The sequence below is a fragment of the Camelus dromedarius genome, chromosome 18, assembly GCF_036321535.1.
Source record: "Camelus dromedarius isolate mCamDro1 chromosome 18, mCamDro1.pat, whole genome shotgun sequence".
NCBI classification, from domain to species: domain Eukaryota; kingdom Metazoa; phylum Chordata; class Mammalia; order Artiodactyla; family Camelidae; genus Camelus; species Camelus dromedarius.
The window spans coordinates 3,288,987-3,576,332 of NC_087453.1; the positions used below are offsets into that span (position 1 = coordinate 3,288,987).

The 287,346-nt window shown below is 47.8% G+C and overlaps 5 protein-coding genes across 13 annotated transcripts; 2 read left to right on the forward strand and 3 right to left on the reverse strand.

Annotated features, from left to right (window-relative positions):
* Positions 1 to 14,410: 14,410 nt before the first annotated feature.
* EDN3 (endothelin 3) lies at positions 14,411 to 36,291 on the reverse strand. 2 transcript variants are annotated; one of them, XM_031433545.2, is made up of 6 exons: positions 35,921 to 36,291; positions 35,003 to 35,291; positions 18,169 to 18,342; positions 17,888 to 17,971; positions 16,977 to 17,057; positions 14,411 to 15,128 (listed from the first exon to the last, which is right to left on the reverse strand). In XM_031433545.2, exons 1-6 carry the CDS (start codon positions 35,970 to 35,972, stop codon positions 15,092 to 15,094), a joined length of 717 nt encoding a protein of 238 aa, XP_031289405.2. In that variant the 5' UTR covers positions 35,973 to 36,291; the 3' UTR covers positions 14,411 to 15,091. The 2 variants fall into 2 exon arrangements, with proteins under 2 accessions (XP_031289405.2, XP_010986142.3); XM_010987840.3 differs by lacking the exon at positions 17,888 to 17,971 and having other exon boundaries at positions 35,921 to 36,289.
* A 140-nt stretch (positions 36,292 to 36,431) lies between these two features.
* On the reverse strand, positions 36,432 to 156,737 carry ZNF831 (zinc finger protein 831). 8 transcript variants are annotated; one of them, XM_064496957.1, is made up of 7 exons: positions 156,121 to 156,732; positions 137,163 to 140,807; positions 136,268 to 136,407; positions 123,905 to 124,047; positions 59,256 to 59,307; positions 36,934 to 36,947; positions 36,729 to 36,846 (listed from the first exon to the last, which is right to left on the reverse strand). In XM_064496957.1, exons 2-7 carry the CDS (start codon positions 140,769 to 140,771, stop codon positions 36,791 to 36,793), a joined length of 4,014 nt encoding a protein of 1,337 aa, XP_064353027.1. In that variant the 5' UTR covers positions 140,772 to 140,807; positions 156,121 to 156,732; the 3' UTR covers positions 36,729 to 36,790. The 8 variants fall into 8 exon arrangements, 6 of the variants coding, with proteins under 6 accessions (XP_064353026.1, XP_064353027.1, XP_064353024.1 ...); XR_010384999.1 differs by lacking the exons at positions 36,729 to 36,846; positions 36,934 to 36,947; positions 59,256 to 59,307 and adding exons at positions 73,008 to 74,152; positions 77,628 to 78,907; positions 79,643 to 79,803 and having other exon boundaries at positions 156,121 to 156,728; XM_064496956.1 differs by lacking the exon at positions 136,268 to 136,407 and having other exon boundaries at positions 36,432 to 36,846; positions 156,121 to 156,737.
* A 104,388-nt stretch (positions 156,738 to 261,125) lies between these two features.
* On the forward strand, positions 261,126 to 270,662 carry PRELID3B (PRELI domain containing 3B). The gene is made up of 6 exons (XM_031433549.2): positions 261,126 to 261,282; positions 265,078 to 265,246; positions 266,460 to 266,549; positions 266,997 to 267,067; positions 267,188 to 267,290; positions 268,627 to 270,662. Exons 1-6 carry the CDS (start codon positions 261,251 to 261,253, stop codon positions 268,744 to 268,746), a joined length of 585 nt encoding a protein of 194 aa, XP_031289409.1. The 5' UTR covers positions 261,126 to 261,250; the 3' UTR covers positions 268,747 to 270,662.
* A 600-nt stretch (positions 270,663 to 271,262) lies between these two features.
* ATP5F1E (ATP synthase F1 subunit epsilon) lies at positions 271,263 to 274,844 on the forward strand. Its single transcript, XM_031433551.2, has 3 exons — positions 271,263 to 271,409; positions 273,112 to 273,242; positions 274,699 to 274,844. Exons 1-2 carry the CDS (start codon positions 271,378 to 271,380, stop codon positions 273,233 to 273,235), a joined length of 156 nt encoding a protein of 51 aa, XP_031289411.1. The 5' UTR covers positions 271,263 to 271,377; the 3' UTR covers positions 273,236 to 273,242; positions 274,699 to 274,844.
* A 2,128-nt stretch (positions 274,845 to 276,972) lies between these two features.
* On the reverse strand, positions 276,973 to 283,785 carry TUBB1 (tubulin beta 1 class VI). The gene is made up of 4 exons (XM_010987837.3): positions 283,550 to 283,785; positions 280,416 to 280,524; positions 279,805 to 279,915; positions 276,973 to 279,666 (listed from the first exon to the last, which is right to left on the reverse strand). The coding sequence occupies exons 1-4, from the start codon at positions 283,604 to 283,606 to the stop codon at positions 278,588 to 278,590; spliced, it is 1,356 nt and encodes a 451-aa protein (XP_010986139.1). The 5' UTR covers positions 283,607 to 283,785; the 3' UTR covers positions 276,973 to 278,587.
* Between the last annotated feature and the right edge of the window lie 3,561 nt (positions 283,786 to 287,346).

Genomic DNA, 287,346 nt, shown 5'->3' on the forward strand with positions numbered 1-287,346 from the left:
CTCCACTCACTCAGAGGCAGGGGGCCAGGCTTCCAGTCCAGAGCACTCAGGCTCCCCAGATGCTGATCTGTAAAGACGATGCTTGGACGTCAGCCTGCCCCTCGGACCCCAGCTTTTGACCTCAGGGGGTTGCTGCTGCCTCATTGCTTCTGCCCCCACCCACACAGGCAGAACCCCTCAGAGCTCCCCCTCCACGGCCATCCTGAACGTGCCGATAAGGGGCTGCTCACACCCTCCAGAAGGACGCTGGCCCTCCCTTCCCCCAGACTTCCAGAACAAAGCCCAGCGCGGAAAGGCTCCCGGATGTGGCGCTGAAAGCGCCCAGGACCACGCTGCGGCCTCTGTGGGTCCCCAGGCACTCTCGCCTTCCCGGCCTCCTCCTTCCCTAACACGTATGGAAAAGCAGGCTTTACAGCTGCACAGGTGCGGGCATGCACGCCAGCCAGGCTGTATCTGGTATTCGACATCCAGGATTATTAGAGCACTCATGTTCCTTCCGGCTGTGAAGGACGCGTCCACACTGCCGGAAGGCCCTGGGAGCGCTGTGGGCCCGGCACCGTTCTTACTGCGTCCAGTGGGGAACCTGGCCCGGAACTGCTGGCCTTGTGGCAGAAAACGAGAAAGGGGCCTGGCCTGAACCCTGTGCTCCCAGCTCCGGGGGCCCACGGCCACACTGACTCCATGGTCAGTGGCTCAAGTCCACACGGCAACGAGGAGGGAACCCCGCGGACCCCTCCTGCCTGTCTCTGTCCTTCAGGAAAACTTGGCCCAAACTCTTTCACGCAAGTCAACATTGTGGGGAACCCACAACCCATCAGAGTAACCCAAATATCAGGCTGTAAATTCCAGCCTGGGCTTGGCCAGACCACCAGTCACCATGCAACACCTCCCCCCCAACATTCCAGGATCCAGCTAACACACCAAACACACGTGGCTGCCTTCACAACAGGGGGCCTGGCGCCATGTTGGAATTGAAACCGCACCAGTCTTCTCCCAAGGCACGGCAGCCAGTCCAAAGCCTAAGCATTTCCGAAGCCCTTCCACCACCCCCCATGCTGTCAGGAGCACCCCACTTTAGGCAAAGCTGGTATTCCTGAGGGGCTACGGGTGAAAGGAATTCTGTATGCATCTTGTACGTGCTTCCTAAGATACCAACCCCAAACGCTGACTTCAAGTTTCTCTGAGCCTTGGGCTCTTGGTCAGGGAATCGGGAGTTGATGATCTGTGAGCAAGCTCTGATCAGCAGAGAAGCCAACACATCTGCACAAGGAATCCCTCCAGGCATGGACGGTCACCTCCAAAACATCCGTTTCTGGTTGGACCACAGCCCCATGAGGAGACAACGCCTTTGTTGTTTATTTTTCTTTTTCCGTCAAAACCTTCTTTGACAGCTATCATCCACCATCTCGCTTCTTGCAAGAAAATTTAGGGAACGATTCCAGATTATTAGTATTATTTAAGCAACGGGGTTTCCCACCCCTGAGGCATTTTGCTGTTTTAAGTAACGATACAATGAATCCCTTTGTAATCAAAGTTCAGAGTACGCACACTTATTTTCAATCCTTCAATCATTTTGACAAACTGTTTACAGACCGATCATTCCAGTTTACACTTCTGCAGGGAGGCAGTGAGCACAGTAATTCCTCTGCACTGCCAGCAGGTTTGGTAACTGCCAAAGTTCGTGTTCTGCTCAGAAACAGCTGTTTTGTTTTGTTTTGTTTTGTTTTCCAATTACGGAATAAAGGGCTGAACCACGCCAGAGACAGATGTCTGTGGAATATGAGGAACTAAATCCCCCCGATCCAAGGTTACCAGATGAAACAGAGGACACGCAACTCAATTTCAATTTCAGATAAACAACGAGGAATTCTGCAGCGTGGTGCGACCCAATGATTGCCTCGGATGTGCTTCCGCTAAAATTTTATTGATGCTCCTCTGACGTGCCAATTCAACTGGGCTTCCGTATTTTATTTTGCTAAGTTTGGCAACCCTATCTCAATCCCCCTTTGTGTTTTGTCTGCGCTTTTTCTTCACACACTGGGGCAAACCTTTCTTTCTCTGTCACTTACAGGCACTTACTGGATGCTACACGGCCCTCAGCACTCTCTCTGCGTTGACTCATTCTTTTTCAGAATAACCCTACAGGTCTGTACTATTATGAGTAGTAATCCTTTGCTTACAACAATTAAACAATTATTTTAAAAGTTTCTGTGAGTCTGGAATTCAGGAGGGTCTACCTGGGTGGTTCCGGCCTACAGTCTTCCCTGAGGCTGCAGTCAAGATGTGAGCCTAGACTGCAGGTCCCTGAAGGCTTGCACGGGGCTGTAGGCTCTACCTTGAAGGTGATCCCCTTGCAAAGCTGGTGCATGGCTACTGACTGTTAGCAGGAGGCCCATCAGGGGCACTACTATCAGCCCCCATTTTACAGGTGGGAAAATCAAGGCTCAAAGAGGTGAAGGAACCAGCCAGGGCACAAGTGGCAGAACCGGGACTGGAACTCAGGCCGCCTGACTCCAGACCTGAGCCCCTAACTCCGTCTCAGCCTCTCTGTGGGCGAAGCAGCACCCACGCGCGCTGCACAGGAGACAGGCGTGAAGAGCTCCTTGAAGGGCTGCAGGCGCGACAGAAACCGAGAGGACGGGCCTGGAAAAGAGTCACCGGTCATCACCCGGCTAACTGATGACACAGTAACAGATGTCCTGCAAAGGCATGGCGCTTGGTCCTGGAAGTAGGTTAGGCATGCCCCATGCAGTCAGGATTATGCTCTTAATTTGCTTTTTCATAGATAATTTGAAGTGAACATCCAGTCCATGCCCTGTCAGAACAATTACAAGCTTGAAATTTATGGAGCCCCCGTTACCAAGCGTGGACCACACAACTCTGAGGATGCTGAAGATGTGACATCAGAGGATGATTTAATTGAGGCATGGGTGAAAATGCAGCACAAATTCTGCTATTTGAGGTCCTTTTGGTAATTAACCCCAAGCCTCTGGGAGCCTTCAGGCTGAATGCCCGTCTCCCTAATCCTTTCAACAAACAGCCCCTTTCTGGCTTCTTCCACATTCCTGAGAGATGACTGGGCCTGCCTGATGAGGTTGGGAAAACGTGGTACTGGGGCAGGTGGGTATCACTGGCAGTTGGCTCCAATTCCAGGACCACAGCTGCCACCCAGCTGCAGGGACCCAAATCCCAAAGCTTTCGGAGGATTTTCTCATCATCTGGGCTCAGGAATTCCCATGCCCAGAAGCTTCCTCATGAGCCAAAGTGGCCCTAGAGTGTCCCATTTCAGATGTCACCAGGGCCTGCAGAGGAATCATTCCCAGCCAGTTCCTGTTCCTGAGAACATGCTAATCCTCTCTCATCAATGCCCCCCACCTCCTGCAGCAACCAAGCTGCATGTCTTCCAGCCCCACCCCTCACCCATGCCTGCTTCCAAAGAGCTTGGCACCTCTCCAGTAACATTATGTTACCCTGTGCTGCCATCGTGGTTTAGCTATTCTAACAGAGGAAAGCAGCATTTCAAAGTTCTGAGAAAAAGCCCCCTTCCCACCCTTCCATACTTTCGGGTTATTCACCTGTTGGCTACATCACAACCCAGGCATTTGACACGCGACAGGATCAGGGGGCCTTTTTTTGCTCCTCAAGAAATCCCCAAAGCCCAGCCAACTCCCTCGCCTTCTTTTCCTCACAAGTTCTCCATTGCTCTGCTCTTGGAAAAACAGGTCTCCCATCTATCCATTCAGCGGACTCCCCTGAGCACAGACCTGATGCCAGGCTCGGGACAGCCAGTGAGAAGAGGGATGACAGTCACTTGCACTGAGGACGTTCGAGGTGCCCAGCAGCAAAGATTATCTCAGAGTCCACGTGACAACCCTGTGAGGAAGCTGACATTGCCACCTCTAATCCTCAGAGCAGCTGGGGCTCAAAGGCTAACTCGTTTGCTCCAAGTCAGACAACTAGTTAACAGCAGAGTTACAGAGCCCAGAGCCCAAGCAATGGTGGCTTCTGATAAGACACCGGGACCAGCATGAACGCGTGGACACCACCCAGCTTAATGCTGGAAGAGAGCATCTCAGCAAACGTGCATTTTGACACAAACAAACTGATTTACAAAACACTCACAGACACAGAAAACAAACTTATGGTTACCGGGGGGAAAGGGGGTGGAGAGGGATAAATTGAGAGTTCGGGATTTGCAGATACAAACTGCTATATATAAAATAAACAGCAAGGTCCTACTGTAGAGCACAGGGAACTACATTCAATATTTTGTACTAACCTATAATGAAAAAGAATATGAAAAGAACATATACGTATGCATAGCTGAATTACTATGCTGTGCACTAGGAACTAACACATTGTAAACTGACTATATTTCAATTTAAAAAGTGTACGTTTTACATCTTTGTCACTTGACACAGGTCGGGGCACCATGGCTCGCACTGTCTTGGGCAGACAGCACTGCAGGTATTATTTCTTGCTAGGAATATCCACTTCCTTGAAGTGTGAAACACAGATGATGGACTGACTGTTCAGCTGTGATAATACCCAACTGCAACTCCTGTTCTCTGCCCCTTTCAACCTCCACGCCCTTCGCAGTGTGATTCTGTGGCCCCACAGCAGAGAGCGTCCATTTCCGTGCCCGAGTCTGGTGGGCCTTGTGCCCTATGCCAGCAGCAGAGTGTGGAGGCGCCAAGGCCCAGCGACCCTGTACCTGCTCGCTCTCCCGCACTCCTGCCTCCAGCACGAGAGCCAGCCCAGACTAGCCTGCGGGAAGACGTGTGACCGCACGGAGCAGGGCTGGGCCAGCTGAGCTCAGGTCACACGAGACCAGCCCGTCCCCAGCCAAGCCACCAGCTGATGCTATGTGTATAAACAAGCCCACAAAAGAAGCCGAGCCCAGGCAGCAGAACTGCTCACGTGACCGACAGACTTGTGAGGGAAATAATAAATGGTTATTTATTTTAAGCTACCAAATTTTGAGACGACCTGCTAAAAAGTAATGGCTAGCTGGACTGTTAACAGAAGCTAATCAAACTTCAAGCATTTTGCTTGAAGTCTCAAGACTGATCATTTGAATTTAGCCAAAACTCAGACCCATAAGAACCAAAACTCCTACTGGCAAAAGCAAAACAAACAACAACAAGAAAATAACCCCAAGGGCAGCCTGGAGCCATTTTTCACCCCTCTAGGCACATCCTTGTAGAAACAAGGCTTTGCTTTAAGAACTTCCCAAGGGCCTGCATTTCAGGACTGAAAAAAAATGAAACTTATTGGCTCCAAAACAGAAACAAAACCTTGCAAAACAAAACTGATAAATGCTTCATTAAATGCATTCAAAACATAACATGATGTCAACCAGTCAACAGCAAAACTCCTCTGCCCATGTGTAGCCATGAGTTAAGTCAAATTTCACACACCTGTGCCAAATGAAGAATTTCTCCTTAATTAAAATCCAACATGTTAAAAATTGTGAGAAAGTTCATATAGTTATCTCTTCTACTTTTGCCGAGCCTAATTCCACCTATGTGTCCAAAGAAAAACATAAATGGTTCAGAAACTTTACAACCCACTTCAAAACTGTCTCGCGTGGATGTGTGGACTTCCGCGTGTTCGACGTGTTGTGGCCCGAGACTTCTAAAAATGACAGTGACCAGGGCCTGCAAACGCCTGCAAACAGCTCTGGGAAAGCATTCTCACTTTTTCAGACGGAAAAAGTGAGCCCTTGAGAGGCTAACTGCTCCGAAGGGGACAATCAGCCCTGGTCTGAATCAAGAAATGGATGAACATTGTCTCCGGTCGAAACAGTGAAAGATGCCGTCAGTCAGCGGGTACCTGTTGTAAGTCTCAGAGAGGGCGCCAGCTTCTCCTCGCTCCCGAGCTGATCACAATCCGTCTGTCTGCTCGCTCTGCAGCTGGACGGCAGACCTGGAGGCAGCGACCCGGCAGTTCTCCTTGTGCTTAAGCTCACTCCACGCACGGGCGCAACCAAGCGTAAGTGCTGGTCTGAGTGCTGCGGTCACGGTGGTGAGCACCAGAGCCGTCAACTCTGCCCTCGTGCAGGAGGCTAATTAATGGAAGGGACAAGGGATGAGCAAAATGACAAAAACGCATGCTCAGGACAAAGCATTCATGAAGTAGCAAAGAGGTCCCCAGCTCATCCTTCACCTGTCCCTCTGGCTTCCTGTCCTGCCTGCTGAGAAGGAAGCCCCCCTAGACCGGCTCCTGAGGCCCCCTGTGAGGGAGGACCGGGGGAAGGGGCTGAGGACAGGAGGCCCTCACCGAGGCTCCTGGGGCGGCTCGTGGCAGGCAAGAGGAGGTGTGAGTGGCTGCAGGTGTGTGGTGTTGCGTGCCCATTCACTCGCCAGTCTGGAAGAAGCAAATATGTTCTGTTTTTAACAGCTCCCACTGCCCTTCCCAATGTTACCAAAATTCCAAAAAGGACCCAGTCACCCCAGGAGCACTATGGGGCAGGAGAGGCCCTCAGCAACCTTCCATGGCTCCCACTCCCTTCTGCACCAGTCCTCATTCCACTTGCTCTTTTCCCTAACGTTCCAGCTCAGAAGACTTCTTTACCCCACCAGCACTTTCCCTCCAGCCCATCACACCCGCCCCACCTCTGCCCCCAGCTCCTAAATAATCTGAGTCCTTCCTACCTCCTTATCAGCCACGTCACCTTAGGGAAAGTGCTTCACCGTGGGGAGCCTCGAGTAGATTAACTACCCAGAGGGGGATGATAATACATTCCTCAACTATGAAAACATCTATGAAGTCTGTGCCCTTGAACACACCAATCTCACGTCTAGGAATCTAACCCGCAGACAGACGTGCAGATGTATGAAATGACCACTGTGGGCTTATTCACTGCAGCATTACTTGTCAGAACAAGATGCTGAGAGCAACCCAACTGTCCATCAAAGGGGAATCAGTAAACCATGGTATACTCACCTCCTAGATTTAAGGAGCAAAAAAAGCAAAGTGCAAAACCTCTGTGGGTTTACGGTATAATAAGAAACAAGCATTTGGTCTTTGTGCCAAGTGTCTCGCACCGAGCGAGCTCCTAGTATCTTTGGAGTTTCCTGTCTTTTATACACAAATGAGATGACTCAGGGGTGGGAGTCTAGGTATCTCCAGGATGGAGGCTGATGGCAGAAAAACAAAGCCATGATTAAATGGCTTCAACTTTCAGCCATACCCTATGACCCCCAGGAAAGGCAGAGGGACTGGAGACTGAATTCACCACCAGTGGTCAGTGATTCAATGATGCCTACATAATGAAACCTCAATTAAAAACCACCAACGGGGTTCGAGAGTGTTTGGGTTGGTGAACACACTGATGTGCTGGGAAGATGGTGGGCCTGGAGACAGCATGGAAGCCCTGAGCCAGCCCGACACCCCCACCCCTAATAACCCGTTCTGCACATCTCTTCCATGTGGTTGCTCCCGAGTCGTATTCACAGAGCACTTCCCTGAGTCCTGTGAGCCCTTCTAGTGAGTTACCAAACCTGATGGGGAGGCCTGGGTGGCGAGAACACCCAAACTGGTAGGCAGCTGGGCAGAAATGTGCATCACCTGGGGGCCCCACTTGTGCTGGCATCTGAAGTGGGAGTCTCGTGGGACTGAGCCCCTCACTTGGAGGATCTGATGCCTACTCCAGGCACACAGGTGTCAAAATCGGATTGAACTGACACCCGACTGGTGCCACAGAATTGGAAAACATGACACCTACTTAGTGTCAGAAAAGAAACCATACATTTGGTGTAAAAAGTGCTTTCAGAAAAAAAAAAAATCAGTGTTGTATGCTTTTTTTAATTGAAGTACAGTCACTTTACAATGTTGTGTCAATTTCTGGCATACAGCATAACAGTTCACTCATATATATATACATACATATATTCGTTTTCATATTCTTTTTCATTATAGGTGACTATAAGATATTGAATATAGTTCCCTGTGCTCTACAGTATAAACTAGTTTCTCTTTTTTATATATGTACACTAAATTTTGGAGAGAGAGAAGCAAGTCCGTGTGTTCGTATTTGCCCATGTTCTTACAATGGAACAGTGGAAGGAAAGACCAGACGGTAACAAAAATGACTACCTGGAACAGGGTGGGCAGGGACAGGGATGGGCACCAGACATCCCGATATATATTTTTTTTGTAGTTTTAATTTTTTAATCACATAAGAGTATCATTTGTCAAATGTTTTGATTTACAAAAGCTTCATAAAATTATCATGATCCTTAATTCCTGTTTCTTGCCATTAACTAACTACATACGAGCACCAGTGAGCTCAGCACAGACAGGTGTGGACTGAGCCCCAGCCATGTGACCGTGGGCCAGGGGCCTCTCTGTGTCTCTGTTTTCTTGATAACCTGTAAGATGAGGACAATGAGAGTACCCATATCATGGAATGACATTGAAGATTTTTAAAGGTGGCACATACTTGGAATAAATGGTAAAATTTAGTGTGTGTTTTAAACTCCGCATAGTAGCTTACACGAGGAGAACCCCTAGAAACATCTATGGATTGACTGACAGGAATAAAGCTTTATGCAAAAACTTGCTTCCTAGAAAACTTAAAGTCATTTCCTAAAGACAGGTCTGGATTTTCTAGGTTAAACTCAGACTCAAAGTAAGAAAGAAAGAAAAAAAAATAGAATATGCTGGCAAGGGCAAAATGGAGAAAATACGTACTTTAAACGAAATGCAATTAATAAGCACTCCAGAGAGAAAGAATGGCAGAGAAGCAGTATTGAGAGGAGAGCTAAAAGTCTTCCAGAAACTTTTAAAATAGGAGTTGGAAGATGAGGATCCTCAGACTGGAAAGTTATACCAAGTTCTAATTGCTAGAAACTGGAGGGGAAAAAAGCCCCCACCTAGACACTTGCTACTGAAGCCGCAGATTGTATCAGAACAGAGAGAAAAACCTGAAGCGCCCAAGAGCAGACCAACTGCCCGGGCAGGATGGGCAGTCGGTCTCAGAGACTTTCCACCAGCAGTAACTGACCTCAGGAGAGAATGAAACAGCATCTTCAATCCACAGAGGGAATACAGCCATCAACCTAAAATTGTATCCCCAGCCAAACTACCATTCAGAAATTCCAAAATAAAGACATCTCAGACAACAAAGACACAGTAAACCCACTACTCATGGAGCTCTCTGCAGCAGGGGTTGGCAAGCTGTAACCTACCAGCTGGACCTCGCCCACTGACTTGTTTTGGCAAATGAAGTTTTATGGGAATGCAGCCAAGACCGCTGACAGACATGTCATCTATGGTTGTTTTCCACAGCAACAGCAGAGCAGCTGAACAGGCACCGAGTGGCCCAGAGAGCCAAAACTATTTACTTTCTGTTCCTTTACAAGGAAATTCTGCTTCTCCCTGCTCTATAGGGCTACTTAACACGTATATGGGTATTTACTCATCCAACATGTTTGAGAAGCATCACCGCGTGTGTTAGACCAGACACAGTGCGATGACGCAGGTTCCTGGCCTAAGCAGACGGAGGCTTAGTGCGGGCTGTGCTAGATGGCCACCCCTCTTTTCCGGGAGGTAGTGTCTGGGAGATCAGGAGGTGTAGCCCGGGGCTATGTCTGAAAGCAGCAAAGCAAAAACCTCTCTGACATAGACAACTCCACCCGCTTTAAACTGCGTCTGGTTCAGACACGGAGCTGGCCTGCTGAGATGGTCCAAGGGTCACAGAGCTGCTGTTGGTTCCTTGCGTCGTGGGTGTGGTCATGAATTCCTCATCCCTCTCACTTTCCGTCCGCTTCTGCTCTCTTCCACCTTGCCCTGATGCTAACACAGCCCCCGCTCCCTGGCCTTCCTGCAGCTTAGGGTCTTGCCTTGTCCTTCTCCAAGCCTCTGCCCTTTACTTGGGGTGCTCTTTCTCCATTGCCTGGCTTGGCTTATTCTTACTCATCTCCTCCAAGACTCATCCCCTCCAAGAAGTCTTCCCCACCCCCAGACTGTGACAGTACCCCCCTTCATCCTGTTACATATTGCATTATAAGCATCGATAAGTGCCTTCTATTGTGGGTAGCAGCCTAGGTGCTTGTCTCATCTCTGGGTCCAGATGGGTTTTATCTCCACCTCCATCCCCTTTCTGCGGTTCATATACATCCAACACCATGACAGCCAAAGAGGACACCTGCTATGCGAGTCACTGTGGAAGAAGAGGTAGAAACACTTTGATGTGAACACCCCTCCTGAGATGAACAGAACAGAAACTCTAGGGAAAGACTGATGTTCCTACAGTTGGTGCAACGCACCACCCACCAACCCCTCCTCTGCAGATGGTGTTGGAGGTTGAGCCAATACTGGACGCCAGACTTGACCCTGGGGTTTCTTGCCAAGCGTGTAGATAAACAGGAATTGATGTAAAATAACTTCATGATGGAGGTCTGTTCAGACAAAGACGGGAGAGGAGAAAGGGGGAAGGGAGGTGAGGAAAGGGAAGAGGAAGAGGGGGAGGCAGCAAGCTCGTGTTCGATAGTCAGCCTCCCTGGTCCCGCGGGACTCTTTCCCTCTGTCATGAATTCTTGATCCCTCTGCCTCTTCCGTTTCTCACCCACCTCTTGTCAATTACTCAGTGCATCGTTCTGGGATGTTGGAAGGATTAATGAGACATGCCTGGCAGAAGGGCGGTTGCATTCATTCATCCTGGCCCCCGACAGTTACTAATTCTTACAATTTCCCTGCACTAAATAGCACTCAGATCTCAACAATTCTGAGCATTCCTGCCAGCGAAGAGAAAAGCAATCACATATTCAGTGACAGAAGGACCCAAGTGGATTTATAATGGTCTGAATAACAGGTAACTTGATTTGCTTAAGCTTTGAGATACTTAAGAATTCATATAAAAGGATTTGGGGATTTAGAGAATACATGTCTTCGGGGGGGGGGATAATTGACTAACCTGACAATTTCGATAAATCAAATTCTATTACTTTGAGGAACATTCAAAGATGTGCTTCCGTGAAAAACTTTTAGTAAAAATAGCAGCTACTGACTAGTTCAGGGCAAACTTTGAAGGCTTGAAGACTCTCTTTGCTTTGTGTGAGTTTAAGATTAAAAAAAGTTTTCCAGATACACCGTCTCTTTCCACTTCGCCTCCTGTTAAAGCTATGAGGTCGCCAGGGCCCATAAGATCACACCTAGTTTATCAATAAGGAAACAGACTCAGTTTAAGGCTGGTCCCCATCAAAGATTTGGTGGCAAAGCCAGGTCTCCAGACTCAACTGTCCCTTCTGTTGGACTTCACGGGCATGCCACCCCGGGCAGGTGACCGGGTCCCATGCTCGGAAGGGCCCCAGCTTAGTTCACCGCTCTACTGTTGCCATCTTGAAAAGTCTCCGTACTGTCGAACCAGTGTCACCAAACCAGATTCATTTTGCCCAACACACAACCTAAAACCCAGAGACGCCAAGGTTGACAGCAAAGAAAGGGTTTACTCACAAGGCAGCCACAGCAGGTAGACAGGAGAGCAAGTCTTGCACACGCTGCCTTGAAGGCAAAGAGCTCGAGGCATTACGGGATAAAGAAGAACGAGGCAGGGTGGTCTGAGGAGTGCGGAGCGAGGGGGCGTGGGGGGCGCGGGGGGCGCGGGGGCTGTCGGGAGCGTGGGGAGCGTAGGGGGCGTGGGGAGTGCGTGGGGCGTCGGGAGCGTGGGGAGCGTGGGGAGCGTGGGGGGCGTGGGGAGCGTGGGGGCGTGGGGGGCGTGGGGAGCGGGCGGGGCGTCGGGAGCGTGGGGAGCGTGGGGAAAGGTTATTGGAAAAAGGTGTAGTAACCGTTTGCGCAGGTGTAACCAAGCCACAGGCCTCCGCACGTTTAAAAATGGGCGGTGCTTGGGGTCTGAGGGTGGAGTTTTCGGCCCTCTGAGGTCCCAAGGTCATGGCGCGCACACTCGCACATATCCACTTGGAGGATTGGTGGTCCTATCGGCCTTACCTGGCTCAGCTGGAACGCCACACTGCTGACTCCAAGTTCCTGGACCACACGTCTGGCAAACATCTTACTGTTTAGGCTACGGGCCCTCAAAGGACAAGCAAGTTTTCTGTAGCAACGCTGACAACCTTGATTAGTGGAGGCAGGTTACAGGTGTAATGGACTAACCATTACCCATGGTTTCCCCAGGAGTCCTGCATTTGTTTTTTTATTTTTTACTTTTTAATGGGGTGGGGCGTAACTAGTTTTGTTTGTTTGTTTATTCATTTTAATTGATTGATTTTAATGGCGGTACTGGGGATTGAACGCAGGACCTCGTGCATGCTACCACTGACCTATAGGCACATGCTCTACCACTGTGTTTGTGTTTTGCACTGGGTCCTGCAAATCCTGCAGTGGGTCCCACTCACAGCTTCTGGACTCCCCTTCTGTTCCTCCACCCAGATCCCAGAAACACCGGCCACGTGGGGACTCACTCTCCCAGCTCGTGGACCTCCTTGGGCCTCCGCCGCCTCCTCTCTGGATCTGCAACAGCTAAAAGGGCTGAGAGCTCAGCCCCCTGAGTGCCTCCCATGAACACAGGCAGCTCGTCCTGGGCTGCTTCCCATCCTGCAGAATAAATTAGCACCCAGCTCTATCAGTTCATCAGAGTCAAGACTTTCTAAAACAAGTTTAATTAAACCAAGAGGCGCTTGGGTTTTCTCAGATTCGATGTGATCAAATCTACCCAGAATACTGGCTTTCTCTTGGCTCTTCAGCAGGGTCTCCAAGTCTTTTTTTTTCCTAAGCATATTTTAAAATCATTTTAAATTTTATTTTTTATTGAAATGTAGTTGATTTACAATGTTGGTTTCAGGTATACAGCAAAGCGATTCAGTTATACATACATATTCTTTTCAGATTCTTTTCCATTATATGTTATTACAAGAAATTGAATATAGTTCCCTGTGCTATACAGTAGGTCCTTGTTATTTATCTATTTTATTTATAGTAATGTGTATCTGTTAATCCCAAATTCCTAATTTATCCCTTTCTAATTCTTGACACAAAAGAGAGGGAGGGAGGGAAGGAGGGAAGAAAATGAAAACCACTCACCCCTGCCTGGCACTCCCACAGTCCCCCTATCCCCAGATGTCTTGTAAGTCTTGAAGGCTTAGAAATATTGCAATTGATAGAAAACATCAAACAAAACATAGTCCCTTCTGGCTACAAAATCTCAAGAACTGTGAGCATCAAACCAAAATAAAATGCCCATTGGAAAGGCTGCCAAGTTTGGTTGCTGGCCATGACAGTCCTATTCCTGGAATCCTGCCCCAGCACGTCCAGGGCCAGAAAAGAAAGCTGTTTGTCTCTATGACGGTGACCAGGATAGTGCCTGGGGAAGGAGCCAATGCTCTCCCGAAATTTCTCTCTTCCCATCCACCTTGAATGTTTTATCTTCCTTGGATTGTCCCCAAATCCCTCTCCTTAATATTCAAGCAGCCCCCTCCCTCATCTTGCTCCATAATTGACTTGAGATGAATCTACTTCCCAGGCTATAAATCCCTTCTGTCCTCTCCAGGGGTCCATGAAAAGTTGACTTGTAACCAGGCATGTAACACCAGTGAGAAAAAAACACAAATCAGACCAAACTTTCAGATTTTTTTTTATTATGCATCTGACAGTATTTTCTGAGTGTCAGCAATGAATGAATTTCTCTCGGAGACACCATCTTGGCACCAAGCCAAATAGTGCCTATGTGTTTAAAAAAATGTAATTCAGGCTCCAAGGAGTATGAGTGGGGTTTCAGAACACAATTAACCGTCCCTCCACGTACAGTGGCTTTGCTTTGCGCACATCCACTGAGAGGAGTTGGAGAAGAGTTGCTCAATAAGTAATTGCTTCTCTAAACCATACGCAGTCCTGCTGGCAAATCAGTCCCTTCCATTTCCTTGTGTTGGAGATTCACTCTGATACCTGTAATAACTTAGGAAATCTTCATGGAGAATTTAGCACTGGGTCAAGGCCAACACCCCAGCATTCACCACCCACCATGACCTGGGCACATGCTCAAATGTGGGTTCTTGTCTCTCTGCCATCCACCGGGGGAGGCGGGCGGCCCGCCCCATCCCCAAACTCATGGATGACTAAACGGCGCATCTTCTTCAGACGCTCGGTAACCTCAGCGCAGCTGTCAGCGCGCAGCTGAAAGAGATTGCGAACTCTCAGGTATTAATAATTCCCAGGCGTTGCCAATTATATAGATAAATAGAAATTTACATAATTTACAAAGCGTTTGTGTGTGTGGCTTATTTTGAAGCCATTCCCCAAGGATCCACATTTCTTCATGAAAACATTCACCCTAGAAGCTGTAAGGCAGGGCCGTCTTTCCAGTGGCATCCAGGGAATGTCTACTGCTCAGTGGTGTGACTGTCTGCAAAGAGCAGACAAGGCTCTCTGCTGCACGTCCTGGGGTCCAAAACCCGCAGATATTCATTTTCTCCTTTTTTTTTTTTTTATCACAAGCATCATGGTTTCTTCTTTCTCTCTTTTTTTGGAGATACATTCTTTTGGTGGGTACCCAAGCACAGCTGAAAATTTCTGCCTAAATCCTGTAAGCCTCAAACTCATCAACTCCTATAAAGCGCGACTAATTTGCATCTAGAACTGACACCCCGTGCCTGCCCAGGTGAGGGTACAGACGCTGGGGAGCCCGTAATGTGCGCTGCATCTGTTACAAGATGGACGTGTTTACATTCAAAAAGAGTTAGCTTGGAGTCCACTTATTCTGCAAAAGCAGCAGCTTTCCCACGTGCCATGCCTCTCCAAAAACAATTTCCTGCATGAAACTGGAGCCCTGGGCGTCAGGCCCCAGGGCTCAGCTGGGATCATTTTACCCATTAGGGAAACTGGGGGCCTTTGGATCGGGGCATTCTTTCGGGGAAGGGCTGTATTGTTAAGTGCAGACCCCTCAAGCGGGTCTTCTCCCACAGGCAAAACTCATTCCTTGTCCTCCAAGAGGTGGAAATGTGAACCTCGGACAAGCCAGAACCGAGGCCTTCCTGCGGCAGGCCCGTCCTCCCAAGGGGCTCCTGAAAGCATTCAGAGCAGTGGGCAGAGCGCAGGGAGGCCCACTGCCCGGCACGCACGTGATGGTGATGGTCTAAAGCCTGCTCGCTCTGTCTGTCCTTGACTTCAACCTATCTTGGAGAAAAGGGGGCAAAAGAAAAAAAGGATGTATGTTACAAAAGGAGGGCTCTTTCCTGGCTGAGAAAGGAGACGTCTCCCCACCCCATCTCTAGCCTGACTCCGTTTCCAGCCAAACTTCCTCGCCTTGCCAGGGCTTCTTGGCAATTTCAAAGGCTGCCATCCACCCGGGAAGGTGTGACTCCATCTTCTCGCACATGCGGCCACGGGGAACCCTCCCGCAGCCAGGTCACCCCGTTGATGGCACAGGACCGCAGCAGCTTCCACTCTGAGAATGCCAGTCTGGCCATCCCTAACTCTGAGTCTTGTAAGAAAGTAAGGCCCGTGGCTTATAAGGAAAGACTTTTTTTTTTTTTTTTTTTTTTTAATAAGTATAGCTTCTTTCCGGAGTTTTACATGAATTGTAAAGACCGGGAAGAATCACCTTTCTAGGTCCCAGGGGGACACCTGTGCCATCACTCATCTTCTCAACGACATAGACAGAATGATGGTAACACCAGCAGAAGCAGCTTGGTGCTTTTTCTGTGCAGGCCTCTCCTGCCTTCCTGGAAGACGCCCAGCGGTTCCTACACGGCCTCTGCACTTACCTTCCCCTGTCGGACATCCTCCTCCCTTCCTCACCCCCTGGCTCACCCCTCCTCACTCCCTCTAGGTCTCCAGTGCCAGTGTCGCTCAGCCAGTGAGACCACCCCTGTTCCAAACAGCAACCACCCCCAACACTTCCAACCCCCATCCTGCTTCCTGCTCTCCTTCATATGCCCTGCCTGTGGTTTCTGTATTTCTTTGCTGTCTGCTCCCCCACTCTTTAAATTCCAGGGAGGAAGGAGCATATAGCTCACTGGTAGAGTGCATACCTAGCATGCATGAGGTCCTGGGTTCAATCCCCAGTACCTCCATTGGAGAGAATTAATAAATAAACTTAATTACCCCTCAAAAAAAGTGAAATAAATTCCAGGAAGGCCGACCTTTGCCTTATTTCCTGTCGTGTCCCCAGCAGCTGGGATGGTGCCCTGCACATCACAGGGGCTCAGCAAATCATTGTCAAGTGAGTGCATAAGTGAATAAATAAATGACGTGATGGATGGATGGTTTTAATCACATCCCTCTCTGAGAGGGATCTGGGTTTGGGATGAGGAAGAAAGAGGAAGAAGGACGAGGAGGCAAAGCGGGGACAGCTGGAGCCTGACTCGCTCCCCGGGTCTCTCTCTGCCCCTTGACCCTCCTCCTCCCTCTGCGTTCTCATTATGGGTGCTGACAGATCCCTCTCTGGACCACTTGGTGCGATCTGCCACCAATTGGGAAAGCCTCCAGTCTACCAAGCAGGGTTTAATCTTCCCTCGATCAGTATCTGTAGGAACCCAAGCCCCCTCCAGGCCATTATTACGAACATAAATTACCGTCCCATCGCAGATGTGTGGGACAGTCATTAATAATTATTTCTGATTGATAAAGTGACAAATAAACCCAGTTTGGCTGCAGGAAACCACCAGGATCATAGGGAAAAAGACAAGCAGGTTTAAAAAAAATTAATAGAATGAATTGGAGGACTCGGAGGGTTTGGACTCCAAGAAACAGTGGTCACTTTGTCCAAGCCTGGGGAAATCCAAGGCTGGATGTCACCACTCAAAAGCTCAAGGGATGCGGGGGTCAGCTCCTAAGACGCAGAGCGGGCTGGCCACTGTTTCAGCCGGCTCAGGTCCTAGGGGCGATCTCTCCAAAGCACTAAAGCTGGTGGATACACCCGACACGAGGTGGGGTTCCTGCTGGCCGCCGGCACAGACCAGATGCGACCCCCACGTCTCTGTGCCCCCAAGGCGCAGCGGCTCAGAAAGCAGCTTCACCTCCTCGGACGCAGGTCTCGGGCCACACTGCTGGCCTGCTCTCCTGCTTTCTTGTCAGGTTTCCCCGCTGTCCTTGAATTCCTGCAGGGAGAGAGCTGGTTTTAAAAAATCAACCCGTATTTCCACGTGGCTGGTTTTTCAGCATCAAATTATGCCTCCCTCCTTCCCACCAACGTGAGCACTTTCCCCCAGGACTGCGTTTCAGGCAGTTTCTGAAGGCTGAGCGCACGGTGGGTGGATTCCTCCCCGAGTACAGACCCCACTAGCACTTGTCAGTTATTCATTGGATGTTAAGGAGCCAAGAAGAAAAATGCGGTTGGCACTGAGGTTTCCAGACAGCAAATCCTGGGTCCCTGGCTACCATGGCACCTGCTGCATTGAGACCCGCCCACCCCCCAAGTTTGTGCTTTTTTTACTTGCATGGAAAGAACCTGGAGGTCCCATCCCACCCACCATGGCTCTGGGAAGGGGCTTTACAGACCAGTTCTGCCTGGAGCGGTTGATGAATCTGGGCCCAAAGAAAAAGAGGAGCCAGAAGCACTAATAGGAATCCCGGTTGAGTAAAAACCAACTTAAACGGCTGCCATGCAGCAGGTCTAGGGTCTGCTTATTTATTCGACTCCACACTGACTCACAAGTTTCTCTCCAGCAGCTCGCATGGACTCCAGGGTCTCAAACTCAGAAGCCTAGTGGGGATGGCCACAAAGTAAGGTGACGAGTCACCCAGGTGGACAGCTGCGGCATGTCTCACCCTAGCACGAGCGGCCCTCACTTGGTTTCGGCCTATCCGGCCTAGACGGAATGCGGGCTGCTAAGATCAGATGGTCCCATTTGCTATTTTTGAAAAAGCTAAAAATACGCCTTGGGCCAGGATGGGGTAATCCTTCAATTCTGAAGTGCTGGCAACTTACTCAGATTTTGGCAAATTGCTGTGCAGTTCAGAAGAGATCCGTCTGGAGACCAGACACGGCCGTGGCCACGTTGTGGGTGATGTTCTGGAAGGCAGCGAGGGGACGGGATATCGCACCCCCCACCCTCCGGGAGCCGAGGGACCACATCTCCCCGCGCAGCCCCCGCCCTTCCTCCCCGCCCGCAGGACCACAGCCAGCAGGACGGAAAGTGCCGTCCTGCACCCACAGGGCCCAGGATAACTGCTCTCTGGAAACGCACGAAGCTGGAATGCGCGTCGTACCCGCGGGCAGCCGGGCTCCGGGCGCAGAAGCGCGCGCAGGCCTGGTCCTCGCTCTCCGCGCAGGCGCAGCGCAGCGTCCACGTGGAGGGCCGCGGGCTCCGCAGAGCGGGTCCCGCCGACCGCCTGGCCCGGAAGCTCCCTCTGTAGTTGGACAGTCCATAGGGCACAGTCCGTCTGCAAAGGACAGAGCAACGTCAGGGCCAAGTCTGGACGAGTGGCCGCCGCCTCCCTGCTCATGGGGCACCCGCAGGCGTGGAACTGGAGAGGGGGTGGGATATCGTGGACATGGGGATGAGTGGGGGTGCAGCCAAGTCTCAGGGACTGGTGACTCCCCCCCCCCCCCCCAGGAAGTGCGCTGGGGCCTCGGGATGGAAAGATGGAGAGGCCCTGGGGGAGTCCCAGCACCCTCCCCAAGGCCAGCCCTCTTGGGGAAGGAGCCGGCAGACACCGGGTGTGTGCACGCGTGCATCTTTAGTCTTCTCAAGCCTCAACCACAAGCAAGCACGCTTCCATCCTGGGTCCCTCCAGGGTAGCTCTGGTTCTTCCTGCATGGAACCCCTGACTTGAAAATTTCAGTTGACCCAAATGCTGCTCCCAGTTTCCGTCCTTGAGCCAGAAGTGCCTGGGCCTGGCCACTGATACCAGTTAGACACCTTCCTAACCCGGCCGCCTGAGTCTGGCCCTGGCTCCTGCCCCACCTGCCACCAAATTCCTTCTCTGTGCACATCAGATTGCAGTCTGCGCTAATGAGAATACGACAAATCCAGTTATGGCCATTAGAGACGCATCCTGCCCCCACCCCACCACACACACACAGCTTCCTCCAAGACAAACGCCAGAGGAACCCTCCCTGCCCTGGGAGATACAGCCGAGCGCAGAACTGGCCTTGGGAAAAGTCTTCTTATGCAGGAAAAAAAAAGTCTGGCACTGTTTACCCACTTCATTTATTTGGAGCTGGGATGCGGGTGGGTCATGGTGTCATTTGGAAAACAAGTACAATAAAAGTATACATCTGTTTCTTATGCTCCTGTGTGTCCAAACCGTCACCCTCCAGAGATGGGAGAACACTGCCAGCAATTCAGTGGGAAAAAGTTGAAAGCAGATGCTAAATTCATCAGCACTGTTGAATAGGATTCGGGGGACAAATTGCTAATAACTAGAGGAAACATATGTGGCCAAAAGTTACTTTTCCAATAAGTCTTGGTTTTCCTGCCAGTCCCCAAGATTAACCACCTCGGTATCTGTGAGCCCCATGGAGTATCACCAATTACCCACCTCAAAGGGGGTTCTGACATCTCTGCGTTTTCAAAATAACATCAAATTGAATTTAATTTGAAACACATGCCATCGAACATTTTTGGGGTGGTGAGGGCCAAGTGGGGGGTGCCCTATTGTGATCTGATGCTTGGCGTAAACCTCCTCCCTGCTGGGCTGGAGACTGGAGACTGAGGAACATAACCACCCCTGCCCTCCTTCTCTTTTCCCTTCTCCCCACTCCCTCCCTCCCAAGTTAGTTAAGACACAGCCTTGTGGTGGGTTCCCTGGATCCGGGTGGGCCCAGTGCTCAGCAGTCTGTGCTCACAGAATAGAGAAAGTAGGGTCCGGTTCCGTTCTGAGCTGAAACTTCGCTAACACCCTCTCTTTTCTCAGGAGTGGAAAATGGGGTGGGGGGTGTTTAGCAAAACAACACACATTGTTGTAAGGCAAGGTTTGGCTAAAGGTATAGGTTTCCAGCAACAGGATCACATTAAATCTCTAGGTGTCGACATTAAACCCAGTCCCTCGTTTCTTGGGGAAAATTACACACAAGGAATAACAACCAAGGCTCCCATTTTTCCATCAACAGCAAGACCCGCAATTTTGAAACTGCTGTCAGCTGATTATGCATTTGTGTGCACAGAGCCACTCCTCAGCTTCAGCAAAAACACCCTAAAGTGTTTTAAGTGAGGAAACAAGGTGACAGGGTATTTGTTAACAGAAATGCTAAGCCATTCTGGCAGCCTAGTGGGAGGAGCTAGCATGCAAATAAGCCCTTGCAACTTTCCAAGGATGTTCATAGGAGGGCCACAGCCAGAACCCCCTCCCCAAGTGCTGTGCCCCAGGCCCTAGATGTTAAGGTGTGCACTCTGCTGGCGGACCTGGGAGTGGGTGGGGGATGACAAAATGCTGTGAGCCAGAGGGCTTAAGAGGTGGTCCAGACCACTGGGGCCTGCCCCCTAGCAAGTTCCAGTTCCAATGGAGGCCCATCTCCCACAGGTTGAAATTTTAAAGGTTTTAAATCAATCTGATAAGCTCTTAAATAAGAGAGTTTTGTCCTCCTACTGGAACAAATATGGCTTCAAAACACCTTGGAAGTTGGGGCTTGAACTTAGGATTGTGGGGCTCCTTGGAGATCAGTGCTGGAACATAGCAGCACCTTCTCTTCCGCTTGGCTCCATCCCACATGCACCCCAAGCTCCATCTCACACCCACCCCCAACCATCCTGCAAGCAGCTGCCCCTTGGCCACCCCGCAGGCCTCGGGAGATGTGCTGGAGCCCTGTGCTCCTGGAAGGGGGCTCAGGGGTGTTTGGGTAGAAGATTCCAGTATCCTAAATAGCCAGAACACAGTCTAGAAGAAGGGGTATGTGGCTTTCAGTCCCATAGACTCCTCGAAATAGGGTGGGAGGCATGTCAGAGGAGGGACAGAGGCAGCCCCTACCCTACAGGACCCAGGGCAGGGGTCTCTCTTATGCCAGGTCTAGAGTAGATACCAGCCCCTCAAGAGTAGAAGGAAGGTCTCCTTTCGTGTGTGCCACAGTCCCAGTACAAGGCTGAGCAAATGAAGATTGTTAATTGAGCAACTGGCTGTTAACTGTGAGTTAAACTCGTCCAGCAAGACTGGATTCTTTCCACCCTGAAAGGTTCAATAACCACAAAATTCATTAAAAAGAATCTCCAGTATTTGCCAAGCATCCACTGCATATGGGCATACCTCGTTTAACTGAGCTTCACAGATATTGTAGTTTCTGCAAATGATGGTTTTTGGCAACCCTGTATTGTCAGACGATGGTTAGCATTTCTAGCAATAAAGGTATGCATAGTTTTTTAGACATAATGCTATCGCATACTTACTATAGTGTATTACACTATTAATACACATTATTATACTATTAATAGTGTAATACACTATAATGTATTAACTATAGTGTAAACATAAGTTTTATATGTACTGGGAAACCAAAAAATTCATACAATTTGCTTGATTGCAATCTTCACATTGTTGAGGCGTTCTGCAACCAAATCCGCAGTATTTTCGAGGTCTGCCTGTATTATTCTAAGTGCGATGGGGATGCAGAAAGGCCTTGGGGAGCTCACATGCTACTGGTGTATGAAAACAGTACAGGCGAAGGAAGCACTACGAGCTGCTATGTACAGGTGTGTGCGAGGCATGCTGCGCACAGCGAAAGGCAACCCGGCGACCCCATTATGACGTCGTAAAGCACTTGCATGAAGGTCACTCCAGCCACTCCACAGTGTCCTGATCTGCAAAAGGGTTGTTGGCGGGACCGAGTGACACACTGCACTGCATGAAAAATGCTTAGCAAAGAGCTAGCAGCAAATTAATGTTGCCACTGTGGTTGCCCTTTCGGTCTGGGAATTCTAGGGAATTCTATCAGGCCGAAAAACCCCATCCACCAGGCCTGCATTTGAGATGTGTGACTAAATGACTAAAGATGGGTAAGAAGGACCCAGAGCACCATGGGGCAGCAGTGCCATTCTTTGCCAGGCTTCCTCTTGGCTGGTCCGTCATTCTACACTGATGTCCAATAAGCACTCAAGTTCCAGTCACCTTGGAGCTCTTTGTCATTTCTTGAGTGTTTCTTGAATGGTGAGTTGGAAGGACCTAATGATGGAACCATGGAAACAAAGTTAAATTGGCTAAGAAATTTGACCAGCATATCGCCTGACCTGTGGTTCAGCCGACGGTCCTACAGCTTAGAGAATGCAATTCTCTGTAACAGTAGGAAGCTCTTCCGCCTGTTACTGGCCCGGTGATAACACAGAGCTTAAACAAGGGAGAAGCAGGTGAGAGCAGTCCAAATGCTCTTATACAAAACAAAACACCCCAAAACGTTCAAATATGCACCGTCTAGCATTGTGCATCTTTGTATATAATACACCGTCCGCAATGTATGTGCCCATTCATCATTTGATCAGTGATGGTAATGCCAGAGACACGTTTATCACACTGTTCCTTATTTACCACTGTCACATATAAATATTATTAAATATTAAATATCCAAATCCCCCATATTCTTTCTTCATCTGCAGCATTACACTGGAAGCACTTTATCGCCCCTACAAGAAGTTTTTAAACAAGGAAAGGTTACTTTTTTTTAATATTCTGTTTTAAAGTTCAGTGTTGCCTTCTCATAAATGAATCAATGATCTCTGTCTTTCTGATCAGGAAACTGGCTTCAATCTCTGAAGTTAAAGGAGGCACCCAGATATTCACAAAGGCCAGCCAGAAACAGCAGAAGGGCTTCACCGGCCAAATCCTAAATTCTCAGGAAAGTTTATCAAATTGTCCTTGAAAACCCAGTTTTCATTTTCTTCCCACTGAAGGGCACTCAACAAACATTTGCTGGATAGTTTTCAATGTACAGGCCCGTGAACAAGACAGACAAGTGGTCCCATATACACACAGTTTTCATCTAGTACAGAAGTCAGCAAATTGGCATTCTGTGGGCTTCATCCAATCGAAAGGCAGGTTTTTTTTTTTAATCTGAAAATTTCACGTGCACATCCCAATTTCCAGCTTCTCCTGAATAAGAAACTGGAAGTTACACTGAGTCCAACCCCACACCGCAGCCGAGTAGCGCCGTCTAGGGCTGGAAGGCCGTCAGGGCCAGCCCAGCCCTCTGGGGCCCCGGGCCCTGCCACCCTCACCTGGGCTTTGCTTGCTGGTGTTGCCTGTCTGGCCCTCGTGGGCAGCTCACTTTATAACCCCTGGTCTAGTGGCTTGTCCCATGAAGCAGAGCCAGACAGGTCGCGTGACATGGCGACACAATGAGCACCTGATACAGTTTTCACAAATACAGTCCTTGTGGCTTTCAGCTCCAAAAGCCCAAGTTCCAGCCGAGCGTCTCCCCGCCAAACAGAACATTTCCATGTCACAGTCAGAACTTCACATTGATGCTCTACCGTCTCTGGTTCACATCTTTCCTTCTCAAATGGGAAAGCAAAGACGGTATCGCCTTCGGGCCCAGGGGACACACGGTTCAGAAGGCACGGGTCTGCTGGCCGGTCTGCTGGCCGGGCCTGCAGCCAAAAGGAAGAGGAACAACTGTTCCCCGGGGCAGACAGGCGGGGGCAGCCCCCAGCTGCCAGGAACCAGCCATCATTGGCTACTGCCCCTCAGCGCGCCCCAGAGAAACCGCTTCAAGACTCCAATATGCTTTCTGACTAGGGCTCGATTTCAGATTTTATCAAATTCCCTCCTTAGCAGGCACCACTCCCTTGCTCTCTCAAGCTTCGAAATAGCTTCCCGGGCGGGTGAGGGGCGGTGAGGCTGGGGTGGGCAGTGCGGATTGCCTGTATTTACTGTCTTTGTGACCTTAACCAGGTAGAGCGGCCAGCTAAGAACTCTGTTCTAGAAGCAAGACAGGATGAAGTAACTATACGAAGAGGCTGAATATTTAAAGGCCTGTAAAAGCATCCATCCACTTCAATGAACATCAGGTGGGCCCCCTGCCCCAGCTCTGCACAAAGACACGGGGCGGGGGGGGGGGGGGGGCGGGACACCAGCTCTGAGACAGGGGTACCGCCCTCAAAGGACTTAAAAGCCCGGAATTCTCTAGAGCCTAGGACCAAGGCGGGCGGTTTTTGTTTCCTGGAATCCAATCCCGCATCTTTCCCTTGGGGAATTATCCCTCCCTCTGTGAGGTCTTGGGGAGACTGTCAATCACCGTGCTCCGCCTTCTCCCTCTCAGGACTCATCAGGTGGCCCAGGCTGGCCCGTTAAACCCTCTCCCTCCCGAGACACCTGAGTAAAGAAACAGGAGGTCAGAAAATGCCCCTGGAGCCGCTCTTTGCCAGGTGGCCCTGTCCTGTCCGAGTATCTCTCCTGTCTGAGCCTGGCACCGCTTCTCCTCCCATCCAGTCTGCGGGCTGCCCTGCGCCCTCCCATGAACTCCTCCCACGCTGTGTTAACTACGCGAGGTTTCTGTTGCTGGTGACCGGTGACCTCTAGCTGACCCTGGGACTCCCTTCCTCGAGATGGATGCAGCCATGGTCTCTCGGGTTTAATAGAAAGACCCAGAGCCTCTGCAGCTGCTAAGAGCAAGCAGAGATTTTCTTCATTGCAACAAAACATGAAAGAACGTGCTCTGAGTCAGGACGAAGTGCAGCACACGATGCTGGCTGGAGTCCTTTCTTCCCACGTGTGCCCACGGGGAGATGTTTGGTTTGGACCGTACTGTCCTGTGGGCAGGTGGAAGCAAGCCTACGACCCCACGATGCTCAGAGCCCAGCAGCCCCCACCTCCGACACCTGGCCACCTCAGAAGTCTTGTCCTCCAGTGGACGTACTCCTTGTCCACTCATCAGATGCTTGTGAAAGTCTGCTTGGGACAGGCCTCGTGCCAGACAACCACTGGGTGCCCTTCCAACCTCCAGGAAAGAAAACAGCCAGGAAATCTGTCTCCCCAGTGACCTCGTTATACAAACAGAAACACACACACTCATGCTTTCTGGTCCTAAATATGACACAAACCTGATGCTTGCGAACAACATGAAGTAAACTGGCAATGACTTCTGCTGCAGAAAATCCCTGCATCTTCACGTGGGAAGACCCTGGGCAATGGGCTCCTCCATCACCCACCAATGGAGGAAGCTCTCTGCAGCCCTGGGAACAGCCAGTGGTCCTCGAATATTCAGAAATATCAAAAGGGGTGAGCAACGTGCTGTGGGTTGGTGAACTTTTTTTTTAAAGACCCCCCCCCCCAAAAAAAACCCCACAACTTTTGGGTTTATCGAGGACTTCGCTGTTTGGGCATTTTACCCCAATTACATACATTTTCAAAGAGAACATTGATCACTGACCCTCATCAATCAGACCTAAGAAGAGGGGTCGTTTCCTCACCTGTGCCGCAGGTATGGCTGCCCTCTTGTCCCTGGGGTTGGCAACAGCTGGTCCCTGTCTAGCTAGAATCCCCGATTGTTTCTGCCTGTTTGCCTCGGCACCCAGGGCGGCCCACGCTGTGTCTGGCTCAGAGCAGGTGCCCAACAACACCTCAGAATCTCAGTAATCAATATCTGCAAAGTGAAGGAGGGGAGGGAGGGAAGGAGGTCTAGCAGGCCCCGACTCCTCAGCCACACCCGGCCTCCCAAACATGCAGAATTCTCAGCTGACTTCTCAGATCTCTCCTATCGTTGTCCTCAACTGGCCCATCTGGAGGGTCTTCCTGGAGAGAACACGTTCTCTAGATCACTAGAAGTGGGGGAACCGGGTCTCAGTAACCCCTGCAGACACACCAGCTCCACGATGGAGACATCAGGCCGCACAGATGGGTGAGGCCCCAGAGACACAGCCAGAGGCTTCCCCGGGCAGACACACCCAGTGTCTGGTCCCAGCTGAAGACTAGCTCCCTGAGGGGCCCTGGGTGAGCGACTTCCCTCAGGGGTTGAGAGATGACGGGGCTGGGTCTCTGGAAGGTCCATCCAGCTCCAAATGCCACCAAGAGATTCCCAGAGGCCCTCACCGTCACTTCAACAGCTCCAAACAGCCCAGTTGCTGAGTAGGGCCTAGCCCTTCCTTCCAGCAAGAAAACCACATCTAAGTGCGGGGTCCCTTCCCCACCCGCGCTGAGAGTCCCAGGATCTCACCAACTATATTAAGAAAATTTTGGCCCAAAAAAGTAGGACTCTTCCATGTCCTACAGAGATGGGAGGGAAGGGGGCAGCGCACGACCCTTGAAAGAATGACACAGCCATTGAAGATATGACAAAGACTATTTAGAACTAACTAGACTCAAGATGGTGGAAGATCTGACACCCAGGAGACCTTGAGCCTCGTCAGACCCTCACTGTAACACACCAGCGGCTAATGGCACCCCCACAGGCGCTGTGACAGCTCCCAGGCTGGCCGTAAAAGGCCAGCTCCTGGAAATCCCTGCCCCTACCCCAAAGTAACTGGAATAATCCGCTCACTTGTTAGCCTGTGAAATTACCCGGCCCATGAAAACTAATCACCCCTGCGCTCCAGGGCCCCTCTCCCTTCTGAGACCACCATGTTCTGCCCACGGAATGTGTGTTTCCTGGGGCCACCTCTCGCCTCTGGAGACGGCCTGTGCTCGGTCCATGGAGTACGCATCTCTCTGAAAAAATCTCCTTCTACTCAACTACGCTCTTGAACTCTTCCCCGCGCGAAGCCAAGGACCTTCACTTGGCAGGAAACGTCCCAGGGACTCGCCGAAGACCTGGGACATGACCGTCCGCTGGCACCTCATTCTCCTGCAGCACTCCTGCCATGTAACGGAGCTTAAAAATAACCCCAGAGCCACCGACTGTATCATTCCATCAGCTCCCAGGACACAGTGTCTCCCTCCCCCAACACAGGCGCACAGGCTCCAAATGAAGGATCTTTGGGGGAAGCAGAACAACAGAAAATCCTTCTGCATTTGTTGTGCGTGGTGGGATTTCCAAGAGTTACAGCTCTAGGGGAAGAAAGAAGCCAGGGAAACACACTCCTGCAACATGTGGAGAATGAAGCCACTGACGGAATCCTACAGATTAGCTGGCTTCCCTCCAGCTGGTACATCCCAAAAGCATCCATATGACATAGGCTAGAGTTTCTCTCCCCAACCCCCAGTGACCCTAATGAATTCCAGGTCGAGTGTAGGCAAGAGTAATCCACGTCTGTCTGGCCCAGCCTTGTGATAACTTTATGCAAAGCTGCAGACAGATGTGGCTCAAAATAGTTCCCAGCAGTGCAAACAGGAGTAAACTAAGGAGCAGGTATTTTTTTTTAAGGTTGGGGGTATTTGTAGAGGGATTAAAAACAATAACAGCAGGCACCATCACACATCCTTTTAAATAACCCCCAGAAAGCAAGAGATAACACCCTTGCTAATATCAGATTTCACCTTAGGGGCAGAAAGTCTTACTGAACAAAGACACGTGTCGCAACAAAAATAAAGACACTGGTTTTCTTCCTTATCTAAATGTCTTCATCCTCACGGTAGCTCGGATCGCTGGATCGCTCACCCCAAACAAAGAAGACTTGGGTCCCTCTAGAGATACAGGCTTTGTCCCCAGACAAGAACCCACAGCTGGGACCAGGGCAAGGACGTCAAGGCAAGTCAGGCAAGCACGGGGTGGGATCCTGCCTTTATTAAAAATGTGGCTATTTTGTTGCCTATGACATTTTTGCACTAGTTTTGATTTTCTCTTTTTTAAATATTGCATTCACTTTTACTTAACTTTCTGGCCTCCCCTTCAAGTCTGCACCTGAAGGAGTGTGTCATTACCTGTTCTCAACCCTGAAAGAAACCCGTGGAAATCAGATTTATAAAAACTCAGAGACAACGAATATATATATGCACGTATGCATGACTGGGACATGATGCTGCACACCAGAAACTGACACACTGTAACCAACGAGACTTCAATTCAAAAACAAAAACAAAAAAAACAGAAGCGACATGCACCTCTCTCGCTGACTGGCTTCTGAATTTTGGCAAAGCAGTTTGCCGTTCCCCAAATTGTGGGTGGTTTGGGCCACCACCGAGCAAGGTGGGAGCACAACACCTCGGCCACATTGGCCTCTGAGCCTTCCTCATGGACTCGTGAATTTGTTTCTGGTTTTTAAATTACTGGGCCAGGCCCAGGGCTCGCCGGCTGCCCTGTTCTAGAGTTACTGTTTATTAAGGCTTCCTGCTAAGTCAGCCCTGAGAAGCCATAAAAGAAAAGGCCTGTACCTCCAGGCCTCTGAACACCGCCAAGTTTTCCAAAGCTCTTGGCTCTCCGAGGACTCCGAGTTGGGGCAGAAGAGAAAGGCCAGGGGATGCCCTGTTCTGCTGCCCCTTCCTGGCAGACGTGGTGGGTGTGCTGGAGTTTAGAAGCCTCCCCACTAAACTGCGTCTGGAGAAGCAGCTCACACACACTGTGCTCCTTGTCTGGATTTATTTTCCTTCTAAAGAAAATTGGTTCCTATCTCAAAGAGGGGGGAGGTGTGTACGTGGGGGTGGGGGTGTCCCATTTTCAGGAATTCTCTGTTTCTACGGAAACATGCCTTGGAATTTGAGTGGGTCATTCCCCTACATTAAACAGTTGATCCATTGGCTCTGTGCTCCAGAGCGGAGCGGTGGTTACATGGGACTACCTGCAGGCAGGAGAGGGGCCCCAGGCAGCCCCCACTGGACGTGCTGAGATGCTGTGGATCAGAGCTGGAAGGAGAGCTGGCGTTACAAAGCCGTGCGAGTACCGACCCGGCCGGGGGGCCCCCTTAAGGAAAGCGCTGTTTGCGTCTCAGCTTCCTTTGTTTTAAATTCTTGCAGGAATAAACCGTCCCAGAGATGTCAGAGGCGTCCGTCTGCCTTCAGATTTAAGGCCACGTTCCTAGCTGCAATGTTTCTTTCATCTAGCAGAAACCCCAGGTCTCCTCCGGGTCACGCAGGGTCATAGCCTCTCGGGACCAAGTTTTCTTGATGCAAATCAAACTGCCTTCCAGCCTCCAGTCTCTGTCCCCTCCAGTCGGGATCCGCTGCATTTCAACTAACCCGCCTTTGCCCCCCACCTCCGACATCTCACCTCCTCACCCCCACTCTGGGGTAGAAAAGGGGACTTTCGGTCCAAGGGAACCCAACACGAAGGTCACCTTGCGTGAGCCGACTTTGCCAACAAACTCTGAAATTTAGCCCCAAGGTCCTCAAATTTTAAAGACACATCTTGCCGTGAAGGGCTCTAAGAGATATGCTACCCAAACTCAAAACTGGTGTGTAAATGGGCACTGAGTTCCCAAGGGGGGGACGGTTACGTGGGGGGGGGGGGGTTCAGCGAGTAAAACCATGATCAGCCTAAACCCTGAGTTTAAGGCCGTTTTTAGTCTGGTTGATACCATTTTCCCTTATGTGTCCTTATTTACTGACTATTTTTTGTAAACAGATTCCATAGTCTTTCCTGGGATCCCTTCCTGGGGGCCCGCCCTTCAGGTCCTGGGCGTTGCTGGGTGAGACTGCAAATGATCACCAAGCATAATGATTATAACTGTTGGACTCACCCTTACTAAGATTTCATCATTTAACAAAAAGGTTCCGAACAGATCATTCGAATTATCCTGAAACACCAGACCCCATCACTGCACCCACCTCCCCACTCAGCAGAGGGAGCCCGGGGACAGGGCCTTCCAGGACCACCATGGCCCGTTCCCCAAACACTCCAATCATTTACCAAGGTAAATGGGGAGCAACAGTGAAGAAAAAAGGAGAGGAGGGTATAGCTGAGGGGTAAATTGCGTGCTTGGCGTGCACGAGGTCCTGGGTTCAATCCCCAGTACCTCCACTAAAAAATAATAATAAAAATAAAAAATAAGGGGGGAGGCTATAGCTCAGGGCAGAGTGCATGCTTAGCACACATGGGGTCCTGGGTTCAATCCCCAGCCCCTCCACTGAAATAAACAGATAAATAAACCCAATTACCTACTCTCTGAAAAAAAAAATTTTTTAATAATTTTAAAAAATATTATTTAAAAAAAGAAAGGAGGGGCAGAAAGGGCAGGACGGAATCTCATCAAGCCTGGAACAACCTTTGGCCACCAGAGTCCTTATCAAGCTGCTTATCAGCAGCCAGGCAGCCAGACACACCCTTTCCCAGGGCCTGTAAACCTGATGCAGATTGAATGCTAATAGCCCGCCCACCAAGGGCCACGTAGTTGGGAAGGCCTGGGGTGGGGGGCGCAGGCGCCTAGCTGCAGGACCAGCGTTGGAGGGTCCAAGGACACTGACCTCAACAGCACCTGAGCTTCCGACCCCGCAGCGCCCATAACCGCAGACTGGGCTATGGCAGGCAGGGCGCGGGGAAGGGTCCCGCAGCCCCGGGTCTGCGCAGGTGTGGTCATGTCTCTGAGGCACGGAGGGTCCACGAGGGCTCAAGTGCCACACTGAGACGGTTCCGCGTATTTGCTCACATCATCCTCGCACACCTTTATCCACAGGAGTCACAGTCAGCATCAGCGTGGGCCGCCACCACCGTGGTCTGCATAGTTGTGACAACGGCTGGGAAGACTGTCCCTTGGCCTCCACAGATGCAGCGCCAGCGACGATACTCTCAGTCTGACTCACAGGCCAGGTGGCAATCATTGGGTCCCTGGAATCCCATGGTGGGTGGACAGCTGGCCCCACATCAGCAGGAGACAAGGGTACCAGATCCATCCATCCCTCTGGGATGTTCTCTTAAAACACCCCTCCTTGGAGACTCACTAACCTGTCTTTCTTGAACAACACGGGGGCCGAGATGGGTCTGTTAAATGATTGCCTTTTCATGGACAAGTTTAAATGCTTTGGGCATTATTATTATTAGAACCCCATATGTTGTTCCTTCTGCTGAGTCAGTGTGACCAGGATGGTCATCTTGTTAGGTCACTATCTGAGAGTCACACTGACATCTGCACCTTACCTGGGGACACCGGGAGAGAGTGGCACCACCCTGGGCCACGCAACAGTCAGACCAGGACACAGGGCAGGGCTCAGAGGTCTGGAGTCTTCCCACAAGATTCCAGGGCCCAGATTTTCCACCACAGCCATGATTTCAAACATCCTGACTGTTCTTTTCATAAGTGCATTCCCCTTTGTCAATCCATGTGGCTCAGATTTTTGTTGGGAACCACGGTCACTGTCACAGCCTCACAATGCCTCCCTCATTGTGTCCTCCTTGGAGAGACTGACCGATGATGGGTTCCTTCCATTCTCAGGAACAAAGTGGGGAGGAACACAGCGGGGCGCCTTGCTGGGTGCCCCGCAGCTCCCTTGGCCATCAGAGAGTGGATGGATTCACTCCCAGCCAGAGGGACGTTGGCAGGCACAGAGGGGCCACCCTTCTGCGGGGTGCAGTTAGAAGCGAGAGCCCTGTCATGGTTAATTGTATGTGTCAACTAGGTTGCCAGGAAGGTATATTTTAGATACAATTAACATTTAAATTGGAAGATGCTGAATAAAGCAGATTACCCTTCATAATGTGGGTGGTCCTCATGTGATCAGCTGAAGGCCTTGACAGGGATTCTGCCTCCTGAATGCCTGGGACTGAAGACTGCAACATTGACTCACTGTGTGTGTGTGTGTGTGTGTGTGTGTGTGTATTTATATACACATACATGTCTACATACACACACACACACACACACACACACACACACACACACACATCCCATTTGTTCCGACTCTCTGGAGACCCTGACAGATCTAACCCCCCACCGTGTCACAGGATGTTTCTGCTTGTGAAGTTTGCTCATGGAAAACAGCCCCGAGTGCACAGGGGTGTAAGCACGGGGGCTCCTTGTCCCTCTTTCTCCCCTGATTATCTTATTCTTGGCAAATTTTCCATGACCATACAATGGGATGTGTTCCTCTCAGATGTGGAGTTTTGTTTTTATTTTCGTTGGCAATGGTGGGGTTGCTGGGGGTGGGGAGAGGGGACTCCCTAATGTGGCCCAAAACAGCCATGAAAATCCCTTGTCCCGTGGATGAGCCTCCATCCCAGGAGCAAGAAGGGCGGCTGCCCGGGACCCGTGTGTTTGGCAAATCTCTGGGGTCCTGGACCTCCTGGAGGATGCAATGGAAGTTACGGGCAATGGCCCTAGAAAATACCTGCACACATCCGCAGGGAGGTGCGGACCTCTGACAGGAGGTCCATGCACCTTGGGACAGGGCGCCTCACGTGTGGGAGGAAGCCCTGCAGACAGAACCTCACGGGAAGTCGAGCAGCACCACTGAGCGGCCGTGATGTGCTGGGTGCTGACCACGCTCAGTCTGGAAGAACTCAGCGCACAGAACGTGGGAAAACCAGAGAACTCGATCTCATATCTGAAAGATACTTCTGGGGGTCTCCTGAGCCTTAACCAGCCATTCACTTTCCACGTGAGATGCAGGAACTCCCGACACCCCTCCTGCAGCTCCAGGGGCCTTAAACGCAGCCTAAACATCATACTCGAGGAACACTTGCAGCCTTGCAAGCGCCCTTCGGAGACAAAGCAGTATCGGTGCGTCTACCTGTGCGACTGGAAGGGCGGTAAAAGGAAAGACACCAAAAGCTGAAAATCACCCAAAGTTCAAGACTCTCAACTTAGGCGTGAGGATCGAGACTGCCGTGGGTTCCCAGAGCAGCCAGTGGCAGAGACTGGGTGCACATCACACCCTGGGGACGTTTCTAGAGACCAGGAGGGTCTGCTAAAGAAGAGGGGGTGATAGCTAAGAGAAAGGAGACGCTGGAGGTGGCGCTCTGGCAGGAGGTGGGGGTGGTGGGCAGGGGGACAGAACCTGGAAGAGCCCTCGGTGTGGACTACCCTGCCCCCTTCGGCTCAATTCAGTCATTTTTCAGATCCTCCCATTTCTCCAAAGGTCCATGTCCCCTAAAGCCCGTTTTCCCACTGCGCAACCTGGTCCAAGATGTTGTAAGGATTGCCAGTGGACCTGTCCACATCTCAACAGAGAGTTTCAGGAAGGAAGGAAAGCAAGAGGGAAAGAAGGAGAGCAGGAGAGAGAGAAGGGAAGACAGAAAGCCCATCTGGGAGCGTCTTCCAGATAACGTACGCGGCTTGTCTGGCTTCAAAATGCTCAAGTCTGGCTATTGTCATTTTTGTGTCTCTGGGTAGCTCCCGGGACCCACAAACACCATATTTTATCCTTTTCCCCTAGTGTTTAAAATGAATCAGGGTCAGGGAAGAGGGGAAGAGGTAAATCAAACTGTGAGGGGAACATTAGCGAATTGGCCGCCCTAGACAAAGTCCAAGACCCACGCTTCGTCTCAGGCCATGCATGAAACCTCAGAATTATGAGACAGGATTCCACCGGATCGCGGGGTTTGCTTGGCCGCTTGGGGCAGTTCAGACGCAGTCGCCTCCCCTCACCCAGAGCTCAGGGCTTAGCAGCCAACAGAGAACTCAGCGCTCTCCTCCCTCCCCTCCCCTCCTCTGGGAAGGCACCCTGCCCCTAGTTCGCTTGACTTTCTTCTTTCTCCTTTTAGATCCATAGCCTGGGATGCCTGCCAGCACAAGACTGGGTCCCACTGTTGACGGCCCTGGGTCCTGGGTTCTGTGAAGCTAATTTGGTCAGAGAATGATGCCAGGAAGATAAGAATCAGAAAGGACAAGTGTCTGGGTGATGGGGGCTGTCAGAGAAGGTGACCCTGATCGCCATCCAAGAATAGAAAGCCGTCAATAGCAGCTGGTCCAGAAGTCCCTCCCTAGCACACGTCACTTTTACTACCTGGCACCGTCCTTCCTCCTGGGGGCTGACAGTATGTGTAGAAGCCTGGTCAGACACAGCCCGGCAAGCAAATTCTGCCACCAGGGTCAGCTCCATACTGGGGCACACAGGATAAAGGGCAAACGTGGAGTCCCGGCTTCAAAAAGTATTAAGAATTTCAAGATGGCGACAAGACAGCTTTAAACCACAAGGGTCCTTCTGAGCCAGGACCCTGTGCAGGTGTCTAGGTTCCCAGGGGAAGCCAGTTCTGTCTGCCACGCCAGCACGATGGGGTGACTTTCCAGATCCCTCCCAGATGTACTCAGAGGACGCGTAACCTGGTCTGAAAGACACGCAACCCCTCAGGTTCACCCTCCGTTGCATTTCATTATCGAAGTGTTGTTGAAACATGGCTGGTAAGTGAGGCCCCCCAAGCTGTCACCCCGGGTGCTCAGAGGTTAGGTGGCTCGGGGAACCCCCGAGGGACACGATTCAAGGCGGCTCCAAACACCACAGCAGAGTTGCCTTTCCAGGCCAAGGGCTCCGGGAAGGCCAAGAATCCCTAGTGGGGTACAAGCAGGTCGCCCAAGAGACCCCAAGAATACCCAGGGGCAGAACGCAGACATCTGGTCCAAGTCCCAGAGGTAGAGAGACCAGGAAGGTGAAACCCAAAGGCTGGTGATCAGAGCACGGTCAAGCCCTCTTCGCAGTCTGCAGGCTGCTGCTGTTGCAGAAGGGCTTTCGGGATCAAGTCACTGCCCACGGCCCTGGGATAGGGTGGACCTCACAGTAAGGGGACCCCAGGACTAACTCAGGTGGCGCTGGCTCCGTCCTGCAGTCAGAGAGCTCTTGGGGACCGGAGCGGAGAAAGGCAGCTGTCTGGGGCAGTGGCGGTGGGGGAGCTTGAAGCCCGTGGAATTTCACCCTGACTGGCAAGTTCTTCTAGGTTCTGCCAAGCCCACCCCTGTGCTCCCTAGAGAGCCAGCTGCTTTCAAGGAATGTGAAACTCCTCGGAGTCTGGCAGGGTCAGGAGAGGGGCCGGGTCCACTGAGCCCAGGGGGCAGGAGATAACTTTCGGGGCTTCCTCCCTCCCAGAGGAACTTCTCAGGTGTCTAATTCCTCCGGCTGGTTCACTGCACTCGGAGGGAGGGCTCCCCCTTGCCCCGGATCAGACACTCGAGATTGGGTTTCTCTTGGTCCAGGCCCTCAAAGGGGATGGGGGTCACACCCTTGGCCTGCAGACAGGGCCTGGGCTGGCAGGAGACTTAGCAAGTGCCAGAGGCTGTGCCAGGTGGGCTCTGGGCTGACCAGGCTGGGGTGGGACCAGGTCCTCTTGGCATGTGGCCTGGGAGCCCCAGTCCCCAGGGCTGACTCCCCCACGCCAAGGCTGACTCACTCAGGTGTGTTGATCCAGATGATGTCCAGGTGACAATAGTAGACACACTCCTTGTCCTTGTAGGTAAGGCACGTACAGCGCCGGGCTCGGTGGTGCACGGGGTCCCCTTTGGCTGCCTGCTCCCCAAACTGACCTGGTCCTTGCTCCTGCCCATGGCTTCCGGGGCTTGGACCCCGCACTGCCGTTGTGGCCACAGTCTCCTCCGTGTCCCCCTCAGATCTGGCTGCAGAGGGGGCCCGGGGTTCGCCGCTCCTGCCAGCGTCCCCAGGCTGGGGGCTTGGCACCGATCCTGCAAGACGCAGATTGAGGGGCTCCTGAGTATGCGGGTCCCCAACACCCATCGTCCCCAAAAACCCAGGAGAGGGGGACAACCAAACTTTCTGCAAAGTTGGCAAGCTAATGGCACTTTCTGTGAAGTCTCTAAGCTCTGCCAAACATTTGGAAAAGTCTGCAAAAGCTGTGTGCGCAGTTTCTGAAAAGTCTGCAAGTTATGTGCACGTTTGGTGAAAAGTAGGGGAGCCAGTCTCCCTTTCTGCACTGTCTGCAAGCTGTCTGCTCCCACTGAAAACGTGCAAGCATTGCACAGGCTTTCGGAAAACGTGGCAATCATTTTGCACCGTTTCTGAAAAGTTTGCAAACTTTTTAAAAGGTTCCCGACTTCATGAAAAACTGACCAAGTTGGCCCCCAGGCCCCATGTCTCCAGCCTGCGCGTTAGCTGCAACCTCCCTAGCCCGCGGGGTAGTCCGCGCCCTCAGCTTCTGCCCCCCACCCCCACCAGCCCGCCCCCGCCTGCAGGGGTGGCAAGCCTAGGCAAGAGGCCGCTCCGCGCAGGGCACCCTTCTCCGCCCCCCCCCCCCATCCCGGGGTCCTTTTGTGTGCGCTCGCGCCGGGACACGCGCGCCGCCCCGCCCGCTTACCTGCGGCGGAGGTCACTGTGAGCCCGAAAAGGAACCAAAGCCCCAGCTCCATGAACCCCGATCGGGCGCGGGAGCCCCGGGCCGGAGGACAGACGCCTGTGGCCGAGAAAGGGCGCTGGGGCAGGCACAGCTGGTCTCGCCCTCCAGCTGGGAGGGGGGTTTGTGGCGGGCCGATGGCTCGCTGCGTCCCGGGCTGCTGCCGGGAGTTGGCTGCGACGGTCACAAACTTCAGAGCGCGCTGCCCATCCCTGCTCAGGGCTGGCCGGCTGTGGGCTCGGGCTTTTCTGGCTCCCGCACCACCCCCCTTGCCTCCCCGCCCCACGGAGGGGCTGGAGCTGCCGCGCCCGGGCCTTTGAACCCGGCGCGCACGGGGGTCGCCTCCCAGGCGCGGAGGAGCCAGCCAGGAGCACAGCGGCCCACAGCGCACCCAGCACAGCCAGGGGTGGGGGCGGCGCGCAGGGCCGGTGCGGGGGGTGGGGTGGGGTGGGGTGGGGTGGGGTGGGGTGGGGTTGGGGCCGGGACAGCTGCCGGAAGGCCACGCGCGCGCGCGCACACTCACACAGACGCACACGCACACGCGCGCACTCACGCTCACACCCCGACCCCGCTGCTTTGCTGCCCGGGACCTGCAGCCCCCACCCTAGGGCAGTAGGGACGATAAAAGGCTGCGCGAGAAGGCTATCTTTTATCTCAGGGGCTCGGGGAAGCAGCATTTCTCAGCATTCACCTAGTGACACCTTACGCCTTGCATAGACCTGCCTGCCAAAGTCCTGGGTGCACTTCCCACTCGTGACTCACGGGCTGGCGGCGGCTCCCAGCCGCTCCCAGGAGCTCGGAGCTGGTGGGTGTGGGCAGCGCCCAGGAGCAAAGTCAACCAAGAAGCAGGATTAGCGGTTCTGGGGTGTCCCTGACTTGCTCGTGGCCTCCTGCACAGGGGTGGCTTCGGTGAGAGGCAGGTTCCGCCCCCAGTGGTCATCCTCCAGCCCCACGTGTGAGAGGCTCTCCCAGCTCACCTGAAACGTGTCTCCTGGGCAGAGCAGCACAGGAGGGAGGGCGGTTAATTTCATTATTACCAAGAGCATCTGGGCTAAGAACTGAGCCTGGGCACACAGGAGGGACTCAAGAAAGATCTGTGAATGGATGAATGGATGCATGCATGCCTCCCATGGGCTAAGCCCTGGAATGCTGACCTCTGAGCACACCAAGAAGCCACTAGAACCCCTCCCTGGCCAGAGTTCCCTGACCAGAGGGACGTAAAGAGAGGCAGTGCTCTAAGTGGCATCAGTCACTGCCTACCCCATCTGCCTGGACTGGATTGGAGTCAGCTTTCCCTGGGAACTGCAGGCACGGCCACACAGAGGAAGATAAATAGGCCTGAGACCCAGGAGTCCCTCCTCACGTCTCAGGGCACTTGTAGTCGACTTAAAAGCCACCCACCAATCCTTTGACACTCCTTCCTGTTGAATACCACCCTTGGTCCCCTGTAGCCTGAATGACCCACTTCAAAAAAAGTAGAAAGCAGGAGAAGTGATATGAGTGGCTTTGGAGGCAAAGTCATACCAGGTGGTACGATTTCCATGTGGCTCTCTCTCTTGAGACCCTTGTCCTCTGAATACAGCCACCATACTGGGAGGAAGCCCAAACGAGCCCCTGTGAAGAGAACCCTTGGAGGGAAACAGGCCTCGCCGCCCACAGCCAAGGCCAACCACTGTATGAACAAATGAGCCTGGAGGCGACTGGAGACCCCAGCCTTCAAGCCTTGCAGCTGTGGACTAGCCCTGTGCTGCGTCTGAATTCTGACTCACTGAACCCATGAGCATTAATGAATGGTTGTTCCACACTCCTTTATTTTGAGTAAATCGTTACAGAGCTGTAGTAACTAGAAAAGTACCCAAAGCCCCAGCATTGAGCTGATGCTTAAATTTCTCCGTCACCCTCATGCCCCTTCCATCCTACCGAGTCCCAGAGTCCAAGTCAAAGAGCAGAGAAGGAAAGACACCATCTTTTAGGGTCATTTGTCAGCAAGCCAGACAACAAATGCTCTCGAGGGCCTCTGTTTCATTTTCTGTGTTCCACGTCTTGAAAAATAGAAAAACCCAAGACTAGGATTATCTTCTGTTCCCTCCAGGCTAGACTTTGGATCACTTCCTTATTATCTCTTTCCCTGGAATTAAAATGTCCATTACCTACACAATTTTAAAGAGTATTGGATTGAGAGATGGCTAGAGAGATAGAAAGTACACTAGTCAGCTCAAAAGAGGAGGTGGTTTCCTGGCATGTTCAGACACGGATGTCAGAGCTCCCAGACCACACATGGAACTACTGCCTTCCACAGCTAGAACTGAAACCAACATACTTGGATGAACCCACCAGGCACCTGTAGGCGTGGAATGCCAACATGGCACCAGCCCTGCCCTCTGAGTCTCCTCGTCTAGTTGAAAGAAGGACGTCCAGGAATGGAGAACCAAAGAAGTGGGGTTGAGACCACAGAGAGTTGAGAGGAGAATACGGTCAACTGATAGTTAGAAGAGGCAGAATTTTCATTTGTCCTCCCGACAACTTGAGCGCCATGATTGAGGTGTAACCGCCGTGGCACTCAACAACAGTCACGCACAAGAGAGAAAGGTCTCCCCTTTCTACTCCTCTGATCCTTCTGACGGTGCCCAGGAGAGCGCCTCAGTTGAGTGTGTCTTTAACACTCTAAAAATCTCCTATTTTTGTGCTGAGAGAGAGTGGGCTTAGAACCTTGGGAAGGCCACAGAATCTGGCTAGGACTTTTTTGCCCAGGAAGAAGAAGCCATTTTTTTGAAATTGAAGTATAGTCAATTTACAATGTTGTGTTAATTTCTGGTGTACAGCATAGTGATTCCTTTATACACATATATATTCTTTTTCATTATAGGTCATTACAAGGCATTGAATATAGTTCCCTGTGCTCTGCAGTAGGACCTTGTTGTTTATCTACTTTATATATAGTAGTATCTAGCTTATTTTTTATTGTGGTAAAATATGTACAACATAAAATCTACCATCTTAACCAGTTTTCAGTGTACAGTTCAGTCGTATTAAATCCATTCATGATGTTGGGCAACCATCACTAGCACCTGTTTCCATACCTCTTTTCATCTCATTAGACTGAAACTCTACACCCATGAAACGTTACCTCTGCATTCTCCCCTCTTCCAGCCCCTGGCAACCACCATTCTACTTTTAATCTGTCTGTACGATTTTGACTACTCTGAATCCCTCATGTAAGTGGAACCATATGGTGTTTGTCCTTTGGTAACTAGTTTATTTCATTTCATTCAGTGTCTTCAAGGTTCGTCCATGTTGTAGCCTGTGTCAAAATTTCCTTCCCTTTTAAGGCTGAATAGTATTCCATTGATGTATAGACCACATTTTGCTTATCTACTCATCCATCAATAGATGCTGGGGTTGCTTCCAAGTTTTAGCTATTGTGAATAAAGCTGCAGTGAACATGGGTGTACAAATACCTCTTTGAGACTCTGCTTTCACTTCTTTGGTTGTATACGCAGACGTCGAACCGTTGGATCATTATGCAATTCCATTTTAAATTTTTTGAGCAACCACTATACTATTTTCCACAATGGCCATACCATTTTAGGTTCCCATTAACAGTGCACAAGGGTTCCAGGTTCTTCACACTCTCCTCCACGTCTTCTATTTCTGTTGTTGATAGCAGCCATCCTAACGGGTGTGAAATGGGATCTCATGGTTTTGATTTGCATTTTCCTAATGATTATTGATGTTCAGCATCTTTCCATGTGCTTATTGGCTCTTTGTACATCTTCTTTGGAGAAATGTCTATTCAAGTCCTGTCCCCATCTTTTAATTGGGTTGTTTGGGGTTTTGTTGTTGTTGTTGTTCTACTTAGGATTCTGTAACATGGTTTGTTTTCATTGTGTTTAAGTTTATATTTATCTCTTATTAATGGCATACATGGTAGTAATATAAATTCCCTTCTAAATTAATTTATTTAAATTTAAAAAATAGAGTCAAGAGCTGGAGAGGCTCAGTTGTGGCCTGATCTGAGCCTCTAGATCCAGCTGAGCCTGAAATCCATACTATCCCTGTGCTTTTCATTCGTCATAGCTCATAGCTCTTTTTGTTTGTTTGTTTGTTTTAAGTTCATTTGGGATTCTATAACTTTCAACTGAAAAAAATCCCGGCTGGAATACTACCAGTCTCCCTGGGCTCCAGGCTACTGTCACACAGCTCAGTGACAGAGTCAGGATTTAAATTCAGTTCTATCCAATTCCAGGGACAGAGTTCATAACCACTAGGCAACACTGCCTCCAGAACGCATCCCCTGGGTTTATAATAACACCCATTTTCCTCGGTGTGTCATCGAGGAGTCACTGCCTCTCCATTTGTCTTGTTTCCTTATTCCTGTAATTGCTGATGAAAGGTCGTAGGAAGGAACAATGACGGTGTGCTTCCTCTGCCGAGGACGCTAACAAACGGTCCTCCTCCTCCTCTAGAGTCTGTCAGCCCTCCTTGATCGTCCTTTGCCATCTCTGCCATCAAATGTACCCCTAAGAGAAGTGAAATATCAGGACACTTCTGGGCCTCGGCCAAGTGCATGGCGGGGCCAGTCTGTTTATTTTTCATCAACTTTTTCTAAGCTGGCAGATACACGGATATATCTGAGACTGTACCTCTCACTTCAAATTTGACTCGGAATCCAGCCATTGAGAATATTGTGATTTATCTCGATAAGCATCCCCTCAGGACGCCTCTTCATGTGCTTTGTGACTCTTTTGAAGATTGTTTTCCCTTAAATTTAGGGGATTTAAGTGAGAGTAACATAATGCGGTATGAAGTTTTCCATTATCCTGGAGTTCTTCCTCTTGCCTGGCTTCATCAGCAGAACTGGACTTGCTCAGAGACCGGATAATTAAGTGCTTTTCCATGCTGTCCAAGTCTGAGCTGTGCACCTCCCCATCTTCGTGTGGTCATTGAGATGCACTGGAGGAGGTCCCTGGCTCCAAATTCCTTGCTCTAAAAGTGACGTAAGTTGTACATACAGTTCCCAGTGAAATAAAAACTTCAGCCCTGCCAATTCCATGTGCTCAAGGGCTAAAAGACATTGGTTGATCCCCAAAAGAAATCTGACAGTGAGTAACAGAAACTTGTTTGAGAGCACTAGAGTTTTTTCTATGTTTTCTGTTATGGATGCTTGCTCTTGCCGCCCCGTTGACACTCTGTTCCCCCAGCTCTGGTGTGGACTGTATCTTCCCCTGGAGGACAGCCTCTCCCCTAACTATATGGTTTGAGTGGGGCTCCAAGGCTAGGCTCGTGCCTCTGGATTAACCAGTCAAGCATCATGTCATGTGATAAGATAGGCAGACCTCCAGAATTATAAAATAATAAATCTGTGTTGTTTGAAGGTACTACATTTGTGGTAATTTGTTACAGCAGCAAGAGGAAACTAACACAATCTTTTGAATACAGTGATTGGTTCAAATATAGGCCCGTGAACCAAGCCCAGCCCTGTCAGAGCCAATGGGATTCAGTTCTGGGACTGTAAGTGGAAACCTCTTCTGTTTTTCCATGGAGTTGCCGAGAGGATCAGATGGAAGCTTAGAGGTGCTGGCAGCCTTCTTGTCACCATGAGGGGAGAAGTCTTTCCAAGAGTGGAGCCAATACAGAGAGAGCAGAAATAGAGCTGAAAGAGGGGGATAAGACTAGGTCTTGAGCCCCTGGATCCAACATGGCACCCTGGACTTTTCACCTACATCAGCCAGTACGTTCCCATCTTTGGTTAAGCCAGTTCAAATTAGGTTTCTGCCACTGACAATCAAAAGTATCCTGATATGTTTTGTCTCAGCTTGTTGTGACATCGGAGTAGGTTGTCAGGACAACTGGTGCAGGGGTGAGGGATCAGCGGGTAGCAGCTGGCAGTAAGCGTGGCCGCTCCTGGTGGACTCAAGAAGGAGCATCAGGACAGTCATGTTCATTGACTTGGTTGGGGGATGAGAAGTGCTAGCCAAATAAATATTGAAAACTTTTCTAGAAAAATTCTACACTTCTAGCAGGCAAGACGTGTGTGCCCGTTCAAAAACCATTTCTTGCGGCAGCAGAAATTACACGGGGTTGGGGGGACTCTTTGACTGGCACAGCTGCATGTTATACAACCATCGAATGCAATGCCAGCCTGGGGCCTCCTGGTTTTGCTGCACAAGCATCAAACCAGAGGGACCATTGCCTGAGGGAAGGTCACAGAGACCGCACCTCCAACAGCCTCAGCCCTCAGCAGAGGCAGATTTAGCTTGAGAATCTCGGTCCTACATTTTGGTGCTTGTTTTCCTTCAGCAACGCCTCCAATTCATACTTTTCCCATCCCCTCCTAGGAGCCTCCACCCAGACGACTCTCTCACACACACCCTCTCCACTTATCTCCAGCAACATGTGTGTGTGCATTTGAACTGGCACCTTCAACACCTTACCTAAAGGTGGGAATTTCAGGCATCCCAGCAGATTAATGGGAGAGATGCTTTTGAGCAAGTTAAGTCAACATGCCACAAACACACCTGCCCCTTTTACCTACCTTGAAGTAGCCTTGACTTTTATCAGAGGAATTTTTTTCACAAACTGTATCCTTCTAAAGCGCATATGGGGTGAGTTCCTGTCTCCACCAAAAGCAACCAATCACTGCATTTGGGAAACTTGATTCCAGCAGCTGTTGAATGCCTTGGACTGTTTGCAGAATGAAAATATTCGCAAAACACTCCTCCATTCCCTTCACCTCATTGCACGAACTTGGCCCAAAGCCACTTCAAAGCCCAGATGCTGCCCCTTCTAGAAAGTTCTACCTGATTTGCTTGTTTAAAGGGAATACCTTCCAACTCTCTTGTAGCTGCTAAAACATTTAGACCTGCCTTTAAAGCCAAATGGTAACACTTGTGGGCGTTAGAGTTGAACAGGACTGAATTGAAATCCTGACTCCCCCAACCTTCCCTAGTTGAGTGACCTTGGCTAAGTCACTTCATCTCTCTAAATCTGTTTCCTCATCTTTGAAAAGAGGATAATAGTAGTAGCTACCTGGTATGGATGCTGTACAGATTCAATGAGAAAATATCGGTAAAGCATTGAATACAGAGTCTGGCACAAAAATACATAAGCATTTAATAAATGTTATCCAGCAGTGGTAGTAGTTGTAATAATTACAGTTGTGTGCAGAGTTTTCTTTCCTGATCAACCAGAAGTCCTTTGAGGGTGATATATTCAGTATCCAGTGACATTATAGTATGCGTAACAAACACCCCCCCCAAACTGTAATGATGGTCAACAAAGCACTTGTTGGCTATTCAGCTCTGCCATTTTGCTGGGCTCACCCATCTATCCGGTGCTGCTGAGACAACAGAAATGACTTAACTCTGTTCCCGCGTTTCTTATCCTGCAGCAAATCTGCCCAGGCATGTCCCCCCCGCCCAAGTAGAATGGGCTTGAGAGAGAAAAAACCCAATGCACAGACCCTTCTCGAGCCTCTGTTGAAGCTGCATCTGTGAGCATCTCATTCGCCAAAGCAACTCCCTTGGCCAAGCCCAAGACTGGGATGGACACAGCAAGGTTACAGGGTCAAGGACATGGTAAGGGAGGCAGGAAGAATTGGGCCCATGTTCAACCTATTGGAGGCAGGAACTTAAATCCTATGACATGCCTAAAACGGTGGGTGACATTGCCCCTGAGAAATCTGCAAACATCGGTTGAGTTGACCATGAATCTGGGCTCCAAACCTAAGCTGCCAATTTTGTCAAACATTAGAGCCCACGATTAAAAACAGAGGAATGTATAGAGTATAGGGGATTCATTGTCACTGAGGCCTGGAGGTCTCTCCCCCTCCCGAACAGCCAGCTTTATTTCCTTACATGGAAATCTTTAAACATTTGTTCCCAGGGTCAGAGGGAAAAAAATGATATATTGCGTTTACCTAAATTCCCTTGTGTGTCATGGACTTTTTCTCCACATCTAGGTCACCCTCACACCTGGGGAACCATCCAGATTTCCAAGAGACGTGAGGAAAGGAAGGATGAGAGGGATGTGAAAACAAATGAGAGGAAGAAGAAGACAGGTTGGGGTGGGGGGGTCGGGTGTGGAAGGCAGGACAGAATTCTAAGGGGGCCACCTGATTCTGGAACTTTCTACCATTAGAATAAGGAAGGGGCTCCACAGAACTTCTCCAGTTATGCCCCAGATGCCTTTTCTGCTGAAAGCAATTTCACAATCTTGTTTTTAACGAGCTCCACATTTTCTCATATAAAAATGAATTCCTTTTAAAAGGCAAGAGAAGCCATCTCCACAGGACACCAGTTAAACAAAAGAGTAATGCAGTTAGTTGGGTCTGGAAGTTATAACTCAAATTCAGAAATTTAGGGAGGGCAAAATTTGACCTGATACATTCTCAGAGACAAAGAGCTCAGAGATGTAGCAAACACTCCTGCCGAAACGTGGTGATGGATGGGGGGACGACTTGGAAAAGATTTGCCTTTTTTTTTTTTAACCTTAGGATTAAACTCTTAGTTGCCAGAGTCATCAACGGGTATCACAGGGAAAATGCATTTAAAAGGGTTCTGTGTGTGTTCCTTTATTCATTCAACAACTGTTTGTTTGGCCAGGAGCCAAACACTATTCTGGAGACTGGTACTAGGACTAAATATCTGAACTGCCTGCCGTGACGCCTGCCCGCTGCTGGTGGGAACACAATGGCCAGTCAACATACAAATGATTAGTAGAAACCACTTGAAGGGAAGGAGGAGGAGTGACAGAGGGAAGGGGTGGGCCCTGTTTCCACTCAAGGGAGTGGAGGGGGAAGTGGCTCTGAGGATGTGCCACTTGAGGTGAAGGATGAAGCCACGCCAGGCACCGGCTCGGGAGAGCAGCAGAGCGGGAATGAACTTGGCGCCTTCCGGGAAAAGCCACACCCCCTGTCTGTTCGTTACCCTCCACAGCATCATCTGATCCACCTTCAGCTCCCAGATGGAGGGCGGCCCCCTCACCCCAGGCTGTATATGCGGGCTCCCATTACTGTTGCTCCTGGGGAAGACCCCAGATTTCCCCTTTAGAGTTGCGACAAGATGCCTGTTTCCGTGATGACCTCCTGAGGGTCTGTTGCACGCTGCGACACTGCTGGAAGGCAGGGACCTTGTCTCTTGCTCCACTGCTGGAGCTAGTACCTCCGCCAGGTCCTGACACTTAGCTCTTCCAGGTACCCTCGGCACCTTCCGCACTCTCTCCTTTAATCCTCACGACAAGCCTGCCACGTGCCTACTGCCATTATCCCCATTTCACAGACAAAGAACCTGAGACACAGAGGGGAAGGGACTTGCCAAAGGTCACACAGCTGCAGGGGAGAGGCGAGTCGGGATTTTAATCCACTCCTGTTTGACTCTAAAACCCAACCAGTGCACTCCACCCTCTGGAAAGGTGATTAGCTCAGGGATGGGCACAGGACCCAAGGCAGAGTCAGGGACAGGACAGGCAACACTTGCTGGGGCTTCTGGGAGAGAGAAGCCACCCCCATGGAAGATAGGATGGGGCGACTGGGAGAATCAGGTCCTTGGTGACGCCATTGGAGGCACTGGGTCAGCCTCCCCTGAGTCAGACCTGCATCTGGACAGCCAGGGCTTCAGGGTCTAAGGCAGCATGTCTGTGTCTTCACTTGTAGCATCAATATTTTCCAATTGATACAACGTCCTGGCGACGTTCTTTGCCGTTCCTGCTGGGGTTATTGTTTACACAGGACGTACCTATTCTACCAGAGCTGGTTACCCATGGAGTTTTCCAGGAAGGTCGCATCCCCTCCCGTGTTCTCTAACCTTCACAGCAGCTCAAACTTCCCCTGGGTAGACCAGCTGTCCCCACTCCCTGCTGCAGCCACTGTAGCCCCAGCAGGAGTGAGATGCCTGGAGGAGCTGATGGGAAGAAAATTCTGAGCCCTGTCTGCCTTTTCCAGGAATAAATGATTAATTTATGTCAAACGCTGAAGTCAGGTATCTGTCATGTGACAGCAGTTAAGCCCACGAGAGATGAATCCATCAACACCAGCAACTCAGGAGCATCGTGCTGGGGGCGCGGGGGCATGCGGGAGTGCGCCACTGTCTTTGCACTTTAAAAGCCTGTGATCTGCCAGAGAAATGAAGGAGAAGACAGGGAATTGTCCGAACACGATTCAACACAGATGTAATCAGGGCTGAGTGGTGTCCTGCGGTCTGTCTGGGGGATGGGCTTTCAGAATAGGCGAGCCAATCCTCCCTGCTGTCCTGAGCAGCCGCAGCCAACCCTGGAGCAGGGCCGTCACATGTGCTTTACCATAGTTGGGTACCCCCTTCCACTATTCGCTTAATGTCTTTCTTTTTCCCCGCAAATCGTTTTGTTTCCTCAAATTTTTTACTTTAGAAAGAGATGGCATGAGTTACACAGAAACCAGTCTTGGGTGCCATCAGGAGAAAGGAACCACAAAATTAAATGCCATGAAAGCACAGAAGAGCATCATCAAACGTCTAAGCAGACACGATCGTGCACCAAAGACTCTCAGCCCTTGGCTGGCCCTCTCTTTACGCAATAAAAGGGAGGTAAACAAGTATTAGGGAGGTGTTCGGGATATGCTATCTGCAGAGAGATACTGACTGTCCTGGAGGCAATTAGGATTGAAATAAAACTAGGGAGCGGCCTTATCAGGATGCGATTAGTGTCAATATCGCGCTCCTGCACCATCTACAACTGTCGCTGCACTTGGACACACCTGCGGCTAGCTGCGGGCAAGGGCGTCAGCATCACAGCTCTGGTTCGGATGCAACACAACGTGCTGGCTCTGAGCACCAAACCCACGTCCTCCTTGGAAAAATGGTGACAAGAATGACCCCTACCTGGCTCGCAGCGCGGTCGGGAGGATTTTAAGTGAGATGACTTATGTGCAATGACGTGCACGTCGTAGCACAACAACCCTAAGCTGCTTTATTTTTGCTGCGAGGCTAACAGCAAGACCCACAGCTGCCTGCCTGCAAGGGGTGGGGGGAGCGGCCCAGGCTGCGGTCAGGGTTTATTTATCTGGCACTCACTACGAATGCCCCCTGCCCTGGCACTGTACTCGTGGACACGGCCCCTCCCCTCCAGAGTCGCGACTTCAGAGGGGCAGGAAGTACTAGTCCAACAGAAGCAAGATGACGACTTTCGCAACGGCTGCAAGGATGAGCCCCAGGTGGCAGAACAGGGCAAGCCGACCTCCTCCGGGAAGTCAGAGGAGGCCTCCGGGGAAAGGACCTGGCGCGGGGGAGGGGAGAGCAGGTGAGAGGGATCATCCCTGCCATGCAAATGAGCGGGTCTGGGCAGCCAGTGGGAGAGCAGCTGCAGGCACCTGGCAGGGACAGGTCAGCCCTGGGGATTTCCACCCTGTCCCTCTGTGCAAAGGCCGGGCAGGGCTCACCCTTGCCTGAGCTGACTGATCACAGCGGAGGGTGTGGCCAGGGAGGCCTGTGCTGCTGTGTTCATTCCAAAGGGCTCCCTGGGTGTTGCCTGGCCGTTGCCTGGGCGACATGCTGCCACCATCCTCCATTCCTGTCACCCTGCGAACCTTGCTTCCCCGGCCAGCAGGGAGAGCTCCTTGTGGACAACGTAACAGCGGAACCGGAGCCAGGCATGCCCAGACGTCTGCGCGGAAGCAACCCCGGAGTCACTCCTTTTGCAAAGTGTAGAAATTACTTATAAATTTGCAAACTTTGATGTAGCCTGTCTGCTTCTAGGGGCGCCGCAGGAACCAGTTTGGAGACAACTCCCAAAAGACAGTCCATCTCAAAACCCAAAATTCTACCTGGCTCCCAAAATGCATGTCCGGAACAGTTTCCACCACAGTGATACTGAGTATGACGCAGGCATGGGAGGGGACACAGGTTGCCCTCTGTGTGGCCAGATGGGAAAGCCAGGAGGGGGGCTTCTGTGAAGCTGAGTACAAACCATAACATTGTTAGGATTAAAAGCTATCGCGTATTGCGTCTCCACCATTACTGTTGCCATAGCTCTTCTCCCTTAATCCTCACGGAGGATCACCGTCCAACACACTACACACCGGCCTCTGGCTCCTCAAAGTCATGTCCATCCCATGTGCCAAACACACTCACCCCAACCCCAATGCTCCCCCAATCTCCACTCATTACAGTATCAACTCCGTATCCCAAATCTCATTGGCTCCAAAGTCCCAAATCTCTTCATCTGAATCGTCTAAACCAGGTGTGGGTGAGACGATGGTTATGACCCATCCCAGGTTAAGCTTATTTTCCACCTGTTGACCTGGGCACTAGGAGACAAGTCATCTGCTTCTGGAATACAATGGTGGGACAGGCATAGGCCAGACTCCGCTGTTCCAAAAGGGAGAAACTGTGAGGAATAAAGGGGTCACTGGCCCCAAGCAAGTTAGAAATCCAGCAGGGAAAAATTCTGCTAGGTGTCGAGGTCTGAGAGGAAACTTTGTGGCTCTTGGCTCTGCCCCCACACCTGCCGCCCTGCCTCCGTGGCTGTGGGCTCCGCCCCTGGAGCCTCCAGCAGCAAGCAGAGACCAGCTGTAGTTCGAGGGCGGAAGCAGGGAGGACACGTAGGAGGCCTGTACAGACCAGACAGGAGGCGCTAGGGGTTCATCAGGGATCGTGGTGGCGGGGATGAGGGATCACAGTCAGATCAGATTCGGAGAATATTCTGGGGGTAGAGCCAGCTGGATTTTGTGATATTGAATTTTGGAGGAAAGAGAAGAGTGATGGAAAGGACTCAAATGCCCTCTAGGACTTTGGCCTGAGACGCGCTAAGACAGAAGGGATGTGGAAATGTTGCGGAATGTGTGGAATTCTGTCTGAGCGAAGAGACTTTTTCACGCCCTTCCAGAAACGGAAACTAGGGGGGTGGGCAGCCCCTAGACCCTCAGATAAGAGGGTCGTACCCCAAAGCCTTTCCCTTAATGTTCCACTGGTTTCTTTCTTTTATTTCAACCTCATCTCTACTTCAGATTCAAAGCACATTTCCCACAGAAGGGGTTTGAGGGTGAGAAAGAGAAAAAGAAAGATAATCTTGGAGGCCAACCCCATAATCCAGAGTGCTGGAAAGGCCCCCTACTCACCACTCCTCGCACCCATTGCTGGGGACACTGTTCTTGGCTGGGCCACCCAGCCCACCTGGGTCAGCCCACCAGACAGATGCCAGGCACTCAGAACCCCAGGGTGATGTGACCCACTCGCTCTCACCAAGCCACCCTGCTTTCAACACCGTGACCCAAAGAATCTTGGTATCTGTTACCATCCCTGTTCTGAACTGGTTGAAGACAAAAGGAAGTGACAGACGAAAACCTTGTGGGAAAACAGATTAACAAGAAAAAGAACCAAAGGTACACACGCTTTCCATGCTGAGGAGACCAGGGCTGGCTTTGAGCTGCATGTCCTGCACTGTAGATTTTAAGAACAGGCAGGAGACTCCAGGATCTACACTATTTCATTCCCCTCCCAAATATTCTTTATTAAGGAATGTCTGAAAATATGAATGATCTTGGGGGCTCCCCACAGCTGCACCTTAATAAGAGAAACTGAAGATAATGCTTACAACTTGCTGGGCACCTGCTGGGGGTCACATATCGACACACAGGATCTATAATACACAGCACCAAGGAAAGTCATTCGATCCCTGTGTTACAGATGAGGAAACTGGGGCTCAGGAAGCTCAGAGACTTAACCCCAGTCTTACAAGGGACAGGAGGGACCTGGAGATTTGAATCTGGGTATTGTCATCTGACTGATTACATGTAAAGCTTTTGGGATAAGCTCACCATGGAAAGAGATGTGAATCAAGAAGACAACTGGAGAGTGAGACCTGGGTTGAGAGCTGGAAAGAAGATCCCAAAAAGGGACAGAAAAGAGACTCCAACTACAATTCAACCCAACTGGACCACTGCTCCCCACTGACGATGGGGGGAGAATACCAGCCAGACATTCCTGGTCATGCTCATATTCCCAACAGCCAATCATCCACTGCTCATCCGATTGCTCAACAGAACTTGAGATGAGAACAATGGGCAGAGTACTGCCGAGGGGCTCCCTGGCTGGAGGAGGAGGCCAGCAGTACAAAGTCATTAAAATACTGCATAAGCTACCTATGAAATACCTGGGGGCAGGTTTCAAGCAGGGATTGATGTGGACCGACCAGTATATGCATCTGACTACAGCAATCAGATCAATTCCCCCCATAAAAGAGAAAGTTGCTAGGCAACCCCAAGATACAGAATAATGAGAACAACTGGGCACCATTCTGAAAAAGTCTGCAATCCAGGGGGACAGCTAGACAGGAACCGGGGTCCCAGAGATGCCGGGGAAATATGGTAAATTCAAATAATGCACAAATACAGTAAAAATTACTAATGGCAAGCACAGGGGAAAAAACCTTGCACGTATACTCAAATGGTTTTCAACAAGGCTGCCAAGACCATTCAATGGGGGACGAGATGGTCTTCTCCACCAATGGTACCAGGAAAACTGGAAATCCATGTACAAAAAAGTAAAGCTGGACCCTTATGGAACACTATATGAAAGTTAATCAAAGATGGCTCAAAGACCTAAACCTAAGAGCTAAAACTATAAAACTCTTAGAAGAAAACTAGGGAAATGTCTTCATTACACTGGATTTGGCAATGATTTCTTGGCTATGCTCCAAAGGCACCAGCAACAAAAAGGAAAAACATCTGTTCTCCACAGTGGCTGCATCAGTCTACACGCTCACCAACAGTGCGCGAGGGTTTCTTCTCCCCCAGTGCTTGTTGTTTCTTGTCTTTTTCCATAATTGCCATTCTGACATGTGTGAGGTTCTATCTCATTGTAGTTTCAATTTTCATTTCAAAGCCAAAAATTAGAACTACCATGTGATCCACCATTTTTACTTCTGGATATTTATTCAAAGAAAATAAAAAACACTGACTTAAAAAGACATATGCACCCCTGTGTTCATTGCAGCATTATTTCCAATAGTCAAGAAATGGAAGTAACCTAAGTGTCCATCCACAGATGACTGGATAAAAAGATGTGGTGTGTATACACAGTGGAATATTATTCAGCCATAAAAAAAGATGAAATCTTGTCAGTTATGACACATAGATGATCTGGAGGGTATTATGCTAAGTGGAATATGTCAGACAGAAAAAAAAAACCCAAATACCGTCTGATTTCACTTACATGTGAAATCAAAACAAACAAATGAACAAACAAAAGAGAAGCAGACTCGTAATACAGAGAACAAACTGGTGGGTGCCAGACGAGACGGGGTGGAGGGGTGGACAAAATAGGTGAAGGGGATTAAGAGGTACAAACTTCCAGCTGTAAAACAAATGAGCCACGGGGCTATAATGGACAGCTAGAGGATGTTGTCAATAATGCTGCGACAGCTTTGTGTGGTGACAGACGGTGACTGCTCTTACTGCAGTGATCATTCCATGATGTACAAAAATATCAAATCGCTGTGTCATAGACCTGAAACTAACACAATATTGTATGTTAATTATAACTCAATAAAACCCCAAACAATTTGGATTTCATCAAAATTAAAAATATTTGTGCATCGAAGGACACTATCAACACAGTAAAAAGGCGACACACAAAGCGGGAGAAAATACGTGCAAAGCACCTATTGGATAAGGGATTCATAAGCAAAATAGGCAGAGAATTCTCAAACTCAACAACAGCAAATGAATGGATCTAAAAATGGCAGACGACTGAACAGACATTTCTCCAAAGAAAACGCACACGATCGACAAGCCTGCGAAAAAAGGCCCAGCGCCACCAGTCATCAGAGAAACGCAAATCGAAACCACACTGAGATGGCAATTCACGCCCGGTACGGTGTGAAAAACAGAACACAAGACTGGGAAGCAGGGACACAAACCCATGTTTGCAGCCAGCACTGTTCACAACAGACAAAAAGTGGAAGCAACCCAAACGTCCACTGATGGCCGGATGGGTAAACAACGTGTGGTCTAGACAACACACAGTGGACTATTATTGACCCTGAAAAAAGGAGGGCAATTCTGACACAGGCTACTGCAGGGATGAGTCTTAAAACCTTATGACAAATGAAAGAACCTGATCACAAAAGGAAAATGCTATTGGATCCTATTCATATGGAGTTGAGAAGGGTCAGATTCCTGGAGACAGAAAAGTGGAACGGTACTGCCAGGGGCTGGGATGTTGTTGGGGGTGGGGAGGAATGGGGGGTTAGTGTTTAATGGACACTGAGTTTCCGTTTTGCATGACGAACAAAGTTCCCAGGGTGGTTGGCGGTGATGGTTGAACAGCAACGTGAATCGTACTGAATGCACAGCACTGCCGGCTAAAAAGTGAGTAGAAGGGTACATTTTATGTTATGTCTCTTTTACCTCCATTTCGAAGAAAAAAAAAAAGATTTTAAAAGGGCAAAAGAAATCCTTCCCCCGCCAAAAAATAGTTACCGATGGCAACAGTGGCTGAGTAAGTTGTTTTTTCGGAGCCCTTTCGTCCAAGGTCGGAGAGTATGGAAGCAAATCTTGTCGGTCTTTGAAAGAGGAATGAGGGCAAATCATTTCTGCCTTCCCTTAGCTCTCTCTGCAAAGCATAACTGGTTTGCAGTGACCCCACTCCGAGTCATTCTCCCACCACCTCTTGAGAGGGACAGTGCACCCAAGCGTGTGACCCCGGGGAGGGGGCCCTGAAATGTGATCTTTGTCTCACTGTCCCTGTAACGTGGCCCCACGATGCCCAGCACCGAGCGCGGCACTGGGACTGTGATCAGCCCGCGCGGGGGGACTGCTGTCCGGGCTCAGCTGCAGCTTCTCCAAAGGCTATCCCAGGGAGGGCGGAGGCTGGGATTTTAAAGGCAATGCAAGTTGCCGGTGAAAGAGATGTTCCGAGTCTCTTATTTTTAAAAATGTCATGAGAAAGGCCAGGGAAGAAAGGTTATACGGTAATTAACGAAGGAGGAGCCTACAGATTCCAGAGTGGCTTTCGTTTTTTTAGTTTAAGTCCAGTTCCGGGCTGCTAGTTTCAGGTTCCCAAAAATGCGGCTGTGGCCGAGACCACCACACCCCACCATGTTGCTAAGTCCAAACTCTTTCTCTGGGCGGGACATTGAAAACCAGAGTCGTGTTGTTTCCAGCAGATGCACTGGGGCTGAATTCCTAAGAGGAATGTTCTCTTCACCCCCCGGTGAGAAAATCCGCATTTATGTCCACGTGTGACTCAGCCTCCCTTTGGCAGGTTTCGTCGCCTTTGCTTTGGGGTCACCGGAATTACCATTTTTTGAACTTGCCTGGCCTTTGAGCAGTATTTCTCTCTCTCTGGAGGGGAATTTTCATTTTAAATACCAATGGGTATATAAATGAAGGCTCCCGTGCCAGCTCAGGCTTTGTTTGGAAGATAAACGCTATTTCCTGACATTTTGGAACATATTTCAAATTAATGAATTCCTTTGATGTTCAGACAAATTAAAGGGTAAATCACTCCAGAGTTTTCAAGTGACAGGAAACAAGATTATTTGCTATTTGCCTGACTTTGTTGTTTGCCTTAAATATTTCTTCTGCATCAGTCCCTCAGGTTTCCTTCAAAAATCAGTTTTTAAATGTACATTTACATGAGTTCATACAGGCAGGACCCTTGGATCATCCTTTGATTTGATCAAATCCATGAAAAACCTGGCCTGTTGGTCAGCTGGTGTTGCTAAGGTCCTTCTGGATTTGGGTTTTCCTCCTTGCCCAAAGTGTGTGTGTCTGGGATGGGGGAAAGTTGGGGGAAATCACTGGAAAGTTGTCTCGGGGGGATCAAGAAACAAAATTCAGGCAGAACAGGAGTAGCCCAGGAGTCATGACGTTAAAGGCTCGCGTGCCACACAGCACGGCTGGCCATGCAATTCCCAGATTTGGGTTTCGCCATAGAGGCATTTCCACAGCAGAATCAGAAACACTGACCCTTCTTCTAAGAAACAGAGAAAAGGCTGGATGAGGGTAACGCTGCTTTTGACTCCTGAGGTTTGCTAGACGCAGTGCCTTTGTTCTGTCTCACAGTAGAGCTGTGAATAAGATTTCACAGTCAGAAGCAGCCTCAGATGCCCAGGGAAGCAAGCAGGGCCTCATGAGAAAATCCTTACATAAACCAAAGAGGGGCCAGAGGTTGTCTAAGTAAGCTTTGAGAAGTAACAATCCGCAGCGACCAACTCTGTGGTGTCATGAATGTTCAAAGCTGTCCAGATTCGGGAGAGGAGATGGCTGGGTGCAAAGGGAAATCTACCCAACGTCAAAAGCCAATTAAAAACCTAAAATTCAGCAGGGCCCGCCTGCAAGGTCTCGTTCCCCTCAGGCTAAAGTTGGTGGAAGTTTCCCCTGGCAAGACCAGTTCTGGGACCTTTCACACCTGCAAACTGGGGGGGGGGGGGGGGGGAGGAAGCCTGCCTCCTCGTGACAGAATCCAATTAATCACAGGATCCGTTATAAACATTCAGCTGCATAACTTTGGCAGAAAGCGAATTTGTCATCTCGAGAGGAATTCGATGTTCTAAATAAACAAGTGCAATCAGGATGACCAGCAAATGTCTACCTGCTTGAAACCCCTTCGTCATTCAGAGAGAGGAAGACAGAGGCAGGGCGCAAACTTGAGCAAGTCAGGACGTGTTCAGCCGGAAACTAAATGACTCCCAAGCAGGCCAGCAGGTGAATGGCGGCCGGCGACCACGGGGGAATGGAACCAAGTTACCTCCTGGAACCTCCTGGAGTCGAAATGGCTTGGATGAGTTTCAGTATCAGCATCTGAGGATGGCAGACATCTTCTAAACCAAAACGAACACCAGAAATAAGATCTGGGCCTTCCTCTGGTTTCGGTTCTCCTGATCTCACTTTATTTCATTTGCCGGTGTTCTCATCCAATCCATGCGGTACTTTTTGCAGGAGATGTTCAGTCAGTTCTTTGAAATCAGGTATTGCAGGTTTATCGACATCAGTAGTTGTCACGTTATGGTGATCTGCTCCCCGGGGGTTGCTGGGTGATGTCTGAAGCCCTTCTGATTGTTACAACTTGGGGAAGGGATGTTAGCCACTAGCATCTAGTGGGTAGAGGCCAAGCATGCCACTCAGCATCCTCCAAGGCACAGGACAGCCCCTGCAAGGAAGCACCTGGCCCCGGATGTCCCTGTGCCAAGGCTGGGAACCTGGTGCACAGGGCTGTGCATTTCCAAGCATTCTGTTGCTCAGACAGGGATGCTTACTGAGTGTCCCTTTGCAGACTGAGCTCTGTGTTTAGAAACCAGAGAGGACCCTTTAAGATGACAAGACACAAAACCGAACTCAAGTTAGCTCAGGGACAGGGAACCCAGTGGCTCTAGTACCAAAAATCTACAGCTGGAACCTTTGGTGGGTTGGGTACCCCCGGTACCCTCACACCAGCTCTGCTCACACGGACCACGCGTGTCTGCAAACAGAATTCATGTACCTGTTCGCTTGCGTGCCCTGACCCACTAAGGCCGCCTGCCTGACCTGGGCGGAACTCGTTTCCCATCAGTGGGGCGTGGGAGAAGGCAGAGGTCCTGGAGCTCTCTGAATTTCTATTGTCTTCTAAACTTACTCCGGGACTGGGTGATATTGCTCTGGGGTTTGAACTTTTCTCTGGAAAACACTGGTGAACATAAATGCAATTTATTCACAGCATAAATTTAAAACCCTTGGAGCTTAAGCACTTATACTGTACAATGTTACACCACTTCAAAATGTTTCTTGCAGCCTTGCCCATCCATGCTCTTCTGAGAGCAACTGGTATGCTTTAGAGCATTTGTAACTCCTAAGAGACAGGGTCATGCATAATGCTAAGCTAGCATTGGCCTCTTGCCCTCAAAAATAAAAAAACAATCGGCTTCCCCTAGTATCCATTTTCCAGCCATGGTCCTGTATGTGCCATGAGCTCTTTACGGATTAGGAAGATGCGGTTAAAATGTTCTGATAATTGCACAGAGTGCAAGGCAGATCCCGCACATGCTCATCACTGCCGCCTCCCCCGCCCAAAACTACAAAGCTCATTTGGGTTCAACTGGACATTCACTGCAACTGAAGAGTCCCATCCCCTGCCCCTCAAAAGAAACAGTGCCGGGAACTTTTTAAATGCTCTTTTTAAAACCGTATTTGCTGAATGTAAATAAGTTGCCGAACTGTTTCCTCCAACATTTTCAACAGGGACCAGATGATGGGTTCATGTGTCAGGGAGTCACACGAACCATGTTGTGTCTTGGTTTAAAGTTTTGTCGATTAAAAACTGCCTCTTTCTTGTAAGAGACAGAGATGCCCCCTCACTCTGGCCACTCAGAGGAAACTTCCACAGCAGCGTGTTGTATGTTCTGAGATGGCGTGACCAGGCTGGTGAGAAAACGTGACCAGAAAGATGAGGCCACGTGGCCTCTTATGTGTGTCCTACGTCTGTGTGGTGCTTTTTGTGCCTTTTGAGTCTCACCATATTCTAAACCTGAGCTTTTTGAGGACCCGGACTTTTGGGCTCTGTGTCCTTGGGTACCCAAAGGCTAATCAACCTGAATCAAAGAGAACCTGAGGACAAAGGCCCCCGGACTCTTCCTGCCCCTACTCTGCATACGAGGATGTCAACGATGACACGTTGGAGGGACGCTCCCGAGGTTCCGAGAGAGGTCAGTGGGAAGGCCGCTGTGGGTGTGCCTCTCAGTGCCTCGGCTCTGCCGAGAGTGAGTTCAAAGGCCTCCTCTCCCTCCTCGTGGCTCGCTGTCACCCCTGCCCACTGCGCTGCGGCTCCGGAGGCCTCTGTCCCTCTGTCTCCGGGCTGCTCATCTCTGGCCAGAAATGGCTGTGTTGGTTCGTGCTCCGGTTTCCCGCACAGCCCAGGTGCCGGCAGCTGGAGCCCTAACTCAGAAGCGGTGGGACTAAGAAACATGAACAAGGCATCACGGACGGGAGGCGGAGGTAGCTGTTTATACCCCAGACCAGAGGGTCCCAGAGGATAGGGACGGGGGCCGATTCATCCTTGTCTGAAACAGACGCGCAAACGGACAAAGTGAAAGTCCTCAAAAGCCACTTGCTCTCCGTGAGTCCATTTGTCTGTTCATCATCGACCTGCTGAGGACCAGGAACCCCTCCCAGCATCTTCCAAGCAGGATCCCCCTGAATCCTCAAGGTGGCCCCCCATGGTCCAGGTAGACACTGGAAGGGACGTCCGCCACGATGTGCTGCCCGGGGCACGTCACCTTTTCGGCCTCCTCCCCACAGCCCAGGACCCCAGCTCCGTCATGAAGAAAACATCAGGCAGGCCCAGGCGGAGGGACGCTCCCCCCACCCCCCAGCCAGTCCTCCTCCCAAGTGTCAGGGAAATTCTGAGAAGCGGTCCCCACCCAGGGGAGCCTCAGGAGACACAACAGTGGACTGCGATGTGGTGTTCTGTGTGAGGTCCTGGACCCGGAGGGGAAGACTAGGAGAAAGCTGGTGAAATCGGAATGAACTGTGGGGTTTAGTTAATTGTAGTTTACCCATGTTGGCTCAGAGCTGCCACAAAGACGCCCCAGAAATGCAAGGCGTGAAAAACAAGGGAAAGTGGGTAAAGACTCGTGGGGACTCTCTGCATTGTCTTCGCAATTTGTCTGTAAATCTGAAACTATTTAAAATTTTAAAACAGCACTTAAATTAGAAAACTTGCTTAAATAAATAACCCTTTAAAGTTGGCACTGTTAATCGCCCCAGTGTGAAGGTGAGAGATCCAACCAGAGGCGTTAAAACTCATTGTCTCCTAACCCACGTGGCACTCCAGCAACTTCTCAGCCCCTGCCTTAAAGAGGCTCCTGTATACACCACGGAGGAAACCTTCCCAGGGCTCCTGAGAATTAGACCATGAAAGGAGACCTTGAAGGGATAGTTCCCCTGCTTGGAAGCTTGGGGAACTGGAGGGGAAGACAGCGAGTGAGTCGATGAGGTCTGGGAGCTCAGAGGAATGGACTCGCCTGAGCCGTCCCAGGGAAAACACAGCAAGACTGATTCAGACGGATGTTCAGAGACCTCCTCAGAACCCCTGTGAGTCTTGGATGTCTGAGTAGGTTGAAAAATGATTCCAGTTTCGTGGGGCCTGGGTGGCAGGAAGTTATCCAGAGTAACCTCTCACACCATCAAGACACCAAACTTTCTGCCTCTCTGCAAAGTCCAAGACCCACAGCTGCTTCCAATTGGGGAAAGCAAACTTTCCTTCCGGAGCACCACACTCTCACACGTCCCCACAGCTGGCTCTTCAAAGCCCAGCTCCCTCGCCCCGGTGCAGAGAGGAAACATCCACCTTTTCCCCCTCTGAGACCCAAGCTCCCTTCCGCCTTCTCTCCTTATTGCTCGGCAGCTTTTCGGAGTCCTCAGCGGCCTCCAGCATTATCCACGGGGATTTCTCGGAAGATGCCCTTGCTTCTGGTGTTGGCACCTTCCCACCGAATCTCCCCCCAAAACATTCAGGTTTATAAACTTCTAGTGCAGTCAAAATACACCACGGACGGCAATGGAACCTGTGGGTTCTGTGTCCCAGCATCCATGCCCCTTTTCTCCTGTAACAGCCTGGGCTAAGCTCGGTCCCCACCGGCCAGCTCTCTACCCCAAGGTTCTGATGGGAGAGGCCCCACCTTCCTCATCACAGTTCCACTGAATGAGGGGCTCAGGGAAAGGGAAGATGGACCAAGCGGATGTGCCTGGGATTTTTGTCACCAGCAGATAAGAGTCCTGAGTGCTTGTTGACACAAAGGAAAGTCCCCTCGGATGGACCCCGGGCGGCTTCCATGGCTTCAGACCAGTGGCTGTTGTGCAGGCTTAGCAAAATGTCCTGCTTCTTTGACTCTCAAGAGTGCCCCCCATTGGCCAATGAATTATATGACCACAGGACTCAGGAGACCACGCTCCCCTGAGGAAGTCAGCCTCAACTGTGTGTTTCACTTTCCTTTGTATCCACCACTTTCTTCTCGGTTCTACACCAACACATTAGGGCTTCTTGCTTATTTTTATAAAAACGTGGGCATCCTATGAACACTCTTACGCTAAACTTGGTCTCCCTTCCCCAGCATACTTGTCAACCACTCATTCTTTTTAATATGGTGGAATCTGTATTGAATGGACGTACTGTGGTCATTTAATTTCTACTTGTTGGTGGACACTTTTGCTACATTCTCATAAAAATGCCTTGGGGCACTTGTCAGTGTATTTTTGTAGGACAAAGGTCAAGATGTGGGCATGTCACTTGAAAGGGAAAACGTGCTATGACCACACTGTGGACGGACCCCAGTTGGCTCCACCTTCGCTCACCTTGAACGTGGCTCTCTGTGGTCCCGCACCCGATGGTCCCTTGAGGCTTGTTCTGTGAGAAGTGAGCAGAGAGCTCATGTTTAATGAACACCTCTGTGCGTCAGGCTCTGATACCCCTCTTAGCATGAAGCAGGAACAGTTACTACCCCCATTTTACAGATGAGAAAACGGAAGCTCAGGAAAAGTCAGTAATGTGCCCCGAATTATAGAACTGATACCTGAAAAAAAAATGGATTTGGCTCTATTCCTGCCTGACTTTCAAGCCTGTGCTCGGAACCCCTTCCTCCCCTTCCCGCGGCTCTTTGTAGATGAGTAGATGGCCGGCTGGGTTGGGGGTGGACGGATGGACTGCTTCCATGGGAATCGATTAGACATCAGAGCCTTTGCTGCGGGGTTGGATATGAATTTCTCTGCATCTGGTTTGAGTTATTATGAAACCAGGATCAGCTTGATATTTTTCCTGCTACATCCTGGAGGACAGTGTTTATTTGCTTTTATTCATTTGTTTTCTTTTTCTATCAGCTTTAGCCACTAAATCCTCCTCAGCATAACCTTCTGGATTTTCCCAAAATTGCACAGGAAAAGGAGGCTTTAGTGTGTCCTAAGCTGTCGGCTCTGTAGGGTGAGGTAGGCGGCCTCACAGGCAGATGGGCACATCCAAGGTCTTTGCCTTTGGGGCTATTTTGTCCACAGACTCCTGGCTTCCCAGGGAAAACACATATCTAGATGTGGAGAAAAGGCAACCCATCTATACACTTAGTGGTAATGAAAATTGGTACAGCCACTATGGAAAACAGTATGGAGGTTTCTCAAAAAACTAAAAATAGAACTACCATATGACCCAGCAATCCCACCCCTGGGCATATAACTGGAGAAAACTCTAACTTGAAAAGATACATGCACCCCAGTGTTCACAACAGGGCTGTTTACAACTGCCAAGATATGGGAGCAACTTAAACGTCCATGGACAGATGACTGGATAAAGAAGTCGTATATTTATACAATGGAATATACCTCAGCCATAAAAAAGAATAAAATAATGTCATTCGAAGCAACATAGAGGGAACTGGAGATTATCATACTAAGTGAAGTAAGCCTGACAGAGAAAGACAAACATCACGTGATATCACTTATACATGGAATCTAAAAACATGACACAAATGGATTTATTTATAAAACAGAAACAGACTCACAGACATAGAAAACAAACTGATGGTTACCGGGGGAAAGGGATGGGGAGGGGTAAATTAGGAGTCTGGGATTTGCAGATGTAAACTACTATATATAAAATAGATAAACAACAACGTCCTACTGTATAGCACAGGGAACTATATTCAATACCTTGTAATAACCTATAATGATAAAGAATATGAAAAAGAATATATATATATATATATATATATATATATATATGGATATATATATATATGGATAACTGAATCACTATGCTGTACACCAGAAGCTAACACAACATTGTAAGTCAACTACACTTCAATAAAAAAAGATGTGATACCCAGATACACACAATGGAATATTACTCAGCCATCAAAAAGCATGAAATGCTTTTTGCCACCTGCAGCAACATGGATGGACTTGGAGGGCATTATGATAAGTGAAATAAGTTGGACGGAGAAAGACAAATACTGTATGATATCACTTATATATGGAATCTAAAAAATACAGCAAACTAGTGAATATAACAAAAAACAAGCAGACTCAGATATAGAGAGCAAACTAGTTGCTCTCAGTGGGGAGAGGGGAGGGAGGAGGGGCAGTAGAGGGGCAGGCGATTAAGGCGTCGAAACTACTATGTATAAAATAGGTTACAAGGGTGTGTTGTCCAACACAGGGAACATAGCCGATATTTTATAATAACTGTACATGGAGTATAACTTTTTAAAATGTTGGATCACTATATGATACACCTGTAACTTACATAATGTTGTCCATCAACTATACTTCAATAAAAATACAAGAAATAAAAATAAAAATAAAATAAAAGCGAGTCATGTCCTCCAGCTCAGCGGCCACCATGTCTCAGACCCTGGTCCCACACCCACACACTGTGGGAAACAGTGAAAGGCGTGATGGACGAACTCGGTCTTGCTATCCTTTCGCCATTGCTTGCCTCCCTGTGGCCTCCGATAAGGACTTCTCTTAGAACTTCTGGGCTACTGCGTGGCAGGCAGGGCAGGTGGGCCTCACCGCAATCACTAGTGTCATCTTAGCATAGCTAAAGGAGGAGGTGAGTCAAGTCAGAGGGGTGAGGGGAGGAAGGTTCTACAGCCAGGAAGGATGCCCACATCTCCCACCCAAATCCCTTGTCTGTTGGGAGGGTAGCACTGACCAATTTAGCAAAAGCATCAAGGCTATGACACTTATAAAAGGTTCATCTGGTAAACCACAACCACACTCCCCCACCCCCACTGCCCACCCCCGGGTTTCAAATTTGACCTTCTAAAATGTCAGCTAATCCAGCAGATTCCCATGCACAAACACACTGGAGACATTCATAATGTCATCACGGGGGGTTCAGGCAACCAGGAAACTGGGCAGGTGTAAGCAGGTAGGGCCACCCCATTTACCATTACGCATGAGTTAGAAGTGATGGGTGTAATGAACACTCAGCAACATGGATAGATCTTGACAATATAGGACTTAATGAAAAAATCAAGGAACAGAACAAGATACATCATAAGACCACTCATGTAAATAGAAAATAAAATCACATTTATCTAGGGTGATATAAATCAGAATAGTGGTTACCTTGGGGCAATGTGGGGGCAGTAATTGACTGAAAGGCGTGAGAGAGGCTTCCAGGTGCTGGAGGTCTTCTGTATCTTAGTCTCAGTGGTGGCCGTGGTATAGACATATGTGAGACCCATCAAGCAGTACACTTAAGATGTGTATGTATGTGTGTACATGCATACAAAGGAATAATACATATTTTGCAAAAGTACCAACAGATTGATTAATACATCTGTATGGTGGTCAATGGGGCTGAGGGAATAGGGAGCAGAGTAGGGTGGTGAAAGACAACGGACGGCCAGAGGGATGCGTGGATGGATGGATGGATTAAAAGAAAGATAAATAGTTGGATGGATGGGTGGACAGAAGGATGGATAGGTGGATGGATGGGTGGACAGAAGGATGGATAGGTGGATGGATGGGTGGATGATATATGGGTAGATAAATGGACGGATGATGGATGAATGGATGGATAAATTGATAGATAAAGCTAGTTGGTGGGGAGGGGTAATGTTACTGTTCTTGACCTACCCTAGTAGGCACGTTCTAAGCTGCAGACATCAGAAGCTGACTCCAGCTAACTTGAGCATGGAAGAAATTGATCAGAAGGACACTGGTTAGCTCACAGAACTAGTAATGATGTTGATGAATCAGGCTCAGAAAACAGGCCAGTCCAAAGGGTACAGAGAAGCCACTGTGGTCTTGCCACAGAGACCATGATCTAAATGCTGCAGCTGGCTTTGCCCCCGGCACACAGAACTCCACTGTCAGGTCCTAAGCGAGCTCTAATGGTCCTGAAGCCTTTGCCTGCCTCCCTGGAGATTCAGAGTCCTGGGGGAGAGAATATGATTGGCCAAGCAAGGACAGAGGCCTGAGCCAGAGTCACTGGGGCTGGGGAGAAGGATGAACATCTCTGTCGCCCTTTGGCTCCTGGAAGGACAGAGGAAGACCACACTTGGGGGTTTCCAGCAAAGAGAGCAGGCTTCCCCTGCTGGGCACCCACTGCTGCCTCCCTGGTCTGACCGAGCTGGGGAGGGGGGGAGCGGGGAGGAACAGGTCTCAGATTCGGTGTGGGAGGCCAGTTCCGCTCGCAAGACCAAAGTGCCAAGCCTTGCAGGAGTTGGAGCAAAAGTAGCAGAGATGAAGGGAAGGGTGGCAGTGGGCTCGGAGCGTGTGATGTTATCAGGGACTTGTCATCCCTGGTTGTTGGGAGGGTGACCATCTATCCTAGTTTGCCCAGGACTGAGGGGAATCCTGGGACACTGGGCTTTCCGCCCTAAAACTGGGAAAGTTCCAGGCAAACTGAGACAAGCTGGTCATCGTAGCAAACATCTCTATCCCGTGAGGGATGGGAGAACAGAGCTCGGGAAGGCTCAGACGGGATCACTCCCCAGAGCTGGGCCTGTGTCCCTGCATTCTCAAAGGCACATTCTGAAAAAGTTTGATGGAATTTGGGAATGCAATAAAAAAATGCTAAATATGAATGACTCCCCCCCCCCCCCGAGTGAAATGAAGTCAAATCCCCGGGCAGTGTTGCCAATTCCACCCAGGGCAAAACTCCATTCCGCGCAGCTATCAAGGCTGAACCCACAGAGTGTAAGGCAGGGTCTGGTAAACTGTAAAGCAATGTGCCAATGTAAATACAATATTATTTTCCTTCTGGTTTGTGAAGGTCCCTTGTGGTATTGATGATTTTTTGTATGACGAAGATCTATGCTTTCTCCGCGCTGAATTAATAATTTAGTTATGCTAGTAAAACATAGAAATTCAGTTGCCAACATCTTAAAAACAATCTTATTTCTTCCCATAAATTCTAATGGCACTGGGTTTTTTTCCCTCTTCTTTTTTCCTTTCTAACTGGCAAATGGGAATGGATTCATTGCAAAGTCTTGGCACAGTTTGAGCCAAAAAGAGCAAATGGTCCATGGATTTAAAAAAAAAAAAAAAGGTGTGGAAATATTCCTCTGCTTTTGCTTGGCCTCAGCGTGTACCCCCAGCTACAAGTCGTTTGAATCAACTGCCCACCTTTTCGGTCAAATCATGAGAGGCCTGTGCCCATGCGGCGTTTGCACCCATCTCCCTCAGATGTGTGTGTTTGGTTTGTTCTCCGCAAGTGTGCCTAGAGGGCTGGCCCGTCACAACATGAGCCAAGGAAGGGGAGAGCTGTTCTGATGAATAGATTTCTAAAGCTCTCCACATGATCAGACAGACTCTTCTTTGTGAGTGACTTCTAGTCCCCGGAGCTGTTCTAGAATGAGGATTCAGTGACCAAAAAATGTTCAGATTCTTCATAAATGTTTTCCAAAGCTTTGAATCTCTCTTCCAATGGGCTCTCTTGGTCCCTCCCTCCCTCCATCCATTTCTGTGAGCACTGAGATGAACTGGCCCTTGGAGGGTGGGGCGGGATCATCTCCATAACAGAAGGATGTCACACTACTTCATGGCTCTCCCACCTGCCCCAAGAGCCCTCTTGTGTCTGACTCTCTTCCGGGTTCTCTGTGCAAGGGGTGGTGGTGGGAAGGACACAGACTCTGGGGCCAGACAGCTGGGTCTAAATGCTAGCCCTACTGCTCTTAACTGTGTGGCCCCAGGCAAGTTTCTTAACCTTTTTTGTGCCTCAGCTTCCTTATCTGTAAAATGGGAATGGAAACAGTGCTTCCTGGTGGGTTGTCATGGAGGTGAAGTGACTTATCACAGTGGTGCTCACGGTGGGGCTTGGGGTTCCCCGGATCCTTCCAAGGGGGTTGACACCATTTTCACAGAAATACAAAGATGTTACTGGCTTTTTATACTCAGATTCTCTTAGGAGCACACAGCGGAATTTTCCAGAGACTGCATGGAGTGTGATAGGACAACAGACAATAAAAGAGACGTGCAAAAAATGGGAAACATTGCCCTTCTTGTTGCTAAACGTTTGGTTTGGAGAATGTGGCTGTTTTCTATGTAAAGCTGTGTAACAGGTTTATTATTACTATTTTTAAATGAATTAATAAATCATTGTAAATGTTTTCAGTTTTAATTTATAATATGATAAATATTGATCGCCATCTTGTAATAGAGATTTTGTGCCCAAAGCTCTTTAGGGTTCTCGGTCATTTTTAAGAGCGTCAAAAAGTCCTGGGACCAGAGCAGCTGGCCATAGATGAAAGGCTTTCATTTAATGCGAGAAAGCTGAGAGGTGGTTTTTACTGTCCCTGTTGTACAGAAGGAGAAACTGAGGCACAGAGAAGACTCAAACCAGAGTCAGAGCAGAGGCCGACCCAGGCCTTGGTTTGTGTGGGCCCAAAGCCGGTGCATGCAGCCAGACACTGCAGGTTTTCCCGTTTAATCCTGTTTTACCTGGTGACCAGCTGACTCTGACTCTGCATACGTCAGGCACTCTGGAAAAGCTCACTGAGTGAATGAATAACTGAATGAGCCTTCCAGCTCACATGATAGAACAGAATGCATCTTATTCTGAGCCTACCACATGGCAGGCCCCCTGCTGGGGCTGAAACACATTTCCCCTGGGGAAGAAACAAGTCTGCTCTGAGCTCAGAATCTTGGAGGTCCAGCACAGGTGGACCCACAGTGGCTATGCATATGCAAATCAGCAATCCCTGGTGAGCCGGTTTATTATTTGTTTGTTTGTTTGTTTTTTTTTTTTTTGGCGGTGGGGGTGGTGTCTCTTCTCCATGCAAGCAAGACTTCCTTGTCCGGAGAAATCATCATCTGTTTGGATAATCAACCCAATCACAGAAAACTTATCTTCTGTTTGCATACTGGAGGAAAACTCTAGAAGCTTAACAGAAGAGGATTTTTCAAACTTGAATGCTAAAGAATTCGTATTCTACTCAGCCATTAAAAAATAAAATAAAATAATGCTATTTGCAGCAACATGGATGGACCTGGAGATTGTCATTCTGAGTGAAGTAAGCCAGAAAGAGAAAGAAAAATACCATATGATATCACTCATTTGTGGACTCTGAAAAAAAAAAAAGACACAAATGAACTTATTTACAGAACAGATCCACAGACATAGAAAACAAACTTATGGTTACCAGGAGACCATGGGAAGGGATAAAGCGGGAGTTTGAGATTTGCAGATACTAACTACTATATATAAAATAGATAAACAACAAAATTCCTCTGAATAGCATAGGGAACTATAGTCAATATCTTATAGTAACCTATAATGAAAAGAATATGAAAAGGAATATGTGTATGTACATGTATGATTGAAACATTATGCTGTGCACCAGAAACTGTCACAACATTGTAGACTAACAATGTAACCAAGAGTAAGTAAATAATAATAATGTAAACAATAATTAATTAATTAAAATAATTCATATTAATTTGGAAAAGCCTCCCTGAGCTGTCCTTCATCTTATCTCGGCATTTGGTGAACCCCTGAAATATCATTTAAATACAGACACACTCTGCCTTTTGTCTCTCTGACTGTCAGGGTGGAAAATGGCTGAATGCATGCAGAGGTACTTCATATTCCAGGCAGATCTGAAGTCTATTCAGGCCAGAGCTATTGAAAGGAGAAAAAGATTTCAACAGAGAGCTGACAAGGTGGGGCCCTTACAGACGGGGGCTTTTCACCCCCACCGTGCACACCTGTGATACTAATTGCACCATTTTACGGGGTGATGTGGTTCTGCTCGCGGGCATCCACACACGGGGTCGCGGCTCCCCATCCACCCGGGTTCTCCCCTCGGTTACACCAGGTGTCATTTGAAACTCACATGTATGTAACTGAAAGCAGCATTTCCTCCCGCTGCACATGAAACCACCCAGCAGGGACCACAGGGTGCTTAATAATATAGCTCCCCCCACCAGCTCCTCGGTTTAGGGTAGAAGTCAGTTAGATTTCCACCTTTAAGTTCCCTGCTGCTCCAAAGCATATTATTTTATTCACTCTGTCAGTAATTTCCAACAATCTGGTTATAAAATCAAAGTACAATCTGTGGGGTTTTTTTTCCCCTCCATCCATCCTCCCATAGGCTCTTTCTCCCTCAGATGAAATAGTGATGAAATCTGCACAGCAAGGTTCTGATCCTTCTTTGTCCGTTGCCCTGGCATGTTCCTGCATCTATGGGTCTCTCCTGGCAGAGAACTGTGACTTCTCCAGCTCCAGACGTGACCCACAGGAGGGGCCTGCAGCTCTGCCTTCTTTGCTACTTGTGAAAATTGAGTTGTCACAGCGCTGGAAGTTGATGGTCATTTCTAATCCCCGCCCCCTTGGCGGGAAGCCCTTAGCTTTGGGTCAGCCGCACAAGCCAAGGGAGCTGCCGGGACGGCTGAGGCAGCGAGCCCATCTTTGTGACCCAGATGCTGCGTGTTGCCATGAAGCCACCGGTGGCTTAAGGTGTTACATGTTCTTCATTCTCAACAGTTTCCTTCATTAAAGACCAAGATGCACCTTCTGTTCCCAGGCTGCCAGCCCTGAAGTGTTATCTTCTGACACTTTGAAGACAGCACATTTTGAAGCACTTTTCCCCTGATGCGTTCCTTGTTGGATGTGAACCATTTTCATTAGCACCAAATAAAAGACGACTCATCTACACTGACCCAGGAATTGGTTTTTTTAATTGGATTATCTCCATGGGGGAGAGCTTCAGCCACTAATGGAAAAGGTTAAGACTTTTCAAACTTTAAATCTATGGGAAATGAGAATTGAGGCAGCCGAACAAAACAAAGGAGCCCCAGTGGGTGCAGTGTTCTGAGTGAGTCCTGAGCAAGACCACAAATTGGTACAGGCTGTTCCTCTTCAAGCCAAAAACAGGCTTGTTTTTCAAATTCTTCTCCACCATTCTCTCTGCATGAAGAGAGAATGAGAGAGAGAGAGCTTCCAAATAGGAATCTAAGCTTCTGGAATTTTATAAGGTCCCAATTCATTCCATGTCTATTCCTATTTAAGTCAGAAGAGAAACACCTCACTCCGTGAGACTCTCATAAGGCGCCGCGCTGGGCAGCAGACACCTGGAGTCGTCTGGACACCACAGTGACTTTCCTTCTTTTCTTTCATTGCTGCGTTCAGATGAATCTAAAACCTGCGAGATGATTCAAGCCATCTACTCCTTCACTAGAGGGTTTACGAACTGCAGTTCTCAAACCTTGTGGTCGACTTGCCCTTTAAGTATTTTGTTTCAAAGCTTAGACGATCACACTGAGATGAGTGGTTGTGGAAACGACCATGGTCAGGTTAACCCAGATGCTGAGACAAAACCCTAAGCGGGTCCGTGTGGAATATTGTGCAGCTCCCCACAGCTCCCCCTTGAGTCCCCTGAAAGACGCTGTTTTAATCTTAGGTACCTCCCTTTCTCAAGAACAACGTGACCCTTGCAGACAGTGGTGTGCATTTACATCTTAAGCCAATTCCCAGCATTCCAGTCCCAGAAGAACCCCCTTCCTAAGAGCCCCCAAGCATGGTGTGCATGTGTTGGTCACAGTGTTTAGGATAAAAGCATCCTCCTTAACTCCGCCCATAAAATCCTCCAGACCTGGCCCCGTCCCTGTAGCCTCACTTCTGCTCCTCGGCGCACACATCCATCCCCCACTGTGCCGGGGCCACACCACTGACCTCTCAGCTCCCTCCACCTGCAACATCTGTTTCCCTCTCCTCCCAATTCATCTTTCAGCTTTCAGGCTAAAGGGCCCCCGATTCTGTTGGTTCCCCCAATTATTTTCTCTCTTCTCACCTGGGATGGCCCCTTGTCAGCATTTGACAAATTGCTAACAAATAACGTGTAATGTTTTGTTTAATGACATCTTTTCTACCAGACTGTGCCTGGCAGATGGCAGGTGCTCAATAAATATTTGTTGGATGCACGGAGGTAAGGGAGGGAGGAAGAATAGAGGGAGGATGGACGGGAGGGAGGGAGGATGGGTGTGCCTGCAGTGGAACCTCCCTGTGGTGGACTCTGACGTGCCATCAGATCCCCTCTAGTGAAGGCCTGTTGCCCCAGTGGCTGGAAGCGCAGTCAGCAGGCATCGTTGGTCCCTTCCAGGACTGTCTCCACTGCAGAGAGCTGCCTCCCGAAGGTCACGCCCCTTCCTCAGAGCATCCTATGTGTTGGCCAAGGCTGTCATTGTCTGCATTAGAGTTCAATTTCTCCCTCTGCCCAGCCTGCTTTCCCATTCTCCTTGGCACAGGTGTGGACCTCAAGGGCACTCCCAGAGAGACCTCTGGCACACCGAACTCTGCTTCTAGGGAAAGCCAGCCTGAGACTTTCACAAACCTCTCCTTGCAAATGGATGCCCCCTAAAGGCTAGGAGAGACCAATCCCTAAAACTCAGGCTCCTGTGTTGGCCGGGGGCAGGGGGGGCGGTGGCACCCAGTGATATTCCCAGCTGCACCGCTAAAGTTGGCCCATAACCGTTTTGGCAAAAACCTTAGATGAATGGCCTTCCTGGAACCACAGTTGGAATCAGCAATGGGGCATCTGGCAGTTCTTGACTGAAAGTACCTTTAAAAGTAGAAAAAGTCACTGAAAGGGTAGCCTGGTGCCTGGCAACATACTAGATACCCAATCAATGTTTGTTGAAACAACGAAAGCTTCTTTTTTTCTTGTTCTCTGTTTCTCCCCTGAGAATTCAAAACCAGGAAAAGATAATAAGACTAACGCACTCAGCCCCATGTAGTTATTTTCTCCAAATCACTTGTTTTTAGCACAAAAGGGATAGCTACTTATGATGTCTTTTCCCATTATTTCCTTTGTGCAGGAGGCTTTTAAATTAATTTATTCTCTCTCTGCATCAGGTTGTCTTATAATTGAAGACGTGAAGTGTTTGTCTTCCAGAGGCTTTTTGGTGACGTCTTTCTTTGCTGTTAGCATCTTCTTTGTCTACGCTTGTGACCTCTGTGGAAACGCCTATGGAGCAGCCACTCAAATGCATACGTGATGAGACCGCAGAAGCACTGCTCACATCTACTGGAGTCTAAATGCCTTAGGAGAGAAGTGTCCTTTTTGCAAGACCAACACAATCAAACCTTGACAAACAAGAACAGTTGGAGTGTGGGTTGGTCCAGAGAAGTTAATTTTCCGGGTGATCTCTGGTTAACCAGAAATCCACTGATATTTTCCAACCCGGATGCTGAAAATCTTTATAAAATGGGTTATTCTTCTTGACCTCTTAGCAACAATAGCAGATCTCGATGGAAAATTTCAGAGGCTGCGTCATGGCAAGCATGTTGGACTTTCGGGCAGAAGCCCTGGTGTCAGTCACAGCTTCACCTCTGACTCAAGCCAGGACAAAATCCTCTGCTTCTGTTTCCTCTAAAAAGAAGGTGCAAATGACCAAGTGGATCATCCCAAGCAAACGTAAAAACTCCCTTTCCCAGCATCCGTGTTCATTCAGCTGCATTTGGTTTGGCTGTGGAGGTCACTGGAGACGGAGTTTGGGTCACATTTACCCTCAAAGTGAAATCTGATCTTTGCATCTATAAATCCTTCCTGACTGTCTAGTCACTATTCAAATGTCTGTTCACATGGACTCACCTGCTCATGTCCTGGTCCTTTCTCTTCAAGGTGGAATGAAGAGTGAAAAGAACGAGGTTAACTGCGCCACAGCCCATAGATGGTCTACTGTGTGTAGATGGGAGAAGCACATCCTAATGCAGCTGGGGAAGTTCTAGATGCAATGCTGTGAAAAGCATGGTGATTCAGGATACGGAGCCAGGACTCTGCTTCCAGTCCCGTACAGGCTGCCATCCTCCCTACTCGAGTCTCGCCATCAGTCTGAGGATGGAGCTGTTCTAGGGTCTCCAAAAGATTCTAACCCCACCTTCTTAGACTGAGGTTTCTCCACCTCCGCACTGTTGGCACTGAGGCTGGATACTTCCTGGTGGGGGCTGTCCCGGCCTTGCAGGATGCCACGCGGCACCCCTGTCCCTGGCCGCTACCTCGGATTGTATCCATCACCGAAGTCATGAAGTCAAAACCATCTTTGGACACTGTCCAATGTCTGCAGGGAGGTAAAAGTGCTCCCTTCCGAGAACCACTGGCTTTAAGGGTGGTCTCTTAACCCTTCCCGAGAAAAAGAAGCCAAGAGCGAGCACATCAAGGCATCAAATATTTGATGGTTTCTCTCCATAAAATGAGGTCCAAAAGAGTGCCCACCTGGGTTTCTCTGCGAAATCCAAGAGTCATTCACGCCCTAGGTGCCGAGGTACGTAGAATTCAGCACATTAGCACAGGTAGACCCAAATGACCACGCGCACTGATGCCAGCGAAGCTCTCCGGAGAGGACGAGAAACGATGAACACGAGACTAATGAGACGTCATCCTGCAACATTCTTGGCTGGGTTCCTGCGAGGACAACTGAGCTCGTTGGCGTGAAACAGCAGAGGGGCTAGATCCTATCGTGTAGCAGGATTTCTCCTTCTCTACGGGCAATAAAAGAAAAATGTCTACTGGGATTAAACGGTTTGAATTAGGGGAAGAGAAACTCCCCGACATCCCCTTTGCTTTCTCAGCCATTAGCATCATCTGACACCACGTTGTTCACGTGTTTTTTTGCCTGGTTGGTTCACACATGGGAGCTCTCTCCCCATCAATAAAATCTCCACGCATCCTGGAGGATCTAGATTCTGATCCAACACTTCTTGAGATGCCTTTGTTCATCTCTTGTAATGAGGTAGACCTTCATCAGGAAAGGGGTTCAGCCAAAATGCCCATCTTAGAATCCTTCCTTCCTCCTCTTCATGCTCGGGGAGACATTTCCATTCTTTTACTTAGCAAGCGTGCAGTACACCTGCTATGAGCCAGGCACTACTCCAGCTGCCCAGGGCGCCACGATGAAGACACCATGGGCCCTGCCGCCAAGGAAGTCTCTTTTGGGTCGTTCATGTGGCCATCTCATTTCCTACCTCATGAGCCCTGCTCCACCCCGTTCTCTATTTTAATAAGAAGGGGACTCTCAGAGTAGGTCCTAGGGATGTGACTTATGTCTGCGTACGTGTGTAGCGTGGTGGTCCTTAGAGCAAACATGTCTGATGGGAACATATAGAAAAAACAAATCTGGATATCTGGCTTTTTACTTACGATGGAGTCTAGGGTCTCCATCTGAATTCTGCTGAATTATAACTCATGTCACACAACACACACATAGAAGACAACCAGATCGCCACCATGGCCAGAGGCAGGGCTGGGTCCTGCCCCAGATGCTGCACACACAAACCCATCAGTTCCGGATAGGAACCCGTTCACTCCCGCCTTTATGCAGAAAACACTTCACCTGCTTCGGGGCAGAAATTGCACGGGCTGTACAGTTATAAGGAGTGTCGAATTCGCCTCTGGCAGAGGCTGAGGGAGACTGACAGCAGACGTCTGTCACAGCTAGAGACAAACGTCCCAGATGCCACCAAGTAAGTCCTTGTGCGTTGGCCGCCCAGAGATCAGCAGGCTGTCACCAAGCGGGCGAGTGGAGAGCTGTTCTCCGTGGCTGTTAGCACAGCCAAGTTCATTTGCTTCAAGTGCAGAAGTATGGAAGCAGGTCTTTGGGCAGAACTGCGGGGAGTGCTGGTGGTTCAGCGTAAATCCCTAACTGTGCTTTCCTGGATATCATCCTGTACTCATTAACCAACCGGCCAGCCAACCAACCAAACCAGTAAAACACTAAAACAGAAAATGCCTGTATTTACCCAGCAAGACATTGTGTGATTATTCCTTTGAGACTAAAGGATGTGATAAGCCTCTGGCTTGGCATGTTAATTACTCAGCTGTAAAGTTTGACTGAAGACACTTATCTGATCAACCTACAATTCGCCTTGCGGCCGCCAGTTCTACTGGCTTGGAGAGAGAGCGCTGAGCTTGGCAGGCACGGGGGTAACTGGAGAAACCAAAAGCACGCGCACATTTTAGATCAGCTCCAAGAGTCCACGAGTGTGGGGGGGTGCCGGGCCGCAGTACAAAGAGGGTATTTAACTGGTACATGGACGACCAATTTTAATGGTTTAATTTTATTGTAATGCATATCAGAAAATAGACAAAGACCAAATTAAGGCTTTCACAGATATTATGACTTAGGGTAATAATAGCTTCTTTAAGATCAAGATGATTTAAATAAAAGTACTAAGTAAATGATGTAACCACATGTGGATCCAAATGGCAAAAAGCAGAAAGATGGTTCTCAAAAGATGGAAGTTGGGAAACAATGGACTGATTTATCACTATTTGAGTTTGACAAGTTAGTGACAAAGCTATGAAGATCCAGCAATGAGTGCATCTGTGCCTCGCGTGTGCCCATCCCCACTTTTCCTCCCAAGGCATTGTCTCCGGGTTGACTTCAAGTAGCTTCAGGAGGTGTAGACACAGAAGAATATTATATTGGTGTGTCAAATTAGTCTACGTGTTCTTGCCAAGAGTAGGTGATTCATCTTCATTAGGAGGTATTGTTTAGAATTAAGGATGTTTTCTCTGTTAATGAATAAAATTAAATATCCAAGCAACATCAATTTTAAGCAGGAAGTTTGGGGTTATTGCACTGTGGATAGTGCCCTCATGTGGCTTCAAAGCTTAGCTACATTTAAGGATTTAAAAACACGTATCTAAGTTATGAACCATAAGACATGGCAGACAGTGACAGAAAAGACACACAGGAAAGGCAAATAGCACGAGGAAATGTGATCATTTGCCGTTACCGAATTCTTTCTTGAGTGGAATGGGACGCCAATATGGCGGACAGGATGTTGGTCAACTGTTCAGGAAGAATCAGATATCCAATTAAAACAGGATATTATTTATGGTAGTTTAGGTTAAAATGTTAACAAATCACACAAGACATTTTCACTTTCAGTTTTATTTTTATCAAAACAAAATAATTTAACCATATAAAGAAGGAACTACAGTTAAACAGAGAACCAAGAAGCCAATCGGTTCCTGATTCCAAACAATGGATAGAGTAGTAAGTTCTGAACAGTTGGCTGCATATATAAGATATTAAGTCATCCTCTAGGGCTGCAAATGACCAAGGCTGGCTGGTTTCCCTGGCTTCTCCTCTTCCAGGGTGAAGTAATATGCTCAGTGTTCCTCTGCTTCCTCAGACTGAATCACACGTATTCCCACGTAAGCACAGAGCACGGGGGAAAAGCATTACACGGGGTACAAATCCAGCGCACAGGATTTTTTGGGGTCCTGACACCTTTACTGAATGAGTATCTGGAAGAGAGGGACAAGAAATTGTGCTTACGCGTTGAGAAGTGTAGTGTTCCAAAGCCGGAGTCTCCCTCACAAGAATTACGGGAATCGCAACCGAAGTGGGGAAAACGCATAAGCCCTGCTCGCGGCAGTTGTGGAAATGCGATCGCCCCGGAGCCCGGCAGGCCGTTTTCTCCTCGCCGTATTAAATTACGTCTGTGGATTTGAGTAGCAGCACATTCTGATAACGGTGACAGTTCCCATAACTATAAAAATCTGCTGCACCAGGCAAATTTTGTGCAAAATGCAAATTTCTATGCTGGGGAAGAGATGAATAATGTGATCATCCTACGTAATGAATGGAAATGTGAGGAAATACGTTTGGCATGAAGCTGCAAAGCGTTCATCTGTCATGCCCAGAACGGCGGCCACGAGGCGTCTTTGCAAGGCTGCTCTCCCCACCAGAACTCTAGAGGAGGGTTTTTAGGAAGGAGGAGGCTAACTTGCCCTCAGTTACTTGTCAAGCTACTGACGGGGTTTGGATTAGGATCCAGAAGCACCAATCCCCCGTCTTCTTTTAATCTTTTGGCAAAAGAACCATAGGTTCTCCTGGGTTGTAAATGAGAGAGATGTTAGCTTCATCCAGAATCTCAAAGGCCATACCTAACGGGAGGTACGAGTTGTTTCCACCACACCTTACAACAAGAAGCATTCAGGTCGTCCAGCCCAAACCACGTGCCTGTAAGAGTCACTAAATAGTCTAGGCTGCCAAGGGGGGACATGAAACCCCTGTCCTCCGTGCGTCCTTAGTGAGTGAGATGGGCCAGGCGTAGGTACCGCTGGAGAAAGAGCCTTGGTGGTGCGTCTCAAACATCACGGTTCTTGGCATCTGTACCCCTTGCCCTGAAGGAACGGCAAAGAATTCAAAGTTCCTGCCAGCATCCTCGGAGCTATTCTCTGTGGAAGAAGCTGAGGCACCCAGTGGCCGAGACCCTAACCTGAAGGTGCAGGGAAATGAACAGCACTGAGGAGGAGGAGGAACACTGACCTTTAAACTCCGGCTTGCCCTCTTCTCAGATTCACTTGTTTCCCCTTAACCATCACCCAGGACACACTCGCAGAGTTAAAAACTGCAGTGATTATCAACTGATAATATTGAAATTTTATTTCCGGTAACCCAGACTGGGTTACAGGTCACCGACGTCATCCTGGAACTGCACCCCTATGACAGCAGTCTGCTCTAAGAAAACCCACGGGAAAATGAAGATTTATAAAATCAGGGATGCTGTGTTGCTTTAGAAAACGATTTCTTATTTAAAAAAAGATATTTACTATGGGATGATTTTTAATAGTTAAGTCCCCCAGGGCCATTCAAAATACATCTTTTATTTGTGTTTTTCAATCCACTGAAATATAGCTTTTCATAGATTCATGTTGGTATAAAGTAAGGTACACCTGTAAATGCTGCCACCAAACAGCTAAATGACCGGCTGAGACAGGAAACTGTGGTGCCCTGCTCACCTCTGTGTAAGAGAGACAGGGAGTCAGGGAGGGACTCAATGTTCCGCCATGTTTGATCTTAGTTAGGACGTGGTGGCCAGCAAGGGTGGCTCGTAGAAGGACAGAGCTTCCACCTGACCTGATCCGAGGCCGGTGCTGTTGGGAGCTGTGACTTACTGCCTTAGGTTCAGTGATCCGGCCCACAGCTCAGCAGCCACACAGCAGAGGAGGATCTGGAAGAAAGTTTCCTCCCCCGCCCAGTGCCTCCCAAGACAAAGTAACCAATTCAGCCGACAGAGGTGCTGTCTCCCACTCACACAGCGGTGCTCTGTTTGCTTCTAATTTTTGAATTATGAGCTGCCATTTCTACACCGAATGATTGTACCTCAAAATTCGGATCTCTGGGGAAAAAAATCAGGAGTTTCCCTGAGCTCTCATTCTTCTTGGCAATAATTGGCCGAAGGTATTTATTCTTTAGCTCCCGGGCGGGGGAACCCTCCCCGGGGGGACCACCTCTGAGCCACTCTCATGAGGATCGGGGCCTGGAGTCACCTTCAGCCCATCTTGTCTTACTTCCTTATTCTCAGTCGGAGAAACCGAGGCGCAGAGAGGACATGAGTCTTCCGCAAGACTTCCCGGCCAGCTCGGGACAAGGCCAGGCCCTCGCCCCCTCTCCCCGTCCGGGATTCAGACCGCTCTGCCGGACCTCCCCCCCGTACTGCGGCACGGGCAACCCAAGGGACGGGTAGTTACGCCACTTCCCTTTGGTTCAAGAAGTGCGTGAAGTGCGCACCTGACCTCTTTTTACCTCCTTTCTCACGTTCTTCTTGGCTGGGCTGGATGTGACCTGGCGGCGTTTGAGTGTGGTCATTGCAAATGACCACAGACATACGCTAAGTCACCAGGGGAAGCTGGTCCCACTTTGAAGTTTTTCTATGAATAACCCTAGAACTGGAAAATTCACTTGAAGATACTTGAAACCTGACCATCCTTCGTCACAGACGAGGACGTATGGAAGCACCTCCGCGTGTGGGAGATGTTCTGCGTTGCGGCCCCACCTTCGAAGCACAGGATGTCAAGTGAGCATCGTCACATCAAAGTGAAGCCCAAAGAGCTCGGCTGTGAATCTCAAATCGTACAAAGTCATACCAAAAAGCAAGTATAAAATTGTATCGAAATGCAGCAGTGTAAATCGCTTTGCGTGTTTCCTCTCCCACTTAAGGAGAGGGAGAGAGGGGTAGCAGACGTGAGGCTCTGCTCCCCGAGCTGGGTGACACACACCCGCTATTTCCCTCTGCGCAGGGGCGCGCTGGCTTGGAACGCTGGGGGAACGTTGTCTGCGCTGTTCTGATGTGCACAATACAGAGGCTGATTTAATTTGACAGCAAAGTAACACCAAGCCCCCAAAATAAAATTACTGAGATGTAAAACAGCGTCAAAACTCCAATTAGTTTTGTATCCTTGAAGCTTCTGGAGGAAATCTGAAAGGCTCCAATCGTGATGAGCAGGCGTCAGTTTAAGCTGCAGAGATCACTAAAGTGTAACCTGCTAATTGAAATTGCTCAGAGCACAACATGACAGAAAGAAGCAGGGGAAAATAAGTGAATTTTTCCCCCTCAAAAATGACTCATTACAGAGACTGTTCTATTAACTTTTAACACAACGTTCCTTTTGCAAGAGCTGGAAAAACAACAGGTTTCAGGGGTCTCCACAGAGAAGGCATCGGGCACGAGAGCGGCACATGCTTGTGGCCACACACTGGGTCACACAGAAGCACTGACCATTTGTGCAACATTGAAGGATACTCAGTGTGTTGCCAGATCAGAGGCATTTTGAAGTATATTTACAACTTCTGCTAAGGAGGCACATTATTCCAACCAAACTCCAGTTTCTGAATTAATCTGGATTTTGTCTCCACAATGACAGAAGGATCTGGATGCCCAGTTCACACCCCAACTCCTTTGCAAGTGACCCCGGTTACCCCAAGTATGCTTACCACCTTTGCAGCAAACCCCCGCTTCACAAATGCAGGAAGCCTATCGCCTTGACTCTGTGGGGTTCACTTGTTTGTAAACAGGTTGACTGTGGCTCTCTGAGTTGATGCCATTTTAATGAATGAGGCAGTGAGGGACCAACGCAGAGGGTACAGATGGGAGTCAGGCCACGGTCATCACGTGGATGAAGCCTTCTTAGACCCTGCTTCATTGGTCCCTTAGCCCTGCCTGGCACCATGTGATCAGGGCTTCTGGGGAACGGTGAGGCTGAGTTTGGCTTTCAGAGTTGGCGGGGGATATCTTAGAAAGAACCCCAGATGGCTTTCCTAGCTGCCGGTGCTTCACAAGTAGAGTTCAGTTCTCCTGGCAGTGTGATGGCGCTTCCCGGAAGGCATCCGCAGTCTTTGGCCGTCGACGCCATCTTTCTCCGGAAGCTTCATATTTCTATCACCAACCGGTCTTCATCGTCGCTGCTGGTGTCGCTGAACTCCACTCGGGTCTGCTTTCTCATTCCTTCCAAACTCCTCTTCCTGAGGGTTTTCAAAGGGACTCCAGGGGTCTCCGTGGGCTGCTCTGGGTTGGAAGGAACCACATCATCCTTTAAAGCCACGAATCCAGATACCTGACATTTCCCACTGTCCCTTCCTAAAGGAGGGCAGGGGGCCAGCGCTTCGCCACACCCTTGCTGCCCCCCAGAAGGAAAACACGTCCTGCATGTTCCTTCCTCTTGAGGTGGACCAGCTGACCCTGGTCCTGAAGCTGGAGTTTCAAGATGGGTTTTTCCAATGGATCCCAGTGGAACTGAACCCGGAATTCTTTGCCCAGATGAAGGGGTCCCTGGCAAGAGTGATGGAGTCACACCCTCTGTCATCGTTTTCCTGTCTGGGGAGCTTTGTGGCAGAGTCTCCCCTGCAGCCCGGCTGTGGTCTCGTGGCCCCACACTGTGACTCCCCGAGGCAGTGTGACCCACGCTCGCCCCCAGAGAAGCACAAACAGCAACTGCAGAGGTAGCAACATCATGGCAGACAGAGGTTCTCTTGGCCTCAAAGGAAGAAGGCTCTTGAGCATCTGAGAAAATGCACAGTGTGGAATCTGTTGAGACTTGCTCCTGGAAGGGTGACGGGTGAGTCTCAAGCAATCCCATGTCAAGACCTTTGCTACAGGATAGAAGGCTGTCGCCAGCCACTGCCACAGAGGAGTCCGAGGGCAGAGATGATCCTGACCCGATGGCCGTGTTCTGAGGACAACTGTTCCCATGCTCACCGGCAGATGGAGCGATCTCCTGCAGCAAAGTGCAAAGGAAAATGAATGGGGGGGGGGGGGTGACAAAAGGTTAATTGGTGCCCAGAAACTTGTGGTCAGAAATGTGGTCCTCAGCGAAAACAAGGTCTCAATGCTTCCTTACCGAGCATGAACTTTAATATTATGTTCTCAATCAGCTTCCATTAATAACTGATTGAGGTATTAACTCCAGGAAGGTTCCCTGTTGATGCAACAGAATGCTGAGGCTGCCATGTGTTTCTGTTCAGCCATGGGTAGAACCAACCTCTCAGCTCTGCAGCCAGCTCCGAGCATCGGACTTTAAGTCACCACTGCTCTGGTGGCAGGCATGCAACTTTAGAGTACTGTGTATTTCTATGGGTTTTTTTTTTTTTTTCCAGATTAGCTTTTTTTTTTTTTTTCCAAAGTGTGGTCTGGATTAGCATCCTTATGTTTCTCAACCCTGCAGCCCCCCTGTTTGCCGACAGTGATGCCCCGTTGCAGGGGCTTCTGCAATGTGCGAGCGTCTGTGCTCTGTTCAGGTGTGGATTCGTCAGGCAGTTAGGCCTCACCTCAGCACCTCACGGCCAGAGCCGCCTGTCTAGGCAGCACCATGTTTGCCTCAAGGGCCTTCTCTGCTGGGGAACGTCTATTGGTGGCCCCGGTGACTTTTGCCACAGTGGACACCAGCAAGAGACAAAGGGCCAAATACCTAGACAAGACATAGGTAGAGACAGCTCAGAACCACCATTCCCACCTTCAGGGTTGGTCTATCTGTTTCCCCGACAGTTCCTGAACTTGGGTTTGGAGAGAAGCTTCCTGAAGTGTGTCTGTCTTCCTCCTCCTCTTTCTCTCCGTGACCACCACAGAGAGATGCTTCTGAGGCGACCGAAGATGACTCTCCTGACAGACTTAGACCTAAAGAGGGGGGAGGCACATGGACATACAGCTGAAATGATACAATCGGCCAGCAGTAATCTCATAGGAGTTTATCTGCATCTCCACGACCAGCTCCGAGCTCATTAGCAGCAGCTCCTGTGGAGTGCACGGGAACTCAGTTATTGCGAACCAATTCACAAGGTCAAAAAGGGGCAAAACCGATTTCCAAGGCAGCAAAATCCCTTAATTACATATTAAAAAAAAATTTCATGTGGCTTTTTTTTTTTTCATCGAAGTCATCTTCCTGGTCACACGGGTTAATTTTGGATTAGTCTGAATTCTCTAGCCGTATGACTGGGGGTCGAGAGCAGAAATTATCTCCTCTGTCACCTAGGATGTCTTAGTCTCCATCGGAGCCCTGACAGCAGGAGCGGGGGTTGGTTTTTGTGGTGGTTATTGTGATCCGTAGGGGGAGAGAGACAACAAAGATGCGGCCTTGACAACACCCCCCAAACAGCATCTCCCTTTCCAGGGAAGAGCTGCCTTCCCCCGTCCCTCATCCTTACTCTCTCCTCCATTTTATCAGATTGGCCTGGGGTGCAGGGCCAAAGGACCACAGACCTTCAGAGCAAGCACATCCCATCAGGGGAGGAGATCAGAACAACATTCTAGAAGGGCCGGGTCACCAGAGAACAGCCTCAGACCCACTTCTAAATCTGCTTGCATTTTGATTAACGATACACATGCACAGAGTTTTTAAAAGTCAAATCTTTCTACTTATTAAGAAAAACAGCCACATCTGCCCACACACGCATCTCTTCCCGTTTTGGATTCCTTTCCTGTTTATCTCTTCTTCTCCTAATAACATGCTTATAGCACTCCATCTTGATTTCTTTTCTTTTTCTTTTTTTTTCTTTTTTTTTTTTTTTTTGGTTTGGAAGATAGCCTATGGCTTCATGAGGGGTGAGGGTGATCACAGCCCGCACACATGCGCACTGCCCACCCGCCTCTCCTCTCAGCAGTCATGCGACTCTGATGTCATGCTTTTGCTCAGGAGATTCGATGCTCCCATGAGCATGTTCAGGAACATGCTGGTCGCTGCTGAGCCAGGTGGTGTACTATAACTACATTGCCTTTCTTGTCCATACGCTGTTCCTTGGAGTTAATAATTACTCTGTCTTTTTCTTTTGCTTTGTTTTCTTATGGACTTATTCCTAAAACTCATCCTCCAACCTCCTTCCCAATTGCCTTTTATTTCATGCATTAGGTTTCATTTCTTTTCCTTAAAAATACCTCTCTTGAAACTTTCTGACCTGCTCCCAGTGGACCACTGCTTGTGTGCAGGGCTGGGCCCCTGTATCCATCTCCCTCCACCCCCTCCTGGCGAGTCTCTTCACCTCCCTGGTCCTTGGGCCCCCAAGCTTACTTTCCCTGGGTATATTCTCTTTGCATCCTTTCTTAATGCAAAACTTCCAGTATCTTCGTAAGAAACGATTTAGATGTTAATTGGCCACTTGTCTGGGTATGATGTGTGAATTAAAATTCAATTTCCTTCAGAATTGAAGACATGGGTCCACTGAGTTCTAGTTGTTGAGAAGTCTGGAGCCAACATGATCTATGGCTCATGATCCTTTGGAGGAAACCTTTTTGTTTTTCACTTTCCTGAAATTGCCAGGCTCCTGTCTGTGCCAGCGTCACCACAGTCCTGGGGCTGTTTTCATTCACTGTTTGGGAGCTCAAAGGGCCCCTTTAATCTGAATCATGTCCTTCTGTTGTAGAAAAATGTGTTATTTCTTTGACATATTTTTGTTTCCTCAGGTTTTGTCTTTTCTCTTTTTCTAGAACAGCTGTTAGTAGGTTATCAGATCTTACTGGTCTAATCTTCCATTTTTCTTATTTTAACTCCTATTTTCTATTTGTTTGTCTTTTTCTTTTACTTTTGAGGGAACTTCAACTTTCTGTTCCAACATGTAAGGGTCTATTTCTGCTATCGTGTTTTTAATTTCCAAGAGCTCACTCTTATGGTTATTAATTATTATCATTCTTTCTTTATAGAATCCTTTTACTACTCCATGGCTCCAGCATTGACTCTTCCATCTTCAGCAATATTAATAATGATCTGCTGTTATTGTGGTTATGGCTGAAGTTTGCCTCCCCCTAACATTGTCTCTCTTTCTGTTTGCTTTTATCTCTGTCTTTCATCTTAAAGGCTTCCCTGAGATATCCAGCAGTCTTAACCATCTGCCCGTGTTTTAAGAAACAGGCACTGGAAAGCTGGCTAGGAACGCTTTACAAGTGTAATGTGTCAACCACGGACCTCCCTGCAGGATTATCTGGTCGCCCCGTTGATGTGGGAAACCCTGAAGCAATTTCTGTTGGGTCTTTCACGTGGATTGGTTGGCTTCTGCACGAGGAGCCCTCTGATCTCCTGCCTGGAAAGTGGAGGGCAGGCTGCCAGCATCCTGCAGTCAGAGCTGGCATTGAGAGTTAGGGGTCAATATGCAGAGCCAACCTCTGGTTAAACCCTACGTTCTTAATATGGTTCCCTCGCTCCCTGCTGAACGTATAGTGCCCGGTGTCCCCCAGCATCTTAGAGTCTCCAGAGACGAAGCCCCAGTTGTTCTGTGGGGGTGAGAGTGGGGGACATGACCAGGCTCTGAGAAGCAGGGGTGTGGGGGAGACTTGGGGGTTGGAGACTGCGGGGGGGGGGGGTCTGAATGCTGCTGAGTCTATCAGTCCATCGTCCTGTTTCCAGCCCCACCTGGTTTCACAAATTTCTGAATTTCTAGGGCTTTTCCGCTCTTTAAATCAGGACTGAGTTCCTTGGGTCTGCTAATCAGGGACTGCTCAGCCCCCACACTCCAGCCCCACAACTCTGGCCCCATTTCTTCCCCAGCCGCTTTGTCCCCGTGGGCCTGGGCATTACCACTGTGTTTCTTCACTAACTTCTGGGTTTTAGAGGAAAGTGGGCAGGAGTGAATGTGGTGTTCTGGCCTCCATCATATTTACTTACTTGAAGAATAGCCAGTTACAGTGGGTCAGTTTCTGGTGCATAGCACGATGTCCCAGTCATGCGTATACACATATATTCATTTTCATATTCTTTTCCATTAAGTGTTATTACAAGATATTGACTATAGTTCCCTGTGCTCTACAGAAGAAATTTTGTTTCTTATCTGCTGTCCTCCATCTTGAATCAGAAGAACAGACCTACTTCTCACACCCCAAGGGTCAATTCCTAGATGATCAAGGGCACGAATCTTGGGCAAATCCACTTTTAGAATTCATAGAAGGTGCAACAGTTTGGGAAAGGAGGCGACAACTTTTCCCTTAATACCAACCACCTTCACTTGAGCACCATGCCCTGGGACTGCCTAAAGACTCAGCACCACCTTCGCTTGGGCACCATGCCCTGGGCCCTTTCAAGGAAACAGGCCCCATGTTCAGCCCCAAGGAATCGTAGAACAAGGCCAAGGCGCTCGGACCCTCAAGAGCTTCTGCTCCAACAGGGAAGACAACTGAGGCCTGACGAGGTCATGAAGGAAATACACACAGGGTGGGGGTACTCCAGAGAGCAACAGGAGGCTACGGCAGAGTGGCAATAAGCAGAGAGGGGAGAGTATTCCTGAGAGGGATGATGAACAGGGTATTCTGGAGAGTAACAACCCACAAGGGGGGGGTGTATTACAGAGTGCAGTGGGGCCGCAGGTAACTGGTCTACCTAATAGGGGAAGGCTTTTCCCAAAGGGTGACACTTGAAATGAGACCTGCAGGACGAGAAAGAACCAGCCCTCAAAGGCCATTCCAGAGAAAGGAGGACCAGATGCAGGGATATGGGGCGGGAAGGAGTTTGAGGGATTAAGGAACCAGTGGGAGGCTGTGCTGGAAGGATGGGCGTGAGCAGGGGGCAAAATGAAGGCAGGGGAGCCAACAGGGGCTCGGATCTTGCAGGGTGCAGGCAGCCCTGGGAAGGAATTTAGATTTTACTCCTCATTCCTTGCGAAGAAGCCAGTGTTCCTAGCAAGAGGTCTACACCTTTTAAAGATGCACATTGCCACTATACGGAGACTAAATTGGGGTGGGTGCAGGTTGGAGGAAGGGGTGGGAAGCCCACTTACAAGGTCACCAGGGTGGTCTGGGGGCCAGGTGCCTCAGCGTGTCTGGGGCAGTGGAAGTAGAAATGGAGAAAGTGAATGGCTTGGAGACACGCTTTCATCCTCACTTATGAAAAATCACCAAAAGATCATAATGATGACAAACACTTCTAGAACCCCCAGTTTACCAAGCACAAGCGCCTGGCTCTAAGTGGATTAAGCTGTGTCCCCACAGTGATGAAACAACCAGGCAATTCATTCAATTCAATGAAGATGTAAAACCAATTAGCAGGAAGAAAATAATCAGATTGGCCAAATGTCTCTTCAGTAGGCCATTTGGGTTTTTAAGCTTAACAGAAAGGCCATGTGTGCGTTTGGCCAGTAACTTCTGACTCATCCGAGAAAACAAGGGAATGAAATTCATGGATTTAATTTCCTTTTGAACCACAGTCTACAGAGAAAAGTGAATTATCTTTAATAATTGTGAAAAATGCTCAAATAATGTCGCTGGAGTGTGTTAAGTGGATCTGGGCTCTGGAAGGACGACAGCATCCTTGCTTTTAGATGAGTGGCCCTTTCCAAAGAGTAAGCAGGGCCCCAGTCAAACGCGAGAGCCCAGAATGTGATTCCGTGTACGCTCAGGCATCCCTGCGTGAGTCATTTCACACATCTTCAGAAATTACAGATTCCACTGTCTTGCTGCAACCTTTGGAGATCCGACTGCCCTTACACAATTATGAGGCTCTTATAATGGAAACCATCTCTCACCACCAGCTCTGTGCACCGTTTTGTTCTCCCCCTGATTAAAGGCTGCGTTTTTCATAATTTCCCTCAGAAATAATTGCCAAACCACATTAAGCAAGGAAGAGACTGCTGCTTCAAGTGTGGCAGCAAATTTAAATGTAGCCACCTTGAAAAGGCTGTAGAAAACTGTAAAATAATTAGAAGGGAAATGGAGTGAAGAGGCGCCACGATGAAACAGCTTAGCCATCCACATCTTTAATGCCAGCCTCCTGCCAGCTGTCTCACTCCTAGGCCTTATGAAAATGCTAATGGACATATTACTCAAATATCATTATCCAAAAATGTAAGTAATTCGATGCATTTCCTGCTGTTGCCCCAATACACCGAAAAAAACTCTGTGAATTTGGAGTCCAAAGATGCTGAATTTATAAAGGGGTGAAAAATGAGTCTACCGTGTTGGCGATGTAAGTAAGCTGTAAGCGTCAACAAGACCCCAGGAGTAATCTCCCAGACTGACGATTTATCCAAGATTAAATTGTTTACAGGCATCCCTGCCACTGAAGGAGGCACAATGTGCTAGCAATCACTGTACAGCACAGGGAACTTAATTCAATACCTTGTAATAACCTATAATGAAAAAGTGTATGGAAAGAAATTTATATGTATATATAAATATATATATGCATGCATAACTGAATCACTCTGCTGTACACCAGAAATTAATACAACATTGCAAACTGATTATACTTGAATTAAAAAAAAATTGGTGATTACTTAAAGGTAAGCCAGGCAGAACTCTAGATGTAGTCACTATGCTGGCAGTTACGTGCTCATTTTTCAAATACTAGTCAAGCCCTTTCTTTTGGAAGGGAAATATTTTTTGAGCCCACTGATGAGCCCATATGATTAAGCCTAAACACTGAGGACTGAGCAGAGTCAACACTCGGTACCAGGAACCGTGCTGAACACAGGCAATGGATTCAGTGGCAAGCGAAACAGACATCCTCATGGAAGTTACAATCTAATGGTGGAGAAATTCAGGCAGCAAATAATTGCACCAGAAAAGTCACCAAGCAGACGTAGAAAACGCTACAAAGGAAAAAGCAGAAGGTACCATGAGATGGTCTGACGGGGCCCTGACCCTGCTTCCACCTATGAAAGCAGTAAAACCACGCAGCCTGTAAAACTGTTCCCCCATGGCACCTGTTTGGGGCTGGTTTTCTCTCTACTCAGTCCGAGTCTTTCATTCGTGTAATTATTCAACCAATATTTTTTAAGGCTCTGCTGCACACCAGACACAGTACTAAAATTTTCTGTGAGTCAATTCATCTGTTTCCACAATCCTAGTATAATTTTTGTTTAGAAAGCCTCTAAAGAAGAAAAAAAATATATGGCTGAAAATGATGGAAGAAAGAGACTTTGTTCCTCTTGGGCAGAGGCTGGGGGACCTTCATTCCAAACAGAAAATGATCACAGTGGGTGGGCTGTGGGTGGTGAGAAGTAGCCTCTGACTTCAGTCCCACAGAAAGAGATGGATGAGAGAGAGAGAGAGAGAGAGAGACCGACAGACAGAGAGACAGAGAGAGGACTGGGAAAATGCATTTATCAGGCACAGCCTTGGGGATTTCTGTACTATCCTAATGCAGTTTTTTGCAAGTTTGCCTCTAAGTAATCACAAACGAATCTTTTATTTCAGACACCACTTTTCTTTGTCGTTCTTGTCTCTTCTCCGCTTCTTTAACGAAAGCCCACCAGGACCAGAGATGCTGTGTCTAAGCCAGGTTCAGGACAAAGTGGGATTTAAAATCTTGCTTTAAGTTAAAAGTTGCATCATATCCAGACAACAAGAGAGTGACTTGAAAACACAGAGCAAAAATACAATGATGAAATCCTGTCAGAAGAAGAGCTGATCGGAGAAAGGCCATTCAAAATGTTAAATGCCAAGACAGATCGCAGCCCAGCTACTCTGCATATCATTTTAAAAGCATCTTGTCGCTCAGTGAAAATTGGCTCTGAGGGTCTCTCCCCTGGGACAAAATTGCTACGCTCACAACAGCTCCTTTTGTCTCCTCAAGATTTACATCCTGGGTTAAAGGAGAAATGATTGTTTCAGCAATTCCAGAACACTGGGACTTCACTAATAGCTTTAGGGAAAAAAATGAATACTCCTCTATTAAATCTTTTTTTTTAATTGAAGTATATATAGTCAGTTACAAAGTGTCAGTTCCTGGTGCTCGGCACCGCATCCCAGGCATGCACATATCTCTATTAGCTCTAATGAGGGAAGATGCAGGCAAGTCATTTGTTCCTGTCACAGAGGGACAGCCCTGGAGAGACCCACCCCAAGGCTTCTGGACTCCACCCGACACGCGGGAACATGCTGAGAACTCTTAGGAGAACAGGAGGAGAGAGGTGAGCTTGCCTGAGTCCCCGGCGAACAAAAAGAAACCACGGCGGAAAACCAAGGGGACAAAGGCAACGTCTCCCTTTATTCCAGGAGCGGATTCAAGCCTCCTCGCCGAGCATTTAGAAATTGGACCTTTTATGTGTGTGTACTTAGGTAAAGCTTTTACTGTTGGAAGCCACCTGTAATCACGGCTGTCTCTGCACTTCCGCTCCTCCTCAGATACTGTCTCCAAACTCGGTGAATGGGGCTGGTTTGAAACACTTCAGTGCCTTTAAACTTGGTCATGTGCAGAATTCAACAATGTCCCTTCATCGAGTGAAAGGAGGCCAACAGGATGGAGAGAGACCATGAAAGTGTTCAGGAACACTCTTGGAAAAGGTTTTCTCAACATTGACGGAGGAAAATGGGTTTTGTGGGTATGTTTAAATCGGTGCTTTTCAGCCGGGGGTGATGCCCAGGGACTTGGTGGTCCTGCCTGAGGAGGGGGTGCTCCTGGCATCTCACCCTCCAGAGCACAGGATGGACCCCACCGAGCGACCCAGGCCCCCAAAGTGAGCAGGGTCATGGCTGGGAAGCCCCGGTTCAAAGCGAGAATCATAAACTCAAATGTCACAGGACCCCTCACATCACATAAATGACAGATGCTGCCTGGCCAGGGGGCTGCGGTGATGGAAGGCGGGTCCAGCTCCCCCTGAGCCCCTCCCACTGAGCCCACGAGGACCACGCATCCAGTTCACCAGAACTAGCCATTTTCCAAGAGAAAGCAGAAATCTGGATTCCTTGTGTTTTTAAACCCTGATGACAAATTAACTTTCAAACAACAGCACCGTGCCAACAAACATATCTGTGGCCTGAAGGTGGCCGAGAGAGGCCAGTGTGTGAGCCCTGGTCAGCTAAAAGGCTCAGAGCACCGACCGTGAAGGCAAGACTTCAGTCTCCATCCAGGCTCTATTCTTTGGCAGAAACCAAGTGCCTTTTCAAAAACACTGTTTAAAAAATAGATATTGATGTGAAAGTAACTGTTTTTGACAAGTAATTGAGTAGCATTTTACAGAATGAAATATGTAATTATAAAGCATGTGTGGATCCAGCAACTGGTCTTTGGGAAATTGAGCAAGAATGTTTATTACAGCAATAGCTGTGGTGGGAAATCCAAGAGCAATCAACAGGAATCAACATGGAAGCAGCGAGCACTGAATAAATAAATCATTGTACAGCCACACTGTGGGATTTTGTGCCATGATTAAAATGACCTGTCAATCTGCAATATATTCCTAGAGTTATACACATGATATATTAAGAAGAAAAGAGTCGTAGGTTACTATGTGTGGTATGATCTATTTGTGCAAACAAAATAAAGTGTCTATATTTGGATGTACATGGAGAAAGGTGTGAAGGCATATCCACCTAACTCTGGCAGCCTGGGGGGTCCGTGAGGCTGAAACTGTCAACTTTCCTTGCATAGGTTACTGTTGCTTTGTCTGTTGCAACAAGTATGGTGTTGCCTTCTTAGTCTGAAAGAAAAACCAGAGGCCAATAATGCCAGTGGCTCTCAAATGCAGACTGAAAGTCATGAGGAAAAGTCTCCGAGTGGACGGGCCAAGTCAGTCCAGTCGGAATATCCAACCGACATCAGGGAGATGGACCCTCTCACCCTCATACCAAGAGTCTAGTTTCTCAGGCAGAGAAAAGCTGAGACTCACAAAAGGAAAAGAAAAATACATTTTTCCATCTCTAACCAAACCTGAAGTCATTCTGTTCAAGCCTCTTTTTTTGTGTGTATGAAATTTTGCCTGTTCTGAGCAATCATTTTCCAATCTCTTTTTTTCCAGAAACCACTTTTCTCTACAGTTCACATATCTCTTCTCTTTCTCTGATGAAAGGCAATCAGTTTGAGAACACTTCACTTACCATTTTCTCCCCAAAAAACACATTTAGTGGCAAAGTATGCTTCAAATTTTTTGGTAAGTTGAGACTTTAATCGCGCTCAGACAATAAGAGAATGCCTTGAAATAAAGAGAGAACAAAGTGTGGGAAAAGGGGGAAAATAAAGTAAAGAACAAACAAAAAAGTGGCTAATATTATTTGAATTATTTAGTGCCAAAATTGAATCAAGGGAACTTACTTCATGGATCATTACTTTCAAACTTTCTCAACTCTAAGTGAAAATTGCAGAGGAACAAAGTTCAGGCTTTGGAATATAATTGATGTGTTTAAGCAATTGCCTCGTCATTTCTTAAGATTTACACCCTAAGAAGGAGGTGTTATCCTGTTTCAGCAATTCTGTAAGCAATATTACTTTACTAATGGCTTTGGGAAAAGAATATCTCCCCATTAATTCTGACAGGAAAAATAATGGTACAGAACCATTAGCTCTCTCAGAGGCGGGGAGAGAGTCGGTGGATGAGGGAACCCTGGAGTTCAGGCTGCCATTTTGTTTCTCTTAGGAAAACAGTGGGAGGTGATTTGTGGCGGAGCGGGGCGCGGGCCACGCCACGGAAACCTCCCAGCCCCGCCTCTCCCCGTTCACTCACGATGGACTCACAGAAGTTGAAAGGCTAAAAAGAAAAAAAAAATTCTAATGTACTTAATTTCAGAGAATTACATCACTACCCTCGCATAATATTCCACCTTTTCAGTAAGATTCGGTAAACCTTTTATCTCAGGAAGTACCTGTCAGAGAAGTTCTCTTTACCTTTCTTTCTTTCTTTCTTTTTTTTTTTTCAATGAAAGACAGCTGCTTTGATAATGTGAGTCTCAGGGGAATTTTTCCAAAATGCTGTTCACGAAAAAAAAAAAATCAGTTAAAATATTTCAGTCACTTAAAAGCTTAGTTATGTACAGAAAATTCAAAAGAAGAGATTCTGGTGAGAAATACATGAGGCCAGGAGGAAGATTAGAAGTGCCTCCTTCACACAAGAATTAAATATGGGTTTCTCGTTCATGATCTAAGGAGCTCAGCTCTGTCCAGTTGAGGGACTGCACACGTCGCTGAGGAGAAGAAAATTAGGGCACGGTATATAATGATTGGTATTGCGGTAAAGCCTACAAAGGAGATGGGTTCTACACTATACCGCAGGGCACCCCATCTAGCTTGGGGTAAGCGTCTGAAGTGTCACCTCACAAGACCATCCAAGGGACAGGTGGAAACTCAACTGGGTTCTTCAGAGAGAACGGAACTGAAGGACCCGCCAGAGGGACAGAAAAACACATTTGTCCAAACCGCGCCGCGTGTCGGAGTATTTCTCTCTCCTCATGCGATTTTCTAAGCAATCACCCATTTTATTTCAGAAACTACTCATCTTAGGCGGTGCTTACTTCTCCTGATGAAAGACAATCAATTTAAGATTTCCCTCCCAGAGATTTTCTCTTCCCCCTGAAAGATGTTGAGTGGAAAATCATGTTTAAAATCAATCCTTGAAAATTTGTGCCCAGACCCTAAGCATGTACCTAAAATTTAGGAAGCAACCGTGGACAGGAGGTAAAGGAGAAAAAATCCAATTACTGAAGATGCCATGTGGAGTCTGTAATGCCAAGATCGAAGTCAAGAGTATCTCCTCTTTGAATTTTGATTTTCAATGTTTCTCATCATTAGATGAGTCTGTAAAGGTCCATTTCTCAAAAAATAATTGAGGTATTTGAGAGAATTCATTTTTCCTCCAGAATTGCATCCTTAAAAAGAAAAAAAAAAAAAAAGGATCAACTTCAATGATAATCAGTGGGTGGAAATGATCTTTCCTTTTGTCTTTCATTAATCCTGATGGGAAAATGGACTAATTTCAAAGCAGAAACAAAGACAAGAAAGAAAACATTGGAATTGGCCTCATCCATTTTGGTTTTCCAATCACCTTAGGGGGAAAAAATACTAAGTCTGATCTCTCTGAAAAGATAAATGTTCACCAAGAAACCAGTTCTCCCCTCACTAAGCCGCAGACGAGTGAAACTTAATTAGGCAAGAACACCGGGAAACAGAACGAAAGAACACTTCTCTATTTTCCAAAGTGTTTAGAAATTCTTACTCGTGTGGTACTTGGGTCTTTCTTTCTTTCTTTCTTCAGAACAACTGCCATTAAACTCTGTTTACCTCTTCTGAGGAAAGGCAAGTGTTTGGGAAGCTGAAAACTTTTTCCCACTCAGATATTTCTTCTAAATGACACTGGTGGGGGAGCCAGGAACTCACGCAGATACACAGAATTCAATAGCATTTCTCGAAGAGAACGGAATAAAGGGAAAAGAATTCAAGCAGCTCAAAAGACTCTTTCAAAAACTTTTCAGGCCAAAATTTACTCAAGAATGTGTGCTTTCCGGCTGATTTTGTAAGTGGGGTTTTCTTAATAATGAAAGGAACTGGACTGCGTGGACTCTGCCATACCTGAAGTACTTTCATCTCGGCTTCATCCTTTCTCGAGATTTCCACCGCAGAGGAAAGTGTACTTCTGTAACTGCAACTTTGTAGCAATGTGGGCTCAAGTAGTGTGTTTTGAGCAAAAGCCTCTCTGTGGTTTCTATGGATCCTGACAGAAAATAAAGGAGGAACCCTCTAGAGTTCTTTCAGAAGGAAGCAGGAAATCAAATATCAAGGGTTGGCTCTGCCCTGGGAGGAAGAGACCACAAAGGCTCCAACCTCAAGGTCAGGTCTAACTGGGGAAGCGGAGCCGTGAGTAACAAAGGGGAGAAGAGTGCTAACAGGAAGAGAGGGACCAAATTATTTCAGAATTGCTATGAAGTCACTCTTTTGTCCTCTTACCAGCTTTAGAATTTCTACCTTTTATGATGGGAAACTGGAATTACAGGACTTTATTATTATTTTTTTTAATCTTCAGAAACTCTCTCCTTGACTCAGAGTAGCACCTTTCAACTTCCTTTAAGTTTAATCAGTCTGCTTAAAACACACCAGAAATTTAAAAGCTGTTACATGACCAAACTTACCTGGAAACACAACATTGCATTTGTTGCAACATTTGGTACAATATTGCAACACTGTATTTCCAATGCACCTTTTAGGAAAGAGAGAGAATAAGAAAAGGAAGAATATTGTCCCAGAAATAAATTTGAATCCTACCAAGCTAATGAAGACATTTGATTTCTAGTTTGTTTTTAAGAACAGCGATTGGCATATTAGAGCCATCTAGGAAGCCCACACTTCGCGGCATTTAAAACAAATCGTTACACCTTTCTTGAGGATTCTTCCTCCACCGCCCCCAAAAGGGGGGCTGCCCCTCAAGTCTAAAGCACTATAGGAAAGCAGATTCAGGTCTGACAGAAAACAGGCGTTGCCCCTTAACTCTTGGCTGGCAAAGAGTGTAAACAATGTCGCGCACCCAGCAAATTCCACCTGGGGAAGGAGCGGGAGAGGAGCCTTGAGGCAGATACACAATTCTGCACAAATGATACACAGAAGCGAAGGGGGCTGTGGAAAGAACAGAATTTAAAATATGCGAACCTTGCCACAGGGAGAGAAGCCAGTCTTTACAAACTCCTACCTTCAAGCAATTCCTGGAATCCTCTCTGGGGGTGGTCTTGGGCAGGGTGGGGGTGGGGGCGGGGGCGGGGGCACTGATGCATGCCCCTTACCACACAGCTGTCCATTGGTTATTTTCTTGAATCAAAGACAACCGGGTCGATAAGATGACCCCTCTGAAACTCTCTCCTAATAGAAGTCACAGGGTCTGTTAAATGCCTGGGGAAGGAAATGATAACTCAATCACGTGTGTAGAATGAAAGTCCAATAAAAGGCGATAAAAGAAGGGGGGAAGAAAACCAACAGAATCTTCAGCGGTTGTCATTGAAAATTTATTCAGGAAAACTTCTTGACTTATCTTTAAAAATATGCTATTACTAGATTCAAATCAGAAAAAGAATACGCAGCTTAAATTATGGAGTAAACTAACATAATGGTTTTGAAATAAAATAGTTTACACTGTTTCTGTGAATGTGACAGAAAAATAATGAGAAAATTGCACGAACATCCATCAAAGGATGAGGGCTGCGAGCACCGGAGAGTGGCTTCTGGAAGACTCTCTCAGTCAGACCCCTCGTGAACATCTAAAAACAGGCAGCGTGCTTGAACCCCAAAGGATGCTGGCATGCAGACACAGGACAATGGCACAATGACGCTCACATCCCGTAAGCTTCCTACCACTTCAAGGAATTTCCAACTTCACTGTGCAAAAGCAACCTTCAAAACCTCTGTTTTGAGAAATTATGAGTCTATTTAAAAAAAATTTTTTTAATTGATGTACAGTCAGTTTACAATGTCGTGTCAATTTCTGGCGTGTGGCATCACGCTTCAGTCACCCATATACATGCATGTATATGTGTTCCTTCTCGTATTCTTTTTCATCCTAGGTTACTATAAGATACTGAATATGGTTCCCTGAGCTATACAGAAGACGTTTGTCCTTTACCTATTATATCTAGAGGTTAACTTTTGCAAATCTCAAACTTCCAGATGTATCCCTTCCCACCCCCTTCCCCCAGTAAACTAAGACTGTTTACTGTGTCTGGGAGTCTGTTTCTTTTGTAGATAAGTTCATTAGTATCCTCTTTTTTCTTTCCTTTTCCTTTTTTTTTTTTAGATTCCACATATGAGTGATATATGTGAGTCTATTTTATCTCAAATATTTCTCTCCGACCGAGGAAAATAAGCCTGTCCATTTCCCCTGCAGAACATCCCCCAATCCTATATATTCACCCTGAGCGACAGCCAAGTACACGTCATTATTATGAAAGTTCTCTCAGGGAAAGAAATCCACACCCAGCCTCTAATAAATACCAGGGAGGAGGGCGAGAGGAGATGAAATAGCATGAGGTAGATGATAAAATTTAAAATAGGTTTTCGTGCAGAAATGTACCCTGCCTAGAAGGTCACAGCTCGCCCCTGATTACAGCTTCTGAGTGTATTTTCTGAGCCAGAATAGGGCAGCTTTGATGCTGTCTCCCTCATGATGAATTTCAAAAAGAAGAGAAAATTAACACCTTCCCTTCCAGGGTTTGGCTTGGAAAAGAAAGTGAAGGTGGCCTTTCATCACTGGAAGTTGCCTGCCCCCTCGCTTGAGGTGGGGGTATCCAGCTAAGCGGCCTCGGGCCCCCAGAAGGAAATGTCTTAACCAAGCAAAGCAACCCAGAACCAGAGACACAAAGGGAAGAGGAGATGGGTGGGGGCTGAGATCAAAATGGACCGATCACAGGGGAACCTGGGGGGGTCCAGGTACCCAGGTGATGGGGACCAGCCTCCCACCCCTCTTAGGAGGTAACTGGTTAAATGTTTGAACACCAGACAGCCCAGAAGTCAACAAGCAGCAAGAAGGGCCCCCGGCAGACTGGGCAGGAGTGACAGGGAACCCCCAAACTGATCAGGATTCAGACGTGAAATTAGATTTGGAAGAAATTTCAGGTTCATTTTCAAGCACACAGAGTCCCCCAGGGAAAGGCTACCGGATGAAATGTGCATGCCCAGTTAAATCTGAATCTCAGGTCAACAAGGAATCATTTTCAGCATAAATAAGTCTTATCGCCACATTTAGGGGGTATATTTATGCTAGAAAGATACATACTCACTGTTCATCTGACATCTGGCGTGACCTGGGTGCCTTGAATTTTCACCTTGTAACTCTGGCCCCGCTGCCGCAGGGGAGGAAGGGGAGTGGGCTGGGGGCTGGCTGAGCTCAGAAACATCTGGCTGGAGATGCTGGACTGAGCAGCCACCTGTCCCCCACCAGCCCCAGGCACTGCACACTGTCAGTCCAGGGAGGGATTGATTCAGGATGAGCAGTTACCATCAATGAAGATGTCTCTGAGGTGGTGCCTCACGACAGTTTTGAGAGGGGAGTTGGCCCCAACAGCCCTCGGTGAAGAAGTGACTTGTGGGGGCTCCGAAAAACACGGGCGACAGCAACAGGCTCACCGGCGACAGAGCAGAGAGAGGAAGAGCATCCTATAGCCCTTCTACTATTTTTAAGCTTTCTTTTTTTTTTTTTTTTTTTTACCACAACCATGAAAAAATAACCTTCAAAAATTATTGGTGTCTGCAGTCTCAGAATTGTTTCTCCCGTTCCCATGTATACGAGGACCCAAGGCCATCCATGTGCGTCCCCTACTGGTCCCCTAGCCCATTCCCACTAGAAAAGGCCATTGAGGAGAGCTCACCATGAAGAAGGGTTTCTGGGTGAGAACCCTGGGCGAGCCTCCAGTGAACGCAGGAGGGGAAGGATGCAGCCACCGGGAGCGGCACATGGAGATAATAACATTCAACAAGGGTGTCACTTAGAAACACATTCTGGAAATTGAAACCCAGTGGCCACACTCCAGTAACTGCAGGTCTGGACACATTGTCTAGGTGAGACTTTTGTTATATGCTCATCCCTTCTCCCCCTATAATGTTAATGTGAGGGCTGGGCAGAGAAAAAGAACCAACCCCTTTTCTTCTCTTTTTAAGCCAGAGGGGGAATAGTGCAAATTTTGGCTCTTATGGGTAAACTTGTCAATGGTGTGTACTTTAGGAAAGGGCAAGGGCTGGCTTCAACCCACCAGGAACATTTCTTTCCCATTCACCTGAGGGCAAAGGGCTCATAAGAAATGATACCCCGCGCAAAGGAGAGGTCTCAGCCCTCAAGGCAGGGCTCCCTGCACAGACATGGAAAACAAACTTGTGGTCACAGGGGGAAGGGAGGTGGGGAGGGATAAATTGGGAGTTCGGGATTAGCAGATACACACTACTGTATATCAAATAGATAAACAATAAGGCCCTACTGTAGAGCACAGGGAACTGTATTCAATACCTTGTAATAGCCTATAATGAAAAAAATATGAAAAGGAACATAACTGAATCACTCTGCTGAACATCAGAAATTAACACAACATTGTAAACTGACTATACTTCAATTAAAAAGATTTTTTTAAGTTGGTTGAAGACTTAAAAAAAAAAGTTCCCTGAAGGAAAAACCAAACCACCTAGGATGGTGCTGTGTGTTACCCTACCTCCCCCCTTCGCCTGGCCGAGCAGAGAGGAGAAAACACGAGGACAAACAGCAGATCCGAGCCAAGTGGCCAGCTGACCAGGCAGGGCAAGCACATACCCTCCCTTTTGCGTTCATCATATGGTCACACGTGGGTGGAAGAGGTACGGCCACTTCATGGCGGAGCCCTGAGTTCAGAGGGATCTCCAACAGGCCCAGAATGAGGAACGGATTTAAAAGGACTTCAGACGGACCCAGGAAGCCACCATACACAACACACTGATGGATGGTTGGGCTGAAACCTTAGCATCCTGCATCCGTCCTGTCAGTCGAAGACATTTCTAAATTCGCTATGCAGAAACAGCCTTCAAAAACTCTATTTAGAAAAAATTATTCATCTGCCGACCTCAGAAGTATTTCTTCCCGGTAGATGAGGACCAAAGGCTCCCCATTTTTTTCCACTGAATATCACCCAACCTGCTACCCTGCCCTCGCTGGCAGAGAATAGGATGTGGGCTCCATTATCACGAAGGTCCTCTGAGGGAAAGGCAGCTCTGCCCATCTGCTAATAAATTCAGGGAGAGGAGATGGGAGTTGATGAAATAGCACAGCATAAATAATAACATTCGAAATAGGTTTTAGTGCAGAAATGTACCCTATGGTTCTTTGTTGTTGTTGCTGTTGTTTTTCAGGTAACATCTCTCCTCTGATGACAGGGTCTGGGTACATCTTCTCAGCAAGGATTCTGATGCACTTCATATCAAATATGTTCAAGGAAAATATAAGTAATTTACTTTTCCAATAATGTTTTGGTTCAGGTAAAGACGATGGCGAACTTGGTCTCCGGTAGCAGCTCTGACTTATCTTTGTTCCAGAAATAATAATTACACCATGCATCACAGGAGACAGAATGGGGTGAGTGGGGAGAATCTTCAGGGCCGAGGGCAGAGTTTGCAACTGAAGCAAATCGGTGTAGAACAGAGACATGGAGGCAGCCTTGGACGCTTCTTGTGGAACGAAGCGGAATTCCAGTGGGTGAAAAGTCTAATGGTGGGAGTAGGTGTGGGACAACTTCCCAGCAGAGAACCTGAGAGACCCCAGCCAGGTAGTCAAGGTGAACATCAGCAGTGAGGAGACACGTTGATGGCACACATCCTTGGCGTGAGGTGATGAGATTGGCCCCTCGCCTCTGGTCTTGCTCCAGAAACCCATCGCCCTGGTCTAACCATGAGAAAACCATCAGACAAAGCCCAGCAGGACAGCGTACAAAATATCTGACCAGGACTCCTCGCAACTGTCAAGGGCATCAAAGAAGAAAAGTTGGACCCTGTCACAGGTAAGAGGAGCCTGGAAACCTCCTGGAAGTCCACACTTTCTCCCTTACTCTTTAGGTCTTATGTACACCAGGCAGCTCTTCTTCTGAGACTGGATTGTATGAATCACGATCATGATAAATGTACCATGAGAGCATTTTTCCTTCCCTGGCAGGTCTTGAAGTAAACATACACATATTTTTTTTTTCAGTACTCCTATTTCAAAGCACTTTCTTGAACAGTATCCAGGGTATTGAGCTGTCAGGACAAGCTTCCCAATTGGCAGGGCTCAGTGCAGATGAAAAGGTAGGGCCCTTATTCAAAATGATTAAGGATTCCAAGTCATACAATAGTCAAGATATCAAAGTATCAGTAGATGAATGGATAAGGATGTGGCATATACATGCAATGGACTATTACTCAGCCATAAATAAAGACTGATATCTTGCCATTTGCAGCAATATAGATGGACCTAGAGGGCATTATGCTAAGTGAAATAAGTTAGACACAAAAAGACAAATACCATATGAGTTTACTTATATGTGGAATCTATAAAACAAATGAACAAACATAACCAAACAGAAACAGAGTCATAGATACAGAGAACAGGTGGTTGCTAAAGGGGAGGGGAGTTGGGGGAGGAAAGAAATAGGTGAGGGAGGTTAAGAGGTACAAACTCAAGTTACAAAAGAAATAAGTCATGGATATGAAATGTACAGGGTGGAGAATGTCGTCAATAATTACGTGGTATCTTTGTATGGTGACAGATGGGAACAAGACTTCCTGTGGGGATCATTTTGAAATGTATAGAAATATTGAATCACCATGTTGTAGACCAGGAACTAACATAGGGTTGTAAGTCAGTTTGACTTCAAAAACAAACTCTTAGAGAAAGAGATCAATCAGATTTATGATAACCAGAGGCAAGGGTGGAGAGAGAGGGAATTGGACGAAGGTGGTCAAAAGGTACAAATGCCTAGTTATCAGATAAATAAGAATTAGGCATGTAATGTACATGATAAATGTAATTAACACTGCTGTATGTTACATATGAAAGTTGTTAAGAAAGTAAATTCTAAGAATTTTTATCACAAGGAAATAATACTTTTTTCTTCTCTGTTTAATTTTGTGTCTATATGAGAGGATCGATGTTCACTAAACCTACAGTGATAATCATTTCATGATGGATGTCAGTCAAATTATACTCGATACCTTAAACAGATACAGTGCTGTATGCCAATTCTATCTCAATAAAACTGGAAGGGAAAAAGAATCTCAAGGCATCCAGCGATCATCAGACCACATGTGGGGTCTTCTGAGCTTGCCCTGCATGCTGCCCGGGTCACACACCCACTAGGGTTTCCATTAGAAGGTGTTTATTGCCTATGACGAAGCCCGTCTCAACAACAAGAAGCAACAGAGCAATTCTTTGAGGACAGAGAGAGGTGAAGGATGGAGCAACCAGAGGCAGGCAAAGCAGCGAGAGTGAGGGGCTTGTCTGGGTTGTTTTCTCCTTCATTCCTTATCAGAAGGTGGGGAGGGGGTGGAGAGTGTCGGACACACACATACACACACACACACACACACACACACACTTCCAGAGAGAAGGATTAACTCATCAGTGGTGGACACACGTTGAGGGCAGCTGTCCGTTTTGCTCCTCAGGGAAATTGGAAAGAATTTCAGAGACTTCTTCAAAGTCTCCACCTGATTCCTGTCACGTGATTGGGATCAGGCTGAGGTGGGCTTGAGGGCTGGTAAGTAAAACCTCCATCCCACCACCAGCGCCTGGCCTGTGCTGATGGGGTTGGAGGTACTGCCGATGGGGAAGAGGCATGGGTGCTCTTCTGCTTCTGAAGTTATCGTCTTCAAACCTTCGGCTTCAGCAGAATTTAAATTCTTGGCTATTTCCTGATGAGACTGGGGTCTTTTATTTGTGTGGTTTGCAGTTCATTTTCCAGGACACAGACATAGCTGAGTTCCCCTTCATTCTGGTGAGGCCACCTGTGTCTCTGCTACCCAAGTTGTCCCCACTGCAGCAGTAGGGGCTCAAAGGCAAATTTGGGAGGAGACCTTTGGCCAAAATCACAGCCCTGTGAGGCTGAAGCCAATCATTTAAATTTTTTTTCCATATAATTTTTTAAAATTTTACTTAAAATTTTTTTAATTCTTATTTTTTATTGAACTGTAGTCAGTTTACAATGTTAGTTTCAGGTGTCCAGCAAAGTGATTCAGTTATGCATATACACACATATGTATTTTTTCAGTTTCTTTTCCATTACAGCTGAGTACAAGAAACTGAATCAGTTCCCTGTGCTCTACAGTAGGTCCTTGTTGTTTATGTCTTTTATATACAGTAATGTGAATCTACTGATCCTGAACTCCCAATCTATCTCTTCCCTTCCCTTTCAGGGTAACCACAGTTTGTTTTCTGTCTGTGTGTCTATTTCTGGTTTGTAAATAAAATCTGTATTGTTTTAGATTCCATATAGAAGCAACATCATATAATGTTTCTCTTTCTCTGTCCAACTTACTTCACTTAGTATGGCAATCTCTACGTCCATCTATGTTGCCGCAAGTGGCATTATTTCATTCTCTCTTATGGCTGAGTAGTATTCCAATCTTGGAGGGGAGTTGACTGAGCCAGCCAGTGTCCTGTGCGACAGGCAGCGAGTCTTGTTATACAGTTGTTAAGAATCTTTCAGTCTCATGCACAGGTCAGTCCCCTCTGTGCCTCAGTGTCCTCATCTGTGCAATAGGAGGAACTGAGCCCTTCCTGCCAGGAGGGTTGAGAGACTCAGGTAGGTTGATTCCACAGGCACCAGCTCAGGACCTGGGATCAAGGCTCCAGAATGTGGGGCTGTTACTCCTACTAGCACTGCCTTTAGCCTCATCTCCATGTGTCGTTATCTTAGTCATAAAGTTTTGCTTGGCGCCCCGTTTCCCTCCACCTGGAACGTCAGCCCCGTGAGTGAGGGGGCTTGGCCTGCCTTGATTGCCCTCGTTTTTCCGGCACCTAAAGTGCTGTGAGTGAATGGCACACAGTAGGTACTCAATACATACCCGTGGAGTGAGCTTCCCGTGTGAAACCCCAAAACTCAGACCCCACGCTGTTCACCCCTCGTTCCTCAAAATGGCAAACACAGCCCTGCCCAGAGATTTTTCCCCTTTGATGTGACTATAGACTTGTCTGCAGGGGGAGGTGCTTCAAGGATTAACTAAGCACCCGGCATCTCAGCATCCAGGGTGGGGGTCCCAGGGCCGAGGCGGATCCCAGGGAGCATTCACCGTTGGTCAGGCTTTACAGAAAAGCTCTTTTCCTAATTAATTCCCAGCATTTCTTCCTTCCTACCCCCACGAGGGAGATCAATAATGATTTGACTCCTCTTCACTATTCCCACTGATTATAATTATATTTAAAAACCCCGATCGTTTTTTTAAACTCCATTTAATGTCAATTTGCATTCATCAAGATTTTTTTTTTTTCCTTTAAAGGGGTGGTTCTCTTTAAGTGACAGGTCTGAAGGTAATCTGAGAAAGAAGATTCAAGGGGTCCACAATGTTCAGCCCCGATTCCCGTGAAGGGAAGAGGGTGCGTCCCAGGATACAAACCATCTCTTGTTTCCTCAGCCTCAGTCCCCTCCGTTACAACGACAGGACTTTTCTTTCAGGGGATATACAGGTGTCCCCACACGCTCTCCCTGGGGGATCAGTGGGGGGTACTGGGAAGAAACAGCATACGTACGAGTAACGGGACACCCTCGCGCAGCGATGACAGCCTCACGCCTTGTTCTGTGTAAATAACAACAAGGTGTGTTTACGACTGCTATTACCATTGCTCACCGTGTAATCTGAGATTTCCTCAGTGGGCGACCGAGGAAAAGCAGCAAGGGCTGAACGGAAGTGACGAGGATGAAGCCAGCCACCACCAGGTGCAGGACCTGGAACTGTGAGGCCGAAGGAGGCAACCTTGCTCCCTGTTTCACAACTGAGGGGCGGGGGGAGCAAGCCAAAGGGGTTAAAGCAGCAGCATCTGAAAGTGGAAACTTAGGGAGGAAAAGCGCGTGCCGAGCCTGTAGACGCGCACGGGGTGTTAGCGTCAGGACTCCTGGAGTGGTGGCGCTTGCTTTCCGCAGAGAAACAAACAAAAACGTGCTGTTCTCTGACTAGAACTCCAAAGTCCTGCTTGTAATTTTTTTTTTTAATTTGGCTTTTTACTGTGATGGGGCACAGGACAAGGAATAAAACGTTATCACTGCTCAGAAAGTCTCACTGTCTAAAAACAAACAAACAAAGCATAAATACAAAACAGAAACAGACTCATAGACATAGAATACAAACGTGTGGTTGCCAAGGGGGCGGAGGGTGGGAAGGGATAGACGGGATTTCAAAACTGTAGAATAGATAAACAAGATTATACCGTACAGCACAGGGAAATATACACAAGGTCTTATGGTAGCTCACAGAGAAAAAAATGTGACAGTGAATATGTATATGCTCATGTAGAACTGAAAAATTGCGCTCTACACTGGAATTTGACACAACATTGTAAAATGATTATAAATCAATAAAAAATGTTAAAAAAAAAAAAAGGAAGTCTCACGGTCAAGACACAGAGGGAAATCTTAGCATGGAAATAGTACTTGGAAAATGGCATTACTGGCATGAACAGTAAGTGAATCTAAATTAAATGTTGGACTTTCGCCCTGCCTATATCTCTAGCCCCTGTGGTGGAGCATAAGAATGGCCTCCCTGTTTCTAATTATTTTTCTTGTTAATGAGAGCCCACTTTCTAGATGGGGTGTGCCGCCACTCTGCTGAAAACTACATTTCTCAGTTGTTCTTGCAGCCAAGCGTGAGCAGGCAACTAAGTTCTGACCAAAGAGATGTGAGAGGATGTGCTAAATGCAATTTCCAAGATGTGCCCTTAAAGGGAAGGCTAGTCCCCACTTGTTCCTCTTTCCCCCTATTAGCTGGAGTGCAGATGTGACGGCAGGAGCTGGAGCAGCCATCCTAGACCATGAGAAAGGGAAACCTATGGTGAGCAGAGCAGAGCAACAGACAGAAGGAAGCTGGGTACTACCACACGATGGAGCCACCATACTAAACAGATTTACTTATGCCTCGTGGTTATTTGTGAGAGAAATAAAACTCTACCCGCCTTTTAAAATCCATTGTTATTTTCAGTCTTTATGAGAGAAGCCAAAGGGCTCAGAATCATGACTGGTCCATGAAAGCGTCCCACTGATATGGGCTGAGATTAGCCCTATTGTTCTTCTTGCTAGATAATGTAAGATGTCACCCAAAAACTGTGACACCGCTGAGCGACGGATAGATCTGAAGTTGGAGAATTAAGATGTTTATAATAAAGAAGGTTAAAATGAATGATTTTTTAAAATAACACATGGGGAAATACAGCTGCTCCAACTATCCTTGGATGATTGGATCATCATTTAGATATCAGGTCTTTTAAAAATTTTTTTGGAGGGGGGGTAATTAGGTTTATTTACTCATTTATTTTAATGGAGGCACTGGGAATTGAGTCCAGGACCTGGGGCAGGCTGAGCACACACTCTAGCACTGAGCCATAGCCTCCCCCACAGGTATCGGGTCTTTTCAGAACTCCATTTGTACCAAAGCAAACATCCCTCTCCGCGTCCTCCCAGATTTCACTTTCTTTTCAGAACATCACATCTGAGTGCAGTGAGACCAGCTGGTCCCGCTTCCGCTCCTTTGCTGACCACTCAGAGGATGTGGTATGCTGAGCACCACATGTGCCCAAGGGTCTGAGAAGCTTTTACCTCAAAATTTACCCCTCAGAAGAGAGGTTGCTTTATTAATCAGATCCTTACAAAGTCCCCCATTTTGCAGGAAGCGCTCTCAGTCACTTCATTCTGAATTACCACATACTATTCAGGAAGACACATCAACCTGAACCGAAGCCAATCAGTGCTGGTTTGGGTCATTCATAGATAACACCCTGACAAAAATTTGTTTCCAAAAGGTGACAGCAAGGGAGCACCTTTCATAAAATTTAGTCATTTTTCCCAGGCGCTTGGGACACAATTACAAGCACTGGGTGTTGCTGTAAACAGGTCTCTCGAAGACTGCTTTAAAAAGCAAAGTAAGCTGTGTTTACTTGGTGGAAACTGCGAACAGGCATCTACCTGAGAAATGAAAGTGACCGTCCTCATGTTATGTAAATGATGCTCTGGCGCCCGGCAGTGGGTACAGTTCGATGATAGCATAGTACTCAGATCCTGCAAGCGCCACGTCTCAAAGAGCCGGGATGAAAGCGAAGGTGCTGTGCTCTGAAATCTCGAGTAGGTGACTCAGACCGGGGGCTCTAGCGATGACAAAAGCCCGTATCAAAGATGCATGCTCCAAGTTCAGCTAGAATGGCTTCGTGAAATGTGAGCAGAAGCATAATGTTGCTACCCCAATATTTTATGTAATGTTTGATTTAAAGGTGTATATGCAACTGGAAATAAATGAAATACTGTGAGTAGAAGTTTGCCTACTTCATCTACCTCCTGATGCTCTGTTTCAGGTTGGTCCTGTGGATCTTTGTGTTGAGAAAGGAGGGGAGAGCCTTTGCTGGGGCGTAAGTGGTCGATAGCTGTGATTCAGGATGTGTAGATAAGTTATCTTGGGCTCTTGTGTAACTGACTGATTGAGGGGGCTGCTCCCCAGAGAAACTTGAAAGGCATGAGAAAAGCCGGAAGTCAGACAACAATGATTTTTGGAGACGCCCACAGGGATCTCTGGAGTGTGAAATGCATCACAAAAGTTGTCCCACTTGGAGGCAAAAGGGCTGAGTGGTCAGATCCCACATCAGCGAGTCAGTGGCAGGAAGGTGGGGGAAGTATAGCTCAGTGGTAGAGTGCATGCTTAGCACGCACGAGGTCTTGAGTTCAATAAACCTAATTACCTTTCCCCTAAAAACAATTAAAAATAAATTTAAAAAAAAAAGGAGTCAGTGGCTATGGTCCACCCTTCAGTGTCTGTGTGTACACTGGGGGCAAAGTGATTCCCATCACCAAGGGCCCACCCTTTGGAGAAGGACACAGATAGGAGAGGTCAGCACTAGGACTCGGGGATGGGTGAGCGCCCGGCCTGAAAAGGGGGCTGGGCGCGGCGCCGGAAGCACTTACTGAAGCTGTGAGCCTGTGGCGCACAGTGTGCGGAGTACCGCCGCCCTGCTCCTTGGCCTCCTCTACCTGGGGAGCAGGAGTGGGCTGTGATAACCCTCTGTAGTCCTCTGAGTTCAGCAGCCATCCCTCCACCTGGATTCTCCTCCAGGGCACATCTCTTCTCAATATGAGTTAGCTGGATTCTAATCAATCACCACCTCCCGTCTCGAGGAGTGGGCAGATTCTGCTCATCTGGACAAACAGAAGGTCTGGGGCTGGTATCCGACCCAAACCTCGCTACCTCAGAGTCAGGGCTGGGACTTCAAGTAGAAGGCCCTCTGCTGTAGTTGCTGGGTGGGCAGGATGTAAGCTGAGGCCAGAGGCGGGGGCACCACACGCCCAGGAATGAAGGCCACCCAGACAGGAAGAGTGATAAACAGAACCCTGTTGACATTGTTTTTCCTTCTTTCTTTTTTTAAAGGGAGGTACTAGTGACTGAACCCAGGACCTCGTGCATCCTAAGCATGCAGTCCACCACTGAGCTATACCCTCCCCTTCTTCGAAAACTGTTTATGTTTTATTTTAATAGAAGCATTTAGTCCATTCTCAGTTGATGTAATTACTGATTTTTGAGCTTAATTCTTTGTTTGCTATGCTTTTTCCTTTTGGGGGGTGATTGGGTTTGTTTTTTTATTTATGTATTTATTTATTCTTAAAGGGAGACACTGAGGATTGAAGCCGGGACCTCGTGCACGCTAAGCACAAGCTCTACCACTGAGCTGGACCCTCCCCCACCCAGACCCAGCCAGGGACTTGTTTCATGAACAATCATGTGCCTAAAACTTTTTGAGTTGGATTTTGGTCCCAGGCTACTGAGAATTAAAACCCTCGCCGGAATGTTCTCCTGACTCTTACAGACTGCTTACTTGCCTTCGGTCCAGAGAGTGACATGGGCGGGTGCCATGGACACCTGCTGGTCCCGGGCCCCTGTCTAACCATATTGAAAGTGGGATTAAGGATTTACCTAAGGTCATGTAGTGACAGACATAAAATTCGAACCCGGACTGTCTCTCCCAGCCCCTGGAAAACCATCCAACATGTCTGCATGTGAGACACAATCAGGACTTCAGTGAGAAGGTTCTTTTACAAAGATGCACTTCCATCAGACAGTGATTAATCTAGTTCCCCATTCTTCTAAGCAAAATAATGGAGAAATCATCATTTTCTTCCTTATCTAACTACGCAGATGACTGCTTCGTGACTCCTCAAATTTATTGAGTGGCAAAACTGGGAGCAAAGAAGAAATATGTCCTCTGTCCTCAGAAGCACTGAAAGCCTCAAGCTGTCAGAACCAAAGCAAGTCTTCCTAAACCAGCTGTGGAAAATCCAAGGAGAGAGTGGGGGGAAGGAAAACAAAGGCAAACAAAATCCCAAAGAACCTCTTCCTCTTCAAGGAAACTTCCAGACTAACGCAGGCTAAGGGGATTTTCTTAGCTTTGATACAGAATTACTTAAAACTCAATAAAAAACGTTCCCCCCATTTCTTAATTTAAAAAATGTTTATGCATTGGCTCTATAATGAAATGCTACTTAAATGAATCCAAAGTAATTGAAATTAAACACAATAGAACACAAGACAGGATTTAAAGGGTAGAGCAGATCGAGATTAGTAAGTGAAAAATGAAGAGCTCTGCCCTCCCCACGTAGCAACGTGCGGTGTTCTGCTCTGCAGAGTGAAAAGGGAAAGAAAGAAAGAAAGAAAAAAACAGAAACAACCTCCAGACCCAGGAAGCAGTTTTAAAAGGAAAATAATTGGTTTCGTATTAAAACATACAAAACCAGTTTCTTTTGAACCACTAATGTGCGGATTTTTAAAAAATCAATAACATATTATATTTAATCCTTCTGAACAAAGACAAATGGGAATTCGTGTCTTTGGTTCTCAGTAGTCTTCTCGCTAATGCTTTCGGAATCACTGTGGCATGTAATTTCTGTTGTTGCTTTCTCTAGGACCCTTGGAGAAGCTTTAAAGTCTCAACAGTTTAGGAGACAATGGGAGCTCAGTGAAATGGCTTGATTTGCCCTTGGAAGCAAAATAGATACTCAGTATGCCTGGAGGACGAAAGAGGGAAGCCACCTCGTCCGGGGGGTGGGTTGAGGGCACAAAGAGCAGTTGGACCGAGCAGTAGGAGTAGGTGGGCAATGAATCACGTCCCCAGACATCCGGGCAGAAGAGCATGCCAACCAGGAGGGGACACAAGAAACCCGGGATGGTACAGGGCAGAGGGGTGGTCCCCCATTCTCCTCTCCTGGTGCACGAACTCATGAGAAGCCAGCCTAGCAGAGGATGTCGCCAAACCAAAGATGGAAGCCAAGATGTGCCTCGGAGCACCAAGGGCTGATGAAAAGCACACACTGGTCGGGAGGGGCCCGTGGGGCCTCCAGGGACAAGGAGAGGAAGCCCCCCACCACCCGTGACCCGGTGGTTGCCCACGTGGCATCTCATTTCCATTTGGCTTCCAAAGACTTCCGGGTATGCACGGACTCAGAGTGGGTCTCCCCACGCACATTCTCCCAGGGTAGAGGGAAAGGGGTAGTTTACCCCAAAATCCATTCTCCCCCAAAGAACTGTGACCACACGGGTCTCCACATTTGGCTCCAGTGCCTGGATGTGGGGGTGGTAGGTGACAGGGAGGGGTGGCAGCCGGGTTCCTCCTCCCTCTCGCCTTCCTCAGGGCAACCTGCAAAGTAGGGAGCTCAGAGTCCCTGACAATCCTGGGGCTCAGACCAGTGTGTATGGACGTGCTTGTTTTTTGAATGGGAATTCATTACCGTGTAAAAATCGGGAGATTTAACCTCATGGAAAATTCTGGGTCTCTCCCTGGCTTCTCTAGACAGAGAGATTAATACTAACAAGCTGGCCTGCTCACCGTAAAAAAAATGATGCTAAGCCCGATTTTACATTTTATACGGAAGGGATATCTCCACGGCCCTACCAGATAGCCACTGTTACTCACCATCCCCGCGTTACAGGTGGGGAGGCTGAGGCGCCGGGCCGCGGGGCGCCCCCCCTCCCCTGCGCGACCCGCCGCGGTCGCCCCGGCTGGGGCCCCTGCTGGGCGGGCTGCGGCGGGCGCGCTCCTCTCCCGCACCCCTAGCCTGGAACAGTTGCTTTTAATATTTTCTTTACGTGTTCTTCTTTTAAAAAGTGGCCAGTTCTGAGGGAGAACCGGTATGTTTACAAGTTGGGGAGGACAGCAACATCTCCCGAACTTGGCACAGTAAGACTGAGGAGTCCTGTGTGCAAAGACCGGGAGCCCGCGTCTGCAGCAGAGCCCTGCGCCCTGCGTCACACGCGCCTCCGGACAGGGGGCCCCGGAAAGTTCCTCCTGCCCCTCCCCCACCCCGCCCCCATTTGGTCCTTTATTCCCCCCACCCCCCACCCCCGGTCTTATCCCCTTCTCTTTTCTTCCCTTCTCCGCCCTTCCGGTTCTCGGCAGGGGCTTCTGCCCCCTCATTCAGGTTGGTTCTGCATCCTCGCACTTCTGGGACATTTCCCTGGGAGCGGTGAACGGACCTAAAAGAGCGGGGTCGCCCGCCTGCTGAGCCAGTGGCAAGGGTCTCTTCCTCAGCCAGGGGGGTCCAGCCTAGTTCAAAAAGCACCAGGGCCCTCTTATCCAAACCGCCCCATCCCTCCCTTGGGCTGCAGCCTTGCACGTCAGTTCAGCCACCTGAACTCCAAAGAACAGAAGATAAAGTGGTGCCAAGGGGTCCCCTGGTATGGAGAGCAGGACCCTGCGAGCGCAGAGGTCCCCCCCACCGCGTGCAGGGAGGTCCGGTCCACTCCCGGGACCGCATCTGGGGGAGATCAGGTCCCCTCCAAGGAAGCAGCAAAGCTGGGAAGCAGCCAGGCTGGCGGGGCCGCGCCTGCCGGTTCCTCGCAGACCGGCACTAGGGGGCTCCCTTGAAGCTTGGAAGACGATTTCACATCAAATAAAAAGTCGTGCTTCACTTTTTTTTTTTTCTTCTTTCTGGATAATGAATTCACAGGGCTTGTTTTTTAACCCCCACCAGAGGTTAGAAGAGTTTCATAAAAAAAGTTTTGGTAAATTCATGGGCAACTTTTGAGGTTATATGAGGTTGTTGTCAAAAAAAAAAAAAAAAGGAGAAAGAGAAAAACAGCCGTTCTCTCTGCTCACGTAAGACTCAGAATCACGGGGCGTGAGGGCGGACGGGAGGGGGGCTTTGAGCTCCTGTGTTTTTCCAGAAGGGACCAGGCAGAGATGCAGTTCTCAAGGGTCTCTAATGCCGATTGGGGGGGTGGGACCCCCCCTCCGGCCCCCCTCCCCCGCCGCCACCGGGAGATCAGCCCCGGCTCCTCCTGCCCCGGGGCTCCGGCGGCTGCAGAGCTGGCCGCAGCCCCACGGCCCCATCAGAGGCTGCTTCCGCCGCCTTCTCGATTTTTCCATCGCTCCCACCCGCAGTCCGGGTGAGTGCTGGTCACGGCTTCTGCACTCCTTTCCTCCTGGCAGGCAGTCAGGAATAAAGCCCCAAAGTTCCCGTCCCTGAGTAGGGGTGAAAGAAGAACTTTATCGTGTTGACGGGAAAGGAGAGAAACAGTGCGCGGTTAAGGGAGGGGGCATCGCACATTAACTGTGATTCAGAGATTCAAATGCACTGAGTTCATTTTTCAATCTGCCTTTAGCTGAGGGAAAAAAAATAAGGAAATTATAGAAAATTGAGAAACAAACATCTCCGAGAGTGCTTTGCACCCGGGGGTGCTTAATGAACACTTAATAATTTCAAACTCGAGTACTTAGGGAAATAGCTCTTGTCCCTTCCCGGCTGCCAGGTGCCTCGCAGCAGAAAGGGAGAGCTGGAAATGACTGGAAGTGATCACTAATGTCTGTGTGGAGGGGGCAAGAAAATTACTTTTTTCCTGTCTCTGGAAGTTAGGGAAATAAACAAGCCAAAATTTAAGGAGTTTCACCAAAAGAAAAGCCTTGGAATTTAACTTGCACTTCTTCTCCTCCATGTCTGAACTTGGACAAGATGCCTAATGAGGATGGAGAATGGCCACAGCAGCCCCCTCCTGACCCCACGGGGCCATATTGAAAATCAGATGAAGAAAAACATTTGGAGGAAACTCTCCAAATGCTCAGGCAGGAAGCAATGCTTGTTGCCGGAGCAGATTCTGCGTGCTCCCTGACAGCATCCAACACTGGGGTAAAGGCCACTGCTGAATGCATTTATTTAGAGGAAGGGAGCGTCCCTCAGCAGAGCTCATGGTTGCCAGGGAGGCCTGAGATGGGATGGGGCTGGAGCATGGAGGATTATTCAGATCCCTCTGTCCCCTTGACCTTTGGGGCCAGCCTCACCTCTGCAGGGAGAGCACCATCTGTCTCCATGTGCTTAAATTAATGTGCCCCCAAGTACCCGCCCTGTACCACCTAGCTCCCCATCTGAAATTCACTGTTTCCCGACTTACTCCTTTGGCTTGTAGATGTCTCCCCCAGACCTGGGTGGAAACTGAGACCACGGTCCCCCACTGTCAGCCACAATCACCACCACACCTACAGAGTCCTCTCTGGGTAAGCCGGCATCTTTCCAGTGCAGCGTCTCATGTCACTGGAGTGTCTCAAAAGACCCCTGGGCAGATGAGCAGGACATTCCTAGACTGGCTTCTTGGGGCTTTCAAGGACCAGGTTAAGCGAGTGAGCATAGGGGAATGCCTCTGACACCTAGACTCAGAAACTGCCCCATTTTACAGATGAGGATCCAAGGGAAAGAGAAGGGAGGACCTTGCCCAAGGAAGTGAATTCTTCTGATCCCAAAAACAAAGCTTCTTCCCAGGACCACTCTTGGCCTAAGGGGGGGGGGGGGCGGAGGGGGAGGGGGCATTTGGCTTTCCAGGGTCTACTGGAGGAGGCAGCTGGGTAAGATGACGTCGCTGGCTTAAGAAGGTACCTGCAGGAATAACAGAACTGTGTTCTCCAGTTCTAGCCAGATGCCAAAACCTAGCCTCTGTCTGTTTGGAACAGGGGGATCAGTAAAGACCTGGTTAGGCAGGTGTTAAAGACATATTAGCATCGAAATGAGACTTCTTCCATGATGTAATCAAGAGGTTTAAAAGAGAATTGAGAAGAATTACCTTCTCATTATGACTCACTGTACTTGAACGTCAGTCCAAATATCACTGAAAGTTACTTCCCTCTAGGCTCACCATTGGTGACAACACTCTGCGTCACCTGGCCACTAACACCTTAGTTAAAATTAACCCAAACGTCCCACCTGTCTCCAAAACCAAAGAGGTCTTACCCCTCCTGAAGACCAGGTCACAGGGTGGGATGAGAGAGGAAAGATCCAGCAGGTGAACCCTGAGCCCTTCATTATTTTGTCCCCATCTGTCGGTCTGTTAAAATCATCCCTTCTCATCTCGCCTCATCCTCTGAGTCCTTCAACACAGAAAGTTCTAGAACAAGACTCAGGGCCCTTTTGTGGGTTCTGCAGAGAAGGGGCTCTTCCAACTCTGAGACGAAAACAGTTTCCAGAAAGTCCTTCAAAAGCAGAACAGCCTCCATTTCAGGTTTGGGGTTGAAAAAAGGTGACTCCTTTTTTTTTTTACCTTTTTAACATAACACACATTGATCTTTCAAATACTCGGATGTCCACCTCTCCTTAAATGGCGCTGTGGTCCCGGCCTCCCACCCGCCCAGTGGAACCAGCGCTGAGTGCCCCGGCCATTTCTGCCCCCCCACCTCTGGGCGCAGAAATCAGAATTCAGAACATGTCACTCCGTTTCTACAGGAATCTATTAGCGATTGCCAAGGGAAACACTTAGCGTTCTAGATAAATAAGTAAATAGTAGTTAAGTGCTGTGTGCCTCCATTTCCAGCAGTTTCGTGTGGCAAAAATTCTTTATGCCCCAAGGAGGAGAAAAGGGATGAGAAAGAGTGACAGGCTTGGGAGCTCCACACACAGGTGGGGCGCCCTCTGCTGGGGGCGGGGGAGGGAGGGGTCTGGGGGAGGGGCGTCGGCAGCGTGGCCCTCCCCCCAAGATGTCCCTGTTTATGCCAGCCCGCTCTCCCTTCCCCGCTCCAGCCGGCCTTGTCAGGATCCCTCGTTTGGAAGCTTAATCATATCAGCGAGCTCACTGCATTGCATGTGTAATGACTTGTTTACCAGTCTCTGCCGGCTCCCTCTGCCAGACTGGGCTCTCCCTAAGGACAGGGGCCGCGTCGTGTTCTTGTTTGCCTCTCTTCCTGCTCCCACACACTGCCTGGCACCGCGCGGGCCCCGGTGACTGCGTGTGAGTCCTCATCGAGCTCACAAAGGTATCTTAGTCCACCAGCCGGTGCCCAGGCTCCTTGAGGGGAGGGCTCAGGCTGCCTCCTGCTTCTCCGTCTCGGGGGCATGACTGCTCACACCCAGATGCTGAATTCTGTGAAACCCTGAGTGAGAGGCCCTTTGGACATCCGTGGCGGTCACCTGTCCAACCTTCTTCTTTTAGGGAACAGCCTCTCCTCTACCCTAAATGGCTACAGCAGAGGTGGCCCTGGGCCAGCTGTCCATACAAGGACAGGTGCATGGCCCAGACAGGGCCACTCAAATCCCCAGTGACTGGTCCAGGAGAGATGTATGCCCCCCCTCTACCCCCGACCAGGCCAACTAGATTCAGTCTGGGGACTCTGGCTACATAGAGGAGGCACGCAGGGCTTGGACAGACAGGGCAGGTACCAGAGGGGCCAGGATGATGACCCAGAAGAGGAGGCACGAGATGGAGAGAAACTGAGTCCCACTGACATCACTGGAACCTCTGGATCCAGCCAAGCCTGAATCCCTTGTCTCTGTTCCATGAGGCAATGAACTGTTTTGTCTAGACCAATTTAAATTAAGTCTCTCTTCCTCCCAACCCAAAGAGTCCTTTCTGATAGAGGCATGCAGAGTTTAAATTTCCACCTCTGAAATGTAGCAACATTTCAGAATCAGAGAAGCAGGGTGTCTGTTTGGGGATAATAAAAGCTTGTGAACAGAAACATTGCTATTGTATTGGCAGTCGCAGCTCTGTGAGCCTTCTCATTTCATTCTGGGAGTCTGGACTGTGGCCCCAAATCCCACACTAAACCAGAAAGGGCTGAGAAATTCATCCTTCTGGCTTCTGTTTATAATGAGGAATGAAAGACGCTGCTCAGCCTTTGCAGAAAGCCTTGCACCTGCCGCACCGTTTCTCTCTCTCGGCTCCTGGGCGCCGAGCTTTCTGGGAGGTGACTGAGGAGCACTTAGGGCTCGGCAGCCTGGAAATCAATTAATCTCTTCTGCGAATTGCTAACTGGGTCTAATGAATTGGTTGGGCACAGAGGAAGTCCTGAGTGGCGTGGTGTCCTCTGCAGTGATGGCGCGGAGCAGACCGAGACATCGTGCCTCGGCCCAGGAACAAATCTATTAATATTTGCAGAGAACATTAAATTGTACCCAGTGGACTGAAAGTTTGGTCAAGAGAAACTCACTTCTGTGTCATTTAAAAAAAATAATCTATTCTTCCCTCCATGTTTTTTTCCACTGGAAAATGCCATCCTTCCTCACAGTCTGTCTGGGTAACAGACCCCCCAGTGGGATGCAAGTGTGGGATGGAAAGGCCCCCCTGTTTAGACGGGCGTTCAAGCTCAAGGGAGGATTTTTTTTTATTGATTTCTTGACTATGCGTAAGCACATTTGACTGTCCTTTATGATCGGATTACTGCATTCTGTTGATTCTTATTTTGTAATTGGCTTTATTCCTTTGATAACTGTCAGTTTAAAGAGCTAAAGCTCTAAACTGCTCTTAGAAGCAATGCACAGGACATATATGTAAATTTTCAAACGGTTTTCTCTCTCAATGAGTTGCTCTGCTTAGAATAAACTTTATTTACTCCCCATCCCCCACAAAAAGGGGAGCATCTTTTACCCATGTTGGGGATTTTTTTCTTTTAAATTTGACAAGATCAAGGAAAGAAGAGGCATTCTACTAGTCTATCGATGGAATGTAAAATGGAAAGCAACTTGGAAATACGGTTAAAGATGTGTGCCACAGCATTCAAAGGCCCAACAATTCCTCCTCTCGGGTCTTCCCAAGAGGAACCCTCTGCCTGGGCCAAGCAGGCATGGACGGTGGGTCCAAAGAGTGCGAAGCGATCGTGAGGCCCTGGCAGTGATGAGCTACCCATTCTTAGGAGGATGACGCCTCACTTCCAGCAGCCCCGCCCAGGGAGACGCGATCCCTGTTTACAAGGTGGGGACGGGTCTACATGTACCAACAGTGTGGGAAGCCCATGAAGTGCTGGCGAGTGAAAAAAGGCGAGCTGCACCATGAGATGCGCAGTGTGGAGCTGCTCATGTTAAACACAGCCACGCGCACACACGTGTAGGTGCGTGCAGAAATAAGCACCTGGCAGACGCACCCCAAATTCCAAACTGCAGTTTTATCTGGCGGGGCGGGGCGGGGCGGGGCGGGGGGGGCGGTGAGAACGGAGGTGGCGGTCAAAGGGAAGGCCAGCCTATCATCACATACTAACGTGCTGAAAGAGGTGTGATCCGTAATTCCACGAGTAATTAAAAATGAATAATTAACTTTTTCATTCCTCTACGTGGAGAGCCCTTTTTCCAAGCTCTTTTTGGACACAAACGCGCCCGACCTGTTTCAGGAGCTTTCTAATCGGTCTCCTGGTCTCCGTGCTCCCCGCCCAACTCTGCACCTGGCGGGAACTTGTTGAAGCCCACATGGCACGGTGTCCCCGCTGCCCTCTCCGCCCCGGCACTCAGGTCCTTCAGCGGCTCCCCACGGCGCTCAGGAGAAGGGTGAGCCCCCACCAGGGGCTCAGAGGGCCCCGCCGACCCCCGCCTCCTCTCTGCACCCCGGGCGCTTGCCACCGTGCCCGCGGCGGGCTCCGGCTCAGCGTCCCGGACTCTCACAAATGCCGGCTTCCAACTGCCTAGAAGGCCCCCGCCAGCCCCCGGCCCCGGCCCGGGGTGGCAGAGGAGGCGCGGTCTTGACGGAGAGGCCCTGCAGAAAGTGCCACGGCCTCCACGGCCACCTCTTCGGACGTGGAGTTTAAGTCGGCGCAGGCGGAGGGCGTGCAGCCGCGGTGGGGGGACTGAGTGACCGACAGGAGCCGAGGGCTCTGACCGCCTGAGAAAGGTGGGTGTGAGCTGCGACAGGGTCCCGGGGGGGGGGGGGGGCGGGCTCAGACCCCCCCGGCTGGGGTGAGCCGCAAGCTTAGAGTTAAACACGACGGAATCACAGAGTGAGAAAGCGATTCTCCCTGAACCCCTCTGGTTGGGGGGTGGGGGGAGTCTCAGCGGGGCCCCAGCGTATCTCTGACGCCCCCCTAACTACTCCAGCAATAGAAATAAAAGCAGGAATAAACAAATGGGACCTAGTGAAGCTCCGAATCTCTTTTTAAGCAAAGGGAGCATGCCCAGGGCTCAGTGGTCCTCTGCCAGCAGTCTAAATAGAGTTTAACTAGACTGCTTGGAAGTCTAGCAGAGTCTGACCAGAATTTACTGACCAAGGAAACATTCTTCCCAGCGTTTTCATTCTGTAACGTCCTCTTAATGGCCTGTGATACTGGCTTTCCATTTTCAGCATCGACAACCAGTCCCTCCTTAAAATAAATGTATTTATGTTTTATAAGTGAGCTTAGTGGAACACATGAGCCACTAATCGCATAGGGGGCAGGCAGATGTGACATTTCTGAAGGTGGCACATGAATGATTTGGATTTAGGAAACACTGTGGATAACCCAGCTTCATCGCCTGGGTGGCGCCTGGCAAGTCCCCAGATGCCGCACTGAGTCTCTGCTTCTCCCTCCACAAAACGAGAACATGTCGCCCGTCACGCGTTTGTTGAGGAGGGATTCGATGTGCATGAGGCTTCTGACTTGAAAGTGCCTTCTGAGTTCAGTCACTGGGAGAATTTTCATAAATCTCCCTCTGAAACGTGGCCCCCAAACACCGCCGTGTTCACTGTGAAAGCTGTGCCAGCGGCAGGGAATTGCAAACCCGTAAACTCAGGGGAGATCTCCTCATTCAGTCAAACATCTGCCTCCATCAGCACAACTTCAGATGTGCCATCCGGGCTCGGGGCCGGGCTGGGCTCCTGGTCAGCGCTCCAGTTTTTGTCCATGCACCAGCACGACTTCCCACGTGCCCAGCGCAAGCCCGCATAATTAACCTTAACCACATCGGCGTTCTCCATTCGGCTCCACAAAATGCGTTTCTAAGGAAATATGTAAGAGCTCTCTTCACACCACGGAATGTTTTAATGTTTCCCAGCATCGGAGCAAATAGAACAGGTCTCAGTTAATGGAACAGGTCCTCCTAGTACAAAGGACTTCAAGAATAAAAAAAAAAAATAAAAGCTGAGATGTCATCGGCCAGAGAGCAAGAAACGCGCACAGAAACACAAAACCAGGGCAGATCTAATTATGAGATTCTTTTCCGCAGCCCAGGGTCAATAACTGTGATATTAGGAAGAGGGTGAGAGGGCTGTATGCTGATGGGTCTTAAGCTCCCAGAGACTAGAACGTCCCACTCGAAACGCAAACAGAATTGAACGCTGTGTGCTCATCCTCACGGTGCCCCACATTCGGAAAAGAAAAGTATTCATTTCAGAGCAGTGACCCCATCAGGGGAGATGCACCGGCAATTGTGCAGCCACAACAAAAGAAAAACAGGAGTGCCTTTCACGCAGGTGGTGTCATCCACTTCATATGGACGTGTGGGTTTTTCAATTGCTTTTTCTAATGGAAAAACAATACTCAAGTGTGAGGACACAAATGCGCACACACACGCACCTGCAAAGCTTCCCTTCCTAAGTCCCTAAGACCCTAATTCGGGAAGTGAACAGTGGAGACATCGTGTTCATGACACAGCTTGGTGGTGAACTTCCCCTTTCAGCTAAAAGAGAGAGTCTTCCGCTGACCATCAATTACATGGAGTAATCCTTGTCAAACGGAGAAGGGCCCCCCAGCTCTTAAGCCGGCACCAGGAAGACAGGTGCTCAGGTAAGATGTGACCTCCCCAGCAGGGTCCCATCACACATTTAACCTAAACCTTGACTTCTGAAACTGGCTACCTCCCGCACCATCCAGAAAACACAACTCCAATAACTTAGTCAATCCCCGCAACAAACCAGTCCATTAAGATGTCATAACACACAGCTCAATAACAAAAAAACCAAACAACTGAATCAAAAACCTGAGGAAAAAAAAATGGTCCCTGTGGTGAAGGAGTTCCTAAATAGACATGTGAAGGAGCTGTTTCTCCAAGGAAGACACACAAATGACCAAAAGGCACATGAAAAAGTGTTCAACATCACTAATTATCGGAGAAATGCAAATCAAAACTACAATGAGGTATCACTTCACACCTGTCAAAAAGGCCATCATTTAAAAGTCCACAAATAATAAATGCTGGAGAGGCTGTGGAGAAAAGAAACCCCCCTACACTGTTGATGGGAACACTGTTTGGTGCAGCCATTATGGAAAACAGTCTGGAGATTCCTTAAAACACTGAACACAGACTTACCCGACGACCCAGCAATCCCACTCCTGGGCACACACCTGGAGAAAACTCTAATTTGAAAAGATTCATGCACCCCAATGTTCATAGCAGCACTACTTACAATAGCCAAGACATGGGAGCAACCTTAATGTCCAATGACAGTTGACTGGATAAAGAAGCTGTGGTATATTTATATGATGGAATACTACTCAGCTGTGAAAAAGAATGGAATCATGCCATTTGCAGCAACATAGATGGACCTAGAGATCATCATATCAAGTCAGTCAGACAAAGAAAGACAAACACCATATGATATCACTTATATGTGGAAACTAAAATATGATACAAATGAACTTATTTACAAAACAGAAACAGACTCACAGACATAGAAAACAAACATGGTTACCAAAGGGTAAAGGGGGTGGGAGAGGGATAAATTAGGAGTTTCAGATTTGTAGATACAAACTACTACACATAAAATAGATAGACACCAAGGTCCTACTGTATAGCACAGGGAACTATATTCAATACTCTGTAATAAACCATACTGGAAAAGAATATGAAAACGAATCTGTATATCTGAATCACTTTGTTGTTTACACCTGAAATGGACACCACATTGTAAATCAACTATACTTCAATGTAAAATTTTAAAATTAAAAAAAAAAAAGAAGACAACAACAGTTTCAGAGACTTAAGGCTGAAACCAAATGATTCCGACCACATGGCCAAGAAGGGACATTTGAGAAGTCCTGACTAAAACTTGCTGTTTATCGTCAAAGCTGCCCAGATGGATGGATGGCCTTTCTTCTTTCCTGCCCTTGCCCTCAGTGGTCCTCAGATACATCATGCGTGAGAGCTTCTGCTCAGAGTCGTAGACACCAAGCATATGCTTATGATTGATTTGTAGAACGTGCAAAGATAATTTTTGTGATTTTTGACTAAAGTGCTGGCTTTGGAAACACATCCCCCACTTAAGATTCGGTCCCCTTGTCCTGTAAGTGAGGACCCCAGGCTAGGAGCCATCAGGGTGAACACCTGTTAGGTTCAAGGTCACCATCTCGGTCTCAGCAGAGCTTTCATCTGTAAAGCCGAGGTGGCGTTAGATAAACGAGCCTGGCAGTTGAAGATGGCGATTCCACAAAATTAAACCCAGCAAGATGGAACTTTCTTTTTAGATTAAAAAATTCTTTTTATGAGAAAAAGAACAGTGAAGTTTCTTTTATGCTGGTTCACCCCCAGCCATCCGAACCAGGTCCCCACTGGACACATCTCCAAAATAAAATTGGACATGAAACCTCCAGGTTGCATGTCCCTTCCTTTGTTCGCAAAGACCTGGGGGCTGGTTTTCAAGGTCCTTTCAGCTGAAGGTGAGCTTCAAGGAAGCTTAAGGTAAAGGAGACTTACCTCTGCTTATTTGATTGTTCATTCAACAAACACTAAGGACCTTCTGGGCACTAGGTACAAAGGAGGAGATGACCTACCAGGGTGGCAAGCACAGTCCTTAGGAACTGAGGTCACGGCCACCCAGAATGAAATCCTTCACAACAGGGACCAAAATTTCACAGGAAATATTGGGAAATGAAGGACTTGGAGGATTTATCTTGAAAAGCAATGAAACCAACCATTATGAAAATAAGTGAGAGAACCTTCAAAAATAAAGTAAGTGTTCAGTATTTGGGTCTGAATGGCAAACAATGAGCTAATTGCTGACATCAACCAAGGTGAACCAGGTGTGGGGCGCAGAGTCCATCCTACACCAGGTTACTGGGAGGACAACGGGCTATACCTACTTTTATACCTTTTATACCTACTTTCCCAGTAAGAGCACCAAGAGGGGTTTCCCCCCCAAAAAAAGTATTCTAGAACTTTCTCCATTTTTCTAAGGGCTTCTCTTAAGTCTCTGATAGTCACATCACTCTCTTGGAATTCTCCTCATCAGTCTTCTCCAGTTCACGTGTTACCTCATCTGATCCTGCCACTGGCTATGACTCAACCCAGGGGTCACTTCCCTCACCCTCATGAGATTCTGCGTCTCGAGCATGATCTGTGGTTTCAGTTGGCCATCAGTTTCCTTACATGGGGGAAGTTAATCTGAAGGGCAGGGGTGGAAGGTGGGGGCCTCCCATAAAGAACGTTTAGAAGGACTTCCCTCCCACAGATGTTTGCCCTCCTTGGGCTAACCAGCCACTTGATGTCGAAGAACCAGCTTTTTACCAATCCCCTTCAAGGAGGCAGCTCAAGTTTCTAAATCCACCTAACACCACACCGCAGCCTTGATCCTAAAGGCAACGTGGTGGGATGTTCTTTGAAACAGGATATCCTTGCCCATCCACAGCCATGTTTAGCCTGGGGTATCGGTTAAGCCAACCTACTGGATATCTCAAAAGAAACTTCCAGCTTCCCCGACTCCTTTGCTGGAAACTTGGATGGGGCAGACCACTGAATTTGGGCTTTAAATACGTTCAGTTCGCTGGAGAGTCTCAAAAGCCCAATCACCATAAAATCTTATACGTTAGGTCTTTATCCTTCATGACTCCTCTGGCCTTCTGCTTGCAGACGACTTCACTGTCAAGCCTTCTGTTAATTGGAATGATTAGTACCAAGCTACCAGAATAGTTTAAAAGAGAGGGGAATTAAGCATCCTTTAAAAAAATATTTTTCAAAAACATCCTCTCTCTCGTACCTTCATAAATCATGGACAGGAAGATTCTCCAAAAATAAAGAGGAGAAAGAATCTGTTATAAGATCGTAGTTAAAATAAATAAAGAAATAAATAATAACATCTTAGTTCAGCCCCTGGACCCAAGTGCTCCTGACTACTTATTTTTAAATGTTTTGCTGATTCTAATTGGCTTTCAAGAATCAAGGCCAAAGGGATCCCCCTAAAGGTTATTCTCAATCACTTTGCTGGATTTTGTCAAGTTCTCCCAACTCATAGCCCCTCAAGTCACCCAAAACAGATCACCCTATCATTGTCCAGCCGTCGAAAACGGGTCTTCCCCACCTCCCCCCAAAATATACAGGTTTGCATACACACACACACACACACACACACACACAGCGAGGTCAACTCCCTCACTGAGAAGGCAGCTCTGATCTCTCCAGCCAGGACCTGACAGGTCAAAGGAGACAAGAAATTTGTTTGAAAATGGTGGACAGCAAGGCCTTCAGGCCATTTGAAGCAGCAGCGCTTTGTCTTCACACACCCAGCACTCTCAGAACCTGTCACTCGGCTGTGAAATACTAGCCTTGGGAAGTGGTGGCAGTTAACTCCCCCAGCCCCTTTGATTTCCAGGCAGTATTTATTTTAATGCCCCCCAACCCCATGGTGTCCGTCATGTCCTGTCCACCCTGGGCTTGCTGGTCTGCCCGACCCGCCATCCCTGTCCCCACTCCGACACTTCAGTAGGGAACAGGGGGTGGCGAACATCCCGGGCCAGGGCTTAGACCGCACCCTGCAGGCCCGCCCCTGCCCTGAGGGGACAGCCTCTGTGTGCTTCCTGATTGTGGGGGAGGGGATCCTTGGAAACCGGGCACCTGTGACCCAGACCTCTGGCTCAGCTGGCTGCCCATATACTAAACATGAAAGCACAGGCATCTGTCACCACTCTGGGCTGTCGCTGCAACAGCGTTACCTACATGGGGCAGCTACGTTCCCAGGGGGATCTGAACGACATTTGGCCTCTTGGTCTTTTTGGCTTTTTTAATCTCCACATTCACATACTGTTTCTGATTTTTTTTCTCTCTCTGGGTCTAGCTTCATCCCCCACTCATTGGTGTGGCCAGTTTGCTCATAGGATTTTGGTCTGAGAGGCTGGTGTTGAGATCAGGAGTGGGCTTCTCCCAACACAGCGGGCGCAGGACCACTGCCTGAGGCCGAGAGGAGTTTGTGAAGGGAACATGGGGTGAAAAGGACCATGAAAGACCAGAGGCTTTCCAGCTGATCTGTCTGCTTACACTGGGGCCCCCCGGGTCGCTGTGAGCACACCAGGCGCATGTGCACATGAGGAAGAGGCACCCACTTCCATCCAAGGATGCATGGAGGGCGCCCCCCACCCCGTGGGAGGAGAGAGGACCGCCTTGCCTTGCGCTGACCGCCCTGTAGCTGAGTGTAAGGCCAGGCGAACCTGGTGCTGGCTGGACCTCAGTCCCCACTGGCGCAATCCACACAGCCGCATGCGGAGCCCTGCCCACCCCCCTCCGGCTGGCCACCAGGCCTTCTTCCCAAAGAGAAGCTAAAGGCGCCCATGGCCCAGCACACACGATGGAAGCTACCTGGAGCCACTCGGATGACGCTCCCCAGCAAACGTGGCCACGTCCAGCAAGGCGTGGATTCCATTTTAATGAATCCATATTGGTTTATGTTTATAATGAAACTTTCCCACCGAAACTGTTTACCCACAACAAGAGCACAGGTGATGTCCTCTACTGTCCACTAAACGTCCGTGCGGGCCACTGCCTGTATCACTTAGAAGCGCATTTCAAGGTCCCTCCTCTTGGTTCGCAGACAGGACAGAAGATGTCCAGGTGGCGCAGGGGCTGAATCATGGCCCATCCCCACCCCAGAAAAGATGTCCAAGCCCTAACCTGCAGAACCCCTGACTGTGAGCTTTCTTGGGAGAAGGTCTTTGCCGATGGAATTCAATTAAGAATCTCGAAATAAGATCATTCTGGATTTAGGGCCTGCCTAATGGCAGCAGCAAGTATCCTTGTAAGAGAAAGACAGAGGGAGATCTGAGCCCCAGACACACAGGGAGAAGCTGTGTGAAGACAGAGGCAGAGACTGGAAGGATGCGGACACCAGCAAGGGCCGCCTGGAGCCCCCGGCAGCTGGGAGGCGCAGAAGTCTCCTCCCCTAGAGCCCGCGGAGGGACTGTCCGACCCCTGGCCTCGGAACTGGGAGAGAACACATCTTTGTTCTCTTAAGCCACCAAGTTTGTAGCAATTTCTTTGGCAGCCTCAGGACACCAGCGTAGGTGGTACCCAAACAGAAATGCTGGCTTCAGGGCATCTCACATCGTGCACTGGGTCCCGCGCACACCAGCCCACTCGGCTCCCATCCGCCCTCTGGTTCGCCATTCTTGCCCCTGAGCATTTCCACATCACTCCCCAGTCCAGAAAGCCTCTGTTCTATTCTCCCTACGTCCGGACTCCTAGAAGGAGCCCTTTCTCTCCCAAGAACATCCCCTCTTCGGGCTCTGCCCCCAACGCTGACCTTGTCCTCCACTAAACAGCAGAAACCCTTGTCACCACAGGCCCCGCACTCATCTGTCACTCAGCGCATGCCAGTTTTTATCCACGTACACTTACTAGGCAGTGTTAATAATAACAATCAACACCAATCACTGGCTTTAGAGTCTGCAGCCGCCTTCCGCGCAGCAGCTCCCTAGATCCTCGCACTGAGCCACTGGGTAGGTGAGACCAACATCCACAGCCCAGCTGTACAGACAGAAGATTCCGAGGGGGGAGCTCACGGACCTGCCAGGGTCCTTCCCAATGTGAGCCAAGGGTGGACAGCGAGCCTGTCTGCCTGTCTTCACCCTGTACCACGTTTCTCCCTTACAGTTCCCAGCACGGTGCTTCGAAACAGAAACATGGAAGCTGATGGCAGTTTCCAGGAGCAGCTTGACTCAGCCCCCTTTAAGGTGCTGGTGGGAGAGCTCTGCCCTTCGAGGGAACTGGCAGAGTTCTGGTTGGTTCTGTTGGGTTCTGTTGGCGGGGGATATACCCCAATGGGCAGTTCCATTGGTTGTGAGCTATTTGAGGAGGAAAGTCATGGAGTTAAGGGGGAGGAGCCACAGGAAATGAAGAAAGGGCAAAGCTGGGTCCCTGACAGTATTTCTGTGTCCCCCCACCCTACTTCTGTCCGCTCCCACCAGATCTTAACCCTTGACATTCCATAACAAAGACAATGCTTTGCTTTCTACAATTCACCATCCAGTTAAGCAAACATCTACCCTGATTTAAATTCTCACTGAGAAGGCTGATCTTTGTCCTTGCTCACCGGAGAGGGCTGGGGGGCTGGAGGTTGGGGGTAGGGGGAGCACGGAAGCACCCTCTGCTGGGGGGGGGCACCAGAGCTGCAGAAAGGGGGGAGGGGGAGGTGCCCCAGCCAACTGCGCCCAAGGACAAAAACCACAGCCATCAGAGCCCAGGGTCAGCCCTAGAGCCACACAGACAACAGTCAGCCACAAAAGGATGGTAATTCAGGCACCACTGGCCAGATGGGACCCTGCCGCCTCTTCACAGAAGGCCTTCACTCTCCCCAGTCCACACACTGCCGGCAGGGCTGAGGCTGGGCTCGCTCCTGCCCGGGGAGCTGAGGAAGGAGGGGAAACTGTGGTCCAGAGAATTTAAGCGATTTGCCCTGGTTGCCCAGTGACTGCAACTGAAAATAGCCCCTTTCCAGGAAGCGGTCTCCATTCGTTCATCCTTTATTTATTTCTGAGCACGATGAAGAGGGTACCTCTTACCGCCTCCCATGCTGGCGATGCTCCCCGCTGCTCTCCCAGGTCATAACTCCTCCGCCCACTTCTGTTTCACATCCACTGTCAAGCCCAACCGCTGACCCGTTTTAGCCTCACAAGGGCCCCATGGAATCAAGTGAACTTCACTTTCAAAGGTGAGGGAAAGGTGGAGGCACAAGAGTTCTGACTCACATTTTCCAGGCCCCGGGGTGAACTCTCCGTGGGCAGCGCCCGGCACACGCGGCCAGTACTCAGGGAGGCTTGCTGCCTCCTCAGTGTTGGATTCCAAATATTCCCACCCAAGACCCTCTCCGCGGGCTTAGGGTCTCGACGACCGTCCCACAGACGTAACACTGGTGTCATCATCCCACGCGCATCTGTCCCCCTGCGGGACTTCAGGCTCCAGACAGCAAGGACGACTGCCTCGTGCTCACTTCGCGTCCCCAGCAGCTCAGTGGATTCCTCTCCAAGGAGAGCCTTACCTGCCATTCCTGCAGAAGCCTGCCCGCGGGTCCTGCGTGGGGCTGGCCCCTCGACTGGGGGTGGGCGGCGGTCTTTTCTCAGCGCCCAGTGTGGCTTCCTGGCTCTCAGCTGAGCGCGGCTTTGCGAGAAACTCCCTGTGTACCTGGGGGACAAGAAGCACACATGCGGTCACCAGCCTCAGGAGCACGTGCCTGGGAGCTCACAAGCACAGAACTGTGAAACACGATGCTCAGAGGAGAAAACCCAAAGTCCTTGTGGGGAGCCTAGGAGAACACAGGGGCATGATGTCCGGTAGCATGGCAGCTCTCGGGACCCCCTCACCCCTCCGATCCTCAGCCTCCCGCCAGGACATGGCGGTAACAACAGGACCCGACTCACGGGGCTGCTGGGGGACAAAATGAGACGGTGCTTATGGAATGCTTCCCACACTGCTTAGCACATAGCAAGCGCTTCCTAAAGGTCAGCTGCTGAAATTAAATACGAAACTACATGGTCTTGATTACCTAGTAGCCAGGCTGTTCAGCAGAACTTTCTGCAATGACGGAAGCGTTCTGCGACCCGCACTGACCACTGTCATAGCCACCAACCACTGGCAGCCACTGAGCGGCTGAGATGCGGTCCACGTGTCTGAGGAACTGAGCTTTACATCTGATTTCACTGTAGTGAGCCGAAAGAGCCACGTGTGGCCAGTGGCCACCGTTACTGGCCAGCACACGCCTAAGGGGTCTCCTCTGAAAAACAGGGGCACCACAGACAGGCCCCCTGGGGGGCCCTTCCAGAGCATCTGGTCTAATCTCCAAAACAGAGCCTGCACCTCCTGGGGGAGGGTAGAACACGGGTAGAGAAGGAAAATACTGAGCTCCGATTTACACTTACTTCCGTCTAAGCTCTCTAACATCTATCGTTATGTGCCCCTTAAAATGTACATAACATATTAGGAGAATAGAGCACATGTAGAACTTGGCAGTGAACCATTATGCATTTCTTAGGGTGACGGCTAGACATTTTTTTTACCAGCAGAAGTGTGCAACCCAAAGCAGACCAGCAGGCTAGTCTAGCGCCCCCACTTGGCAGGTGAAAGAACTGAGGCGGAGCGCCTGCAAGCGCCTTAAGACTCACTCGTGGCCGAGTGGGAGGGAGCCTCCTGACCCAGGCCCCTGTGCCGTTTCGCTAGAGGCCACCCTCCGTGGTCAGCTCTTTAAGATCTTCGCACCACTTTTAGCTGCCTGGTTGAGCCACAGGGATCCCTCCCCTTTACAAGCCTCGGTTTACAAGAATTCTTCTCCCGTTAACGATGCTCTTTGGAACCACCTGGCTGGAGAGGAAGGGGAGACAACCTGCTTGGCCATTTCCCTTTCCCACTTGTCTGAGCTGCTGCCAGCCTCCAGCCACTGTTCCCTCATCACCCGGGCTGCTCACGGAATTTTAAATCAGGTCTGCGGAGCGCAGTATCCTCCGGGGCGCTGATTTTTATGGCAGCAACAAGGAGAAAGCGACTTCTCTTCACCTTTCTCGTGTTCGGGAGAGGCCCCACTTACAGGCGCTATTGCCTCCCGGGCCTTGGGCCGGAGCTGCCACTCCCCAGCAGTGCCCGCCTGGCTCCTGGAAGCAGTCCATCCCTGCTTGTCAAGACCGCAGGCTCCTGCAAGAGCCACCGGAGCCAGGCTCGGCGGCGGCAGGGCTGCCGCTCTGCTCATCACAAACCCCGGAGCCTGCCGGGCTCCCGCTGGGCTGGGCTGAGCGGCTTCGAAGTGCAGAGACAGGAGGAGGAAGGAAGGTGGGGGCGCGAGAGAATCCGTCCTCTGTGGGCTGCACGTCTCCTTTGCCCCGAGTCAGTGGGTGCCAGCCGCAGGCCTGCAGGTGTTAAGAACGCCGCGGCCTGAACTGCAGGGAGGTTCGCTTTTGAAAATGGACAAGAGTGAGCAGCCGTACTCAGTGAAAATGGCTCGGACACCTGCTGGGGAGCCCTGGCCCCTGGACTCATCTCTCATTAAGGTGGAATTTGGACTCTTTTGGCCCTGGGGGGAGCCCACGTGGCTCTTGGCATGGTCTGCAAGTCCATTTTTGTTTAGTCCCAGGCAGGGTCTATTTCTTTCTCTCCTGGGTTGTCCAGAACATTCTATGTGCAGCCCCTGCCAGAGCAGTGTCACCAGTGGAGGAAGCAGCCGGGGTGGAGCCGGACCTGCAAGCTTGCCAGCACCAGTCCCACAAGGCTGCTCGTGGTCTGGCGGCTGCTGAGTGCCTCGTCTCCACTGCCTTCACCAGGCTGCCCGGCCGCCGGGGTGCTGGCCCCTCGTAACTCTCACTTACCCCCTTCTAGAGAGGGTTGCCCTGGCTAGTGGAAGACGACTGGCCTGGAGAGGCCCAGGGGCGTGTGCACATCTCCCCCAGGAAGGGCTCTCGGCTGTTGACTGGCTGTCCCAGGGGATGACCACTCAGGCCCTTTGCCTGGGAGCAAGATGACCTCTGTGATGCCTTCACTCTCCAGAGCTCCCCGTGAGGTCAGGCAGGACCAGACACCCACACCCACCTCCTGGCTGAGCTCTTCCCTCCCCCTCGTCTGCTCCCCTCCCCCCTCACACGCCTCCCGAGAGCCCTCCCTGCATAACTCACTTGTGCAAGAATCCCCGTCTCAGGCTCTGCTTCGAGGCGCCCCAGCCTCGGCCGCAAGACCCGCGCCTCGTCCCCTGCGTCTCCCTGCCTCACTCCCACCCGCCCAATTCCCCCACAGGCACTTGGGTGTGTTTGCAAACATCCTCAAATGGGCATGTATCCTTATACACGCGTAGTGTCGCTTTTGTGTGTGGCACCGTACCGCCGAGCCGCTCTCTCTCTTGGTTTTTACTCAAGGCTTCGTTTTGCCAATCAATCCAGATTTCTGTATTTGTGTCTAATTTTCTGCTTTTTGCTGGCTTGCAGAGTGGCTTACTTTTTTTTTTTTTAATAAGCTGCCATTTAAGGGCCAGATTTTAAATCCAACTCTTGTACTCAACACAGCCTCTGCTCTCGGTCTCTCGCTGTGGGTCTTCCTTTAAGAGCCAACATTAATTACACTTAAGAGTAGCACGTTATCCTTGCTTATGGGCCTCATGCAAGACCAGCCAGATAGATGCTTTCTTACCCCATGTCAGCCCCGGCAGGGACACTGATGACTAGATGGCCAAGGTCAAAAGCAAAGGGGACATCAGTTTTGACTGGAGTCCAGTGGGAAGCGCATGAAAGGAGGCAGGGTGAGCTTTTGTCATGTATCTTGATGCTGGAGCAAATGACCGTCCTGCCAACTCCAACCCCACACCGACCTTTACACCCTCTGCCCCTTTTATCGGCCCAGCGTTGGGAGATCCAGGGAGGCAGCCTTGCAGTTCCCGTGGTCTCCCTCACACATGCACATCCTGGGGAGAGACTGTGTGCTCTGTCATGGGGTTCCTCTCACTTTCTTCTCGTGGTCCCACAGGGAGGAACAAGGCAGAGAGAAGTGGGGTGGAGGCCCGGCAGCCCCCCAGCATCCCACCAGGCAGGACCTGGGACCAGGGTCAAAGCTTCTGTTGCCATGGTGAACATGACAGAGGGGCTCAGCATAGTGGCAGCCACCACATCCCCAGGTGTGTGTCTCCATCTCACTTGGGAGACTGAGCTCTCGTTACTGAGTGTCACCTTGTTGAATAAGTAAACTGCGTCATGACTGAGTGAGCAGACACTTGGCTCAGACAGATAAACACCCACCGTAGAAGGGAAAACACCATCGATTAAGAGAATTCCACTGTCAGCGTTTTCTCCTTCGCCCTCCCCTTCCGTGACTAACGTGTATTTGGGGGTTTGCAGAGCACCCTTCTGCCTCAGAACCTCCAATCTCCTCCTCACTCGCTGCATTCCCATCACGCGGGGCTTCCCGATTCACCGTCCCATCTGCTGGGAGCTTCCTGGACCACGGCGCGCAGTGTGTCACGCCCCATACGGCACGCACGCAGTTACAAATTAATCGATAAACTCCAATTCCATGGGCAGGCGCCTGCTTTGGGCCCGGCAGAGACCTCTTCCGGGAACGCTCTGACTCTCTGCGTCTCTAGTTAGCGTCAGGGCGCTTAGGTGTCCAGGCATGAGTTGTCTGTATTTTCCCATTTCCACTCTGCAGATGGACCCCACCTTTCCTAACCCCTCTCCTTTAACTCGTGGGCTTTCATTAATGGCAACAGCCATTTTCATTTCAGCGCAGTATTTGGAGTCGGCAACAAACAGAGAGACAAATGGAACAGAATGGAGGGCCCTGAAATAAACTCCTAGTATAAATGGGAAGTTGAAATACAGCAAATAAGTGAAAAAAGCAGATTAGGCCAGGCGTCTACAAGCTTTTTGTGCAAAGGTCCAGGTAATAAATAGTTTAGACTTTACAAGCTACATACAATCTCTGCCACATATTTTTCATAAATAAATAAATATATTCTTATAGAATATAGCATATATATTTATATTTTTTTTCTTTTAAAAATGTAAAAACCATGCTTACCTAACAAGGGCATACAGAAACAAGTCAAAAGCCACATTTGACCCAAAGTCCATTGTTTTCTATACAAAATAAAAATAAATCCCTCTTTACATTAAAAGAGAGAGAGAGGAAGAACCTAACAGAATGTATTTTTGTATTTGTGATGCTGGGAGATTGAGAGTGAGGAAAGATTCCTTAGACAAGGTCAAAGGCGACCATCGTGAGGGAAAAGCTAGCCCCACGGGGCTACGTCAGGACGGGCGACTTCTTGATGACAGAGCCCTAAGCCAGGTTAGAAAACGAGAAGCCCCTCTGCCCGCTGCCGCCGCGTTCACCCTCACGCTGAGACCGGCTGAAAATGCAGATTAAGATATAAAAATCTCCACAACTTATATTTAACGGCACTGCTGCTCTAATTAGAAGGCAAGATATATTTAAAAGTCAAAAACCAGGTGAAAACAGACACCCGAAGGAGCAAGAGAGTTTGCGCTGCGAGGGCATTTGCCAAGCCAAGCGAGCCTGCTCTCCCACCCTCAGGGCCCGGTGGGCTGCGGGGCGCAGGGCTGAAGCCCAGGGTCTGCCCTGGGGAGGGTCAGGTGGGAGGCCCGACCTCGCCTCCGGCATAAAGCTGACGCCACTGAGATTATACCCTCAATAAATGGGTGAGTTAGGAATAATACATTGTACCCCCACCACCTGCCCAGGGAACATTAAAAAAAAAAAAAAAAAAAAACTCCTATTTTACCGCTGAGTGAAGGAGGCAAAAGTCTCTCCTGCTAATTTCATAATAAGACAGTCTTTGCATGAGTTTGCAGTCTGAATTCAAACTACACTGTGATGTGGAAAAACCCACAACCAAGAATTTTATTTGAAGCAGTGCTCAGTGGGTGCCCCTAGGCACCCAGAAGAAGCAAAACAAATTACTGGAGAAACCCATCTCAAAGTTCCAAAAATCTCAGGTCACCATCAAAAAATCCAAAAACAAACAAGGAAACACGTTACCCTAGGTGAGAGCCAGTACATAGAACAGAGCCAAACGTGCCACAACTTCTATGTTGGCATTAGCAGGCGTAAAATATTTAGTGTGTTTTTTAAAAGACTGAAAATAAAAGATTACATAAATAGAGAAAACAATCTTAAAATTCATATGGAACCACAAGAGACTCTGAATAACTGAAGCAATCGAGCAAGAAGAACTAAGCAGGAGGCATCACACTTCATAATTTTAAAATACATCACAAAGCTACAGTAACAGGCACAGCATGGTCCTGGGTGGGAATGTAAATTGGGACAACCACTATGGAAAACGGAATGAAAATTCCTCAATCTTAAAAATAGAACTACTCCATGACCCACTTCTGGGTGTATACCCAAACAAACTGAAATCAGAACCTTGAAGATATCTTGAGCCCACGTTTATTGCAGTATTAGTTACAACAGCCAAGATATGGAAACAACCCAAACGTGCACTGATGGATGAACAGATAAAAATACTACGATGTATCCACACAATGGAATATTGTTCTCCTTAAAAAGGAAGAAATCTTGCCATTTGCTGCACCATGGATGGACTGGGAGACGCTACGCTAAATGAAGTCAGCCAGGTACAGAGATCCTACGTGGTCCCACTTATATGAGGAACCTAACACAGTCAAACTCATGAAAACAGAATAGGCTCGTGATTACCAGGCCCTGGAGGGAGGGGGAACCAGAGGGTGCTGATGCACGAAGTTTCGCTTCTGCAAAATGAACAGGCACTAGGCATCTACAGGTAACAATAGTGCACACGGTTAACAACTCTGTTACATTCTTTAAAATTTAGGAGGGTGCATCTTATGTCAAATATTCTTATCAAAAAAAAAAAAAGAAGGGAAGAAACTTCTAGAGATGACAAATCAGTCGAGGGAAGATCAGGGCACTGTATGTGGTGATGGTTTCGTGGGTATACGCTCATCTTCAAACTCATCAAGACCTAGATAATAAATATGTACAGCTTCTAGGTTTGCCAGTCATACCTCAATAAAAAAGAAGAGCAGAGAGCAAGAGACTATAAAAAGGACCAGGCAGATTTGGAAAGATAATTAGATGGAACTTTAAAAAAAGTGAACGTAATATATATTAATAATTAAATTTAAAGGGGGAGGGTCTAGCTCATGTGGTAGAGTGCATGCCTAGCATGCACGAGGTCCTGGGTTCAATCCCCAGTACCTCCTCTAAAAATAAATAAATCAGTGAAACCTAATTACCTCCCCCCACCAAAAAAAAATAATGATAATCATAATCATAATAATCATAAAATTTAAAACTCAATGGATCTGTAAAAGCAGAGGGACCAAGGAAGAGGTCCCTGCAATAGCCCAGGGATGGCTTCTTCTGACCAAGGTGGCGTAGCAGGGACTGGATTTACCCTCACAAATAAGAAACTGGACTAATGTACGAACCAACGCTTTTCAGGACACTGGACGCGAAGCAACGAGGCAGCAGTCCCTGAGGGAAGAGGAGCAGACGGGGTGAGCCCCACGACTGCCCTGGCTTCCCGGTGGGGGCACTTTCCAGGTCCGGCACCATTTATTGAAAAGACTAGCCTTTCTCCATTGAATTTCCTTCAAACCTTTGTCAAAAACCAATTGACCACAGACAGTGTTCTATATTCTTATTGCCTTTCATTGATCTATTTGTCTATTTTGACGTGAATACACACTGCCTTGAGCACTTTAGCTTTATAGCAAGTCCTCAGGTCAGGCAGAGTCATCAAGATAGTGCGGTATTTGCATCAAAATAGACAGATGAACAAATCGTGCTGGAGCGATTTGGCATCCGCCTGCCAAAACAGCACCATACACAAAAATTTGATCACAGGACTGAATGTTAAACATGAAAGGACAAAACTTTAGAAGGAAACTTAGGAGAAAAATTCTTGTGGCCATGCTTTAAGCAAAGAGGTTTTAGTTATGACATCAAAAGCACAATCCAAAGAAAGGACGATGATGGGAATTCATCAGAATTTAAAATATCTGCTCTTTAAAAGACACCGTTAAGAGAATTAAAAAACAAGGCACAGACTGGAAGGAAATAGTTACAAGTTGCATCTCTGATAAAGGACTGACAACCGGAATGTAAAAAGCACTCTAAAAAGTTAATAGTAAGAAAACAGCCAACCCAGTTTTAGTGGGCGAAAGAGCTGAACAGATGTTCCACAAAAATGACAAATAAGCCCATGAAAAGATGTTCAATATCATCAGTTATCAGGGAAATGAAAATTCAAACTAATAAGATAGCACTGCACACCTATTAGAATGACTACAAAAGGAGAATGGCCATACCAGGTGCTGGCCAGGATGAGGAGAAACTGAAAGTCTCAGACACTGCTGGTGACGTAACATGATACGCCGCCTTGGAAAACAGCTTGGCAGCATCTTTAAAAATGAATTATGCATCTACCATTCAATCCAGACATCCCACTCTTAGGCATTTACCCAAGGGAATTTAAATCTTATATCCATACAAAGACTTACATATAAATATTTACAGTAATTTTTATTTATAACAGCCCCCAAATGAAACAAGCCAAATGTCCACCAACAACTGAATGTATAAACAGATTGGGACACAGCTTTTGTTAAGGGCTACGTGGAAACTTCGGGGATTCTGGCTACGTTCACCACCTTGATGGTGCTGTTGGCTTCACAGGCGTGAGCCTACGTCAAAACTTATTAAATTCTGCATATTAAATATGCATAATGTTAAACTTCAATATACATCAATAGACCCTTTAAAAAACACTCAGTGAATTAAGAAAATTAGTAAAAATTTAAAGACAGTTCTAAACAAAGTATCTAGATTATCGCAGAGAAAGACAAATTTGTTGAAAGCAGAGGTTACTGGACATGAAAGCAAGAGAAATTCTCAGATACGTTGTTTCCATGTTCCAGAAACAGAGGACAGAGACTGGGATAGAGGCAGCATTTGAAGAGTGATGTGGAGAATTTTCTACGTAGACATCAATCCAGAAATTATAAAAGCCCAGTGGATCCCCAATGGAAAAAATAAAAGTTGCATGAACCTGTATGCATCAGAAGAAACATATGGAACACCAAAGATTAAAAGAAGATCTTGAAAGCAGCCAGAGATAAGAGAACTTCAGAAGACAGATGGGCAGATGAGCAGCTGACTTCTCACCACAGAATGGCAGCCGAACGATGAGGCAGAAATGGCTTGGAAGTGCTGAGAGGAAGTAACTGTCAACCTAAGACGGTACACCCAGCAAAAAATATTTTTCAACAAGGATGAAATAAATGCATTTCCAGATTAATAAAAACTGAGATTTCTCTTCTTTAAATGGAATTCAAAAGGGTGTGCTTCAGAAAGACGAAAACCACCTCAGAAGGAAGATCTGATACGCCGAAAGGAATGAAGAGGCAGGATATTTGCGATTCTGTGGGTAAAGAAAAATGAGCGGCTTGAAAAGACAACAGACTTGGGGAAATGTCTGCGGTCTATACAACAGGCAAGGGATTCGTGCAAGTCTGGGAGACATACGGAACCCTGCAAGTTCTGACGGGCAAAACATGAAAACTCTGCTCAGAATAGACAGTAGTGAGAACACGGGAGCAGGGCAAGCTCCCACGGCCGGAGGAACCTGAAGTGACACACCCACTCCAGGGAGTGACTTGGTAGTAACTTGTAAAGTTGAAAATGAGATGATCTCCTAACCCAGGAATTCCACCTTTAGGTGTATTTCTTAGAAAACCTCTTATGTTGGCGTAAGGAGGCACGTATAAACACGCCCATTGCAAAATTGGCAAAAAAAAAAAAAAAAAAGTGGAACCAATTTAAATGTTCCTAAATGGGAGGATGGAAAATAAAACGTGTCATTCTCGTGGAATGGAACACTCTACAGCAGTTACTACAAATGAATTTGGTCTGTGTGTACCCACTGGATCTGTGTGTGACTAGAGCTTCAAAAACACAATATCGAGTTTAAAAATCAAACTGAAGGGGGATAAATGCAGTGTGATACTTACATATCTATCTTAAAGACACAAACTAATCCTATGCATTAGTGGATACATTAATTTGTACGATATGAACATATGGATGGAAACCATTTGTGTGCCAAACATAAAAAACTACATAATTACCTTTTTGTTTTATTTTGTTTTAAATTATATACATATATAATGTAAATATTATATATATATAAAATATATAAAGTAATGTTTTTTTTTAAGGCTCAGAAGCAAATATGATAAAATATTAACATCTGTTAATTCTGGATCATTACCCAGAAATCTGTTATAGATTTTTTAAACTTTCTTGTATTTTTTTAAGAGTGTATTTTTTAAATTGAAGTGTACTTGATTTACAAGGCTGTGTTAGTTTCAGGTATCCAGCAAAGTGATTCAGATACGTATATATCCACATACACACACATATTCTTTTGCAGATTCTTTTCCATTATAGGTAAACTTTCCTGTGTTTTTAAATTTGTTTTCAAAAAAGGAGAAGAAGAGAACAGATACTCTGATGCATGAATTTTACCCTTTTCTGTGAGCTAAGGCCCAGAGGGGAATCTCTTTTACAGTATTTCATTTTCTGTAGCACATTAAGACAACTGAAGTGAAAATGGGAAAGTGAACTTAAAAATAGGCTGCTTTCCTGAGGAGAGAACATGTGGGTTGATAGGCAATAGATAGGTCTGCGTGCACACACACACACAGGAGCGGGCAGATGGATGTATACATCGATACACACGTCACGTATGCAGTCACGCACACAGGGTGGGTGTTTGACCCCTGGGTGGTGGCAGGTTTGCAGGGCATCCTGTAGAGATGTCTCCAGGCCTCTTGGAGCACCAGCCTGGGACCATCAGCTTTGTTTGGGAACGTTTCCCAGACGGCCTCCACGTGTGGACACCTGGCACCTCGCAGGTGCACGATGACTGTTTCTTTCAACAGTCAAGTTCAAGTGCTGGGAAGGAAGGAGCTGTAAATGGCCACCCTCTCCCACCCAGCCATTCTCCTCCTGACGCCTCCGGGACCCTGACTGAAGCCTAGAGAGGTTGGCGTGGCAGGTGTCACTTCCTCCACTGCAGTCATGTGGGAGCAAAGCCACGCGGGAAGCCCTGTGCGCCCAGAGCTGTAAGGGCAGCTGCCCTTTGGTCTGGCTGGAATTCATTCCCCTGCTGTGAGAACTGCACCCAAGTCTCCCTGAGGGGCCATCCCTACCCACTCCACACGGTCTGGGTCAGAGCTGCGTGCCCCTGTTACACAGGCAGTTGTCCTTCTTTGGTTCAGGCTACTTAAAGTTGGGCTGGTGCCACAAGAGCCTTGAATAATCCGTGAACTAAAGCACAGGCTGAAAAAATGCTGGGTGTTGGAAAGGACAGGATGTGGTTTGGGGCAGCGTAAAGGGTCGCTCTCCAAGCATGTTGCCTGGACCAACATCCTCAGCATCTCCAGGGAGCAAGTTAGAGATACAGAATCTCGGGCCCTGTCCCAGACCTACTGAATTTGACCCAGCATCGCAAGAAAACTCCAGAAAAAAACCCTAAGCAACTCTGGTGTCTGTTATGTGCTGGGAGCCGCTGTGTGGCACATGGGCCCTGAAGTAAGACTCGCTGGTTCAGATCTGGGTCCCCGACCTCTTTGTGTCTCAGTTTCCTCATGAGGGAAACGAGGAGCCCTTGTACAGTGCCTGGTACACAGCAAGCCTCAGCGATGCCAGCTCTGAACATGGGGTCCCTGGCAGAAACGGGGGCAGGGACCTCGTAAGAGGGCCTGCTGTCTCCAGCCACTGAGGGTCTGAGCAGCTGCTGGCGAGCACTAGGAATCTGCATGTCCTCTGGAAGAGTACATAGGCTTTGGACCAAATACTGACCACAAAGGGAGAAGGCTGAGCATTCTAGAAAGGGGAGAGTGTGGGGGGCCAAACTGTAGAGTGGGGACACAGGAGTGCCTCGGGGATCTGGGTTCAGAGTGTCAAATAGGGCATGGGTGAGGGCTGGTACTGCGCAGCGGGATGGGCAGCCATGGGAAAATGGGACTGAAAAGGTTCTCTGAGAGGGGGTGGGGTCTGATTAAAGAATTTGCTTCTTGGGGAGGGTCTAGCTCAGTGGCAGAGCGCATGCTTAGCATGCACAAGGCCCTGGGTTCAGTCCCAGCACCTCCTCAACAACAAGTAAACCTAACTACCTCCCCTCAAAAAAAAAAAAAAACAAAAAACAGCAGGTAAGAATTTGCTTTTTACCTTGTGTGCAACGGGCAACCTGAATGATTTTGAGCAAAGGAACAAGACAGTCAGTGACACGACGACAGAGTGGTATTAAAATCCATCTGCCCCCCAGCTTGCGGTCGGTAGATTATGTTACGTGCACAGACCACAGAGAAAAGTCTGGAAGGGCAGCCACCTAAACATTAACGGTGATCGTCTCCGCGTGGGGAGGTGACTTGGATGTTTTACTGTCTTCTTCCTGCTCAGCTGTATTTTCTAATTTTTCTGCAAAGGACATGCCTCGCTTGCATAATTAAAAAAACAATAAAAGCTGTAAATAATTAACACGCTCTCTCTTCAGGGCTTACAACTGGATGGCTGCATTTTCAACTCAGTTGAAATATTTCAAATATTTGCTGGATTCCTGGCCTTAAAAAAAAAAAGGCCCCACTGAAACACACGCAGCCAGTGGTGCTGTGCGGGCTGGACGGGTGGGGAGGTAAACTGAGTCCTGGCCCCCAGATCCCAGCCAGTACCCTCTCCCAAGCACAGGGATGCCCTCTGAATCCCTTGTGAAGTTTATCCTCGAGGTTTACTGGAATCACAGCTCGTGGTTCCTAAGGCTGCGGGCGCACGTGGAAGTGACTGCGGCGGCCGCGCGCCCTACCTTTTAGAGACGATGCTCAGGGTTCTCTGCCTGCTGCTCCCACGAAGTGTCTTCGCCCTCCTGCGAGGCAGTGCTTTCTTCCATCCTGGCTCGGACACCCGGTCCTGGGATGTCACCGCGGGGACTGCTGGGTCGGAGAGCTGAAAATACCAGGCCTGCTGGCATCACGCTGCTCACAGCCCTCGTGGTGGGAACAACACAGAAGGGGTCTCTCTGCAGACAGGATGCCCATCTGGGGAAACCAGGCATGGGAATGCCGCACTGCCAAATGGGCTGAGCGTTCCTAGCTGGAAACTTCTGGAACCCTGCCTGTGCTGGATGCACAGACCTTTGGAGATGACTAGAGACCTAGGGCACACTGTGGCCGGCTCCTTCCCCTTCCCCAACTCTGTCTCCCCAGGAACCCCCCTGCCCAACGCCTGACTGCCTTTTGGGGGAAGGAGGGCTATGCTGGACCTTGGTCCCCCCTCTCTTGGGCCCAGCACAATCCTTACTAATCCACTACTCTTGGGGGACCCAGAGTTATTCTGGACAGAGTTTCATTTCACTTTTTGCCTCTGTTACCAGGAAGCACAGAGTGAAGTTTTATGTCTAGTTATGAAAAATATCTTTTTATGAAAAATATCTCACCCAGAGTCTCGGGTACAATAATTCTTTCCTTTGAAACTTCTTTTTTCAGGGTTTTCTTTTGTTTCATTTTACATTTTTAGCCTTTATTCTTCCCTGCCCTGTATGTGGTAGCCCCAACTTCCCCCGGGAGCAGGCGGAGAAGACGTTATAATGGACAACAGATGCTGCAAGGGACATCTTCCTACTTTCTCTCCATCATTGTAAGTCCTGCCCGCTAAGCGCTCTCCCTCAGCCCCCAGGGCCCTGGGGCGGAGCTGGATGTTACCTTCAACATCTGCGTCTGCCCTCCTCCTCCGGGCCTGGTCCTGGGCCATCCTCCAGACACAGCCTTGCTCACTGGCCGGGCGTCCGGACCCTCCTCTGGGGGGCTGTCGCCAGGGAAGTGCAGTGCCAGGTACACGGAAGCATCCTTCTCCTTCTGCTCCATAGGCAGAGGGAGGCTGCGGCTTAAGCAACACCACGTGAGCCGGGGTTCGGCCCTCAGTGAGGGGAAAGGGCCCTGGGCCCCAATGAGCCCCAGAGTCTCTGCCTGGGTACCCACGGCCAGCTCAGGCCAGCCTGGGGCCGAGAGGGCCGAGAGGAAGGAGCTGGGCTGGCGGGAGCAGCATGGACTGAGCCCCGCTGGCCGCTCTGGAGAAGGACTTTCTTCTGCCGAGACACTCTCAGGAGGCCCCCTCAACTCCCTGTTGGGATCCCAGGGGCTCAGGACGCCCCCAGAGGGGCAGGCTCTTGCCGCAGTGCTGCTCCCGCAGAGTGCTTGGGTGTCGTGGGTCTCACTCCCTCGGGAGTCACACACTGGGGTGGGCAGGAAGGAGGCCGCCCTCCTGGGGGCCCCGGCTGCTGGGAGGCCAGTGTCCAGGCCCCCTTTCTCCTCTCCAAGCACCCGCTTTCTCCTGTCCCGTGGCCCGGACCAGCTGGGGTCCTCCCAGAAGCTGTCTGCTCCACCTGGGACCTGGCTTAAAGCTGGGCAGGGAGGCAAGAGGGCCCCCAGCCCTGATCTGACAAAGGATGCCCGTTCCTCCAGGTACCCGCTCCTGCAGAGAGGGTCTGGGCCCTGGTCTGGCTTCTGGGTGACGGGAGGTGGGGGATGGGTCTCTCCCTGGGGTAATCTGAGGAGGTACTGAGGAAGAAAAGAGGTATCCACTGGAGCAGTGAGGATGCTGGGAGTCCGAGGCTGGGTGGCTGCCAGGGAGGGACCCCTGGGGGCTGTAGGACACAGCAGAGAATCCTTGTTCTGTGGCCCCACGTGCCTTAGGGCCCCAGAAGCAACTTCAGGGGAGGCGCTGGAGGCTTTCCCAGGCTCGCCCAGTCGCCCAGCCCTAACCCTCACTGTGCAGTCACCACTTCCAGGCAGCTCTCCTGGCTTCTCCCTGGGATCACTGTCCTGGTTCTGAGCAGGTGGGGAGGTGGCTTGCACAGGACCCCCAGGGGTCTCTCCTCCTGCTCTCAGGGGCTCCTGGCAGCTTAGCTCCTCCACCTTCAGCTTCTTCCTCTCCGAGGGGAGCTCCTCCTCTGTGGGCTGGGGCTCCCCAGAGCTATCGCCGGGCCATCTCAGGACAACATGAGCCCGCTGACAGGTCTCCTTTGAGCCACTACTACCATGGGTGCTGCCTTCCAGCTTGGGGTCTGGCAAACCTGGCCTGGAAGCCTCTAGGTCACCTCCTTCTGGGGGACCAAGCTCTGGGGGCAGCTGAGACCCCAGCTCCAGCCCCCTATTTGGAGGAAGCAGAGGGCTCTTGTTGCCCAGACAGGGGGGTTCCCTGCAGCTGAGGGCATTCACCCCTGGCTGGTCACTGCCTCCCCCTCTGGCCACTGTCTTCCTCTGCTTTGGGGGCTGGGTCACCAAGAAGCCCTCCAGGGCTGGCGGACTTGCCGAAGGTGCTGGCTTGGCCCCCAAAGACGTGTCCCCTGGGACAGGGGTCCTCCTTGCATCCTGGGATGGGGCTGCGCCCTTGCTCCCTGCTGCCTCTTCTTGCAGAGGGCGGTCCAGCTCAGCCCCACCGGCCCCTGTCACCTCCCTCGCCTGCTTGCCTCCTTGGTGGCTGCCTTTCATTTTCTGGTAGATTCTCTTGAAAGTCTCATTCCCGTACACCTGCCACTTCTCCTGGGAGAACATCTTCAGCTTCCTCGGGCTCCGCTTCCTTGCCGCGCCCTGGCCCTTGCTGGCCGCCCCCTCCCCAGCAGCTCTCTTCCCATCCGGGTCCTCTGGGGGGGTCGGCATCTCTCCGGTCGGGGGACCCGGCAAGTCCTCCACCGCTGCCTGTCTGACCAGGGCCCTGGGGTGACCGCTGGGGACATCGGCTGGGCGCGCGGGGGCGGGCCGGGCGCTCAGAGGTTTCTGCCTCCGCAGCCAGGCGTCCTGGGGGTCCGGCGGCTCGGGCCACGTCCTGGTGCCCTCGACGAAGGGCAGCGAGTTGCTCCTGGTGACGGGCACGCACTCCGTGCCGGTGGAGAGCTGAGTGGGGACCGAGTGGAAGAAGAGGGGCCGCGCCTTGTCGGGCGGCGTGAAGGTGGAGCGCGCGGCGCCCAGGGCGGCGGGCCTCCTCCGGCCGGGCTCGGGCGGCCGCAGGTCGAAGTGGAACGAGTCCTTGTAGGTGTAGGGCATGGGCAGGTCGATGCTGCCCTGCTTGGACAGGACCGTCTTGCGGGGCCGCACGTTGTCCAGCTGGGGGTCGTCCACCACGGCCTGGTTGTGCGAGATGAGCCGGGCGATGCGCTCCTCCAGCCGCCTCTTCTCCAGCTCCAGGCCGGCCGGCCGCCCCCCGCGCCCGGGCCCCGGGCCGCCCTCGCCCTCGGACTCGGCGCTGTGCTCCGACAGGCTGTGCAGGGGGCTGCCGGCGGCCGGCGGCTGCTCGGCGCTGTCCGAGCGGGACAGGTAGCCCGAGTCGGTGCTCTCGCACTTCCTCAGCCGGCCCTCCGCGGCCCTGGCCTCCGCGGGCTTCTCCGCGGCGCTCGGCCTGCCGGCCGTCGGGGACCTCTGCTCCGGCAGCTTCCGCCTCGGCTGCGCGCCGGCCGGCGGGGGCCCGGGCGCCGCGTCCAGAGCGGCCTCTCGGACGTCGAACGCGGACCCTGGGCCGGGAACGGCTTCGGACTTCACGTCTAGACTCTTGGCAACCGGGGACCCATGTGCAGTGGGCGCCGGGCAGAGCCCAGCCGCTTGGGAGCCCAGAGAACGGGGTCTCTGTGACCGCCTGCCAGCAGCTCCTGCGGGCTCTCCAGCCTTGTCCCCTTCCTCCGGGAGGCTGCTCCCACCGCCCTCGGACTCCGAGGACAGCCGGGAGTTGTTGAGGTGCGTCTGGGTCCGTCTGTGCTTGTACAGGTTGCTCTGGGTCTTAAAGGCGATGCCGCAGGTGGCACAGGGGAAGGGCCTCTCTCCTGTGTGGGACCTGATGTGCTTCTCCAAGACGCTGGGCTTCAGGCAGTCCCGGCCACAGTGTGGACACAGGTACTTGCCTGCGTTCCGCACCTTGCCTGGGCTGCCCAGCGTGGGCCCCAGGCCTGGAGACAGGACGGGCAGAGGCCCCACTATGTTCACCGTGAGCGTTGGGGCGGCTGGCTTCCCCACTTGGGTGGGGCCAGGCCCTTCAGGCTGCAGCATAGGGCTGAGGATGAAGGGCATGCCCCCACCTTCCAGGCTGCCCGTCAGGAGTGGGGCACGTGGCTGGAGTCCCCCTGGAGGCACTGTGTGGTACAGTGGGATGGGCAGGGCCTTTAGAAACACGGTGGGGGCCAGGCTTTGCTCCGGCGGCAGGATGACAGGACCCAGGGTCAGGTGAGGCGAGGCCTGCCCACCTGGGGCCCCTGGGGGACCAGAAGCTGGAGCTGGCTGGTCCCTGGCAGGCGAGGTAGAGCAGGTGAGGTCTGGCACCTCCATCCCACATCATCTGGGTGGCCTGGGATGCCGGGCAACCTGTGGGCAACAATCAGACTTTACTGTGGGTACCTCTCTTCTCTCTTTGCACAGTAAACACTTCCCTACCCCCCATCTGGCATTTTATCACCTCCACTGAAGCCACAACCATCCCCAAGAAAAATACCCTTATCCCCACATAAGGCAAGGGGAAACTGAGGCTCAGAGAGTGAAAGTGACCTGTCGTGCAGCTGATACACGGTCTGTATGAATCTTGTCTCTTATTTAATATGTCATAGGGAACTTATGATTCTTGCCCTATACACAGGTCCATGGCAGGCTTGTCACTGTTGTCCCCTGACACCTAGCACAGTGCCCTGTGCAGAGGAGATGCTCAGAAAATGTGCTGACTTCATGAAAAGGAAAACTTGTGTAGCTCAGCAAGGTCCTCGAAGTCCATAGTGATTCCATGTACTGAGTGAGTCCCTTTTCTCACTTGGGACTCGGTTTCTAGATCTGTAAAATGGGCAGAGAATCAGCACCTCCCTAGGGCCCTTTCCACTCTGGAGTTCTGAGTCTGCTGTTGGATAAGGACAGTAAGGAATAAAACTGACCTGAGGGGAGTCTTACTAGATTTAGCAAATGAAAGTACAGGACTCCCAGCTAACTTTGAACTTCAGATAAACAACACCTAATTCTTTAATATCATTTTGTCCCAGTTCTTGTATGGGTCTTGCATATACTAAGAAGTACATGTTATTTACCTGAAATCAAAATGTAACTGAACACCCTATATTTTATCTGGCCACCCCAGCAGGAAAAAGAGCACGTCTTCAGCCTCAGGATCAGGCTTGGGTCTCTGCTCAAAGATGGGGCTTCCAAAGCCCCTCCAGACCTGGCTGGGATCCAGGTGGTTCCCTCCCAGCCATGGTGAAGAGCTGGGCAAATGAGAGGCAAGGGAGCAAGAAAGACCCAGCGTGCTCTTCCAGCCATGGAAAGGAAAGCCTGATGCAGTGGGAAAATGTCAGACAGGCCCACGGCTGCACGTTGGGGGTCTCCAGATGCTTCCCTAGGCACTTATCCCTCAGGAGCCCCATAAACACACGTTAGCCACTTCCTAGCTTAGCTCCTCAAGAAAAACAAATCCAAATTCCAGCCTCAGCAGCAAGGTTGCTCAGGGAGAAATAGTGGCAGCTCACACTGGCTACAAGAGCTGACTGCTAAATCTTCAGACATTTTGCAAGCCAGTTGTTACACATGGCCATAATTAAAAGTTAAATTATATAAACTTTCAAGTCAGTAAAGCCATATTAAGAACAAAGTTCCTACAACTGGATATTCACATGCAAAAGGAGGAAAGTGAACCCCTAACCTCACACCACATACAAAAACTGACTCAAAACTGATCAAAGACCAAACTGTAAGAGCTAAAACTACAAAACTCTCAGACAGAAACATAGGAGTGAACTTTCATGACCCTAAATTTGGCAGTGAATTCTAAGATATGACACCAAAAGCACAAGCAATTCAACAAAAAAGATAAATTGGACTCCTTCAAAATTAAAACCTTTTGTACATCAAAGGACACTATCAAGTAAGTAAAAAGACAACATACGGAATGGGAGAAAATATTTGCAAATCACGTACATGATCCATCCAGAATATATAAGGAACACTTTCAACTCCATAACAAAAAGACAAGCAACTTAATTTAAAAATGAGCAAAGGACTTGAATAGACATTTCTGCAAGGAAGATACAGAAATGGCTAAAAGCACATGTAAGGATGTTCCGTATCACTAGTCATTTCAAAATGCAAATCAAAACCACAGTGAAATATGACTTCACATCAACTAGCGGGGCTGTAGTAGTAGTAGTAATAATAACAAACTGAAACAAACAAGCGCTGGTGAGGATGTGGAGAAATTTTCACCCCTAAACACTGCTAGTGAGAATGGAACGTTATACAGCCACCGTGGAAAACGTTTCAGCAGTTCCTCAAAAAGTTAAACATAGAACAATCGTACGACCCAGAAATTCCACTTCTAGGAATAGACCCAAAAGAACTGAGAAAAAGGTGTCCAAACAAACACTTGTACCTAAATGTTGGTAACAGCGCAATTCAAAACAGCTAAAAAGCAGAAACAACCCAAACGTCCACCAGCTGATGAGCGGGTAAACAAAATACAATCTATCTGTACAATGGGGTATTATTTGACCATAAAAAGGAAGGAAGCACTAACACAGGCTACAACATAGGCAGAGCTTAAAACAGGATGTTAAGTGAAAGACGCCAGTCTCAAAACGCCACATTGTATGATTCCATTTATATATATTTATATATATAATATATATAAACCCAGAATAGGCAAGTTCATAGATACAAAGAACAGATTAGAGTGGTTGCCAGGGACGGAGAGAGAGAGAGAGAGAGGAGTGGCGGCCTAGCTGGGTGCAGGAATCCCTTTGGGGTGATGAAACTGTCCTGGATCTAGATGGAGGTTGTAGTTGTACAAGGTTATGAATGCACTAAATGCCACCGGATCATAGAGTTAAAGTGGTGACTTTCATGGTATGTGAATTTTACCCCCACAGACAAAAGGAACTAAATATTCAAAGCTCACCATTTACTACTTTATCACATCTTAACCTGATCAGCACTGGAGGTTTCTCACGAGGACTGCATCGGGACGCCGGCGATACTACGCAACGGCGCGGCACTCCGCATCTCCACCTCTTTCCAGCCACACGATCAGGAATGCCATGTTCATAGCCTGGGCTTGGCTGCGCCGGGAGTATTTATACTACAGAAATTGGCAAGTGCTACACCCAGCCCTTTATTCTCTTGTATCCCGAGACTATCTCTCCCGGTCTCTGTGCCTCCTAAACCTCACATTACAGATCTCTCACAGCACCGTGCCACCAGCCTCCAAAAACCTGAGATCTTTCATTTTTTTAAGGAAAGATTTAAGGACCGAACTTGTTAGAGATTAGTCGGTGCTTCTAGAATTCCTAGGCACTGATGGGGATGGAAGACAAGGTGCCTTTCTACTTTCTGCTTTCTACTAGCTGAGGCATTTCGAGGTGCTTCCCAGGGGAACCGTCAGACCCGCCTTCCTGGCCCTGCTTCCCCTGCTTGCCGGTGGACGCCCCTGAGACCCGGCTCCCAGCCGCTTGGGCAGAGTTACTGAGAGGATCAGATGAAGCAACGTGTGTGAAAACACCGAGGGTGGCGTCAGGCACAGAGGAAGTGCTCATATGAGTTTCCAGTGATACGCCAAAATATTTTGAACGGGCGAATCCTCCCCACCCCACCTTTCCTCCTACCCCTTGTCTCTTTCCCATCAGTCAGCGCACCAGGTCCCGTTCAGCACCTCTGGGAAGGGCTGCCGTCTCAGGTGCAGTTCCCAAGGAAAGGAGGTTATGACGAGGATTCTGTTTGGGAGGTGATTTCAGGCAAGCCTTGCGGAGGAGTGGGAGTGCTGGGGCAAAGGAAGCTATCAAGAGTGTGTCATCCAGCAAGTCCACACCCAGGGCAGCTGGAACTCCATTCAGCTGGGGAACAACGAGAGACCATACAGAACACGTTATCCACCCAGGGGCTGACGGAGCAGGGCTGTGCTGGCGTGCGCGGCTGGCCAAGGGGAGGCACCGGGCAGGCTCTGCGGTCCTAGAAAGGCTCGCGCCTGGCAGGGCTGCCTGCAACTCGTTCCCAAATGGTAAGTGCGAAACTGATGCAACACTGTAAACCGACTATACTTCAATTTAAAAAGAAAAGAAGCAAAATGGTAAGGGCAGAGGGGGATAGATGAGCAGGGCTTCCATGGGTGCTGCCGTGGCAGAAACAGAGTAAAGACTTCTGAACTCCCAAAGCCCAGACCCTGAGGGGACTCTGAGGAGGGTGAGCCGGTTTTCCCCATCCTCGGGCATGACAGTCCCCAGCTGGGAGCAGGTGGCAAGGAAGAGGGTCAGGAGGGAGGCGATGAGACCCTCCGACTCTGGCTTCAGCAGGGAGTCGGGTGGAGAGGTGATCTAGGACCCATTTCCCAGGGCCCTCAGGGGAGCACAGAGCAACAACAGCCGCAGCATGTGTCCAAGCAGGGGGGCCGGAGGAAGCCCCCCGGGTTCCGCGCCCAGCACTGTGCAGCCCGGGATGAACCCCAGGGCAGCCAGGAGGGGGCTGGGAGTGGCCGGGAAAAAGGGTCAGACCGAGGACGGTGCTACATGAGGGTGAATCAGCAGGGGGCCTGCTTGGGGAGCAGGGGGCTAAGCACCACCCGTCCCCCCAGATCAGCCCATCCTCAGGGGAGAGAGAAAAGCAGCCCAGAACCGACTGCCTCGGGGTGGGAGGAACAGGCTTCAAAATAGAAATTCCAGAAAAAGAGCGCTCCATTTCTGACACACCTGACACGATTATTATTTTGCTCTCTCTGCAGCCTGTTCCGTGAACACAGCAGCGTCGACGCCGTTAGTAGCAGCTGATCGCTGCCAGCGAGGTAGCAAGCCCACAACGCCTTCCTCCGGGAGGTGACACTCTCCCCGGGGAACCTCACAGGACTGCCGCTGATGCTTCTCCATCTGAACCAAGGAGGGGCAAGTCCTACATCCTTGCTGGGCTGAGGGGGAAAGTGAGGGCAGGTGCGTCGGAGAAGGCTCTGGGAGGACCACCTGCTCAGCTAGACTCGTTGCCAAGTTCTCCCCTACCCTTGTCACCAGCCCCAGGGTCCACCCTGCGGAGAGCTCGCCGGACCCCTCGCTTCCTCCATCTGCCGCGTGTGCCACTCCCCACCCCCGTCCTGAACGCCCCCCACAAACTGTTCTTCGGTGCAAGTGTGCGGCCCCACGGGGAGGTGAGCAGAGTGGTGGGAGGAACCCGAGGGAAAGAATCAATTCTTTCCAAAGCCCCTTTTCTTCAAAACAACCCACAAGGGGTCTTGGGCAAAAAAAAAAAAAAAAAAAAAGAGAGAGAGAGAGAGAACAGGAACGTGGGAATGCCACAAATAGGTTTTAAAAAGTCGCATTTTGGGCCCTGAGAGAGAAGGCTATAGAGAAATGGATTAAACATGCTCAGCAGATGGAACCTCCCAGAAAGAACGTGGGTGCTGCGACTGTTGTTTCAGTTCAAGCTTCCCAAACTTCCATCCATCCCGCGTGCCCAGCACCCGCTGCACTGCAGGTGGGGCCCCTTGCTTCCTCCCCATCCCTGGGAACCTGAAGTACCATCACTGAAAAAGGAAACCGAGTGCATCAGAACGCGAGTGTACTTAGCGCCACTGAGCTGCACACTTAAAAGTGGTTACAATAATCAATTTTATGTTACGTATATTTTACAACTTTTAAAAAGTAAAAAAAAGGTGGGGGAGGTAGAGGGGAATGATATCATTACCCCATAAGCCGAAAGCTTATTTTCTTACAAAAACCTGCAGACCGAAGTTTATAGCAGCTTTATTCATAATTGCTAAAACTTCGAAGCAACCAAGATGTCCTTCAGTAGGTGGATGAATAAATAAACCTTGGTGCCTCCAGACAGTGGAATATTATTCAGCATTAAAAAGAAATGAGCTGTCAAGCCATGAAAAGACAAGGAGGAAACTTAAATGCATGTTACTAAGTGAAGGAAGCCAATCTGAAAAGGCTACATACCGTATGATTCCAACTACCTGACATTCTGGAAAAGGCAAAACCATGAAGACAGTAAAAAGATCAGTGGTTTCCTGGGGGAAGGAGGGAGGAATAGATGGTGCACAGATTTTTAGGGCAGTGAAACTATCCGACATAACGTTGCGGCATCGGGTACAGGTCAGTATGCATTTGTCTAAACCCACAGAACGTACAACTCTGAGTGACTTCAGTTAATAATAATGTAAGGACTTCATTTAATATATGTATGGACTTCAGTTAATAATAATGTATCAATATTGGCTCATCAGTTAGAACAAAAGTGCCACGCTCAGAGAAGGGAGCCCTCCTACGCTGTCGGTAGGAATGTAAATTGGTGCAACCACAATGGAAAACAGTATGGAGGTTCCTTAGAAAACTACAAATAGAGCTACCATATGATCCAGCAATCCCACTTCTGGGCATATATCCATAAAAGACAAAAACTGTAATTCGAAAAGATACAAGCACCCCAATGGTCATAGAAGCAGTATTTACAATAGCCAAGACATGGAAACAACCTAAATGTCCATTGAGAGATGACTGGATAAAGAAGACGTGAGATAGATAGACAGATAGATAGATAGATACACACACACACAATGAAAAACTACTCAGCCATAAAAACAGAATAGAATAATGTCATTTGCAGTAACATGGATGGACCTGGAGATCATCATTTTAAGTGAAGTAAGCTGGAAAGAGAAAGAAAGATACCACATGATACCACTCATATGTGGAATCTAGAAAAAGAAAGAAGAGGAACAATGAACTCATCTACAAAACAGAAACAGACTTGCAGACATAGTAAACAATCTTATGGTTACAAGGGAAAAGGGGTGGAAAGGGATAAATTTGGGAGTTTGAGATTTGCAAGTGATAACCACTATAAATAAAAATAGATTAAAAAAACAAATTTCTTCTTATAGCACAGGGAACTATATTCAATATCTTGTAATAACCTTTAATGAAAAAGAACATGAAAAGGAATATATGTATGTATGTGTGTGTGTATATATATACATATACACACACATTATGCTGTACACCAGAAATTGACACATTTTAACTGACTGTAGTTTGATTAAAAATAATAATAATAATAAAATAAAAGAGTGGGGAAAAAAGAATGCTTGGAATCTCAGGAAGGATAAAGAACAGTAGAAAGAGTAAAAATAGAGGTGAATACAGTGTTTCCTTTTGAATTTTCTAAATGAGGTTTGACGGTAGAAACAAAAACACTCATGTGTTGAGAAGAAATCATTGCGACAATAGTAAAAGCGAGAAGGTAAGGGAGGAGGAGTCTCCACAGCTCACTCCCTTGGTAAAGAAGCAACGCCAGTAACTGTGAGGAGTTGCAACTCTGTGATGCGCTGCCTGGAGCAACCACGTCATCGACACGAGGACATCCGATGGAGCCTGTCTGAACCACAGACATGATCACCTCGCAGCCACAGAGCCTCAGGTTGGAGAGAAGGCATCTACAGCCTTCTTGACAGCGAAGCTCCAGCCCTGCACAGCCCAAGCAAGCCCATCTGTGGCTGGGGGTCCACACAGACCGGCCGCTCCCTCTGCCAGCCCCACTTCCCTCCCCGCAGCCCGTGAGTTCTGACGGCCTCTGTCCTCGTGGGTGTCTGGACAGTGCGCACCCACAACTCCGGCTGCCCGTTGCCGGCTTTCTGCCTGCGCTCCACAGGGTTGCCTGCCTACTGTTGGCTCAGCAGTGGCAGATGAGCTCCATTCTGGCCAAACCAGCCGACGTCTCCGCTCTTTCTGGGACTAAACCACAACTTCTCCATTGGAGTCTGAACCCCGTCCAAGAATGCCCTTTCTTGGGTACTCTCTCTCTCAATCTTAGGGTACCACATAGAGATTTCTCATATCTTATAGTTACTCTTTCATTACAGTTCATCATTCTTATCTTAAACTTCCCCAGTATAACCTACTATGTGATTCCTATCTCCTGATTAGATACAAACACTACAGAATAGGTACTGAGAGTGGTCCCAAGACATAGATCCCTAAAGATGGCGTCTGGGGATTGATTTGGTCACACCCTTGGACTTGAGCATGATGCTGAGATCCTTGCCAATGAGAGATACGATGCTGCAACCCATGATGGCCGTGGCATCACAATTAATCAGCTGTCACCTGTGGTAGATTGTGATAAAGTGCCAACGGGAGCACGTGCCGTGGGAACTCAAGCATCTTCTGCTCTGGCCCCATGGCGGGAACTATGATGGCAAGGGATGTGGTGCAAGAGGAATTTTTTTTGAGTGCCCTTGAGCGCTTGCAGAGAGAACCACAAGCTCAGGTCAGTAACTCCCACGTCAAGTCACGGTCTGAGAATCAGACTGCATCCATGGCAGCCCTAAAAAAGTCTCTTATTTCTTGTAGCCACAGGGCTGACATGGCTGAAAATCAAACACAAAATTTAATGGTGCAGGTTGCTGCATTTAAATGGCAGTTGAATTCAAAGTCTCACCAAGTTTCTCAGGTGAAAATTAGGGCATTAATTGGGTAATAAGGAGGTCCTGAAACCTGGCCTAAGGACATCTTATTGGACCTGGAGAAACTGACAACGTTGACCTCTGAGTCATTCTGAGCCCCTCTGACCAGTAACAGGAGCTTGTCCTCCAGTATCCAAGACCAGTCTTCCTCAGCTCGAAAACCCCATCGTATCCTAACCTGGGGCAGATGCTTTGAAGGGCGTGTTCACTCTTCTCAGAATCCATCATAACCGCCTCTTTGGCCAGGGGACCCTTGATCAGAGCCAAGTGTCAGCATGATTCAGGGGACAGGTACACACCATGACCCAGGAGGGGAAGAAAGCTGATTGAAGGAAAGGCCGGATCCCCTTGAAAAAGAACCTTGCACTATTGCCATGAAGACACTCTGTCAGCATTCCTCTGAGCCTTCCCCAAACGGACCTATGTGATGGTGATTTGGGGAGAAAGTAAATACTCAAACCTTTCAGGGATTACTAGATACCCCAAGAGTTAAAGAGCCCAGAGCAGCTGAGGTTCTGCCCTGCGGGCATCGGAAATCAGAGTGGGCACCTGAAGGAGAAAGTCATAGGTCTGAACTTCAACCTCGCGTCCACCTACAGAGACGGGGACCGGGGTGGGGGCTTTGCATGTGATCCTCCGCGTGGTCCAGGAATGAGTTACTTACATGCCTGAATCCTGCTCTACTTCCTTGAATTCCTCATATTTTTAACTTACACATAAGTTTTTGGAGCTTAACTTTATAACCTAGTCTCTAGGGAACAGAATATTCCGCGAGCCCTGGGCTGGATCTGAGGAGTCAATAAAATCGCCCGTGATGGATACAATGACTGGGGCTTCTCATTGTGAAAACGAGTGAGAACGTCTTCATTCGTAAGAAAGAGAGATGGATCTTGCTGGGCAGAAACAGGGGGTCATTCTGTTGCTTTAAGGAAGCTCCAATGTATATAAAAGGATGCGAGTGGAAGCTGAGTAGCCCAAGGGATGAGCTGCATTGATTGCCTCTCAGCTCCAAACGCAACCCTTCAGCATACACTGCAGTTTAGGCAATGCAGCTCCCGTAAGCGTTTCACCTTCAGGGTGGGCACGGTGCGCAGTTTTCTCAAGAGAGGACGCTGGAGGGACACTTCAGGAGGCTGAGACTTCCTGCAAATTCCAGCAGAAGCCAGGGAGAGGGTCAATGGGATGGCTCTGAAGGCGTACCCCGGAGCCTCCCCCGCCACCCGCCCCAGACACACGCCCCGTACGACCCGCCGCCTCAGCCCGGCGCTTCCCTGTCTGCAGCCCCCACGTGTGGAAACCAGAGCTCCTGCTCAGGCTTCACGCAGTCTGCCTGGGACCCAGACGGTCCCCTTGGACGTGCAGCTCCTTCCGCAGCCGCACACAGCCCGCCGGTGGCCACTCCCTCTCCCGTGCGCACAGCGCATGAGTTCTGACAGGCTTTGTCCCCGCGGCCTGGCAACTCCAGACAAGCTCCAGTCTGGCTAAAGCAGCCGACTCCTCTGCTGTCTGGTGGCCAGACCTTAGCTTCTCCAGTGAGGTCTGAACCTCTCCCAAGTCTGCCTTTTCTCTTGATCCTCGAAGCACCACACCGTCCTCTTATGTCTGCCAGGTGCTCTTTACAGAGTTAATTATCCTTACGAGACTTCCACTTTCTGATTGGACCCAGATCGCTACACCAGGACAGCTCGTGTCCCAGGCCCTCAGACAAACCTGAGCAAATCTAAGGAACTGAAATCACACAAGTGTTCTCTGACCGTAACAGAATCAAACTGGAAATCAATAATAGAGAGAGAACAGGAAGAATCTTCAAACACTTGGAAACGAGGCAGCAGACGGCGAAATAACCTGCAGGTCAAAGGGGAAGTGTCGGGGCAGCCAAAAAACACACTGAGCGGACAAAAATGGGTATTTAACATCTCGGAATTTGTGGGACACTCTGAGTCCTTGCGGAGGGGGAGTTTATAGCACGGAATGCTTATTTTAGAAAAGACAGAGAGTCTCAAACCAATGATCCAAGCTCCTACCTCAATAATCTAGTAAAAGAAAAGCACAGGAAACCCAGAGTACACAGGAGGAAGGAAGGGGGGAGGGTCCAGCTCAGCGGCAGAGTGCGTGCTCAGCATGCACGAGGCCCTGGGCTCAACCCCCAGTCCCTCCGTTAAATGAATGAATGAATGAATGAATGAACCTGATTACCTCCTCCACCCCCCAAAAAAATTTTAAGAAAGAAAGAAAAGGAAAGAAGTCAATTCAATTAGAACAGAAAAATAAAGTCAATGAAATAAATAAAGTCAATGAAAGAAAAAAGCTCATTCCTTAGTAATATCAATAAAATGGATCTTTAGAATCTCTAAAGATTCAGAGATTTAGAACGGGGAAAGGAGGGAAGACAGAAATGACCAACATCAGGCGTGAAGCAGGGCATCTCACTACAGACCCTGCAGGTATCAAAAGGACAGAACAGAAATACTGTGAATAACTCCATCCACACACGTTTGATAACTTAAGTGAAATGGACGAATTCCACGAAAAGCACAAATTACCACAATTCACCAAATACAGAACAGATAATTTGCATAGCACTGTAACTATTAAGCAGGCCAAATTTGTAATTTTAAAACTCCCCCGAAGGCAAAAAAAAAAAAAACCCCAAAAGTCCCCAAAAAGCAGTTTCCAGGTCCTGATGGCTTCACTGAAAAACTCTGCCTAATGTTTAAAGCATTAACACCAATTCCACACAACTTCTTCCAAGAAACAAAAGAAGAGGGAGTGATTCCTCATTAATTTCACGGAGCTAGATATTACCTTGACACCAAAGCCAGACAAAGATAGTCTTAAAAAAAAACAAACAAACCCACTACAGAGCAATATCCCTTCACGAATACAGGTGCAAAATCCTTCACAAAATATGAGCAAGTAGAGTCTGCAACATAAAATGAATTACACACCATGAGCAAGGGTTCCCAGGCTACACTGAGATAGCTCACCACGTTCACAGAGTAAAGAAGAAAAATCACATGATTGTAGCAACTGCTGTAGAAAAAGCTTTTGACAAAAATCAACACCTATCCACAATAAAACCTCTCAGAAAACAGACATAGAGGGAAAGCCTCTCAACTTGATGAAGTGATTCTACGGAACTTCTAGAGCTAACCATATATTTAATGGCAGGAAACGAAATACTTCCTCCCAAAGGGCAGGAGCAAGATGGGGTTGCCACCCACCACTTTTATTTAACGTGAAACGTAGTGCTGGAAGCTCCGACAAAGCCAGAAGGGAAACAAGAATCACACAGACAGGAGGGGAAGAAATAAAACTGCCCCTATTTGCAGATGGCATGGCTGTCTACGCAGAGACTCCCAAGACATCTAAAAAAAAAAATAAATAAATAATAAAAAACCTTCCTAGAACCAATAAATTCAGTAAAGTCACAGGATACAAGATCAACATACAAAAAAATTAATCCTACTTCTGCACACTAGCAATGGACAGTTGGAAACCAAAATTTAAAACACAGTGTCATTTATAATCACTCAAAACGAACAAGCAGACAACACAGGGTCTGCAAGCTGAAAACGACAGAGCGCTGCTGAAGGGACGCAAAGGAAATCTGAAGAAAGAAAGAAATACATTGTGTTCATGGCCTGGAAGACGGAACATAATGCAGATGTCAGTTCTTCCTAAATTGATCTACAGACTTAATTCAATTCCTATCAAAATCCCAGTAAGTTTTTTTTCTTTGTGGGCCTAGACAAGATTATTCTAAAATGTATACAGGAAAGTAAAGGAACCAGAATAACTCCGTTTTGAAGAAGGATAATAAAAGGGGGAGAATCAGTCTACCTGACTGGGAAACTTACCACACAGAGTGGCGGCAGTCAGGATGGCGTCACCTGGGCAGGGGAGCAGACGCACAGCTCATTTAAACAGAAATGTTTTGAAAACCAGAAACAGACTCACACAAATAAGCCCAACTGATTTTTAACAAAGGTTCAAAAGCGATTTGGTGGAAAGAGTGTAACCCTCTCAACAAACGGTGCTGGAGTAACTGACAACCACAGGCAGAAACAATCCAGCCTCAAGTAAACCTCACACTTCACTGGTGCAAACGTTACCTCAAATGCAGAAAAGGGGAGGGCAGAGCTCGTTGGTAAAGCACAGTGTTAGCATTCACAAGCTCCCGGGATCGATCCCCAGTACCTCCATTAAAAAAAAATAATAAATAAGTAAAATTAGCTTAAAAAAAAAGTAAAACAGGCTTCAGTGGAAACTGTATAACAATAAAGCTCTAGGGAAAAAAAAAATAGAAAATCTTCAGAGTCCAGGGCACAGGGAAGAGTTCTCAGACTTGATACCAAAGGCACAAGACACACAAGGAGATATTGGTAAACTGGATCTCATCAAAATTTAAAATATTTGCTCCACGAGAGCTCCTGCTCTGAAGAGGATGAAAACACCAGCTACAGACCAGGAGAACATCTTTGCAAGCCCAGCATCTAACAAAGGACTTGTGTCGAGAATACTAAAACTAAACATTAAAAAAAAAAAATCAACAACAATCCAATCAGAAAATGAACAAAGGACATGAAGAGACATCTCGCCAAAAATACAAAGATGAAAACAGCACAGGAAAAGCCGTTTGGCTCCGTTAGCCATCAGAGAAATGCAAATGGAAACCACAGCGAGGTGTCACTGCACCCCCCCCCAAGGATGAAAGTGAAAAGCAGTGACACCGCCAAACGCAGGCTAGGATGCGGTAATGTCAGGTGAGTTGCTGGTGTGGCTGTGAAGTGGCAAGGCCATTCGGGAAAAAAGTCTGGCAGTGTCTTAAAAAAAAAAAAAAAAGTTAAACAGGCCGCACCCATTCAACCCAGAATTTACACGCCTGGCCTTTTTTTATCCAGAGAAGTGAAAACTTAGGTTCACACAGGAGCCTGCACACAAGTGTTCATGGCAGTTTTACTCACAGTAGCCAAAAGCCACTTAGCCCTGATGTCTTTCAACAGGTGAGGACTGAAGCCAACATGGGTACATCCGTCTCCTAGAGTATGACTCAGCCATGAAAAGGAGCAAAGGGTTACATGGAACAATCTAGATGAACCTCCAGAGAATTATGCTGAGTGAAAAAAGTCAATCCCGAAGGACACACCTGGTAATTTCATTTATACAACATTCTGGAAATGACAAGTCATGGAACTGGAGAACAGGTGAGTGGTTACCAGGGTTTAAGAGGAGGAGAGTGGGAGGGAAGTGGGTGTGGTCGCATCCTGACTGCATCACTCTGCCCCTTGTGATTTGCAAGATATTCCTCTTGGGGGGGCCACTGGGGACATGTTATCTCTCTGTATTATTTCTTATAACTGCATGCGAATCTACAAAGATTTCAAAACAAAAAGGGCTGATTTATAAAAAGAATAAGTAGTCAATAAATAAATGAAAAGAGAGAGCATTGAAACTGAAACAACCTTCGCAGTGTGTGTCAGTGTTAAAGGCAGCGTCTAGAGTTTACCTAAAACCACGTCTCTAGGCCTGGGCGCCACAAGGCTGCCCTTGGGGAAGCGCTGACTCAACGCACATCATTTTCCCTGGCCTGGTTTTCTTTGGATCAACTCACTGGTCCTTAGGCAACCTTACAGTCAAAGGACACGTTACATCACTACCGTGTATGGAGAGGTTCCGTCATTGTGTGAGTGCAGAACTATCATGGTCCAACTACAAGCAAAGCAATCAGGACCCACAAAGACCTCTCTCTCGGTTGCAAGGCAAATGGGGGAAAGGCTGCCTACGGATGCCCATGAAGGACTCTGTAGAAATTCCAGAATGCGACCTTCAGGGCAGCTTGACCATCTCTACTGAACCACACCCAAGGGCGGTGGAGTGCCCGGGCCTCGGAGACAAGACCTGTCCTTGAACCTTTGCTCCGCCACCTACAGACTCTGTGACTTTGGATACGTCCTCACCTCTCCAAGCCGTGTTTCCCTTTTCTAGAAAGTGGGGCTCACACCCCCTTTATCAAAGGGCTGGATAACCAACCAGTGGATGTGATACTGTGGGCACAGAAAACACTCCGCCTGCTAGGTTTTTGCCTCTCAGTCACACACAGTCCTCCCCGACTCCCTTCTACAGTCTTGTTTCTCTACATGCATGTCTGTGGTCTCTACCACCAGAAAGGTCTCTGGCTGGGACCCGTGGGCCCCTCCTGGTGGCCTCATTTCCCTTCAGCAACAAGGCAGTGATTATTTAGGGGTTTTTGCATGGGAGTCCCCCTCCCCCGACTTCCTGGTCGAAGTAGAGCTGAGGAAGCAAGTCTTCATCCCTTGGCATCTCAAAATCTCCCCACGGCCCCCGAGATTTCTACAGATTTCTAAACACTCGCTCTAATGAATATCAGTCTGTGACCCTGCATGCTTGCCCTTCGCCAGGGCGATAGAATTAGGGTGGTTAAAAGGCACATTATTTTAAACATGCCCTGACGTTTATTCTGCTTTTCCCAGTCAGCTGATACTATCTTTCTAAGTTGCATCCTGTCCCGCCTCGCTTTCTGGCAGATAACATCTCTAGTTTCAGTCTCACAGAGAGATTTGCTACGGGAACAGGGAAGCGTGGTACCTCTCAGGACATGGGTTCCACGGCTTATCTGACAGACCCTCCAACTCTTAGCTATTTTGGAAACTGGGAAGCCAAATATACGTAGAAATACATGGTCCGGGGTCCATGATCCCTTATAAATCTCGTTGAAAAATGCTACCCTTGGGTGGTTGACCAGTACAACTGCTATAAATAGCATCTCTATCAGATACCTTGATACCTAGATTAGACTGTACAGTCTGTTTTTCAAACTCTTGGGCCAATAGAAATGATGCTTCTCACCAATTCACACCTTTGGTTTAATTAGGGCCACATCATCGACAAAAGAACGGCTTCCAAACCCACAAAATCCCTTATAGGTTGGTTTCTGTTCAGTGGAATGTGGATTGTGGACTTGGTTTCTGACAGCCATTATGATTTGCAGTAAATATTTTGACAATAGTAACAGTGGTGTTAGGCACACAGGAGAATTATCAAACTGGGTCAGGCCCAGCTTCATGCTGCATTTTCTTTTTAACTGCATGCTTGAAGATAAACATATCATTAAGAGCACAGGATTTAAAAAAGAAAAAAGAGCTGTGTTTTCTATATGACTATCTCAAGGAGGACGTTACGTACCTTGATGAAGAGTGATGTATTTGCAGCCGGTGATGCTCCGATTCAAAGACAAATGACCTGGCCTGAAACTGAGGGGATGTCCACAGCCCAGAAAAGACAATGGGGCAGGTCTCCCAGAGCAGAGAGGAGCTGGCCTGGCCCTCCCCCCACTTTCTTCGCTGAGATGGCGGCTCAGATGTCCTCCCTGGTCCCCACCTGGCATCTCCGAGGACAGAGATGCCTGTCCCGCATCTTAGAAAATAAAATAAAAAAGAATGGCCTCTCGTGGCTTGGCCTTCGAGTCACCTCGCTGAGAAAAGCACCGTGCTGAGCAACCTGGAGGAGACTCAAGCTGGGGTGGAACTTGGGCTGGCTCAGAAATAGGAAGTCAACTCTTTTCTATACATTACTAATGTCACAGTAGCAGCCCACAGAAAACAGGAAGAGAGAGACACCAAGAACAGAAAAACACAGAGCCACAGCCAAGGCCTGCAGTCACTGTGATTGCCGAGCTAACACCCGTCCAGAGGGCAGGCTGCCTGGAAGCGGAGGAGTCCCAGCCGGCGCACCAGAGATGTGGCTGCGCCACGCAGGCCGGTAAGAATTAGAGCCTGGGTGCGCCTCTTCCTGAGCGTGGGGTTGGAGGAGCATCTGTAGAGCCTCCAGTGTCACCCTGGGGGTTCCTGAGGGCCCAGATCAAGCACTTCCATTGCCGGTGATGACAGCGGAAGGCCTCACGAGGCTTTCTGCGATGCTGTCTTTATTTAAGATTTCTGATCGCAGACACAGAGAACAAACTAATGGCTGCCAGTTGGGGGGTGGGGGCAACATAGGGGTCAGGGAGCAGGAGGAACAAACTACCGGGTATAAGATCACCTCAAGGACGTGATGTGCGCCGCGGGGAATACAACCAATGTCTGGCAGTAACTGTAAATGGAACGTGACCTTTAAAATTGTATTAAAAATTTTTTTTAATTTTTAACTCAAAATAAATCTTAAAAAAAAGAAAAAAAGGCATTGAAAGGCATCTGATCTCATTCAAAACCCCTGGGCTTTAACTTCATTCAGACATGCTTACGTACCGGGCTTCGTCACTCACCAGCTGTCAGCTGGGATTTAATCTCATTGCTGCAGTTTTCCTAATGATAAAATACTTACTTTACCACTATCATAGGGTACTCCCTACATTAATTATTGCTTTATTTCATTTAATTATGTAGTTTGAATAGGTTTTTAAAGAATATCTTAGAAAATGAAAAAAATTAAAATGTGATGTTTTGTTTAATATGGAATTATTTGCATTAATTTTTATTTTCAAGATGTTACACAAAAATATTGTCTTGATGACTCAGTTTAGGGCACCCCTAAATTCTGCATCTGTGGTGAGTCCTCTGTCTCCCTGCCCTAGTCCTTGCCCTGCTCTCTCTGACTTTGGAAGGAGCAAACACAGGAGTGATGGAAGGTGAAAAATGCAATCAATACAATCCATAAACATATGAAAATATAATCAATAATCGAAATAATTTTTCTCAAAGGTGGAGGTTGAGAGGCAAAAATGAATCTCTAAGCCAGAATGCCAGTGAATGAAAAGAAAGGCCTTTGGGGGTGACCCAGGGCAGACCAGAAGCAGGACTGGCCATGCGGAGTAGCAATATGTTAACCCTTTTAGGCCAGATTCCATTGCTTTGAAACATCCCTTTTTTTCACTGGGGAGAAGAATGCTTCCTTACCCTGCTTTGCCATCAGTAATACTCAGCGGGTCGCGTATCCAAGCCTCGTGTTTAGCTAGACCTGGTTTGGGGGGTAATTTCATTTGGCTGAGTGAGTTGGTCTTTGGAAGAACCAGATTGTGCATTTTCATGTGGCATCAGTGCTCAGGCATCTCGCTGGCCGTGTGAGCCACTCTGCGTGCAAGAGGCCACAGCACTATTTACAATAGCCACGACATGGAGACAACCTAAATGTCCATCAATAGATGAGCAGATAAAGAAGTTGTGGTGTAACTTGCAATGTTCCATATGCCATGGAACATTACTCAGCCATAAAAAAGAATGAAATAATTCCATTGGCAGCAACACAGATGGACCTAGAGATTATCAGATTAACTGAAGTAAGTCAGGCAGAGAAAGACAAATATATGATATCACTTATATGTGGAATCTAAAAAATGACACAAACTTTGTTTACAAACCAAAAAGACTCACAGACACAGAAAACAAACCATGGTTACCAAAGGGGAAAGGGCAGGGGAGGGGTCAATTAGCAGTTGGGGATACACTACTATGTATAAAATAGATAAACAACAAGGACCTACTATAGGGCACAGGGGACTGTATTAAATATCTTGTTATAACCTATAATGGAAAGGATCTGAAAAGAAAAAAAATATATATGTATGTATATGTATAGCTGAATCACTTTGCTGTACACTTGAAACTAACATTGTAAATCAACTACACTTCAATAAAAATAATAATACAAAAGAGGCTGCAGGGAGCAGACAGGTAAGAATGGGAAAGAGACAGATGCAGAGCCAGGAACAGAGCAATGCATCCTAGTGGGTGGACCTCACCCATGTAACACAGCTGCACCTCCAGTGCCCCCTCCCCTCCCCCAGGACCCTCAGACATCCCAGAGCCCAGCACTGACACCAGCATCCGTCCTGCATTACTGGTCCCTGCAGCTCTCCCAGTGTTAAACATCATAGACCCACCTCTGGCCACGACACATAAACAAAGCATTCTGGGCGCCTGGGGGAAGAGAGTTTGGGGAGCCTTCCTGGTGGACACGACAGGTGAGCTGGGCATTGCCAGGTGCGTAAGAATTTGATGAGCAGAAGCTGCAGCAAGAGGCCAGCGGGGGAAGCCTGAAAATGCACGAAGGCTGGAGACCTGTGAGTGCGCTGCTGTCCCTGAAAGGGAGTGAGAGGGGGAGGGAGGGCCTGGGCAGCCGAGGACAAGGAGAGGAACAGGAGAAGACCGGAAGTGGGAGCTGGTACCAACAAAACACCCAACTCTAGTGCTGAAAGGATGGGCCTTCCCCTGGAGTTGGGGAGAACCCCTGGGAGCAGAGAGCTATGAGAGGGATGCGGACAGGGACGAGCTGGGCTGGCTCGCAGAGGCCGGGGACAGACATTTCCCCAGGCTTAACCAAGGAAGCCCTCAGGGCCGAGCTTGTCTCCATGTCCTCAAAAGCCTTTGGTTTATCTTGTTTCCTCCCAAGTTACAGTCTGAATGTATTTCGTTAAGATAAATGAATGAGAGTTTCCTGTACAAAAGCTACTAAAAAAAAAAAACCACCTTTGGAGTTGATTGATAATAAATATATCAATGGACAAATAGATAAACAGAATGTGGCACAACCAGGTGATGGGTATCATTAGGCAACAAAGAGCGAACGACGTTCTGACACCTGCTGTAACGCGGATGAACCCAGGCTGTTAAGCTGAGTCAGAGAAGCCAGAAGCAAAAGGCCACGTATTTGTGACTCCGTGCACGGGAAATGCCCGGAATAGGCAAATCTGCAGACAGAAAAGCAGGCTCGTGGCTGCCACGGGCTGGGGGTGGGGGGAGTGGCGGCTGCTGGTGCAGAGGTTACTTGGGGGGGCGTCGGGATGTTCTGGGGTTAGATCAGCATGATGCATGCACAGCTTTGCGAAGAAACTAAAAACCACTAAATCACACTTTAGAAGGGTGAACCTTATGGTATGTGAATTATATCTCAATATAATAAATAATCACCCCCTCTTCCAGTTTTTCTAAGCATCGTGATGTAATCCAACTCTCCAGAGCCTGCAGTAGGTAACCAGCCAGTTAGGCATGTGACAATAGTCATCAAAGAAAGAGAAAAATAATTTCCAAATTACTGTGAACTTGCTTTCTCGGGCCTTCTTTCCCCGCAAGGAAACACACAAAAAAGACCTCTCACTCCCTCGCCGAGAGCAAGGCGCACATGGCAGACGGGTGGCCGGTGCTGACCGGTGCTTACAGCAAAGCGAAGTCAGGACAGGACAGGCGTCCTGAGCGTCCAGGTGAGACCGGGTGGTAAGGGTCTCACACACACCACACACACCACACACACACACCCCACACACACCCCACACCCACACCCACACCACAAACACACACACCACACCACACACACACCACACACACACCACAAACACACCACACACACTGCACACACACACCCACACACACAGGGGTGATGCCGTGTGGCCCTTGCACTGCTCAACACACACTCCTGTCCAGAAGCCAGGGCTGGGGGGAGCAGAATGACCCCCTGCCTTTGGGGGAAGGTCAGTGCCCAGGAACCTTCCCCAGTCCCCAGATATGCAGTCAGGTGGCAGAAAGCCATGGGGAGGGGGGACAGTTGCAGCTGGCCCCCTTCTTGTGACTCCAAGAGCAGCCACCTGGCTCACCCAGGGCTCAGCCTGAGAATGAGTCTCAGCAGGAAAGCTGGGGCGTGGGGACCTGGCCCAGCCTCCCCAGCAAGTAGGGCGCTGAGGAACCCTTCCCCGGGCCTCGTGTGAGTCATGTTAGAAGTGACTCTGATCTCACCCCCAGACCCCCAGGTGCAGCCCCTCTCCCCACATGCCGTGCGTGCCCCCCTCTCCCCGACCTCCAGTGGCCTCTGCGAAGCATTAAGCTGGGCCTAGAGCAGCGCCTGGCCCAGCATCAAGGCCCCCAAAGCATGTGCTAAATGAATGAAAACAGACGGATGTGATTCATTTGTTTCAACTCTCGTACACACAGTGGGATAATTTATGAAGAACCGAGACCAAGCAAGACCCACCAGGACAGACTGCCCCCCTTCTTCTCTGGACACTCCCCTGATGGCCCCTTACAGCACGTCTCTTGTCCTTCTTGGGTTATTGGTCCCCTGGGTCATAGCGATTGTTCGGGCATCCACAGTCAGCCTGTGGTCAATATCCACGGAACAGCAAACCCTACCCGAGCCCTCAGGCCCTGAACCAAACCCTGACCTTACACTGAGTGCCTTAGAGACCCACAAACCAGGTGGGACTTGCCCGGCACGGAAAACCTCAAAGGCTCCCAGCTCATCCAGTGCAGAGGATGTCCCAGCGGGCTTCACGGGGGAGGCAGCGGGACGCGGCGCACTCAGGGGCTGGCGACGCAGTGACTTGGGAACGCGCCCTTGGATTTTCACATAAGCCCCTTCCCTCTTTGGGTTCTGTTCCCCCAATGTCCTCATTGTCAGAGAGGTTTGTCGTCACAATCCACATGTCGTGAGGCATAAGTTTGTACCTGTTGAGTCCCTTTAGAAAGGAGCACTCCGTGGACGTGTGGCACTGTCCTGGCGGCTATGGGCCTCGCTTCTGTGCGGACAGAAGATGCTTCTCCCTGAAGCACAGTTGCACGACTGCGCCCCGCGCTCACCCGCCTGCAGCCCTCAGGGCCACTTTGGCAATGTTTTTATTTAAAACACGATGCATCCGGGCAGTTTTTGATTATTCATGGTAATGGGGGTCAAGGTTCAGCTGAATAATTGAAATGGAAACTGTATTCCCACCGAGAGTTTCCTTCACCTCCACCTCCTTCCTTCCTTCCTTCTGCTGAGGAGGGAGGCGCTGTTGGATTGTGGAAGGGGCGCTGGGCTGGGAGCCTCCCTCGGGGCCTTCCTCCGGCCAGGACTGCCACTGGCTTTCTGGGGCCCCGAATAGAAGGAGCTGGACCACAGCGTGCCCCATCATCACCCCCAAGCTGCATGTCACCTTCAGTTTTATTCACAACAGGTTTCTTCCAATCGACTTGCTTTTTATCATTTAATTGGTCACAAGCTGTAATCAAAGCTGTAATCACAGTTACTGTGGTCATGATACACTTCCGTAAGATCCGTTAAAATAACTCCATAGGAATTAATGCTTTTAAAAAGATACATCAAAAGATACCACCTGACCTTCACATGGCTCCTAAGACAGAAAACCCACATTCATGGGAAGACTGTGGAAATTCAAATAGGGTCTGGAACTGAGTTACAATCACGTACCAACATCTGCTTCTCCAGCGCAACAACGTGCCCTGTGTGCACGTTAAGTGTAAGATGCTCACCGTGGGGCTAAGAGGATGTGGGAGCTCCCTGTGCTGACTTTGCGACTTTCCTGTAAACTGGAAATGATTCCAAGAAGTTGATTAAATTTTTTTCGAAAGGTCCCGCCTAAAGTTATGAAGAAATTAAAAAAAAAAAAAAAGGTACCCTCAGGGTCTGCATTCCAAGCTCGGGAAATGTCAGATCAGACTGTGTGTCAGCCCTTCAGACCCTCCGACACCAGGGAAGGTCTGGGTCTGGGCTGAGTGCAGAAGCACAGAGACGCCCCTTCCTGTGGTCTGTGGCTCAGTGGGCAGAGGACAGAAGTTCACCGAGACGATGTCCGTCTGACTCATGACACAGGTTCCTCAAATCTGTCCCCCTCCCCTCTCCCTGTGCAGCAAAGACTGTTTGGGGATAAATGCCCCTCTTTTCCAGGGCAGCTCCCATCTCACTGATGGAGACGGTTCCATCAATCTGGCTCCTGGTTGGCACCGGGCTGTGATTGCGGTGCGTCCGGGGAAAGGTCCACAGCCTCCCAGGGCCCGTGACACGTGATGTTCCCGGTGCTCTCCTGCCGTGATTGCCTGCTGCGGTTCATTTCCCCGGACACGAGCCCGGCTGCGCTCCCACAGAGCCACACGGAACAGAAGTGCCCGAGTGATCCACAAAAAGCCAAAAAGCGAGGGGGAGGCAGGGCATTTTGCTTCCCTACAAATTGCATCCCTTTTCAGGAAGACGGACCATGGCTCTTAAGCACTTGGCTCTCGGATTCTAATCACAGGGTGTAAAAGGGAAATCAGTTCCCACGCCTTGGGTGTTGTCTGTTGCGTCACCCACTGTTTCTGCAGATTAATTTTTTAACCAGAAAGGAAAAGCCTTACATTTCAGCTCAACTGGTTCAGCGCCCCTGCCAGCCCCTCACCCCCACTCTCAAAAGTTTCTTATGTAAGGAGTTTCCTTTCTTGTTTTGTTTTTAAGGGGAAGAGTTAACTGGTCCAGATGGGGAACAACATGAGGGCTAAGACCCCGCCCCTTGGGACACTGGCTGATCAGTGTCTTTCGGATGCGTTTACAAAAACACTATGTTTAAACATTTCAATAAGCAGATTAAAACACAGATTTGTATATTAGCCTCTGCCAGCTGCTTCTCCAAGCCAAGAATCCTTTGTCCTCATGAAACCAAATGATGGTTGTTCCTCGAATCCAAGTCCTGGCCTGAGACACCCCGGGCCTTTCCCAGGGATCTGGTTTTCTCTTCCTCTTCGCTGGCCTCTGAGCTCACATTCTGGCTTTATTTCCCGCTGTCCTATCCTCTGGGTGTGTTCTTACTGTAAGTTCCCCCAAATCCCTTTTGGAAGGAAGCAGAGCTCCAGTTATAAGCCAGTTTCTCTCCAAAGCCAGAGTTCAGAATCCCATCCATGCGCAGAGGGAAGAGTTAGCGTGACCTCAATCACCCTCTCCCCACAGCGCAGGGACCACCACCTCCAGCTCCCTGCAGGACTGGCTTTTTGTTTATTTGTCTGTCTGTTAATTTTTTATTGAAGTATAGTTAATGTACAATATTGTGTTAATTTCAGGCGTACAGCAAAGTGATTCGGTTATATATAAAAGGCGAAGCACTTTATCATGGAAAAACCTAAATATATATATATGTATATACACATATATAACTTAAATATATATATATGTATACACATAACCAAATCACTTTCCTGTATGCCTGAAATCTGAATCATTCAGAATCTTTTCCATTATAGGTTATTACAAGATGTTGAATATAGTTCCCTGTGCTCTAGAGTAAATCCTTGTTTATCTATTTTATGTGTAGTAGTGTGTATCTGCTAATCCTATATTCCTAATTTATCCCCCATTTCCCCCCAGTAACCATAAGTTTGTTTTCTATGTCTGTGAATCTGTTTCTGTTTTGTAAATAAGTTCATTTGTATCATTTTTTAAAGATTCCACATAGAAGTGATATCATGTACTATTTGTCTTTCTCAGTCTGATTTACTCCACTTAGTATGATAATCTCTAGGTCCATCTATGTTGCTGCAAATAGCATTATTTCGTACTTTTTTATGGCTGAGTAGTATTCCATTATACAAATATACCACAACTTCTTTATCCAATCATCTGTTGATGGACATTTAGGTTGTTGCCATGTCTTGGTTGTTGTAAACAGCACTGCTATGAACATTGATGTTCACATATGTTTTTGAATTAGAGTTTTCACCTTTTCCGGATATAAGCCCAGAAGTGGGATTGCTGGATCATAGGGTAACTCTATTTTAGTTTTTGAAGGACCCTCCATCCTGTTTTCCACAGCAGCTGCACCAATTTACATTTCCACCAGTGTAGGCAGGTCCCTTTTCCCCACACCATCTCCAGCTTGCAGTACTTGCTTTTAAGTGCTGGGAACTTCAGGGTATTTGGCGGAGCACCAGAGTAAACACACAACCCATCCATACATTCTCCAGAGTGACCGTCATTTCATACCCTCCAAGTGAGGTTTGCCAGCATGTCTCTCAAGGCCAGATGCTGAAGATGAACTTTCCTAGTTTAAGGGGATTTGCCCCTTCACTCGGGGCCCCCAACCCATCTCTCCCCATTCCCAAAAGATGACAACTCCTTGAATCTAGAGCTAAAAGTACTTCAGGGATCATCTAACCCAGGAATGTCAAGTTCAGATGTACATCCCTCTCCTTATGACATCCATGGCCACTTGGTCAAGCAGCCACGCACTCTTTTCCCCAGAGCTAGGCATCAAAAGCCTCTTTACCTGGACCACCAAGAAATCATCCCAGGAAGATCCAACACCTGACCTAAAACCATTTTGCCACTGCCTAATTTTAAAGATCATAGAGATGGGACCAGAACCCACTTCTCACCTTTACCCACACCACCAAATTCTGGCTGCCACTGTTTTTGTCACAGTGTTAAATGCACAGATGTGCAAATGTGGATGTACACACCTAACACTGATGCACAAGTGTGTCCAGCCTCACCTGTTGTCCTGTCCACTAAAAGCTGTGCTTTGTCCAACCTTCACTTCCCACTGTCTGGAGAGGGCCCTGTCTCCACCAGACTGCCCTTTAGTTTTTTCTGTGGTAATTATTCAGGATGATTGAGGAGAAAACAAGGACAAAAACCAAAGAGGCAAATACCAACCAAAAAAAAGCAATGAAGAAAACATGACCCCTCCTAGGTGTCAGGGAAATTGCATTCAGCTGCTACTCACTCATTCACCAAATATTTCTTGCATACCAGTCAGGCTCCACGTTCTTTCCTAGGTCAAAGGATCAGGGGAGAATAAGACATAACAAATTACCCAGGACATTTTTCACAGAACTAGAACAAATCATCCTAGCATATATATGGAATCACAAAAGACCCAGAATTGCCAAAGCAATACTGAAGAAAAAGAATGAAGCTGGAGGAATCACCCTCCCAGACTTCAGACAGCGCTACAGAGCTACAGTCATCAAAAGAGCATGGCACTGGCACAAAAACAACACGTGGATCAATAGAACAGAATAGAAAGCCCAGAAATAAACCCACAGACTTAACAGTTGATTAATCTTTGACAAAAGAGGCAAGAATACACAATGGAGAAAAGATAGTCTCTGAGCAAATGGTTTTGAGAACCTTGGATAGCCACAGTGTAAATCAATGAAGTAGAACTCCTTCATACCATGCACAAAAAAACCCTCAAATTGGCTTAAAGATTTGAATATGAGACACTATAAACCTCCTAGAAGAAAACATAGGCAAAACATTCTCTGACATAAATCTTAGCAATGTTCTCCTAGGGCACTCCACCCAGGCAATAGAAATAAAAGCAAAAATTAACAAATAGGACCTAATTAAATTTATAAGCTTCTTTACAGCAAAGGAAACCATAAGCAAAACAAAACAACCCTCAGAATGGGAGAAAATATCTGCAAATGTTGTAACTGGCAAAGGCTTAATTTCTAGAATATATAAACAGTTCATACAACTTAATAACCAAAAACAAACAACCTAATCCAAAAATGAGCAGAAGATGAAACAAGCAATTCTTCAATGAAGACATACAAATGGCCAAAAAGCACATAAAAAATGCTCAATATTGCTAATTATCAGAGAAATGCAAATCAAAACTACAATGAGGTATCACCTCACACCAGTCAGCCATCATTCAAAAGTCCACAAATGATAAATGCTGGAGAGGGTGTGGAAAAAAGGGAACCCTCCTACACTGCTGGTGGGAATGTAGTTTGGTGCAGCCACTTTGGAAAACAGTACAGAGATTCCTCAAAAAGCTAAAATAGACTTACTATATGATCCAGCAATCCCACTCCTGGGCATATATCTGGAGGGAACTCTAATTCAAAAAGATACATGCACCCCAATGTTCATAGCAGCACTGTATACAAAAGCCAAGACATGGAAGCAACCTAAATGTCCATCAACAGATGACTGGATAAAAAAGCAATGGAATACTACTCAGCCATAAAAAAAGAATAAAATAATGCTATTTGCAGCAACATGGATGGACCTGGAGATTGTCATTCTGTAAGCCAGAAAGAGAAAGAAAAATACCATATGATATCAATCATATGTGGAATCTTAAAAAAGGGGGAAAAAAGACTCATGAACTCATCTACAAAACAGAAACAGACTCACAGACATAGCAAATAAACTTACGGTTACCAGTGGTGGGGAGGGGGTGGGAAGGGGTAAATTGGGAGTTCGAGATTTGCAGATACTAATTATATGTAAAAATAGATTAAAAAACAAATTTCTTCTGTAGAGCACAGGGAACTATATTCAGAATCTTATAGTAACCTTTAATGAAAAAGAATGTGAAAACGAATGTATGTATGTTCAAGTATGACTGAAACATTATGCTGTACTCCAGAAACTGACACATTGTAAACTGACTATACATCAATAAAAATATATATATATACACACACAAAAGAAGAAAAAGCATAAAGGAGTGAGATCATTTCAGACAGAGATGAGTGGTATGACACGTGATGAGAAGAGACCTAAAATATAAGATCTAGCCTCAGGAAAATCTGAGGGTAGGTGGTTCCAGGCAGAGGGAGCATGACGTGCAAAGGCCCTGGGGTGATTTAACTTGGTGACTTAAAACCAGCAGAAGGCTCATGGGTGTGCAGAACAATGGCAAAGAGGAGAATGCTAGATGGTGAGGCCACAGTTCTCAGAGAGGACAAGGGTTGTAGAGCTTTTTAGGCCATGGAAGTTTTATTCTAAGTAGCCTAAGACACAGCACAGAGATTGGGAAAGCAATTGAGAGAAATAGGGTCAGAACAGAGGAAGAAATTTTTCCCACTGTTTGGGGAAGAGGGACAGTGGATGGAGAAAGAAAGAAGAAATTTTCCAAGTTTTGCAGTGTATCAGGGGTCTCCTCCCCGGTGCTGAAGAAATCCAAGCAAAGAACCTTGCTGTTTTCTCATCAGATAAATCACTCGCTGTTTGCTGCACTGAATCTGGTGCTAGTAAAGCTGCTCTGGGACTGGACTACACAGGTCCCCGTTCCAAAAGGGTTATACATGCCTTCTATGGGACTGACCAATGTGTCACGTGTGCATTCTGGTTCCGCATGTGTGTTTCCCTAAACCCGAAGTGGGACACACTGACCCCAGCTGTCTAAATGCTCCGTGCTGTCGGGGGCATGACCTGACTTGCCCCAGCATTGGGAGGGGGACCTTGCCCACCTCCAGCGGCCCCGGCAGCTGTACGTTCTCCCTCATGCGCAGAGGACAGTGTATTGTAATGACTGGTCTATCCATCAGCGTCTGTCTCTAGATTCACTTCTTGAAGATGTGAACGAAAGTTGAATTCTCTCAGCCTAGCTCCAAGTAGGTACTTGGTGAGCAACTGTCCAGCATAGCTTCTCAGCTGCATCGGGAAAGCAGAAGTGGCTTGTGGCTCCTTTCAAAGGAAGAGTTCCCTTCTGCGCAAAGCAGCTGGGCAGCAATTCCCTCTCCAAGGCTGGGCTGGCCAAAGCATCTTCCTACCAGTCCTTGTCCACCCGCAGCCCAGCATGGTGGGGATGCCTGGCCTCTAATTTGCCTGCGTAGGACTTGCTGGTGGGCCCTTAGGACCATCAGGCACGTCGTGCGGCCGCTCAATCAGGTCTTGGCAGCCGGGAGACCCAGGCTGCCTGGGCGGGGCGGCATCCCATCGGTAAAGCACCTGCTCCTCCTGCCAAACCTTCTGCTCCGCCGGAAGCCCAGCCCGTGAAGATACACCTGGCCCAGGGAGGAGGGCCAAACAGAAATCAGGCCCTGAGCCATGTATCCGGAGGAGACTCTAATTCGAAAAGACACATGCGCCCCAATGTTCACAGCAGCACTACGTGCAACAGCCAAGACAGGGAAGCCACCTCAGTGTCCATCAACAGACGACTGGACAGCAAACATGTGGTGTATGTGTGCAGTGAAATACTACTCAGCCATTAAAAAAGAATAAAATAATGCCATTTGCAGCAGCATGGATGGGCCTAGAGATTGTCATACTAAGGGAAGTAAATCAGACCGAGAAAGAAAAATACCAGGTGATATCACTTATATGTGGAATCTTTAAAAATAACACAAATGAACTTATTTACAGAACAGAAACAGACTCACAGACATAGAAAATAAACTTATGGTTACCAGAGGGGAAAGCGGGCAGGGAGGGATAAATTAGGAGCTTGGGGTTTGCAGATACAAACTGCTGTATATAAAATAGATAAACAGCAGGGTCCTGCTGGATAGCACAGGGAACTGTATTCAGAACCTTGTAATAGCTTATAATGAAAAAGAATATGTATGTATAACTGAATCACTCTGCTGTACACCAGAAACTAACACAACGTTGTAAACTGACCACACTTCAATTAAAAAAAAGAAAGAAAGAAAGAAATCAGGACCTGACCTTCTCAAAAGTCAGGCAGAGGGGCTCAGGAGTATCTAATGCCGTGTCGATTCCTTCCTGGTCTCTTGGGGTCCCATCGTGCAGAATTTGGCTGCCAGGGGAAGTGCTCAGAGACTGTGGGCTCGAAGCCAGTGCACGTGTTCTGGGAAGGAAGCGGGGAGGGGGGCCGAGCAAGGACGAGCCCAGCAGTGGGGTCTGCAGGGCTGCTCAGCCTGTTGGGCTCGGGATGGGGAAGGCGGCCAAGTGGGTTCTGATGGAATTGTCCAGCCACCACCAGCTCAAGGCCAGTGACCTACCTTCCCCACCCTAGGCCCCTTGCAATCCACGCTCCTCTCTGTGAGAAGAGGGCTGGTTTTCAAACACAAAATCCCGTTTGTGCATCCTCAATAGTTGCAGCCCGTTAAGTGATCCCCTCTGCCCGTGACATGCCCCCTTCCCAAACCCCACTTCTTGTTTTGCATCCCAACCACACCCTGGCCTTTCAGCTCCTACACTCCTGCCCGTGGGGTACCCCACCGGAGCCCCACCCAGCACCTGAGGTGTTCCTTCCTCTGCACCTCATCACCTCGTACCAAACCTTCACATCTAACTCAGTTCTCATCATTTCCTGCAGGAAGCCTCTCAGATGCCTACTTCCTGATCAGGTCAGACTCCCCCGCACCCAGCACCATTATAATTCAACAACTCACACATGGTTATCCACGTAACCACAAAACCCCATAGAGAAGACACCTTTCTACCTTCTCACCAGCTCCGAGCCCACTGCCCAGCCTGGGTGGGTGAAGGGATGGCCCTCTACCCAAAATGAGCTGCTCACAGACCGGCACCCCCAATTCACACACACATTTTGCTTCTGCTGTCCCCTCAGCACAAAGTCCCCCTCCTGCCAGAGTCCCCGCGCCCAGGGCCTATTCTCCATCAAGGCCGAGCCAAACGCTACCTCCTCACCAGTCTTCCTGGCTCCAAGTGACCGCCACGTCCTGAACCTCGGCAGCACGTTTTGAGGGTGTATCTTCAGCCTTACATGGTAATGGATTTAGCCTGGTTTCTTGGTTCTAAGGTCTTCAAAGCCAGGAGCCACACCTGCACGGCTGTAGCTGCAGCAGCACCTAAGATGGTGCTGGGTACGCGGCGATGACGAATCACAGCCCCGTCTGATTGGGCGAAAGGCCCGTGACAGCTGTGAGCCGTGGTGTGCAGGACGCAGGCATTACACACCTTGTGGGTGAGGAAAGGAGGCTCGGACAGGTGAGGCCACTTGCTCCCGACCATTCAGCCAGGAATCAAAGCAAAGGGACCGTTTGGGCCTAAGTTACCCAGCCCCACGCCACCATGCTTAGCCATTAAACCAAACTCCTTTCTCTGGCGGACAAGAGAGTGGCTGGGGCAGCCCACTCCCCACCGTCGTTTCATGGCTCAGCTCCTCTCTTGGAGAGCATCTCCCATCATATACGGGGTTCAGCTGGTGCTAATATTTGAGGCCAAACTTGTTAACTCTTAAAAGCACAAATCCCAAACCACCTCAGTTAAAACTGCTGCAAATCTGCCCCAAAGAACTTTTGAAAAGAATGCTCCCTCTTCAGGAAGTCCGTGCCCAGGATCCAGGCTCTAATACTCTCTCTTATTCACCTGGCCGAGATGCACCTGGCTGAGATTCACGTGGCCAAACCATGGAGCAAGGGTGTTAGTGGCACCTGGGGCTGAGCCTGGGCTCCGTTCTCACCAGTTGTGGGCGTTACTGTCTCTTTTAAAGCCGCAGCATGTTCCTCTGTCTGGCAGGGACAATGACACCAGCAGGCACTCGTGATGATGAGTGCACAGTCCTCACCCCGGGGAGGTGGACCTCCGACACCTCGTCAGTGTCACCAGCGGCATCACTGCTTTAATTATTCTCAGTAGCCTCCAGTCCCGGGCATCTGGGAGGAAGGATGCCCAGAGAAAGGGGCCACCTCTTCCTCTCCGGAGCAAGATGCCAGGGGAGTTCTGGGAGAGGTTATCCTGGGAGACAGGAGCCATGTGTCTTGCTGGGCGTGCACAGATCAAGGTGGCAAGTCACGCACACATCAACATGCCCCCCAACCCCGCCTCAGGCGTCCACCTCCACACCAGCCCCCTCTCATCCTTACCACGCCCGAGAGCACGGGTGTGCTCTGACTTATGCACACACGCCTCCCGCCCCAGGCCACGTGCACCCCGGGAACGTGGACCTCCCCGTGGCCCCAGCAGTGCTCAGCCTGGCCTGCCTGCCCCGATCGGAAGCCCAGGGCGGCGGGGGCTGTGCTCAGGGCCTCGCATCCAGGTAGACACTGCCGGGCGGGCCAAGTGTATCTGCATATAATTTGCATGTGTTGACACAGCCGTTCCAGTCTCTGCACAGAGCACTACCGAGCTAACCTGTTATTACTGCTCCTCCTAAGCCTGGCTTTCCTCCGCGCTCGCGCTGCTCTCCCGCCCACTGCCACAAAGCCCTCGGCGGGGAGACAGGCCGGGAGCTGCCTCTGAGCGCCGGGCAGGTCACGCCCACCTCCCCGGGCTCAGCTTCTCCCCCGAACGACGGATTTCTGCACGCCCCCCTGGACAGACCGGAGGAGACCTCCTCACATGTGGAAAGTTAGCGTGTGGCCGGAGCTGGGTACCCACTGGAACGCAGGAGGCTACTTTAGTCTCATCAGAGGCAGGGAAGCGAGTCCGACGGACAACTTGGCTCCAACTCTTCCCAGGTCAGGTTTCTGAGTCTCAAGTGATGGATGGGTCCCCTATGCTACAGATACTACTCGTGGCAAATACACAAAACACAGGATGCCCAGTTAAATCTGAGTTTCAAAACAGCAATGGGTAATATGCTAGTATATGTCCTGTGCAATACTGGAGACCTGCTTACACTACAAAAGTATCCATTGGGTATCTGAAATCCAAATTTCACCTGGGAATCCTGTATTTTATCCAACAGCTCTCCCTGGGACCCCAGGCCCATTGGCTTCTATTATCATTAATATCCTGTTTTCTCCCAGCTTTTCATAAAGCCCAGAGGAACACAGCTTTATTTCCTAAACGTTCAGCTTCCCAGTGTAGGCTAGGAAGGGAGGGCAGAGGTTAAATGGGAGGTAAATTGAGAATTGCAGAGGGGAGGGACAGAGGGCCAGAGGGGGTGAAAGAGGATGGGACAACACGTGTTTCCTAATTTAGTTAAAAATCTAAAACCTGTTCCTCTTTGGTTTCTGAGAGGAGCCCGGTGGTTATCAGTGCGAACGTGAGGCCACGTTTCCTGTAGCGAGGGGCACATGTGTTTGCATCAACAGAACCGTTTCTAGGGATCCTCTCAGGATGTGAGGCCTGCAGCGGTCACAGAGGAAGAACTGGTGGCATAGAGGGCCTGTGGGCAGGGCTGCTTGGGACTGAGGGTCCCTGGAGAGCCCCCCACCCTGGGCAGGATCAGAGCCTCTGCCCAGACCTTCGTCCGGACATTTGCAGGTGCTGGACCCTTCGCAGAATGCAGAGGTGACCATTTGCCTGATGGCCGGGAGGTACTCAGTAGAGAAGGAATGGAGCTCAGGGGGGTCTCCCCTTCACCACCAAACGCAGAAGGCATGAAACATGCATGGCCCTGAGTCTGCCCCTCCGACGGGCCGAGCTCAGCTGGGCGCCTGGACTCCTGGAGCGGGCGACGTGCCCCAGAACGCCGCCTGTGGACACTGCCAGTGAGCATGCACCTCACTCGGGATGAGTGAGCAGAGAATTTTCCTTCAAACTGTGTTTTAGAGGAAAGTATTATTTTATAGTCAGATCAAAGGCTATACCATGGAGTGCAATGCAACGTTTTTGTGTTACTAAAATAAAATGCAAAAAAATAAGGTAGATCAGGATCCATTTCCTCCCCCATCAAGGGGCGATGTGGACAGCACCGGCCCCACAGGGCACTGCAACTAAATAAAGTTAAATAAAGACGTGCAGGTCGAGCCCTTCCCCGCCGCAGCGCTGAGCAGTAACAGCAAGACCTCTAAGCATAACTTGGAGACTAAGGGCCCTTCAACTGGTCTTGCGCATCAGCCCTCCCTGTGCGTAGTGAAATTACAGAGCAGTCAAAGGACTCGGGGTTTTCGGCAACAGGGGAAGTTTTTCTTGATTTTCCAATGACATCCTCTGATCAAGTCTTTAACAGAGGGCAAGAGCCTGAAAGAAAGCCACCTGCCTTGCCTGACTTGCCACAAAGGTCACCCATCTTGTACCTGTGCGGCCACAGACACAGCTGACCAGGAAGGGGCCAGAGATCCCCATTACTGATGGAGAGCCCGTCCACTGGTCCCCATTCACCGCCTCTGGCCAGGCGGATCAGGGCTTCCCGGCCCAGAGCAATCCACCTGTGGCCAGAGGATGTGATCGGCCGTGTTCAGGGAGCATAGTAATGTCAAGAGGGCAAGACTCATGCAGACACACGCTGCTGAGATGGGCGGGCAGGATCCCTGAGTCGGCTGTCTGAGGGGCGTGTTAGAACTGGTCCTCTTGGCACGACACCCAAGGCCGCTGCCCCACTTGCTCACAACCTCTCCACGGTCATGACCTTCCACCTGAAGGTGGACTTTCCCAGTGGTCATCAGAGGGCATCTACACTCTTGGTATTTCTCCACTCAAAAGGGGGGCCAGCCACGTGCCCCAGGGACTCTCCTGGCCTCCTCAAGGGGTTCTCCACACCCCTGTCTTGGAAGCATCAACCATAAACAACTCATGAACTAACTGAGGTCTGTACCTGGGCCTGGGCACGTGGCTCTGAACCCCTAATAGTCAACGACTGGGTCTGACTGTAGGATCTCGGGGGAACACTCTGAGTAATTTAAGAGAGTCCTCTAATTAGGGGCCGTGATGTATTTACACTTTCTTACTGACCTAATCATTGTTGCAAACATACAAAACCAGTTGTCCCAACTGTTCGACCACCACTTGGCCTTCTGTTGCTCATTCTTGCCTCCCGCTCAAGCCGGCTGTAATCCTGTCACTACCTCGGAGAGCATGCACCCCACGCGTCCTAACACCTGCATTTCAGTCACTCTTCCGATGTACAGCTTGGACTTGGAAAGATGAACAGGTGTTTGGCGGATCCTTAGCCTTACCCACAATTTCGGCCAACATCTCACCAACCCCAGGCCCATAATTAGTTCCTGCTAAAATATCACACTTTGTCTACACTGGGAGACATTCCCTGCTTGTGAAATAGATTGTCAACATCAACTTTGCTTGGAGACCTGGGAGCCCTGTTCTTCCTTTTTATGGTGGTAGACTTGCCCCCAAAGCCATTTTTTTTTTTATTCTAAGCTATGACCCAACATCTCCCCCCCCCCCCAATTTCAGCTTTGTACAGCCTTTCCTTTTTGAAAAACAAAGCCTAACAATTGCAATTCTCCTTTGGCCAGTGGCCAGACATCCAAGGGCTGGAGCCAGGAGATTAACGGATACACCCGGAGAGGGCAAGGTCAGAGAGCGGAACATTCTGGACACATGTTTGTGTTGGAGAGCGGACACCACGGCCCGGAGAGCGCCCATACGTGAGGGTCGACACATCTCGGTTTGAGTGACATGCGGGGGCCCTTCTGAACCTGTGGATGAAACACGCCTATGACATTAATTAATGCCAGGCAAAATGTAACAGCAGATCTGGGAAACTAAAAATAGACCTATGGCAACTGATTCATCCCCTGACTGCACGGAATTCGGAGGTTTTTATCTGCAGCTCTTCTACACGCACGTAAAACGATGGCCTTTTTCCTTTCCCTCCATCTTTGTGGTGCTTCTTGACTGCCTCTCCTCTGGGGCAAGAGGTTTAAAGCTTCCAGAGGAGGTGTCCCCGCTCGGCCATCCCCTCTGACCCACAAACATGCTTCATAAGCGAGGACAGTGTTTCTCTCCCTGGCTCACACGGTGGTGAGCTGTGTAATTTGTCCAGAATGTTTTCCACGCGGACGCTTCTGCCTGTTGCACCACACACACAACTCTGCAGCTTCGCTCCCCATCGCAGCCCCTTCTATTTTAAACTTTGTTGATTTCTACTGGGGAGGAAGCCTATTTCATCCAGATTACCTGGACAGCTGGGTCTGATTGCTTCTGATTGCCGGGCTTGGGGCCACTGGGGAGCAGGTTTCCCAAAGCCCCTTGGATGGAGAACTGGTCCAGAGGGTCCCAGGGGACTGGCTTTGGGGTCAGTGCTCACTCTCAGGAGGAAGATCAGCAGTCTCAGTTGGAAATCAACAGGTCAAGCCCAGGGCGGGGTCAGACCTCAGTCCACACCTCCCAGGCTTAGGAGGCTGTGCTGAAAGGTGGAGGAGGGAGCATGAGAAGCCCCCGGGTTCCAGCGCTCGCGCAGGGACCTGAGTGGGGGCTTGTGTCAGAGATAACTGCGTGTGCTTGGAAAGACGCATTCATCATGCTTGCCTGATAGAATCACTCGGGAGGCAACAGACAAGGCTCAATGATTAAGGTCCCTTCATCTGGCCTTGCCTCCCAGACCTCCAGGTGCATAAAGGAAATCACAAAGACCTCTCTCACCTTGAAGTGGTCAGTCCACAGGCAGGTGGGGGCGGCCGCACTCTCCCGAAAACCGGTGGCTCCGATGAGGCAGGAGTACTCTCCCTGCTCGTCCCATCTCTGCCTTTGCTTCTCTTTACGCCTTCTCTAGAGGAAACCGAGTGCTGGAAAAAAAATTTTTTTTAATTGTGTGTGTGGAGGGTGGTGGGTGCCGGGGGTGCCGGGCGGTGGGGGTGGCGGAGGCCCCGGGCGGGGGGAGGAGTGCAGCCTGCCCTGGTGTGGCTTCGGGTTTAATGGCCGACGCTGGGGATACGGCTTGCCTGCTGGAGCTCAGTACCACTGCAGCTCTGTGTGTGGGCGGCGGCAGCTCCACGGCTGGGTTTCAAACCATTACACTGAACATTTGCAAACAGATAAAAAAACAAAACCATCCGGTACAAATGGAAACTTCTGTTTTCCTTTCTCTGGCAGCACTCTCTCCCTGTCACGTCTCTTCTTGGGTTTTGGAGAAGGTGGGCAAGGGTGGGCATCCCTCCCGCCGAGCTCCCCCCGCCCTGTCGCTTCCACCCACCCCTTAGGCCACCGGTGTGAGAGGTGAGTCAGGCCCTCAAGACCAACCTCCACCACCCAGACATTTGAGATAGAGTTTTCTCCCCTCCAGGCTCTTGTTCAGATTCCGGCCACTGAGAGCCATCGCACCCAAGGAGGGTTTGGGCACCTCTGCGTGGCCGTCCCTTACCCTTCCTAGTTTTAAAGCTCCCTTTGAACTGGCCAGCGAAGGGGAGTGAGGTGCACTTTCATACCTGGTGAAACTTTTCCCAAGGAATATTCTGTGACTAGTGGCCCCATGAAGCATTCTGTGCCTGAGATACTCCATGAAAAGAAAAGGAAAAAGGTCCTGTGGTCAAATGACTTTTGGAACTGTTGCATCCTCGGGGATAGTCACAGGGCTTGTTCGCAGGTAAAGGCTCTGAGAAGTTCTGCAGTAAAGAATCCTGTTTAACTTTGTTTCATCCAACATTTTCAAAATGTACAGACCTTAGCCGAAAGAATCCCCTCTCCCCAGGCACCACCACCACCAATGACAACACACACACGTTCATGTCCACCTCCCTCAACCCCACCCCCAGTGGTGGCTTGACCCAAATCAACTCTTGCAGCCACAGAGTGAGAGGACAGGCAAAGATGGACACTGGAAACCAAGCAGGCCAGAGGTCACCATCTCGGGATACTCTCAGCTTGTTATTAACATGGGTGCCCCAGGTAGTTACCAATGAACTTGAAGCTGTGATTCTGGCTGGACAGGGAATGTGAGCGATACAGACGTTTCCTCAGGTCTGTAGTGGGGCTGTCAGTAAGTCTTTTCTCCCACTCTCCCTTCCCAGTGGGTCCCCTCCTCACTCCTCCAGCCGGGGGAGCTGACCCAATCTGGCAGGGTCCCGGGGGCAGATCAGACTCACTGGAGGAGTTTTATGGTGCCCTGCCCATAGAGCTCTGTGGGATGCTCTAAAAATCAGATGACATGTCCGAGCCTAGAGAGCATGAAATTTAAGAGACAGACAAGCAGAAGCATGAAATACATAAACTCTGAGAGAGAAATGTGCCGAATAGAGGCATTGATGCCAGAAGGACCATGACAGGAGGATGGGCAGGGAGGTTGAACAGGAGCAAGGGGAGGCAAAGTTGGTGCCTTCTGCTGAACTGCAGAGCTATGGAGGCCCGTCAGTGCCCACAGATTCCAGCTCTAAGTGCTCCATCGGTGGGCCCTTGGCCAGCCCATTAAGCTTGGCCTCCTCATCTGAAAACTGTTCTCGACCAAGGGTGTTCTTGCCTTCCCCACCCCAGGGAACATTTAGCAATGTCTGGGGACAGTGCTACTGGCGTCTAGTGGGGAGAGGCCAGGGATACTGTTGAACAGCACCCTTACAGGGTGGCCCCACAACAGAGAATGACCAGCCCCCATGTCAACAGTGCAGCAGAACCTGGTCCACCTGGGTCCTCCAGTCCCCCTGGATGGGGCTTAAATACAACAGTGCATGTGAGGATCCTGTCCCAAATCAACCAGAAGGCAGTTATGCTGTATTTGGTAAGAAAGAGACTTCCATATTACTTAGATGGCATTTCCTCTCTGACTGGAGAGCAAGATGGATACAGATGGAAAGGGATAGAGCTCTCTGTTTCAGACCAAGAAGAGAGAAGGCCCACCTGCCTTATAAACACTGCAAATTACATGAAGAAAAAGAAGGAGGAGGAGGAGAAGGAGGAGGAAAAGAGGAAGGGAAAGGGGAGGGGGAAGAAGAAGAGGAGGAAGAGGAAGAAGGAAAAAGAAATGCCTCCTCTTACTTAAGTACATCAGAGAACTTGAACTCTGTGTGAACAAAGCAAAATGAGGGTAGAAAGACTTTGAAAAGCTTGCAAGCACTTCGATGGATAATCATTGGTAATTAGAGCATTTTACAGACTCCATTAGAGAGGCTTTAGACAAAGCTGAAATTATTTGTTGACCTCTCTCTGAAAGAGGACAACGGTCATGCTGGCAACACTAATGCATCCAGCCTGGTTGGGGGTTTTCTTTTCATGAAACCTTCAGCCAGGCTTGCAATCTGATGCTCAGCACATGGCAAATGATTACAGGCTGACAAAAAGGGAAAGTGAAATTAAAGTTCAGACTCATGTTTCAGCTGACTGTCCAGTCTCAAAGAAGAAAAGCTGGCCCTGTCTCACTCTGTTCTCCAACTCCGGTAGGACCCCCGGGCAGGACTGAGTCTGGACCCTGGAAATGGATTCTCCTGGACAGTGGAGAAGTCCAGGTGGGTGGAGGCTCGGGAGAGACAGGTCGGGCCAGGCCTGCTGTGACTGGAGTGAGGAGAAGGCCCATCCCAAGAGGGAAGGAGGGGAGGATGTGCAGTGGGGGCATCCCTGCTGAGACCAGCACCCTCACAACGTGGCTTTCCAGGAAAAAAGCAACCAGCCAAGTTTCTGATGTGAATGCTGAATGGGGCCCCTACTAGCCCATGACAACAGCTTCCTCCGGGAGCCAAAACAGAGAGCAAAGCCAGCCTGACAGCCTTGATGCTCCCATGCCTTCCGGCTCCACCAGTCTGCTCACCAGCCAGGACAGGCAATGGCTGTGTATCTGAGAACTTCCCTGTGCCATCACTTTGTTTGGCTTTAGGAACAAAGTGGTGAAGGAAAAACACTGTTCCTGCTTTCATGACATGCAGAGGCACTTGGGGCAAAAAGGCAAAAATCAAAGAATAGTAAAAGAAATCAAAATTATGCATTCGTTGGCTGAGAATTTGAGCCTCTACTTATTCTAGGCACTATCAGAAGAGGGGGCAAAAATGTAAGCAAATTTCTACCAATGGAAACAGAACAATGTTATGAAACTCTGGCCGGAGAGGATTGCTCCTCCAAAGCTCTAAAGCCAAGGCCAGCTCTCTTTGTTAAGAGGGGCTGGGAGGTGCCAGTGTTGGGGACCTACAGACCCAGGCTGAGATGGTTGGAAAGGAAGCAGCTTTCCCTTCCTTGCTGCATCATTATTCAGCCACCTGATGTCATCTTGCATCCCACCATTGCTGTGAACCCCAAACTCTGGAAGTACTACCTTAAATGTGAAAAGGACCCCAGCTGTCCCAGCACGGGCTTGAGGTGTTGTGGAGGAAATAGGCTGTTCAGGACCTAGGACAGCTCTCAAGTACCTGATGGTCTAGCTTCCTGCCCTGCCCGGCGAGGCCAGGCCAGAGGAGGTCCCTACACAGGTGCTTCCTACCGTGAGGAATCCATTACTCTACACACAAATGGCCGCTGCTTTCCGCGTGCCTCGCTCCCTCCTTTGCCTGCTTCCCCCTGGCTTCCACCCTATTCCCACTGCCAACCGCTGACTCCTTGCCTGACACTCAAATGTCCAAGGGAGGATCTAGCTGGTTCCCTCGCTCCATACGGGGCCTTGTAGTTGAGCAGAGCTTGCCCTCTGGGTCGGTTCACAAACTTCCAGACATCCCGTGGATGACTGTGAGGTCAAATAGTCATACCCAGCCAGCCCCAGACGAAAAAGCAGGATGATGTTCGTTTCCCCAGGGAGCACTACCAGCATTCCCCAGAGCACCCCCTTCCCAATACACAGGCGCCAGGAAATGAGGGTCTAGGCCGATCTGGCGGTTCACGAGATTATTTCACATGGTTTACAGATGATTTTTTTAATTGTAGCAGTTATATTTTTATTTAAATGTGACTTTGTACAGCTCTAACTAACAACTCAAACACACATGTATCCCTTTTAAATACACTTTAATAGCCAATTGAAATAAAATGTTAATTTTGTTCTAAGACCTATCTGAAAACCCAGACAAACTGGAATGGCTAAAATGGTTTTGAAAAAGATGAATAGGGTTGGAGGAATCATGTGACCTAATTTTAAGGCTTACTCTATAGTCCAGTAATCAAGACAGTGTGGTATTGACGGAGATAAACACATGGATCAATAAAACTGCATAAAGAACACAGAAATAGAGCCACACAAACATGCTTGACTGGTTTTGACAAAGGTGCAAAAGCAATTTAATGGATGAGGGGTAATCTTTTCAACAAATGATGTTGGAGCAATTGGATGGCTTTGGCGAAGGAAAGGAAAGAAGAAAGAAAAAGAAAAAGAAAGAAAGAAAGACAGAAAGAAAGACAGAAAGAAAGACAGAAAGGAAGGAAGGAAGGAAGGAAGGAAGGAAGGAAGGAAGGAAGGAAGGAAGGAAGGAAGGAAGGAAGGAGGAAGGAAGGAAGGAAGGAAGGAAGGAAGGAAGGAAGGAAGGAAGATGGAATTTACCTATGCTAAACTTCACACTTTATACAAAAAGTAACTCAAAATGGATTGCAGATTTAACCTTAAGATGTAATTAAAACTATAAAACTTTTAGAAGAAAACATAGGAGACAAACTTTGGGACCTAAGGTTAAGGCAAAGCATTTTTAGACATGACACCAAAATCACAGGCCATAAAAGAAAACAGTCAGTTAAGTTAGACTTCGTCAAAATTAGATCTTTTTATCTGCAAAAGATACTATTAAGAGGATGAGAAACAAGCTTTATTGAGCAGCTGGTGCTGGAACAACTGGACATCCACATGCCAAAAAAAAAAAAAGGATAAGAAATCTAGACAGCAGAACTTACACTTGTCACAAAAATTAACTCAGAATGGGTCATAGACCTACATGCAAAAAACAGAACTGTAAAACTTCTAGAAGATCACACAGGAGAAAACCTAGAAGACCTTCTGGAAAAGGCAAAGCTATAGAGACAGTAAAAAAGATGAGTGGTTGCCAAGAGTTTGAGGGAAGAGTGAGGGATGAATGGAGCACAGAGTGGGTTTAGGACATGTATGATATTACAAGAATGGATACATGTCTTTATACATTTTTCCAAATTTGTAGAATGGACAACACCAAGAATGGACACTAACAAAAACTACAGCCTTCAAGTGATAACGATGTGTCAGTGTATGTTCATCAGTTGCAACAAATGTACCATGTAATGGGGGATGTTGATAGCACAGGAGGCTGTACACCTGTTGGGGTGGAGGGCACACAGGAACTCTTTGTACATTCTGCACAGTTTTGATGTGAACCTAACACTGCTCCCCCCAAAATGAAGTCTTTATTTAAAAAAAAAAAACTGGGAGGAAATATTTGCGAATGACACATCCAGTGAAAGGGTACTGTGCACAGTATATAAAGATTTCACACACACACAGAGAAATCCAGCTGGAAAACAGGTGACAGACATGAGCAGACACGCTGACAAGAGGCCGACCAGATGACCAGGAAGGACATGAGCAAATGCTGAACCTATCAGTTACTCTGAAAAACAACTTGGCAGTTTCTTATGAAATGAAACATGTACTTATTAGAGAACTCAGCAATTGTGCTTTGGGGAACTTCTCCCAGAGAAATGAAATCTTATTCTCACATACAAACCTGGATATGTCCATTTATAGGTGCTTTATTTGTAATAGCCAATAACTGGAAAGAACCCAAGTGTCCTTCAACAGATAAGTGATTAAATAAACCTCAGTGTATGGGACACAATTAAGCAATAAAAAAAAAACTGTTGATACACTCAGCATCTTGGATGAATGTCAAGGGCATTATGCTGAGTGAAATAAAAAAAACAATTGTACATCCTGTCTGACTCCATTTAAAATGACAAAATTATACAGATGGAGAACAGATTGGTGATTGTCAGGGTGTAGGGGTGGGGGAGGAGATCATGAAGGGACAGCCCAGGGAGCTCCTTCAGGAGACGGACAGTTCTGTATCTTGATGGTTTTCACACATGGTCAACTTGCATGGACTGATGCACACACACACATTCACTAGCGTATGCAAAAACTGATGAAATCTGTGTAAGGTCTGCAGCACGATGAATCGAATGGCACCCATGTCCGTTTCCCACTTCTGATATGGTACGATAGTTATTAAGATGTCACCAGTGAAATGGGGTGAAGGACCTCTCTTCACTATTTTTGAGTCTATAATGATTTAAAAATCAAAGTTCCCAAAGAGAAAAATATTCAATTAAAGATAGCACAGGTGATTCATGAATTCAGCAGAAAAAACTTTTTGTGGTGATGCAAGATATGCCCAAGGTTGAGGGATGGATGACCCTCAGGTGCTGAGGGTCCTAGTCCCGCCCAGGGGCAGAACCCGTGAGCATCCAAGCCTTGGACACCCAATAGACATCAGAAGCAAGACTCCAGCCTTTCTCCTGTTCAGAGCTGGTCAAATTTGAAATCACAGTGCTTCTAAGTCCAAATGAGCCAATTTTCTAAATGGCCAGCAGCCTTGCTTAAACTCAACTGAAACTGAATTGAATGACGCAGCAGACGTCTTTGGGATAAGAGCAGCCTCAGACGGAAATACCACATTTCATCGGCTCTGAGACGCACGATTGCAAGAGGCATCATTATTTTTTGTTCCGCTATGAAGGAAAAATACACTGCCAATTAAACCATGACACAATGGTTTCTTATCACTTAGAATTTTTAATTTTGCTCATTGAAAGAGTCCTTTGAGACGTAATCAGACAGATTTTTATCACCTATTAACATTGCACATACAGAAAAACGGAAATACAAGTGAAATAAATTGGTTGTTCCTCAAACTTCTTCACACAGAGTTCAACTCTTCCGAATCACTTTTCAACTTAGGCTCACCTATGTCTGGGTTTTGCCCACACTTTCATGTTCTCTGCATTCGTGCATCGCCCTGATGAAGTGGCGTTTCTTTAAAGACTCCGTCAAAGGATCAAGAGTCATGAGTGTTGGATTCTGAAGCAGACTTTAGAATCATATATGGTTTTTTCTGCTTTGGTTCCCATTTCAACAATGTTGCTAAACATGCATGCCGCGCTCACATCCTCCGCGCCATCCCTACAACTGTGACATCCATAGAGGCTGACTGTCCAGCCCAGGAACATCCTCCAGCCTGCTGCCTCTGGTCAGCTGCATGCTAGTTACATGTCTGCTGCAGAAGGGAACTTCAGGTCTGGGTGCTGGTTATCTTGAGTTCACACACACATGGGCAATTTGACTGTCATGGCCTTCATAACGCACCATGGACTGTAAGATATGTCTTAATTTCAACAATACAAACTTGGAAAAATGTTCATCTTCGAAATAGTGAAATGCAGTAAGTGGACAAACGAAATAGCATCAAATGGCCATCCGTGCTATGAGGACAATCGAGCAGAGAAATACAATCAAGACTGGTTGGGAAGATAAACAAGGACCTACTGTAGAGCTCAGGGGACTGTATTCAATTTCTTGTAATGAGCCATCATGGAAAAGAATCTGAAAAAACATATATGTGTATGTATGTATATGTATAACTGAATTGCTTTGCTGTACACCTGAAACTAACACTGTAAATTGACTACACTTTTAGTAAAAAAAAAAAAAAGAATGAAAAAAAAAAGATTGGCTGGGAGGAGATGGACAAAGTGAACTATTCTGAGGGCAGGATATTTGAGAAAATATCCTGAAAAATAAGAAGGCGTCAGCCCAATGAAAATTAGGGGGCCCCGTCCCCGACTGCACCTGCAGGAGAAGGTGGAACATGCTCAGAAGACAACCCCCAAGTCTCAGTGTTATTAAAAAAAAAAAAAAGATTTGTTTCTAATTCATACTTTGTGTCCATAAGCAGGTAGGCTGCAGTATATCTTTCTCACTTCAAGACCCAAGGTTGATGGAGAAAGGCACTGTCTGGAAAATCTCCAGTTGCCATGGCAAAGGGAAAGGGAAGGGGTAAATTCCATGTGCAAGTTCTGCAAGCTTCTGCCCAGAAATGACACATGTTTCTCTGCCCACGTTGTGAAAGCAAGTTACTAGGGCTGCCTAACTTCCAGGGGGTGGGGAGAGGAGTGCAGTCTACCATGTGCTTCTGAGAAGAACCAGAAAGACGTGGTGAACAGCAGTAATGGGGACCACACAGGCAGGAGAGAGGAGGCAGCACAGATACAGTGCAGTGCGGAGAGCATGGTGAGCGGTGGGCGGGGCGGGAGAAGAATGGAAGTGGGGCAGGGGACAGAAGACAGCACCCTAAAAAGGGGGAGCGGCCTGTTCTAAAGTCCAGCCATGCTCTAGAAACTGCCACTTCATCCTAACTATGACCTCAAATACTTGTAGACAGAATTAAGCAACTAATTGTATAATGAGATGGTTGAATTACACCTAATTTCCACAAATGCTTTTGTTGAGCAAACATTGCAATGCCAGAATGTGGTTTTCAATCATTTAATTAGTCTTCCAAAATGCTCCAAAATCGGTGCTAATCACAGTTTTAAAATAATACATTTAATGTGTCCTTAAACACTTTACCGTGTCTCAGCATGAATCCTGCAATTAAATACATTGAGTAATTGATACACTTTTAACACCCGGGGCTTGGGAATTTGGAAATAATGCATTTCTGAAAACTAACCAATGGGTGAATGAAGTCCAATGGGCATTACTGACTTTCTTTGGGATGGGCTGGGAGGGAGGGGCCTGGCTCGTGGAGGTGAGCGCCTAACTGCTAGGGAGCTGATGGAAACTTCCAGGGATGGAGGGAGGATCAGGACCCCAGATTTGATAACCCTGTGAAGTCTGAGCCACCCAGAGAGCCTGAAAGGGCCAAGTTTGGCCTTGACCATTTCTTGGGACCCAGAGACATCAAGTAACATCTCTGCCCTCCCACTTCGTCAACCCAGCTTCACCAGTGGGCAGAAATGACGAGAGATCTATCGCACATAACAGAGAAGTGTAGTGGAAAGTGCAAGATTTTTTATCTTGAAAACTATGCTTCATTGATTCACTCCAAGAAAAAAAGGTGGGGAGGTGTTTACTGAGAGCATCTCAAAGGCACATTAGAATGTACAACGTGTCCACAATCTGGATATTGCTGTCTTGGGATAAAAGTTTTCACTTCTGCAATGGAGACCCAAAATAACACTGGCTTAAGCAAGATGGGTGTTTATTTTTCTGCTGTGCAACAGTCCCAACACAGGCAGTGAAGAGATGGACGGCAGATCCAGAGTCACAGACCCAGGCTGCTTCTAACTGGCTGGTCTGCTTCCCGTGAAGCTCTGCCCGCGTGACCCAGGATGGTGCACCACCTCCTTTCAGGATGCACAAAGGGATGGGAGGCAGGAACACTCTTTCTCTGTAAGGGCTTGACTTGGAAAGTGTATACTTCAATTCTCTTCAGAACTCTTGGGCCAGAATTTAGCCATGGGGCCAATCTCGCTGTAAGAGAAGACAAAAGGTTTTATTTTTATTCTGGGTGACCAGGTAGTCAGGTAAAAACTTCCATTAATATGAGACAGAAAGGAAATGTGAGGCAGGGGGAAAACCTTCAGACCCTGCCGTGCTGCCCTCTGGGAGTGTGGAGTCCGCTGGGGAAGAAAAGAGTATGGCTAGATACTAACTGTTGAATAGAAAATATAAACGCCAAAGCCCTACTGTAGAGTGCAGGGAACTATATTCATCACCGTGCAATAGCCTATGATGGAAAAGAATACGGAGACGAATATACATGTATAAGTGAATCACTCTGCGGTACACCAGAAATTAGCACAACATTGTAAACTGGCTAGACTCCAGTTAAATAAATAAACAAATAAATGAGCATAAGGTTGAATTCCAACATTTCATCCTACAATGAGCTCAGTGCCTATTAGGAAGGAAGCCCAGAGGAACGGGGAGTCTGGGGACCCGAACCAAGAGGGAGCTATAGTGTCTACCGCAAAGGATAATGACAGGCTCACCGTGAACTCAAGAGGGGCAGAGACAAGCTGGGTGGCAGGAGGCAGCATGGGGTCCAGGGTCATGGACCAGAGCTCTATCCTGCCCCACCACTTACTTTCTGAGTGACTGTGGAAGGCGGAGTTCTGAAGAGCTATCCCCCAACAAGATTCCAGACCCCTGTTGGTCAAACATGAATCGAGGGGCCTTTATAGACGGCGTTAGTATTACTAATCAGCAGACTTTTCTTGTCTTTCCTATTTTTTATTGAAGTGCAATCGACTTACAGTGTTAGTTTCAGGTGTATCAGCAGACTTTAGAGAGAGACAGTAGTCTGGATTTTCCAGGTGAGGCCAGGGTAGTTACACGAGCCCTTACAAGCAGAAGAGAAAGGTGGAGATGCAGGGAAGGAGAAGGGAGGAGGAAAAGCGGGGGGGGACGGAAGAGAGATCCGCAGCATGAGAGGGGCCACAGGCCAGGGAATGAGGGTGAACTCCAGAAGCTGAGACTGTCCCCAGCCCCCAGTGAGTAAGAGAACAGGATCTCAGTCCTACAACCACGGGGAACGGAATTCCGCAACAGCCTGAGCGGGCTTGGAAGCAGGATCTTCCCCGGAGCCTCTAGGCAAGAATCCAGCCCTGCCAACACCTGGATGAGGTGTGGAGCAGAGAACCAGCTGAGCCCGACAGGCGGTGCGATAACACGTGGATGTTGCTTTTGGCTGCTCAGTGTGGTGTCATCTGCTAGAGCAGCAACAATAGAAAATGAATCCAGTGACCTTGGGCAAGTCCTTTCTTGGTGGCTTATTTTCCCCGTGGGTCAGCAAAAAGAACAACAGCAGTGACTCCTCGGGGCCGTTACGAGGCTGAAAGAAGACAGTTCTGGAGGCTGAAGTGCAGGAAAGCCAACCAATGCTTCTGCTACAACACAGGCGATTATTCTTCCCAGGCCGTTGAGACACAAATGGAGATGGATGCCTTACGCACATGGTCTTACTCAGCCCTCAACACAAAGCGGGGACTTTTCTGAGCCCCATTTGCAAAAGAGGAAACTGAGGCACAAACGCATTAAATGATTTTCCCAAATGTTATCTAGCTAATAAGAGGCAAAACTGAGAGGCCACCCCAAGCTGTGTGGCTTAAAGCTCTGAGAGGAGGGAATGCAGATGCTCCCATCCACCCGCCTTGTACAGACCAGCAATGAGAGGCTGGGAGCCCAGGAGTCGCACAGCAAGTCCGCAGTAAGCCAAGTGGGTCCTGGGCTGAGACATGATGACCACATGCCTCTCAGCCCACCGCGGAGCTGGTTTTCTCTCATCCTTCCTGGATTGCAGGGGAGCCCAGTGTCCAGACACTCAGCTTCCAAGAGCAGGTTGTGCAAGCGGAAAAGCCACAGCTTCCGTTTGTTTTAAGGCCAAAAAGGAGAAAAGCAGATTGAAAGTCCGGTAGAGTTCCTCTGTGTATTTATTCAGCAATGTCAGGCTCCTTCCAGGTGCCAGGCACTGTCCTTGGTGCTGGGTGAGTAAGATGGACGTGGTCCCTGCAAGGAGATTAGGACAAGAAGCGAGGAAATCAGATCATTGCAAACGATTGAAATAAAGCAAGTAAACCAAATAAGTAGGTCAGGTCTTCGGATAGAGGGCGTACTTCAGACCTGGGTCCTGCTGCATCGAGGCCAGCATGGGGGCTGGAGAAGGGGCTCTATTGGCTCCTGCTGCCACTACCCTCTGTCCACTGCTTAGTAAGATTCTGGGCACCACTGTCCATGTTAGAGGGGTCTGGAGTGGTCCCCTATGCCACTGGGAAGCTGGCACAGAGATAACGCCCAAGACACATCCCCTGGGCACCGAGAAAGAGGTCTGTCCCCATATCTGGATGCTGGTCTTCCCTGCTGATCAACGGTGACCAAACTTCATGGCAATGACACTCCAATATCTGGACACTGAGAAGCAGCAGAATGGATGCTGAGTAGGGCCTAAAGGAGAGTGAGAAGGAAGAGGAGGAAGCAGGAGGTTTCTATCCAGGTCCAACTATTCCCTGTAATTTGCCTCTCTCTCTGAGCCTTTGTTTTCCAAGCTCTAGAATGAAAGTCAGAAAAAAGATGACCTCGCGGGTCCCCTCTACCTCCTGACTCTGACACGTGCTGGCCTCACTCACACAGCTGGCCCTGGTCTCCTGCCTGCTGCGCGCCCAGCCTTGCATTCACAACTGTAAATTGATGCTTTTGGTTTCCTCTTCCTGCTTGGCAGCCGTCAGCCTGAGCCACACACGGGGCCCCCCTGGCCCACCCATGGGCAGGGCTGTCCAGTTCCGCACGGAGGTGCCTGTGTGCAGATCTGCATTAGTGTTTGTGGCTTTCAATCACCTCAAAAATTGACTTTGGGTGAGAGTTTGACAGGTGAGGTGTGTTTTCCTATGGAAAAACTAGCAGAGCCAGAGCCCGAGGCGACCCCTCGGAAGTCACGCGGGACCAGAGGTTGAATAGGCCCTCACAGATCAGTTGAGATGCTTCCAGCTGTGGTCAGCAGCACAAGGGGCCCCTGTCAGGTCCTGGAACCTCAGCGAAGTGGAACCTCAGCCCAGTGGGGTATTGCACAGCTCGCCAGGGCCGAGAGGCTGGAGACGCAGCCGTCGCCCCCAGCCGGCTCACCCTCCTCCAGCCAAGGCAGGCTTGAGACAGAGTCGCGGGCTTGTAGGGGATTTGAGTCAGTTCACCAGTTTAGCCATCTGGTGGTTTACAAACAAGCATGAAAAGAACAGAGCACCCAAGATGGGCAAGGAGGTGTCCAGGAGGCCTGCAGATGCACCAGAAGCCCATGAAAAGGTGCGTCACCTCTGGAGCAAGAGAAAAGCATGTGACACAAAACTACTGTATATAAAATAGATAAACAACAGGGTCCTACCGTGCAGCACAGGGAACTGCACTCCATATCCTGTAATAAACCATAATGGAAAAGAATGTGTATATGTACGTGTACAGCTGAGTCACTTTGCCGTACACTAGAAACTGACACAATACTGTGATTCAACTATGCTTCAATAAAAAAATTAATTTAAGAAAAGAAAAGAAAAGCATGTGAAAATGAGGTCACAACCAGGTAAATTATTGCCAATACTTGGGGTGTGGAGGGCGGGTGAACAGGCTTTCTCCAGCCCTGTTGATGGAGTGGAAGTGTCAGCTTTTTGGAATCCAATGTGGCATTTTTGGCACAGCGATTAATTATCTAGGAATTTTTTTTTCCTGACACACCATCAGACACATTCACCATGTGTTTGCACCAGGTGGTTTGCTGAAGCCAGAAAATACCCCCCCCCCCAAAAAAAGTTAAAAAGTCCCAGCAAAAGAGGCTTGGCTAGCTACATAGTGGGACAGGCACACAAAGAGATGCCATGCGGTCAGGGAAAACGCTAGTGTCACCCTGACTGTCCAACTGGGAAAGACGTCGCTATTCCAGTATTGGGTGGGAAAATAGCAAGTTACAGAGCATGACACTGATCCGATTTCTGCAAAATTGTTCCTACAGTTCTGTGGGGTGTGCGCGGGCCATGTGCAAGGAGACACTGCAGAGGACGTAGCCACAGCATTGCCCCTCTGTGGGGTGAAACGGAGGGGTCTTAGTGTCCGTTGGTTTTTGTTTTTTTCTTTTGATGTTCATTAGCTCTATTTTATATACATATTCCTTTTCATTACAGGTGACTGCAAGCCACTGAACGCAGCTCCCTGTGCGCCACAGGAGCACCTTGTTGTTTGTCTATTCTGTACATAGTGGTTTGTATCAGCCAATCCCAAACTCCCAATTTATCCCTCCCTCCCCTCTTTCCCCACTGTTAGTTCTTATCTTTATGCTTTTCTGGGTGATTTGAATTCTTTGCAATGATTGGGTGTCATTTTTATAATCAGAAAAAGCACACTAACAACGGGTTCCATTTGAGGAAGGGAGCGAATTCAACAAAGCATAAAGAATCAGGTCCTGGCCACGCCTGGGTGGGACGTAAATCAGCATCACACCCTGCAGAGCAGGGACACAGCAAGGCCGCCCCTGCTCATACCTGCTCCTGCAGCCCCCAGGGGCCACCCGGGACAGGAAGCAGGCCTCCCTGGGTGAGGACCTCAGCCCCCAGAGGGACACGTGCATGGGCCTGGGAGGTGGAGGATGACTGGGCAAAGGTCACCATCAGGGGCGTCATTTGGGATGAGGGCAGAGTGGGCAGTCAGAAGCCAAATGAGGCTGAAGCTTCTGGAGCCAAACTAGCCGGCCGTGGGTCAGTGAGCAGGGAATTCCACCTCCTCTTCTGTCCCGTCGGGTGACTCCTGGAGCAAATGCACACATAGGCTGAGCACAGCGTCCAGAGTGGGGCCTGGACTTCACAGCCAGAGCAGACCACTCATATGAGTCACTATTGTTAGGTGTGTGGTTCCTGCCTGCTTCCCTCCCCATCCCGGAAGTCAAGACTCCAGCTGGAGGTGAACTTTGGGTACCCGGGGGCCAGGCATCAACCATCAGGTAGCTGCAGTGGGGTGTGAGGAGGCCTGGGATCAGGCAGGTCAGCTGGGACCACTGCATCGCTGCATCCCTGCCTGCCCTCCCCTGAGCTTTCCACACAGAGGCCCATTCAGACGCAGTCATGTTTGTTGAGAACCTACTGTGTGCCACACACTCTCACACTCACTTCACTGGGGCCTCACAATAACCTGGGATGGGACTGGTACCCTCCTTCCAGAGGAGATATCCGCATCTGAGCAGCAGCCGGAGTCACAGGGCCAGAAAGTGCAGAGGCGGGAGCTCAACCCAGACACCGCATCCCAAGTCCCAAAAGCAAGCACTCAGAAAACCACCCTGGACCCCCAGACCTCCTGCCTAAGGACCATTTATAATACTTCTTTCCTTTCTTTGCCTTTTTTTTTCCCCTTAATTTTTTTTAAATTGACGTATAGTCAGTGTACAACTTTGTGTTAGTTTCTGGTGTACAGCCCAGTGACTCAGTTACACGTGTATATATTCCTTTTCATATTCTTGTGCATCATCGGCTATCACGAGGTATTGAATAGACTGCCCTGTGTATAATACCTCTTAAACCCCCAAATCACGGGTGTCTTCCCACCCATGAATCTGGGACATCGTATCATTTCTGGGACTCGGATTTGGGTTAACCCGTTCCTCAGTGCCTTCCAAGGCCACCGTCAGGCTCTGAGAGGTAACACCTTGCATTTCAAAGATGCCCTTGTACTTTCAGAGGAGCTGAGCGCAGGAACAGCCACGGGGCACATTTATAAAGCCCATCTTATTCACTGAGGGGGAAAGGAGCGAAAGGCTCCAGACATCTTTCCCATTGCTCACTCCATGTCGTGCAGCATGGAAGGAGGCATGTCAGATGACTACTTGCTCAGAGCACTGAAGCCAGGACTCTGGCAAAGTCCAGTACTCCTGAAAATGGAGGGGACCTTTCTCACTTCAAAGCCCCAGGGGTCTCCCAGCGGCTCCAGTGGTTCACACCCTGTTGGAAAAGTACAAGGAGTGAAGAAGAGCAGGACCGGCCCCAGGAATGTGCTCCCAGGCCCAGCCCCATCACAAGGCCCTCTCCTCTATCACAGCAAACACTGGTCAGTTCTCACCAGATGCCAAGCCCTCCCCACTCTCCCTCCCCATCCCGGCCCGGGTAGAAGGGACTGTCACGGCCCCCACTTGACAAAGGAGGACACGGGGCCCATGAGTTAGGTTCATTTCTTCTCTAACCACACACCCAACCCAAGTGCCGTTGGCTCCACCTTTGACAGATGTCCAGAACCTTAGAATCTGCATGAGGCCTGAGTCTAGTTAATGGTGAGAATAGTATAAATGTCCTTCAGCAGGGGAATGGTTAAACTGTGGTGCATTCATACCCTTATGGATGGAACATTTGGGCCTCCCAAAAGTTCATCCGTTGTGACCCTACCCCTCAATGTGATGGTACCAGAAGGTGGGGTCTTCAGGAGGTAATTCAGCTTAGATGAGGTCATGAAGGAGGGGTCCCCATGAATGAATTCATGCCCTTTTGAGAAAAGACACCAGGGGGTGGGGGGAAGGTATAGCTCAGTGGTGGAGTGAGTGCTTAACATGTATAAGGTCCTAGGTTCAATCCCCAGTCCCTCCATTAAAAATAAATAAATAAAAACCTAATTATCCCCCCCAAAAATAAATAAGTAAAAATAAAAACATGAAATTGTAAAAAAAAAAAATGCTCAAAAAAAGAATAATTTAAAAAAGCCTTTAAAAAAAAGGATTATTTTTTTAAAAAATAGCTTGGGATTTGACTCTGGGGAAGAGAAAAGCCACAGGAAGATGTGACCAGAGAGTGACAGGATCCAACTTGGGTTTCAACAGGATCGCGTGAACTGCTCACTGGGACCCCGCGGGTAAGGCAGGGAGAGCGACAAGATGTGGAGGGTCCTCGCTCAGGGGAGGCGGGGCAGCGACTTGCACCTGGGAGACGGTGATGGCGCTGGTGAAATTCCAGGTACCCTTCAAACTGTGGAGTCAGGAGGATGGACTGGATGAGGCATGCAAGCTAAAGGCAGGAGCGGAGGACCACTCCGAGAGTTTTGCCCAGAGCAACAGGAATAAAGGAGCTGAAATTTACTCGAGAATAACTGAAATTTCGTCCACCTGGGGCGCAGCATCCTCAGGTAAGGCAACGATTCGTCAGGGTTAGGCAGGCAGCCAAGGCGGCCGTCGGGTTGGCAGCCAAGGGCAGGGGGCCAAGCATAGCCGTCAACTCGGAACTCATGGGCAGACGGTGGGCATGTGAAGCCTCGATTTCAGCACCTCACTGAGGAAGGTCAGGGGACCAGTCCCAAGGCACGCCAACATTCAGAGACCCAGAAGGCAAGAATCCAGCAAGAAGACCGAGACAGAGCCACCAGTGAGGGTGGTGGAGAATCAGGAAAGAACTCAAGGACAGAAGATGTTTCCAGAAAAAGAGAGTGAAAAACTCTGTCAAAGGCTGCGAAGGTTGAAATCTAGCAGCCCCAGGCCCTCAGTGATCATGAAAAGAGCCATGCCGGTGGGCTGTGAGGATGAAGCCCTGAGTTTCAGTGGATTTGAACAAAAATAGAGGAGAAGCAGAAACAGGGGGCACAGTCAGCTCTTTGAAGAGATTTCAGGTGAAGGGGAGCAGAGAAGTGGGGTGGTGGTGGAGGAGAATGCGGATGGAGATGAGGCCTTTTTTTGAGATGATAGAAACAATACCAAGTTATAAACAGCTTGGGGAGGGGGCAGGATTGACATCTCGGGAGGGAGAGGGGGCAAACAGCAGAGCAGAGCGGAAACACACACGTGGAAAAGCGGGCCGCCGATAGGAACACAGACTGTGTAAGAAATCGCATTTCCTAGAGAAATCCATTAATTTCCAGTGTGGGTAATGATTCAAAGTAACTTCTAACAACGTGTGTTCTGCCAGCCAGGGACGTGTGCCTAAGGGACACTCAATAAATATTTGTCGATGGATTGATTTTCAAGTGCGGTTCCTGCTGAACTTGAACGCGCCTAGGTCCCTGTCTAATTGGGAGCATCTCACTGCCTGCACTTAGCGAGCCAACGTCCTAGCAGCGGTCTGCTCTCAATCTTCCTCTCACTCCAGCCGGCCTGGCCCCCATTTTAATGATCACGTCCCCATTGGTGAGGCCTGAATTAATGAGATTTTTCCTGCACTCACGGCTTTAGATTGAAATCAATGCTGTATCCAAAAGCAGATCGATGGGAAATGGTTGGGGAAAGCAGAAACTCAGAAACAACTCTTTGGTATTTTCCTTTGAGATGCTGGCCAAGGCTCCCTCCCACCTTCCACCATCTTTCAGAGCTTTTCCATGACTCCTTGGCAAACCTGGGATGAGCAAGTCAGACTCTGCAGACCCCACACCTGCTACTCTGTCTTGGGAGGGGAAGTCGAGCCCATCACTGTCAGAACAGAAGTCCTCCTCAGTAGGGCTGGTGGGGAGAGTCCAGCCTTTAGGGCCGGGCTTCTCAGACTTGGCTGTAAGTGAATCACCTGGACTCGCGTCCGAAGAGCAGCGCCTAGGGCCACGGGCATGGGGCGGAAAGGGCATTTAGGATGCACGGATCTGCAAGCGACAGCAGCCAGCCTTCACATAACAAAACGTCCTAGACCAGGGCAGCGACAGCGGGGGCAAATGCAGGGGTCCTAGCTGGGACCTGAGTCTCTGATCTTGCTCTCTCTCTCTCTCTGACCTTGCATCCCTGGAGTGCAAGCTCTGTCTTTGGGCTGTCCCTGTCACAGGGTGGCCAGTGCCATCCCAGGCATCACATTCAGTCCCAACAACACCCAGCCAAAGCAAAGAGCCGTGAGCCTCTTTCTTAAAGAAGCCTTTCCCTGGAGGAGCCTCCCCACCCACACCCCACAGACACCTTCTAGGGCCTCGCTGGCCAGGCCTGGGGCCCTTGCTCCCCATGAAGCTGGCACCGGTCAGAGGAATGGGATTGCCAACACTGAGTGGCTCGAACCAGAATGTAACCCCTCAAAGGGGGAGACGGGGGGAAGGGATAAATTGGGAGTTCGGATTTGCAGATACTAACGACAGTATATAAAGCAGATAAACAGCAAGGTGCTGCTGCAGAGCTCAGGGAACGGTACTCAGTATTCTGTAGTAACTATAATGAAAAAGAAGGTGTGTGTGTGTGTGTAACTGAATCACCATGCTGCTCGCCAAAGACTAACACGATATTGTAAATCGACTGTACCTTAATTTTAAAAAGAAAAAGAGAAGAAAAAATGAAAACCCTTCTGCAGAGCACAAAACTTAGAAGGCAGAATCAAGAACGTAAACCATTTTACCTGCAAAAATAAAGGGATAAGAGCAAAAAGGAAAAAAAGAATGTGACCCTGGGTGGGGTGGGGCCGTCACCCGGAGCGCATCCCCAGCGCGGGGGAGGGTGGACACCCACCCCAAGTGGAGGCTCTGCTAGCCAGGGTGAGGGGTGCTGGCCAGCGGTGCCCACTGTGGTGACGGCTGTGACATTCCAGGCTGGGCCTCCCAAAGGGGCACCCCTTTCCGTGGAGGAAGCTGAGGTTTGGAGGCAGGCAGCCTGACCTGACTGCTGTCCTCTGACCCTGAGCACAGCGCCTCCTAGCGGGGCCGGGGAGCCCGGGGAAGGAAGGAGACGCTCCCGGATGTGCTGTGCTGGAGGCGGTCACTGACCACGTGGCCGTGCTTACAGAGGCTCACCCGTGCTCGCAGACTGCGGGCTTAGGGTCAACGCCAGCCAGGCCCTCCGCTCATCAGGACCGTGGAGGCTGAATGATCACCGAACTTGGATTGCTAACCCTGAGACAGATGGAGCATCGGGTACACAAAAACAACCCCTATGTGGCATGGGGGGCTGTTGCCAAGGGACAAAAGAGGCGACAATTTTATTCAAAATCAGGATCTGTACCCAGCTGTGCTTCCAGCCCGCCTAACACGAGGCCAGACGAGGCCGCCAACACAGCCACCGTTTGTCCTCGCTGACGGGGCCTGAGCCATGACCCTGGAGGCCGGCGTTATAGAACATAAACACAGACGGCCCTGTGTCTGCCTCCCCCTCAGAACTTTCTGAAAAGAAACAGCCACAGGGAGAAAGTTTATTTTTCCTGAGTTGTTGGCTGATCACCTGACGTTGCCACCCACATGGATGATTCGCACCCCGCGCCCTCCCTCCCTCGCTCCCCACACCTGAAGCAACACCGCCGACCTTCGTGGGGAGCAGACACAGAGCGCCTGGCAGAGGGGGGCTGCGTGGTCTGCTCTTGGGCACCCCGGCCAAGTGAGTGAGGAGTCAAAATTGCAGCAGCCTTTCAACAGGCACCCGCTTCCAAGATGCTCTCCCCAACTTCATCCAGTTTCTGTTCACTGAACAAGAAGATGAAGCAGAAACCAGAGGTTTTCTGTTAAACGAACGCCCACATCAGAGATGCTCACCCGAAAACAAGACCCCTCTGCTGCTTGCGGACACCAGCAGCTGTGGGAAGACCGCCACCCTCCTGGGAAGGAATGGGTAGCCCCCTCCCCTCCCCGGTGTTGACCCTGTCCTTGAGCCTCCTTGCTGGAGCTGGTCACACATAAGGTTGCTGATCTGCTGCACAAACCCACCCTTCCCCAAATAACACCAGCTCAGCTCACCTCCTGGCCGTGTCCATCTCCCTGGACCACTAAGTCCCTCTTCTTCATCATCACACCAGGCCGTGCATGGAGACCCTTCCCCGCCTCGTACAAAAGTTCTTAGCTGGAGCTGTTTGGGGGGGCATGATGTTCAGGTCTGACACTCATCTCTGAACACGCAAGTGGTGTTTGCCCAGCAATTATTTTACTGTGTATACGATTTCCACGCACAGCAGGCAATGTTCTCTCATAAGCACTTGCCCCCGACTTCCTTCCTCTCACTCGGTGTTAAACCCCACATCTGGACCTCTGTGTGGACACTCTGGGGGAAGGAGAGGCAGTCTGGGGAGCAGGGCTTCAGTCGTCAGGCAGACAGAAACTTCCCGGGGACTTTGGGCAATTTCCTCCTTGACAAAGTGAGAAGAGAAAAAATGAAGCCAGGTGACCCCTCCTGCCTTCCCAGCGAGGCTGCCAGGAGAGGAAATGAATGATGTGGCTGCTTTGAAAATCACAAGCTGTGACATCCAACGGTAAGATACAGAAAATGACAAGGGGCATCTTAAAAGCCACCATCAAGCCTCTGTGAGAAGATTCTGGATCCAGCTGGGCCTCCCTGGTATTACTTCGATGACTCTGAGGAGGAGAGGCAGAGTGACATGGTAATAGCAAAAGTAATGAAAATAAGAGCGAGCACCTGCAGGCTGGATGCTGTGCGGACTGCCTTTCAGGCATTAGCTAGTTCTCGCCACTTTGGAAGGTGATCTTATCACAGTTTCCACCTTACAAAATGGCTGCAAGAGGTCAGCTGGCTGGAGGAGCATCACACAGCTGGTCAGCAGCACTAGGACGTGCCCCTGGGGCTGGCTGGCTCCAAGGCTGGAGCACAGAGCCACCACACCAGACCAAAATCCTCATGTCCTGTGGACCCCGAGCATCCCGTGTCCTCCTGGGGCTTCGGTTTCCCTCTCTGCAGGTGAGAATGAGCGAGGGGCCAGATGCTCTAAGGCCCCTTCCAGCCTGGGCGAGCTCTCACTTGTGGAGTGAAGCTTGGCTGAGAGCAAATTTCAAACTCTTCAAGGCAGCACTTAGCGACTCTGCTTCCTGTGGCTCCCTGGCTGCGTGATTTCCTCCCACAGTGGGTACGGGCCAGGGAAAGAGAAGTTTCCCGTTGCTCACTTTATAGCCCCCAATTCAGGCGATGCTTGCTTCTAATGGCCTGAGACTCCATGGAGGCAAGTGTTGTTGGGGAGAAGCTTTTTTAGGCTAATGTCCCCCCGCCCTCCTCCTGATTCTTCCTATTTTTTATAGTCTTATGCCTTGCCAGACTCGGATATTCAACCCTGTTGTCAAGGCAACCCTAAGTTTCTCTCTTTGCACTCTCATGTCTCAATGGGGGTATCCATAGCAACAGGAATACCTTGCATTTTCAAAGTCAGTGACCTCCCAAAGCTTCATGGGACTTATGGAGGTAAATTATGTTTAGACAACTTCTTAAGCATAGCAACCAATTGGGTACCTGACAAACCTAACTGAGGGCATCTGTAATAGTCAGCTTTTGCTGTGTAACAAATATTTCCAAAACTTGGTGGCTTAAAACACTAAGCATTTATGATTGCTCTAGAGGTCAGCTGGGTGGTTCTTCCAGTCTTAGCCAGGCTCACTCATGCATCTGTTGTGAGCTGCAAGTGGGGATACAGCTCTGCTCACCCTGACTGAACTCTCTTGTGGATTTGGGGGTCATCTTGCCATAGACTGGAACAGGATGGCCTTGACTAGGACAACCAGGCTCTCTTCTTCAGGATCTCCCATCCTTCAGCAAGCCCCGGCTTTTTCACATGGGGGTGGTAGTTTTCTGGGTATTGACAGAGAGAGAGAGAATGAATAACCAGAAACCCACAAGGGTTCTTGAGGACCAGGTTTGGAACTGCCACAGGATCACTTCAACCACATTCCACTGGCCAAAGCCAGTCACAGGCCAGGCCAGATTCAAGGGATAAAGAAACAGACTCCACTTGTTACTGGAGGACTTGGAAAGTCACATCACAAAAAGTGTGGGTGGATGGAGGGGAGGAGTGGAGAACTGTGGCATTTTTGCAAATAATCTACCACATCTCTCTCTCCACTATTTCTCATGGAAAGATTCAGGCACCACTGACATGCAAACCAAGTTTCAAAAGCCAGGGAGAGTCTCAGCACAGAGGGAATGGAACCCTTGGAATTCTCAAATCTCCCCAGCTCCCTCTAGGAAGAGATCTGGAGCCCCTCCTTCTCATGACCATTTAGACTTCAGCCGCAGCATCACCCCCTCAGTGCCTATCCACCAGTGCCGATCCACATGGGATGAGAATACAGTAGGTCCCCAGCAGAAAAGAGGGATGCTGTCACCAGAAAAAGGACATGAATGCTGGACAACCAAAGGCAACAGATGACTAGAGCAGATCTCACCCAACCACCACCAGCCAAGAAGCAGGAAGCCATACCAGGTCAATAGTCAGCTCCTCAGCAAGAGAAATGGGGTGAATTCTTGTCAGGCAAAAACCTCCTCCACCTATGACTGTGGGCCCGGTCTCAGCTCTCTATCAAAACAAAGTTTAAAACCTGACTCTAGGAATCTCAGCTGCCTGAATCTCAGACCAGGAAAGCAGGAGCAGCTGCTTCCCTCCCAAGGCTGATGAAGGAAGTTGTGCTACAGAACGGTCCACAAGGAAGGGTCACGGCAAGCCCAGCAGATGGGGAGAAGGTCACCCTCCAACAAGCGCTCCCCACCTGCCCTCACTTCACAAATGCTGGCTTCCTGTTCCTCAAGAGTCTTTGAGTGGTGAGTAACAGAAGCCCAACCCAGACTGGCTTATTTCTAAAAGGAATTTATCTAGGCAGAAAGTAAGGTCAACCCAAGCAGGTGGATTCAGATGTGGCCAGGTTAGTGGTTACAGGTGACACCTGCCACCCCATATCTCTCTGCCCCTCTGGTCTGGACCAAGATCATTCTAAATTCTGGTTGATTCGTGGGATGTCTTGGCCCCACCCTAGAAACCTCAGCAGTTACGATTGTGCCTGGCACCTGGTAGGTGCTTAGGAAAGGAACTAGCGAACCAAAGATCATGAAAAAGAAATTTCTCATGCCTCAGAATTCCTTGGGAAACCTGGAATTTTCCACTGTGAACGTGAAAACTCTCCCATCTGCCTGGGCTTCAGCAGGGAAGAGCCGGGAAGGACTAAGCCAGAAGCCCAGACCCCTTCCCCGCATCCCCCTCTGTGGCAAGGAAAGAGTTAACCTGCTTCTGGGAGCAGAAACCGGCTGCGCCCAGTCACCCATCTTCCATTCCCTGTTTGTTCTCTGTGCGTCAGTGAAATAAGTTATTCTCTACCATTCTCTACCGTTTGGCCTTCAAAAAGCAGAATAGTGTCGCCTTTCGGGATGAGCGTGCCCTCCGCTGTAAGGTCCCCGCTCCAGCTGCTTCTCTCCCGCTCTAACTCCCCAGTGATTCATCCACTTTAAAATTCCCGCTTTCCTCCCACACTTAGAAATGTCAGGAGCACCGTGTCACCACATAATCCATTCCCTTATCCCCAGGTTGAAAACCTATTTTTTCAAAGGTGGTTGCTTTCGATGGAAGCCAAAAAGAGTACCACCGTGTGAAGTCATGACAATCTGTGAAGGGAAAAAGTCGGAGACAGATGATGGATGTGGCTTTCCGGACACTTGCTCTGTATTATTTTTTAAGCGCGCTTGCAGAACGCATCCTGGGGCAGTGACGATTAATGTACGTTATCTCACTCAGGGTGGAAAACAGAGGCTGGAACGCATCACCTGAAATAACCCCTGCACAGCTTCGCCTCTTACCCGAGACATAATGAGAGAGACCAGAGTCTGATCTTTATTAATAAAGCAGCGTTTATGAAATGTGCTTCAGTTCAGCAGCAAGTTCAACGGCTCCAAAGTCAACAAAAAAAGCAATATGTCAAAATTGATTTATCCCCTGCATCTTGAATGCTTTCAGATCATTTTCTAATTTACAAATGTGCTGATTTGCAACAACAATGTTCCATTTTTGCCAAAATTTAATATGGGGAAATTGGACTGATGAAAAAAATGTATGAGGCTCGGTCGCCTGGTGGGCCAGGGAATATGGTATTGGAGAGTTCAGTAAATAATTGCTTTTAACCCAGTTTATATCTTTTCATCTCCCTGGGCTTTGTGTGTTTTTGCTTGTTTGTTTGTTTAGTGATACAGGCATACTTCACATTTTATGATACATTTATGAGGTCACCACATTTGCGAATTAAATCACTATAGCACGGCCGGCTGAGATGTGTGTTCCCCAAGGTCCTGCGCTGGCCCTGGTTACAGCCCCAGCAGTGTGTGTCCAGCACAGAGTAGGCTGGCAACAGCTGCTGAATGAACGAAGTCTACTTTCAAAGTCTCCTTCAGTTGTGTAACAAGTGGTCCTTGAATTGACAGATCTGGGTTATCCAGAATTCTCCGTGTGGAGTTTTCCTGAAGTATCCGAGTGGGCAGCCAGCTTCTCAGATTATGGGGAGAACCCCCGGGGTGGGCTTGCGCTAAAAGACGAAGACCTGCTCTGTATTTCTCCACACCTTATTCCCTGTAGAGCAACGTATTACATTACCATAATTGTGGAGAGCATCCTTCTTGGAGGCCGCGGGCGGCATCAGGGCAGGGACGGCTGGGGAGCCTCTCCGCCTGTCCTCCTCATCAGCCATGTCATAAATGCACGTTGGTGTGGGCTTCCTTCTCATTTCACTCAATGTTCTCTAGACGGAACAGGGGTCCAAAATCCCACACACAGCAATATAATGGTTTTCAAAAAAGCCTTTCCTCCAATCTTCCTTTCAGGTGTCAGTGCCGTCTCACCCCACGCAGAGAGCTGGCACTTCACAGAAGATGCACCGTCATCGCCCCTCCAGTTGGAACAGGAAGCCTCTCAGCAGCCGGTCCCCTGGGGTCAGCTGGAGGACTTCTCCATGCACATTCTGTCTGGGCACCAACTCAAAGTTTCCTGCCACATCAAGGTCCCATATCCTCTGAATATATTAAGGAAGGAAAATAATCTCTTGGTGGCACATGGTGATTAAACCGACACGTGGCCCAGAGCTGTGACTATTTATGGGCACTTCCCTGCAGGCTCACGGGTGAGCTTTCCTGGGTTGCAGAGGCTGTGAGATGGATTCAGCGGAAGTAAATCTTGTACCCGTTCTTATAAACGCAGAATGGTGGGATCTGGGAGAGAGGAAAGGGTGTTTGAATATCTGTCCCGATAACAGTAAGCTCTCAGCTCCCCGCAGGGGGCCAGTCCCTCTGAATCAGCTTGGAAACAGCAAGGAGTACAGCAGCAGAGGTCACCAACCTTCACGGCCCGCAGAGTAAAGAAACGAGGGCCTTCTCAGGGCAGGAGGACACCAGCCCTTTGTACAGGCGCTCGGGAACATCTCAGCCGTTGGAAGGCAGAATCGGACACGCAGTAAACCTCAGAAAGACGCCCCCTCCCCACTCAAGCTCTCAAGCATCAGCGGCTTCCGGAAGGTGCTCAAGCCCACTTCAGCCTCTCCTCCCCACAAGTAAATGCATTTAAAAGATTGAAGGCGCATTATCTCTACTCCTAACAAAGGCTTGGGTTCTTTTCTGTTGTCAAGGCAACACAGGCAGTTTTCTCCCCGGCTTCTTAATGCCTAGATTTATGTTTCCATAGTTACAAGAAATCCCTGGGTCTTCAAGGTAGCACAAACTGGTCTCCTCAAACTTTCAGGGGTGGGATTGTGGCCGTCGGCCAAAACACGCCTCCGGGCACTGAAGACACGTGGGCCTGCTGGCTCACCTGCCCCGACCCCCGGGACTAGGATCCAGCACCCCTTCCCAGCAGGGCCTCGTTGGCTCCTGGGAGGCGCAGCCTGAGTGACTTCTCGGGCTGCTCCGGGAACCTGCCCGGAAGTTAAGGAGTGAGAGTGGTCCCAGGAAACGGAGCTCCTTCAAACCACCAGGCCAAATTCGTCAGACTCCAAACTCCCAGAGCCACCACGAAGGACTCTGCAAAGTCAAGGTTACCCCTTGGGGCTCAGCCTGACTGTGGCACGAAGACAGGGCATTTGGGGAAACTGAGGTATGGGAGCTGCCAAGGCACCCAGCCGAGATCTCAACCTTCAAGCCCCAGGAGTCATGGCCTCAATTTCAGGGCCCAGAATCTGGTCTTTTCCCAGGATTAACTCACATGGAACAGACGTTTGCATGATGGGTTTGCAGTGTTTCATTTGAGCCAATTGATTAATAAATCATGACTTTTCATCTTTCTGTGGCCTTGTGGGCCTTTCCCAGGGTCCCATTACTGCAGAGATATTCTGGCAAATAGCTGGATACTGTTGCTCAGAGTATTAGAAGCAAAACTGTGTGTACATGTGTGTGTGTGTACATGCAGTGGCGGATGGGAAATATCTAACGAATCAGAACTATTGTTAGAGTAACAAGAATGTAGCCAAATTGAGAAACCTAGATAGGAACCCCAATTTTGAGCAATAAAGCCCAATTTTGAAGACATTCCCTGTCATTTACAACATCAACATTCTTGACAATAGCTGTCACCTCTCGTCAGCATGGGAAGAGGGCAGCACTGGGCAGGTGATGGGGGGACAGAAACCCAGGGACCCTGGTTGTATTAGTTTGCTAGAGCTGCTATAACAAACGCCACAAACGTGGTGGCTTAAAACAAGAGATTTATTCTGTCACAGAGGTCAGAAGTCCAGAATCCAGGTGCTGGTGGCACCATGTTCCCTCTGAAGGATGTGGGGAAGGATCTGCTCCATGCTTCTCTCCCAGCTTCTGGAGGCTGCTGGCAATCCTCATTGTCCCTTGGCTTGTGGCAGCATCCCCCTCCGCTGTCACCTGGTCTCTGCCCTGTGTCTCTTTTCCTCTTCTTACAAGGACACCCATCATGTTGGATTTAGGGCCCACCCTACTCCAGTATGATCCCCATCTTGACCCATTACATCTCCTAATGACCCATTCCCAAACAAGGTCACGGTCCAAGGTTCAGGGAAGGACACGAAGTTTGGAGGGACGCCATCCAACCGAGAACAGGGCCCAAGGCCACGGGTTAGGGCATGAGCTGTCTCTCCACAAGATTTCAGCAGAGCCACCCCTTCCCCTGGGGAGCCTTCCCTGACCCCCCCCCCCCCAAACCAAGGTAGCTGCCCCTCCTCGAGCCCTGAGAGCAGGCTGCTCTTCCCAGTGCGGCAGCTGCATTAGGACGGCCCACGTACTGGTCTGAAGCCCTCACACGTCGGAGGCCAGGGAGCTCCGCTGGTCCCCTCCCCGGCCCCCCATCCCAGGAGCAGACCTCAGCGAATGTTGCTTGTCTCTCACTTTAAGTAACAGACTCTTAGACTGGCCACAACAGAAGAGAATTTGTTTTCCTGCCCAGCAGGGAGTCCGGAGGTGGGTGAGCTCCGGCCTGGGGGCTCCAGGGCTTCGGCTGCGCTCGTGGCCCCCTCAGCCGTGAGCTTCAGCCTCGGGTGAGGAGCGGGATGGTGGCCTCAGCCCCGGCGGGCCTTTCTCCAGAGGGGACACTTCCCAGGCTTGCCTGCGGTCGGGCGGGGTCCCAGGCTGCGGTCAGCCAGCCTCTGGCCAGGCCGGGCGTGGCCTGCTCATCAGGGCTGGCGGACTTCAGGCACTCAAGCCCCAGGTCCGCGTCTCTGCGTGAACCAACACTCTGCTGTCGGTTCGCTGCCTCCGCCCGGGGCCCAGGGCAGTGCTCTGCTCACAGATCATTGCACTTTAATGGTAAAAGCTGGACTGGTTCTTCCCACTGGTATCCTTTAGTTTAACTGTAAGCTAAGTGAGAAAAATATGCATTTTTCACAAAACAACACAATAACTTTAACAATTTTTAATTAGCAAGAGCAAGAGATTGGAAAAATCAAACGTCACCCATCAATAGGGGACCAGCTGAATAAACTGGGGCAAATCCAAGCAGTACAGCATTGTGCAGTTATTTTAAAAATAATGAGTATCTTTACATAGTCATACACCTCAGAGGTGATCAAAGTGCAGCTGCTTGGTTCTGAGACGCAGAACAGGGTGGCGGTCCAGAGCTCAGGCTTGCGGTCAAATCCTGACCCTGCCACGGCCCCACAGGGGTCCTGAGCAGGTGACCTTGCCTTTGTGAGCCTCAGGTCCAGCAAATGTAAGACGGAGAATGACTGTCCTATACCCTCAGAGGTAAATGTATTTTCTGTCAAGATTAGATGAGATTTCTCACATATAGACCTTATCACACAGTCACTGCTTGGCAAATGTGTGTATTATTATCATTATCTCTTTTTTCCTATTTTAAAAATATTTTATCATAAAACTAGGAGGCCTCAGATGAAGGAGGAGGCTATTGTAAGCAGGGGACAGGCAGGCACCCCTGTGCGACTTGAATCAATACTTGGCCCCCCTCAGCTGTCTGACAGTATTCGGGTAGGGGAGTAATAGGAGGTCAGTGTTCCCCGAAGAGGGTTTATTCATCCTGCTCTTACTCTAGAAGTAGAAATACCACCAGCACCTTCTATATTCTGCGGGAACACGCCAAATAAAGACTGGCCTTGCTCTGCAAATTCTTGGCTTTCGAAAGTGGCCAGTCACCTCCCATCCCCCACCCCGCCTTCTTCTGCTGACCAGTCCGGGCCCAAATCCTGAGTTAATGAGGGCAGGCGTCTGTCCCCTGACCAGCTTCCAGGCCAAGCCACCCTCACTCAGACCCTCAGTGGAGCCTTTTCACCCACAGCGGTGACCTCAGAGCAGCCTGGGAGCTCTGGCTGAGAAACATGTAACTTTCCAAGAAAGAAGTCGGTCCCTGCCAAGAAAGAACACCGAGCCATCCCCTCAGCTGACCTCCCGAGCGCCGGCAGGAAGGGGTGGACAGCAGGAGGTGCCGGCCCAAGCCAGAGGGAGCGTCCTTCCCCTGCTTCCTGGGGCCCTGCGGGACGCCCCTAGGGCTCCACGCTGGGCCTTCGGGGTTCTCAAAGTCACCCTGAGCCCAGCAGGCCGCTGTGAGCAGAGCACTGCCCTGGGCCCCGGGCGGAGGCAGCGAACCGACAGCAGAGTGTTGGTTCACGCAGAGACGCGGACCTGGGGCTTGAGTGCCTGAAGTCCGCCAGCCCTGATGAGCAGGCCACGCCCGGCCTGGCCAGAGGCTGGCTGACCGCAGCCTGGGACCCCGCCCGACCGCAGGCAAGCCTGGGAAGTGTCCCCTCTGGAGAAAGGCCCGCCGGGGCTGAGGCCACCATCCCGCTCCTCACCCGAGGCTGAAGCTCACGGCTGAGGGGGCCACGAGCGCAGCCGAAGCCCTGGAGCCCCCAGGCCGGAGCTCACCCACCTCCGGACTCCCTGCTGGGCAGGAAAACAAATTCTCTTCTGTTGTGGCCAGTCTAAGAGTCTGTTACTTAAAGTGAGAGACAAGCAACATTCGCTGAGGTCTGCTCCTGGGATGGGGGGCCGGGGAGGGGACCAGCGGAGCTCCCTGGCCTCCGACGTGTGAGGGCTTCAGACCAGTACGTGGGCCGTCCTAATGCAGCTGCCGCACTGGGAAGAGCAGCCTGCTCTCAGGGCTCGAGGAGGGGCAGCTACCTTGGTTTGGGGGGGGGGGGTCAGGGAAGGCTCCCCAGGGGAAGGGGTGGCTCTGCTGAAATCTTGTGGAGAGACAGCTCATGCCCTAACCCGTGGCCTTGGGCCCTGTTCTCGGTTGGATGGCGTCCCTCCAAACTTCGTGTCCTTCCCTGAACCTTGGACCGTGACCTTGTTTGGGAATGGGTCATTAGGAGATGTAATGGGTCAAGATGGGGATCATACTGGAGTAGGGTGGGCCCTAAATCCAACATGATGGGTGTCCTTGTAAGAAGAGGAAAAGAGACACAGGGCAGAGACCAGGTGACAGCGGAGGGGGATGCTGCCACAAGCCAAGGGACAATGAGGATTGCCAGCAGCCTCCAGAAGCTGGGAGAGAAGCATGGAGCAGATCCTTCCCCACATCCTTCAGAGGGAACATGGTGCCTCCAGCACCTGGATTCTGGACTTCTGGCCTCCGGAACCCTGAGGGAATAAATCTCTCTTAAACTACCCAGCTCGTGGCACTTTGTTACAGACGCCATGATCTAATTAGGAAACCAATGTAGTTCCCTTCACTTTACAGAATAGTATTTGGGGCAGAGCAGGGAGGAAAGAGTATTTGCCCATCTTTAAAAAACTACATTTCCCAGATTTCCCTGCAAGAGAGCTAGTCACAGGACGCAGCTCTGGCCAAGACAGGGACGCCGCAGTCGCTGTGGACTTCCAGGAAACGTCCTCGGAAGAAACACGTCCCCTGTGCTTTTTGCCTCAACCCGCCCCTTCTTCCTGCTGAGCAGGGCTGCAGCAGATCCTGCAACACAGGGAAAAGAGCAGGGCAAGGGCAGTCCCTCACCATTATTTAAAACCTACACGTGAGAATTTTGAAAGCCACTCTTATTGCCAACCCTGAGGGTTAACCATTTGCCTTTTTCATAATTTCCCTCTAGTGCTTTGCTATAAGCACAATTGTATTTTTAAAATATAAATCACTGGGGGAGGGTATATCTCAGGGGTAGAGCGTGTGCGTAGCATTGAGGAGGTCCTGGGTTCAATCCCCAGCACCTCCATTAAAATAAATAAACAAATAAGCCTAATTACCTGCTCCCCTCACAAAGAAACAAACAGAAAACTAAAAGAACAACAACAAAACTCCCACAAAACTTAAACATTCACACGCACATGTGTAAGTCATCCTCACCTGTAGAAATGGTGTCATGATGGTTTTTTATTCATCAAACTGAAGCACAGGCATTTCCCCTTGTTTGTTTCTACAACGAAAAGTATATATTCAAATTCGTATCTGTTTTTCCACTTAACATGACACCCTACACCTCGGGAAAGTACTCGTTCTGACCACACTTGGATTTTTCTGAAATGTCCTAACTATCACCCGATGTCAAACCCCCTTTTCGGTTGCTGTATGGTCCTGTACACCAGAGTGTATGTGCATGTGCATGAGTGTGTGGGCACGTGTGTGTCTGTGTGCGCTGCATGTATGTGTGTCCTGAGCCACTGACTCTTTTTTTTTTAAATTGAAGCATCGCCAGTCTATGATGTTGTTTCAATTTCTGGTGTGCAGCATCATGTTTCAGTCATACATACACAGACATATATTTGTTTCTCATATTCTTTTTCATTCTAGGTTACTACAGGTTACTGAGCATAGTTCCCTCTGCTGTACAGTACAAACTCGTTGTTTATCTACTTTACATATGGTAGTTAGTATCTGCAAATCTCAAACTCCCAATTTATCTCTTCTGACCCCGTTGCCTCCTTGGTAACCATAAGTTTGTTTTCTATGTCTGTGAATCTGTTTCTGTTTTGCAAATAAGTGCATTTGTGTCCTTTTTTATTTTGAGATTCCACATAGAAGTGGTATCATATGGTATTTTTCTTTTTCTTTCTGACTGACTTACAGTGATGATCTCCAGGTCCATCCACGTTGCTGCAAATGGTATGATTTTATCCCTTTTTATAATAGCCATTGACTCTTTACGGAACATTCTCACACTCACAGCCTCATTAATCCTTACAGCATCCCTGAGAAACGTGATCCATGTACGTCCCCAAAAGACTGAGCTACGATTAGAGGCACAGACACCATCAACCCATAAAACTTTGAAGAGAAGTCTACAGAAGGTGGGGGAGTGAGGACAGCAAGTCAAGGAGAACCTTGCTGCGGAAAACTATACCAGTTAAACACAGAAACTTTCTCTAAGCTTCCTGGAAACCAAGGCGAAAAGAGAAACAATCTAATTGTTACAGAGCTCTCATTGTCTAAAGAAGAAAAAAATATAGAAAAGTTTGCCAAGAAAAGCAAACTTTCTCCAAGCCCTAACTTTAAAGAGACTTTCATCCCAGTGGCTCCATATAATAAAGGCAGAGGACAACCTCACGGACGGTGGTTTTGAGGACAGTTTCTCCAAAAATGCCCCTTTCTCCTGTCGACCATGGATAAGAGCTCAGAGCACGTTAAGTCGTGTCCTCTGTAGGCAGTCCTGCGGGGAGCTGTCTGGGTCTGCGTCTGTCCCGAGAGCCGGCCCAGGCGAGGGCCGGGGCTCTCAGAATGGAGAGAACCAGCCGCCAATCTGTCGTCGAGGGCCGGCTCCTTCCACCCACGCCGCGGCTGCGCTGCAGGATCGCCCGGGCGCCGCGCACCCCGCTGCGGGGCTGTCTTTTCTCAGTGAAGCCTCCGCGCTGGGCCTCGGCTTCTCCGGACGTGATGAATTCCATTCTGTAAGGGGAATGATACAGGTTCCAGCCTTTACTTTGCCCAGTATAGACCCCAAGATGCTCTATACACTACTATTTCCTTAAAAGGAGGAGGGGAGCGGTTTCATACTGAAAAATCGGGTAGCCCTCAAAATTGATTAAAGCTAGCTGGATGGAAAAGCCCGCTACCTGGGGCCTCTTTTTTCTCCTTGTTTCACCACAGAAGCAAGAAACTTGGTCTTGGACCAACTTTTAGGGAGCCCTGCCCCCAGGCCTGGCCAAAGGTTGGCATTTGGTTGGGGTGACGTCAAAGCTCCTCCGTCTGTGGGGCGGTATGGCCCCAGCGACCCCTCCTGTAGCCCCATGTTTGTGCAATCCTCTCCCTTTGAGACCTGTGACTTATAACCTAAGGAATATAGCCAAGGTGGTGGGAGGTGGCCCCGCTGATGGGATTATGTTACACAAGACTTCATCCTGGCTGCCTGGAGAAGATTCGCCTTCCCTCCTTGACGGAGTTAGCGGCGTGTGGAGGAGGTGCACACAGCAGGTGTGACCGTTTCACAGGGCTGCCGTAACCTAATGCCTCCAGCCGGGTGCTTTAAGCCACAGAAATTTATTTATGTTTGTCTCTACGCCCGAACTTCCCCTTTCTCTAAGGACACGGTCCTACTGGATTAGGGCCCACCCTCTGACCTGACCCGAACGTGATCCGCTCCAATGGCCCTGTTTCCAAACAAGGTCACCTTCACAGGTACCAGGGGGCTGGGATTTCAGTATCTTTAGGGGACACAATTCAATCCGTCACAGCAGCGAACTACAGGCATCCTCTTGAATCCGACAGCTGCCTCCAGACAAAACAACAAAAAGCTGGGCCCTTGGTTCCACTGCCACAAAGAAATGGATTCTAAATTCTGCCAACTGCCACATGAGGAGGCAAGGTGGACCTCCCTCCGCAGATGAAAATGCAGCCCAGCTAACTCCTTGATCCATGTGAGACCCTGGGCGGAGACCCAGGGGAGCCACCCCCATACTCCTGCCCACAGAAGCTGTAAGATAGTGGACGTGCGTGCTGCGTCCAGGCACTAGGCGTGCGCTGATTTGCCGCGGGGCATGGGAAACGAACACAGGAGGAGCGCCCAGCCGAGCCTCTCGGAGGAGGGCCGCCGTGCTGGATGCCCATGGGCAGGCTGAGTCCCTAGAGTGCGGGGATCCCAGAGCCCGATTCTACGCTTACCTGCTGGACTTTTGACCTTACTCACGAGGGTGGTAACTTTCAGAGGTTTGATCGGTATTTGGGGGCTCAGCTGAATTATGCTGCAGAAGGGCAAATTAGGGTCTCGTGTGTGGACTCCAGGAAAGCATTCTCTTACACAGAGTAATGGAGATGGGGGAGCATCTTATCTCCTGAGAAATCATTCCCAGAGCATCTTCTTGACCTGCAGATGAAAAGAGGCTGACTCTAGTTAGGGAACCTGAGACGTGAACTGGTAGACCCCACAAGTGGCCATTCCAGGTCACAGCAAACTAGCCCCAGACACGAGATCCAATTTCACTGTCTCTGAGTCTGCTTAGCACCCTCAAAACCCCCGGGCAGTAACAATAACCAAAAAGAAAACAAACAAAGAAACAAAAATACTAAGCCGACAATAAATCCAATGACACCGTTGCAAAAGGTTTCCCATAAGCCCCAGGGAGAAGCTGACGCCAGGACGAGGCTGAAAAACCTAATTAATCATCCAATTCCACCTGTTCTCATTACGCCGACTGTCCCAGGACCCGGTTCCATCCACTGGTTTAGAATTCTCAGCTCTCCAAAAATTAAATCTGTGCATCCAGCATCCAGCCTGGTGCCCCAGGGTTTGGGCCAAAACATCCTCCCCTTCACCCTGATAGGATGGAAAGGTTGAATCTGGAGACCTGCCAAGAAAAGAGGCCACGGGGGTAAGTGGAGCCAGGATGCTCTAGGGAAGAACAGTGGAAAATGCCATCTCTTTCCACGTGAGACAGTGCCCTGGGAGGGGCAGCAGGGAGCTGGTGAGAGACAGATGAACATCCCTCCTCTAAACACTCCGAGCGCTGGCAGGCTCTGTTTCACCCAGTCAGCTTCACTGCCTTTTTATTTTATTATAATAGGCTCCTAAAGAACACACATATGCATATAATAGTCTCAGTTAGGACTGAGTTACACATTATTTGGCAGAACGTTATAATAAAGGCAGGATTGTTTATATGCTAAAGAAAACTTCAAAAGGGGTTTCCAGGCACAGCCGCGGGCTCTTTCGGGAGGGCTTGATTGACAGCTAGGTTCTGCTTCTCCTCCAGAGGCGGAATGAAAGTTGTAGCATCCAAGAGGCTGAAGCTGAGCACTGGGAAGGCACAGGACTGCAGCGGGAAGAATCTAGAAGCAGTTTCTCAGCCTTGGCGACATTGACATCTGTTGCATGGGGTCATCCTGTGCATTGTGGGACGTTTAGCGACATCCCTGGCCTCTGTCCACTAGATGCCAGTGGCACCCTCCCCAGAGCTGTGACAACCAAAAATGTCCCCAGATCTTGCCAAATGTCCCTGGAGGGCAGAATCCTCCTGGCTGAGAAGCAGCAGCTCTGTGACTTACTAGCAGTCTGACCTCAAGCAAAGTCCTTCACTTGAGCCTCACTTTCCTCATTCGTCAGACAGCCTCCTCACTGCTCTGCTGGTTCTGAACGTGCAAGAAGGTCCAACAAGATCATGACACAAAGTCACTTTTAAAGCCCTGAAGTTGCTTACCCATGGAGGTTACGGGCGTTCTGTCAGCTATCACCTATGAAGTTTCTAACATCTCGAGTTTTTCATTGTTATCCTGGAAGCAAACCTGAGTTCCTGGAGGAGAGATCAGAGTTATTACTTACAGCAATAGCTGCCCCAACTCCCATGCCCAATGCCCCACAGGGACCCAGTGAGAACCAGATGTCACTCTGTATGTACTGGGGTCTCTACTGCAGGAGAGGAGCCCCAAAATCATTAATCCGGGAGTTTAGAGAGAGAGGCTACCCACTGACCTCCCCTCGGAGAGAGAACCTTTGCTTCCAAATGTCTGACAGTCCTCTGGAATAGAAACAGCTTCTTTAAGAAAAAAGAAGAGGTAAGTCCCTACCCCAAAAATGGAAGCATCACTTTCTAGGGGAGATGAAGGCTTTTTTCAGCTTCACTGAGATACAACTGATATATAATAACACTGTGTAAGTTTAAGGTGTATGACTTGATGATCTGATATTGTGAAATGATTGCCACATTCAGGTTGGTTAACAGACCCATTGCCTCATTTAGGTACCTGAACACTGAAGATCTACTCTCTCAGTAACTGTCAAGCATGCAGTACAGTCCTGTTACCTGCAGCCACCTTGCTCTATGTTAGATCCCCATACTTCATTCACCTTATAACTGGACATTCCTAACCCTTGACTGGCATCTCTCCATTTCCCCCACCCGGAGCCCCTGACAACCTTTATTTGTTGAAATGAGTTTGACTCTTTTAGCTTCCACACATCAGTGAAACCACACAGTATTTACCTTTGTCTGTCTGAGTTACTTCACTTAGCATCATGCCTTCAAGTTACACTCATGTTGTAACAAATGACAGGATTTCCTTCTTTTTACGGCTAAGTAATATTCCACCAAATGAATATATGTATGTATATATCTCACATTTTCTTTATCTATTCACCCATCATCACACTTGGGTTGTTTCCACATCTTGACTATTGTGCATAATGCTGCCATGAATGCTAGAATTTACAGATGCATTTATCTCATCCCAGGGATAAATCCCACTTGATCAGTAAGTGATCCTTTCAATGTGCTGTTAAATTCAGTTTGCCAGTACCGTGTTGAGAATTTCTGCATCTATGTTCCTCAGGGATGTTGGCCTGTTGTGTCCTTATCTGGCTTTGTTATCAGAGTGGCGCTAGCCTCATAAAATGAGTTTAAGAGTGTTCCCTCTTCTTTAACTTTTGGAAGAGTTTGAATAAGGATTAGCATTAATTCTTCTCGAAATCTTTGGTAGAATTCACCAGCAAAACCCTCTGGCCCTGGGCTTTTCTTGGTTGGGAGGTTTTTGATTACTGATTCAATCTCCTGAGTTGTTATTGACCTGTCCAGATTTTCTGTTTCTTCATGACTTAGTCTTGGTGTGTTGTATGTTTCTAGGAATTTATCCATTTCTTCTGGGCTTTCCTGTTTGGGGGCACTTAATTGTCTATAGCAGTCTCTTTTGATCTTCATTTCAGATAAGGGACTCTTTTTGTCCTTGGGGGACTCTTTCATTCAGTAAGCACTCTGCCTCCCACCTTTATTACAGTGGGCTCCGAAAGAGAAGCTATGCAAACAGCATGTACCAGTACCTAAAACCATCCCGCGGACGTCCGCGTTTACTTGTCTATTGACTGTCTTCTCCTCTGGACTGTAAATGCTACGATAGCAGACAGCACGTCTATTTTCACCACTGAGTCTCCGGCCCCTGGAAGTGTGGAACGAGTGCCTGTTCTGTGCTGAATCCTCTCGCACTTGCAGTTCCCAAACATGAGCCTGACGGTTGCAATGCCATTTCCTCTGCCGAGAAAGCCCTCCCTTTTTCTCTTGGAAAACTCCTACTCACCCCTCAGGATGCTTTTTAGACACCACCTCCTCTATGAAACCTCAGAGTTGAGTATACCCCCTTCCACCTCCCGTAGCACCTTGAATGTACTGGTAATGATGAACACAACAGTCAAGATTGTTGAGCTGTGCCAATGCACGAAGCATCGGGCTACGCACTTTATATGGAGTAACTCAGTTACTCTGTACCATGCGAGTGGAACTATGAATACCTTCCATTTTACAGATGAAGAAACTGAGACTCAGAGAAGTTAAACCACATGCCCAGGACCACAGATATATTAAGTGATATAAGCAGGATTTGAACCTACAGATGAGGCTCTGGTACCCAAAGTTACCCACAGAAGTAACTGGACTTCCCTACCACCAATCGCCATGGCCAGTACAGTATTAAGGGGGTAACCGCTGGTTCATCTTCCTGCGCCCCCTACACAACAGGAAGCTCCTTGCAGGCAGGGGTCTTGTGTTACTCCTCTCTGCACCTTTTTTGCCAGGACAGGGCCTGGGACCCATGAGATAATTAATGTTCCTGGAGTAACTGATTTTTTATGATGCTGACATCTCCTTGGGATATCTTTTTCCATTTCCAAAACCAATATCGGCTTACAACTGAACCCAAACCAAAAACGTCCAACAGGCAGACATTTATAACCATAGGAGCACAAAGTTCTCAAAGCTGTTTGCCATTTCTGATCTCATCCAAGGACGTCAAACACTGGGAATGTAAATTAACTCTAGATTGAAGTTAGAGGAGAAGTCACTGGACTGAGAATGACAAACAAGCGAAAACAACAAGAAGAATTTAATCTGTCCCCAAGCACAGCATCCAAAATCAGACAGGAAAGGATTAAGTTTACAGTTGAGTTACCTGCCCAGAATTTCAGCCCCTGGCTGAATGGAAAGAAGAAACCAGGCTATTTACTCCTAAATGTTTTTTAGAGACCAGAATTTCACCCTATAAAGTATGGCAAGAAAAGATAACAAGTTCATTTTCCACTCTGGTAACTGAATTTGGAAGGAGAGAACCATTTATTTTTATCGGTTTCTCATTTGCTTACGATGGTGCTTTTGAAGTTGATGGTAGGAGCTCATAAATTCCCAGTCACGAGGCGGCACACCTCCCTAGTCACCACCCAACACCATGTGAAAATTACGATGATTCTGTTCTGCAGAATTGATATCACCTTGCCTCTGGAGAGCTCTAGGCAGTATTCAAATTACATTTAAACACCAAATTAAAATTTTAACTATAAAAAATAAGGGGATAAACAAGAGAGAATCATATTATAATATTATATTAGTAAAAATATGGCTGGGAGAAGGAAGTGGATTTTCCATATTGCCATTATGCTAAATACAACGTTATTTCCATTAGAGCCACAGGAAGCATATGGCCCATTTAGCATCAATCTTCATCAGGGCTCTGATCCCTCACTAACATTTATTAAGGCCCCATGGATACAGGCCACTCTCCAAGTCAAGTCACTAGAGAGTAAATTCCTGTACAAGTTTTCCTAACAGTGACTAATGCAGACCTACAATTTCCTATTTTCCAAAAGATATTTTCAATGAGTATAGAAAAAGGCATCTGGCCAAGTTGAGAAGAGGCCGGCCATCAACTCGATTCTTTGCTTTTCATCTAGATGCTTACGGGGCCAGAGCCGTGTCGGGCAACCCTGCTAGAGAGGGGTCTCCTCTTCTCTCTGAAGACCCTCCACTTCTCCCCCTTCCTCCCTCCCTTCTCTCCCTCCCCAAATACAGAAGCCATAGAACTATTTCAAGCTATTGAGGCTTTTAGAGCAATATTGGGAAAGACTGAAGGACACATTTAAAGGAGAACTTAGTCTCCTGACTGATTTATGTAAAATAATAAATGGTGCCACTTGGCTGTTTATAGAGTTAGAGATAAAATTAGATTCTAGACAGTCCTTCCTTGTGTACATGGGGTAACTCTGATGGATTACTGCCTTCATATGACTTAGGGTAATAGCCGCTCATGGAAATTTACAAGGGGTTCCTTGAGAACACATTTCACAGCCACATCCAATAATTCAGAAGGATATTTTGGGTCCCCAAAATGACTCAAATTTAATTTGGGAACAATACTTGAAAAGAGTAAACTGATAAAAAAAAAAGTATCAAGTAGTTAACAATTTTGAAAAGTTGCTTCCCTCTCCAAGGCCAAGCAGAATGATTTTTACCCTATTTCTCCCCAGGCTCACCTCTGCTGACACACTCTTAGTCTGGCCACCCTTAAAAAAAAAAACAAAACGAAACGAAACGAAACGAAAAAAAACAAGCAAAAGGGGAGCAAGTAACAACCCTGGGAATTGGAGAGATGAACATTTCATCAGCTCCAAGAAAGGCGTTTGGGTTTTAGCAGCTAATGCCCTTGACCTTGGCAGCTTTATTTTTTTTAATAAGGGTTTTTGGGTTGGAAATCAGTCCAACCCGAGTGTCAACAGCTACATAAGCTTTAAAGACTTCGTGCCCGGAATGTTAGCTGCTCACTGGCAATAGTCATCTGTGTTGAATCCACTCATTTACATCCCCAATACTTATGGGCAACTGCTATCTCCTCAGCACTTTGCTAGTTCTGAAGATATAAATGGAGATCAAGAGCAGGGTATTGCTCAAGTAGTAGAGCGCATGCTTAGCATGCACAAGGTCCTGGGTTCAATCCCCAGCACCTCCATTAGGATAAATAAACCTAACTACGCCCTCCCTCAATAAAAAGAGGGGGAAATAAGCAGTTCATGCTCAAAGTCAGCCTATAAAGCAGGGTACAAAATGCTCTTATAGAGGATAAGTAAGGGATAGCTACACTGAGACCTGAACAGAGAGCAAGCTTGCCAGGTCTTGGGGTGGAGGTGCGGGATGGACGGCGAATTTCCGGCAGAAAGGCAAGAAGACTTACATGGCTGAACTGCAAAGTGGGAGAGGGAGAAGCATTAGCAACGAGAAGGGAGCGTCAGGGAGAAGCCGGTTGGTTACAGCCCTGTGTATGAGCTAGAACTTCATGGAAACAGTCATGTGATACCATCAGCTGTATGCTTTGCAAAGAACTCGCTGGAGTGCAGAGTCGGGATGGCAGCGTGCAGGTCAAAGTGGAAAGGGAAGACCCTGCTAGTCATTCAGGTGGCCTAGACCAGGATGGGAGATGATTCACCTAAAAGGCACAGGACACAGAACTTGCTGACGGATTGGACGAGCACGGAGAGACCAAAATGAGGCCCAGGCTTTGGCTGGAGGAGAGGCAGAGGGATTTATCAGGGGCCGGCACACAAGACAGGCAAGCTCCAGGGACGGGTTCTGAGATCAGTTTTGGAGAGATGGACTTGGAGGAGTTCAGAGGGCATAGCCGGGGAAGATGCTTCAGAAGGAGTCTACTGCAAGGAATGGGAGTCCCCCACCCTCCCTTTACCCAAAGAGGATAAACTTAGACAAGAGGGTAAATTCTGAGACAACCCTTTTTCTGAAAACTCCAAGTTATCCTGGGAAAAAAAAAAAAATCAGGGCTTCCAGAAAAATCCACAGGCGGCAGCAGCTGCGCATGCGCGGTGAGAGTACGGCTGGTGGGGGAGGGGGGACGACCTCACTCCAAGGGGAGGGCGGAACTTCCGCTGCGGCCGGAAGAAGCTTTTCTCTTCAACGACGAGAATGTGGGCAACATGGCGGCGGCACGTGGTCCCCGTTTGCTGTCCCGGAATTTGAAGCAGTTACACTAAAGACAGAAAGCTGCTGTGCAGCCTCCCGCCTCCGCGGCCCTCACTCTCCGGCTGGAGGACGCCGTGTGTGTTGCTGTGCGGGTTCCTCGGGCCTCTCACCCCAAAGCTGCCTCCAGCTTTTCTCCTCACCCCCAGGCCAAGTCCGGAAGGGCCTCGTGGTTCTTCCTCGTGGACGCTCCAAGCTTCATGTTTTCTTTCCAGGGACTAAGCGAACACTGAGCCATGGAAATTCTGTGCAAGGTGCGTAGGTAATTTCAGTGTTTCTAGTACATGCGTTTTTAAGTGAAAAATTAAATGTGAAATTAATAGTAATGTATATATGCTGCTTATCAGATACATTTTGTAATTATCAAGATAGTTTATAGTCTTTATGTGTGTGTGTATGTGTGAGAGAGAGAAATCTTTAAATCTGATGTGTATTTTATGCTTGAACCATGTCTCCATTTGCACCGACCACATTTCAAGTGCTCTGTAGCCACATGTGGCCGGGGGTGGTGGTAGCGGGTCTAGACCTTCCAGTCCAGGGAGCTCTTAACAGCAGTGATCAGCTATCGCTGACATGTACTGAGCCCTGGCTGAATACCAGGGACCATGAAAAGCACTTTATGTGCAGTATAATGGGGATAAGCACAGATTCCTAGGCCTCAGTTCTGGCACCAGCACTTAGTAAATTAGGCCGGTTGTTTAACGTCTCTGTGCCTCAATTTCTGGCTGTAAAGTGGGAATGATAATGATATGGTCCAAATGTTTGTGTTCCCCTTAAATTCATATGTTGAAAACCTAACTCATAAGGTGATGGTATTGGGAGGTGGGGACTTTGGGAGTGATTAGGTAGTTAAGGCAGAGTCCTCACAAGCGGGTTAACGCCCTTTTCTGTATAAAAGAGGCTCCAAAGAGCTCCCTTGTTTCCGTGTACCACATGAAGACACAGTGAGAAGCTGGCAGTCTGCAACTCAGAAGGCCTTCAGCAGACCCCAAGCGTGCTGATGCCTTGATCTTGAACTTCCGAGCCTCTAGAAGTGCGAGAGAGAAATTTGTGGTTGCTGAGCCAGCTGGACTAAGATGAGCGGTAATACAGAGCTAGGGTTGCTGAGGGAGTTTAGTTAGCAGGTGTTCAAACGGTGCCTAGAACAGAGCCCGCCGTGGTCTGTATGTGCTGTAGAGATTTTTGTGATTACTCTTGTCCTAGATCACACAGCTTTCAAAGAGGGCACTGTGATGGACTTTGAAAACTGTCCGTTGGATTTCCAGTTGGAAGCTCTTGGTGACCCTACCAAGGGCAATTGATCTGAATGGTGATGAAAAACCAAAACTGGTCTGCTCTGGGGGAGGTGGGGAGGTGAGTAGGCAGTGACGTGAAGATCTCGATTTTCATTTAGTATCCATGGTTCCTTTAAAACCCAGACCAGAAGCACCCTATGGGCACCTGCCTTATCTGCGCTACCATAAATTGAACGTCTGCAAGTCTCACTAACACCCTTCACAATACTGTTCAGTAGCACTGGGTGACTGTCATCAGAGAGCACAATTGAGAGCACCAAGACACTGTAGAGAGAACAGCAAAGGGGCCTCATGGCAGGTCCACGTTTAGATAACAGAGCAAGGTAATGGGGGGAGGTGGATAAAAGAGAAGGAGGAATAAAAGAGAGGTGGATGGATAATGAGGTATTGCTCCAGTTGCTAAGTCCTGACCGTCTGTGGCCTGTGCCTTTTGTTCACAGTACATCTAAGAAGATGCTTAATAATCTTAGAAATGACTACCTTTTATTAACTTTTTATTTGGAAATAATGATGAAGTTATATAAAAGTTACAAGAATAGTACAAAAAGTTCCCAATATCCTTTACCCAAATTCACCAATTGCTAGCATTTTGCCGCATTTACTGTATATTCTCTCTCTGAACCATTTGAGATTAAATTGCTTACATCATGTCCCTTTATCCCTAAATACCTCAGTGTTCATTTTCTAAGAAAATGGACCTTCTCTAATATAATGGCAATACAGTTATCATATTCAAGAAGTTTTATATTGATACAATACTTTTACCTAATCTACAGTTAGAACCAGGGGGAAATGAAAGAAAAGGCAGAACCAGAGGGCAGATGAATGACGAGTGTTGCTCCGTGTTCCAGCTTCACTGTCTCAACTTCAGAGCGACTTTTTTCTGGTCCAATATCCAATCCGCTATCATGCTTTGCATCTAGAAATAACTTTTTCTTTATCAACTTGAACGTTTTGGACTTTCAGCACTAAATATCCATTGGCCTAGTTCATAGATGCTAGGAATGTAGTTTAAATGGAGGTATCTTAGAAATAGCAGGGATGTTAGGGTTGAAAAGAGAGCCCAGGAAAGGTAGAGCTGAACAGCTCATGTTTGCAAACCATTGTAAGGACTGAAGATGGCACAGCTGAGTCCTTGGGGACGTGTTCTGAGTGACCTCTTTGTTCAGGTACATGACATTACCCGAGGTCACTTAAGTTACCCCTCTGTTAAGGTACTGAGGCATTAGGGATACAAGTACAAATAAACTTACCCCTGCCTGCGAAGAGATGACAGATTTCTTCACTATGAACACAAATCGCTTCAGTACAAGGTGGTAAATGATGTAAACTCCAAGACCGCTGTGCTCACCTGCAGCATCATAGTGGGCCCCTGGTTCATTTCATTCTGGATACTCAGTGGCTTAAAAGCCTTTGGCGTGAGTCTCGCGGCCTCAGCTCTGCTGCTTACCACCGCAGAGCGCTAGCTTCTCATCGTAGTATTTGGAGGGGCTTCTTGTCGTGTGTCCAGCTGTGTCCTGAGTCCCAGATTCCTTCTTCCTTCTTTCGGCCTGTTCTTTGAAACCTCCCTCCCTGGATCAATTCTATTTGGATCAGGCTCTGAGTTTCAAAAAATCTAGGCTTAGTCAGCCCAGCTCAAATAAAGGGCACAGATAACAACTGAAGTCCTTCAGCAATGTAAGGATGGCCCAAGACAACTCACGGACAGTTTCAGGAAGGAATTAGAAAACTCCAAGGAAGAATATGGAACTTCAAGGTTGAGGGTAGGTGTCCAAAAACATTGACAAGTGTCAAAGGGAGTTCATGCTAATGTGAAAATTCCAGCTGAATTTTTTAAATATTTCCTTTGTCTCGTGAGAAACCAGAAAATCATGAGTCCTTTTTGCTCGTAGAGAAGAACATTGCTGAAGAGGCATTTTAGCCTTTATCTTACATCTTTTTAGATTGTACGTGGAGTAACTTTGGTGGCTTGTATTTCGTGATGGAATTTCTATCTGCGTTTCTACCAGAGTGGGTCTTCTTGGTGAATCATCAGGAGGAGAGAAGCTGAGTTCTGATGCTTCCTGCTGGCACTCCAAGTCTGCACGACTGAAACAAGTGTTACCCTGGTAGCAGGGTGCCAGGGAAGAGAAAATTAAAAATATAAAATGTCAGTACTCCTCAAGTTAAGTGGTGTCGGTGCAAAAAATACAATCAAGCATCATTTATCTAATGTTGTTTTGTTCGATGTGCCATGGAAATTTTTCAGGAAGCTAAAGTTTGTAGTATAATGACAAAACTTAGCAAGTACTGAGCATCAGGAGGGGACTGACTCTCAGCACAAGAGAGACTTGCTTTTGCTTGGGGATGGAAGTGCTCCATCTTGGTCGTGGTGTTGGCTGCACAGCTGTAAACATCTGTCCTAAGTCATGGCACTTAACACTGCTGAAGGGTGAGTTTTATTGTATGTAAATTCTGCCTGGATAAACCTGCCTCTTAGAAGGAGGGGAAAGTGATTAGGACGCAGTCAAGAGAGTGAAACGACAACCTACAGAATGGAGGGAAGTGTTTGCAAATCATATATCTGATAAAAGTCTAGTTTCCAGAATATATAAAGAACAATTCAACAACAAAAGACAAATCATTTTAAAGTAGGCAAAAAAAATGGTGGTTCCTCAAAAAGGTAAACATAGAATTACCATACGACCCAGCAGTTCCACTCCTAGGTGTATGTACTCAAAAGAATTGAAAACCAGTAGACAGAAAGTTTGCACGTGAATGTTCACAGCAGCACCAGTCACGATATCCAAAAGGTAGGAACAGCCCAGATGCCCTTCAGCGGCCAAATGGATAAGTGTGCTGTGGTCAGCACACACAGCGGGGTGCTGCTGAGCTGTAACAAGGATTAAAGCATGGGTACGTGCTGCACCATGGATGAACCTCAGAAACACGCCAAGTAAAGAAGCCACATGCAAAAGGTCACATATTACGTGATTCCATTCATACGAAATACTCGGAATTTAAAAATCCACAGAGACAAAATGCAGATTGGTAGTTGCCAAGCCCAGAGGAAGGGGAGAAAGAAGAGTGACTGCTTAGTGGGCACAAGTTTTCCTTTTGGGATAATGAACATGTAGACAGAGGTGGTGGTTGCACAACATTGGGAATGTGATAAATGCACCAAATTGTTTGCTTTAAAATGGTCAATTTCATGTTATGTGAATTTCACCTCAATAAAAATTTTTTGAATGTTTTAAGGAAAAAATTACAGCATTATTGATAATAGTTTTTCCAAAGTATGTTGTGTTCTTCCCAGCTTTCGTTCTTACAGTATCATTGAGAACTATGGTGGGGTCTCAACTGGGGCCTGTTCCAGAGCTCTGAGCTGCCAGGACGGTTGACGCTGATGAGTAGCCGTGTTTGCCTGAGAACCCGGGAGACCCCTGGGGAGAAGTAGCAAAAAGAAACAATAGGACTCTAGGTCCCTGGACCATGGAGATGGTGTCTTTTAAAGAGAGGGGACCGATGCCCCAGCTGCTGACTGTCTGTGAAACTCACAAGGCCAGGCATTCTCCAGCTGGGAGGGCTCTGCGTTCCTCTGCACTGACCAGGCAGCCGAGTTGACTCAAACTACAATTGTTGTGGTCCTAGGCAGCACCCCTCAAATGCCCTTGGAGCTGCCCCCTGCGAATTTGTTACAAGTAACATGGTAGAAGGAACTGAAGAACTTTAAAAATAACTGCACCTACGGTTGGGCAGTGAGCGAAGCTCTGTGAGCACTCCAAAGCCACGTTGGCTGAGGTGAATGGAGGGAGAGGTGTCTACTGCAGGGACAAAGCCAGGCCCCGGCACTGGACGTGCACCTCAAGAGGAGCCGTGAGACAGAAGCAGGTGAGAGGCAAGTAATAGTGGTCCCCAGTCTCCAGTCTTTGAAGCAGTGAGAAGAGTGCAAAATTGTCCTGGCACTAAGCCACCTAGAGCCTAAGAAACTGGGGAGACACCAGGACCACCAAAGTCTTGTTTAACTGACTGGCATCTAAGAGGAAAGCAAGAAGACCAAGGAAGAGTGGGCTCCAGGGGCAGGGCCCGGTGGGCTCTCAAGTGATGGCCATTGCCCACGACTGTGTCTTGGGAAGATTAGGATCCTCAAGACAGGTTCCCCTCTCCTACACTGCTGGTGGGAATGCAGTTTGGTGCAGCCACTATGGAAAACAGTGTGGAGATTCCTCAAAAGACTAGGAGTAGACGTACCATATGACCCAGGAATCCCACTCCTGGGCTTGTATCCAGAAGGAAATCTACTTCAGGATGACACCTGCACCCCAATGTTCATAGCAGCACTATTTACAATAGCCAAAACATGGAAACAGCCTAAATGTCCATCAACAGGTGACTGGATAAAGAAGATGTGGTTTATTTATACAATGGAATACTGCTCAGCCATAAAAACCGACAACATAATGCCATTTGCAGCAACATGGATGCTCCTGGAGAATGTCATTCTAAGTGAAGTAAGCCAGAAAGAGAAAGAAAAATACCATATGAGATTGCTCATATGTGGAATCTAAAAAACAAAAACAAACAAACAAAAACAAAGCGTAAATACAGGACAGAAATAGACTCACAGACAGAGAATACAGACTTGTGGTTACCAGGGGGGTGGAGGGTGGGAAGGGATAGACTGGGATTTCAAAATTGTAGAATAGATAAACAAGATAACAAGATTACACTGTATAGCACAGGGAAATATACACAAAATGTTATGATAACTCACAGAGAAAAAAATGTGCCAGTGAGTGTGTATATGTCCATGAATGACTGAAAAATTGTGCTGAACACTGGACTTTGACACAACATTGTAAGATGATTATAAATCAATAAAAAATGTTAAAAAAAAAAAAAAAGACAGGTTCCCCTCAAGTGTCAGATCAACCTGGAAGGAGTGGAAGGAGTGCCTCGTTATACCCCTGGGCTCTACTTGACCCTGGATCAGCTAGGATGAAGACTCAGAAGGAATGTGTATCCAAGCTGGACATAGCCCAGAGATGGAAAGAAACACTTATCCTTTGATGAACAAAACAAGTCAAGATTCAGAAGGGGTTTCACAGGTGGAAGCTGGACCAAAATTAAGAAATGTAACAGGAATGAATGTAAAGACTCGGATTTCTTTTTCTTTTCTTTCTTAAAATACAGTTAAAGGATAGCAGCAGAAATGGTATGATGTGCCCACTAAGTGCTGGAAATTTGACTGGCATTGTTTCCTCTCATCCTCACAACTGTCCTGTAAAATAGCAAATAGGAAAACTGAAGCCCCAAGAGGTTCAAGGAATTTGCTCAAAGTTACATACTGTAAATGTGAAGCAATGCTACTCTAGGTCCGCAGACCTCCAAAATCCATTCTCCTGTTTTCCACAAACAGTTCCAACAGAATAAACCTTAACCTAAGCACAGTTCATGTGAGAAGGACCTGGGGCTCCACTTGACCATAAGTTTTTAAAGATTGTGTAGACTGAAGGCTACATCAATTGAAATACAGGGTCCAAAACCTCAGGGATATAACCATCCCCCTGTACTTCAAGACTCCGTTGGAGCATTTGAGTCCCAGGCTTGAGAAGGAACTGAGTGCCTCAGAGTTGATTGATCAGTCTCAGTCCCTCTGAAGACTGACTTGGATCCAGAATCCAGGAATCTTAACCAACAAGAACAACCCCTGGGGAAATCTTAGAAACAAGGCGCCCCCTGGTGGTCCTCTTGACCAGGGACCATGGCCCCATTCCGGAGTATTCTGTTCACCTACTGGGATGCACCAAGCAGTTCTTTTTATCTCTATTTTTTAAATTATGTTTTCATCGTTGAAATTATTTTCATCTTAGCCCTTGTGATTAGTATGTTGTATTTCAGAAACTATTTTTATATACTTATTTACCATTGCATTCCAAGTTCAAAACTTGGTAGTAGAATTAAACCTAGAATTAAAATTTCAGCTCTTTACCGTGAGTTTCTCATGAAGAAACAACAACAACCCAGCAAGAGAATCCAACCCATCTCCCGCTCAGTGGAGAACTTTTCGAGCTTTATTTAAATTAACATTGTCATGATGCTTTTGATGGGGAATGTTTATTTCACAAAGAAGAGGATGAATACATTACAAGGGAGGTTAATCATTTCCTATAAGTAACTTACGTTATCTTAGCAGCCTTAGGGTAGTCTTCAGCTCTGAATGAGTATTTTGTTATTTATATTATCCACTGTATGGCCTGTTTATTCTCTGTGAAAATAACTTGCAGAGTTTTTAGTTCCCGTGAATGATTTTGCTTATTTGCTTTTGAGCATTGATCAGCCACGAGTTCTAAAATAAACACGTAATTTATTTTGAGTTTTAAAAAGCAAAGAGAAGCAAAATTAATTAATTTGCCAATCTGCTACCATCAGTGAATCTTAAAGTACATATAAATCATCACAATTCTGAATAATTCTTTAGGTTAATGGTTGGTAAACTTTCTATAAAAGGCCAGAGAGGAAGTATTTTAGATTTTGCAGGCCAGAGAGTCTCTCCCACAGTTACTAGACTCTGCTGTTACAGCAGAAAAGTTTTCAGAGACAATATGTAAATGAACAGATGTGGCCATGTTCCAATAAAACTTTATTTACAAAACCAAGTGGCAGGCCAGATTTGGCTTGCATGCCATAATTTGCTAACGTAGTGAACAGTTTTTCTTGATTGGCGCCTTCCATTTTGGAAAACAATTCTGGAAAATTCATACTAAGAACGCCTAATAATAATGCAGACTTCTCAATTCTGTTCCTTTGTAATAGTATTTACTTGGTGTTTTCCTGATTTTTATTGAAAAGTATTTATAAAGAAATGTATTAAATCTTAATATTTTGATCGCATCTGAGTAAGTTACAATAGTTATACCTTGTCACATGGTATGTAAGTCACCTTTATAGATTAGTTACAAAAATTTACCATCCCTTTGTTTTTGGTTATTATTATCTGGCCAGCCTCCTAACAGACATGAAAATGATGAAAACATCATTCTCTTCTACTTGTAGAAAGTCTTGCTCTCCCAGGCATATGGTCTGGTTATTATTTAAAAGTTTGAGACAAGTACTTTTTTTTATATTTTCATTCTAACGTCTGTCTTGCTCTATATAAAACAATGTAAAGAATTCTGTGAATTTTATTAGAAGGGTTATAAGCTTTGTGGCTGATATATGCCTACATTATTTGCATTTAATTTAATTAGAGTTTTGAAGAGAATGCTGTAAAATCAGATTTAGTGTTTTTATGTTATTTGAAATTTGTTTTCCATCCATTTCACGGCACTAATAATCAAGGATCTTATTTTTGAAAGCAGTTTATATAGCTATATTTTGATGTTTTAAAAATTGTCTAGAGGATAAGAGCAAAGGGAAAAAAATCAAGATTTGTGCCTTTTGTGGGGACAGGGTACAACTCCACAGTAGAGTGCGTGCTTAGGGTACACAGGTCCTGGGTTCAATTCCCCAGTACCTCCATATGAGTAAATCACCTAATTACACCCCCCTGTCCCAGGAAAAAAAAATTTAAAATAAAGTAAAAAAAAATTTTTTAATTTGTGCCTTTTGATTTTTTTTAATGTTTCAGTTAATGGATTTTTAGCTGAATTTTCCTTTATAAGATCTTCATTTTGAACCGTACTTTTCCCTCATGAATAAACCGGAATATCTTTATTTTGAATTTATATATTGCTGAGTGACCCAGTTTCTTTATGAATCTTACAGGTGGGGTGTGTATCAAGCAGAATCATTGTTAAATGCAATTATGTATTCATTTTGCCCCAGAAAACCTCCAGCCTGACTACTCTTTGACCAGACAGCTATCAACCATGATCTGTCAACAGCGGCTGGAGTTCTGGAAGACACAGGTTAGAATATCTTAATCCTAGCTTTCTCTTTTCTCAATAGCTAATGGGATTTCACTGGAAGAAATTTGGCAATGAAGTGAATAGGAGAAAAAGGGTAATTTTCCCCATGTGTGAATTAAGCCTGACAATATAAGGCAGGTCCATGCTTTCCCTTTCTGTTAGAACTTTAATTTCAGCATATGTGTGTAACTTACAAAACTGACCGTGCAGCCGTGAATGTCCTAGCAGAAGGGAAGGGGTTCTAGAGCTTTCTGTCGTCTCATCGCTACAGGCAGGCATCCTTTGGTTTTCTAGACCCAAGTGGGGATAAGAAGTCAACTCAGTATTCCAAGGGAAGCCTAAACAGAAGGTTAACCCTGGTAAGAAGCCAGCATTTGTCTTAAGGCCCCAGTCTCTATGTCCTGGTGTCCAGAAGCAGTTCCAGAACCAGCAGAAGTCTTGACTGCTACCAGAGACACGGGGATGACTGCCAGGGATGACGCAGCGCCGCAAGACCGCCAGCTGGTTTACTCGGTGCTCAGCTGTCAGAGCAAAAGACTGTTCCACTTTCTTTTGAAATACTTTACAGATACAGAGTGAGATGAAATGATATATGCCTAAGAAGAAACATTGAAAGTTGTTTTAATGGAGCACTGAAATAAGGGTAGCTGTTTCATTTAAAAAAAACGGATAGCATGAACCGTTGGGTGCACAGCTACAGATCTGCGTGCCCCGCCGGGCCAGGCGGCCTCTCCAGGCTGCGGTCTCCGCCAGCTCCGGTCTGGAAACCCTGCCAGGGACACGGGCCCCTCTTCTCTCAGGGCACGTATTGGTTTTGGCGGAGATGTGGAACCACCTAGCCAGGTGAAGCAATTAACGGTACATTTCTTAAAACATTAAATTTCAAATGATTTTAACTAGGAAATATACTCCCGAGTTCAGCATTGTCCAGGCTTCCCTCATCTACACCCACCTTTACAATTTTTGCTGTGTCCCTGTATCATTATTTACTTTACATTTTTCCGTTACTGAACTTATTTATTTTACCTAAGTAGATTTGTTGTAAAAGAGAGCTTTGTGAAATTACTGTGGGTGGAAAAACCAGTATCACTTGCCTGGAACAGAAAGTCACCCTGTGAAATGACTGAGTAGCTGTCAGGTGTGCGGGCCCATCACGCCCATTCTGTTCCTCTCGTCTCCTGCCTGGCTCCAGACCACATTGCCTGAAATTCTACTAAGATGAAAGCCCCTGCGATAAACATAAGAACCTGCCGTCTGAGGACTTCATTCTCCGGAGTTAGAATGGCCTGAATGGGGGGGCTGTAGCCCTCACCGTGGCTGTGGGCTGCTTTGGGCACAGGGCCTTCGGAGTCCCTGCTTTCCACCTAATATTCTCAGAAGCCCTGTTTGTCCACCCCTGTCGGGGGACCAAGTCCTCCTCTCCCCATGGTCGGACCTTACCCCATGGCCGCAGCTCTCCTCTGGCCAGTACTCTTCCCCGCGTGTCCCCTGCTATCTCCAGCCTCTCTCTCTACTGACCTTGATCTGGCCTACGATAATTCTTCCCTGAATTCTCCTGGCTTGGGACATCCTTTGAAGCTCATGCATGCCATCCACCCCAAGGATCTTGCAAAGAGATGTCAGGTGTGAAGGCCCAGGGGCTGCCCTGTCCTCCACAGATAACTGAAGGTGCTCCCAGAAAAGCCTTAATTTCTAAATACCAGGTGTTTCTGGGCCTTCCTGCCCATCTCACCCCACACCTCTCTTTAGCACTTGTGCCCTGTGAGCCAGGTTTTCCTGAAGCATCTTCTGCATTTATTGAACATTTAGGAAGCCCATCCTGTGCTCTTAATCCTGTCCCTCCATCCATCCTCTTCCCCCCTGAGGTGGGAAGTCCCCAGGAACCTACCCCTGGTCCTCAGCGCAATCCTCTCCCACCTCTTGGCAGGAAGATGTCATCTCCAGTTTTCACTACATCTGAGCTCAAGCAAGTTATTTAAACTTCTTGAACCTCAATTTTCTTATCTATGAAGTGGGGATAATCCTGGTTCCTAGATCAGTGGACTTTTTAAAGGTGTGGATAATTTGGTGCATGTACAGTACTTGGAGTGACGCCCAGAATTGGGTAGATACTCAGTAGATGACAGCTGGTACCCACCTGCCATATGTGATACACAAGTCTGCATGGCCTGCACTTGACCCTGGGAGAGGCCCTCACGTGCGTTTCCAGATTCTCTCAGACTCCTGTTCCCAACACTAGCGTTCAGCACGTATTTACCAACTGCTTCCTGGGTGTTGCTGCTACTGAGTGTCTCACTTAAGACCTGAGGGCCGGGCCAGTGGCACTCAGCCTCGCAGCACTGAGCGCCTTGCCTTAAATTCTCGGTGGATGAGTGGGTATCAGCCTCTGCCAATAAGAAAGAAAATCAGGCATCAAGAGGAAGCTTCCTGATAACAATTAATACAGCATCTAGACAAATAATCATGCTGTAGACAGAAGTTTAAAGAGTTGCAGTAACTCTGCACAAGTAGAAAAGGGGAAGATTTCAAAATGCATTGGAAGAGTTCATGCTTTCATAGACTAACTCAGCCTCTGAGTAGTGCCGTTACAGGTCCCGTGATTTCCCTGCTTCTGCATTTTTACCAAGTTTTCTTACAGCATGAAAATATAGGCATTTCCATTTGGACAGATTTACAGCGATCTGAAATAGCAGTAGAAAAATGGTATATTTTATTTCCTTCTGGTTAAATTGGTCTATTTTAATATACTTTATGAATAAAAGAAAGAGCTCTTATTAATGATGTTAAGGAAATTATATTTTTATTAGATTATATTTTATTAAATGCAGTTTGTGAATTTATTTTCTTGATGTATTTCTTGTAAGTATATTTCTTCTGAGTGCATTCAAAACCCATGTAACTTAATTGTGTTACTGTAATTGCCTCAATATCATCTCAACTAAGAGGTAGAAGTCTTTGCACAGAAGCACAGCGGAGCACTTCGGAGCGCCTGGGTGTTTGTTCTGCATGTTGTATCGGCCTTTTCACTGTGTTGTTATGTCTCACAGGACGTAATTTGCCTAGTAATACAGATAAACTCTTGTAAAAGTTATCCAGGTCATTTCTGGGTTCTGTGGAGGTACTCTGTGAGTCCTGGGACCTAATCCTGATTTTTTATTCCTGTTTTTACTGTATTACCTTTACTTTTTTCTTAATACAAAGTATTACCTGCTAATTATGCGATATTTGGAAATACAGATAATGAAGGAATTCAGTCAATTAGAACCTCACCACGTAGACCCCTAAGTCCCCCTACTGAGCAAGGAACTACCACTGTTGACAGTCTTTGTGTAACCATACATACTTCAATAATTTTTTTAGCAAGTACGATAATAAATTCATGTATTCTCTGTTTTCTTACCTACTTTTCCACTTTTTTCCCACTAAACACGGTCAGCATTTCCCTTATCATGAGATACTCTTCTCCATCACCATTTTTTTTTATATTGAGGAAAAATTTACATAACATAAAGTTAACCATTAACCATTTACTATTTTAAAAGCAGGCAGTTCAGTGGCATTTAGTGCATTCACAACGTTGTGCAACCATCACCTCTTTCTAGTTTCAAAATATCTTCATCACCCCAAAAGGAAACCCTGGGCTCTGTAAGCATTCACTCGCCGCCAACCTCCTCCTCCCAGCCCCTGGTGACCACTAGTCTGCTGCCTGTCCCTGTGGATTTGCCTACTCTGGACATTTCATATAAACAGAATCATACCATGTGTGGCCTTTTGTGTCTGGCTTCTTTCACTTAGCATCATATTTTCAAAGTTCATCCACGTTGTAGTGTGTTATCAGTGCCCCATTCCTTTTTATGGCTGACAACGACTCCATTGTTTGGGTAGACCACAACTTGTTTGCCCATTCCTCTGCTGGTGGACATTTGGATTGTTTCTACCTTTTGTCTGTGAAAAGTGGTACTATGAATGGACGTTCCAGTGTTTGAGTCCCTGTTTGCAATTCATTTGGGCAAATACCTAGGAGTAGAGTTACTGGGTTGCATAATAATTCTGTTTAACTTTTTGAAGAACCACCAAACTCTTTTCCACAGATGTGGACCCATTTTACATTCCCAGCAGCAGTATCTGAAGATTCCAGTTTCTCCAGCCCTCACCACAAGGCGTCGTTCCCCAGCTGTTTGATTACAGCCATCCTGGTGGGTGTGAAGTGGCACCCCGCTGTGGGTTTGACATGCACACGCCTCCCGGCCTCATCTTGAATGTCTGCAGGCCGTGCCGTCGTGGAGGGTGTATATTCCTAGTGTTCTGATGGTAGATGTGTAATTAATAATTTTCTGTTTTTATAAACAGTGCTGTAGTGAACATCTTCCTACCACAATCTTTAAACAAATTCATTATTATGTCTTTAATATATATTTCTAAAAGTGCATTTGTTGGAACAAAAATAAAGCTAAGGCTTTGGACATGTATTGACAAATTGCCTTCAAAAATAGATCAACTTTATACTTCCTGCCATATCTGACCAGTTTCTTGTAAGTTACTCATTTCTGCCAAAACAGGTAACAGGCTTTTGGAAGAAATTACTGCCTGCGTTAAAACCTGCTGGCACTAAGCCTTCAGAGATTTTTGTCACTTATTTTCACATATGGATTTTTCCCTATCCTTTGCTAAAACAGACAATCATTACTGTGTTTTAAACATGTCTGAGAGATATGACACTTTCTTAAATGTATGTAAAAAGCCCTTTATCAGGACAGCTCAATTTATGAACAGTCGAGTATAACTTTTGGGTTGTCCAGGTTCAGTAATATGGCTTGAGCAATAACTCATCGATTAAATCCTAAAACTAGATATTTCATTTGTTCAGTCAGATGCCACTCCTGAAACTCCACTATTTCTACTCTCTAGAGGCAGTACCTGCTCTTCCCTCTGCTGTGTGACCATCGTAATGTTGGACGTCTTTAATTTTTTGTTAAGGCGATGGTGGTTTATGTATTTTTACCTTTAGGACAGTGAAGCTCCTCTCTGGCGATGACCTGATTTCCCTTCGTGGAACATAAAGTAAACTAGTGCATGGAGTTGATAACTTGTGTCACTCTTTACCAAAGAAATGCTATTTCATGCAGCTTGAAAGTTCTACATATAATTAGGGAATTGAAGAAAAAATATTCTGTGAACAAGATGAATAGCAATTTTAATTTTTTTAATTTGTTTTTGTTATTTCTAGGATATTAAGAATAAATCACACAGCAGGAATCTGGATGTACCCACTTCCAGAAAAATTTAATAACTATGAACTGGTGATATTTTGTCCAGCATGTTATTTCACAGAAACAGGTTTCTGTCTTTTCGAAGCCTGACTTAAGCTTACAGACAGAAGGAATGGCAGGCCCTGTTTTTAAAGGAAAGTGTTGTTGTTACTGCTTGAGGAGTGTGCAGAGGGATAGAGTCGGCTGAACTATTTGAAAACATTAAAATAGCTAATTCGTGAAGACCGGGAGAAACTGAAAGATATTAAAGAGGGGAACCTTCAGCCTAGATGCATGGCACAGACAATCATTATGGTCCTAATGAACAAGTCATTTCTGCCCTAGGAAAAACAATTCTGATTTAGTGTGAGAAGACAAAGTGATTTATAATTCATACTCCCAATATATTAGCATGCTTTGGGAGCACTGCTTCCAAGTGTCACAACTGGTCTTTATCTCAGAACAGAAATGTCCCAGACAGAGCTAAAATACGAGAATATTTATTACAGTTCATTAGTTTCAACCACTGGGACCTAATTAATAACTCTCTAGTTAATGACTATTTTCTGATTTCTATTCTAAAACAGTTCCCTCTTTATTAGTACTGAAATAATGAACAATTTTCATTCTCTGCATTTTGGTTTTATTAAATGTTTAAAGTTTTTAGTCTTTTGTGTTGTTAACATGGAGTTTATCACTTAGATTGTATAATCACTTAAGCTGTTTCTACTCACGCAAACCATTTAGGTTTTTTTAGATCAATTTATTCAGAAAAGGCTCATGTGTTTTTGAAAAGAATCTGTTCAACCTGCTTTTAAAAATCGTGGTTGACAAAAGCAAAATTTCTTCCTTATCCTAGTGGACGTTGCCTCCTCTCCCTCCTCCTCCCCCTTTCACTCCCGTCTTCTCTCCCTCTCCATGCTCTCTCCATTCTGATAATACCCTTCATATCCTGGTGAAATTCTCCATTGTAAGGTCCCTGCCGCTCAGAAGGGAGCCAAGACGGGATGCAGGTGTATCCTCTCCCCATTTCCCAGCTGCCAGGATATGGGCATATACTAGGCTCAGCCTACTGCATGCTCTTGTCCATAGCTTTGAATTTTTAGGGAGTGGCCCTAACAAACAGGGGCACCTACAGGTCATTAAGCATGGTGGCCAGTGCACGGACAGACAGATGCCACGAGGGGAGACCCAGCCAGACCCTCCTGATGGTGTGCTCTGGATGTTCTTGGCTTCCTGGCCCTGCACACCTTGCTCACATCCCAGGACTATTTTACCAGCCTTCTCGTTGGTTCTGTGAGCTGTTGATATCCCTCCTATAAATTCCTGTCCTCTCAAGTTAGACGGAATCAGTTTGTGTTATTGGTAATCAGAACCCTTGACTGATATAATGTATATCTCAGCTTAAACTTGAGATACAAACCTTGGGCTTGTCACTGATTGAATCTATTAATAGAAAATAAATTTGAAATTCAAACTCAATAAATATTTGTTGAGGAACAATTCAGTGTAAGGCATTATTCTGAGGAATGAAGAAAGGCTAAAGATGTCTTCAGTTTGTTTTTCTTTGGACCCCAAATCTAGTGAGGACACAATACATCTGATCACACTATGGGGCAGATCACACCAAGTCCTGCAGTTGAAGTAGAAACTAAGAACTGGGGGCCCCCAAGAAAGGGGAAAAGCACTCTCACTTGACTGATCCAGAAAGACTTTCTGAAGAAGATGAGACCTGAGTTGGGCCACATCCCTCTAGGTTTGTCAGAAAGCACCACCGCATGTTCTGTTGAGGACAGTGATGTGCTGAGAGCTCGTGGGGAGAGGTGGGGAAAAAAAACCCGAAACCTTTGACATGGCAGAATAGTACATCAGGTAACTCTTGAGCTGAAAGTCCAGTCTACCTAGGAAATCACTGGAAACAGGATAATCTCTGCCACAGGGTGGACACCGTGGTCCTACGTCACTGCTTCCTACGTCACTGCTTCCCGGAAGTACCCGGCCCCCTTCCTGCCTTCTCTGAGCTGAGGGCAGAAGTGCCCGATGAGACCAGCTGTCCAGTGTCCTTGTGAAGAAGGAAACCTTCTTCCTACTGAAAGACAAAGTGAAGCTATGAAAATGCCAGTCATTCCACTAAAAAATACATAGTTGGTTTCATTGCAGGTCTTTCTCACCTTCGGCTGAAGGCTGAGGGGACCATTCCTGTGCCATTAACTCCTTTTGCTGGTAACACTGGCATTGTTTCCAAAGTCCTCAGAATTCCCCCCTCCAAGTCTGAGTACTCTTTTCATGCTGTACTGGCTCCCCGCAAAATTAGAGACACAAATGAAAGAATCAGAAAAACAGAATATGAGAAGTTTGAGTTTCGTTATGACTACCTTGTGCTCTTGGACCTTAAGCCTCTCATTTCAGCTGACCACTTTATATTTGAGCAAGGTAAAAATGAAGCCACTTCTCAACTCTCGTTTCCTATAGCAAAGGATAGAAATATTTTGGAATAATTTGCAAATTGCTACCATATGTTACAGGGACCAAGAGGAGGTATTTGATAGTCTATATTTTTAAATTTGATGTGCTACATCTAAAAATTCATTTACTTGGAAAATCTTAATTTCTTTTGTAGGGTAAAAAAAAAATTTAAATGTTTGCTTTAAAGGAAAGCCCTTCCAACTAAGAACGTGGGTTCTACAAATCCAGACACAGAGGAGATGTAGGCAAAGCTGAAGGATGGAATAATAGAAAGCCAGCACCTAGAAAGTACAAAGACCTGGGTCCCAACCCACATGCCCTCTTTTATCAGCCACATGAACTTCCCGCTCTACAAATGGCAAAATTGAGGCTCAGAAGATTAAGGGACCTACTATTGGCGGACGGCAAGGCCCAGCAGAAAGCAAAGCAGTCTGACCCCAGACCTGTGGGTTTCGCGACCTTTTTACATCCACAGCAGTGCTGGAGTGCGCGTTCATCTTGAGCTTAAAGGGTAAAAAGACAAATCAAGACTGCATATTGTCCCTGTGACATTTTACGTTGTGTAACTGGAAAAAAATTAGCCACGCAGTAGGGGATGGGTGTTCCTCGTCTTTCCCCTTTGACTTTGTCCTCCAGTCCTCCCTAGCTCGCTGATGGAACAAGCCAGAACCCTGCAGCATCTCTGATGCTCTCCTCCCCCTGGGGCAGATACGTGCCCATGTCTGGGCTGTGCACTGCGCCACATCTGAAGGGGCCATTCACCGTAGGCTAATTTACATGAGAACACACAGGTGGCACAGAGATTCTGAGCCTCCCAGACAAGGCTTGGTCCACCCTGGGTCAGCCCACACTTGCACACGCTGAGGGACATGTGTATGCACATGTTCTCTGAAACACACGCCCTCAGGGCTGCTTCATCCCTACTGCATCAAGTCCCCGCTCCCTCGCCTGACTGGAACCTAACTCGGTGCCCTGCTTCCTCTTACTTCCTACGCGCTCACACACCCCAGCTGTTCCGACCTCAGGTAGCCAGCTCCCCACCCCCACCCCCACCCCGCACCTGACCCCTCTCCGGAAAACTCTTCCTGCTGGCCAAGGCTGCATCTTTCTCATCGTTCAGATCTGAGGTTAAGTGTCACTTTCTCAGGTAGCCAAACCCATCTGCCTCAGTAGCCATCCGCCTCCCTCTCCCCTCCCACACAGCAGCCTCGGTTTTTCAACCAGACGTGTCTCTCTCACGCTTCCCCACAGTTTGTAATTGATAAAAGTGTTTGTTTGCCTGTTAAAAAAAGCTTTCTCCCGCACTGGAGGGTGGACTCCCATGAGGTCAGGTGCTGTGTCATCTTTGTTCTGTGCTGTAGTGGGCACGTCATAGGTACCAGGCTGAATGAAGAGATGATCTGAACACTAGGAAACTGAAAGAACCAGCTCTTCAGAGATTCTTACTGTTTCCTCAGAACTTTGTGATTCCTCCATGGACATTTCCCTCGGGAGAAAAAACTCACAGATGCCCCTTTCACGTGGAGGAAGTGTTTATAATCACCGCAGAGCTGAGTGGTCTGCAGGTAGGACTTGGATGGAAGCTTACCTGCTCAGCCTGCTCGCATGAATCCATTCGGCTCCCTGCTCTTATATAACTGAAGACAAGAACACACAGGGCACTTGGTCTCTTTCTAAAGTTTGCCCCTTTGAAGTTTTGCTGCTAAACTAAAATCTCCATTTCCATATTGGAACAGGAAACTGAACTGGAGAGCTCTGACTTTTCACAAAGTTGTTATAAGTTAGTCAGGAGAAGTCAGTAGAACACAGTTGTGAGCTGGTAAGTGTGAATTAATTACTTAGGGCTCTGTTTTCCCGTTCTAATACCCTGTCACTGAGAAGACACCAAAGTGAAAAGCCCTTTGTGTGATCTCTTCAGGCCCTGTCGGTGCCAAAGGAGATGAAACAAACAAAGCCACCCCAGATCTCTCCAGACACTGACATTTCTCACACCGTGTTTTTAAGAAATACAGGATTCTTAAATTATCCAAAATGTCTTGAATGTTCTTGGAGAATAAATGAGGCCATTTTCAAAATTGTAGGCGAATAAAGAGCCTTGCTTTCTCATTAGAGCTTGACAATAGAGCCTGTATTTTAAAAGATCTTAGAATGTCCCCATAGCATTCTGTTAAAGTTACAGAAGTGTTTTCTACGGAACTTCTGGATGGGGTTAGGTAATTAAGCGCATTATCTGGGGAGGGTATCGCTTGTTTAAATGATTGATAGCCTGACCATTCTTATTATGGTCAAGATAACTCTCTGCAGTGCATACGTTGGGTCAATTTTTTGTTATTACTGAAACTCTATTTGAAACTCCAGTGTCAGTGTTATTGTGAGTCAGCCAGGTTGGATACTTTATTTCAACAAGTGCTATGAGTCATTTGAAATGATGTATCATTCATAAGCAGAAAACTTTTTAAATTCTGTTGTATCCCACCTACCTGTGACATTTTGATTCTCTATAGAGTGGGGAAAAAAAACAGTATACATTGTAATTTGGTGTCTATTTTTCAGGTAATTGACTTAATAAGTTGAAATGAAATCGTGTGCCACCCAGTTTGCATAAGAGTCGCAGAATTAAGCAGGAACTTTCTGAGAGTTGCATCAGAGTTCAATATGGTAATTCTGAAAGTTCCTTTTCTCCCCTTTGGTGTGTGAGAGCTGGGAGGGTATCGGGCAAGTTTTTCTAGCTCAGAAGCGCTACTGAGTTGATCAGAATAAAGTACATTTAATATATTTATACTGAATGTTAAGCATAAAAATATGTATTTAGAGGACTCACATTAGGTAAGACGCATACTGTGTGGGGTGCTACTGTGTGTCCGGCAGTGAAATGGGAATTTTCTGTGACCTTTCGGTTGCATGCGTTTCAGGCTTCCTTACACAGTATATTGATGTGCTGCTTCACTGAACCCGGCTGGATTTTGATTCTGATTTCTTAAGAATTCATAAGATCACATTAGCAGCATGCATGAGGAGAGGCGTCCAGCTTCTCAGCAGACTGTTTCTGAGCTGATCTGAGCTGCCCTTCACTTGCTTCTGAGAGGTAGAAAGATGCATGTCATCATTTTCACTGAATCTCTGTTACCAAGTGACTTGCTGGAATTTGGTGTCTGTGTATCTCACCATTGTCATTACCAACTCGTGAGAGCCTTCCCATGCTTCTTCCTTTCCAGAACTTAAAGTATTAATCCTCCTCTTTACCGTTCTCAAAACGATGCTTGCTCTCTGACCTAAGAATTGTGTTTCCTAAGCTCATCTTCCCCTGCCCTTACCTCTCCTACCCACCTCCCCAAGAAAGAGATTTATGAACTCCTAATAGCAATTCCATGTACTCCAGAGATTGCTGTGAAATTCCGTTTATGCCTTGTTTTCCTTAAAGGCAGCCACACAAAGCAGTGGGGAAGATCAGGCCCCCTATGACCAAACAATAAGACAGTCCTCAAAGTCTGAAAACATCCTGTTTGAAAGAAGCTACTAAGTGAAATCAGAGAAAAAGATATTATTCTTCATTTGGTCAAGAAACACTTACGAATCTTTGCTCTGTATCAGGAGGGAACTGTGCTGGCTTAACTGTTCGTGGACCGATGAGGGAGGAAGAGTGGGGTTTGGAGCCTGGAGATTCTCCAGTGATTAGCTCTGTGACCTTGGCTAAATTTTTGTTAAAGTCTCTGAACTTGAACAGTGGCTGCATCAGTGATGAAGCCTGAATGTTCAAGTTTGGTACTGACTGGATGAAGGTGGGTGAGAGTGCAGGAGAGGGAGGGGTCCCGGGAACCGAGGCCTCCAGTCTGGGTAACCGAGGGCAAGACAGTTGAAGGAGGAACGACAGGATTTATCACCTGGGTAAAACCTCGAGCAAAGTGCAAGCTGACTTGGAAGTTGTACCTCTTATTAATTAATGCTTGCATCGCCCCCAGCCCCATGCCACCTACTGCTGTTATCATGTCCCCAGCCTCTAGGCTGCTCCCGTCCCTGCCAGTCTGTTCACTGCCCTCAGGTTTATTCTGAAACTACCCCCCCCCAGGCAGTTCTTGGTTGGTGGCACCTCGATCACCAGTCCATGGAGATGGCTTCTCTTTCTCATGTAGTGGGGAGGAGACTGTCCAGAAGCCCTGCAACATCTTCATCGTGCAGCTTCCAGCCTTCATGACTTGAGACAGTACAGTTCTGCTGTTTGAGCCCCTCAGTGCGTGGTACTTCATTAGGGCAGCCCCAGCAAACTGAAACACTAGCCCCCACGCTGAAACACAACCATCATCCACACAGAGGTGCTCGCACCGCTTTCCGATCACGGAAAAGCTTCCTCAGAGTGTCTGACTTCAACCATGCCACACATAGGTCTTCCCTTCCCTCAGACTGGGAGTGGCCACGCTCTGTCCTGGTAATGGGGTGTGCTGGGTAATGGCTGGCCCCTCTCTGTGCTCTCTCACTCTCCCCACATTTGACACGCACCTGATTTTTCCCAATAACAGATGAATCAAGAACTGTCAGTTAAACTCCCACTTGAACCAACTTCTCATAGCCTCCTATTCAAAAATTAAAATTCGTGCAAAGAGGCTTTCTTTTAAAAGATAAAACAAGGATGACTCCATGTGATGTTCTTTCCACCACTATTTTCGAGAACATTCACCAATGGATATGCCCAGTAGAATCCCAGGACATTCAGAAACTCTCAGCTTTTCATTTTAATACCCCAGATGACAAAATGAAATAAATGTTTGGGGCTCCTTTAAAAAAAAACATTTTAAGAAACCAAACCTGCTTTCAGTAGAGGTTTCAGTTTAAATATTTGATGGGGGAGGGTATACCTCAAGTGGTAGAGCGCATGCTTAGCACGCATGAGGTCCTGGGCTCAGTCCCCAGTACCTCCTCTAAGAATAAATAAATAAGTAAATTTAATTACCTCCCCCACCAAAAACAAATTTTGATGAAAACAAAATTACCATTGAGAATAAACAATACTTTTTCCCCATCTATGTTCTACAATTTAGTCACAGTTTATAAAAATGCTTAAATCATTTGCAGAAGTCAGTCCAATACAGATACGAGCTGTTAATGTAATACAGTGTGACCGTCGAGATGTATGTAAAAGATAAGCTAAGGTGTGATTATTCACTTGACCAACAGGGCTTTGGGATTTCTTTTGTAAATGATTTGCTTTATAAATGTTTGGTTTTAGGTTATTTTAGGGTACATCTATTGCCAAAAAAAAAAAAAAAAAAAACTCCAAATCCTAATCAAACAAAAGATTTACTGAGAAGGTTCTAGATGCCCAGTTCTAAATTGGGTGCTATGGGGGGGAAAAATACACTGAGACATGAACTTTGAACTCAGTAAATTTATGGAATTCATTTTGAGTCTGCTTGCAAAGATTAGAAAATTATACAGTTAAGGGCTAAGTGGATGGAAAGATTCATATGTGCAGTCAGTGTTCCGAGCAGACAAAAGTCCTCGCAGCTGTCGTGAACCACAAGGGAGGAGATGGGCGTTAATTCAGCCTCACCTCAAAGGAGGATTGTTAGTCTAGCTACATGTAAAGAGGGTGGAGGAAGGATTCCATGTGGATCCGCACAACGTCTGTTCTCTCCTCCAGCTTCCGGGCTTTGCTGGCCGCCTTTGGTGTTCCTTGGCTTGTGCAGGCGTCACCCCATCTCTGCCATCACCTTCACGTGACCTTCTCCCTACATGTGTCTGTGTGTGTATCCAAATTTCCCTTTCTGTAAGGACATGGGTTTGGGGCTCACCCTCATGACCTCACCTTAACGATCATCTACAAAAATCCTATTTCCAAATAAGATCGCATTCACAGGTCTGGGGATCAGGACGTTAGCATCTTTGAGGGGATGGGGGCATAATTTAATCTATAACCATGGGCAGTCTTCTTCTGTGAAGGGCCAAAGGGTAAGTCTGTGAGGCTTTGCCAGCCGTGGGGTCTCTGTGGCAGCCACCCCCGAGTGCTGCAGCGCGACATCTGTGGCAGGCAACGCGCAAGCAAGTGGCGGTGGCGCCCTTCCAATGAAACTTTCTTTACTGACAACGAAATTTGAATCTCAGATAATTTTCATGTGCCACAAAGTATTATTATTTTAATCTTTTTCCCCAACCATTTAAAAATAAAACCACCACCCTTAGCTCACAGGCTATACAAAAACAGGCGGCTGGCTGGATTTGTCCCTCGGGCCACATTCTGTCCATTTGTACTTAAGAGCATCCGTGTGCAGTCTTCCCGCAGGATTTCTGTACATGGACGTATATTAACTCCAAAATATGCCTGCAGCAAATCGAGAAGCAAGAATCTAATCCCTGCCTATTGGGTACAGAGAGTCAGCATCCTAGGCCTGCGGCAGCCCTGACAGTCTCTTAAGAAAGGAGAATCAGTCAGTAGAAGCCTCTGAATGCTCACAAAATTGAAATGCCAGAGACAGCATTGAAAACCAAGGAAATAAACGTCCTGCTCGAGTTAAAATAGGCCATCATGTTTCCCGTCAGGTAGCTGAAAGTGTTTGAGGGGAAATGCATGGTATCTTCCGTTTGCATGCCGCTGCCAGACAGCAGCGTCTGGGATGAACAGGAAATTGAAACGAGTGATGGAATGGCCATCAGAAATCTTTTATGTGAAAAAGATTTTTTTGCCAGTTTGATATCCTGTGTTTGAGTCTCCAATGAGAGCAATAAATGAAGACTTTCTTTGCTTCTTAGGTTCTAGGGGTGAGAGATAGAGACCTCTCCCCTAACCCCCGGACCGGCCCCCTACCCTTCCCGCGGTCTGGATTTGAAGGCATTCTGCTTTCTCTGGGTTCTGGCCTGGGCTGAGAAAAAGAATGGATATTGAGTCAGATTGTCGCTGACTGACACCATCGGTCCAGCCCCTTTGCCCCACTTGCCACAATTACTAACCTGTTTGCTGACATTTATAGCAATCTGGACATGTGCTCGTGATGTTAACAAGTCTGTGTTAACTGGCCCACCTGGACAGCACACTGAATACTTAATTTTTACCAATATTTGGCATCATGGGAAGACCAGAAATCAACTGCCAAATTTTGAAACAATAACATTTCAGTAAAAATATTTTGATCAGAATAATTTTATATCAGTTTTGAGGTTTCCAAGCAACTGTTTTCCTGTTTTATTTACAGCTGATGTCACTAATAACTTAGGGAGACCATCAGGATCCTAAAACTGCAGTTCTCAGTAACTGAGAAAAGATCAGAGTGAGCATTTTAGCATTTTAAAAATAAAAAGTAGAGGTTAGACTCCTTTGGAACAGTGTAACACCCAAATGAAAACACCTCCTAGGCTATTTATCTTGTTTTCCTTTTTTATTGTGGTACAACTTCCACATCGTACAGTGCCCAGATCTTAAGGGCCCCACTACAAAAACCCTCGAGCCAACATCAGCACTGAGATTAGGAGGAAGATGCTGGTGACTGTTCTGACCACAGCTAGTCAACACTGTGTTGAGAGCGTAGCCAGTACTATAAGCTTCTGGATATATTCTAACTCATTTTTGAATACTTCATCTTTTCATCCATCCACATTTGCCTCTGTTTTAGCATGTTAATTGTAGTTATTCTGAAGTACTTTTTTACTCACTCCAAATCTAGACAACTTCTGGGTCTGCTTCTGTTGACTCTTTGATCTTCTTACTTAATAGTCACGGCTCTTGTCTATTCTTAAATCAGCTAATTTCTTACTGTATGCCAGACATTGTGGACAATACATTGCAGTTTCTGGATTATATTAGCTTCTTCAAAAACGTCTTTTAAAATATTTCTGATAATATTTTGTAATAATGAAAGTAAAGGCATTACCCTGTCATAAGGGGGAATGTTTACCTTAATTATTCTGAGCCAATATCCTTGCTATTTATCCTTCAGTAACATTAAAGGCTGAAAATTTTCACCCAGTCTGTAGAGTCAGTAATTCAGAATTGCTTGGAAAGAATGCAGGAGTGCTCTTAAACATATTTCACTCCTAAACCATTCTAAACCATTGTAGACTCCAAACTGTGTCAATGTGATAGCTGCCCACTTATTATGCATGTGTTCTATGCTTCTGAAACCTTTGAGAAGGGCAACGCAATGACTGTCTCTCCCTCAGTGTGACGCAGAACGTGGCTTCCCTCTGAGGAGGCATGAGGTCCATCTGAAGAAACAATTCTCTTTCTCATCCCCTTGGACCATTATACATCATCTTGGTGGTGATGGGAGAATTAGGGTCGTAATGTCCAGTTCGACAGTCAGAATCTTTACCTTTCTTGATAGCCACCTAATTTTTTAAAACATTTAATGCAGCCTAAAGTTTTTTATTCCATACTCTATTCATCTTGTAATCCAAACTCAGGTTTCCGCCGTGTGTTTGTGCCTCTCTCTATAGACGTACCTAGGTTTCCCTGCACCATTTATTATTGGCCTCTATTGATGTAAATTATTAGAACTCCACCCAACAGCACAAATTAGTACTTGTTAGCTGTCCTTTGCAACTCATTGATAGTACTGAGTGCAAGGGGAGAAAATCAAAGGTAAAAGAAAATGTTTATTTTCTGTATCTTTTCTGCTAGCATAATATTTAATTCTACACTGATGTTTTGTCATATGGATAAAATGTACTTGAAAGGAACGGGAAAAATCAGTTGTGCCTCATTAAAACCACAGTTTCCCCCTCATCTCAGAATTTATGACAACAGCTTGATGGTATATAAAAACTAACAACAGAAACTGAAATTAATTTGTTTGTGTTTGTTCCTAAGCTCTTCAGGTTATTTAAGGAAAAAAAAAATAAAGTATTTTCTCTAGCCTCCTATACTATTTATCAATTTAAAAACTAGAGCTAATTTTATAAAAAGACAAAAATTAAAAACTGTACTTTAAAGAACTATAGGGTTTAATTATTGGCCTTACTTGGTTTTCATAAATAGAACATTTTCTATTCAGTAGGTAAATCCTATTTTTGCACCTATTACCACAGGCTTGTGAATCACTAAAAGAAAACAAAAAACCTAATTCCCACAGGTGATTGTTTTTATTAGTAATGTCACAGAATTGATTTTTAAATTTAGAACTACTGATGTGGTCTGACTAGTTATTTGGTATTTATTAAATGCCAGCTGCGTGTCAAAAATGTTATTTTTGTGATTACATGCTTGTATAGAATCATTCACTAAAGAGTTTAACCACTGCGTCATACAGAGTTCACAAAGACTTTCCGGGGAGGGGAGTAATTTGGAGTAGTTACTAAAATACTTCCATTTTCCGTCAAAAGAAGAAAGTCAGTTAAATTAATTAAAGCTGGCACTGCTTAAGTCTGGTTGAATCTGGCATGCTAGGCGTATATGAATAAACAGCCTGGGCTCTCCAGGTCTGGGCACGTTGTGTAACCCTAAAACGTACTCGGAACCTCCCTCTTTGGGGTTAACTTCTGCATCATACCCATTGATACTCGGATCCTGAGTCCTTTCTCTTAAGGATCCACCAGAAATGTGTCATTTATCCTAAAGCAGAAGCCAGAAATCCCACCTGCGCAGGTGGCTGCCGGGGGGAGGGGGGCAGGTGTCTCAGCTGTTCATATCCTCCAGTCATCTTCAGTTGTCACCGTGCAGAACAGGGTGAGTTTACTCCAACTCTTCTTGATGAGTTTCTGAACACTTAAAGCACTTCCGAGTCTGTTTTGATTTGCACCTTTCGCTTGTCTTGAGGTCGAGTATAAATTACTTTCACAAAGCAGTCTAACCTTCCATCGTCCATTTAGCTTTCCCCCCATAGAATCATCTTGATTCACAGTGGAGTTTCACTATTTTTAAAGACTGGCTTCGGGCCTGACGTCATGATTCCTGACCCGCGCGCATCTCCCGCGGTGCCAGAGCCCTTTCATTTCCACCCTCCTCCACATGCTCCCCCTAAATCTCGGTGACTCACTCCGCAGTCACCGAGCAGTCACTCAACGCCCCCGCGGACGCGGGGCCTTGCTCCGTCCGGCACAAAGCTCGGTGCCTGTCTCCTGTCTCCAGAGAGGTTAGGATCTGCTGAAGCAATTTTGGAGGCCGAGCAGAGAAAGATAAAGCAGCCAAGCAACACTCCAGATAAATTACCCACGGAAAAGAAAACACCGTGAAATTACAGAAGGCGTCAGTGTTTGCGGTGGGGGAGTTAGGATGGCTGTGAGAGGAACACAGCCGAGTGACTTGCATTTGAGGGGGGATACACGGGGGTTGGGGGCGGGAGAAGGGGCCGGCATGGGCTTCCAGCTCCCAGACTGCTGCTTTGACGTTCCTCTGTTTTCCCAGCCCCCAAATGGGGGGTAGCATAGGAAAGTCACAATTCCAGTCGGAGTTTTCCAGTGTTGCTTTGTTTATTCTTCCGGAAGGAAAACCAAGGTTACGCATCTTATTTAGGTGGTGTCAGCTTTGTACGTGTGCGTATGTGTGATCATTCTAAAGTGATTTTGCTCCATTTGGGCCTTTTAGTGTAAAAGGAAAGTCTGCTCACATTATTTACCTGGGAAAATCTGTCAGCTTCTGAACTCCATCTACAAATGGGCTCTACATTCTAGATTCTCTGCTAATTTTACACGTTCTAACCTTTTATCTTTTCATCAGCAACACGGTGATATCTTTCTGCAAAATAATGTCATTGGCTAGCTTTCTGTCCACCCCCAAGTATATACCAAAACTGTTTTTCCCTTTTGAAGTCGCCCATTCTTAATGTTCTGTAAGTGACCTGGGTGGAGGCTAAGCAGATGCATACGTGTGTGAAAAAATGGATATGTAAAAACACTTTATATGCACTTTATTTTGATACTTCAACAAAAAAATTAAATAAAATCACCTGTTTTCTTCTATCTGCAGTGCAGCCATTTTCTTTCTCGTTATTTTTATTCTATTGCCAACACAGTATTTACAAATAATTAAAGGAATTTTAAAAGTTCACCCAGAATCCTCCTACTGTAATAAAAATGTTTGTTTTTCAGTATCTGCTCTTTGGACATATTGTTGTGATTGGGAAATATATGCTGTTTTTTATTCTGCTTTTGTTCCCCTTGTAATACTATATCAAATATTTTCCTGTCTTTCGTGACCCTTATAATTTTCCATCTTAATGCCTGCAAACTCTTCTGCTAAGTGATTACAGCATCATTTGCTTATCTACTCCTCTTGTATTGGACATTTAGATGACTTCAGATTATTCATTAAAACAAATAACCCTCCTGTAAACATTTATGTATGCATCCAATGGATGGAATATTAATTGAAGCCTCTGTTCTATGCAGAGGGCACAGAAAAGACATGCAAATGTGAAATCCTTGAGGAGCGCCAAGTGTGGTCTGCACTCCACAGTGAGAACTGCTAATTAATTATAGTGTGATTGTGTTTGTTGAGATCTGCGGCATGATCGCCGTGGGGTAAACCCATTCCCGGGCTCAGCTCCAGCTGGACACGGGATGGCTGATGGCGTTGCCTGGATCACCCCAGTCTGGCCGTGCTGGTCAGCGCCCTGTAACTGTTCAAGCCTGCTGCTTGAATGAATGAATGCACGCATGATCTGATTTCACCATCCTAACAAGCCTGTGAGCTGGGCGTTATCCCCGCGTTGCACTTAAGGAAACTGAGGCTCATGGACAAGGCTACAAAGTGCCGTGAAGATGCAGGACTTTTTAGCTGGCATGCACACTATTGCTTCTAACCCTCACTTGAACCCTCTGAGGTGCAAATGGTAATCCCAACTTTGCCAGTGAGGAAACTGAGGATCAGAGAGAAATTAAATAGCTTTCCCAGGATCACTCAGCTTGAAAGTATTAGAATTAGGATGCAAACCTAGAATTTCCAACTCAAAATTCCACATTCTCTTCATGTATGTGCCTTTTCTCAGATGTGGGATTATGGAGTAAAAAGGCAGACACATTTTAATTATTCTATCTTTAATATTGCCAATATTGGCAATATACTTTTTATTTCTGTTTGAAAGAAAATTACCTGTAACAGAGTTATCAGTGTAACTATAGCTGTACCAGCAATAGGTATTATCTTTTCATTTTTTTATTGACATATAGTCAGTTTACAGTGTTGTGTTAATTTCTGGCTTACAGCATAGAGTTTCAGTTACATGTAAATATTCTTTTTCATTATAGGCTGTTACAAGATAGTGAATATGGTTCCCTGTGCTATACTGTAGAACCTTGTTGTTTTATCTTTTTAAATATTTTTGCTAACATAAACTGTTTTAATAGCATTAACCTATTGTACCTCACTTAGCATTTCTTTAATTCACGTGGGAGCCCAACACTTTTTCACATTTTGTTTACTCTGTTCTTGTGTCCATTGTCCACTTACGAACTTTGTCTCTTTGCTTCTTGGACTCTCCATTTTATTAATGTATATTGAAGTGGCTTCCTTACATATTAAGCTTTTGTCATATTTGATTCCCACATTTTCCCCAAATGGTTGTTTCCTTTTTTATTGTGCTAATTTTCATTTTATAAAAGTGGTCTACAGTGGAGAGAAGGTATAGCTCAGTGGTAAAGCACATGCTTATCATGCATGAGGTCCTAGGTTCAGTCCCCAGTACCTCCATTAAAATAAGTAAACAAATAATTAACTCCCCCCAAAAAAATTGAAAATAAAGTAAATAAGTAAAAATTTGTTTAAAAAGTGGTCTACAGTCTAACAGCCAAGGGTTTGTTTCTTCTATTGCTTTATTCCTTAGAAAGTTGTACCACTCTTCCAAGAATCTAGTTAGCATCAATATCTTATATTTAATGTGCTAATTCATCTGGAGTTCAATATGGTATGGAATATGGATCTAAAGAGTATTTCCCAATTTCCTAATTTAAACCAGGGCTGGATTAAGTTCACACCCACCTGTATTGAGGCACCTGGTGGGCATGGCCACCACTTGTTCTCATACCCATTCTAATACTGTTGTGAATATTTTGAACATGACCTGGATTGTTACCCAAACCATGTATTAAATTATACTTTTTTTGTGACATTTTCTCATACAGTTAAATTTTACATATCAATGAATTATTTGTAGCTTTTTTTTCCTATTCTAATGATTTATTGTCTACACCACTCAGGTAACCTGAGGTAACTCAGGTAAATTACTGTAGATTTATAACATAATTTTTTGTCTGCCATGGTTGAATCAAATATCGTGGCATCTGGAGCTTACACAGTTTTGGGAGCAGAGGCTCGTAAAGAAAATATATTTACTCTTGTGAAATTAACAAAAACATGTGACCATGAGAACACATTGCCAGAACCCCTCCCAGGACATTGGGAAGGTCTGCACAGAGAGGGCATGGAACTCTTAGCTTCATAGCTTCATGGGAAATCCACCTCTGCCATCTGGGCTACTCTCCACATATTTAAATTATGTATATATTCCTATGGCCATTCTCTCCTAATGAATTTTATAATTATATTTACTTCAGTTGTTTTGATTTGTTTGTTCTGTTTAACATCTTCTAGGGGTTTTAATTAGACTTGGGGAAATGATCATCTTCAGAAAATTTATTCTCTTCTAGAACAAATTATTCTAAATTCTATCATCTCCCTTTGTACTTTCCAGTAAATTTTTTCGTAGTTTTCATACATCTATCCCTTGTTAAGTTTATTTCTAAGTAATAAACTTATCATTAATTTTCCTGTTATAATTTATTTCTTGTTATAATTTATGAGATGCTAATACTGGTACATAAGAATATTACTAATTTTGCACAATTTCTTCTATATCTGGCAACTTCTGGCAGGTTTATTGGTACTTCTCATCACCTGAAATTGAATTTTGTCTCTATGAGCCCAATATGTATTCTTTGTAAATCTTAATTTGGTTCTTAATTTATTGAAGAGAATAAAACAATGTTAAATTAAGGCAGCACCTTAATTTCATTCTGCTTTTAAAAAAAAAAGTCTCTAGGATTGTCCACTCATATAACATTGTCTCTTGATTTTAAAAAAAAGTTCCATAATATGTTAAGCCCTTAGGAAAAAAAGTATAAAAGGCGGTGATGCTCAAATTTTCCCTTTCCTTCTCCAAAATAAACAAAGAAATGTTTTGAGTCAAAAAAATGTAGTTGGCATGTGTGTTGAATTTTTTCAGATCACTTTTCAGCACCTATAGAAATGACCACATGTGGACTTTTGTTTATTTCATTGATGTCTTATAAGACTTTACAATTGAACCATCCTTGAATTCCAGGGATACATTTTACTTTCCAATTGAATGCCCCATTTATGAGTTTTATTTAAGATTTCCCCAACTATGTTTATGACACTGACTGTTTGTTTGGAGTGCTTATCCTATCCTTATCAGTAATGTATTAGCTGTTTTTTCTCTGTCAGAAATGCTCTTTGTAACAGTATTTTCTATTTCTTAAAATATTTTAAAAATTCACTCATGTTAAATGCCTTTTTTTGTGGCATTATAATAGTTCTCCGATGACTTGATTTTTTCCTTCTCTTTTCAGTTGGTAAATATTATCTTTGTCTTGCATCAATTTTAGGAATTTTCATTTTGTATGAAATTTGAGAATTACAAATACAGTAGCATACTTATAGATATTTCTTATAGTTTTTATTTCAGTAGAGTTTCTATTTACTTTCTAATTTCTATTTTTAGGTGTTTTTTATTTTTCTTGATTAGACTTATTAGAAGTTTTTTTCTATATTATTAAGTTTCAAGGAATCAACTCTTGTTGACTTTATTTTTTACTTTCCAATTTATAACTATCTTTTATTTCTTTCATTGTGTCTTTTTCTTCTCTGGGATATTAAGTTGAATTAGTTACGCACTTTCTATTTTTAATTTTGGCAATAAAATATTTAAAGATTTTATTGACACTTTCTCTAAGCATTGATTTTGATATGTAGTACTTTTTTTTTTAATTTTCTAAATTGCCTTTTATTGAGTTCTTGATTTTCCCATTGTCCAACTGTTCTTTAGGAGAGTATTTTAAAATATCAGAGTAATTTGCAGTTTTGTTTGTTTATTCTTAAGTCTTACTAATTTTAAGTTTTAGTTATATTTCAGTTAGATTGTAGACTACTAAACCCTGATGAAGCTTATTCATTTAATTTTATGTAAACTAGCAAGAGATTAGATTGGTAAGTGTTTTTGAGTAATTCTTTAAAATTTATCTCATTTATAAAGTACAGAATTTTGTCTACTTTACTTGTGGTTTTGATTACAAGGAATTTGATTCCCCCCATGACAGAATTTTTGTTAGTTTCTACATGGAATTCTTATATTCTTCACTTTGTGTGTTTTGTTGCTATGTTGTTTGGTGCATATGAATTCACAACTATTAGATCTTAAGTATGTACTGTGTTTATCTTTGTATAACTACCCATTTATTTCACTTAATATGTTTTATCTTAAATTATTTGAAATTGTTATTTCAACTCTCACTTTTCTATATTTATTATCACTGGTATATCTTTGTAGCAACTTTTAATTTAGGTTGTCGGTATGACTTTTTATGTTATTTGTGAGCAGCACAATTTTGAAGTATCTTTTAGAATCCTTTTTGAGCATCTTTGCCTTTTACTTGGAGTTCCACTTGGTATTTTTCTTCTTCCTTCTACAGAAGTTTTAAAACTTTTGATTAAATTTGATTCACCTGAGTGATCATTTTCATAGCTGATATGTTTCTTTGTTTTAAGCCAAAACTTTAAATGTTTAAGTTTATAAACATTTTAGAGGCTCTGAGGGGGAGAGGATCCCTGATGTTCCCTACATTATCATTCCAAAAGAGCAGAGCAATGTCTGATAAAATATAGGCATCTCCAAGTTTCCAGACTTTCCACCACCACAAATAGCTCCTTTTCCTATTCAGGTTGTGCTTTCTTTGATTCTGTAATTGTCCATTTGTCTTCCACCACATGCTGATTCCTATGTGTTGATCTCAAGATTTATTATTCTGGTACAATATTTCTAGCTATCATCTTCAAACTTTAAATATGCCATTCAGGTTCCTTTTAATACCAAAAATACCATATACAAAGCTCATTTTACTTTTCTCTCAATTCTTCTACACAATTCCATAGTTTCTTTTATTTTTTTTTAAATCTCAATAAACCATAGCATTTTATTAATTCTGTTTCATGAAGAACTTTGAGAAAATAATGTTCCAAAAGCCAATTCCTTCTTTTTAATGAACACTTTATGAAATATTCTTTCTCTTAAGGTCATTATTATTATTGTTCCAATTTGATAGTATTAGTGTTTACATAGACCACTGAAATATCAGCTCCATTTTTTTCTGGTACTTTCTCACCTATTCTGATGGAAAATTTCTCCTGAGTAAATGACAAGCACAATGTAAACTCTTCTCCTTATAGCACTAATTTCTTAAAAAGTCAAACTTACTTGTAACAACTATAATAAATAGCAGTATTAAATTAACTCTTTTTAAAACCCAGTTTTGTAACTGGTGGTTTTGAGGCATTATTTATCTATTAGTAGTGAGTGTATGTGGTAGTGAGAAGTGAAAAAATAGGGGTGGGGCACAGAGAGTGGAAGAGGGGCACAGAGGAGATCAATAGTAACCACAATGAAGAACTATAAGATTAATAAGTAAGCGTTATGGGTATTAATATTAGAATTTCCAGCTTTGGTGCACCCCCTACTGACTGAAGTCCAAATAAATTTATCTTAAAATATTTAATGCATGTCATAGAAATCAATCAAGTTACTTAGGAAGAGTCTTGATTAGTTTTCTTCCTAAGAAACTTCATTGGATCTTCACTGGCGATAGAGTAACACCACAGCTCTACAACATGGAACTCAAAGCCACTCACCATCCGAAAGAAATCTGTTTATTTTTTAACAGACATTTATTAAGCATCTAGTAGGAACTTGGGAGGCTATAAAGATGAACAACACAGAATCCCTACAGCTTAAATTCTCATGAGGGAGACAGACAACTACACAAGGGCTCCTGAGCCTCCCCTCTTCCTACTCCGGCTTCGTGCCCACGTGGCCGTGACAGCGAGCACTGCGGCCTCCAGGCCAGCCACGCAGAACATTCACACCCCTCGTACCGCCATGCACTCCCTTCTCCGCAGAATTCCCTCTTCCTCTTCCCTCCCCTTGAAGGACTTCTGTTACTTCATGATCCAACCAGGGGATAATTTTTTTTAACATTTAAGTTTCTCCCATTTTACATTATTACAAATAATTCTATCATCTAGATCTTTGTCCAATTTCAGAATATTTCACTATAGTAGTTTCCCGCATTGGGAATCACAGAAACAAAGAGAAATGTTTAAGGCTCTGAAGAGATGTTGCCAAATTGGTCTCCAGAACGACTGTACCAGTTTATCCTTTCAACAGAAGTGCATAAAAGTGCCTATTTCACTTCACTCACTAACTCTGAATAAAAGCTATGTTTTAATCACTGCTAGTTTAATAGGCCCCCCAAAAAGCTATAGTTGGATCACCATTATGGTTGAGCATTTTTTTCACATCTGTTAACCATTTTTACTTTTTCTACTGATTGTCTGTACATGGTATTTTTATTTTCTAAAAGGTTTTAGTGGGTTTTAATAGTTTGTATGAGTTATTTTTTAATTATAAGAAAATTAACATTTAACCCAACATACTTGTGGTAAGTATCTCTATACAGTATCTTCCTTTTAATTTTGTTACTGGTGTTTTCCGTATTTGTGAATCAGTTCTATTTGTGCAGTTGAATCTGTATAAATAATTAGATTTTTAATACTTATCTCCTTAATCTAGATAATACAGTCTGAACTAATACAACTTTGTTTTTTCCGAATACTTAATAGACTGTCCCACCACCGTTTATTTACTTATCTATCCCTTCCCCTTGAATTCGAAATGCCAATATAAATCAAATGCTAAAATATCAATATATACTAAGGTTAATTTTAAGGCTCTCTACCCACTTTGCCCAGTATCACACTATTGCAGCTGCTTTAACTGGATAATGTGTTGTAATAGCTGGTAGATCGAATTTTCCTCTTTGCCTTTTCAAAACTTTCTTGGCAATTCTGACCTCTTCATTCTTCCAAATGAACATTAGAATCACTCTGTCAGGTTCCAAAAGCATCCTGTTGGGATTTTGATTGGAATTTCATTAAACTAATTTGGGGAGAACTGACATCATCAGAACATTCAATCTTCTGTCCAGGAGCATGGTAAGTCTCCCTTTATTCAAGTTCCCTGTTATGTTCCTCTGAAAAATGTTAGGACTCCCTCTATATAGGTCCTGTACATCTCTGGTTAGGATTTCTTCAAAGATATTTATTTCATAGTTGGAGCTACTCTGAATGGAAATTTTTCACTATTGTTTATAAGTGATCATTGCTGACATGAAAGAAAGCTACTGATTTTTGTGTTTTTAAATTAATTTTAAATAAAATGTAAACAAAATACTACATTAGCTTTTCAAATAAATCACAATTATCCAATACAACCAATACTATGTCCTGATTAATTCTGTTAAAAATGCAAATATCTGAATTTATCTGTGCTGAGCACCATTTGGCTGATGGAAATAACAAAAACTATATGAGAATTTCATCTTATTCAGAGTTATAGACAATGCCATTGAAGAAATGAGAAACCACTGGAATTACTTCTTACAGCAGGCTTTTTCTATATTATTATTTAGTGAACAGACAAGTCAGAAAAGGTAAAGGCTCAACATGCCAGTATGGTCTTCTCCACCGCATCCCACAGATTCTCAGTCATGGGCTCTGATGCCTCCGTTTCCCCATCTGCTACGTGTCTCAAGAGTCTGGAAGGAGGATCCATGGAAATTTAAGAGTCCATCATGATATATTAGCCTGCAGGCACTCGTAAACGTTTTCATTTTGTTTAATGTAACACACAGTCCATAAAAGGGGGTGTTTTCTGTTAGAGCTGGTGCGTCCCTTTACTGTCCTAGCCCTTAAGAGAATTTCTTACTTTCCCAGTGGGTACAGCACATGTATTTGTCACATATTTCTTTGACGGAAAATGGAAGTGGATGGAGCAGGGTGGATTTTGGTACACTTTTAACATTAAACAAACGTGCGACACACAAGTGAAGCAGTGTGCAGGAACTGGCTGGGGAGCTTCTAATCAGTCGTTCAGGCACTTTGTCTTACAGGGCCGTGCACGGATTTTCTAAGGACATACGGCTCAGCGCCTTTTCCCTGGCCTTCAGCCCAAGCAGACAGCTGCTGTCTTAAATGGAGGCGGTCTGGGCCATGTGCGCACCCCTCCCTCCAGGCCTGCTCTGAGCCCCCAGCCTGGTGCTGCCCCTGCTGCTCTCTGCTCTGGCGCCACGACCAGCCTCCCCAGACTGGCCCATTATGCTGCTGTGGGCGCTGCTCGGACTCAGGCACCTGCTGTTCTCTCCCTGTTCCCTTGTGTTCTTTCTGACTCTGACACCTTCATGTTGTGCCTCGCAAGTTCCAAATTCTGGTAATTATCCAACTTCATAAATCTGTCAGCGCTGTTCTTGACCCCCACCAGCTCCCTTGCTGAGCAGCCACCCTGCTTGGCACTGTGCTGGGTCACAGGTAGGCACCTGAGGCACAGCTGTGAACCAGACAGACCATCTCTCTGGACTGTTCTCTCTGTCCGAGCGGGACACTCAGAACTAAGATCAAAACTCCAGTTTCTTACAGGCCTCCGAACCCCTCTGGTCCTAAGTGCTGGGGCTGGGTTCGCGTCACAGTGTAAAAGGTATGAGTTTACTTTATATGCCACGGAAACCTCTCTTGGCAAATCTCCCACATCACGTTGAAGCACCCAGATGTGAACAGACCCATTTTCTCAGTTGAGAAGCTCATGTGAAGACAGAAAGGACACACTCTTTTGTTCTGGCTCGTGTTGTGGGAGGAGGCACAAGGACGCAACGGGAATGGTAGCCGACCTCTCGGCCTCGTCTCTTCCTAAAGGTTTTCCAACACGACGCTCAGGAGCATGAAGGCTGTGCCCGCACGCTGCCAGCAGCGCTGGCCACCCAGTCTTCTGGTTTCCATCTTGATGCCAATAACCCAGCTTAGTTTTTCTTTCATGGACTGATTGATTCAGCAGGTCTGGGCATTGTGGCAACATGAGAAGCATCAGGCTCCCAAGGAGGGGTTACCTGCTGGGCCTGCAGGTACCTGCTGACAGTATTCTCAACTCCTAAGGCCTCGGAAAGACCCAGCACTCGAAAACCTGCCCACACGCTGTTCGGCTCCTCAGTGTGCTCCATGGTATCACTCCTTTCTCCTGGGCTGGGGCTGGGGCTGGATGATGAAATCATGTGTTTTTTTAAAAGGGCCAGGTCGGTCATTACCAGATGTTTCACGGCAAAACACTGACTTTCCTCGCATCCTCCCATCCTTTTGTGCTTGTTTTTAATACAATTTCTTGAATGTACATAAAGTGTCACCCTGCTGCAGAATGGACCTCTCAGACAGATCACGATAAAGCAAAAAAGGTGACTCTACCCCCAAACTCTGTGAATAGAATCCAGAAAATACTGGATGTCCACATATGTTCACAACATTGCAACACACCCACCTTCTTACAGAATAGATACGGGGAGCCTGGCAGGTCACCTCTGTGATCTCAAGCATCCCAGCCCTGCGTGGCCAGCCTTGCCACCGACAGCCTGGGAAACGAAGCAAGCACATCACCCGAGTGCTGTGTAGTTGTGCCTCACCCCCACCCCAGTCCCTGCACCACAGTCTAGTGACAAGAGAACGAAGCTGGGAAGTGAAGGCTCGTGTGAAAGAGAAGGCACAGCCATCCCTTTGCCTCCGTTTTCTGGCTGCAAAGCAGGAATAGTAGTCCCTGCCTACTTTCTTTACAAGATGTCACACTGGCCAGTGAGAGGAGGTACGGGATGTGCTCTGAGCTGCCTTGGAGAAAGACAAGATATTTATTAATCCCAGAGTACAGCACAGATGCTCGTTACTGAATGGGTTGGACCCCAGGGGTTTGAAAGAGGTGACGCTTTGATCCTTTGAAACCAGTCAGCTGAACTGCTTTCAGGAAGTGGATCGTGGCTGTGATTGTTCACTCCCTCGGTGTTCTCGCTGTTGGCCACTGAAATGTTCTATCTGAAAGGTCACCAAGATAAAGTCGAGCAAGAATAAGGCTGCACAAAAAGGAGCTGTCTGACTCTGTCCAGGCCACTACGCAGCTGCATTTGTAATTCCGTTTCCAAGATCCCCTGTGGATGGGGGTGCATGGAAGGGGAAACCCCTACAGGCCTAGTCTGCTTCTGGATTGGTCTGTTTGCCTCCAGGCTAGACAGAGAACTAATTTGTCTCCAGCAAAATGGAGGAGTCTGCCGAACTCGACAGACAGCAAAGAGCCAGGTTCCGCCAGCCTCTTTTGTAAACTCAGTTACATCTCTCACAAAGCAGGTGGATCTCAGTGCACTGTCACCCCCCAACCCCTCAAGGACACAGAGGCGAGCGGTCAACTTGCTAGGTCAGCCATGGGCACCAAACAGCAGGTCACAGTCTGGGTGACTTCAAGAAAGAAATGTCCTCTCCGAGAAAAAAGGAAAAGGCCGCCCACACGTCTGTGGATCCTGCTGTGAGCCCTGCCTGGCCTTCAGACACTCGGCGGTTGGCCGGGGGCCTCCTTCCACCCTTCCATCTCCTGGTGTGCTCACAGGGACCAAGCGTGAAATGACTACGGGAGGAAGGAGTGCCGGGACCGTTCACCTCAGAGCGCGCGTGTCATGACGACGTGCTGGCATCCCAGCCTGGGTCTGGCTGGGCGTCATGCCTGTGTGTGCGGGCGCGTGCGTGAGGGAGTCTTGCCGCAGTAGAAGCTGTCAACACAGAGAGGGAAGCTGGTTCCGACAGGACTGCCTGGTCGTGGGAAGACTGCTCATAGACAAACTGGTTTAGCTTTAAGGAATTATCCTTCATTTCTCAGGATGAGGAGTTACTGGAATAGTCAAAATAGGGAGAAGGGATTCATTTCCTATGACAGGAACTTAGGGGTAACTTGGTTAGATACTTAGGTAGACAGGGAGCAGGAAAAAAATCACATCGGTCGGAAGCTCTGGACAGCTACCCAAAACCTCCAATCACCAGTGGGAACGAAATTGATTTGGCCCACCATACCTGTTGAATTAGGAGCAACGTGAGATTCCTGCGGGGGGGAGGTCCCCTTTGTAGAGGCGGTGGGCGGGCTCCAGGGCTCAGGATCCCTGCAGGCCTCTGAGTCCCTCCCGCTTTCTGATCTCTCCTTCTAGGCCAATGAAGTTCCCCAAGGAGGAGAGGCTCCAGGACGCCCAAGTCCGGGGCTTCGGCTGCACAGGTCGCTCCCCTCCGGCTCCCCCTGCGGCCATGCAGCCTCTGGCCCTCCACTTACGAAGGCTGCTTGAGTCACAGAGTGGAAAGTGAGTGTGTGCGCACAGGGCTCTGCCGGGAGGGCCTCCTAAAACTGCCTCAAGCTTCCTCTCCCCTCCTTCCACCTCTGCCCCTTGCCGTTTCTCACCCTAAGTACTTCTGCATCTTTCTTTAAAGGATCTCCCTGAGTAGCCAGGTCTTGGGGTTTAAGAAAGCCCTCATTTTAGTGTATAGTTGGTGCCCAATAAGCCCACTGGATCCACTTACAACTAACACCGAAGTTTCATAGTAAATAATGAAAAACAAAAAGTATAGCTAGGACTTTATCCTGAAAAGTGGAATACAAAATAACCATAGTAGGTTTATATACACATACAGGCACATCTATACACAGTCATGGTAATATGTTTATATGTATTGAGATAGACACACAATTGAGGTTAAAATTGTTTAACTGTGCAAATTCTAATTACACAGAATGAATCAAGTGCCAGTTGTTGCCAATTTTCCCCACCAAGCTGGAAAAAGCACTGCACAGTGTGTTTGAATCTCACAGCCCTGCCACGGTGATGGAGATCTTTGCAGAAACAGCCAGGGACTTGATTAGTTTTCCCGGGGGTCCCTCCCACTGCTTAGCTCCGCAGCTCGTCGCCGTATGACACGCTTTTACTTTGGGAATCATCTCCTGTCGATTTTCTCTTCTTGGCTGTTAACGGCCTTAATTCCACAGGAATTCCGGGGGGTTCGTGTGTGGTAGGGCAGGTCTTGGGCATCACCTGTTCAACCTGATGAAACCCAGCACCCTTTCCCAGAGTTTCCATTTCACTTTCCAACCGTTTATGGTACATTTTGATCCACGAACAACCAGTGAGAGACTAACCAGCAAACACTTGAATTTAACAGGTGAGGGTCTAGGCTTGTGTTTCCAGTGGGCACCAAGTTTCTGAGTATTTGGCTCAGGGGTGAATAGTTTCATGTCTTGACTGATTCTTGTTGCCCAGGATGGCTGCATGACAGCAAGGACTCAGAAGATGAAGAGCTGGATAAGGAAGCCCTCTCCTCCCTCTCCCCCGGAGGTTGACACGGTCTGAACGGCTGTGTCCCCCACCAGAGCTCGTGGAAAGCCAAGTGCTCAACGTGATGGTGCTAGAAGGTGGGGACTCTGGGAGGTTCCCAAATGAGTGATCAACGCTCTTATAAAAAGAGGCCTGAGAGAGCTCCCCGGCCCCCTCCACCACGCGAGGGTGCAGTGAGACGCCGGCAACCCAACCATGCTGGCACCCTGGCCTTGAGCTTCCAGCCCCCCAGACTGTGAGAAATCAGTTCCTGTTGTTTGTAAGCCACCCAGTCTGTGGTATTTTGTTACAGCAGTGTGAACGGACTAAGCCAGGAGTCACCGCTTTGTACTCTAACTGCAGCTGTGGGGACGGGGACGGACACACACATACACACACACACACTCGCACACGCACACTGAGATCATATCCCAAGACGTGAGTGAGATGGTTTAAAGCAAATAAGGTGAAAGTGCCTTCTGCACAGAGAGCACCAGGCGCGAAGCTCAGGGGCGCGGAGCGCGCAGCCTGCGGGGGGACATCTGGTAACCGACGGCGCTGCAGGGCGCAGGTGAGTTGGCCGCTGGAAGGACAAAGATGGGGTCCAGACAGCTAGACCCATCTGATTGTAAGTCTAGATTGTAAGAGCCTGTTCGCCAAAGCCTGGGGTCTCTACGCTGTGACACTGCTGACACTTGGGGCCGAGTACTTCTTTGCTGTGGAGGCACTGTCTGTCCTGTGGACTTCAGGGTGCTCAGCAGCATCCTGGCCTCTGTCAGGCAGCACCCCCTCCCTACATGTGACAACCAAAAAGGTATCCAGACGTTGTCACTTGCCTCCTGGAGGAAACATGATTGTGAACCGCTGGTGCTGTGTAAGCTACAGGGGCACAGGGAGGGCCGAGAAGAGGAGATCTGTAGCTGTTCGCTGAAAAAACAGAGAGCAAAGGCAAAAAGACTGAAGAGAAGAAAATACATTCTCTGAGTCCAGAGAAATACAGAGAGGATTAACGAGATTACAAGACATTTTCAAGAGGAGGTGGGTGAGAAATTGAAGGAGCTCAGATTAAATTCAGAGACAAAGCTCATGGCTGAGAGGTTCAGAGGAAAAGATGGATTTGGAGCTTGAAGAGAGTGGATGAGAGGTAAAGAGCGGTTAAGAAGCTTGGAAACAGACCCCAACAGGAGACACGCCCACAACCGGCGTCAGGAAAGATACCAGAGAGCCCACTGGCTTTCGGTTTTACTTTAATAGTTTCATGTTTAGTGAAAAGCAGGGGGGAAATTACCAATTTTCTTTTGGCAGCAGTTATATAAAGTTTCATTTTAAGTGTATTTGTAAAAAAGCTGACATAAAAAACTTAAGTAATAATGGAACAGATGGTATGAAGACAGGGCAAATTGTGAGGATGGCATGTGAATGACTGAAGTTTGGGAATAAAAGGAGCTAGCACCCAGCTGAAGTTAGGGCATGTGACTTCATCCACTTCTCCTGCCAGGCCTGTCTCTGCGCCCCATGCACATGGGCCTGGTACCGTTGATGCTGTGGGTCGGCCCAACCCCTGACCTCAGCCCTTCAGCCAAATCCTCTCTATGATCCAGGAAGATGCTCTACCCACCACCCTCCGCAGGGGAGCTGCCTTTCACAGCCATGGGTCTCTCTGCTCTGAACACCTAACCCTGCTTTAAATATCTTCTAATTATTTCTTGGCTTGTGTTTTGGCTCCTAAGCCAGATGTGAAGTTCACTGCTGGTAGGAATCCCATCTGTAACTTCCTCCCCCGCCTCCCCCCACCCCTATAAGGCACATGGAAGGGCCTGGAGATCTGGGTATTGTGTGTCACTCTGTAAGTAAGTGCCATAAGAGCCAGTCACCTACTTAATTTCAAGTCAAATTAATGACCTGCTGATGATTTCCCTGTTTCTGTGAGGGGCACAGTCAGTGACGCAAGGCTTAGGTATCTATAAACCATTCGTTTCCTCCGTGTGTTTCTAAGTGAGGCTCCAGGAGATTATCTCTGTAAAGCTCCTGCTCTCCAAGTTCAAGTCCAAGGTTATATTACTTCCATGCTGAAAAGATACTTGGGCCTGGATCTCCAGACTTGGGGTCCCTCATCCCTATCACTCACAGGCAGCAAGTGAAATCAACAGACTTGAGTATTGAGTATAGTATGGGTGTGGGGTAGGTGTCATTTAATTTTCACAACTTTAAAAAACAGAAATTTTGAACTTGGTGGGGCAGAATAACATTCTCTAGCATAAACAGAATAGGAATCCTGGATGGTGAACAGCTTCACGGAGCTCCAGGAATAGCAGGGACAGGCTGTTCTGTGCACGTGGTTCCTGAACCAGTGTTTTTGACACCCAGCAACGTTAACTTTGCATCTTAATCCAGGCTGAGGCACTCTCAGCAGCCCTTAAAGCATCACCTCCCCAAAAATTCACTCTAAGTACTGTAGGTTTTCTGTGTGTGTTTTGTTTTGTTTTAAGTCCTGGGTACCACTCCAGGTACTGTAGGTTTTCTGGCTTTTATTAAGTCCTGGTTACCACAAATTACACCTACCAGCTACCCAATTATATTATTTTCTTCTGTCTAATGTAATTTTTCTGTTTCTTGCTATTTATTTGTTTGTTTGTTTGTTTATAATGGAGGTACTGGGGATTGAACCCAGTACCTTGTGCATGCTAAGCATGCACTCTACCACTGAGCTCTACCCTCTCCCCTTCTATTTCTTTATATAAAGGACTTTGGCTATTTTTTAAAAATTATCCTCCCTCCTGTATTAACCTGGCTTTTATTTGTTTTTTTAACAATCAAAGGAGCTAAGAACAAGAATGAGGCAGTGGTTCTAGTAACCAGATGTAAAAATTTTCCTCCACAGGTATCATTTAAAATGGCAAATTGTTCTGTAGCGGGTACAAGGTTGTGGAGGATGGTGTGGACCCGAGGAGGGAGGGCTTATCCTGAAAGCTAGTTGTCCACTGAACAAGGCTCATCTGTGGATGCAACCACATGCCATTCCTGACTTCCCCCTCACATCTTAGTCATTCATTTATGCAACAAGCAACTATTATGTAGGTATAGGGGATGGTTGGACAAGTCTGGCAAGAGCCTCGCCCTCAGGAGCTTACAGTCGAGTGCAAGCCAAACATAAAGTAGATGATTTCAGTAATTCATTCATTCCACAGATAATTACTGATTATTTCATTTTTCAATAAATAGCAATTGAGCCTTTACACAAGGTACTGAGAATCAATACGAGCAGCACAGGTACGATCCTTGCCCTTAAGGGCTTCAAATTCGAGGGGAAGTTAAACAAATACACAAGATGATCTCAGAGAGTGAAAAGTACTAAGAAAAATGCAACAGGCCATTGTGACTGACGAACTAGGGATTGGAGAATCTGCTGAGGAAGGGTGATGAAAGAAAGGCTCTCTGGGCAGTGACATCTGAGCTAAGACACATCCTATAAACCCAGGGCTAGGAAGCTTTCCGCCTGTTCCATCGCGCACTCATGCTTCCTAACTGCACCCTCCACTGGGCACTACTCAAACCTGATGTGAGCCTCTGCGTGTCCACTCTGTATCTTCTCCCCACCGAGCGTCCAAGTCTCTGCGCGGGCAAGTGGAATGCGCCCAGGGCTGATAACCTGGTTAGTCGTCTGGCTGGTTAGCTGGCTGACTGGTTGCCTTTGGACCCTCCACAGTCTGAGCTGAGACAGGAGGTAGCCGGAATTTTCTAATGGGGCGCCACGTACATTTGCTCTAGAGAACACCGACCACCACCGGGACTGTCGGTGTAAGCGGGCAGACTGCACCCGGCAACAGGCCTCGTAACTCGAGGCGAGGGTGAGCCGGCCGGGAGCGAGGAGACAAGGCGAGGCGCCCAGCGAGCCCAGGAACCGGCTGGACCTGGCCCAACTCTGCCCAGAGGTCCGCGCTCCGGCCGACGCCCGCGAGGGGGCGGACCGCAGGCCGGGTGCCGCGCCTGCGCAGCACAGCGGCCGCGCGAGCGGCCCGGATCGCTGCCCTCGGAACTGCGCCGGCGCGGTGCGCCGGGCGCTAGGGGGCGGGGCTCCGTTGCGCCGCGCGCAAGGCTGGGGCAAAGCCCGGGCCGGGATAGGGCGTGGGGCAGCGCGTCGGGACGTCCCTCGCGTCGGGCCCGACGGCGCGTGCGCACTGGGCGGCCGGCGGGGTGGCTGGGGAGCGGGGCGGGGGCAAGAGTGGCCTCTTCGCCTCATTGTGCCCTAGCGCCGCCCGGACACCTCGCAGGCCGCCGGCACCATGAAGATCTGGACTTCGGAGCACGTCTTTGAGTAAGTCTGGGGCGGGGGCGGGTCGGCGAGGGGCACGGGGCAGCAACGGGGTGGGAGGGAGCTCGGGCCTGGAGTCGCGGCGAGGCCGAAGAAGGCGCCCCTCAGGAACCTTCCAGGCTCGGGCCTAGCAGGGGAAGCCGGGCCCGAGCTCCTGGGGCCCTGGCGGCGGGGCTCAAGGTCACGACCCCGGGGACGCCCCAGGAGTGGGCCCCCAGGGGAGAAGGCACCTGACCTCCAGGCCCAGTCCCCGCCCGGCCAGGAGGGGCCTGGCGGTCATCCTCCCGGCGACGCCCCCTCGGGCGCTGGGGGCGTCGCCGAGCACGAGGTCCTTCACTGCACTCGGGGTGGGAGGGCCCCTCTTTGCCGTGTCAGGCCTTGCAGCACCGTGTGGGTTGTGGAGCCGAGGAACCCCCGAGCAAGGCGTGGGCTGTCGAGTCTAGTCTCCCCACCATCTTTGGGTGGAGTTCCTTACCTCGGAATGTGGATTTAGCGTGAGCTCAGGAGACAGGGAGGCGAAACTTTTCTGGCACTTCCTTGACCTGAGGAATTGCAATTTATGGCCTTGGAATTGAAGTCCAAGTTCCACTTCTGGCTTCAACAAGCTGTGTGACCTTGGGTTACCCATTTTCGTCTGAGACATGGAAGGTAATGGTGTAATCAGGGCCTGGTGGTGTAATATGTCTTTGAGGTCACGTTCATTAACATCTCTGGGTTAGCGAGAAATATTTAGTAACGAAAATAGGCCTTAAATCTGTTGAACGCTGATAATTAGATTCCCTTCTGGGTCCGTGATTCATTGTACAAAAGAACCACACATTTAACCCACTATATCATTTTTGCCTAAACAGATAGTTGATCGATTATCTCATCACTCTTTATTGACTGACCTTTTTCTCTCATTGATTTGAAGTGTCACCCGTGCCCTGAACACTGCTGTGGTTTGTATTTGAATCCATTTCTGAGCCATCTGCCCTATTCCCTGTTCCACTGAACTTGATCTTGTTGCCACACCATCTTAATTTTTATAGCTTTGAAATATATTTTAGTCCAACCATTTGAATTGTTTTGAACAATGTTTCTGAAGGCAATTTTTAAAAGAGGTTGTAACCTTGTACATATTCCGTGAATCAGACACATCCCAGAGTCCACTGGATCCTGGAAAGTATAGGAAGTTAGAATCAGAGGGAAGACTTCTTTTCTGTCAAATATTTTACAGCCTTTCTGGGGGGAAAAGACCCTAAATTTGTAGTCTTTCTGGTGTTCTTTAACCTGGTCACATTCTTCACTACTCCATTTCAGCCCTTGGGACCATGGGTGGTTTCTTTGCAATGCTCTTCTGGGTTTAAATGCTTTAACAAGCTGTATCTCCTTAGAACTGTAACACTCTTCTCTTTGGCTTGTTCCCTACTCCCCACCCCCCAGTTCTACCCTTTTCTTTAATATTTCCCTCTCTCCTTTCCCTTCAGTGTGAATGTTCAGTGAAATTCTGTTGGCCTTCTTATCTTGCATTTCATCAGAGGTTCCTAATCTTTCTTTCTCTCTTTTCGTCACAGACCTCTCTGAAATTTGATGACCGGGACTCCGGGACTCTCCTCCCAGCAGATAGACATATTCACGTAAATGCTGTGTCTGTCCTGGGAGAAGGAGCTCTGGTCCTGATTCTCCCCAGATAATCTGGGCTTTTTGATCAAGGTCCCAGCTGATACATGCACATACATGGCACCCAAATCTGTACTTTGGGCTCCAGCCTCTCTTGAACTTCAAATCCTTATTTTCAGGCTTTAGCAGGTATCTCCACTCACATGTCCCTCAGGCTCCAGTTGCCCTGTGTTTCCCATCTCAAGGATGTTACTAACAACAACATCTAAGTCATCATTCTGTGTCTTACCCACCTTTCATTTTCCAACACGTCCTTCTGAGGCCTAGCATGTAGTTGGTATCCAGCTGAAATCATTCATTGATGCCTTCAAAAAATATGAAAGCTTGCTCTGGGCCAGGAACTAACTGTTCCTTAGATTGGTTACACTTTGGCAAATAAATCAAGACATTATTGCTGCCTCATGGAGTTAACAGTGTTCCCCACCTGGTTTTATAGGTTAAAAAAACTGGACAGCTCTCTAAGCCATCACTAGGTTCTACTGACTGCCCTTTGGAGCCATCTTTGACTGTCTTCCAGTGTGAAGTCTTTTCACATAATTACATTAATTCAGTTAAAATGAGTTGCTGGAAGACTGTTAATCATAATATGCAGCCTTTGTAACTTTTGAGCTAGTTATGTTTCATAAAGCAGTCTCAGTCCAAGCTAAGTCAACATCAGTGTCTTCAGGTTGGCTCAGAGAGGAGAGGACTAAATTACAAATCATGCATAACCACCCTGAAGCCATACAATTATTAATTTTTTTAGAGGAGGTGGGGGGAAGAGAGAAGTGCGAGGAAGCCAGCCAACCGTGGTATATGACTAGATGGATTCAGGGGAGGGCTCGTCTGATTTTCATTTTAGATAGTTACCTTGGTAACAGTCAGAGTGCTTGGCCTGTGTCACTTCTGTGTGCGGGGGCTTGCTAGATTTATGAAATAGCTCTGCTTATATACCTGCACTGATTGATGAATAAGACTTGAGGTTAAAAACAGAATGAGGTTCACTTATATATAATGTTATAGCAAAAATGAAAACATTAAAGATAAAATCACTGGTTATCCAGGGTTTTGAGAAATGAACGGGGTTGAGATTTTCCTTCCTTCCACAAAAAGCATTGTCAGGCTTAGTTCTCTGAAAAGTTGAAATAGAGTACTGTGTACCTGTTTTGCTTTTATCGAAATTAAAAGTAATGCTGTGTGGTTTATCGGTAACTAGTTCGAAACATCATCTCCAGATCTCGTCTTTTTCCTCTCAGTGAAGACATGTGGAATCGGACTGCAGGTGGCCTAAGTCACTTTTAATGCTCATTGTGGCTAATAAGGGGCTCTTTTGAGTAGGGTATCTTCTGTACAAGCATTTTATTCAGGTAAGTTGTGAAGAGAACAAATGTACATCACATTTTGAATCACCCAAGTACATGTGCTTTTTCAAGAATATAAAGATGCTGCAAGTTCCGTGATATTGTTACCATTTCAATCCTAAATGATAAGCAAATGCTTATTAAGAGAGAATATTAGAAAATAGCACATTAACAACACCTTAAAAAACATGTTGTTGTATTGAGTGACCTTTTCAAAACAACTCAGAAATCACTCCTTTGAGGAAAGTAACCTTAATAGAGAAAAATACATTTTTAATAGTATGGTATTTGAAACAGTAATGCTTTGGGTCTTGTAATCCCTGTAAGAATTTACATTGCCTCTAAGTTCGTTGACTCTTACTAATTTTTTATAGCTTCACAGAAGGGTCAGATAAAAGAATAAATGGTGTAATAACATTTTTTGCTGTCTGTTTCTGTAGAACATAATTTTTAAATACATTTTTATGAATCTGATTTTTAGAAACAAAATTTACATGTGAGAATGGACACATGAATAGAAAAGATTACTTAAACTGTATTGTAACGCTCTGTAGGTTACTTTAAACTTTTAGGCATCAGTTGTACCATAGAGCCTGTGTGCTGAAAAAAATACTGAGGCCTGTACATACCCAAGATGCAGTCTGAGCCCCCCCAAATCGTCTTTCAGTCAGTATTTCAGAAAATAATTTCCCTAGGCAAATTAATTAAACTTCAATTATAAAAAATGATGGCTTATGAAAATGGCTGAATTTATATTCATATTTTTAAATGTTTGATTTTTGATTCTTTTTGGCAGCCACCCATGGGAAACTGTCACAACAGCTGCAATGCAGAAGTACCCAAACCCTATGAACCCGAACGTGGTTGGAGTTGATGTATTGGACAGACATATAGATCCCTCTGGAAAGCTGCACAGCCACAGACTTCTCAGCACAGAGTGGGGACTGCCTTCCATCGTGAAGTCTGTAAGTGTGTCTTTATTCCTGGAGGAATGTGACTGCTGTAGAGAAGTTTTCTAAACCACATTATAATTTCAAGTAGGTTGTGGGAGCTGATTCTGAATGTCATTTTTGCATCAGTTCAAATTGTATTATAATAAACTTGAGTTATGAGTGTATAATGAATTGGAAATATTATTACAGTCTTCTTGAAGATACCTGATAAAACCTTCTGAAGGAAGCCAGCTAATGCTCTGTAATCTCAGAGTTCGGTTCTGCTTTTCCTGCCTTGCCAGCAGCTTGAGGCCAGCGGTGGACGTGGCAGCGCCGGTGTCGCCATGACGGTTGGCTGGCGCTTGCTGTGGTTGATGGAGGAGGGAGGGGCACAGCAAGTGAGGAGCAGACTCTCCGGCGTTGCTGTCGCCCCATTTGCTCCAAGATCTGGGCCTTCTCCCTACACATTTAAACACAGAGTTCTGTGCTGTCACAAATGAGCAGGCTTTAGTGAGCCAGTTTCACCAGCAAAAACCTGAGATGCCAGTTTATCACAATGTGAGAGAATCCTGCTACGATAAGTGGACCCCGTTTTCCGTAGAGGTTCTCTTTCTAGAAGGTGGGCCCACTCAGAAAACTAAAGGACGCATTTTTTAGCAGAAATGCACTGACTGCTTCCTTTGTCCGAACCACCGCCCTCGGTGGTGGGGACACAGCTGTGAGCACGACTGGGCCAGACTTGGGACCCGAGCGTGGGGGCACTGCAGGGTTGCTGTGTTGCCCTCCCCCGTGAGAGGGCTGGTTTTCTGTGTGGAGAATGGAGCCACACATCCTCTGCCTTGGGCTGCTCTAGGAAACACTGACAGATACTCTGAAGCGCTCCTTTCTCTCGATGCCACGTTTCCCCCGAATGTTATGCTTTCCACGTTCCGGGCTCGCTGCTCCACCGTCACGTCCGGGTGGTCTCAGCATCCTGCCTGGCTCCCCATGCGTTCTCAGTGGGCTGGGTGCTCGTTGCCCCTGAGGAGAGCTTTAGTGTTTGGCAGTCTCATCTCCATGGTGTGTGTGTGAATTCCTTTTCCCCTTCAGTGGGCCTCCTTTCTGACCTTTGCTGATTCCGCGTGTATTTTATGAAACAGATTTTTGATTCAAGATATTAACACATTTTTACCTTCAAATAAAATATTGATACCCTTGTTGAGAAAGCCTGTTTCCGCTGATTACTAACTCTGAGTGTTTGACCTAGCTTATTGGCGCAGCAAGAACCAAAACGTACGTGCAGGAGCATTCTGTGGTGGATCCTGTAGAGAAAACAATGGAACTGAAATCTACTAATGTAAGTGTGAGCTCCCTTTTGTTTTATTTTTAAACTATTTTGCTTAATTTTTTCGTCTGTTTTGTAGTTGACATACAAATGAATTTGTGCTTCTCGACTTTGGTTTAGAAAATCAGAGCTTACATGCCCTGTTGTCTCCGCCTGTTCGCAGCTCAGCCTCACCGCCCTGGTGAGCCTGCTGATCGCTTCTAGGGGGCGGCCCTTGATGAAATGAATTTGGACTCGTGTGCGTGTTGTTACCATTATAATACTTTTGTCAAATTTATTGTTTTTTTAATGAAAGGAAGTAACACATAGTGAAAAGCTCTGTTTGCACAGCAGCACGAAAGTGGGCTGTCTGCTGCTGCTTTGTGTATTTAGCTGGCAAGATTTTGGTTTGTGAATTAATTTTGGACATGTGTTCAGTCTTGGTTTCCAAAATGATGTGGCTTTTTTTTGATTCTGTAGATTTCGTTTACAAATATGGTTTCAGTAGATGAGAGACTTATATACAAACCACATCCTCAAGACCCAGAAAAGTGAGTAGAAAATGTTTTAGCAAAGTTATTTTACAGTGTGTTTTAATTTTTCTATCAAATATTTCTTTAAAAAATGAAAGTTAGGTCATCCTGAAACTGTGTGAATGTGTTTTGTTCCAGAACTGTTTTGACGCAAGAAGCCATAATCACCGTGAAAGGGGTCAGTCTCGGGAGTTACCTTGAAGGACTGATGGCAAGTACAATATCTTCAAATGCGAATAAAGTAAGTGAGGCTGCTCCCCGCCTGCTCTTACTCCTGGGTTTTGTTCCCTGCCAGAGCTGTCCTTGTGAGCTGAGTCTCAGCCACTGGGGTGGGGGGCGGTTACTGACAAGGCTCTGGGATCTGGCGCGCCTGGAGTCATGCGCACACTGTAACTCTGACCAGCCTTTCACCCTGGGCTTGAAGTGAGTCTTTCTCTGCCTCCGTTTCCTGTCTGTGGGGACCGATGACCCACCTCCCTTGGTTGGGCATAAAGAGTGAATGCGATCCCACATGGAAGGCCCGAGGCCCAGGGCCCAGCTCATGGGGCATGCTGATGGTGTGTACCTGTGTGTCACTGTTGGACACATCGATTCTGAGCCTTTTTTTTTTTTTTCCATTATCATCTCCCACCCCATGGAATTAATACCACAGGTTGTATCTGTGGGTATAGATATGTAGATATATATGCCTGTGTTTTATACATTAAAAGAGTGAGATTTTTCTCCATCCGCCCCCTCAACTAATTTTTGCCCCACTGAGAATGCATGATTTAAACTAAAGTTTAGAGAAAGATGCCTAATGCACTGTTTTGTAACACGTTTAATATAATCATTTAGCAGTCAAAAGATATTCATAGATGCCTTCTCTGTGCCAGGCAGAGTGCTAGGCTAGACTGGGGATACAGCGGGGAGCAAAACAAACGTGGTCCCTGCCCTCGTGGAGCTAAGAGGAAGGCGACATTAATCATACAACACGTCATTAGGAAAGGAAAAGTACAGAAAGGTATGAGTGTTTAATGGGTGTTCAGTAAGTGATGTTTCTAGCAAGTTCTGAATGAGGGATGGGTAAGCTGTGAGGGGTATGCTAGGAAGAGGCAGTGCATGTGCAAAGGCCCTGAGACAGGAAGCAGGGAATGTTCCTCTTTCTGTTCCTCAGGGAACTGCATAGAGTGGCAGGAGGGAGTGGTTGAAGAGGAAGTCAGGGGCCAGATCTTTCAGAGCCTTGTACAGGGTTTTGGTTTAAAATATGGACATAAAAAGAAGAAAGGAGTTTGACCTCACCAGCCCAAAGGGGGATCACTAATCATAGTAAAATATCACTGTCATTTAATTGTAGACTCTTGAGAACATCTTTTGCATACAAAATCAGTGTGTATAGACCAAGCCTGTTGCTCAAGGCATTTGATATTTGGTAAATAACATTAAAGAAGAAAAAGCAAAGATAAAAACCATCCTTCCTAGTGAGGTTTAGTTATGGTGAGGTTTGTGATGCTCCTTGTTACTTCCTGATATGCCATTTATTTGATATGTGCCTTTGCTCTCACTTGGTAACAATAAATGTACCGGATTTTTTTAAGGGCCGAGAAGCAATGGAATGGGTAATACATAAACTAAATGCTGAAATTGAAGAATTGACAGCTTCAGCGAGAGGGAGCATAAGGACACCAATGGCTGCGGCAGCACTTGTGGAGAAATGATCATGAAGGTTGATGCACAGCGCCCGGCTCCCCAGGTCCCTGGAAGCTGGCAGTGTATTTATTTGTTATTTAAAAAATACAACCATATTTTAGGTAGATTTTTTTTTAATAAGCCGAAGAAAGGCTATGTGACTTGATCAAAACAAAGAGGTGCAGGGTTTCTAAATAAAACGGATCATCTGAAATTAGTTTTGTTTGAAATGACTGTCTCTAATTTTGAGGATTCCAGGGTTTATGTGAAAATTTAACAATTTTTGAAAAGTACTTGAAAATTGGTATTGGCTTATTAAATCTCCTTCAGGTAGACTCTTTAAGCTTTTCACATTTTGGAAGTCTACCTGGCTTTGGACCAACCCCAGAACAAAGCAGAGCCACCTCTTACATACACACAATTGCTCTGATGCAGTAAACCTCAAGAACTTTCATGAGGGAACTCACTTAAAAGGAGAAATTGTTTAATTTTCAGAAGACATATAAGTAATTTGCTCTGCTATAAACTACCATTAAAAATTAAGTGTTTTAATTTGGTACTCAACATTCTTGGAGTAAAAATTATCGCAAAAGTAGAAATGACTCCAACAAAAATATCACTTGATTGTGTTAAAGAGTACTGTATTGACTTGCCAAAGTCTTGTAACTTAGTAAAGGTATTACCTTCCTTGGCTTTGTACTTTGTGACTTAGTATGCTGTGTCGTGGGCTGGTTGTTAACTAAAAAAATAAAGTCATTATTGGAATTTTGCAGCACTCTAAACAGAAGAACAGCTGTTCACATCTTTTAGCATTTCACATTTGCCTAACTTATAAATTGCCATGTGTCAAAATCATGGTTCTGTAATTGCTAAAGCATGATATGTCAGGTTATTTGAACATAATTACTTTTGAAGTAACTGTGACCATGAAACAGCTTTTTTTACGTGAAGAGCTGTACATCATTTGAAACTACTCAAATGATATCTTGATCTGAAGCATAAATCCCAGGTACTTAATGTTTTTAATAATACTGTGTCGTTGCCGGGGGTGGGACGGTGGAGAAGAAAAAATAATAGGGAGAAAAAAGCATTGACCTAAGCTAACTGCAGCTTTTATTTATGGGAAATCCTTGCTTTAGATGCCAGAGGGCAGCTGCAATCTGAAAAACAACCCAGTAAATGTATTTTGTTTTGTATTTTGTAGCAGGCAATAAATTATCAACCACTAAATAAGAATATCTTTGATACTTGGAATTGTTGCAGAGTATTTTTGTTAGAAGGTGGTCAGCCCTTGCCTTTATTTTACAATGCTTAATGTGATAAACTTCTAGTGTCCGGATTCCTGTAGAAGAAACCAGTTAAAATATGTATATAAACCACAAAAATAGTATTCCAAACTATTTTTACATTACTGGTTTTCTACTTAAAATATTGTTTAGCTTACAACTTCTTAAGACATTTATAAAAGCAGATTAAAGCCAGTAAGGTTTATGATTATTTTTTTGTAACCAGAGATGGTTTTTACAATTAAAATAAAATTTCAGCTAAGCAAAACATTGCTAAATACTGATATTTGATAAGTTGCCTTGTATAATTTCTGAAAATTATACTTGTTCTGAAAGGGGGTAACACCCTAACGATAAAAGGATTTCTAAACAAAATTTTATCCTGTTTATTTTTTTTTTACTCTGATCCAATGATAAAATTCTATAAATTTTTATTTTCCAGCAGTTTCTTCTTTTAGTTAAGTAGCTGGTAGTTTGTGGCTTATACCTGTTTAAGTACAAGTAACATAGAAAGCATTTGCGATGACTGACCTGGAACAAAGTGCTCATGGATTAGAATTAGACTCGGACTATGGAACATATTTTCCTATTTTATTAAAGATGGATCTTATATGAATTAAGAAAAAATTTTATTGTTAATAAAAACTTCCTTTTAACTACGATGTTTTTCCTGATTATAATTTGTTTTCAATAACTGTAAAGAGCAAAAGTAATGTTTTTCCTAAAAGAAAAAAAACTTTCTCCTAGTAATAATGCGCTTAATTGCCACAGGCTACAAGCGGGCGTCGCACGGCGAGATCGGCTCCGTCCAAGCTGGACGCCCCGAGTCGAGGGTTGTCTCCCCGACGGTCTCCTGCGCCCCGTCCCGGGCTGTCACACCGGGGACCCGCCGAGGGTCACTTGTTCACTGTAACTGGGGTTGGTGCTCCATGCGGGCCGCAGCCCGGCCGCCTGGCCGCCGTGACCCCGGGGCCGGTCGGCGGGGGAACACCGGCCGCGGCGCCATCTTTCGTGCTACCCCCGGGTTCTCTCCTGCGCGTCTCCCGCCGGGCCGCCGACCGGGCGCTACGGAAGCCCGCGGGGCACAAACGCGTGGCCCGCGGAGCCAATAGGCAGGCGCGGCCGGCAGCCCGCCCGGGGATTGGCACCTGAGGTCCGGGCCTAGCGCCCCTATTGGCTCCCGGCGCGGGGGCGTCAGCGGCGGGGCAGCCTGGCCGCCCGGGAGGGGGCGGGGCCAGAGGCGATGGGACTGGCAGGCGCGGAGCCCCGCCCCTTCCGCTCCCTGGGCCTGACCTTCCGGCAGTTGGGCCGTGCGCTGAGCCGACGTTGACCGGTCCTCGCGACTTGACCCAGCGCGCCCACCCTCGCGACATCATGGTGGCCTACTGGCGACAGGCTGGACTCAGGTAGGTCCGGGCCTCGGGAGGGGCGGGTAGTGGGGCGCGGGCGGGCCCGGCGCGGCCGGGGTCGGAGGTCACGGAGCGCGGCGGGGTGGGGGGTGGGCGGGCGAGCGCGGCCCAAGATGGCGGCCTGCGGCCGGGGGTCCGGCGTCCCCGGGTCCCGGCCTCCAGATGCAGGCGCCGACCGTGCACCTGCGCGCACCTGCCCTGCGCGCGCGGCCGAGCACCTGCGCGCTGCCATGACCGGCTTCGACAGCGCCGTGCCTGCTCCAGGTCAGCGGCCCTCCCGGGCAGGGCCGGTGTCCTCGAGAGCCGGATCACCTCACGTTGGAGAAGTTACATTGGCACCTGAAACGTGGGAACTCGGAGTGAAGAGAGGTCTCTCTAACCACTCGCCATAACTGACCTCTCTTTCCAGCGTCAAGATGTACACGCTTTTTTTTTTTTAAATTAACTCATCTTGCTGTCAGGTTACTTTATGGGTTAAACGAGTAAACTGTAAAGGGCACTCCACAAGGGTGAGTGCTAGCGCTTGGAGAGCTCAGATACGGAGCCCATTTGAGGACATGGCTTCTAGTGAGATGGAGAAACCGTGCATCCAGGTGTCTCCTGATTTCTTTACCTGTGCACCTGTGGACCTACGTGAGTTCACCTGGCTCCAGGTCACACACCTTGCTACTTAGCCAGATTGAGTAGCACCTCCTAGTGGTGACTTTCTGTGGCTACATGACCGGGCAACCCAGGAGTTTTCTGACTTCCCAGGTCAAGCGAGGTTCTGTAGCAGTGGAAGGATGATGATCCCAGTCACAGGTACCATTTATTAAGCACCTCCTACAAGACAAGGGTGGTGATCCTTGCTTTCCACACTTTGTCTTTCCTCCCCCCAAGTACCAGTGGGGCAAATATTATTATCCCTCTGTCTTATTCTATTGCTTTTTATAGGTGAATAAATTAGCCGAAAAGATTGAACAGCCTGAAGGTCACCAGTTAGTAAGAGTGCAAGCAGGAATTGGAACTCCTACCTCTGGCTCAAAAAAACAAGTCTGAAACATGAGCATATAGTCGGCACCCTCCCCCTCCTTCCTGTTTTCAAAAAGTGTAAAAAGTGAGCTGACATTTTTTGGAAAATAAGATGTTGATAGGAGTCCATCTACCAAACAGGAAGCAGACTGTTAGATATTTTCTAGAGTTGACGATGTTCTCTAAGGGCTTCTCAGTTGAGCTTAGAAACCTTGACTGAGAAGCGTTCTCAACAGCAGGCTTAGGAAACGGAATCCAGTGTTCTCATGAAAACCTTGTGAGAATAATAATAAATTTTAAGTAGTGAAGTGGGAAAAAAGTCACTTAACGTTATAGCCTCTGTTAATATTTAGGAATATTTCCTGCGCTGTGAGTTGTGTTTTGGTTTTTTGCTTCTATGCCTTTTTTATTTTAAATCAGTACATATTAAAGAGAGAAAACAGTACAAAGAAGAAAAACCAAAAATCACCTATTCTAACCCGAATTAAGACTTTGATACATTTTTTTGTGGTCTTTTTCTTTGTATAGATGCCTTTTGGCATTAGGTCATTTTTAAGTTCAGGTCTATAATCATAGTACATTCAAACCAAAATTAAAAGCATAGGAAGAAAAACAAAAACACAGTGACATGGCCAGTCTGGCTGGATCATTGATAATTAGCTTTATATTGCCTCTTCTTTTGTCCCAGCTACATCCGATACTCCCAGATCTGTGCAAAAGCAGTGAGAGATGCCCTGAAGACAGAATTCAGAGCAAACGCTGAGAAGGCTTCTGGCAGCAACGTAAAAATTGTGAAAGTGAAAAAGGAATAAATAATCTGTAAGTTGCTGACTGATTTAGAGAAAGAGTTACATTTTAAGTTTTCGGAGCACTTTTTAAAATCAGTGATTTTAGTTTTGAGGTCTGTCCATTTCTGATCAATCAGTACGTTTAGAAGTTAATGGGGCAATCATCTAAGGCATACAGCTCATAGAAGTCCTGTGGTGTAATCAAAGGATGTCATTTTGGGGCCCTGACAAGCAGAAGTAATTGGCACATTGATTGTCAGTTCATTTAGCAATGCTTATGTAGAGGGCCATCTTATTTTAATTAAACCTGTTTCGTTTGCACAAAATCAAGTAATTCAGAGGATAGACTCCCCACTTTAATAATTGCTGTTGGAGTTACATAACAGTTCAGGAGCATGAAAAATTACAGTTCTTTGAGTTTTTATTTCCCCCACATCTGCTAATGTTCTCACAAATCACTGCTTCCTGAGCATAAGGGCTACAAGTATGGCCAGGGTCCCGCTATTCTATCAGGCACTAAAGTCTGCAAGACCCCGCAGTGAACAATGCTTTGCTAAATGTACTGTGGTTTCAGAGTTTGGTTCATTTTACGTCTCAAAAGGTGTTGGCAATGCCGAGTTACATTCTGTGCAATAAAAGACAGTTTTGTACAGTTAATAAGTTTGAGACTTTTGTCTCCAAACTACTCAAGTGATTTGATCTCTAAACCACTTTCTTGACACTATTATTTCAAAGATAAGAGAGGCCAATTACCAGATATGTTTTTCAGATTTAATTTTCTTGTTTTGCTTTACAAAAGCCTCAGACCTCCAGTAGCAAGGAAATGTGATAAATATTAATCGTTTGGCAGCTTGTGGTGATGAGCAATCTTACTTATTGGAACCATCTCCCCTAGGCACTTCTCATTTTCATTTTGAATTAGTAAATATTTTATTACAGGTCTGAAGATGCAGTGTTTTGAATTTACCCCTTGTTCTTGGGGCTCTCTGTCTAATCTCCTAATTCTAAGGAATGAGACCTGGTTTTAGGTCCAGTTGTTTTCTTTTAACAATGAGCTAGCTGAGAAAAATTAGTCGGCCTCTGTCTGCAGCATGGCCGAGCCAGTTTCTGCAGCGAACTCCGTTGCTCTTGTGATATCCTTGGGGCCAGGAATGTAAACAGAACAATGACCATTCTCTATATGTCCTGCAGTGGTTGTGGCCCTGCCACCTCAGCACAGGGGCCTTAGCATCTTTTAAAGGAAGAGTGTTTCTTGCATTGCCAGGAGAACGTTTGGCTTCCTTAGCAGGGAAGTGCCTCTTGGACTGAGGCCGAGCACAGGAACCAGCACTTTTTACAGCTGAGAGACAAGGTTTATCACCACCCGAGTAAACTGAACCACGGTCATATTGTACCTTCCAATATAAGGAAGTTACTTCCCCCATGCATACTGGATCTTTAAGAAAGCATGACAGACTGACAACCTGCATTTTCTCTTTTCCTCCTAGACCCCCAACTTCAGCTTGAAATGCTGCCCTTCTGAGGGGAAGCTGTGTGGGCACATGTGACGGCAGAGGGAGAACAATCTCACCTCATGGGGAGCGTCCTGTCTTGCTCATAGGTTGACGATGCCAATAAACTGAAGTGTGGCTCACTCGTGCTGTTGGTTTTTGGTGTCCATCAGACTTTCTCTTTATAGGGACTGTCTGCACAGCTGCAGAGTTACGACCATAGAAATTGGGGTTTTTTAAAGCGGGGAGCAGATATCATATCTAGTGACCAAAGGGATACAGGAGACATTTTGAAAATGTCTCAAAATAGAAAGTTCTCTTTTTCAAGACAGAACTAGGCTCTGTAATCGAGGCTCTCTCGGGCCGTCTTTGAATTGTAGAAGCCATGCGGAGCCGGTGCGGGCACCTGTCTGCTGGCTCACCCCGCGGTGTACGCGGCGGGGTCTCGGGGATGCTGCTGCGCCCACAGGCTCAGTGGGACTAATTACTAAAAGCATAGATTTGCAGGGAAGAAACAAAACTGCGGTGTCCACTTTTTATTGTGCACTTAAAACCTATAGAGAGGGACTGTTAATGTTGGAATTTACAAAGCACAAAATGCTTTTCCAAAAAAAAAAAATGCTTTTCACATTATATTATAAATTAACCCTCCTATTCTGGAAGCATTTCTCACAGGAAGCAAGGCAGAGCTCTTCAGCGACTTGCTTACTGAGTTGATGGCCCAGCTGTGCTGAAAATCGAAGCTTCTGGACTGAGGCCTCTGGCGTGGTGATGGCAGCAGCCCTGTAGTGTTTGTGGTGATTTATTCGTTAAGTGTTTAGGAGTGAAGAATTGTTGCAAGTGCTGTGTTTTTCTGTCTTTGAAACTCGGAAGCACTTGGCCGACTGAAACACCGTTGCAGAGTTAGCTGCTTGAGTGTTCACTGTTTTGGGAGAATGGAGTAATGCATTTGGACAGGAAATCTTGAAGCACTGTTGAGTTTCTGCACCAGGACCGGTTCTCACCTTGGTCCTTAAGCTAAGGATAATCTACCAGGGTCACTCAACAGTGCAGAGAAGGAGGAGCCCAAGAAAACATCTTTGTTCTCAGCTTCTGGACTTCCTGCCCCGGGACCCTTGACCCATAGGTTTTATCTGGCTCTCAGCACAGGGGACACAGCGAGGCGCTGGGGCACTGGCCAGAAGCAGCTCCTGAGCCCCGCGGGCCCCTCGAGCCCTGTACCTCAGGGCTGTTGTCCTGCTGGTTGAAGTCATGGCCCTCAGTTAGTGCTTCGGTCCCCAAGATGAAGGTATCAGGAAGCGTGTGTTTCATCACAGGGACAGGAATAAATGAATCACAAGGTTGGCCGGCCTTTTTGATACCAGATAAAGTAACTGGTAGGCAAAGGGCTAAATTATTTCCAGCCAAGTTAATTAGAGATAAGTCATTTATGAGGGAGGCTGTGGGATAGAGGTGCGACTTGGGGCTTGTGAAAGGCTCCAAGTAACTGAGTGAAGGACAGAATCGCTGCTCAGTAAAGATTCTTTAAGGCTCGCTCTCTGTGATTAAAAAAAATGCTGAACTGATGCTCGGAGGACCTGTATCCAGCCCTGCTGGGCAGCCGGCAGAACGACTGTGTCCAGGTTACCAGGGGCCTCGATCATGTCCAGCGGTGGGTATTTCACTCACTAACTGGGCGATTTTTGAGAGTCGGTCTCTTCACTCATGCGGTGATCTTGTGTGTGACGTGAAGGACTCGGACAAGCTCTAAAATTCTGATTCTACTCTCTTGGTCTCCGAGAGACCAGTGTCGCTGTAGCAACCGTGCCGCTAAAGAAACAGGCTCTTCAGAATCAGAGGGGACATATTTCTTTTGGTTTCTTGTGGTTTTGTTTTTTTTTTTTTTTTTCTTGTTTGAATCTATTTCTACCATACCAAAGAGTAGGATGGTGAGATGCATTTTGAAATATTTTTAACTCATATTAATCAGTCTGGGCGGTTAGGCTCCAAGAAAAGGAATTTATTTAGTCTGAAATAAAGTAATTTAACCATTTAAAATTGAATTTCTTTGTACTTTAATGATTACCATCAAGCAAACAAAAATCTTTACAGTAATATAAACCAGCAGGTTTTTTTTTTTTCATTTAGATCTATATCCTTTCTTGCATCTATTTAATTGCCTTTTTAGATTTGAGGGGAAAAGTGTTATAGGAAGCACATGTATAAATTCTTATATAATCACAACTTAGAAGTCTCTTTAGCATCTAAGGAAGTTACGAACTTCAGACTAAGTTTAGGTGCAGCTTCTTCCTCAATTTGCTTTTTTTTTTTTAGTGCCTCTTGAACCACAAGTAGAAAGTGTTTAAAACTTCTTTAAAAATTCCATAAATACAAGGCCTATCATGGTATAAACAGCAAGACTTCATTTCCTCTTAGTATATATTTTGGTTATTTCCTCATGATGCATATGTGAAAAGAGTGAAGTTTCTCAAAATGAGCTGCTGTCATCCATCTACTGGCTGCCTCGTTACTGCAGATTCCAAAGCAGATCGGGAGAGGAGAACCCAGTTGCCTGCAGGCACCTATTTCCTGCAGCGAGGGTCACAGCATCTTCCCATCACTGGCCATCCGTGGATTAAACAGTATAGCTCCGTGGTAATTCAAGAAGGCCATTAAAACCCTAACAGTGCTGGAAGGGCTGGCAGCGCTGTATGTCAGAAATAGGTAAACTGTAATTAAGAAGTTATGGATGATTTGATTACGCTCTTGTGTATCTGGTCCTGGTGTAATGGGAGCAGATTAAAATCATGTAATGGTTAAAGCTGTGTCATCATGCAAACATTTATGGCAACTTCTGCAAATTAATTTGAACTGTAGAAGTTCCCTAATGAGACCATGTCCTCCTTGAGCGTGCGAAGGACACTGCAGCCGCTGCTGCTTATTTCATTTCTGCATCTGAATGGTCGCCAGGCGTGCGTGTGCCCTTTCTAAAGAGCAGAGCAGCTTTCAGGAGGTGATTACTGAATGCAAGTGAAAAGGGCACTTCCAAGTAGCCTCTACAAGGAAAACCAAAGATGATGATTAATGAATTCCTGGAATCAAAGACTAATAAGAAACATAAAGTATATAAATATATATGTTGCAAGCTAGCTATTCAGAAGATTGGAGCTCTTGAGTTTTGCTTGTCATTTTTTATTTTTTGGTGGGTATTTTTGTGGGAAGAACCACGGCTTTCCTTTCTGCCCTTCTCCCCTTTGCAGTTAGGATGCTGAAGTGTACATGGGGTCTCCATGATTTGCTAGTGGACACTGACTCCCATTTATCTCGAGGCTCCCACACACCAAGCAGCCAACCCGGCTTTTCTGGAGGCCAGCAGGTGGGTGCGGGGCAGCACGTTAAGAAGAGGCAACCTGCAGGAAGAGCCGAAGCAGCCCTGGGAGGCCAAGAACAGACTACGGAGCGCTCACCAGGGCGCTAACGCGTTTACAACCTAAAGGCAAGGGCAGCGGGCGCCCTCCCCGCGTGTCCACATGTGCAGTCTTGATGCCTGGCCCCGTGCTATGCGTACAGAACTCCCCCCTCCCGACCTTTAAACAAACGGTGAATTCACTTGGCTGTTAAAAACAAGTGACTAGAGTGTGCATTGAAGAGCAAACTCTTCAAGGTTAGTAAATGCCAGCCGAAGACCCAATGCCCATCATTTACTGACTTCCCCCCACCCCGCACCCAGCCCCGTGGTGCTGTGTCAAAGCGCATACTGGGTGGCTGCTGTCGCTGCTGTGGCTCGCTGGGCTGCGGTGCAGAATCGCTTTGGCTTTACTGCGGGGAAATGCTCCTCTTAAGACTTGAGAGAAACTGCTCTGGAGGTGACCACGCCGCAGACGACACTCACACAGCTTCTCTCTGGTTAATGTCCCTGACCTTCTAGTTCCTGGTCTGCCTCGGCCACCACCTCTTCGTTCTCCTCCAGAACCACTTTGGTGTCTTGAAACTGTTGGTACTCGGACACCAGATCATGGACATTGCTTTCAGCTTCCACGAATTCATTGATGTCCATCCCCTCGCCCGTGTACCAGTGCACGAAAGCCTTCCTCTTGAACATGGCCGAGAAGTGCTCCGAGACCCTGGTGAACAGCTCCTGGATGGCCGTGTTGTTGCCAATGAAAGTGGCGGCCATGTTCAGCCCCCGGGGCGGGATGTCGCAGACGGCCACCTTGACGTTGTTGGGGATCCACTCCACGAAGCAGCCGCTGTTCTTGGTCTGCACGGAGAGCAGCTGGTCGTCCACCTCCTTGGTGGACATCTTCCCCCGGAAGATGCAGGCCACGGTCAGGTAGCGGCCGCGGCGCGGGTCGCAGGCGGCCATGGTGTTGCGGGCGTCGAACATCTGCTGGGTGAGCTCGGCCACCGACAGCGCGCGGTACTGCTGGCTGCCCTGGGCGGTGAGCGGCGCGAAGCCGGGCATGAAGAAGTGCAGGCGCGGGAAGGGCACCATGTTCACGGCCAGCTTGCGCAGGTCGGCGTTGAGCTGGCCCGGGAAGCGCAGCGAGGTGGTGACCCCGCTCATGGTCAGGGACACCAGGTGGTTGAGGTCCCCGTAGGTGGGCGTGGTCAGCCTCAGGGTGCGGAAGCAGATGTCGTAGAGCGCCTCGTTGTCGATGCAGAAGCAGGCGTCGGCGTTCTCCAGCAGCTGGTGGATGGACAGCACCGCGTTGTACGGCTCCACCACCGTGTCCGACACCTTGGGGGAGGGCATGACGCTGAAGGAGTTGAGGATGCGGTCGGGGTACTCCTCGCGGATCTTGTTCATCAGCAGCGTGCCCATGCCCGAGCCCGTGCCCCCGCCCAGCGAGTGCACGATCTGGAAGCCCTGCAGGCAGTCGCAGCCCTCGGCCTCGCCCCGCACCACGTCCAGCACGCTCTCCACCAGCTCGGCCCCCTCCGTGTAGTGGCCCTTGGCCCAGTTGTTGCCGGCTCCGGAGTTACCTGCAGCACAAGGGACTCCGGTTACCCCGGCCGGGTTGGGGGAGGGGCAGGGAGCGGAGCCAGGACATTCCCCTCCCCTCCCCTCCCCCCCAGGCATGCTCCTCTATTTCCTGGGCGACCCTTCCCAGAAAAACCTACTGTGGACAAAGCTGTCTGGTTGGAAGAGGGCTCCTAGTCGGCTGGATCGGATGCTGTCCATGGTCCCAGGTTCCAGGTCCACCAAGACTGCTCGGGGCACGTACTTTTTACCTGGGTAGAAAAATAGGAGGATGTCAGCAAACTTGTTTTTCTAAAGGTTAATGTTTCATCCAAACAAAACCTTGTGACACTGGTTCAAAAAAAAGAAAAAGTGATTCTAGAAGGTAGGTCTTTGGTAGAAAGACTTGAAATCATATCTTTGACCTCAACAGCAATCACACCCATCAGTAAAATAGTCCAGGAATACTTTTTCCATCACTGTCTATGTTGTTGGCTGTCTCACCAGTGACAGAGGTTTTGCTCCTATTGGAAACAATTCTGCTTTTCATTAAAACATCAGAAAGGAAGGTTGATACTTAAACTGCTGGTGCTAAGAGCTTGCCCCACCCTCAGTGATGTCCTCGGCAGTCCTGCCCTTGGACGGGGGGGACCGTCACCCTGGGACTCTGGGCTCTGCCTGGACATCACTCCTCTGGCCTTCTGGTCTCGGGGGCCCTCCTCGCCCTGCGTGTCCCAGGGCTGGCGATCATCGCTAATAGTGCAGGTCCTACCGTGGGCCTCGTTGTAGTACACGCTGATTCTCTCCAGCTGCAGGGCACTGTCCCCACGGTAGCTCCCAGCCACATCGATCCCATGCTCCTCGCCAATCACCTCCCAGAACTGAAAGCAAGAGGGAAGGTCAGTGTACAGGGGATCCCGAAAAGCCACGTTGGCACCAGCAGATAGAGCAGAAAGACCGAAAGTGAGGGCTGTGGGCTGCTTCCCTTCCCAAAGCCTCCTCTGGGGCCCTTTTCCTAACTGCCCGCTCCACTGTGTCCTTTCCTCTTGTTCGGCTAACCATGAATATGACGATTGCGTTTTATACCCACCCGCACTGCTTAAATAAAATGTCAACACATACAATATGAGATTGGATGTTGCTCCTATTAAATTCAGGCCCTTGTCTACATTAAAGCTATTGTTTTGGAATTTCGCATCAGACAGGGTGTCTCTAGTCTCGTCTCCCAGTGCTTCCGGCCAGCGTAGATCCCATTACACGAAAATAAACGGACTTCTTATCTGATTTCACAACAATGTCTCATTTCACTTCACGGATTTATTTTTGTGCAGTTTTCCCCAAATCTTGTAACTGGGACATCTACATGCTCTCGTAACAATTTGAAAGAGATTACGCTTTCAATCACATAAGAAGTATTTATTAATATAGGTGTTTGCCAGCTCTTCACACAGAAACAGTTACTGAGATGCCCCTTTTCATGCCCCTGGAGAAGCACGTACTGAAGTGCAATGAGTGGGGGAGCGTAGAGCTCATGCCGAGCATGCACAAAGTCCTGGACTCAATCCACAGTCCCTCCGTTTGGAAAATAAATAAGTAAATAAATAAACCTAATTACTCCCACCCCCACCCCACGAAAAAAAAAAGTGCAATGAAAATACATTTGTTCATGTTAACATCCCCAAGGGTGTTTTCCCAACCATATCTTGTAAATCAGGGCTCTGCTTTGGCCTTACTGACAAGGCTCTGTTTTATAGTAAATTATTGGCACTGTTCAGGGTGTAAAAAAATAAAGTTCTATGACACCACAAAGGAAAAGTGTCTTAAAGCTCTTATGGCCCCAAATGCTTGTCATTCTAAGTGAAATAAGCCCGAAAGAGGAAAAAAAATTGCCATATGATATCGCTTATATGTGGAATCTAAGAAAACAAGGGACACAAATGAACTACTTATTATTTACAGCTTAGATGACGATTTCTTACTATGGGTAAGCACATTTGACTGTCCTTTATGATTGGATTACTGTGTTCTGTTGACTTGTATTTTGTGGTTGGCTCTATTCCTTTGATAACTATATAAGTTTAAAAAGCTAAAGCTCTAAACTGCTCTTAGAAACAATGAACAGTACATATATGTAAATTTAAAATTAATTAATTAATTTTTTAAAAAGCTCTTATGGCCCCAAATAGTAAGGAGTTGCTGGGGCTCTAAGCACTAGACAAGGCAATTCTGGAGCAAGAGCTAAGGCCCTATCTAGACCCTGCACTCCCCCTTGAGGTCCTTTCTCTATATTATCTTCCACCTTCAGGGCAGTGAGGGCTCGTGCCTCCCACTTCTCTATGTGTTTTAGTTTTGAACGTCTTATCACTCTGGCAAGGAAGGATGACAACTTCTTTTCAAGCAGTCTTTTTTTTTTTTTGCCCCAGGTCTTAAACACCTGTATTAAAAGACTTTCATGTTTTTGTAGCTGCATTCTTTACAATAGACAAAAGTTGGAAACAATCCAAGCACCCACTGGCAGATGACTGGATAAACAAAATGTGGTCCATCCATACAATGGACTATTATTCAGCCTTAAAAAGGAAGGGAATTCTGACACAGGCTGCAACAGGGATGAACCTTGAGGACATGATGCTAAGTGAAAAAGGCCAGTGACAAAAGAACAAATACTGTTATATAAGATACCAGAAGTACTCAGATTCGCAGAGACAGAAAGCAGAGGGGTGGTTGCCAGGGCTGCGGGAAGGGGAAATGCAGATTTAGCGTTCCTAATGGGTACAGAGTTCCAGTTTTGCAAAAAGAAAAGCATTTTGGAGTCTGGATGCACGACAGGGTGAATATACTTAACACTACTGAACTGTACACTTAAAAATGGTTATAATAGTCAATTTCATGCTGTATTTTACCACAAGTCAAAAAAATTTTAGGTGTTTTTCCTTTTTTTTTTTTTTCTTTCTTTCTTTTTTAATGGAGATACTGGGGATCAAAACCAGGGCTTGGTGTACACTAAGCATGAACTCTACCACTGAACTATACCCACTCCCCTTAAATTTTAATGCAATCATTTTTTTTTTTTTTTGCACAGGGAGGTAATTAGATTTTCTTATTTATTTATTTTATTGATGGATGTACTGGGGATGGACCCAGAACCTTCTGTATGCTAGGCATGTATTTTACCTCTGAGCTATACCCTCCACCCTGCAATTAAATTTTTAATGCAATTCCTACCTAGTAAAAGTAATTTCAAAATAGCAAAGAGAACGATCAGACAGCTGTTACACAGTAGAACTGGTCATATTAAAATTCAAGTTAAAGGCCTTGTGCTGTCATCTCTATTTTAGTGCCACCCAACAGAACCAGGTACTTTGTAGAAAAACTTAAGGGGGTAAGAAGAAAAACTCATTTATAATCCAGAGGATATATTTTAATTATTTCTGTTGCAGGACACAAAGAGCTTTTAGGTTTACCTCTTTAATTTTGTGCTGCATTTGAAATAAAACAGTAGTGGATCTTTTTAAACTCTGTAATATAAACGTGGGAGGGGAGAGAAAGAAATCTTAGTGATATGGTGTAAAAAGTTTCCCAAGAAACTCTGGAAAACGTTTTTGAGACGAATTACTGTTTTTAGATAGGAAAAGCTCATTGCTAAGGTGGTAAAAGCAAAAATGACTGACAGGTGTGTTATACACATGTAACTGTCAACAAAATTAACATGAATGAAATTAACCCTTTAAGCCTTTACTATTTCTTCCATCTCTTTAACCAAAGGCATTGTTTAATAAGTCAGACGTCCCACAAACACATCAGTCTTCTAGGCTCACTGTTCCCCCTGCTACCTTAGGGCATTTGCCGAGCTGCCTACACCACGGAGCATGGAAAAGCTAGCGCTAGTCATGGAACTTTCCTTACCTTGGCCCCGATCTGGTTACCACACTGGCCGATCTGAATGTGTACGATTTCACGCATCCTTGCTCTGCACACAAGTACAAGATCTTCAGAGAGTCCTCAGTCTCTGGGTGAGCTGTCTTCACTGCCGTGACTCCACGCAACTCTGGTCTCTGCAAAGAAGGGACCGGCTGACCAAGCGACCCTCCCAGTGTGACCCAAGGGTGTGTCTGGCCCAGAAGTCCAGCCCCAGCCCTTCTCTGTTCTCTATCACCCTTGTGAAGGGTGGCGGGGGTGGGGGGGTCGTTTCCCTCTCCCAACACAGAATACTGCCCTGTCATTTCCTAGAGTTCAAGACCAAAGGCTGCCTTTGTGCCCAGTGCCTGGAAGTTGGCCGAGGTGCCATGGTGGGTTCTGGGCACCAGCGCAGGCTCTGGGCTCGCTCGGGTGACCAGGACCACCTCCAGAGAATATTCCCCATCCAAGCCAGTTGTAGCCTTAGAAATCCTGTAGTCTAAAGTCAAGTCTTGACAGATGAAACTAGGAATCCCAGAGATAGAAGTAACTTCACCACAGTCACACAGCCAGTAAGACATCTCCCCCGCCTCCCTTCAGAACCTGCCATGGCTCCCATTGTCTCCAGCCTAAGGACTAGTCTGAGGTTTTTATTTTTCTGTTGTATACGGTAATGTTAATAGAGAAAAAAACTAGTATTTAAAATAGTAAAAAGATAATAAGAGAAAGTTTACTTTTTGAACATGGCCAAATCTGTAAGAGTGACATGTGATTCTTGGGAGTTTGAGAAACAAAAATCAAGAGAGAAAATCTGAACTCCCTAACTTGCCATCAAGACCTTTCCTAACCTGGCCCTAGACTTCCTTCCCAGAGTCCCCTGTGGTCCTGTGTGGTGAGGGTTCCAGAGACACCTCCACGCTGGACCACTGGGCTCTTGGCCCAGGACTGCACTTTCCCATCACACACATTCACACAAGTGTCCATTCATCCCCTCCCTGCCATACCAAGGCCCTCTCTTCCTGCAAAATATTGTCACTGTCCTGCCCGGCCTTCTGCCTGGTCAGGGTCTGGCTACCCCTAGCCCTCCCTGATGCCACACTTTGTTGCCCCTTTGTTGTTGTCTCTTTGTCTGGGGCTCCTTGTTTGCTGTTGGTTCCTCTATCGGATGAAGTCCCCCAGAGGCAAACGGACCCCCTGCCACATTTCCCTGATGCCCCAGCAAGGGGTCACCAAACCAGCCCCAGGCCCCATCACCTCTCACCCCTCAAGCTCCATCCTGACCATCAATTCCTCAACTGTGTACCTTTTCTACAGGCCTGATGAGGACCAGGCTGTGAGGCCGGTGATAAAGGCAGGGAAGTTACTAACAATGGGTTTTCTTTCTGGGGGAAAACAGCCTCAACTACTCCCAGGAGTTCAACCACAGAGGAAAATCTTGAGATGGGCATAGGAAGAGAAGCCTGGGGCAGGGGGAGAAGGACTTTGTCCTCCTGTGGTCCTCCATCAACTGGTGACCTCATGGCCACGTGCCGACTAAGGGCTCCATGTGACCCTGGGTCAGGTCCTGGACCAGCGGGAAAGTTGTTGTAAGGGCCACCACTAGGACAGCTGTGGAATCTGCACACACAATATGTAGACTGGAAAATAATATTGTGGATTTCCTGAAATTCATCATGGGGGGTGGGGGGTGGGGAGCAGCTATGCAAACGCAAATCCTCATATTCAGGCGATGTCATGAGGTATTTAAGGTCAAGGGTCACCATGCAACTTTCTCTGAAACAGCCAAGTGATGACAGTAACGCTGAGGTAAGTAGAGAGAGAGGTTAAAGCACCTGTGGTGAATCTTTCCCAATTTAAAACAAGTTTAGTGCTCTTGCAACATTCCTCTAAGTTTGGGATTTTTTTCTTCTGGAATCTGAGTGACCACATGATTCACAGATGCTTCTGGTCCAAACTCAGCTGCAACTCCCCCACCCCCACCCCCTGCCAAGGCGAAGAGGCCAACGTGTAAATTCAAGAGGGAGAAATCTGCACATGCTTAGCAGGATTTCTCACAAATTAAAAAAACCTACGCAGGATGAACCTTTCGGCTTCCGTAGAAATCACTGCGCCCTCCCTCCCTGGGTGCCTCCATCCCTTCCTCTTCCTTCCGTGCGCCCACCGGCGCTGCCCCCCCTGCGCCTGCCCGTCAGACCCCTGCAGCTCCAAGGCAGCTGCGGGGCTGTCACGTCCCCAGGCCGCCCCCAGGGGCAGGGACACCGTCGCCCCCGCTGGCCCCGGCACTTTCGTGGCAGTTCCACACACGGTCGTGTTTGCTAATTACTTACACCTGCCATATCTCCGCGCCCGCCCAGGGCGGCGGGTGTCTGTCGTTTCACCTTTGAGGCCCCAGAGTGCCTGGCGCGCATAGCGCGGCCTCGGTCACTGCTGAGTGCGAACCAACAGCGGGGCAAGTCGGAGCCGCCTCGCTCAGAGCGGCAAGTTTTCTTGGGGTGGATAATGTATTTATTCACGAGTGCGTCCTAATGGGTGCAGCGGCGGCAGGGTGCCAAGGGCTTTGTCCTCTGTCCTCTAAGAGGTGGTCCAGGCTGAGAGTAAGAACTGTTCCAAGCGATGAGAATGCTGGGGTCGCTCGTGGAGTCACCTCACGTGACATTTCGGTACCTTATGGGTCACAGTGGCTGGCAGAGCTGCTGGGAGGGGCCACGTAGGCTGCCGCGGGACCAGAGGGGCATCCTTGACTCTTTTTTTTTTTTTTTTTAATGGAGGTACTGGGGACTGAACCCAAGACCTCGCCCACACTAAGCGTGTGCACTACCCCTGAGCGCTACCCATCGCCCTCCACGATTCTCTCCCTGCCCCGGGGGCATCCTTGTTCTCCCCGTGTTGAGTCTTTGCCAGAGGAGCAGGGTCCAGTGTCCTAGGTGGCCCCCAGCCTCCCCCTGGAGCACAGTCCTCTTGGTCACCTCAGTTTGCTCAGGGAGGGAAGACGCCAGGTTTCCAGATGAGCGCTTAAAAGGTTTTTCTGTTAATGGGGCAGTTGGCTAAAAGTGGGGAAGAAGAGAAACCCTGTTTGCTTTGATTCTGGGCACGGCGGGCTGTGTTTACTCAGCCTCTGCGGCGTGTGCTGAGCTTTGCACGCTGCCAGGGGTGGAGTGTGGGGGCAGAGACCAGGCAGGGAGGCTGTGCGGGTCCTGGGCCCCGCAGGCCTGCAGCTCCGTGGGGCCCACCTCCCCCACAAACCCAGGTCATCTCAGCTGTAAAGCAGGATAAGGGTCCCAGGCCCAGGCTGACTGTGAGGACCCAGTAGCCTGCAACACCCCTGGGTGGCCAGTGTTTTTCCAAGTCGGCTTCGCAGGATGGAAGGCCACGATGTGGCTGACCGTGTAGATGGCACCATCGCCCAGCACCCAGGTATGGAGCACTGACTACGTACCAGGCTCCATCTAGGCGCAGGCACACAGGGCCATTTGCCTGAGTTGAAAACGTCTGGGGAGCACAGAGTGGCAGGCCAGGCAGTGCATCCTGGCTCTGCTCCTTTGTCCTTATTCATGAAGTTCCTGTTCCCCTAAGAAAAGCCCCCCACCCCACCCCAGCTGGCAGGTTAGTGACAGCCAGCGAGGTGCTGAATATCCAATGTCTTTCTTGGGCCAAGAGAAGCGACCTCTTCTCGCAACACAGGTGAACGGTGCCTCTGGAGAGGCTGGCGAGACCCAAGGTCTGCTCTCCTGCCAGGCTGAAGGTGACCCCTTGCCCTGAACCGCAGCAAGTGATTAAAAGTGGCCATCGGTGATGAATGACAAAGT

Coding starts and splice junctions, on each gene's coding strand:
- EDN3 (XM_031433545.2), bottom strand. CDS start 35,972: ATGGAGCTGGGGCTTTGGTTCCTTTTCGGGCTCACAGTGACCTCCGCC. Junction 35,292..35,920: donor CACAGTGACCTCCGCCGCAG/GTAAGCGGGCGG, acceptor TGCGTCTTGCAG/GATCGGTGCCAAGCCCCCAG. Junction 17,058..17,887: donor AGCAATTTGCCAAAATCTGA/GTAAGTTGCCAG, acceptor CTCTCCCTGCAG/GAATTCAAGGACAGCGGGGA.
- ZNF831 (XM_064496954.1), bottom strand. CDS start 140,771: ATGGAGGTGCCAGACCTCACCTGCTCTACCTCGCCTGCCAGGGACCAG. Junction 136,408..137,162: donor GGCAGACGCAGATGTTGAAG/GTAACATCCAGC, acceptor TGGTATTTTCAG/CTCTCCGACCCAGCAGTCCC. Junction 78,908..79,642: donor CAGATAGACCAACCCTGAAG/GTGGGAATGGTG, acceptor ACTTTGCTGCAG/GAGATCGCTCCATCTGCCGG.
- PRELID3B (XM_031433549.2), top strand. CDS start 261,251: ATGAAGATCTGGACTTCGGAGCACGTCTTTGA. Junction 266,550..266,996: donor TGGAACTGAAATCTACTAAT/GTAAGTGTGAGC, acceptor TTGATTCTGTAG/ATTTCGTTTACAAATATGGT. Junction 267,068..267,187: donor CATCCTCAAGACCCAGAAAA/GTGAGTAGAAAA, acceptor GTTTTGTTCCAG/AACTGTTTTGACGCAAGAAG.
- ATP5F1E (XM_031433551.2), top strand. CDS start 271,378: ATGGTGGCCTACTGGCGACAGGCTGGACTCAG. Junction 271,410..273,111: donor TGGCGACAGGCTGGACTCAG/GTAGGTCCGGGC, acceptor CTTTTGTCCCAG/CTACATCCGATACTCCCAGA.
- TUBB1 (XM_010987837.3), bottom strand. CDS start 283,606: ATGCGTGAAATCGTACACATTCAGATCGGCCAGTGTGGTAACCAGATC. Junction 280,525..283,549: donor GTAACCAGATCGGGGCCAAG/GTAAGGAAAGTT, acceptor TCTTGCTTTCAG/TTCTGGGAGGTGATTGGCGA. Junction 279,916..280,415: donor GTACTACAACGAGGCCCACG/GTAGGACCTGCA, acceptor TTTTCTACCCAG/GTAAAAAGTACGTGCCCCGA.